The following is a 238,113-nucleotide window of genomic DNA, read 5'->3' as shown; positions in this document are numbered from 1 at the left end:
TCCTGCCTTGTTGACCTCTTCCTGTTGCTTTATTAGCTGCCTGCTCACAGCTTCTCTGTGCTTCCTTGCAGAACACGGTACCACCCATTTCCTTCCTTCCCAAATGGGGCCTGTATATGGGCCTCAGAAACAATGGACGGAGGCAGCACTTTGGTGCTCAGAAAGCTTGAAAGGAGCGCACCCAGGCAGGGCAAGTTCAGGCTTCGTTTCTTTGTGTGCATATACATAGCCCTTTTCCCAATTGTTTCCCGAAAGCTGGTTTGTTCAGCGCCCTATAGATAACCATAGCATAATGCTTGCTTTGTACTTACAGTAGTTACGACCTGATGAATGTAGGACTGCTTCGACTTGCTGAAGACTACCAGAAACAACGAGAGGGGAGCTTAGGGCCCATGGAGGGAGCTGGGGAGGGGAGGTCAGGGGGTGCTGTGGTTCTGGTCAGGCTTCTCTAGTCCAAACAGGGACCTTACAATGTACAAAGCTCTGGTGTGTAATTAAAAGGGTCTAGTCTGATTCTTAAAAAAAATAATTATATATGTATATATATTTATGCTGCTTTTAATCATGTTTGACCAATATACGTTCTCTCTAGAAAAGCATGTTTCTTCCCAAATTAGTGTTGGAGAACTTGTGCTGTTACAGACCCGTACAGGACTGCAGTTCCCTCATTGCAGGTACCGCAGCGTTTGCTTGGCTGGGGGGGTCTCCGCTCTCACACTGGCACCGCAGGTGGTCGGCCCTGCAGAGGGGTGGGCAGTGGTGCTCAGTTGGGGTGAAGCTTTCTGCTTGGGTCTTTTTCCCTCTCTTTGCTGGACCTGGCACGTGACAGGCTTATTTAATGCTTCTGAAGTCTTCTCATATCTCCTGCAGTTCCTTGTATCTCCTGCAGTTCCTTGGAGGCTGTTTCTAGTTCCTGGATGTATAAGCCTGCCCACCTGCTGGGGTTAAGGAGCCAATGGGATACATCCTCCTCTTCTTGTGGCATATAAGCGGGATGTAATGTGCCAATTGCAGTCAGTTGGAGCAGCTTGCAAATCCTAATAGCTACTGAATAGCTGAATGAGTGTCTTTGGGTATTTAGTATTGCACATTTCCATTTCCTTTAGGAGATTGGGCTAAGGCTTGCAAACATCAGCAAGTGTCCTGTAAAGCAATATTGCAGCCTATTTTAATTTCATTTCCCCAGGTATCTCTGGCAGGCATTCGAAGTTATGTCTGCAGTTCCCTTCACATTACCTTTGCATTAGGCACATGAAAATGTCCTCACTGGTGGGCAAGGCTCCGTTAAAGACTTATTTTTATATCTGGTTGGCACCTTGAGGACAAATATTTTCAAAATCTCTCTCCACGTGCAGAGTGTAGTTACTCTCTTTATTCAGTCAGTTGATATCACCTGTAATTATCACTAACTGGGATGGGTTGGCTTAGTGTTTGCTTAAATTGCTTGGATCTGATGCAGACACTGCTTTGGTGTCTTTACAACTGCTGGCCTGGGGTTAAGTGCCTGATTGCAGCAATTTTGCCTTTGTTTTCCAGGATTGGTTTTTGTCTTTGAGGGCAATGAGTTCTTCCTGATGCAGGTGTTGTGCACTCCATCTTTTTAAATCTTTTCAGACCTCTGAGCTGCTGGGGTGTCATGGTACGTTGTTTGGGTTTTGATTTTATTTTTTTCTCAGCTATTATATGAATCATTTGTCAGGTTTGGGGTCATTGGGGTTTCTGAATTTGCATGGTCTAACTGAAATCAGGAGTACGTGTTGTAGTACCTGCAGTGTCAGCCTTTTTTTTCTTCTTGGTTGTGAATTTGTCCTTGGTTGTAAAGTTGCCCTGATGAGTGTGTCCTTGTAATTTTAATAGCTTTGGTTGAAATTTCATTTTCTTTTGCCTGCTGTTGAAGAAATCAGCACAGCTGAATGCATTTGCTGCCAGCTGTTGTGTTGGTATTCTGTTCCTCTGCATCTGGTGGTAGTCCAAGTGTCACAAACATTTTTCCCACCCTGTTTTGAAGCAAGCTAATGCTATATGCACACTATACACTCAACACATAAATGGGCTTATCTTGGGCATGCTCTCATTTGCAATAGTCAGTGTCTTCTGGCCAACAAGCAGGATATTTTCCCTTGAAGATGCTTCTCAGCATGTAGGCAAATGGATATGAAATAAATTGTTGATTTTTTTTTTCCCCTGTATCCTGAGAAGTCCTGGCTTGTACAGTTATAATTCCTCATACAGTTCACAGGTGCCTGAATAACTTACTGTTGCTCATGGCAGCTGGTCCTATGCTTTCTTTAGTCCCTATTTGCAGTCTTTGCAACATGGAGAATGCATAACTGCATGTTGCTGGCATTCTCTGGGCTTCACATCATGGAAAGGAGAAATGTGCTCATTTGTAATCAATAGAACAATGATCATGCTGTGTTTTTTAGCAAGATTTATGTAAGAAAAGGTTATAGACAGTCCATTCAGTTCAGTGATCTACCTTTATTTCGCCCCCTCCCTGATGTTGCGGCTATATTACCCGGTGTTTCAAGACTGTTTCATTAAGATGCAGACCTGAGTTGTATTTCATTCTAGTGAGCATTCCCAAGGACTACGTGACTCGCTATCTACTTTTCCCAGAGCAGAAAGCTCCAGTTGAACTCACCCCGCAGCAATTGGCGCTCTGTAAGTGAGAGGGTCTTGCCCTCAGCCCCCGTGGGCATTTATGAAGGTTTTCTCTCGACGTGGGTCACCAGCAAACAGCATCGTGCTTGAAAGCATGAGCTTTTAAGGATTTCCGATGCCCTGAAAGTGCACGTAAATAAAAGGCGGAGGAAGAAGGCAAATTGCTGGCCTGCTGAAAGCAGTCGTGTCCCCCCTGCCTGCCGAGCGAGCTGCTTGACAGTGGTTCAGCTTCCCATGGCACGAGGGGCTGTGGGCTCTCTCATGGGCTGTCCCATTTCCAGCACGTCGCGAATCCCTGCCAGTTCTGTGTCCTTGCTGAGGACAAGGGCACGGAGCTCATTTAGCCCAGTGATCAGTGGTGATCTTTGTGATTATTCATCTAGGTTCACCACATAAATTGCTGTTGCTACTGTTTGGGGCTCGTAGGTTAATGTTTTATATGTTATTTTACTGCTTTCCTTCTCCCTTCAGCTGTAGTTCTTAGGATCTTTGTGAATTTAGCCCGTACCAATATTTAATATGAGCTGTTGCTGCATCGTGTCAGCACAAGCTGCCCTTCAGTCCCCTCCCCACTTCACTTTCACTTACCACATCTAACCTGGGTGCTTAATTTAGACTGAAAGCCCTCTGAGAAAGGCAATATGCATTTGTAAAATAATATCAGCGGATAACTTTTATTTATTTTCCTAACAAAGATGACTTTTTTCTTTCTGGAAGTGTGGTCTGCATTGCCAAGGTTTAAAACATAAATTATTAAATTAAAGATACACACTTAAACAGTTAAACCCAGAACAAAACAAAAACCACTGCTTGCTCAGTGAAGGTCACCTTCTTTCACCTGAAATATTATTTTGTAAATGAAATGTGCTGGGATTTTAGAAACATGGAATTGGCCAGATGTACGCAATCAATACCTTTCACAAATCTGCTAAAAATATGTACTTAATAGAATGCTGCATGCTGATGACATAGCAGTTATTCCTGTTACAATAAATTGCGCTTTTGAAGACGAATGTTCAGCTAAATTTTTTGACCTCTTACCCCACCTTATACTTAGGGAAGAAAAATAGTGACGGAATGACTGTGACTTGTGTTGTTACAGTGGTCTGGAGAGCGTGTACAGATATAATACTCATTTCAATCTTCACCTTTTACCTGTTACAAGCAATGACTTTAGCACTTCCAGCTTCTCATTACCAAATGGCATGTTTCATCTCAAGGAGATGGGTGTACAAGGAAAGTAATTAGCCCAAGGCACAGGGTGGACATCATGCAGACCTCACCTTCTCTCAGTAATCTGGGTACGTTCGTGTTCTGGCCAAACCACAAACGCGCAGACCACAGAGAGTACACACAAAAAAATTTCGAATGCACTTAGTTTTCGCAAGAAGGTGTGGCAGTAATTCTTTCACCAGTAGTGTTACAAGTGTCAATCAGGTAAGATCAGATGTCTTTTTTTGCTATAAATTAGTGATAAAAATAATCCCAAACTAATATACAGAACAAAGTACAATTCAGGGAACAGGGTATAAAAATGATGAGAAAATTGCTCCTTAAATTGTGTCATGGGAAGTAACACCACGAGAACAGTTCTGGAACTTTGTGCTTTAAAATCAGAATTCCTGTGTTCGTAAAGATCAAGTTTGTTTATAGGTTGACAGGGTGATTCTGTCTGCTGATCATTACTTTGAGCCCTTTTAAGGTCTTGCTGAGCTAATATTACTTACTACCTAAGAGGCAGTGATTATAAACCATCTGTGTCTACGGCATTTACAGATGGGCAGAGTGCAGGGGCAACAAAAACAAAAAACACTTAATTTAATTTCTACAACATTTGCAGCTGAAGGGCTTGGCACCTTGTTTCTGTCACCCAGCTCTTGCAGGGAGAGGTGGAGAAGTCAAAGCCCAGAGGGTAATGCTGTTTCCAGTGATCTAGGAGGGAAGGCTGAGGGCTGCGTCTTCGTGTCTGCTAGAGACATCGTGTGCTGATTCTGCGGTATTGCACGTCTTCTGGGGGTGCCTAAAAAGCACATTTTGTGATTTCTGTTTGTGGAAGTGTTGAAGTGTTGCATGTCTCTCATTCCTCGCCACCCAACCCCCCCCCCACAAAAAAAAAAAAAAAAAGATAAAAAGATCCTTCTTTTCCTTCTAATGATGCTGCTGGAAGATACTTTCATTTTTATAGCAATATTTTCCTAAGGAAAATTGAATTTCATCCTTCACCAGTGTAGGAACATGGCTAGAAGAAGAGTAGGCATTCTAGAAAAGTGTGTTATCCACACATGGATAACAAAAACCTCCTGTATTGCAATGAGATGTTGAAATTGTATTTTTTCCTTGTGTATGGATTTTAGTTAAAATAGAAATATAAAAAATGTGGTGATCTTAGGCCAGACCTGAGTTGTTGGCAATGGTTATCACATCCATGGAGAATGGAAGAGATAAGGGCACACTACTCTAAGCTATAACCCTACTTAAGCTGTTACAAATGCAGTCTAACTTTTCAACATCTTTATTATTCCATTTTGAGCAGCCTGCTTTCAAGCCCACAGAAGCTCTGGGAGCATGTGTATCCTGTCTGTGCTTGGAGAATGTTACTCTGAAGACGAAGCTTGTGACCTGAGATGAGTGAAATTGCTTTCTGCAATGGTTTACAGAAAACTTGGGTGGGGGTGGACGGGATGTCCGAATCTTATTGCATCAAGAACGAGCTCCTTTCACAGGAAAATATAGCCACTAGCTAATAAGTAATCTCTGAAACTTATGTCTCTTTTCTGGAATGAAATATCGGTGTCTGCAAACTTATTTCAGTTACATTGACTTTCTGTCATAAATTCATTAATGTATAACTACAGGCCATACACAGTTTGAAATTTTTGGTTATGTTAAGGATCTGTTGGATGCTGTTGTTGCACCACTATCAAGAGAGACAACCTCAAAACGGGTCAGCAACTGAAAAGAAGTGTAGGAAACAAAATACTTGACTTTTTATCCTTGTTTCCTGCATGGACTTCTCTGAGATTTGAAGGCCAATATCTCCTACAATTTCTATGTGCCATAGGAGCACTAGTTACACATCACGGGGATGCTCTCAGATTTCAAAGAGGTGTGAGCTGTACGTGAGTGCAATATGGTGTAGCAAACTTTGGTTATTCAGGAATGAAGGGCCTGTCTCAAATGCATTATGAGGGTTATAGAAACTTATGGATTTGCTTCAGTAATAACGGGTTGCCTTCTGTGAAGCGTGCTATTTAGAAGCGTGTTTCAAGCTGCTTTATTATCATATCAGAACTGGAAAGCCAAAATCTGGGCACTGGAACTTTTTGGAAAAAACACGCACCAAATGCTGTGAGCCTTGTTTAGAAAAACAAAATGATGAAAGCTGACAGCAGGTGGCTGTTTTCAATGTGATTCCGCAACAAGTGTGGCGCTGAATGTTTCTTGGCGGTCAGCAGGCCATCTTGGATGAGAGCTGGTATGCAGACTTTTGGCAAACAGGCCAATGTTCCCACTAGCTTTGCTCCCAAGCTGGTGTTCCACTTGAGTACTCAGTCACTGCCTTTAGAAGAAAAAAACTTAATTTGCAAATACTTTCCAATGGTGGAAGACGCACAGTAACATCAACCTGGTAAGTGTTGCCAATAGCAAGGCAAAAAATACATTGCTCTGGAAGGGACCAGCAGCTATGGCTAAACAGGAAACTTCAAAATCTGACCAAAAAAAAAAAAAAAAGTAGCTGTAAAGATCTCAAGTGTAAATGCTGCTCAGCCAAATGGCTTATGCAATACCTAGAGAATTCAGCTAATGAAGGATTTAAAGAAAAACTTGCCTCACCAGATAATTAGAACTGCTTGCATTTACACTCAGTCGAACATAGATCTGCCTCCAAGTTTCTTCTTGACATTTGGAGTGTTGTTTCATAGCTATGCTTGCCAATTCCTTCTGAATGATGTTTAGCCTTGCCTGTGAGCATGTTTCTGTCTCCTAAAAGTATGCAGTACTTGCAAAGCATAGTTTGTCTAAGTGTACACAGAGTCACAGAATGGCTGGGGTTGGCTCAGACCTCTGGAGGCCACCTGGTCCAACCCCAGCTCACACAGGACCACCCAGAGCAGGGTGCCCAGGACCACATCCAAGCGGCTTTTGAAGATCTCCGAGGAGGAGACTCCACCACCTCTCTGGGCAGCCTCTGCCAGTGCTCCATCACCCACACAGTACAGACGTGCTGCATGGTGTTCAGAGGGAACCTCTTCCATTCCAGTTTGTGCCCAGTGCCTCTCGTTCTGGTGCTGGGCACCACTGAAAAGGGCCTGGCTCTGTCCTCTTTACAGCCACCTTTCAAGTATTTGTACACATGGATGAGATTCCCCTTGAGCTTTCTTTTCTCCAGTATGAAGAGTTCCAGATCAGCTTCAGCCTTTCCTGATAGGAGCTGCTCCAGTCCCAACACCGTCTTTGTGGCCCATCTCTCCTGTACTTGTGAGCTTGGAACTGGACACAGCACTCCAGGTATGGCCTCACCAGTGCTGAGCAGAGGGGAAGCATATCTTCCCTTGACTTGCTGGCAGCACTCCTCCTTGTGTAGTCCAGGACACCATTAGCTTTTTTTGCTGGATCATGCTGAAACTGATGTTCACCAGGACCCTCAGGTCCTTTTCTGCCAAGCTGCTTTCCAGCTGGGTACAGCATATACTGGTGCACGGGGTTGTTCCTCCCTAGGGGAAGGACTTTGCACTTCTCCTTTTTGAACTTCATGAGGTTCCTGTCAGCCAGTTTTGCAACCTGTTGAGGTCCCTCTGGATGGCACCATGACTCTCTCTCTGTCATTTCAGCCACTTCTTCGAGTTTTGTGTCATCAGCAAACCTGCTGAGGGTGCCCTCTGCCCATCATCTGGAACATTAATGAAGATGTTAAGCAGGATTGGAGCCAGTATTGACCCCTTGGGTACACCATTAATTACTGGTCTTCAACTGGACTTTTAACCACTGATTTCCGCCCCCTGATCCTGGCTGCTCAGCCAGTTTTCAGTGCACTCACATCCAGCTCATGCTCCAACAGTTTCTCTGTGAGGATCTTAAGGGAGACAATGTCAAAGGCCTTACTGAAGTCCAGGTGGACAGCATCCACTGCTCTCCCGTCATCTAGAAGTTCATCAAGAAGTTTGTCATAGAAGTTTATCAAGTTGATCAAGCTTGACTTCCCCTTGGTGAAGCCATGCTGACTACTCCTGATGACTTTTGTGTCCTTCACATGCCTGGAAATGGTTTCCAGGATTAACTGCTCCATCACCTTTCTTCCCAAGGATGGAGGGTGAGGCTGACTGGCCTGTGGTCACCTGGATCATCCTTCTTCCTGTTATTGAAAATAGGATTGACACGTGCTTTCCTCCAATCTTCAGGCACTTCTCCCAAATGGCATGATTGGTCAAAGATCATCAAAAGTGGCCTTGGAATGACATCTGCCAGCTTCCTCGGCACTTATGTCTGCATCCCATCAGGGCACATGCACTTATAAATGTCCAGTGTGCACAAGTATTCCCTAACCTGATCCTTTTCCACCAAGAATGTCTCCTTGTTCCAGATCTTTCACTTGTTTTTTTGAGACCTGGGGCTCCTGCAGACTGTTCTTGCTGGTAAACACCGAGGCAAAGCAGCCATTCAGTACGTCAGCCTTCCCTATCCTGTGTCCCCAGGGCCACCGCTTTATTCAGCCGTTCACGGCCCACATTTTCACATATTTGCATGTGTAATTAAACTCCTAAAAATGTTCACAGGCAATATTTTCAGAGGTTTTACCTTTGAAATAATTTACTGTATTAACATAAGGGCCTTGCCACAAGCGCTGTGTACAAGCAAAACTCTCTCTTCTGTTCATGTATTAGCATAAGGGCCTTATTACAAGTGAACCCATCTCTTCTGTTTCACAATCTGTTACATTATAATCATGCTCTACATGCTGTTATTGCTGTTGGGGATAGATCCAGCTGGTACTTATTATCTCAACAGATTCAGTGTATAATAGGAAACTTCATGTACTTGTATCAGTTGTCTATAACCTACTTTAAGAGTAGAAAAACAGCCTATTTAGTGGGATAGCCAACCTCTAAAAGAAAAGAATAAAAAATGTTCTGAGAAAATGAGGTTTATCTGGGTTTTTCTCCTCATTGGTATTCCTAGGATTTATTCAAGAATATTGTTTTTATACAAATTCTTTGTGTTGTGAACTGGTAATTATTCAAATATCCAAGGAATAGATTTGTGGAATAACATCAGCCAAGTTCAAGTGCCTTCAGTGCATGTTGTATGTCTCCATGTGCACAGCTTGTGATGTATGTGTGGAAGCTGAATGTGTGCAGCTGCAAATCTATGGATAGGTTTAAAAAAAGCTGCACTCTGTTTCAAAGTGGCATGCATCAGCAGGTTCACTTGCAAGCCTGAGAAAATTTCTGCCTTCAAGCAATATTTCTCATATTGTCATCATGTTAATGCTGGATAACGTAATAATACATTTTCAACCCTCAAATATGGTGTTAAATAAAAAAGAAACAGCTCTATTTTAAGAAAGTGTTTGTTTTTTTTTTTGAAGGCAAGTTTCACACATCCAAAATAGTGCTTAAAGCAGTGTGTTCTTTCTGCACAGAGGTATTAGATGTTTTAAATGGAAAATATTATTGAGTTTTTCTTTCATTAGCAGTATCATCTTTCTCTGACTCTGTTTCTCTCTGCTTCTTCCCCCTCCTTCCCTCCCACCTGCAATGTGCAGCTTCACAGTGGTTCTTAGGCCAATCCAAGCACCAGCTGCCTTGGAAATGGGCAGACCCATATCTGGCAAGATGTTCCCACTCCGTGTTAGCACAGACACGTGATATGCCAGACACAGAAACTGATACGGCTGGAAGCAACTTCAGGGAAAAAAATATCTGGATCTCTTTCCTATAATGAGTGGTGCTGCAGAAGAAGAGAAGGCAACACATGGCTAGGAAGGGGAATGGAGCAGAGCAGTGACCCCATTTTGGCAACCGAGGAGCTGGTCTTCACTTGCCCTTTAATTCCTTATCGTCGCAACTTTTGTTAGCTTTGTGTGATGCTGGCTGACTCCTTGGTTGCATGGAAATGTGCTTAACTTCACTGGTCCTGCCATCCTGTGCAGTTTTCTTCCTTGTCCCCATGTCCCCAGGCAGTCAGTGCAGCTAGCAGTCAGGTTTACAGGAGAGCACAGGATTCCCATCCGTACTACAGTCTGCTTGCTCCCGAGTCCTGTAAAATGCTGCTTTACGTGATGCCACACTCATGCTGCAGCTAAGCCACTTACTGCAATAGTCTTTTTTATAGATGATGTGACACTGCAAGTGGATCTTCAAAGAAGAGGGAGAGGAAAATTTAGTGCTGGAGGCTTCAGAAGATTAAAATGTGATGTTGACTTTCTCCATTTAGACATTTAATGCAAATTTGGTGAGATATGCTAAGAGTCAACCTCTTTTCCTTATGTTTCACTTGTGCTTTTTCCTTGTATTTTAGTTGTCCCTGTATGCACATGTGGCAGAAGATATTTGTGCTCTGTGTATGTGCTCAGCAAAATTTGTGCTCCGCTCATCTGTGGTTCCAATGGTGGTGTTTGTTCTAGGAGTAAACTGGAGCAGCGTTGTTGATAGAAGGACAAGTGGCTCAGCTTCCTTTCAGCGGAGGGGAATTCCTGATGCCGCTTACGTAAGTATCTGAAGGGGGTTAGCAAATGGCTAATAAGTGACTCTCAGCTCATTAAAATATGTTTCAGCACCAATGCAGATAGAGGGGGATGAACACACACTTCCATTTTTTTCTTCTCTCACTTTAGTTTCATCTTCACTTCTTATACTATTTTTCCTCATATTCCTCATACACAGAGGCCAAAGTTAATTACACCCCCCCCCCAAACAAACAAAAACCCAAAGCCAAACCACAGTGATTCCTGAGTCTATCACACACAGTTTTTGTCTAAATAAGGTTTTGTTTAAATTATGTGATCTGTGTATTAAAATGATCGGTTTTATCTTTAAACACAGGAAATGCATTGTAAAATACTTCTGTTTCTCCCTTGATTTACAGATACTGAGGTGTGCTGATCAGAAAGTGTAAGGACTGCTTTCAACTCTGAACCACTTAAAGCATAGTTCAGCTCTTAGTTTTGGGTAGCTAGTTTCACGATGGTTAACTTCACTTAAGCTCTCAACTTCTAGGAGTTACTCCCTGGGTTTCAAGAAGGTAAAGAATGTAGGCAAACACATCTCATATCATGTCAAACCCCCAAGTTTTATTCCTCAAAATATTTTGAGGTAATGCAAAGAATTGAGGCACAATCTAAGGAAATGGGGATTTGCAAAGAACATGCAGGTTACCTTTAGTGAATGCTTCAAGTGGATGTGAGAATGTTGGTGTTCAAGCTTGTTCATTGCTCTCCATCTCCATCAGACCTTCTAATCTTCTTGACATTGCAGCCTCCTGAAATGACAATTTTCACCCAAATGGGCACATTAACCAAATATACCAGTACAAATGAGTACTACTTATCTTTACTGAACAGTTTGTAGAGAGGGTCTGCCTAGGGCCTGCAATGCCCGGTAGGGTACAACAGCCATACCACCTACTTTTTGCCCCTAGTTTAGAAGATGTGCATTCGGGCAGACTCAGCAGGTACTGCTCTGTAGGTACCTGGTGATGGGGTCTTTACAATGCCTGTCTGGAAGTGAGTGTTTATTAGGCTAGTTGCAAAGGCAACTTCATACCCCCTGAGGTCGTGGGGCCTGCGTGTTACAGATGGCACTAAAAACATTTCTGCAAAGAGGTTGGATATAAATGCAGCAGTTCTTAGTGCCTGTCTAACCCTGTGCAGAAAGTTGTGGCAGCAACAGCCAGCTATGTGCCTTTAAGTCGCAGGTGGAGGATCTGTGTTTTCCTCTGTTGGACCAAAGGAGACTGCCCTGGAGGATGGTGTTACAGTTAGCTGTGCTAGAGAGAGGCAGATGACTGGTTTTAGCACCTCACAGAAGTGCTGCTGTGAGAACAGACTACGCGTGACATAGTGGTTGCCTGAACGTGGAAGGGTGAAATAGAATTTAACACTTTTGGGCTGGGTTTGTGTACAGATGAAATTTATTCTTCTTCACTAGGGCCTGGAGTTTTCAAAAGGTGAAGAAACAATTGCTTATTTATGTTTCTACAGGCACATGTAGCACCATGCATACTTATGAGTTCCAAATTTGATCTTACCACGCTTTCCCTAACATTACAGATAACTCTCTTCAGCCCTAAGATGCTTGTCTTTTATCTTTAAATATCTATATTTTCAGGCAGAATGAGACTTTGTTTTACTGCAACACAAATGAGCCACAGCACACAAGCTAACTGTTAAGACAAGTTAATAGAGTGTTAACCATTCTTCTTAGAACATGGAGCTTAGTAATGCTGGTAGTGTAAACACAGAGCTAGAATTGAAGTCTGAATTTTTGGGGTAAATTTTATTTGGTAACGGTTCTGGCTCATTCTTTTCTGTTGTATTTGATAATTCCAAGGTTACGGGGATTACTTTTACTTTCAATATTTGAAACATAATGGTGTGTCATAGGGATGTGATGAAAATTTTGAGAGCTTGGTTTTTTTTTTTTTTTTCTTTTAGGCTTTATTTTTTACATATATGTGTATTTTCTCTCTAGTTGGTCTGCTGTTAACAGCTGCTTTGTCTTCAGCTTGTCGGTGGTTAACAGTCTCCCCAGAGTGGTGACTTGCAGTAACTGCAGACTAGCTACTTGCATAAACTCTTCCTCTGGTACACATGAGAAATTCAAATGTAAAGTATACAGCTATAGTGATCCAGCTATATTTTAAGGATGCATGGTCAGGAACACGCTGTTTTATCGATTACCACTTATGCAGTCTAAACTTTACCTTTTCTGTGAGACTTCAAGTGCATAATTAGTCATGGATAAGTCACGTATTAAAAAGCTTACACCTGTAAACTACTTTAGATAACATGGAACATATGGTATGACAGCTACTACCATCTCTAGCTACTTCTGCATTTAGGTCAAAACTAATCTCATACTTTTGGATTATCTGTGATCTATATTCTCTAACGAGGTGATAGTATTACAGGTCCACATCCCACACATGGGTGAGCTCTATGTATTATGCTGTTTTACTACAAAATAATGATAGAGCAGTACTCAGAATACTTTCCTGGTGAGATTAGGTTATTTGATACTAACATTATTGTTTAGTGAATAATTGCATGGAGCTGCTCCCCATTCAGACAGCTGGATCAAGCCACTGCTTTCTGTGATGTAAGCTAAGACAAGTAACTTTCAGATACCTACGTTTAGGATCTCTGTCTGGAAGCGATCTTGCTCCTGAAGCCCAGTTCTGCTGTTCTCACAAGGGCGTTTACTGGAGGTGCCATAGGGTATCATCCCATCTGGTCTCCTAATGAGATTCCAAAAGAGCACGGATCTGTTACTGGTACCTGGCTCTGTGGTGAGCATGTGTGGGCCATCCTTGGACACAAGGTAGGGGCAACTAACTGAGTCCTAAGCATATTCCATCCAAAATAAATATCTTGATTACTGCCTGTTCTGTGACATAATCATCTTTCTTCCTTTTTCTAGTCTTGCCTGAAATTCTTCCTAGCAGTTGAGAAAACTTTTCTGACTGAATTTGTTATATTTGATCTAATATTCTAAATCAAATTTTGATTTCAGCTACTGAATTCTAATTTTCTGTTCAAACATATCTTCAGCTATTGCTGAAATGTCACATATCAGTTACATACTTTAAGTTTAGTAAAAAATTTAAAAAAAAGGCTAAAGTTTCAAAGGTCATTTTATTCTTTAAAATAGAACATTCAAAATATCTGGGACATAGGTTTTTTTTTTTTTTGTGTGTGTGTGTATTATACTTTTAGTACCTTGGAAGTCTGAAAGAGAAATGTGAAGACTGATAAGAGTAAAATCTGAAAAGAAATAGGTGAGTGTGGGAGTATCAGAAGGAATGATTGAAGGAGAAATGAGAGTGGCAGGCCTTGATGGCATTCAGTCAGAAGCTTATCAGTGTCACAGCTCATGTTGAACACAATTTCTCAGGACAACCAGACTGTAGGGGTTTAAAAAAAAAAGTCTGATATGGACTATACTTAGGCTAATATGAGGGGTTGTCTGAAGCTATTGATCGCAAGGCTGGAGCCATACAAAACCCAGAGAGAGATATGAAAATTAGTGGTTAAACCAGCTCTGTCTATTATTGACTCTAAAAAGTAGGACAGAGAATGGAGAGACAAAAGGTCAAAATCCCTGCAGCTCCTAATGCACACACCCAAGACCTGCATGCTGTTACCAACCCAAAGCCCAGGAGACTTGAGGAAGACTGTGTACCTGGTGCCCCTTGTCCTTTGTGTCACTATAAGCTGTCAGGGTCAGACCACTAGGACACACATATCTTGGGGCTTGTACACGTGTGGATAGGAGAGAATGAAAATTTCCCTACAAAAAATAAAATGGGCATTGCTACCTTAGCTGAGCTTTGTTGCTGTGATATTGCAGCATTTCAAGTTCCTTGTTTCCACAGGCTTTACTGCTCAAATATGCCCAAGGTGACCTATAAGCCTCTGATAACTGAGCACGCTGATCTGAAGAGCTCAGGACTTGCTGCGTTGGAAGAAATGACTGACTGCAGGGATCTAGCATTTCTGTAGACAGAGACTGGGTTGACTGCATATGCAGGCATAATATAGTGACACGTTTTTCTGAGTTATCCAAGCATAACATTCCACTGGAAAATGCATTTGCAATATAGAATGGTATATGTACCCTTATGCTGTCATGAATCAGCATTGAATGTCGATAATTTAACTTACATTTTTCTTTTGAAAAAGGATCTCTGGCATGGAACTGTCAAATGATTATTATCTAGTATTTATTGTGTGACAGCATCCAAAAGATCTGATTCAGAATGGATTACTTTGCAGCTTGTGTTGTTATTAAAAACACGTATATAAAATGGCAATGCCTGCCTGAAAGGGGGTCTAATGCTAAGTTCTTGATTTAAACAAAAGTTCAGCAGAAGTATAAATGCATTTGAGTGGGGAAGAGTTCAGTGTTCAAGTGCTAAGCTGACATTAGTGTATTAGAGAGTACGGGGGTGAGCTTTTAAAATTGACCTGCTGACTGTTCCCCCATACCATGCTTCAGTTTTTGTTCCTGGAGCAGCCTCAGAGTGAAAGAACTGGATTCTCACTGGGAGAAATGCTCCAGGAGCCACCTGATGGTCACCAGCCACAGATGGGTGTTCAGTTCACAGGGGGAGATGAGAGCTAGTCCAAAGTAAATAAGCAGACGGACTCTAGCCATGCCTAGTGTGAATGGCAGGTCCTCAGGACCAAGAGGTTTTCCTTATAAATGTTCCCCTATCTGTCCACAGTACCTCCTGGTGGTCTACAATGCCACGCTGCCACATGCTGCCATGCTCCATAGGTGGTGTGCCACTCCATAAAATGTTTTCATGGCTGATAAGAGAACGGCTGCAGTGCTTGGAAAGACATGAAATTTCTTTCTGGTAAGTAGCCTGAAGCTTGAAGTTGGAGCTGAAGTTAGGGAGGTATAGTGCATGGGAGAGTGGAACCTTTTCAAATACTCTTTTCTAATTTAGTAGTACCTCCCATTTCCAAATGAATGCAGTGTCATGGGTTCAAAGCAGTGTATACACAAAGTTGGACAGATCCTTTCCCTCAGGAGCTTATGACTGCTAATATGAGCTTATAAATAACTGAAGGAGTGCCTTCAAGAAAAAAAATCTTCCTCCTGAGCTAGAGAAATGTACTTTCAAGAAAGAAGGGTCTGTAGTTAGTAGCCTCTGCTGTTTCCACAAGAAAATTAGACATTGACTTTTTTGAGAGAGACCTTATATATACATTTAACATCAAATTAGTGACATTCTAACTGTAAATATACTTTTACTGGACTCAAGCAAATTGATCTGTGCATGAATGTAATTGTGTCACAGAACATCAATATATTAATAGTATCTTCTGAGTTACTTGCAAGAATGTCATTATTGTAATAGGAAATTGTAGATATGACTGAATCATATGTCTATTATGGGTTTAGTTATACTAAAAATGAATGTCTGAGAGATGTTTTTATTAAAGTTTAATCTAGTATCAAAAATAGCAATAATATCACAAGAGACCTCACGGCCCTGCAGTGTAAATTTTCTGCTCACAAAACAATTTTTAAAAGGCATATGACTATTCTTTTCTGTTTCTTCTTGGCTAGTAGATGTTGTTCACATAAAACAACAACGTTAAGGATACATGCCCCTGCAGTATGATAAAGTTTTCTGCAGTGTTTCTATACCTCATATAACACTTATTTCCACAGATGCGTAAAATAAATGTCCAACATGCTGCAATTCTAGAAAAATAAGGATGAAAGTGTGTACAGTAGTGACTGCTGTCAAATTCTGTTAAAATGATGACAACGAGATCAAATGTGTCTGTATTTGCTGTGAAATTTGGCTGTCAGACCTCAAGGTATGTGACAGGGAGCAGCAATACTATGTTGGCATGTGGGTAGGCAAGTCAATGGTTAATTGCTGTACCTAAATGCTGCTGCTAGTCTCTGGTCCCAGGGCCTACCTGAAACACACCTGGAGTCATTATCAACCTTTCAGTGCTTGGAAAATCAGTAGAGAGTGGGCATATGCATTTTGGTTCTCCCACATAATGTGAAAATAGTCATGGTAGTGACTGTTCCCTGTATGTGCCACCAACGAGGCTGGTGGTGTGGAATAGGCTGTACTTTTACAGATGTGTAAAAAGATTTGTACAGATTTTTCTGTTTATTTCCTTCCTCTGCACAGAGAGATCATTTCTCTAAAATTACTAAAGGAAGGTGATCTCCACTAACCAGGCTCTCAATGATGCTGGAACATGAAGAAAAACTAGGAAAGCCCTAGGATGGGAAAATGAGGCAGCTAAAACTTCTGCTGTCACTGAGATGCTCTAGAATTTGGTGGACAAGGGGAGGAAGAGTTAGAAAGCACTTGATTCTAATTGTAGGCAGTTGTGGCTACAAAAAAAAAAAAGCTTAATTTTTACAACAGTTGATTTTAGGCCTTTCCAACAATAGATAACAATCAAACTTCATCAGAAGAAGCTGTGAATAACAGAGGCTACAAAGTCCTGTTTGTTACTTAAAATGAAGGAAATAAGAAAGGTTTAAGGTGTGAGTAACATTTACCTCCTCCAAGGTAGAGAAGTTATTCTTTTTCCAGGGCAGGCATGTGATTCCTAAGGGGGAACTCGAGCCTTAGAGAAAACAGATAGTTGAAAGGAATTAATGAAAGGTCACAAGCTTCAGAGCTAGATTATGTACCCAATAATGTGACAAATAAAAAACATATGTCTTTAGGCACAATGCATCCTGTGGTTGTTAACACAATAGCTGAGAAATTACACAAAGTGATTAAGAAAACATAAGAAGGTGTGTATTTATAACTGTATTTTCGTACCAAGCAATGCTGAAAGTACATGTTCCTTCTTGCATGTTTGGCGTGAGGCAGCCGTGCATCTGTACAGACTGCCCGCCCCTGCCAAGGACAGTGTATTTCCCTTCTCTGTGGTGACTGCCACAGAAAGGTTATTTTGAGACAACTCTTAATTGAAAGGTGGGAATTTTCTTATATTAAACTCCAGCTAATAATGACATTGCAAAAATTCTTAAGGCTTTGAGACTAAATGAAGTACTAAAATCAAACAAAATGTCGTGATATTCTATAGCATATTTGGTGCTGTGAGAAAAAATGTTACCAGCAAGATGGTAGATTTTTTTTTTTTTATGGCAGAAAAAAAAGACCACAAATAACTTACACACTTACTTGTGATACTGTTCTAATATCGTTGAGATAAACTCACTAGGGATTGTTACAGCTAAATAAGTGTTCATGCTTAGTAAATATATATATTGCCATGTATTACATAGTTTTTCAGCAGTAGCAATCTATGACAATGGGACAGAGCATGCAGAATTTGAACATAGTAAGTTTGTGGAAGAGGGGAGGTTTAGACATGACATTGCTAGAGCCAATTATTCCCAATGTAACAGCATATTGGGAAGTGGTATCAATTAAGCACATGCTAGAAAAGACAACAGAATCCCTGTGATTCACATTTAACATTATTAAACTGCAGAGTGATGTTAATGAAGCATAAGTTGTTAATTGCTAAGAATTTTGTTGCTACTTAGAAGGACGTCTATTTTGTTTGAAAGTCAAGTTGGCATTGGCAGGTGTATGAAGACCTGTAAAAGGAAAAAAAAAACACCCTGTAAATCTAACAAAGTTTGGCGTGATTTAGGGTGCAGAGAGTTCTCCACATTTCATGAAAATGATGGTGTGAATTTATCTGGATTGTGAATTGAAGCACTGTACAATTGTCAGGTCAGTTGTATAGAGGCAACCTCCTATGATCATGAAAGCTTGCATCTCTAGTTTAGCTATCTACCATGGACAAAGAAACAGTGTTTTTACTCACACTCCCAGAAAGGTGTAAGAATAAAGGTTATTAGTCTTCCGTTTTGCCTGAGAAAGGAGCAGTTACCGTAGCAGCTATGTCTGCAGCCAGACTGGATTTGGGAAGAGTTAAAGTAGATCTGAGTAAACTGGTATCTGAATACACAAAAACACACCTGTGTTTTAGTGGCTGTCTCTGTGCTACTTCGGTATCACTGCAAAGCTATTGGTCTGGGAGCATACTTGATAGATGTTGCTGTATCGCTTCTGATGCTGGGGCTGGTTCAGGGACGCAGGCACTGCTTTGTTTTGTGCAGTGTGGATGTGCCTTGTGTATAACTGCTGGGAAAGAAATGCCAGTGCTGTCAAAAGAAATAACCTTCAAAGCCTCATGACTTTGGTATCCCAAATAGCTACATATCTTGGAGAAATAAGCAACATTTATCGAACTTGAGATTGACTTGAGATAAGTAGGTCAAACTTGGGCATTTGCCTGAAAGAGCATCACCTTTGTCAGGTCAGTGCTGACAGGGATGGATTAAAGCCAGTTCAGTTACTGAGCCAGGGAATGCTGCAGCCAAGGTGTGGGGGAGCTGCCCCTGCTGTGACAGCCAAGACTGCTGTATGTTTGGGTTTATATGTGGTATGTTAATAGCACTTGGCTCTCTCAGATAATTTGAAAACTGCTGTGGAAGGACTGCTAAATGAAGCGTCACATTCACCAAGAATTAATTTAACCTCAAGCGATGATATGGCTATGATGTAGGTTTGTACCACTGAGGTTTGTCTATCAGCACTGCTACCTTTTAAACTGGTAGATGTGTTTAACCTCACAGTTATTTATCTTATATTGCTCTCTTTGGAACAGTTACACATTTCCATCTGCATATGAACATGCAATAATCTTAAACATATTAATACATTTTACTCTGGCTTTCTGGGCCATTTAATGAACTATGAAGTGGTACCGAAATGTAAGACAGTATTATAAAGAGAAAAGCCCAAAGTACAACCTGTAATGGATTTGTGTGTAGTATGAAATAGCTGTCTCTATGTTTGTAAGAGATGACTTTATCTTCAGTTTTGGGGTAAAAACACAGCTGTAATTTGAAGGTATTGTATTTTTAGCTCAGTGTCATACTTTCTAGAAATACATTAGAGAGGGCAATGAAGCAGCAGTGCAATTCCAAATAGAACCATTTTTTCCAATTCATTTCTGAGACATTGAAATAAATATTTGCAGTCTGGAATTTTCAGTTGTATAAGGTCTCCGTAAGAGTGCATATTATTGTAAGGTGGTATATAGAGCAAACAATATCTAGTGTCAATGTGCAGTACTGTGCACTAAATCAATGAGAGGTGCTTTTGCCTTCAGGTTTGCTCAGGTTCACAGATGAATTTGTTAACTTCAGTCTCAGAAGTTGGCTGTGAGATGTGCTAGCCTCCTCATGAATGTATTCACATTCCTTTGTTCTAGGACATGCAGGTGCCTTGCTAACAGAGGACGCTATTGATTAAAATAACTGCATTTTTTTTGTTTGTTTTCTTTCTTTTTAAGTACTGTAGAGTAACTTACTGGGTTGGTGTCCCCATGGAAAACATCCAAACAATTTCAGTGGGCTTTATGAAGAAATACAATTGATTCAATGAGTTACACTTCATTCCCTTATCTCGTGTTGTAATAAGAGGCCACCATTACTGATGACATCCATATTTTGGTGCTGAAAACTTGTAGCAGTTTTAGCATTTAAACCCAAGTTACCCTGGGCAGTATCATATTTGGTACTGTCTACCCCAAAGTCTCATTTCCTGTTAAAAATAAGTGTGAAATGTGGGGTGGAAAAAAACTCACAGGATACAAGATAAAAAAAAATAACCTGGATAGGAAACTTTAAAACTTTTTGCTCTGGAAGTCTACAAACAACATAAGTATTCCTACTCCCATGTCAAAGACATCTTTTAAGATCCTGAATCACTCTTGCCTCTTTTAACCTGCTGTGTTCCTGCTGCTTCTTTCATCCCATTTCCCAGACAAGTCTGTGGCTTTGCACCATCCCGGCTTTAAGTACTGCAGACAGACGGGGTGCAAACACCCCAGTGCCCTCCCTTCAGCGCAAGGTGGATGTCACCCTGAAGCCACCCCTGGCGCCACCTTGCTGCAGGGAGTTGACTGGAGGGCATCGCGCAGCGAGCAGCGCAGGGAGGAAATCAAGAAAGGAACTGGACGACTTTTGTGTCAGTGTGTTTGTTTTGTGTAAAGCATCTTCTCGAGCCTTAGCTGGTGGCCTGTGAGCTGCAGATTACATTTTGCCGTTGCTAGGTGGCAATGTGTCTTCAGGAAAGGAGGGCCGGGGAAGGGGGCTTTGCTGTGGCGCCTCAGAGGCCTCTGAGGTAGCAGGGCGAGGGGGAGAAGCTGCAGACTTCCCCTCTGTTTTATGGGGCAGGGGGGCATCTGGCTCATGTATATATGCTCACAACCTTTTATTATTGAATTGATGCGTGTTAGGCTGGGGGAGGGAACTAATCTGTGTTTTCCTTTAAACTATTTTAACACACAGGGCACAAGAGAGGGATATCAATGCCAGGTGCAGGCTGGGACTGGGGAGCAGTGGGTGCCTCTGGGCCAGGGTGCTGCAGGGCCACCCCGCTGCCGCCCCAGCCTGGGTGGTGGGCCTAGCTGTGCTGCTCCAGGGGGTGGCTGGGAGCTAACAGGGAAGGGGCTTGTTGACTACCTTAAAGGCTGATTAGTATTCTTGTTTTTTTATTATTACTATTATTGTTATTTTTCTCAGCTAGCAGCATGCTGCAAGATGTGAGCCAGAGATGTCTTGAAATCTGCCTGTTTGAGAGTCCATTCAGAGTACCTTTCCTTCTGGCTCTCCTCCTCTCTGTAAGAAGACCTCGTGTTACTTGACTAAACATAGATTAAATTACCCAGTGCTAATTTATTTGCTGGAGATAGCTTTTACTGGGAGCAAGACAGTCCCGTGTTCTGAAAGCTTTGATCTGTATAAACAAATGCCGTTTGTTATAGATGGTGTAATACGTTCCAGCTTTATTTGTTCTGAGCAAGATGTGCCAAGGATACATCCAATTTTTTTTTAATTATTTTTTTAATACTGGCAGTTGGGGGTGGAAGGGAGAATTCTTTTCATCCATCTGATCCTGGTTGCTATTTACTCAGAAATGACAATTATTTTAAAGAGAATTAATTATGAGCCGCTCAGAGAACTCTAGTTCAGTGCAGCTGGTTGTCAATGATCTACTCAAAAGCTGTAATTATTACAGGTTTGGAAAGAGAGCTGAAATGACCCAGATGGTTAGTCTGATTAAACTGATCAAAAAGTCACCAGAAGTAGTACTAATACTCTGTTTCTACTGGGTACAACAGTGCATATAGACCTGCTATAGCAGGGGACAGGTGCTAGTGGACCAGGCTGAGGTGGCTGAGAGCTCTATCATAAAGACATCAAGCTGGACAGGCTTCTAAAGCAGAGTCCCTAGTGTTAAAAAACAAACACTGAATGAACTAGAATCCCTCTGCCAGCCTCTGAGTGGTTATTGACCCATACAGAGTAAAGGGATAAAACAAACTACGAAAATAATCTGAGAAGGAAAATGAAGGCAAGAAGAGCCCCATTCAGAGTAGAAGCTCTGGAAAATAATCAGGACAAAGTTTAAGCAGTGTTCTGTTTTCTATCATATCTGCAAGCACTATAATCCAACAAAAAATAAGTCTGTCAATAGTCTTACATGTGACTAGTTTTGGAGCACTTGATGTACTCTGGCAGTAATAGCTGTACAAATGTGCTAGTGGAAGCTGCTTCCCTATGATAAAAAGAAACACGTGACAGAAATGTTTAAAAGAAGCGAGGAAAAAGCAAAAAATGCATTGATGTGAAAATGTATTCATGACTGCTAAATCTGGTAATAGTAGGCGAAACGAGATGCTGGCAGGACCCTTGAGATTGAAAAATATAAGGGAAGGATCATAGATGCTATATGCTTTCTTCAGCTAAATGAACTTCAGTTCAGCTTGAGGAAGCTTTTAAAGCTTGGCAGGTTGTTTCCAAAAAATAGGGCCCTTCATGGGAAATAGCTGTAGTAATATCAGAGCATGCACCAGTCAGGTGGCTGTGGGGTTCCAGTGAAGCACTGGTGTAGCATATGTAATCTATGAGTTCATATGGAATGACTCTAGTTTCTCTTCAGATCATATAAATCTTTCGCCTTTTACTAAAGATTTCGGTGGAGAGGAACAAGCCTTTTTTTTCCAGCATCGAGGCCACTTGAGGCAGCCCAGAGAGCCGCCTGGGCCCGGCAGCCCCTCCTGAGAGAGGCTGACGAGCCGTAGGCGGAGCCACCAGCGCCTCTTTCCCTGCCCTTCAAAGGCAGCCCCTAGGGAGCAGGCGGGCGACCAGGACGGGCAAACAGAGAATGGTGCGGCAGTTTGCGTGGGCACTGCGCGCTCAGAGAGGGCAGAGCATCCCTTCGTGCTCAGGAGAACAGCTCATCTATCGGCTGTCTACCTATAGCTAAACCGCTGTGGCCTGCACTAGGCAGAAAGCTCTTTCTAGAAAGTCTGTGGCGACCCAGACTGACTGCCCGCTCAAAAATGCGGCAGTTCAGGTCTCTGGATGCACGGAGTGCCTGAGCCTGTTGCTGCCACCCGAGGGCGGCAGAGACACTGTGTGTGAGGTGTGTGAGCAGGTGGATGACCTGGTCAGCCTGGTGGCAGAGCTCAAGGAGGTGGAGAGGTTGAGGTCCATGAGGGAGTGTGAGCAGAAGATAGACTGGTGGAGCAACTCCCTGCAAGTCCTGAAGGAAAGGCACCGGGGTGAGACACCCCAAACAGTGGTGGACCCTTTGTCATGTTGCTGTCGGGCAGAGGAAGGGGACCTAGGAGATGAGGAGGAATGGAAACAGGTCCCTGCTCGGTGTCGCAGGGAGCCCTCCTCCCTACCAGCGTCACCTTTCCAGGTGCCCTTACACAACAGGTTTGAGGCCTTGGAGCTTGAGAGACTGGTGGGTGAGGATGAGGTGGAAAGGCTACCCAGGAGAATGCCTAGGGCAAGGAAGTCAACTCCACGCCTCAAGACTGCCTCCACTAAGAAAGAAAGACGGGTGACCATTGTAGGCAACTCCCTTCTCAGGGGAACAGAGGGCCCTATGTGTCAGCCTGACCCTACCCGTAGGGAAGTCTGCTGCCTCCCTGGGGCCTGGGTCAGGGACATTGCCAGAAACCTTCCCAACCAGGTTTGCCCCTCTGATTACTTTCCTCTATTGATAGTCCAGGCTGGCAGCGATGAAATTGCTGAGAGAAGCCTGAAGGCTATCAAATGGGACTTTAGGGGACTGGGACGATTAGTAGATGGAGCGGGAGTACAGGTGGTGTTTTCCTCCATCCCTACAGTGGCAGGGAGGGGTACAGAGAGTACCCGGAAAGCCCACCTGATAAACACATGGCTCAGAGGCTGGTGCCAACACAGAATTTTTTATTTTTATTTTTTGACCATGGGGTGCTTTACACGGCACCCAGCCTGATAGCTGCAGACAGGTCCCACCTGTCTCGAAGGGGAAAACGAATCCAAGCCCAGGAGCTGGCAGGGCTCATTGAGAGGGCTTTAAATTAGGTAAGAAGGGGGACGAGGTTGAAATAAGGCTCCTTAGAGGTGAGCTGGGGGGAACAATGTCAGGGCCGGGGGAAAAGGCAGTGGCCCAACTGAAGTGCATCTACACTAGTACACGCATCATGGGCAACAAACAGGAGAAGATGGAAGCCATCGTGCAGTAGGCAAGCTATGACTTGGTTGCCATCACTGAAACCTGGTGGGACCACTCCCATGACTGGAGTGCTGCAATGATTGGCTATAGGCTCTTCAGAAGGGACAAGCAGCACAGAAGGGGTGTTGGTGTGGTTCCCTATATTAGTGTTTTGATGTTGTGGAACTCGAGGCTGGGAATGATAAGGTTGAGTCCCTATGGGTTACGATCAGCGGGAAGGCCAACAAGGCAGGCGTCCTGGTGGGGGTCTGATATAGACTGCCAAACCAGGATGAGGAGACGGATGAGGTGTTGTACAAGCAGCTGGCAGAAGTTGCACAATTGCCAGCACTGGTTCTCATGGGGAACTTCAACTTTCCAGACATATCCTGGAAATAAAATGCAGCTCAGAGGAAGCAGTCTAGGAGGTTTCTGGAGAGCGTGGAAGACAGCTTCCTGATGCAGTTGGTTAGTGAGCCTACTAGGGGAGGTGCCCTGCTTGACCTTGTTCACAAACAGAGAAGGACTGGTGGGAGATGTGGTGGTTGGGAGCTGTCTTGGGCAGAGTGACCATGAAATGGTGAAGTTCTTCATTCTTGGTGAAGTCAGGAGAGAGGGATCAGTAAAACTGCTATCTTGGACTTCCAGAGGGCAAACTTTGAGCTGGACACTTGTTGGCAGAGTCCCTTGGGAGGCAGTCCTGAAGGGCAGAGGAGTCCAGGAAGGCTGGGCACTCTTCAAGAAGGAAATCTTAAAGGCTCAGGAGTGGTCTGTTGCCCATGTGCCCAAAGACAAGCCAGTGTGGAAGAAGACCAGTTTGGCTGAACAGAGAGCTGTGGCTAGAGCTTAGGAAAAAAAAAAAAGAGGGTTTATGATCTTTGGAAAAGAAGGCGGGCCACTCAGGAGGACTATAAGGATGTTGTAAGGCTGTGCAGGGACAAAATTAGAAAGGCCAAAGATCGTCTGGAGCTCAATCTAGCTACCGCTGTTAAAGATAAGAAAAAATGTTTTTATAAATACATAAACACAGAAAGGAGGACTAAGAAGAATCTCCATCCTTTACTGGTTGCGGGGGGACAAGAGATGAGGAAAAGGCTGAGGTGCTCAATGCCTTTTTTGCCTCAGTCTTTAGTGGCAAGACCAGTTGTTCTCTGGATACCCAGTACCCTGAGCTGGTGGGAGGGGATGGGGAGTAGATTGTGGCCCTCACAATCCACAAGGAAATGGTTGGTGACCTGCTACAGCACTTAGATGTGCGCAAGTCGATGGGGTCGGATGGGATCCACCCGAGGGTACTGAGAGAACTGGCGGAAGAGCTAACCAAGGTGCTTTCCATCATTTATCAGCAGTCCTGGCTATCAGGGGAGGTCCCAGTCGACTGGCGGCTAGCAAATGTGATGCCCATCTACAAGAAGGGAAACTATAGGTCTGTTAGTTTGACCTTAGTGCCAGGGAAGCTCATGGAGCAGATTATCTTGAGTGTCATCACGCAGCACTTGCAGGGCAACCAGGCGATGAGGCCCAGTCAGCATGGGTTTATGAAAGGCAGGTCCTGCTTGATGAACCTGATCTCCTTCTATGACAAAGTAACACACTTAGTGGATGAGGGAAGGGCTGTGGATGTGGTCTACCTTGACTTCAGTAAGGCTTTTGACACCGTTTCCCACAACATTCTCCTCAAGAAACTGGCTGCTCGGGGCTTGGACTGGTGTACACTTTGTTGGGTTAAAAATTGCCTGGGTAGCTGGGCCCAAGAGTTGTGGTAAATGGAGTTAAATCCAGTTGGAGGCCGGTCACTAGTGGAGTCCCCCAGGGCTCAGTACTGGGTCCAGTTCTCTTTAATATCTCTATCAATGATCTGGATGAGGGCATTGAGTGCACCCTCAGTAAGTTTGCAGATGACACCAAGTTAGGTGCATGTGTTGATCTGCTCGAGGGTAGGAAGGCTCTGCAGGAGGATCTGGATAGGCTGGACCGATGGGCTGAGGTCAGCTGTATGAAGTTCAACAAGGCCAAGTGCCGGGTCCTGAACCTGGGGCGCAACAACCCCAAGCAGAGCTACAGGCTGGGAGATGAGTGGCTGGAAAGCTGCCTGGCAGAGAAGGACCTGGGAGTATTGGTTGATAGTCAGCTGAATATGAGCCAGCAGTGTGCTCAGGTGTCCAAGAAGGCCAACAGTGTCCTGGCTTGTATAAGAAACAGCATGGCCAGCAGGTCTAGGGAAGTGATTGTCCCCCTGTACTCGGCTCTGGTGAGGTCGCACCTCAAGTATGGTGTTCAGTTTTGAGCCCCTCGCTACAAGAAGGACATAAAGGTGCTCAAGTGAGTCCAGAGAAGGGCAACGAAGCTGGGGAGGGGTCTGGAGAACAAGTCTTACGAGGAGAGGCTGAGGGAGCTGGGATTGTGTTCAGCGTGGAGAAGAGGAGGCTCAGGGGAGACCTTATCGCTCTCTATAGGTACCTTAAAGGAGGCTGTAGCAAGGTGGGAATTGGTCTATTCTCCCACGTACCTGGTGATAGGACAAGAGGGTTAAAGGCTAAAGTTGTGCCAGGGGAGGTTTAGGTTGGATATTAGGAAGAACTTCTTTACTGAAAGGGTTGTTAGGCATTGGAATGGGCTGCCCAGGGAGGTGGTTGAGTCGCCATCCCTGGAGGTCTTTAAAAGAAGTTTAGATGTAGAGCTTAGTGATATGGTTTAGTGGAGGACTTGTTAGTGTTAGGTCAGAGGTTGGACTAGATGATCTTGGAGGTCTCTTCCAACCTAGACGATTCTGTGATTCTATGACTTGGTGGAAGAGGAAAGGCAAAACAGCAGAGTGCCTACTGGAATATTTTGTAGGTTCAGAATGTGCTCTCTTTGTTTGACTAAATTACATAATGGAGACAGTGAACTCTGGTTTGTTACCATTGACGTTTTGTTCAAATGGGAATTGAAAACAACTAAAAAAAAAACTCTCCATAATTAAAAAACACAAAAATAAAGCAACCAACCAACAAAGAAAAAAATCAAACCAAAACAGCAACAAACCCACATTTTCTCAGTCACATACAGTTGTGAATGCATATGGAGGCAATTAAGGCAAATCTAACCAAAACAGTATGCTTTGAGATCCTTGGAGCTATGCTCAATAACAATAAGACTGGAAGTACTGGCAATAGAAAACAAAAGCTGTAAACAGCAAGAGAGTCTTGAGAGGTGGCTGTGGGATTGGATGAGGTTGTCACGTATTCTAGAGTTACAGTTTCTACAGACTCCAGAAGGAAGCAAGACACGGTATCCAAATTAGCTGGCTTGACCAAGGGATAGGCAACATGCAGAGCAGTTTGTAAGATAAATTGTCACCTGATAACTATGATGCTCATGTGATGGAGAGGTCACAAGAAAATGACAGGATTCACAGAGATACCTTAAACATTGCTATTAAGTTTATGTGTGTGTGTGTGTATATACATATATATATATATATGTATAGATATACATATTTGTGTTGTTGAATTGCATATTAGCTGGCAATGAATTACTATATTTGCATGGAAAGTTAAGACATGATGAACTGTCCCCTTAAAAGTTTCTGGAATTAGCTGCTGACTGTTGTGTGACTACTTGCATTGAATAATGTTGATGTGTTAGAAGTCTGACACCAAATGCAGCTGATCTCTGCTTCCCTTGGATTTCTAAAATCTACTGTGTGCATAACACAGATGCGTATGCAACTAATAGATATATTATGCCAGTTAGCCCTCTTTAGGGAAGACGAAATTCCAACATAATAATGATTCTATATAAAGGCTTAATGTGATTTAGATGAGGCTGTCCAATAACTTGCAATATACTTACTATATTTTAAACAATGCAATTGGACAGTCTTCTTTCAAATAAACTAATCTCATTGTTCTGTATACTTATTGGTATAGACCTAGAGAAAATCAGTATCTGCACTGTGCTGTTAATTCCATTTATTTCTCTATATATTTTACATTATAGTTATTCAAGTTGGGTAATTACCTGAAGAGTCAAAGCTAACTGATCTTTGTTGACAGGCTGTAATGACTTAAACCAGCATCTTCTTTGCAGCGCTCCTGTTAAAATGAAAGCAGTTATAAGAGCATATTCATAAGTTTGCCTAGCCACTGTACAAATATTTTAGAAAATAAGCTTCCAGAAATATCAGTAAACAGATACTGAGCCAGCAAAGACACCAAATCAAACAGAAGAGATAGGGAAGGCCATTAAGAGAAAGGATTAAGTTATTCATCTCTGAATGGCGTTTCCATTACTGTGAAACTACTTGGAATGAAATGGGCAAATAACTTTGAAGAAAAAATAGTGACATTGTGGTGGTATCATTTGCGTAGGTTATTATGTGATGACTTTGATTTGGAGGAAGAGTGAAGAACTGGAAAGGGATTTTAATCAGAGTTGTTAGCAGCAAAAAAAGGAAGGGCAAAATGTGATTCATGCAGTGGAGCATACTCTGGGCAGTAGGCACTTGCACAGGTGGAAAGACTGTAATTTCATTTTAGTGGGTGATGCTCTCTTCCTCTTTCTAATTAGGCTGTAAATATAACAGTCAATGTTTGCACGGTGCCACATGCAGCCTTCTTAGACCTCCCTCTCTTCTGGCTAGTGAGAACAGCAGCACACTGTGCTGTTCTGAATTGAGCATGGCAGAAAGAGGAGTTTCTGGAAATTCAAAGTAGGGCAGTCAGAGGCAGGCAAGACCACCACAAGACTGCTGCATTTTGTCTCATGGATTGCATTATCACTGGTGACCGAAGCAAGGATTTGCACATGTTGGTTCAGAGATTGTAGTGAATGTTACTGGTAGTGGAAGAACCAGACACCAGTAAGTGAACTTGACTAGAGTTGTGTGGGGAGATAGCAAAGCACCAATTTTGCTATTCTTTTCTCTTCCCTGAGCCATCAGTAAAAGAAGGTAGCCTGGCTTCAATTTCCATAATGAGGTTTTCATAAAAATGAATCACAAAATGGTTTTGGAAAGACCTGGAAGCTTCCCAGTCTGATAAAGGTGTACCATGTTGTCTTCTGCTGTTGCGTTGAAAGAACTATACTCTGTAGGGACAGAGGGAGGGCTTACTTGTGAATTACTTCAGAAACCTCAGCATTCTTGGAATTGGGAAAGATGACCCGATTGCTATTTTCAGTGCTTTGGAAAAGTGGGAGAGCTTGTTTGTTTGTTTACTTATTTAGAGTGGTAGGGATTTAGTTAAAACAGAGGATGGAAATGTACTTGATTTCCCTAGTAGTTCATGTTTCCTGACTTTTTAATCTCTCCAGGGCCTTTATTCTATATAAGTGTACATACCTGTCAAACGTGTTGAGAGAGAAATACATCAATTTCTTACTGAGAAACGGGTATCCTGGATCCAAATTGTCACAGTAGTCTCAGGACACCATGGAAGCAGCTTAGAAACAGAGATGCAATTTCATCCCCTTCCACCTTCCCCCACAATATTAACAGTGTCTGAGGAAACTCAGAAAATTGCTCAGTGTGGTTTATTGCTCCTCTATAGTATTTCCAGATTGGTTTATTCCTCCTCTAGAGTATTTCAGAACACTCCAGTTCTGTGAAGTTCTGATACCTTCAGAGACATTGCTGTCTTGAGCCAAAGCTAATTAATTTTTCTTATTATTTTAAGAATGGATGGCGTACACTGAGTCTCACTGCTGTCAAGTAAAATGTTCTGCAGATCTGGCTGGCTCTGTAAGCAAGGTGGGAGAGGCAGGTCACCACACGTATGGCAAAGGTGGAGGAGAAGGGTGGGAAATGGTTTGCTGTATGACTTTGAGAGGACAGAGAGGGACTGAATTTCAGAAATATTTGAAAGAATATTTGTTATGCTCTACAAAAAAAAAAAAAGGAAAAAATTATCTTTATCATAGTCCAAATATGCACAATTGCAATCAGAGCCTCTTATTATCCTACTATTCAATTTATAGAGAATGTGTGGTAAGCTCTGGTTGCTTCCTTAGCACTTGGACCCAGAGTGCTCTGGTGGCTTGCCATTATGCTCACCATTATACTAGCAGTTGTTCAACTTTGATTCTAAACTTTCACTCTTTTTTTTTTTTGATCTAGATGTTATCTTTCCTGAACAGCCTGATGTACTAAGTTCAAAATAGTTTTGTAACACCTTGTGACTTTATACAACCCTACTAAACAGAAACAATACTGAAAGAAGCACACAGTAAAATTAGTAACACACATCATTACTTACAAATTTCTGTGAGCTTCCATTTGGCACTGATTTCACCCAATATGTGTCTCTAAAAATAAATATACACATACAGTTGTTCAGTTTGCCTCCCAACCAGCCAAGCAGGACTACAAAGTGGCTTTCCTTCCCACAATTGTGCTGTACTAGTTAGATAGTCCCTTGAAGTTTGTTTCAGCCTACAAGTCAGTGTAATTTCTTACATTTTCAGATTCTAGCTACTGTTTTTGTGCAGCAAACAGCCTGCTCTATGATACTATCTTTACTAAAGTTAATCTAAAACTTAAATCCAGACGTTGCAGCAGGCTTTTATACCTCAAACATCCAAGACTGTGTTTCAGTACTGTTTGCAGCATTTGCTCCGGGTGTTATTTATGTACTTCAACCAGGTAGCCACATGTCCGATTTTGCAGCCTAGAGAAAGAGAGAATTAATAATCCCAAACATAACAGACAGAAATGTCAAATTGATATTTATACTGTTGGGAGGGAACAGAATGCCTCTTTATTTACTTATTAGTAGGCCAACTTTATGAAACTTACACATAAGTATTCAAAACAGGTGTCCCAAGGTAGTGTGCGAAACTTGAAAGATGTCTTTCTAGTTTATACAGCCTCATTCACCTTCAGAAGGGACAGGTAATAGTTGTGTATGTTGTGTTGGTCGATGTAGTTTAAGAAATTTAGTTAAAGTAAGTTATTTCAAAGGCAGCGTCTATCTCACCATCTGCAGAAGCCCTAAATTTCAGCCATCACGGTGCTAAAAGGTGACTTGTCAAAAACAGAAGTATCTGTATTGCAGGCAAAACTGTGACTAGAAGATGAGAATGTCAAGCATGTGCTTGGTGTTGTGTTCTTTTTTTAAATATTGCTTTTTTCAGATCTTTATTGTTCTCCAGTGTTCAAAAATGTGCACATACTGTGCTTGATAAACTTGGATAGCAGCATTTAGTCTCCAAGCATCAGGTCACTGTGACTTTCATTTCTGTTACTGCTCAAAGAATGATTCACTTCAAATTTCCTATTAAAAATATTTCCCTTTAGCTCCATCTTGCTGCTCTGTCCAGTTTAACTATCTGCTACTAAAGACCCATTAATACTAAACTGAAAATCTCTCCTTTTCCTTGCTTGCCTTCTTTGGAAGTTCTATACCTATACAATGGACTGAGACATCTACATAATGTTTATTCCTGTTTTCAAGCAAATTCTAGGACTCCATTTTCAATTTTCAATATGTGTTACTTATGTATGTATGCTGCAAAGTCTTTTCGTTTCCTGTGTTCCTGCTGATCTGTTACCAGGTTGCTTTGATTTTTTTTCTGTTATGACACCATAACAGAATATTATGGTTGTGTAGTGTCATGCATAATGTCATGAAAACATGCAAAACCTGGAACTTAACTAAAGCAATATTCTCATATCTCTAAACCCAAACTGGATTTCTTTTCAGATGCCTGCTTCAATGGTTAAAACATTTTGAATGCTTCCATAAGAAAATATAAATGATTTTTTTAAAAGCAGACTTTTCAAGAGAATCACACCTTTTTGAATGAGACATTTTGCACTCTGGAACTATTTATGAATAAATTTGATTCTTAGTAGAAATTATTTAATAGGTTAGACTGGAAAGCACAGAATCTGGCAGCATTTTAAAAGTGTAATTTAAGTCAGCATAGTGTCTTCTATGTCAAGTTGTCTGTTTTCTTCCTCTATCTCTTCTCTGTTCCAAGTTAAAATCTCTAAACTCACTAAATCTCAGATGTAGAGAATAATTTTAATGTTGTAGTGGATCTCAAGACTGTGACAAGGGCTGAGCCTGAATGAATCTTGTATTTGCCTAACAGTTTCTTTACTTTCTCACAGGGTGTGCTCTGCTAATTAATCATTCTTTGAGTTGTGGTAAAAGCATAGGCATAAACATATATGTATGTGAAAGAAGACAATAATTTTACAGTTAAGGGTTTGTTTGAAAGCTATATTTTTTATGGTTTTTACATGCCAGAAAAAGCCCCTATTACCTACCATATATTCAAAAAAAGTTAATCTTTACAAGTTCTCTCAGAGCAGATTTACGTTGTATGGAATCCTCTTGCATACCTTGAAAAAATAATCCCTATATCTTTTTTCCAGTGTAGGTTTTACCTATTTGCAGCCATTCTGTGACAGCTGTTATGGTTCCCCAGAGATTCATTCTTGGATTTCTTTTTATTTTGCTCTGCTATCACTAACTATTTATACTGCCTGCCGTTGACTATTTTTTCCAAACCTCGAAAAAGGATGTGTCTTCATATGGTCAGAAAAACCTGGCAGAACGCTGTAAAGAGTATCCAAAGTGGCTCTCCCTCAAATATATGTGCATAGATATGTATGTATAATATATTTAAGTGCATGCCCAAATTTTAAAGTTAGGCAAACATGGCCTCATTGATAATACATTTATGATAAATCAAACAAACCTAACAAAAAGGTTTTTGGAAAGAAGCTGCTGGGAAACAAATAAACAAAAAACCCGTGACCTTATTTAACCTTAGCCTTGATGACTACGACAAAAATAAATCTTGCATGAGGCTATGCAGAGCACCAGCCCTCTGAAATGAGACAAATACTTCAGAAGCTGCAGTGGCAAAACACTGCAGGTGGCAGGCAAGAGTAACGCCAGGCAAAGCTGGATGTCAGATGAAAGCAGGCTTCTCAACATTGGAGGCTGTTCAGGCTTTTGCATGTGTCTTGTGTAGGAATGGCATCATTTTCTACAGAAATCTTGGGGAAGATCTCCCGTTAAATGGTTCAGAGAATAAACCAACAGTTGTGGGATTGAGAAAACTTTTTTTTTTTTTTTTAGCTATTGTAATAGTAGTAATAAAATAAAAAAAAATGTGTATGGGTCAAAAAGAACGCAAAACCAAATTTTTTCCCCTTGGCAAAAAAAAAAAAAAAAAAAGTAGATCCAAAACAATTTATTTAACTCTAAAGAGAATGACTTACTTTCTCCTAGAAAATTATTCTGACTGTTCTGATTGAATGTGACCGATCTTCAAAAGGGAAACTGGCATTTTTTGCAGCCTTAAAGCACAGACTTTTTATGGCATTAAATACTTCTTAGCTATAAATATATACCAGACTTGATGTGAATTCACAAGGGCAAAGAGCTGAAACTCCAGTCAGTTTTGTTGCACAAATGTGTAACTATCAAGTTTCGATCGTTGCTTTTCAAAGCAATAACAACATACCAGATGCCAGTCAAAAGAAACTGGAAGAAATTATAGGATCTGAAAAAGACTGTTGAAAAACTACTTTTTTGGTGTGCCTACTGTTGTCATGGCAAGTCCTCAGATACTTCAGTAAACTCCGCTTGGATGGCTGTGTGCACTCATGTGAAATGCCCATTAAAAGCAAGAGGGATTCTGTAGAGGCTCAGAAGTTTTCAAGTATAGAATTTACTGCAGCATTATTGACTAAACTGCTCCTCTAAGTAGGTATGGCAAAAAAATAGATTGGTCTCTGAAAGCACCAGAAGCAATAGGTCTCAGTTCATGCTTTCATCTTAAGTAGGGCATATAATCCAGAATGAGAAACAGCAGAAAAAATAGTCGTCATGAAAAGTCAAAATGCTATTTCGTGCTTCCTATTAGTTAGCTCTTTTGAGAACTTAAGTTGTACTCTTAATTTCTGATGCATCCTTTTTCTGCTTTAAACAAAAAGAGGTCCCAAATCTGTGTGACATTGTGACGTAAATGACTGATGCTCCTTTGAAATAAGTAAGGTGTTCAAAAGGATGGATTTTAATGCTGTAAAAATAATACTGAAGTGTTTGCTCTTCTGACAGGTGAGAGTATGTTTTCATTCAGCAGCAAAACCAGGGTGGGCAAATGGTTAACTTTAACGGGATGGGAAAGCTATGCATCTAAGGAGAGGTCTGGACAAAATGGCTGCCTGCAGCCTTTACTGTTAATTAGCTGCAATACTGGTTCAGCAGCCACAGCCGTGTTTCGTGTGACCTCACTGGTGTGGCATCTGGGCAATTATCTTTGGGATAATGAGCCCTTTCATCCATAGCAGAACAACAACATCTCGCTTGGCTTGCGAAAGATCAGAGCCAATCTGCTGCTCATCAGGGTGCCTGCCATCCCCTTTGTATCACACCTTATTTCAAACCTAACCTTTCACATCCTGCATTAATTGTTTTTAGATTAAATATTAATGAATCCATTTTAGCAGCGGGGGGGGGGGGGGGGGGGGGGGGCTAATAAACACCAAGTATCATCCAAGTGGTAATTTGGATCTTAAATATTCCTGTCTGAGTCTTTGAAAAGAAAGAGAAGCAACATTCCAGATCACTGGTTACAAATGATCATAATCTTTTTCATCTATGGAGAACTGTAATTAACAGCAGGTATCATATTTTTTCCTCAATTGTACAGTTCTATGAAACTAATTCTTCCTAACTATTCACTTAATGTACAAAAACTATAGAAACACCCACTTAAAGACTGTACCTTTTTTCTTGACCTTTTTAGTTTCCTCACCATGCTGTAGAGCAAGGCTTTTCAAACATTTGACCCTTCACAGAGGTTTTCCCCTTATTTTACTTCATTCTTAAAGGGTAATGTGAAGACTTGCTTTTGATTCCACTGAAATAATTGAATGTGTTGTGGCTAAATTTCTGTAAGACTACTCTTTCATGTTTATTGATGAGCTATGAAGCTTTTTCTCTTGCTTTGAAGAGTACTCATGAAGATAAGTTGCAATTTAACAAGGTGTGGCAATCAGTGCAGGAACATGACATGAATTGTTAATGCTTTGAATCTTTGTTTCAGCAACATATAAATAGGAAACACAGAAGCTGGATGTTGCCTGGTTGTTGCTGAGTTTTTGTGTTTTCACTGTTCCTCCCCTACTTGTACAGTACAGTTAGGCTTCTTCTGCAGACTTTGATTAAACTGAAAGACAGAGAATTATGGTTTAATTTTCCTCATGGTCTGAGGCAAGGGCACTTCTTCCAGCTAAGAGAAGTTATTGAGTTTCCTTGAAATGTCAGCTAGAAAGGTACCCATTGACTAATATAAAGCAGCAACATCAACGTTTGTTCTGTTGTCCTTTTTTTTTTTTTTTTTAATATAAGCTAACACTAATAAATCATAATGTTGTGAGACCTACAGGACATGTTTTTGATGGCTCCGAAAATCTTTCTCATTTCTATTCACATGGCTATCTCTAATTTGCTTTTATGCTCATTCAGCTGTAACTCTCTCTACTATTTTCTATGTCTTCAAACTATTAGTTTCATAACTCTTGTTTTTCGTACCTTTGGATCAAACTAATCAAATGCAAGTCATTAATTTACATTACATCTAACCTGCAGATGTTTCATTATCATGCTGAGAAGGTGAGAAACTAAAGATTAACGTTTGTAGGAGATTTGCTTAAGAAAGTCAGGAAGAGATATTTTAGGCTTTGTACATAAAAGATATATAAAATTTTAAGTTGTTCAGTCATCATCCTCTGCACAGCTTAAACATTACTTTGAATTTCAGTTGTTCGATCTGTGAGAGCAGTAAGTTGAAAAGTCAGTCTTAAATATTTTATGGAGTTTACACAAGTAATTCAAAGGCAGCAAAGGCTGTTTACCCTCAAAAGTTAGCTCTGTCAGAGTCATTCTGCAGCTCAGCTTTCTGACTCTGGTTTTTGTGGTGTCTTTGGAGTGGTAATGGGAATGTTTTGGGGAAGAAATGTGTTGCACTGGACTGCCCCTGCCTCACCAGCTAGCGCTGATGCTATCTGATGGCTATTTCTCTCAGAACCTGTCTCCTTATTTTGAATACCTAGTGGATGCATCTTCTGTAGCCATTTCCCTGTATTAGTTATCCTCTGTGAAGTTCCTCTATTGATCCAGTCCTCTGTTCTGTTTGCCCTCTCAACTGCTGCCACTGCTTTGATGAGAGGAAAAATAAAAAAGTCTGTCACCTACAAAGGTTCTTTCTTTTCAGTGGACAGGCAATTTAGTGTATAGGCTCTGTTGCCATTAAAATTCCCCTTATGAATCTCTGAGACATCACAAATGTGCAAAGTGCAAATATGATGGAACACAGTTCGCTCAACAAAGGTTAATGAAGGCAGCCTATTAGTATCCTGCTGAGTTTGTTGTCGGATGCACTGTAGTAGTGCCTAGAGGCTTTGCTCTCAGTGGAGCCTCAGTACAATGAGGCAGGGCATGCACCATATGCGGACAGACAAATAGAGAATAAGTTCATAGACAAGGCTGACAAAAGAAACACAACTGAGGTGACTGACTTGCTTAAAAATAATTTCAAGTGTGTGAGAACCATTCACATGTGGCGCTATCTCCTACTTTTCTAAGGTGGCAATGGAAATGGGTAAGTTGTTGAGGACATGGCTTGAGGAGGGAGACAGAGGAAATCTTACATTCCAGTCAAAATGTGGTCCAAAAGGATGTCTCGTACCTTTTCTGAAGATGGTGGGGTACTTTGCACTGTGACTGTCCCAGTCAAGCCAGTATTATTCCAACTTCACAGGGAGAGATGGATAAATGTGGATGAAATTTCTTCTAAAAGTGAATGGGAGTGACTGGGTAAGTCTTACACTCCAGGCTGAGTGGCAGAAGATACATATCTGAGTTATAAAATGAATCCCCCTCTCCTGCAACACACTTTCGCATCAAAAGTATGAGCTTTCCTTGCATTCTTTGTTATTCTAAACCGAAGTATAGAGTCAAATGCAACAGGAAAATCTTAAGCACAGTTGTTTACCAGTTTTATACTTTTTCTGAAGTTTCAGGGCATTATCCATCTCTAATCAAATCCTTCCTCTTGCAAATTCAGGCTGGTTTTTGTACATTCAGGAGTTGAGTCAAATCTCTTAAAGACATCGACTTACTAAGGGATCCCCAGATTTCCATTCAATTTTACTTGGAAAATGTTTTTTTGCTTCATTCCCAGTGTTCTTTGCATCTTTTATAACCAATAACCAGTATATAAATGTGTTTATTTATTTTTTATTTTCACACTGTATAGAAATATAGTTAGGAATTTCTTTTTTCTTCCTTTTATTTGCTAGTTCTTAGCCTGTAAAACTTTTTTTTTTTTAATCTGGATTATTTTACATGCATGGGTATCAATTGTAAGAGACATCTGTTAGCCTAGAGGTTCTTACTTGTCTCTCACTTTAAGCAGCCTTATGTTCCTATGGTACTGCAGAAGCAGTGATGTCTAGTGCTTACAGGGAGACTTACAGAATGGTGGTGCCAGAAATGTTTCTGACTCTGCCTGCTTGCTTGTTCTGTGGCTTCTGTGATGCACTGTCATATTTCACAGAAGTTTTTGAACTTGGTCTCTAAAATTTACTTTCTCTAGATGACTGTGGGTAATTTACCAGACTGATTTTCAGAGTTGCTGAATACACACAATTTTCTCATGCTTTAAATAATTCTAGGCAGGCACCGCCTCCAGAAAATCAGGTTGTTTCCTCTGATAACAAGCTACGTGTGTAGACTGCTAAGGTAATACATAAATTGGGCTTCTTTCACCATATCTATGTCACTTAAACTGTCTCCCTCCTCCCTCTGATCAATGTTTTTTTTTTTTTTTTTTTTCCATTTCTTCCATTCCAGAGTTCATGACTTTGCCTCAGGACACTTGGGATATTATTAATGGTATATCTTCCTTATATTGACGGCAGAGAAAAATGATGTTTTAGATGGTTCATACTGAAGCACTCCTCTCCCCTCTTCTGTGTTTATCAGAGGAAAGAACTCTTCTTCTGCTCTCAGGCCAAAGTCAGGAGTCTGGGGTTTGGTCAAGTCATCTGAAGGTCACTGAGCCCCAGGGTTGGCCTGGCTGCTTCATGTACCAGTCTGGTAAGGGAAGCTGGAGACCATAGCACAGAAGCAGGGGTTGCTCAAAATATTCCAGTCATTGCAGACATACACAGCTGAGGACAAAATCCTGCTTCTGACCTTAGGGGTTGTTTCTGATCTAGAAGAGAGAGGCTGTTTTGGGACTGAAGTTATTTCTGAGGGGTGAGCTAGAGAGTAAGCTGTTTGCTGGTAGCAGGATTACACCTGCATTGCCTGCTGGAGGCTTTCTGTCCTGGTTTTGAATGCCAGAGGCAGCTCTGTCCTTTCTCTTTTCAGAGCTGACAGGCAATTGGTGCTATTTTAAACAAGTCATTCTCTTTTTTGAGTGCTGACATGCACATGGTAAAATATTAGTATTTCATAACATTGTGAACTATTGCGAACTCAGGAGCTCCAGCCTCACAAATCAAACACCCAAATTGTGAAATGCACATAGTAGGTTTGTTAAATTTGCATTCTGTTAGTGGAACTTGAACATTTATGGTTTCCAGACTTCTCTGTGCTGTAACAAGGACTAGAAATGCACTGCTGAAAACCATGAAGGAGAGCCAGAGGTTCTTCAGTAGCTGATCCCTTTCAGCAGGAATGAGGAAGGTTCTCTCCATCTTGCACGTGGAGAGAACCTTTTGAAGCAAATCTTTTTCTATTGTGGTGCCGGCATTCTGGACAGAACACCTTCCCATGTTACAATAGTCTCCTGTCAAGATGTGTAAAATGGACAATCTGTGCCACATGCCTTAAATTTGGGGCATTACCAAATGCTGTGGCAGAATGACTGGTAGGAATAAATGTCTCCTCCCTCCTGAGACATTCCTTGAAGCAACAGCTGAGCTAAGAGGAGCAGGATTAGAAGTGTGTTTAATCTAGCAAAAAGTCCTGTAATTTGCAATATTTTTTTTTTTTTTTTTTGTGTCAGCATGAGAACAATGATTTTGTATGCTTGTGGCTATACAAGCTTTAACATGAGATTAGTGTTACTCTTGTTAGGTATTCTAGTTATGTCAGAATGTACTTAAAAAGCATCTTAAAACAATATAAACCATTCATGTTAATCTCTCTCTCCTGCGAATGACTTTAAACATAGAATTAAACATAGATATTTGGCAGGTAACAAATGCATTTATAAAGAAACTCCTCAATTCCGTGGTTTGTGAAGTATGTTAACATAAGTCAATGACATCTGGAAACCAACAGTTGCCAACCAAGATGGAGAAAATAAAAATTGGTGTGGCACAACTTTGAGATATTTGGCCGTGACTAGAAATCTAAGTTGTATCCTCAGCTTACTGACAAGTCACTTAATTTAAATTTCAAATAAGTGAACAGACTATATGTTGTAAAATTCAGTAAACCATTTTTTTTACTTAAGAAGTCACACGGAACTTCATGAACTTAGCACACTTGAGAGCTAAATGCACTTCAAAAGAGATCACCTATATGGAACTATAGGTGTAATGATGGTTAAAGGTTTTCAGGTAAGTTCATTTTTTTGGTATCCTTTCCAGTCCTGTCAAAGACTGGAGATCTAGTTTTTCACTGCTCACTTTCCCTTGCAGTGGAAATCTGCAATTTTTCAGCTTTTATGACATATCAACACAGAGAAGTTTAAGAGCTTGTCTTTTCATACCTTGTCTCCTGGGTAACTCCTGTCCAGCTGATGCACTTCAGACTATACATATATAGATGAATATTTTTGTCTGTGGAGTGCTGACACTTAGAGGGCATTATGGTAGTTAGATGTGATATCATTTATGGTATAGTCGAGCTCCAACAAAGGAATTCCAGGTTTTACATACAATTCTGCTTGTTTGCAGAGACCAGGTAGGCTCAGGCTTGTGGCTGTGTAATTCACTGACGGATTTTTCTTGTTTGACCTCATGTTCTCCAGTCAAGAATTTTGAAGTAATACTTTACAGAACAACTATAACAATCCACATGGTTCCTATAAATTTAACAGGATGCAATACAAAATAATGCATGTGGACAAGAACATGAGTTATGGTGCTTGTGGGGACCGTAACTTTGCATTTCCTGACTTTTGAGTGTTAAGGTGGGTTTTAAATTCTTCGCCATATTAGCATTAATATAGTTTAGTACAGGAAATAACTTACCTGGCCCTCCCCTATTTCTCTTCTAGACCCCACCACTGATTTCACTGGGTTTTATGGGGATATAAATGAAACTCTTGCTATATGTGTTAGATCAGCTGATTCTTGCTCTGCTTGACTTAACAAATCCAGGTCATACTTTAGATAAAATAACCCTCAGTATTTTGCTTAGTTTACACAGCAGGAATAAAGGAGAAGGTGAGAGAGCTGCTCAGTTGTGGCTGCTTGTTAAACAGCAGGGAATGCAGAAGCTTCTAAATAAAACAAATGCTTGCGGGCAGAGAACTTGAAAAAATTAGTTTAACTAGAGCACTACTACTTCTATTTAGCACAGAGGGAATTTTGCAGTACTGTAATAGCAATTTAAAGGTTAATACAGACCTGTAAATGAGGGGTTGTTTCAAACCTAACACAGTTTTCTCTTGGTGAATATGTTAGCAGCAATCTGAAGAGTAATTGTGTCAGCAGTGAGGAAGCAGTGTTGTTCTCAAAGGCTCTATCAGAAATAGGTTTCAAATTAAGACATCTGAAGAGAAAATGATGGGCCTAGGCTAGAATACTGCTTCTGGAAGAGTCTGCAGTTTTGATCTTAACACTGATGCACGTGTTTCCTTGTTTACTTCTTTGGGCTTAAATGAAAAATGTTAATGTTTGAAACCATGATGATGGGGAGAAAAAAATTCTTCATGAAGCCCTTAATAGTCTCTAAACCATTCATGCAGGGATATGAAAGGCAGACTTAAAGAATTAGCTGTTACTGCCTGACTCATTTACTTTCTGAAATACTGGCAGATGCAGCTGTAGAATTCCCCATTGAAATTTTCCTCTCAGCACTGCATCAAAAGAGTATGAAAATACTCAGCATTCTTGATAATTCCAAGGGCACTCAAATATCTTTTTTCTCTGTTTTGTACATCATCCTACTCATTTCAAGGTGGAAAGATTGCCTTTTGTTTTGTCCCGTAAATGCCTAATTTGGACATCTTAATCACAGGTGGTCACTGTGATTAGAAACATAAATTCTAGCGTACAATCATATACTGTGTTCTAGGTCAAAATATTTTTTGATGTGGATAGAGAATTGTAGTTACAGAAAGATAATGCAATGCATGGTACTCTGCTGTAGTATTTAGTAAGGTGAATAATAGGTTCAGTAATTCTGGTAACCATTTGTTCTGTTAAGTCCATTTCATTTTATTGCATCTTCCTAATTTTGCTGCTCCTAGCACTTGTGCTTACTGGACTGGTGCAGAATTGACAAAATACCTATTGCTCAGGTGGCTGATAATCACATTTGTTAGGATGCGTGATCATGCAGCGCAGATGTACAATTACACAGGAGATAATACCTTAATTCTAGGCACTTTAATTTTATTATGGGGCTACAGTTGCTACTCTACTAGTTCGCATTAACCTCCATTTTTCACTTTAATTCAGTCTATTAGCTTTGTGCAACTAAAACATCATATCTTACCTAGGTTCACAACACTTCCTGTATAGATTCAATGTTTTTGATAATTTGAATTCCCATCTTCATTTTAGTTAAACTTTAAAAATTCAGGAACCTCTGTAACTACTTCTGTTTTCTTTGCTGTATGAAGCTTCAGAATTTTGTATTATTTCCTGGAGTTTCACTGATGAATAACTGAATGCACAAGTGTCAGCTCGGCTTCTTAAGAAATGAGGCTTACATGCTGTGCTGCTGTCAGTTTTTCACTAATCCTTTTTGAACTCATTGCCACATTGACGGACAATAGAGATCTCAAAGGTATGAAATGTCTTCAAGCTTCTCTAAATTGGTGGCTGGATAGGTGAGTGAGATCCAAATCAGTGTCAATTCTGCGGTGGCAGCAATGTCAATCAGCTGAGAGATGCAGGAGCCAGCCAGCCAGGTGTGTGTGCTGGTCACTCAGTGCAGGCGATGCTCTGAACTGCCCTTGGCACCTGGAGCCTGTGGCAGAGGCAGGAGGCTGGGGGAGCGAAGGGGATGCAGTGAAGAAATGAGGAGACGCAGCAGCTGGAGAGCAACACCATGTGTGTTCATAGAGAACTGGGCATTTTCTGGTCGGCTGCCTGTTGCACAGCCTGTTACAGAGGTTATGTTACATTTTCAAAATAAGAAGTCTTCCTTTTTTTTATTATTTTTTTAATCAAAATGCAGCTATTTAGAAAGATGTGGAAAATAATAAAAATGTAGAGTTGTGCAAAAACTCTACATTTTGTTTTGCCTTTTCTCTCTATCCTTCCCATTTTAATAAGTTCTCAGAATGTAGCAATCCCTCAACATGAAGAAAATCAAAAATATTATTTGATTCTAAATTCACATAGCTAAGAAAAATAAATGAATACTACAAATCCTTTACTCATCTGGCTCTAATGCAATCACTGCTATTCTACATTCTACATAAATCCTCTTTCTCACTCCCAGGAGTTTGCTGACCAATTTCAGTCATCACATTAGTAGGTTGCAACTTTCTGTGGAAAGAGAAAGTGAGAGGGGATGAAAGAGACAAGTAACTGTGTGTGATGATTGAAATAATTGTCTCAGAGCATGACCTCTCTTTCCTGTTCTCCTTGGTCTGGTAGAACACAACTCTTTCCTTGTTGCTGGTGATAACATTACTCATTGGTGAAGCAAGCATTTTTTTCAATGAAAAGGAATCCACTTTAAAAATAGAAAACACTTTTTAATTGCATCCCAGTGAAGTATGTCACAGAGGGTTGTTTTTTTTTTTTTTAATGTACTGTGATTTAATCTCAATGTCTCTGTAGTGTCTGTAGTGTGGTGGAGATACCAAAACAGTCACAATAAAAGGGAAAGGAGCTAGGAATATACCCCTAATTGTTTTCTAAATCTGACAACCATACCTTACTTAGTAGTAACATTCTTGGTCAGCTAAATTACCCTAAGTGAATCATACTGCCAAGGTATAAATAAAAACATAAATCAAATGTATTTGCTTAGTAGTTATTCCCATCAGAATATGACCAGAATTTCTTACTGAGACCAAAATTTGTTTACAGCTGTCAATATTTTGACTTATAGTATTTTTGCTAGCAGAAACTGCTCATTCATGAAGGGAAATTGGTTAACGAAAATATTGATTACAGCTTTTAAATACAACATGATAAAATGTTGAACTGATATTAACAGAAGAATAATGAATAAATACTTTGCTAAATTGATTTAATAGTCTCGACTGATTTTTAACCATATGAATGAAGGAGTTTAAAATAACCTTGGATTTATATATTTTTTCTCTAAAATAATTAGAATGGTGGGGACCTGATTTTTATGGACTCTCACTGTGAGACTGACCCTTAAGCTTGTACAGGTGGATATCCAATCCTTAGTCACTGTGTGTGATGATTTTTCAAGCCAAGTCAATCAATATTTCAAAATTGATCTTACTGGTGTCTCTTTCTATGTGATGTATCAAGGATGGTCTGAAGTAAGCAGCACTGTCTGCCATTTTTGCACCAACCATGTCAAGCATGATGTTGATATATACTCTAATTAAATTCTTGTTGAGTGGCCTTAAACCATTTTAAATTTGTTCTTCACCTTACATTTTTTTTTTTTTTTTTTTTACTTCGCTTGTCTCTTGTGTCTTACTTAAGCTGATATGTGGTATCTAGAGATCTGAAGCTTGAGGAAAAAATATAGGGAGCATTGATCTTGCAGTTTACACTTCTTCAGAAGAAGTAGCACAGCAATAGCAGAGAAGAACACAGCTAGAAAGGAAGCGTTTAGAACATCAGGAAATAGTCTGAAGAAAAAGGGGAAGGTGGAGGAAAAAAAAAAGAGTAGAAAGAGTTGACCTCTTTGGGTGATATATGTAAGAACAGTGGAAGCTACTTTTGAAAAGAAAAAAAAACACACAACACAAAAAAAACAACAAAACAAACCACCAGTCCTAGAGAACAAAATAAAACTTCCCTGAAGTTTCTGATAAAATGTTGGCAAACATTGGAGTTTATAGATAATCTCAGAGCATTTAATTTGGGCATCAGATTTTAGTCCTATTGTAGGTACAAATGCTACCATAGATTTAAGGAAAGTAGATTTAGAAAAAAAATATCCATCCTGTGTTTGCAGGGGGATCATCCAGTGCTATCTAATTAAATAAAATTGGGAGTTCTGTACATCCAACAATTAAAAGAAAAAAAAAATGGAATTCTGACCAAAGCCATTTCCTGTCATCATATGTACAATTGCCTTGTCATGATGCAAGGAAAACAGAAATATTTTGACATGCACTTTGAATTTTATTTGGCAGAAATAGATGTAGATGAAGGTAAGGGTATCACTCCCTGGTATGTGCTCTAGAAAAGAATTTACTGAATATTTACAATCAGTGTATGAAGACTGAAAAATGATGTCAAAAAATGAATATAATGAACAATTCTCAAGAACATTGCCACTTGAGGAAATGTCACATGAAAGTTGCAGATTCTTCATGTAGAGGACAAAAAAAAAAAAAAAAACAAACAAAAAAACCCACAGAGAAACAGTTGATCAAGATGTGCTAAAATAGAGAGGAAAAGAAAGTCCCGGGGCTTGAGGAATCTGTTGGATTTGCTGACATAGGGGAGGAGAATCTGCTAAATTCCAAAGGGTGTGTTGAGTAAGAGACTGACCTCTCAATGAAGGCTGGTAATGGAGAAGAAAGGAGAACTGGGACAGCAAAGGAGAAAAGATATTGATCAAAGTATGTGGAATTGCACGTGAAGCTAAAACTAAAGTAATCTCTTAATCTATGCAAAAGACAACTAATATTTTTAATAAAGAACAGCGGACTATGAAAGCCAGAGGCTATTTTGAATGTTGGATTTTGCATTAATATTGGTGGGATTCAGGGAAATCAAGATAAGGAAAGGTTTATGTGATGACTGAATAGTGTCATTGTTTGTCATATTCAATGACAATAGAATGGAAAATATAGTATTGTGACAGTTTCTGTATTGTTCTTTTTCATTTATCTCTCTCTCAGCTGTGCATTTCTCTTCTGTTCTATCTCCATTCATATATTTCAAAGCAACTCCTTCTCATCCCATAGCATAACAAATAAAGATAGTTATTATTATTATTAGGTTTGGTGTTAATTAATGGAAGTTCAGAGAGAGGTGCATAATGTGTACTTGGATGTTTTTAGTCTCAGTACATAGATCTAAATAAGACCAAATAAAGGCATTACTCTTTCCCTGGTGCATGCTGTAGTGATTCGTTTCTAGCTTATGTTTGTAGTACATCATTAGTGTAGGAATGAGTTTCCCATTCTTAAAAAGAAATGATACAGCACTGAATCAGATTAATCCACACAGGTCTGATGAATTAATTAGATTAGGTGAATGTTCAGTAATGCTCTTCAAATGTTTACCCTCTTTCAGGAATATTTGCAGAAGTGGAAGAAAAATTGTTTTCTATTCAAGAGTATTGTGGGTCAAGGATCAGTGAAGAGGAGTACACTTGCAAGGTAAAGAAAGTGAATTTGAAGAACTTGATAATAGTATAATACAAAATGCCTGACTGTGAATGAGGTATGTTGTCGTTTAAACTTGATTTGTTAACTGTCCTTTTGGAGCAAGGTCTGACACTATAAAGAATACAAAACTAGAGGCATCAAAGATGAAACTAAGGGTGTACAGAGGAACTCATATAACAGGGACAGGAAAACATGGTTCTACATTAACCTCAAAGGCAATGTTGTTATTTGGTGTTAGAAAGAAGGTCATACCTCTTGAATGTCCCCAAAGTGTAGAAAAGTAACAAGGAGCTGAACTCAATGGTCTGAGCTCAGTGTCACTCATTACAGTACAGAAAGGAATGAACAGAGTCAGAACTATGGCTTGTATTTGACTCTGCTTCAAACTTTTCTTTGCATGATACCAGGTTTCATTTTATTGGTGTAGCTGCTTACTTGATGACTAAAGAAGCAGAGTACTTCTGAACAGGAATAATATGGCGCAAATCTAAGGTGACTTATGCAAACATTTATCATTAGTTGCTTCTCTACTACTAGTGGAATAACACCCATATAAAATTAGTACTGGGAAGACAGTCCAGGTAACTACTTGCTCTTTGGGACATATTAGAAGTTGTCTATTTCTTCCCATTACCCTGAGTATACATGAGCAGCTAACAGGTACGTTTTTATTTACTGGGAGCCAAAAGAATGCTGAGCTGCAAATACACTTATGCTCCAGAGACACTTAACAGGGCTATAAAAAGAGAACTTTTCAAACTTGCAATCAGAAAGATGCAATGGGCTCCTTGCAGTTAATAAGTTGTTTAAGAATTAGATGCTTCCTCAGTGTTTTGGTAATTTGAACTGACAGAAACATAGTCTACTGCTCAGTAATGGCAGGTGAAAACTAGGCCTTGTGGGAGTCGATAGGAATTCTGCCATCAGCATCAAGGGAGACAGGTTTTGCATATTCGTTTCTGGATGCGTGAGCATTATATTCACGAATAGCTAGAGTGAAACTCCCTGCATATATCCATAAATCTCGATTTCATATTTCTACATACAAAATAGGTATAAAATTGCATATACTATACTCTGGGGCCTATAGTCTTGAATATGAAAAAATTGGGTCCTAAATATGCCTGCTGAGAAATATACAGATTCCCTGAGAAAAGCCTTAGATGCAGAAATTTACTGCTGGCTATATACAGTATGTATGCGTATCAGTTGCAATGACCCAAAGAATGATATAGATTTTCTGAAGAGTAGTGTGGTATCAAGTTTAAAAGGTGCTTGAGGAATATAAACTGCTGATGAAAACTGTAGGGGAAAAAAAATAAACTGCCTGTGCATTAGAAAAATGGTGTTAAGAGTATTAAACCTGATGGACAAAAAAACTAGCTACATTAATGTAAACATTTTATAATGTACGTAATACAGCTCCATTTTTAGGAACAATGAGTAACTTGTTGAAAAAATCCAAATTTTCCTGTAAGGACATGAATTCTGAGAGATCATGGATCATTAAAGTTTTTGGTAAGCAGCAGAGCTGGATGACTTTTCACATTTCTAAATTACATTGTATTTTTCGGTGTTCCTTTTGTGTTCACTTTCCATGGACAATTGTGTGATTAAGTTTTATTGGCATGGCAGTTTGCAAAAAGTGAGTTTCAAAGTTATGTGCATGAAGACGAAAGGAAAATGGATTTTAAATTTGTGTGTGCAAATTAATCTCTCCAGCTGTGTTTGTGCACTCATCTACTCTGGGAAACAGGTTTAATGGTAACGTCTGTTTGTGTATGCTCACAGTAAATGAGGTGCACAATAACTTGTGAACTCTTTAAGATTGTCCAGAGAACTAAGGCATTGTTTCTGAGGGTTTTAACAGTAGTGTTTCTGTATTGAGTGATTGCAAAGATCTTGCCATTCCTTATAAAATCATCAGAAGTTTCCAGTAAGCAGATGAGCTGCAGAACTTTTTGTTGCAGCTTTAAGGTGGGTTTTATTTTCACTGACATTTAAAATACATTTATTATTATTTGTCACATTTTCTAAGCTGCCTTCTCCCAGCTCCCTACAACCCACCTCAGAGTCACTGGGTACTATTTAAAATAATACATTTTCTGTCTAAAAGGATAAAGAATAAAAACCACTTAAGGTTTTTCAGAATAGCCTATCTTTTATACAAGTTAGTTTCAAAGAGCAAAATTGTGCTGCAGTTCTACAAAGCCATTGAGACCTGTGCATAGTGATGCTGATTTACTGTATTCATACGCCTTCCATGTTAATCTGTTGAACGGAATTTAATTCAGGCATCTATTTGAATATCTTGATCTGATGGGGATGAGTTTTATTGAATCAAGACCAGACAGGGAGAAACTGTCCTTTTTGGGTAATCTTGTCTATTCCTTTCTGAACGGGAATTAATTTCCTCTTATTCATGCTCCTCTCTGGAGCTTTGTTCAGGCTGTTTTTAAAAAGCATCGGGTGATAGAGCTTCCAGTGCAAACCTACAAGAACTTTTACAAAAGGCCACTACTGCTACTGATGTATGAGGGAATGGAATGTGAATTAATGTACACCCTTAATCAGAAGTTTTAGAATACAGTCTAAGTTCTAATGGCTGGATCACTTTATTTCTCAGCAAAAGCCAGAACAATGGTTTGTTTACATATTGAACTTTTAAAGAATGGAAATTGGCTGAGCGCAGAAGGTGTTTCTTCCATTAATCAAGTTACAGTTCCCTCTGTGCCACTGAAATCCAAAGTTAAACTTATAAGTAATCTGATTTAAACATTAAAATATGCTCTCTCTGACTTGCCAGATGGTAATCAGTAGCCTGCAGTAATCCAAGCTATATTTCCCTTCTTTAATTGTCCCCCATTTTTTTAAAGGGCTTTTTTAGTTTTCTCTGATATTCAGTGAAAACCAGATAAAATACAGCAATTCCACTGGGTCAGTGTGCAGAGATTTCATTTTCAGTCTTTAATACCGAATTTATATTCTCTTTCTAGATTGCTCTATAACTTCTTCCTTTTTTATCTATGTAGAAATTAAATGCTGTGGCACAAATTCATGTTGCAGAGAAAAGTCTTTACAATTGAAGGCGGATTGCATCCTTTCTCTTTGCTAGAGGTTTCTTTTATTTCCCTAATGAAAAAGTTAGTTGTTGAATTATGAAGTTAAACTACTAGAGTGCTTAATTTCAAACTTTGTCCGTTGCAGTATATTAACGTAGCTTCTTTTTCTCCAGTTTTGGCATTTTCACATATGGAGTCATTATATTGTGCCTAGGTGCAGATACAGTCCTAGAGTCAAAATATTTCATGTGTCTTTGGCTTGCAGATTAGCTTTGCTTGTGTGTTTTTTATTTTTATTTTTTATTTTTTTTTTATTTCAAGTCTTTGTAAAACCTATGTTTTGAAATTGTGGAAGAAGCCTAAATGGTATTAATAGCATTTAACTATGTTCAGCCTGAACATTGTTGACAGCACAACTCTGCAGTGCCTACGTGAGCTTAGAAGGCAGTGGTTCACAGGAGAAAACCCTTTGTCCTTTGACAGTGTGAGCCTGCTGATCAAAGACTTAAATGCACCTAAAGTGTGACTGAGCATTACACGTACTCTGGCAGAGAAGAGAGTATGTGAACCCCACTAGCTTTTGTTCTTGATTTCATGCTGCATTTTGTCTTCTGTTGATACAAGTATTTCTAAATTCATATTTCAAGCCGATCATGGAAATGATAGAGGTGAAGAAAACAAACCTGTCAACCTGCCTGTTTCAACCTCAGATCACGTCACTGGTCCAGCTCACAGGGTTAACTTCTCAAATGATTTCTTTGACACATCTGATGGGAGACTGGTCTGGGAATGTGAATGCTCACCTTGGAGAAGAGGTTGTCTTAAACTTTCTTTGCTATTAAGGAAAACTTAAATTTTGAATTACATCTTAGTTGTGTTGAGGAAATTTTCACTTCTACAAGGGAAAAGCTTTAAGAAAGATGGGGTATTTTATTTTGCCTAATATTTAACCTTTTTCTGTTCTGTGTAATAGAAAACAAATGGAATGAAATGGATATATTGTCGTACGGTAGCTAGATAACATTCTGAATGTAGCTTACTTGATAAAACCTATCCTTAGGTGTCTTCAATTATCTTTATCATATTGGGAATTTTAGTGTTGTAATAATTAACATAATTATGCTTGTTGAGATACAGAAGCTATCCCCTGTTCAGGGGTTAAGTAGTGATTCTCTTTGTAGGTCAAAAGCAGAAACATTTTTTACTGTTAGAATGCTTGGGTTGCTTACGAAAATTATTTTTGTTTGTAGCAAAATGCAAAGGTAAGCTGCAAAAGTACACTAATACGATAAGTGTTGCACTTTGAAAACTAAATGAATAAGTAGTGTAACCAAGAAGAATCTAATCTGTTAATGTAGTTAAATAAGTCTGGAAAAAAAAATAGCTTTGTAGATAGGGTATAAAAAACAGCCTTGTGATGTGGTTCTTAAAAAATTTTCTTCAGAACAATGTTTGGTACAACTTGTGATATGAATATAAAAACAGGCACCAGGCTGGAACTAGTCTTATTCTAGTGTGCTGCACTGAGCTTACGGGAGGGGTGGGTGATTCGTTATTTTGTCTAATAAGGAATGTTAATGCGGTATCTTGCTTGGATTCCTTGTGAAGTTTGAGAGACCATTCAGTGGGATAAATCTAACAAACTAATAATTGTCTCTTTGGCTCTTTGTTGTAGTCCTATGTGCTGTAGGTCCCATTGGAGGAACTCGGGTTCAGGAGGGGAAGTGAAATCTCAGACCATTGTACTGTTTTAACCTGATATTTCGGTCAGACTGCTTGGAGTACCAAACCCCCTCACCATCTCTGTCCTACCTCCCCTCAAGAACTGGCATCTCAGACTGCCTCAGGAAGTTTTCTCCCAATTAAAAAAACAAACAAAAAAAACACAACAAAAAAACACAGCTCTAATATTTCATCCAGTTTTTCATATATTAATAAGACTGTCTTACATTGTGGGCAGAAAGATATACAGCAGGTATCTCCCAAGTTAAAGAGTCAGGAGAAACTATATGGCCTCCTCCTTGGCCAAAAGCTTGCTAGATATGGTGACATTATTGCATCACTTTGTAATTAAAAGTTGTAAAATTGTGTTTTCTTTAACAACTATACTTTGTCCATGTCTTCAGAAAGCCACAGCCCATGTGGTGATACATGTCCTCCATCTGATGGTAGAAAAGGTAGAAGTTGGAGTGGGATAGGGATTTCCTTTACATAGAATCTAAGTTTCTGCAAAATGGCTTGCAAGTTGCATGTAATATCAAAATTATACATTCAGGTCCATAGCTTGGGTCCTCATAATGTTTCTTGGGGATTGAGAAAAAAGATCTTTATATGACAGGATAGCAAAACATCAGTGTTAAGCACTTCCCTTCGGTCTGGTCAATAAAACGAATTTAACTTTAATAAACTCAGAGTGACATCACTGTACGCGTTACTGGCAGATGAAAAGTGTATAAGCAAACTGCTGTCTTTTTTTCCTTCATTCGGACCATTTTTGTTCTCCTTCAGGAGTTATTTCTGTGATATGAAAAGAAGCATTTCTGCTAAATAACATAGGCTATTTCACTTGACTCACGTTTGCTGGGTTGAAGGACATGACAACCACAAGAAAACTAATATGAAGCACATTGGTTAAAGCAAAGCAAAATGCCTTTTCTTATTGTGTGTTGTGTTTTTTTCCCTAGGTATATTTTTCTTCTGTCCTTGTTTACATATTCCAGGTTACCATAAACTCCAATTCGCTCTTTAGCTGTTCTTTTAAAAAAAGTCAATTCACCAAACTACTTATATATGTGGGTTAAATTTCACTGTGTTCTGTTGTAGTGGTATCAATATTTAGTAACATTATTTATATAGGATTTTATTCTTTACTGATCCTATTCAGATAGGATCAGGCATAATGAATTCCAGAGGTGTCTTAAAACTAAGAGGATTTCTTTATTACAAGACTTTCCAAGCATGTATTACCTGTCTCTACATACATAACATTGTTTTTTCCAACAGCCCTACCCAGCTTTTTTTTTGAAATTCAACCTTTTAGTAAATATTTTTTCTCTGAAAGTCGCTATTGTTTCAGAGAAAGTGGTTAACTCAGGACAATGAAATTATGTTCACTGAAATAAAAATATGAAATAAGATATTTGGGACTTCATGTGTACCAGTGGATGAATTACCCTTTTGATTCTTTTCTTCTTCTTTACTATCCTTGAAGATGAGTTATATTTACGATCCAAAAATATAGTTATCAGTGCTTTGCTGTGATTATCTAGGGTTTGAAGCATTATATTATAAACATTATCCTATCTAAGAGTAATAATTCTAATTTCAAAAGTATGTGATAGAACCCTTAATTTGCTGTGAAGGAAGGAAGTTAATATTCAGTCACTGAATACATGAAGTTTTCAGAATTTCTTTTTCTTGCATGGCCTTTTGTAATCTTATTTACAAAAGTAAGGTAATAATATATCATCTAATGAAGCAAGATCTTAAACATTAAACCACATAGATCGCTTTTGTTAAGGCATGTAATTCCGTGCAGATGCAAGAAAATAAATGGAAAAGAATAATGAATTATAAATCTTGGCTTCAGTTAAAACAAACAAACAAAAGTCTTTCAGTGTATATTCTAATTTGCTGTTGTTTTTTTTTTTTTGATTGGCTGATTCAGTCTTTCTCATTAGACAAGAAGATGAACATCTTTAAGCATTTAAGAGAAAACCTTTAATGCAAGGTGGCCACCCCCAGTGGTCTTCACAACCAGCAGCATACATTCCTTTCAAAATCAAGGAAGTTGAAATCAGCTAAGGTAAATTGCACTGTTTGCTTCAGGCTAAGAGAGGCCCAATATACTGCTGGGACCATACAAATGAAAGATTTTTTTTTTCCACATTTTAGTAAGTGTTTCCTAAATAGTAAGCTGATTCCAAACCATCTCCTGTTTGCAGTAAGCCATGTGGTAAGAATTATGGATATTTGCTTTCTTTTTATTGTTCAATGATTTTTTTTTTACCACAAAACTGCCCTTTTTTTTTTTTTTTTAACCTGGAGAAGGATAGGCAAAGCATAGGATCTACTTTCTGTCTTCAACTCCTTGAAGGAGGCTTAGAGTGGAGAGATGCAGACTCTTCTTAGAGGTCTGTAGTGAAAGGTTGAGAGCCAAAGAACAGAAGTTTCAGCACAGGAAGCTCTGATTAGATATAAAGAAATGGAGGTAGTCAAATGCTGAAACAGGTTGTCCAGAGCGATGGTGTTCTGTCCATCCTTGGAGATATTCAGCATTCACCAGGACAAGGTCCTGAGTGACCTTACCTGCCTTTGGAGTTGGCCCTTCTTTGAGTATGTGTTTGTATACATTGAATTACATGACCTCCAGATGTCTCTTCCAGTTTAAATAATTCTATTATTCTATGATCAAGCTGAAGTGGGAAATTTGTAGCAAAATGCCAGTGCCAGATAATTTTTAATTTAGATTGCAATAATGGCTATCCATACTGAGCTACCTGAATGCCAAATGGCCTACAGGGTTCCAATGGGATAGTTTGCAAAGCAATGTTCATCATGTTTTGAGTAAGCATTGCAGAAAGAATGGGTATTTACTTTGGAATCTTTCCAGTGGGAGCAAAAAAAAAGTAAAATTTGATTCCAGAAATCTGGAGACTAGTATAAAGCTTAATATCTATGTAACCATGTGCATGTAACCTAAGTGAATTTGGCCAAACAAAAATAGCATTTTCAGACTGATACATATTTACAAGGTCTGCAAGTAAATACATTCCAAAATGATGTGAAGTCTGTCTGAGTGCTCTTCTGATAAGCAATCCAATTTTGAAAACACCTGTTATCTCTTCTGTGGATGATCCATACAAGAAGAAAAATCTTGGATGCAAAAGTGTGTCTGAAAGCTCCTTTTCCTGGAGCTTGAACTGAGGATGCACCTCTGCTAGCTTAATGGGAAATGTAGAGGATTTAAAAAAAAAATCTTTAAATGTTTGTACGGTATATATTACTAGACAAAGCTGTAGCTTTTTCAGTCCACAACACCTGTTTCCCTCATACAATTTTCTCCTTCAACCACAGAATACTTCCTCTTCCTCACCCACCCAATCAGGCTCTTTCCAGCTAGCCAGATAAGCTCTTTGGTTCTCACTGGGGACTTGGTCTCTCTTTCTTGGTCATATCAACAGTTACTTTCACCAGAAGTGAGCCCTATTTATCCCTTTTGCTGTACCTTTTCATCTTACTCAGCATTATTGCTCTTTGATAGAGTTTTATATAACCAAAACACTTTAGCAAGCTTTTGTTCAGACGTTCAGCAGGTTTCCATCAAGAATTCGCAAAAGTTACTGGTAGATTCTATTCTGTATTAGTATTTGAGAATTTTACTTTATTTTTCATTGGAGCAACAAGCTTATCTATTAACATCTGAGGAAGTTAGTGTTATCCTACATTAGCTTACCAAACATAATAAACCATTGCAAGTTTGGTTCTTAAACAAATCAAAAAAGCAGAAAAAGTTTGTATGCATGAGTCTTGATCAGCGTGATTGAAATAGTGATGTTAAGCAAAAGCCAGATCCTTTAGCTGGTCAATGCTTATGTGCAGCCTGATGGCTAAAGAAGAAGAAATTACATGAGTTTTAGAACAAGAATAATTTAATGTTCAATTTAGCCAAAGAACAAGAGAGCAACTGGATTAGTCCTCCAGACACTATGGCAGGGAACCTATAAAACAACCTCAATTTTCCAACAATCTTATGATAAATGACCAATGTGTGGGAGTTGTTCTTAGTTGTAGCCTTAGTATATGGGGTACAGGTAAGAATTAAATCCTCCATCTCTCTCCTCTCTCTCTCTTTTTCTCTCTCTTTTTTTTTTTTTTTTTAAACAAAGATCAAAATAAATATTAATGGCAAAAATCCCATTGACTTCCAAAAGGCTGAGATTTTATATGCTTTGTCTTCTACAAAGACACCCTGGGAACAAATATGAACAAAACAATGTTTAAAAAATCAAGCAAAACTGGTATTGATGTGAATGAATGTGCTATTAGAACGAGGTAATCTAGTAGAATATATATATATATATAAATGTGTTCATTTGCTTGCTTACAAGTTACAAAATGCAGTCTAAGAAAAAATTGATATTTCATTTTTGCTTAATAAAACTGAATTAAAATAAGTGACTCTCAAGCTGAGTCCTGCATGGTACGTTGATTTTTTCCAATTGCAGAACAAATTAGTGGTCCAAATTTGTTTTGGAAAAAACAAACAAACAAAACCTGTTGTCTAAACAATGAAGCTGTCTTAATCTCTTGTTCAAGTCAACACTAAAATAGGAAGTCATTCTTTAAAACAGCTCATCGGAGAGCTGAACTGTAAATAACTATTTTTTTTTCCAGATCTCTGGAGGAAAATGCATCTAGTTTAGGCATTGATTCAGCCCTGAAAATTATTTGATTGTACTTATAAATGATGTTCTGACAAAAAAAAAAAAAGAAAAAAAAAGAAAAGGAATGGAGGAATTCATCTGACTGCGACTTATCAGTGTCAGTATAATGAAAACTAAATTAGAGGGTCAGAGGATTTAAACTATAGCCTGTCCTGAGGGAAATGAGGCTTTGACATGAAAAGGCTTTTGCTAATGTTAACATCATAAAGAACAGCCTACAAGAGCCACGCATTGTGGAGGGAGAAGCATGTAAACGAATATGCAAGCATTGCCAAGCTACCCATCATAGAATCAGAAAGATTCAAACAGAAGAACTGTGCTGGTGCTAACATCTTCTGACTGCCTTAGCCGGAAAAGAAAAAGTAGTTTTATCAGCATTTTGGATTTTGCTTTCTTTTATAGGAAAGGATCTTGCCTGATACTTTCAGTATTAAAAATATTTTTTTCTGGAAAAAATAGTGAACAGAGAATTGGTGACTTCTACTGAACCGTCGCAGAATGGGCTGTGTTAGTGAAAAGCCAGGAGGACTGATGGCCAGATTAGTTCAGCACATAAATGTTTAAGTCCGTTGATCAGTGCAGCTACACTTGGAAGCAGCAAATTCATTTGTCTGAAACCACAGAAGCAGTAAACACTGCTCTGAGACACTTAACAGAGCTTTCTGTACAGCTGATCTCTGATAACCTTCATCAAGGCCTCTAAGAGGCCGGTGATCCTGTGTTAGGCTCTGGTTGTGGTTTCACATACAGGTGACACCACCACAGCTGCTGAAGAGAGCTGCCCTTGCTGCTCTGTGGTCCTGTCTCTGTGCAGAGTCCCTGCTCAGCCAGCTGAAGGACTGCACCTCAGTCACACAGTCCTAACACCTTTCTCTCTTCTTCTGTACAGGAAATGGTGAAATGATGACTGGAGCTTCATGGTGCTTTTAGGAATTGATGTTGAAGCGAGTCGTTGCTGATATGTAGTTGTTGCAGTTTGAAGACCTTTCCTTTTGCTCTTCTGCTGAAATCTCAGGTCAGGTTTTTCAGGATCAGCAGACTTGCAAGGAACAGCTTCAAGCTTTGTCTATCTCAGATCCATTTCTTCTCCCTCCTCTTCTCCTTCCTCTCCTTCCATGTGTAAATCATTTTATGTATGTCTGGATAGTATTTAAACACGTTATTCAATTGATAATTTATTGAATAATATTTGTTTTGTATTTGCTTGATTTTCCAGCTGAAATAACATAGTGTGAATACAGTAAATAATAGGTTTGAATAGAGCTAGATGCTGGAGGGCTGGATTCTACCTCTCATGGAGCATTTATAGCCTCCCTCTCTGCAAAAAGGTCCTCACAAAAATGAAAGAATACGAATGGTGAATCAGGATGGCGGAATGGAGACTGAATAACTGCCTTCTTTTCTCAGCGCTGTTCCAGAAGTGCTGAATTACTGACCTTGGCATATGACTGGTCAGAATGCAGGAAGTCATATTACTGTGGAGGAAATAGATGGTCACTGTGTTTTTGTTGGAAAGATGTGCATCTCTCTTTATCCGCTCAGTTTTGTATTATGATCTACTGAAGGAGTTAATTTGTTTTCTGGGACAAATGAGTAAACATGTCAGCTGCGCTGGGAGAAGGACATACTTTGCTGAACCTGCCTGTCTGTCAGAGATAATTCTGTCATGCTGGTTAAACAGCTAGTATGAGTACTTGCATACCTGTTTCAACTAAAATTAGCCAGGCTTATGTATGCTTTTAAAATAGTTGATCCTTGATAGCTTGGCTCAGGTTTTGACCATGGCCTTAGAGATATGACTGTTGTAGGGACTAATTTGCTACAAAATGCCAAGTGCTGTTAGTATCTGATTGCACATACGCTAGAACTACAGCAGCAGGACATACCTTTTAACTCTGGCAGCAAAGGCTGATGCAGAAAGGAGACCAGCACACAATAAAAAAAAAAAAAAAAAAAAAAAAGGCTGGAGAGAATGTGAAACAAAAAATGACAGCCACCCTACTGTGAGGAAAAACCTACCCTCCAGAAAACAATAGAAGAGAAGGTTTGATACCCTGTGCAAGAGAGGCAGGCAGGGTTGCCAGTGCATTGTAGCATTCTTTGCCTTTTTAATTCAAGAAATTTAAACATTGTGTGCTACTTGGTTATCAAAGATCATTCAACATAGCTCCTAAGAAAGATAAATCTCCTGGCTTCCTTTGGGACTGGATGGAGGATGATTGCTGTGAAACAGGGATGCTGAAGCTGGTGAGACAGACTTTGGCATTTTGGAGTTCTGTGGCCTTGCTTTGTATTTATAATATGCATTGTATCTAGAGCACATTACCCTCTTACCCAATTTGTATTTAAACTGTCAAAATCTCAAACCTGGGATCACACTGGATGCATTTTGAACTTGCTGATCCTCCAGGGTCAAGGGCATACCAATATTAGAACAGAAGTATTTTCTGGCGTCTTTAAATATCAGCCTTTTAATGCTTCTTCCAGGTGTCAGGGTTCTTCGGTCACTTCAGGTTGTTTCTTCTGTCAATTTTATTTGCTTCACTACCACAGTGCTTTACCAGTGCACAGTGCCTATTTCTGAACCAAATCTATGCTATTTTACAATTTCTCACATGGCCAAGCATTGACACTCAAATGTTAAAAATCCTAAATAATCCTTTTGCCTAATGACCGTCTGCTTGAAAGCTTGTCCTTTTTCTCTCAAACGTATCAGTATGACTACAAAAAAGGGAGTCAAAAGAAAACTTTATGATGGTTAACAAAGAAAGGCTAAAAACCTTGCCTTTTTCACTCAGTTTCTCACCTTTGTCACTACTGACTGCAACAGCATTGAGCTTTTGTAACCAGTCAGTAGTCCCCTAAGATGAGAGTTAGCAAAAAAGCAAGGTAGAAGAGCTGGGAAACACCACATTTCTGCTTCAAATGTTACAAAAAATTTTGTAACAAGTTGTGAACTGTGTTTGTTGGCAATTTGTAAACGGTTGGCAGTAACTACCATGGTTTTGCTGCAGTTTTAATTTGTTTGAAGGAAGATGATCCAAAATGCAAATGCAACTTGGAACACAATACAGCTGTTTTACTTCCCTCTAACAAAGCTGCCTTCAGTGACCTGGTGCATACTTTTGAACTAATCAGCGTACCTGTATCCTGTGTGATTTTAGCTCACTACCTGTATCCTGTGTGATTTTAGCTCACTATCTGAAATTAAGGGGTGATTTTTCCCCATTTTTTTTCCAGAATCCCTGAGGAAAGTGTTCTCTTTGAGCAAAGCATTAGAATCTTTGTATTAAGAAGGATGCACCTAAGTTACTTATGTTTTTTCACTCCTCTTCTTATTTTTTCAATATAGATTATGTCAACCTAGTAAACTATAGTGAGTTTTTTGCTTCATTGTTTTTTGGTTTGATCAAAAGAGGAAAAAAAGGAGGTAGGGATTATAATGGAAGGCATTTGCAATCTAAATTGTTGTGATGCTTATTTATATAAGAGTTATAAAACATGATGTAACTAGTGGCCTTATACTCACAGGTGAAATATAGATATTCCAAGGCCATAAAGCAGCTGATAGAACTTTGGTTTCAATCTGCTTATTTTGGATCTGACTGCTGTACTTCAGGTGTTTTAGAGGTTGAGTGTTGCTCAGTTTTTAAAAAGAAAAATGAGGTTCTCTGATCTTATATGCTCTAACTAGTGGTATTAGTTTAATGAATTGTTACCCACGTTGTTACAATGAAGTGTTTACAACAGTTGGAAAGCTTAGTTATGTTATAGGGTTTTTACCAGATGGATTTTGTTAAAATATGAACCAAGGTTGGGGACTAAGAAGGCTTTGTTCATCAAAACACTATTCGTGATACTCCAGAGACCAGCCATAATTCAGGCAAGTGTACTGTTTGCTGTCCTGGGGATTTTTGGTCACTGGGTAGAACTATCATTGGCAAATGTCTGGGTTTCTCCAAAAAAGGCCTGCAGGACTGGAGTAAACAATAACACAAAACCCCAACGTGTTCTGTAGCTCCACAGAGATAAATGGAGAACTCACAATAATAAAAAGGTAGTCAGGCACGATTTGGAATAGAACAATGTTGATTGCTTGTAATGATGGCAAACTGTTCTTAAAGTGTACAGGCAGATCAGCAGGAATGGAAAGTTTTCCATACAAGATTTCTGCATGTTGTTCTGTCTCGTTCCTTTACCTGCCTTCAGCCACAGAGCTGTCTGTTTTGTGGAAGATGTTTACCAGCTGTCAGATAATCATACTGCTAGTTGAATGCAGGAGGGGAGAACAGTCAGAGCAGTTAAAGGAGCAGTTACTGAGGTATATCCTTAATACACTGTGAGCAGTTGATAGTGCTATTAGTCATTTTGTTTTTGTTTTCATGAAATATTGAGCTGAATCAGTCACGTGGCAAATAAACACTTAAGATCTTGAGACTTTTCTTCCCCTCAGTCTGTCTTTGTAGGCTCTACAACTTTATCCTTAGAGATGTTTTGGAAGCCTTATAAAGACAAGTCCTTCTAGTGACTTCATAAAAGGATTTAAATAGACCACAGGTTAAAAAGAACATAGGAAACATGCAAAACCTTTTGAAATTTTTTCATATGTGTTTAACAAGAGAAATGGTCACGGGCCTTAATAATTTAATTTAGTGAAGTGCTTCTTTTGTTCTAGTTTGGTTTCATTCATATTTGGATATAAGCAGAGACTGATTCTTTCATTTTAACTCTCTCACTCAAAAGGTAGAGAGGAGTAACTGTGGTATGCACTCAGTTAAAATATGTTGACGTAAAACCTCTAAGAGATTAGCCTTGTAGTTGGGATGATCTCATACTGAGAAAATTAGTGGTAAAATTTATTCCTGTATTTGCATGAGCTATGACATTCTCATATATATAATGTCTTTATTATTATGAAAGTACTAGATAATAGAAAAATTATACAGCAGATGAAAAACAGCATTCTGTCATTTTCCTGATCATGCTATGACTATTACATTGACCACACTGTCCAAACTTGATGAAGAGGACAGTGAACTAAGGACAATGAAAGAACAAAAGCAAAAAGATGCTTCTGGTTCTTTTGTTGTTAGCTCTACATCAGCTATAATAAAATATAGACTAGCAAAGCTACTAAGGTAGCTGCATTTGGCTAATGGGACAGAGAGCAGAGACCATTGAAAAGTGCTGGTGACTTACTTTTTTGTGTTTTTACCTGGTAATGAAGTGTGTTAGCAGCATGCAATTTTGTATTATTTATTGAAAGCATTCAATATGTGCCTGCATATTGAATATGTGCCTCACTGTTCATTCCTGTTGAACAGTACGTCAAGTCAAAGTTCTAGAAAAAAATGATTCATACTTTAGATGGGGAAAATAGATGAAAAAGACACATGCAGAGATTTTGTACACTTTGACCTTTCAGCTGCCCAGAGGGTTCAAATGCCAGTTACCACAGGAAATACATCAGTTCTGGTTTTCTTTGAGCTTTCTACTAGTACAGATCTTAGAATCAAAAGGGTTTGTCCGTCCGAGCTATTCCTAAAGAGTTTTGTTTTTGACACCAGTATCACATATTTGAGTTAAGTGGCTGCAGCATAAATTTTGTCATCAGCCTTCTTTACTTCTGTTGTGGAGCACTTGAAAAACCGACTCCTTGGCATTTTTGCCTTTCAGTATATGAAATTCATTACACTGCCATTTAATCAGTTCAGGATTGCTATCCCAATTTTTCTAATGCTAGTAGGCTGACATCATAAGTAGACTGACATCAGAGTACAGATACGTTCCACAATTTGGCTTACAAATGAAGTACTAGAAAGTCTGATGAATCAGAGTCCTTTAGCACAGAGTTAATTTGAGCTTATGTCCTATTGACTTCAGAAGGAGTACACCCTTTTCCTAACTGTTTGATCAGAGTGATAAAATCAGAACATCAAATGCTGGCCTTTTATGCATCTGTTTCTGATTAGAGCTTAGGAAGACAGATGACTGGTATGTGATTACCAAGTAACCTTCATGTCTATGATCTCCACTACTCCCACTTGTGCTTAGAACTGGAAATCTTTCAAGATCACATAAACTATTACAGACAGAATGTGAACGAGCTTTGGAAGAACCAAAGGGACAAAGTCAGGATCTGATCCACACGGGATATGGAATAAGAATCTTTTGCTAATAGGAACCTTGATAAGATGCTGAGGGAGAAATACACCCCTTAGTTTAGTTCTGTGTAATCATTCTAATAATCTTTCTTTGCAGTTACTGCTCATCGTCATTGAAACTACTTGACCAGAATGGTACACAATATTCCTAATTAGGCTTTTCAGTTCCTCTCACAAGAAATGTCTTTCCTGCTGTATTTGTGAATTTGTTAGCCCTTTCATAGCTTTAGCAATGACTATTTACTGTCATCTTCCAATAGACAAATATATCTACTTTTTTGTTGTTGCACTTTTTAACCTATGTAATCACCCATAATTAATGACCCAGGAAAAGACCCCAAATGAAAGAATCTGCTCTTTCCATCCTTATATCATTCTCTCTCTTTTTTTTTCTTTTTTTTTTTTTTTCAGTCAAATTAATATGGTAATGCTGTCTGTTAATTTCATTTGTATTTTTCCTTAAGATCTTTAAATAACTTACTAAACAGGACTCACTCATTATCAGACAGCTAGTAACATCTTCTCATATCATAGCTACCTAGCCAGTATTAGCTGTTGATCCCTCTAGCCTTAGCTGCTTTAGAAACCTTGTATTAACACCTGGATTCCCCACCTTTACCAAACCTTTTCTGTGGTGATACTGTATCAAGTGCCTTATTTAAATGTCTCTGATTAATAATGTTCTTCTGTCTAATAAATCAGATATCTTATGAAAGGGGAGATGAGAGAGATATGAGATGATCTACTGTTGATAAAGCCACATTATAATTTATACCACTTTCCATTTCTCCCTACCCTTAATTCATACTTCAAAAGTTATTCTAGGTATTTGCTTTGGATTAAGTCAGTTAATAAGTATAGTGGTTCCAAAATTGTTGTTTGTTTCCTTTCTGTTGAATATGGCTTCTGCATTTACTATTCTCCAGTGATAAGGTACTGCCTCCAAAAATTGTAGCAGTTAGACTTGTGATTTCATTTGCCAGTTTCATATATCTATATCCTAACATGAAGATAATCCAGCCCCTCTTATTTTTGCTTTATGAGGTATTAAAAATATTAACATTTATTTCTCTCTCAGGTGTCATAATTTCTGATTCTCTGCCTTCATTTTTACTCCTTACTCCACTAATGTCCCCATCATTAACTTTTTAGAAAATGGAGGCAAAACACACATTTAATATGTGGATCAGAGAGATTAGTATTAATTTCTAATCTATATTTGCAGCACTGCAACTTTTTTCTTCCCAATGCTTCTTTATTTTAAATGTTGTAAAGAGTTCTTACTGTTTGTTTTAATAGTAAATGTAAGGTCTAGTTGAAGAGAGATCTCAGCTATTTTCCTGATTTCTGCATCCTGTAATTTCTGAGGAATAGTGCTTTCTCTTTGTTCTTGGTAGAATTTGCATGTGTACAAAAGGAGCTGAGTCATTGAAGGAAGTCCATAAGCTTTTTCTATTAGCTTTCTTTCTTCCTTGCAATGCAGACTCTAAATAGTGTCTGCCCTTTGATTTAAAGTAATTCCTTACTTTCTGTGTCTTAAAAGCTTTGCATTCCTGAACTCATGCTGTATGGTTTCTTTAGTTCCTTTCTAAAAATCCCGAACATTAGTCATAGACAGACCTGTTGTTTGTTTTGCAGCTTGATAAAGACTGAATCAACTCATGATCACTCAGTCCAAGATTATTTTCTGTGAAAAGCTGTTCTGTAAGACTTTGCTTCTTGCTAAACCTGTGTCCAAAGCAGCATTAATTTTCATTGGTTCACTGGGCATTTATTAAAGAAATCTGTCTTACAGCAAGCTTGAGACTATCTAATCCTTAGGCTCTTAGTGATGGTGTTTGTATTCAATCAAAGTTTGGGACGTTAGTCTCCCCCATTCACACAATTTCTACTCTTTATTTCTCATAATCTCAGAAATTTCTTTTTGTATTCTATCCCAAGCTTAGTGATTCTATACCGGTACTCCAAAGCTATCTCTCATTGTTTTTTTTCAACATCTATTCTAAAGTGATTATGCTTTTTCTTTACAGAAATGAAATAGTTTTCAGCCTGTGGTCCGCATGCCCAGAGAAGTCCAATGGTTACTTCTTTAGGGTCAGTGGAATGTTAATTAAGGGAAGCGTGGTGTTAATAGGCCTAAATACTTATATTCTCTCTAAACAGCTTCGTGCTTCCCTATTAGTTGCCGTATACCATGTGAGCTGCTCAATCATCTTTAGTCTTATTTCCATTGTTCTTGAATAAGTGTAAGCTTCAGTTCTTTTAGTTAAAGTACAAATAACTTTTCTGCAGATTCATGCAGATTCATTTTATGCCTTGATGTTAGCCTAGCTAGAACTAGTTGAAAATGTTTTACTAAAAATGTAATTCAGTGGACAATGGATACTTTTTCTATTTAAAATCAAAATAGGAAATACTTTTTTTTTTTTAATGGATGTTTTCAGCGTTTTGTACAATTCTCCAAAATACAGGTTGGAACCAAAATTTATAATACTAAAACTTGAATATTTTCTTATTTTTATATCTTTTTCAGCAGCATAAAAGATGTACATTTTTAAGAATAGAAGTAGTTTTTATAAAACACTTTGTGTTGGACAACTTATTTCTGAAGTAGCTCCTGACCAAACCCTCCTTCAGCAGTTGTTCATTGCTTCATTATCTTAACACTAGCTAGTAAACTGACATTAAATGCTTCTGACATTAATATGAGAAAGTCCTTTTCTGAGGAAAGGAAACTAAACAGAAATACAAAAGGCATCCAAGTCTTCTCTGTAACAGTTATGCTTTTAAAGTGTAGGGAACAATAGCAGAACTAGATGAGGGCAGAAAATTGTTAATTAACAATAAATAAATAAATAAAAGAGAAGCAACAATCCCTCAAGCAGCCAGAACTAATTAGTGAAGACATTTCAAAGTCCTGTTATTGAAGAGGCTGGATTTAGAATAAACATCACCTCCTTTCCCCACAAGAAAGAAAATTTCACCTGTCGTGCTTTATTAGGATTATCAGGAGTATATTGCTGCTGAGGCATCAGGCAGGACTGCAATAACTCTCAGTACCCTGGTCAGCAATTACTGCCAGCATCCAAGTATGAAAAGCTGAGTAGAGAGAACTGCCTGTTTCACTGAATATTTTCTCTCCATATAATTTGCTACCCTAGGTACTATAAAGCACCTTCTTCTCAGAATTTCCCGTGGTGTTCCAAAGGCATCTTGTGGCACTCCTCAAGGGCAAACAAATCATGTCACCCCCAAATAAGCCAATGAATGGAACGGAGTGGAAAATACAGTTTTCTCCTGTGTAATGCAAACTACGTTAGATTTCTGGACATAAAAAAAAAATAAATAAAAATCAGCAGGATTCTCAGAAAATTTTTGAAGATCAATTGTTTCACGTTTTTTTTTACAATTTTTTTTACTTTTTTTTTTTTTTTTACAATTACCCCTATTTAGCAAGTGACTTCACTACTACTGCTATTTTAAAGCTAACAATAAATATGCTAGTATTTTAGATGGATCGACTACTTTTGATTGAGCACTTGCTTTCTGTTGTAGGATCAAGTGTTTAATTTTCAGATCTTAACTGATGATAACTTTCTATATCATTCTTTTTCTATGTGGAACCATAATTGACTTGAGTGCATTTTGCGCAAAGAAATGAAAGATAATGGCCATGAGCCCAAGTGAGTTATTCCATATTTTCTTTGTTACAGATTTTAATCCTGATGTAATGTGTAGCTTGTACATTAGTGTTAGGTGCCTGATCAGCAGAAATACTAATGCATGACAGTAATACGTTGGCTTTATGAGCTTTTTCTATTCTAGAGAGCCAAAGATGAAAAAGATATTTGTATTTAGTCTTCTGTAAAACTGAAAATAGCATTCCTCATTTAAAGGTGGGAGAATGATGTGCAAAAAAATTTACAAATTGGCAAACCTTATATTTTAATCTTACTTAAAAATAGAATGTTCTGGCCTGCACTTGTGAACAAGAGATTGTCTTTCCTTTTCTGTCCTGACTAGCAATTTTGATGTTATGTTTCTACAAAATCTTGTGTAAGTGTTCTAAAAAATATGTTTTCACAAGGAATTCATGAATTGATATCAAGATAAGAATCTATGAAAACAGGACCACGTTTAAAATTTTTCTTTAAGAATAAAAGTGAATATCTGCCTTCAAAGCAATAATTAGAACATTGGGGTGAAATGTTCAAAAGTGCTTTATGACTGTTCTCATTCAAAATAATTTTAGCTATTAGCTATTGTGTTAGTTTTAGCTATTAACTATGTTCATCAGTATAAGAGACTTATTCTGAAATTGCTTACATGTTTTAAGGAATCTCATCTATTGTGATTTGTCAGTTGAATTCCTCTGCTACAAAAAGGATCCTATGACTAAAAGCTGAGCTGATCCACAGTAGTCATTATTTATTAGAAAATACTTATAGATTTTGAAAGTTTCACACATTGACATTATGGTAGATGAAACAATTTAACATGGCTGGCTGGCTTGCAGAATACTATTTTTTGGGTTCATTTATATTGGTTGGTTTAATCAAGAGTAGCAGGAGACCTAATGTTAATAAGATCACTGTTTGCTGTAGGTACGTTTTTACTGTTTGTACAGCCAAGGTTATGTGCTGATGTGCTCATGGCTCATAGCTGGAACAACTGTATCCAGGATGAGGAATACAGTCCACTAACCTCTTTTCTAAAGAACCCATTTTTTAAGAACTGGCATTCAGAATAAAGTTCAGCTCAGGTCTCAAAAGTGACCAAAAATAGATCCGTCATTCCAGATCCTAATAAGTACTTGACAGAGTGACAGGAAGGGTATTGCTTGTATAGGAGATTTTATAGGCCTTTTGAGATGATCTCTTAAACGACACTGAAATATGTTAATGAGAGAGCTTATGTTTCTCTTGAATTTATTTTAGAGGGGAGGAGGGAACAGTGCCTTTCCAGCATTTTTGTTTCTATTCTAGTTTTCCTTTTAGCAACTGCTGTCTCTTCCTAGATATCCCATGATGATAGCTTTATGCCTGTGCGTGTTGAAAGAGATTAGATATCCCCAGCATGCTCACGTGCAAAATGTGTCCTTTGGAGTCAATTATAATTGGGGCTGGGGTAAATACTTCTTTTCATCTCCCCTTGCTCTCCAGAGAGTTTGACAATCCCAGATATTCACAGAATGCAAACTCCGAGGTTTCATGCGCTGTGGGAAAGAGCTGCAGTTTACTTTCAGTTACTCAAAGCTGTTAGATATGCTTGTAAGCTCATGCAGTCAGGAGAGCATGCAAATATCCTGCAACATATCTGACCAGCTGCAAATGAACACAGCTTGGATTTTGACTATTTCAGTTAAGCAGCAAGATCAGTATTTTATTATTAATATGAATCAAATCTGAGTATTGAATTCACACAAATAGTAGCCTTCTGGCAGTCTGTCTTGAGCACCCACTGCATCAGTATGACTGAACAAATTGTTCTGTGAGAATAATTCAGTGAGCTCTCTTTGCAATGTACAGGAACGTTCAAAGTTTTCCTGCACTTGACTGATTCAGGATAGCCTAACTTTCTGACTTCATATGATGTTGCTCCACAGTTAGTGTGATGCAGTTGATGGCAAATCTTAGACATAGATATCTCTGAAGTTATTGTAAGCCCGTATTGCAGCACTTGTGTATTCCAGAGGCTTCAGACCAACTCCAGAGAAAGGATTTGTGAACCCTTTGAGGAAGTAGTTTTTGTAAATCACTGCTGGATCCTACTGGAGTGTGTGACAGCCTCAAAATAACTTTTGCACTGCTGAGAACTGCTTGCTTTTTGGTTCAGCTGGAGCTTCTCCAGAATGTATACTACCTCTATGGCAACTGGGAACCACACTTGGAAAATATTCAGCAAACTGCAGGTTGTTGGTTTTTTCTGCCAAAAAAAGTCAAGATCTGTTGAAACCTTGACACCTGTACCTTGTCATGGAGAAAATCCTCTGAAGAAAAAACAATTGACCATTAATCCTGATAGTACATTACCGTCTAATGACTAGTTACATTTTGTACATCAGTTTTTACCACCCAGATACTGCTGTCATAGTTTCCCTGAGCAACTACTGGAAGGGAGTTAATTTCTCTTTGCAAATCAGTCCTGAAGCTTCATATCCTGTTTGGTTTTTCTTTTTTTTCATTTAGTAAAAAAAATCACAGTAGGATATTATAGGAATCCAAGGGAGATTTGTCTGAATAACAGAAATATTGAGAATCATATTGAAAATAAGATTGGACCTGAAACAACCAGGAAAAAGGCTGATAGCAATCACCTGATTGACTATGATGAAAAGCACCTTGCAGTGAGTAGCAGTTGTATTTCAATGTTTCTGTTACTGTTCACATATTCCTAGGGTGTCTGAGAGCAAAGTATTTGAATAACTTTTGGAGTTACCATTACAAAATATTGTCCATTTCTGTAAAAGCTTATTGGGAAATTTCTCTGTGACATGGTAGCTTCATCATACATAGGTTAGCTTGACTGATTTTTCTGCAGATATACAAATTAGACCAATTTCATGATCTATATTGATGATAAACGGAATATATATTATCTTCCTGCTTCTCTGAAGTGCTCTGAGTCATACAGAAAGTGTTACTCTGAAATACTTGCATGTCTGTGGAGTGAATGCCAGAAATAGGAGCAAAAACTTCCATGCCAAGTAACTGTATCTGCTTGTCAGATGTGTAAGGATGAGGTAATGTGACACTATTGCAATTACTGCTGGATTGGGAAAAAGTGTTGTAGGAAATGGGTCATGTGGGCCCTATAGATTTAAGGTCTGGATCTAGCAAGGCTCTTAACCATTGTCTTATTTGAAAGATAGTTTTTCCATTCTGCTTCACTCCTGCTTTCTTTTCGCTTGGCTCTGCAGTTCCATCCTTCCTTCATGCCAGCTTTGATGCCTGCCAGACACTTCTGGGAGTCAGATAAGCATGCAGAAAGCAAACCCCCTTTTGTGGAGCTAATTTTTTTTTGCTAGATTAATGCTTTGAAAACTTTTATGGGGAAGGCCTAACAAATGGCAGGTCTGGTACAAGGCTGATGCACGTGCATAGTAGTGGTGCAGAGGGAGAAAGCAGGGAAATTGGTTCCTACTGAAGACAGTGAGCTGCTGGGTATTAGCACCACCCAGTCCTGTTGTTTCTTTGAGGAGCAGGAGAGTGAGAAACGGCCTCCTTAAGTGCTTCCAGTAGCCCAAGAACAGCTAACTATCTCTAGTGGCTGGCAACAGCTCAGTTCCTCCAAAGTCAGGGACAAAGTATAAATACTTTAAAACAGAAATTTTGGTTAGTTCTCACTCCTCAGCTCTAGAGGCATTGAACAGTTGCCAACTCAGGGTGCCAACAAAGCAAAAGAGCTAAAAGCACCTAACACTCAATGAATCTGAGAAACACTTTTGCAGAGTAACTTTGACAGTGACTGTCTGCTACGTACCTATTCTGACACTACAGGTGAATCAGTTTCAGTTGGGCTGAGTCTTTAAAATTGTGTGTAATATGGTGCTGCGCAATTAGGTCTGTTAACTTTGATGTAGATGGTAAACCCCAGGGGGAAAAGTCAATGATAATACCTAGTATTAAGATGTATTGGTAAACAGATAATCCTGCAATTGAAATTCCTCTTTGTGATACCAGTACTGTCTGTGTGATAGAGTATAATAACCTCATGCTTTTGACCCAAACAGTCAATTTTAGGGAGGCTTATGAGTTCATCCCAAGAGGGGAATAAACTGATAATGGAATCGTATTTCTTCCATCTAACAGTGATCATTTCAAAGAAAGAAGAAAAACTCTGTTCCCCTGAACAAAGTGTGAACCAAACAGTGAGAAGTAATGTCCATTTTCGCAGTTCAGAGCATCTTTCTGGCTGGTAATTTATCCAAAACTTTTCCTAGCTGCTTGGTATTTGAATGTCATGGTTTTCTTGTTGCTTTTTTCTCTGTAGCTATCTGGTTAATCATCTATGTCTCATATCTTAAGAGGTCCCTGAGCACTCCTTTGTTTCTAAGCTGCTCATCCAGCAAGTTATTGTCAGATGACTTGCCTTCTGCAGACAGAAAGTGAAACTGGTAGGAGTTTTTCAGTTCAGTTGCTAAAAACCTGCCAGGAGGTGCAGTTGGTGTCAGTTCCTCTCCATTCATTTTTGGAGATGGTAAGGAGGTGAGCAAGGCCTTGGTCCCAGTTTCACTGGTGGCTTAGGCACATATGAATACTAGGTATCTGATAAGGAAAGAAGAGGTGGAAAGTCCTCAGCAGCCTGCATGAAGGCACTAAGTAAATCTGAATATTCTCCTGACAGCAGTGAGGTGTCTGTCATTTCAAGTTCACAGTGGAAAAATGTCAATTTCTCAGGTATTTTTAATGCTGTGAAAAACACAGATTTCATGAGGAGAATATATTTTTTATCAGACTATCATGCAGATTGCATATTTCTAGCCAGCGATAAAGTTGGATAGTGCTCAAGAATGGCTGCAGTTCAGTCACAGCCATCATTCCTGCCTTGTGCTCATCCTCCTTTTCATGGAGGCGCTTCTCCTCCATGTGCAATCTGCTTTGTATTTCTTGTCCTCTCTAGGACAGAAAGTCCTAGTTGGGCAACAACGTCTTCCATTTTTTTCATGTGCACTAAAAAGAGGCAAAGAGAGTGGCTAATTAAAAAGCATAATGCCATTTGTAGAATGGATGCAGTTCCTGTGTTATAAGAATGCTGAGCTCTCTTATACTTGTCCCTCTATAACAATTGCATCCTGGAAAAAACAACTTGATCTCTGAAAATTGCTGCAATTTCTTGCCTATTCCCAACATCATGTTGATGATTAAAATATTGAAGAGAACCTCTCTTGACTGTCTTGGGAGTTTATAAGCAGGAAAAAGAGGTTGGGGATGAATGGAGCAGTTGAGATACATCATAATGTCCTTCCTAGTAATTCTGCTCTTGATCAGTTTGCAGTATCTTCTGAATAGCCTCTGTGACAGTTTTAGGATAAATCCTGCATTGGTGGGAGTATATCTAATGAGAATGATGCATTAATACAGTCCTTTGTCTTTTTGGTTTGTAGGAGCTATGAGGATCACTCTCATTCAAGACAGATTCTTTAGAGAACTCAGCTACTAGCTCTTTGAAAATTTCTGCAGGACATGTGTAAGTGACATTTTTTTGTGTGTAGCTATAGAACCTGGCCAAATATGGATGAACCTGTCTTTCAAAAGATAGATGGTGACAAATGGTGACTCTCTAGTAAATCTGAAGATCCCTAGCAAATTTTAAGTGGTACTAGAATGTATTAGTGCAACAACCTAATTAATACTTTTTTAGCTGTGCTCTCCCCTCCCCTTTCAATCTCTCTAAAGTGTTTACAAAAGTTGTTTGTTTAACTGTATTTAAACAGGATTGCTGGATTTTAGCACCCCTACACACTCACACACACCCCTTAAATCCAGCAGTCTTTGCAGACATCCAGGGTGGAAACTTTCAGCCAAAATGATAATATCAGTGAAAGTTATGAAAATAAATGAAGACAGGGAATTTTACCAACCAAATGCCTCCTGTGCCACCTGTAAAGAGCTTAATGTTGCAGAAGCCAATACAAATTGGAACAGAAGCGTACAGATGGTAGAAAGAACGGCTTTCAGTCAGGCCGTTCTCCTGTCACAACTCTCAGCAAGCTCTGTTATCCTTATACTGCCAAATCATTTTCTTTTGATACACGCAAAACAAAAAACCCAGGAGCTAAAACCTACGTAATCTAGAGACTGAACATTTTTCTTTCCAAATGCATGCAACTTTCAAATAGTTTCAAGAGTACAGCATTTATTATAGGGTCTTTTTATAACAGATGGCAGAGAACTGGGGGAAGATTTTAATCCAGATACTCCTTCCTGTTGAAATAACTCAGTTTCTCTCCCTTACCTTTGGTCATCATTGAATAAACTTGATAAGATCCAACTCTTTAATGCTGGAGATCCCAAGCTCTACCTGTTTGCTCAAGCACCGCAAGAAGTGGCAGCAAAAGCTGTGGGGATTTTGGCAGCGTTAGTAGCTCTGTACCCCAGGCCAAGAGTAAGAGACTACCAGGATCCACTCCCTTTCCCCCTCACCTAGGTCTAAAAGCAAGTTTCTAAACATTTCTTCTCCCTCATTGCCACACTGTCCTAAACCTAAAGCCTCAATTTTGTGACCATAAATGTCCTTCATGCCAGAAATCCTGTCATCCTTACTCCCATTCCTTTTACCCTCTGTCTATGCAGTTTAGCTTAACTGTGTGAGTAAGCTCTGCTTACAGATGGTTCCCGATGTGCAGAGGCATCACCCCCTACAACTAGGGTGACTCACCCCAGAGGGACACTAGGTACTGCTGCCATCAAGCACTTGGAAGTGCTTTGTATTGGTGGTATGCACATGCATTTTGGGACTGTCTTCTGCAAGTAACACTCTCAGCTGTGATTATTTTACATTGATGTATTTAACTTAGCCTGTATGAAATTTCATAGGCATAGATGGGAAATACTTGTTGCATGGAGTCTGAATGGTAATGACAGAAACAAATACTAAATGTCTAGGGCTGTTTCATAGCTCTGTGTGTTTAAATTGTTTTCTCAATGCAACATTTCACTCAGAAAATCAGCAAGATTTTAAGTGGAGCAACAGTTGGTAAAAAATAAAAAAATCTGGAGACCTAGAAATATTTTGATTTTTTTTAAAATGATTAGAAACAAAGATGAGGGGTTGAGAGTTGTATATATTCTATTTTTCTACTGTCTGAAGTACATTGTAGATGTAGTTTAATTATAGTTCTATTGTCAATTTTGTTTCATCAAGTTTTTCCTCATAGATTAATCTACTGCTCATAATAACTAAGTGTAGACTATCTGCATTTTAAGCCAGTGAATGAGGAAAGGTTTTACATGAGGCTAGGAAAGGGACTATCTGAATTGCCTCTAGGTGGCAGTGAGTCATTATTTCTTGGCATCCACTAAACGCTCTTTCACTGTCCCTGCAAAGAGAGGCCTTCTTACAGTCTGAGTGTTGTTCAGTTTTAAAGCCATTTTGGATACATCTTGAAATCCTAAAAGCACTGTATTGCAGTAGTATATATATGGTTGCAAATCAGTTAGTCCTGGAAATATGGACAAATAATCCATGCAGCATGTGTGTTGTGAATCAGCAGGTCTCTGGTGTGTGCTTTCAGGTGGCCAGAGGATGTGCAGCCAACCCAGCTTGTTCCCAGTGCCTGTTGCACACACATACACACAGATGAAGGGGTCTGTAGCATACACATGGTAAGTTTAAGCACTCTGGATATACACCGTGGTGGACCGCAAATTGTGTGCTGTGCTTGGATAAAACTTGCTGGTAGACAATAAGACTGTGCCCAGAAAAATGTAAAGCTGGTGGGCTTCCTTTGGCCAGATCCCACTCTCCCCCCTGATACCAGGAAGTGAAGTGGGGTAGTTGTTTCTTAGCTGTGATCACTGCTAACACTGGTGGATCTGCATGGATCTTTCTTTCCCCAGAAAACAAAGATTTCAAACTGTTTTCTTTAAATTTTTACATATTTTGCATGTTGATGTGACTGCATGCTAGAACAAATTGCTTACAGGCTGTTTGTACAGCTGTTTGGGCTTGGTGCGATGGTGGTATGTGTGATATTCTGATCACGGCAATAACCGGTTCTGTCACTTGAGTGTGAGCAATGGACTGCACTAAATGCTCCTAATAAAAGGATTGCAGGCCCTCTGGTAGGTCCTTGCTGGCTGACAGTATTAATTGTAATGTTTAGAAGATGGAGATTGGCTTTGTAATTGTAATTCAGGCTCTGATTTCACAGTGTGCTTAAATCCATTACTTTTTTCATGTGGTTATGTTGACTGCATTTTAGCAGAGTACTCACTAACTTCCTTCCACCTCACCTGGAGAATGTTTTCACTTTCATGAGCATCTTTAATTCCAGCCCAGGCTTTTTATTCATAAATGAAGAAAAACATGTGCTTAAATGCTTTACAAATTGGGGTATATGCCATCAGCTCTGATACTGTGGGTTAAGAGCAGGAAGAACAATTTTATGAGCTGTGTGGGTTCCATGATATTCACTAAAAGCAAGTTTTTAAAAAAAAGTCCTTGTCATGAGCAAAGTGCATGTCCTTCAGAATACCATCAGTTTTCTATTCTAGATAAAAACATAAAGGACTTTTTCTTTAAAACATGCAGAACTTTTTAACTGTGTTGTTCTTCATGGCAAGGATTAACAAATACCACTAATACCTTTTCAGTAAAAGGATAGTATCAGAATCATGAAGGGTCTAAATAGCCTGAGAATTGAATGTGGCAACAAAAATGTTTTGTGGATTGTGTCAAACAATGTCAAATGTGGAATAAGTAAACAGTTTTAAACTGAGTGAGAAGTAAATGATTTATTTGGTAGAGGTTTTTGATAGAATACATTTTGGCATTAAATTTTAAAATGACTCTGAATACAACTCTTTTAGAAAACATTGTTGTGATGAAAGACTTAGCAGCTTGATGGATGTGAATGAATAAGTCTCATAAATTGCGATACCACAGCTGGGATTCTGCATTAATAGGAATGAGATTATCATAGTGTTAAATCATACAGCTATACATTTAAAAGTATGTACTGGGAATAAATGCATATTGTATAATATTTCTTTTGTCTTCTGCTCTCAGTCCAGCACTATCGCACTACATCACAAATATGAGCATCAGTAGATTCTGACAGTCTCACACAAGAAGCAGTTTTCAGAGGCAAGTTTAATAAATGATTACATAGTTGCTATTACTTAATGAAATACAATGATTCTTGCTCCTGATACTAATGGAAAAAATAGGAGCTGATGCAGAATTTTGTTAGCAAAGATGATGTAGGAAATAATATCAATGAAACATTTTTATGAAGCTTCAGTAAAACAGTGGCTTCTGCTATGAAAAAAGAATTTTTCCATCTTTAAGGTAGTTGCCATTTTCAGGACATATTCCAATTTCATGTTCACACTCTGATTTCATAAGGTTGTCTCTGGCTAGACAGAATTTTCCTATGAAAATTCTGAATTCTGAAAATGAACTGAGCAAACACTATTAAAGATGTATCCTAAATGCTGTCCTCTCTCAATGTAAAATTTGTAAACTAAGCTCTCTGAAATTACCAACAGAAACAGGTGTAGCTATCTCCTTTACCCTTTTCTCACATACACATCTGCATGAAAAATGAGAAAAGTAAGCAGATACTGATAGATCATCAATCTGATAGATGTACAAAGACAATAGTTTCAGAAAAGCTCAGGTCCAGGTTCTATTGTAAATCTACCATGATTTTCCAATGTTCCACCTTTTGCTATAAAGGGCATCATATTGAGCTAGATATGATTCTATAATCAATGTTATAAATTCCGCAAGAAGTTTCAATAAAGCCTGTTTGTTTTAATTAGTATTAGATTATTTTGCAGCATTCTGAGTAGGTTACATTCTGTCTCAAACTATGAGGTATAGTTCTTGTTTGCTTTGTGGGAAATTTTCAGAGAAGGAATGAGAATGGCTTTGTGAACCTTCCAGGGAGGCTCTCATCATGCTACTAGTAAATATTTCTGTGAGAAACAGTCCTGCAAGTCGGCCTACATGGAGCTCAGTTACGGGCCAAAGCCATAGTTTCCTTATGGAAATGCAGTTTATGAGTCTAATGTCACCTAAAACTGTTCATTAGCTTATGTTCATGGGTGTTCTTTTAACTCCAATGTATTCTGGAGTTTGCTGTGTCTGTTAAAACCTATTAAACCTGTTAAAAATGTTGTGTGCTCAAAAACTTGGACCTTCTTTATGTTGTCCCCTAGTTAGATAAATGATAAACAGTATTAACGTATTATTATATGCTTCTTTTAAGGATAGGTGAACTGATTTAAATTAAGGAAAAAATCACCTGTACATTTAGGCTGAGGCTTGTGAGAAGGATTTAAATAAGAACCCTGTCAGAAATCACTTTCCACTCAATGGGATTGTCAACAAAAGTTAACAAAGTTCTTCTTCATGCTGTTTTAGTTTAAGTGTGTGCTAATCTCCTTAGTTATTTTGATCTTTTCTCACATGCATTCGTACCATCAACAGGTAGGTAGTAGTGAAAAATTAAGATATTGGAGCGCCGATTTAAATGTTTTCAATTACACTTATTGTCTTCAAAATATGCTGTTTCAAGGGTATGGGTTAATCCTGATTACATTTGAGTACTTCTGAGGTTTTGAGTCTCTTTTTCTACTTTTAACCAAACAAAAAGAAAGTGGGAGAGAGAGAAATACTAAATCAAAACAACCCCTAAATCTGAATTCTTCTATTTGGACTGTAGAGCCCAGGACATATTGCAATAATATTTGAAAGTCTTTAGTTTTATCCCAATAAAGGACAAAAATATATTTTTACCCTTAAGTTGACATGTACTTGAGTTATTTACTTAAAACTAGCTTTAGATATTTTACTTGAGTTTGAGTCTGCATTTTGATATTATTCTCCCAATGTCTGGTGCTGTGTGCTTAATGCTTGTGTCAAGAAGTAATTCTCTTTGTCTCTTTTTTTTTTTTTCCTTCCTTTCCTTCCTTTTCTTCCTTTTTTTTTTTTTCCCCTTCCATTTAAACAGTTCTACTGGGGCTCTGTGTTCCTGCTCCCTTATTCCTTCATTGTTTGTTGCTCTTTACTGGTTAGAAAGGCTTCGATACATGAGCAAAATTGATTGCTGCTTGTTAGTTTTCTTTTTGATTTGGTAATTCTCAGACTGTCAAATGTTTATTCAAAAAAAAATATACAGAAGATAATGAATTAGGTAAATTAAAAAACCCTTTGGTTTCTGAGGATGAGCAATGTGGTTCTAACATCCCATTTTTCCAGACAAAATACATTCTTCATATTTTCTTTCCGGCTATAAGGATATAAGGAGCCCACATTCAGCTTTCACCGAAGAAGCGTCCATTTTTCCAAATTAATCAAAATGGAGCAGACCTTATGAGACCATTTGAAGTCATAAAATTTTGATGTCCATTTCTTCTAAATCAGGATATCTGGTCTTGCCTCAAGTCCTATGTAGTCTAAAACCAATGTTGTTATAAGAGCAGTCCTTCCATCTTTTTTTTTTCTATTTATTATAAACAGTGTACAGTAGTGGTGAAATAGCCTAATTATATATGTAATTCTCCATTTTATCCTCTATCATGTTAATATGAGGAGACAAAAGATATTTCATAGTACGTGATAAACAAATGATAATATTCCCTAGTTCATTCAACTTTATTGTGTCTGTATTATGTGAGCTTGCTGGTGGCCAGACACTACAGCACACCCAGACAATTAACAGATTTGCATCTGGTTACTGCCTTGCCGTATGTATCCCACTTTGTATTACAGCTGAGACACAAATGGGTCCCTTCTGGGTTTGTGAAAGAGAACAGCTTTACTACATAAACCAAACCTATCTTCCTATCTTCTTACTAACAGCTAACAAAGGAGGGGCTCCGCAAAGAGTGTCTCAAGTGGATGTTGCATTTTGATTTCACTGTTTGAATTTCTCAGTAATGTTCGTTCAAAAGTGTCTGTGCATGTTAACTTCCTAGCTACCACCCTGGGCATTCAGCTATGCTACAGCTTAGCTACAGGCAAAATGAAGCGTTACTGCAAAATGAATGCATATCTTGAATGTGTCCTCCTGTTATGATAAATAGTTTGGTTTGGCAATTGTGATATCCAAAAACAGTGCAACTGAAAGCATCTGGTTATTTGTAAAGAAATTCTAAAATGAATAAATTACCAGAAATAATATTATTATGGAAAGGAAAATACAACCCTTATATTCTCCTTCCACATTTGTATTCTGCTTAGAGTGTTGAAATTGCCATACTAAAATCAGGATGAGAGTATGGATAAGAGTCTGGGGTGAGACACAAGTCAGCTTAATTAGCAATATTTTCCTTCTACAGTTACAAAGAATCCAACTGACAGTGTGGATATGCAAAAGTGCAGAAAAGGCTCTGGAATCTGTCTGTTGTAAGTTGATATTAAAAAGATTAAATGTTTTATGCCATTGATTTTTTTTTTTCCTTTTTTTTTTTTTGTATCTAGATCTATGACAACTGGACATATACGATTTTGGCCTATAACCTCATGGTGGTGTGGTTTAGAAGTCTGTCAAGCTTGATTTAAACCATGTCATATCTCACATTTAATTGAAATATATTTAATGTTGTGTGTGTTCATGCCTTTCAGGTATGTCTACTATCATAGAGGCTGAGAAGCAGGGTAGATTAGTCCTTATTGAGCACAGTGCTGACAAGCTAGACTGATCACTTAAAAATTAGTTTAGGCATTTCTATATTGCAGGGAAGATGCCAAAGCTTACTGTAAAGGAATTAAAGCTTGTCTTTCCCCCTTCCTCCTCCTCCTCCTCTTCATCAGCAATGGCTGCTTCAGAACCTCTGACTCGGTCTTGTGACTTGTGACGTGGAAGTGTTGCACGTCCAGCTTTCATTGTACCCATACAGCTTCCTTTAAAAACTCCACCTGGAGTGGAGTTGTGCACTTGTCTAGTTTACTGTAGTCAACCAGTCCCCTGAGGACTGTTTCTCACCGCCCATATCAACCCATATCAGACTTCTCTGGTGGTGAACAATCACCACCTTTGCTGCCTTAGTTCAATGGTCCCTTAACCTTGCTGCTGTGATTCTTTGTGGAGTCATGTTCCAGAGCAACCTGATTTAAACAATAACAAGCCCCTCACCGCATTAAGTTGTGTCATTGCGTAGCGGCGGGTGTGTGACTTGGACCTAGAGAGAGCAGGTGCTTTCTTACAATTCCTTTGGTGTTGAAGAAATTACAATGTAGGACCATAACTTATGATGTTTCTGAGCATGAAAGGGCTGCCTGTGATTGCTGTAGAGAAAAATGTTAGGAATAAGTTAAATATTAAACCCACAATACAGAAATGTAATATTTTTTCAGGAGAAACTTTTGGGGCCTTTTAATTTGAATTATGCCAGAACACCCTGGCCTGGTGGACGTTTTTTATTAATATATTTCTGCCTTTTTTTTAAAGTAAAATCAGATTACCTAAATATTTTTCTGTTTGCTAGATCTGGCTAGAATGATGATAGCACAGACTGTATGCAAGAAACATTGTGCTGATGACATAATATATGTCTGAAATGATCTAGTGTTTTCACAAATCACAGAATGAAGGGATAGCTTATCTTCAGATTTTAGCACTTGCTACTGCAGTATGAATTATTCTGTATAATCTTTACTTCCATTCTGAAAATTGTCTGCAGTAGCATATATTCAATTTAGGGGAAAAGCACATAAAGTAAATTAGGTTAAAAGAGCTCCCAACTGTCTGCATTGTGTAATGCTGATTTAATAGAAAGCAGCCAAAAAAGAATACAGTAATGATAGGACATAAATATTAGCATTATGTATAAATAAATGTCAGGCATAAGTTTACTTCTAAATTTGCCTTAACAACTGCATTAGGATTGATGTCCCTAGTGGCTATAAATACAGTATATCTGGCAAAGGCCTGCCAAACAAGAAGTTTATCAGTAAGCAGATGATGGAAAATCATGTAACATTTAACACATCTTTTTTGAATAATCTTTTTTTTTTTTTCTTCTGCTTTGTGCAGTTGAGATTGATTGCAATGATGAACACCTTAGGTTGGCCTGGAGACAGAGGGATGGAAGCTGGAGAAAAGCTACATCTGTGGAGTTTCTGAAGAGCTTGGGGAGAGGTCAGGAAATAAACTCCGGGGAAAGGAAAGAGCAGATGGTGCATAAGGTAAGTCACAGGACCTGTGATTAACCTGACTAACAGATTCAGAAATTGAAGATATCTCTGTTCAAGCAAGGGGTTCATTTTTTATCCTAATAAGATACATGAAGAAGTTAGAGGTTACAGTTACTTGATACAACCCAGAGAAACCTCTTACACGTTAATTTTCTGTCTCTTTCCTTTATCATTGGAATTTCAGTGTGGTAATGTTTTTGAGATGTTTGTGATATAAAACCATGAAGAAGAACTCATTTAACAATTAAATAAGAGAGACTGGTAAGCTGTGGTACACTATGGTTTTCTGATTGAATGATGGTAATGAATCAGGGAGAGTTTTGACTGGTAAACAGAAGTATGTATTATATTATTTTTCACTGTCTCATGAGTTGAAGGTATTCATTAACTGTAGTTCACATTTTCTATTTAAATTAATGTTTGGTTAGACTTGACCAAATATATGTTCTGCTTAGAGCTATTGTATTAAGCAAAGAATAAATTTTGCTTTTAAATTGCAGTAAACTAAGATGAATAGAAAGATCAATAATTTAATTTTCAGAAATCTTAAAGATGTCTGTGAAATATATGTTCTGGCATCTCCTGCATTCTGATTTGTATTTTTGTGCAGTTTTAGAGAAGAGAGGATTGCATAGTGGTACCAATTGCCCCATGGAGATCTGTTTTTGGAAATGGTGGCTGCTTTTGTATTTGTAGAAACAAAACTCAGATCATTTTATCTATAGCGAATACAATGCTTTAGGTTTGCAGTCAAAGCCGTTAGCAAAAATTGTACTGGTTATTTTATTTAGTGATGTCTTCTGCTGCAGATTTCATCTTGAAAGCAGGAGGAGAAAGTTGTCCCTGTTCCCCTGGGGAGAGGAGCCAGGGTGATGGTCAGCACCATGGGTGCAGCCAGAACTGTTGAAAGCACTGATTTTGGCAATTGGCCACGAGGACCCTGAGATCAGCTCTGGGAACTGTGGCCTCTCCCCTGCCCTGCTGATTTTGCGCAGTATTTCTAGCTGTAGATGGCATTAATAAACCAAAAAAAGAAAAAGGTTATAAGGGAATATTTGTCCAAGTTCAAAACTGCCATGTTTTCATGGACATGCAGCTTGGTTTTCATAAAAAACAAATCAAAAAACAAACAAACAAAAAAATGTTGAAGGGTGGGTAGATGTGGAGCAGTAGACACAATGAGTGGTTGGTTGAAAGCTTGAGGAAAACCTATTAAAATGTCTGCTCATGACTGTTGTTCACATCTGTGAAATTTTTGGAAAGTATTCCAGGTTAGCTGAGTGTGAAATATGGTTCTAAACTCACCTGAGTTTTGTGGACCACAGTAAAAATGGTCAATGAAATGGTAATAGTAGTAAGAAAGTAAGTAACTAAATGGTTGTTAAAAGCATAACTCAACCCAAAAAGTAGTCCTTACAAAACATAATTCTTATACATAATTTTCAACCTTAATATTTCAGAATATTTTTTAATAGGCTAAAATAAATTAATTATTTAATTATCTTAAAAACCTATGGCTGTTATTAGACTAATGGAATAAAAATTGAGATTTTGTAGTTTGCTACACATTGTTCCATTTTCGCTACTGACTACCAAACATTAATCAAATGGAGTTTTGATAGCCGCTTGGACTTTAGGTACTTATTGAACCAGGCATGTATGAGTTCTAATCTGTTAATTTTCATATGGAAGACTTGGTACATTTGATATATATATTTTAATTTGTACTTGCTATGCTTTCTTATACAGAATGAAGAGATAGCATGACAAGTTTCTTTTTTTCATAATTTCTAACAGCAGATCTTGTAGGGAATATTGATAACAAGAAATTTGTATAAAATACTACAGTTCCCGCTCATGTAGATTTGCCTGGTAGATTTAAGACATCCCTTACATATGAAATGCAATTACCTGGAATGTAAGAGCTCACCTGCCTTTAGCTCCCATGGGATGTTTTTAAATTTCATTGAGTTAGTATATTTTTTATCTTTCTCAGGCTAAAAATCCAGGAAGCTCTTTCTAAATCCTCCAACAGCTGCTACATTGAATTAGTTGAAGTTGTGAACAATATTTGATTAGCACACCCTATTGTTAAAAAAAAAATAAAATTGTACACTTTTGGAGCAATTTTGTTAGGCACATTCAGCAGGAGCAAAGGCACCTAAATTTGTAAGATTACTGATATTTTGGTTGTGTTTTAGATCTTGGCAAGCCAATGCTAGTGTCTGCCACTTGGGCCAACAGATCAGGTAGTTTAAAGAATGCTTACACATAAGAAAAAGTCGCATTTATTTCTAAATATTCAGCTGTAATTGCTGCAAATATGAGGCTTTTTATTACTATTAACAAGTATTATATAAAAGGGCCTAATGTTTCCTAGTTCACCCTTTGGTAATGCAAACAGTTTTCCAATGGGCAGATCTGTCACACAGTGATAACCAAGTGAAAAATTCTCCTTGATTAGAAAATATGATTACAAAGTCAGAAAAAAAATGGCAGGCGCAGTTGTAACACCTGAAAGTATTTTCTTTTAAGCTGCTCTCGGAGTGGGGGACAAACACAACTTCAGATTCTTTATATTTCAAGTTGGCAGCATCCTGTTAAATTGCTTTGTGAGAGATGAGTGTGCTGGCTGATGAATGCATACTCTGTAGTGTGTGATACCATGCATATAAAACGGTTTATTGAACAAAATAAACAATTCTTTGCCGTCTCTGACAGACAATTCTACATTTCTCTGCAGTCTCATAAATGACAGCTATGACCAGTCAAAATAAAATCTACCTGTGCATTTGCAATGTCTTCTCTCTGTTTCATATAACTTAACCCTAAATACCTCTTCAGTAGTGTACACCCGTCACTTGTTTTTTCATTTGGAATATCTTAAAATTCTTACTTTTAATAATGTGATATTTTTCATTTTCAGAAAAAAAAAAGATTTCTTTCACATTGAACTTATTATAAGGCATAAAGCTTATTTTAAAATAGTATTTAACTGGAAAACTTAGGCTTTCATAGATGTTCAACTTATCTTTCTAATATCTCAAGTGAAGCAGTTGTTTCTTCCTGATTTGAATACATCTAATTTTTCATCCCATTATTTTCAGCTAGCATACAGGAGAAGCCAGGCAGCGTGTGCTATTTAGTTGTTGCTTTTCAAGAAACTAAATTTGTGCCATTTATTTTGAGCATCCATTTTTCTTATTTTCTACATGGAAAAGTGGCACATAGAGCAGCACAGAGACTCTAACTTTTTTTTTTTAATTTATTATCATTTAAGAATATATTTTATATCTACTACAGTACATAGTTTTATTCTGTCCTTGCCACTGATTTTGTGTCTTTGATTTACCTGTGCCAAAATGCATTGGAAGAAAGAGTAGAGATAGCACGGCCATTATAACTTCATCCAATATGTCAAGCAGAGTTCTAAAATTTAAAATGGTCTTGTTTTTCTGGTGCACAGTCCTTAGCATGATAAGAATTTTGATCTGTTAGAAACTCTCCCAGCATCCTTCATTAGGACTAAGCATACTGAAAATAAAATGAACAGAATCTGTACCTCACTGATAACTAAGCAGTTCTGTGCTCATTATTTTTGACATCTGAACAGAGTCAATATTTAGCTAAAGATAAGAAGTTGATAAAAACCAAGCTAGTCTTTTTAAAGTATCCAATATAAACAGTATATGGTCTGTTGACAGTTGTTTGGGAATTTTGTGTTAATAAAGAAAAATCAGAAGTTAAAAAATAGGTGCACAAGGCTAAGCCTGTTCAAGCTGTTGCATTGTTCCTGTTGGGGCTGACCACCTTTGGCACTGCTGAAAGGAGAAAACTCCTCAGAAGGCTGATTTTATGACTGGTAGATTTCAAAACACTTTGTAGAAGGGAAAAGTGAGCATTTTCCCAATCTACAGCAAAATTGTTCATATTCAGGCAAGTTTGCTGCTTTGGAAATGACCTCTTTCCAGAAGCCCCTGGAAAAGATCTCTGAGTTAAAGAAAAACCCAGAGTCTGTGCTGACAGAAGAACCTTGTGCAGAAATGCAGCCAAGGCAATGTGTTTTGCCCAGTTGTCTTTGAGGTAGCTGTGTAATGATGTCCTGGGTTAGTGTCAACAGCAAAATGCCAGCAGGAGACTGGGTCACTGCTCTATTTTCAATCTCTCTCTCTCTCTTTTTTTTTTTTTTTAATGGTGTAATGGTGTTAAGAAGAATAGGCTTCATACTGCAAATATTAAGTGAGAGAGACACATTATTTTCTGTTATGCTTTCAATGCAGTGTTTTTCCACAAGTGAGACATTAAAGTTTTATCATTTCTATTCGACAACCTCCTCAGCACCCTTGTGCTTTAAAATCCAAATCTAGTTCTGTAATAAAACTGTTAATTTATGACCGGTGTGAACTTCTATAGCATGGATCAATATTGATTTTCTGAACCTGTTTCTCACAGACCTGTTAAAATAAGAAATCTGATTTAAAAAAAAAAAAATCTTTAAATTGAGAAAGAATGTGCTCTAGTCTTATTGCTGTATTCTGAGAGCTTGAAGACTCCCGTGAAGACTTAAACAGACTTGAGCTTGCCTAAGGCAACACATAATAGTTTTTATGGTTTTCAGTCAAAGAATTCAACATGAGGAGTAAAACAGTTTAACTTATCCCAGTCAATAGTAGAACAATTAACTGTTTGAGCAGTTAACAATTCTTGGCTCTCAAGGGCAGATTATTTAGACCCATTTGGGTCACCTCGGTGCATAAGCCACATATGTAGTATCAGGCTGTCTCATTATGGCACTGCAGAATTTGACATACGGTCTGCAATTCCTTGTGTCTGGGGGAAGTGTCTGGTGCTATCTGGGATGTCCTTAGGGTATCCAAGACATCCGTGTGGAACTGGCAGATATGACAGAAGATCAAGGGGAGATCCATGCTCTTCTGGCATACTGATTGGAGGCTAAGCTAAAAGTCCTACCACCTCTGAAAGTTCACTAGGTGCCTATGTATGGTTGAGTGTATTGACACCACCAGACAGAGCTGGACAATAAACAGTGTTTGTATTGAATCCTTGAGAAGATATGGTGATTTGAAACTTTTGCTTTTACTCTTCTTCCCACACCTGTCCCCTCCTAAATTTTTTAGTCATTATTGATCTGAATGCTTTCTGGTCTGGTATTTTGGCTTGGCAGAGGTAAAGATACATATTTGGTTTGGTCTAAAACTTATCTTTTATCTTCTCATGTTTGTAAAAATTCCCCAAATTCTGAAAGATATGTTGGCTATTTATCTATTCATTAAAGATGAGCCTTGTCCATGATCATAACTGGGGAGAATGTTTTGTGTTGTATGATTTGATGGCAGTAAGTTAGACAATCTCTATGATGCAGCTGTTGGGTGTAGAAATGATCAAATGATTAGAAATACATGATGGATTTATTGAGGGGGAGAGTCACTAAGGGAAATTTTGACAGTAGCTGGTACAGTAAGGGATAAGGCCAAATAGGTTTCATGTCTTCCCTGGAATGCCCACGGGGCAAACCTAAGTATTCAAGGAAGAGCTGATGACTGTCTCCCTAATCTAATGGTTATTTCTGATCATAACCTACTATTTTAATAAATTTCCATAAGAGAACATACAGTTTAATCAGAAGCAAGCTGTGATGAAAATATTTGGAAAGGAAATACTTTCGCCTTTCTGTTTTGGAGAATTTCTCCTGACCATCATTAAAAGAAATTCCCCAGTGCTCATAACACAGAACTGGGGTTACATATCTGCAAGCAGAATTTGAAAACAGCTGGCTGGCCTGGGTAAGGACCTCACTTGAGAGTTCCACATGAGCTGCTGCTTATTAGAGAATTCCTGAATCTCGTGTAGCTTTATGGTGCCAAAATACAGCTGAAGAAATGTTGATTAATGCAAACTTTGTGGCTTAATCTGTATGAGAACCAGTACCTCAGAGACTCAGAAATGCACGCGAACTCTGCTGTTCCTGCGCCCACAAATCACAGGTATCTCGATTGAAATAGTCGTGTTTGTTTCCTCTGAATAACTAAGTAGTAAGTGAGAGAGTGTTGCAGAAATAAAAGCGGTTTATTTTTGGTGACAACGAAAGTGGGGAAGGAGGCCATAGGGACTGTTCTAATCACTCCACCATGGTTATAGTGAATGTATCCTTTCTCTCTCTCTCTCTCTCTCTCTCTCTCTCTCTCTCTCTCTCTCTCTCTCTCTCTCTCTCTCTCTCTCTCTCGCTATCTCTCTTTTTGTACACCTGAAAAAAAAAGTGCTCTATCTCTTGTCCTGTAGTTTCCTGAATTAAGGATGTCTCCTGTGGACATCTTGCAGACAGATTCAATTAAAAAAGATTTCCTAATGGGAATCATCTTGTTTTCACTTGATTTTGATTTTTTAAGTGAAGGATGTAGCACTAATCAATGCAAAATAAGGAAAATGCTAATGTGATATCTAATAATCTGCAGGTGGAGCAGATTTGTCTGAAATTTACTGCGTTGTCTGTTTTCTGCTGTTCAAGAGCTATATAAAACCAACATAATAACCCTGCAGTTAAGTTGTGTTTGCTTCTTTTTAACCTCATCAGGGAAACCTGTGGATTCTGGAATGTATAAAGGGCTTCCTTTGGCTTTGCTATCCTTGTACATTTCCCATGCACCCGCTGTTACCTGTTGCTTCCTACCATCTCTGGAGACTAGATCTGATAGAAAGAATAGCTTAAACAAAAAATATTTATGATTAATGATTCCTTTTGCTTCTGTTCTTCAAAACTGAAAGCTTTGGTCTCAGTCAGCAGAAGGAATATGATTATCTCCTTAGAAACTTGTTGAGTGTTGGCCATTTTTCAGCGTGGACATCACTTCCTGTTTGTCTCAGTGGGAAGAAACAGTACAGAAGCTATCCTACTCCAAGGTAATGAGGAATAGACAGAGACAATAAATAGAATAGAATTATAGAACCATAGAACTGCTTGGGTTGGAAGGGACTATAAAGTCCATCCAGTTCCAAACCCCTGCCATGAGCAGGGACACCTCCCACTAGACCAGGTTGCTCAAAGCCCCATCCAGCCTGGCCTTGAACACCTCCAGGGATGGGGCATCCACAGCTTCTCTGGGCAGCCTGTGCCAGTGCTTCACCACCTTCTGAGTAAAGAATTTCTTCCTAATATCTCATCTAAACCTCTTTTAGTTTAAACCGTTACCCCTTGTCCTAACACTACTCTCCCTGGCAAAAAGTCCCTCTCTTGCTTTCCTGTAGGTACGAGAAGGCTGCTATAAAGTCTCCCTGGAGCCTTCTCTTCTCTAGGCTGAACAACCCCAACTCCCTCAACCTGTCGTCATAGGAGAGGTGCTCCAGCCCTTTGAACATCTTCATGGCATTCCTCTGGACTTTTCTAATAATTCCATGTCCTTTCTGTGCTGGGGGCCCAGAGTTGAATGCAGGACTCCAGATGGGGTCTCACAAGAGCAGAGCAGAGGGGGAAATCAGCTCCCTCACCCTGCTGGCTGCACTACTTTTGGTGCAGTCCAGGACACAGTTGGCTTTCTGGGCTGCAAGCACACATTGCCAGCTCATGTTGAGCTTCTCATCCACCAGCACCCCCAGGTCCTTCTGCTCAGGGCTGCTCTCAGTCCATTCTCTGCCCAGCCTGTATCTGTGCTTGGCATTGCCCCAGCCCAGGTGCAGGACCTTGCACTAGGACTTGTTGAACCTCATGAGCTCCATAAAACATTAAATCCTACTGTTGAACAAGAAGCACACTCTTGGTGTGGTGGAGGTGTGTTGTGTGGCCACTGTTGGTGCTGAGGTGTTGTGTTGCAGGAGCACGTAGAGCCACAGGTGAGCTCCAGGTCTCTTTGTGCTGGATGTAGTACAGATATCTAAGAAAAAGGACAGTTCCTGAATGAAGTGTTCAGGTGTGCTGAGTGTTGAATTTGTGTCACTGGGACTAAAAATCTCTTAAGCTGTATGCTCGTTTGCCTGTATTATCTGATGCTGTGCAGAAGAGTCATCAAGTGACTTGCTGTCTGACTGACTGCCCCTTGAACATTGCTGAGGACTAGATGCTATTTGGATCTTGGATCTTTGTTTTCGTGTCTTTAGACTCTCTCAAAATCTCCCCATTAAGAGAGTACACACAGAGTATTACATACCATAATCTACTCAAAATGTGGCTTTAAACAGGACCATACATCTTTATCCTGTCCAGGGGAAATATTTTGGTATGATCATCATTCTTTTCATTTAAGGGAAAAAAAAAATCGGTAAAAATATCTTTGATGATGATGCTTAATGGCTTTATACTGTATAAGAGAGAGAAAACGAGGCCACCTCAGGAACCACAGCGTTAGCAGCAGAACTACAGCTTTGGTAGAGTTTGCACTTTGTATTTGCATGGTGCCTTTGGTGATAGTCTTTAAAAATTCATTTTCAGCTGTTTTTGTCAGCCGTATTTTGCTAGGGGCTGCAAACTAAGGGTTGGAGTAATGACTTCTATTCTGTATTTATTCTCTGATCAGCCCTGTAAAGTAAGAGCTTTGTCATTCAGTTGTAAAAAATCATGGTGTTGGTACAGTTTTGATTACCATTATTACAGCACTTTCATTTTTTTTTTTTCTTGGTATAACTATTTTTTTTTTAAATTCACCTCAAATTTTATCTTAATAGAACTTATTATAGCTTGCGTGTGACATATGCTTGTGTTGTTGAGACTTTTGATATGACTGAGATGAATTCCTGCTTGAATCAGTTAGTCATTCAATTTGTCTGGGAATACAGTGCAGACAGAATATCAGATCTACCAGAATTTGAGACACTGGCCAGATTTTGATCTCAATTAAAGATACGCGTTTGAAACAGATGTCAGTGGAACTTAGGTCAGATTTATATCCATGTAATTGAGACTAGTATCTAAGCCTCCTTGGCTAGTCTGTTCCCTGAGATTTTTTCTTCCCTTGTGCATTACACAGATTGGTCCTGTTTTGTCTTTTATATAACCGGTTATATGTCTCCTTTTGATCACATTCTGTATGCCATTTTTGCGTGTCTTAACTGGGTGTACCCAGTTCATTATCGCAATTTATCCTAAAACTTTTTGAATGACCGGCAATCATAGCAAGTAAAAGAAACATCAGGATATCTTCACCTAACTCATTCAGATATGAGCATCTAAGTTCATCAAATGACATTATGGATGGGTTGAATATTTATTGTCGTTACCATGTTCAAAAATATGCTGAACAGAAGTCACAAGTCTGTACAAGCAGGGTGAAATGAGTTGCTTAATGATGAGTGCCCTGGATTAGCATTTGTTTGCTATCTGAGGGATTGGCAAACTGTGAAGGTAAGGCTGCTTGGCAGACTAATCCTGACTGCAACTGTCTTCTGCTCTGCATGTTTGTTGTGGTTTAACCCGGCTGGCAGCTAAACACCACACAGCCGTTCGCTCACCCTCCCCCCTCCCTCTCTGGGATGGGGGAGAGAAATGGGAAAGTGAAGCCTGTGAGTTGAGATAAAGACAGTTTATTAAGACAAGAAATAATAATAACAATAGTAATATTAATAATAATGATAATAGTATTACTAATAATAATGTGTAAGAAACAAGTGATGCACAATGCAATTGCTCACCACCCGCTGACCGATGCCCAGCCTATCCCCGAGCAACTGGCCCCCCACCCCGGCCAGCCACCCCTATATATTGTTTAGCATGACGTCAGATGGTATGGAATACCCCTTTGGCCAGTTTGGGTCAGCTGTCCTGGGTCTGTCCCCTCCCAGCTCCTGCTGCACCCCTAGCCTGCTCGCTGGCAGGACAGAGCGAGAAGCCGAAAAGTCCTTGGCTTGGTGTAATCACTGCTCTGCAACAATTAAAACGTCAGCATGTTATCAGCGCTCTTCTCATCCTAATCCAAAACATAGCACCCTACCAGCTACTAGGAGGAAAATTAACTCTGTCCTAACTAAAACCAGGACAATGCTTTACTGAACGATTCAGTGAAGCTGGGAGGGATTATCAAAAGAGGTATAATTGACCACCTCTGTTGATGTTTTTGTAAAGGTCATCTTTGGCCTATGACAAGTCTTGAAAGATGCTGACCCCTCTTTTCCTTTTTTACCAAACATATTCTGTTGTACTGTGATCTTAAACACTTAACCTAAGTACCCAAGCTACCATGGGTTTCTGCTAAAATCACCAGAGGGTGATAGCACTTCTAGAATACAACTCAGTAAACTGAAGATGTGAACTGTCTTTTGGTCTGTCCTTTTTTTCTTAATTTTGAACAGGCAGAAAAGACTGACTTGGTTCCTGATTTGAAGTGGGTTGAATCCTCGACATTGTGTCTCAGCGTTTTGCAGTAAAAACAGACTAATCCCTTCCTTACACATAATGTGAAGCCAACACTTTAAAAGTTGTGGATTTCTGGAGGCATACATATATCTAGGATAGATAGGGCTATTTTCTTCGATTTTAAATCAAGTGCTGGAAATACATGCTTTCTAACTGTAAAGGATTTTGTGAAGATTAATGCTTGTAGAATATTTGAAGACATAAAGCACTGAATAAATGATACTTTCCATTATGTTATTTTTTGTAACTTTTGTTTGATGGAAAAAGAGAATTTCCTATACAGTGGACCAAGTGAAATAAATACAAGAGACTTCTCCAGTACGGTGATTGTGCTTTGTGATTAAGGAAGTGCCAAATGGTTCAGCGCTCCTAGGTGTACAGGAGTCACACTTCTGTTCATCTCATTTTGAAGTGAAATGCTCTGGAAATTGAATATATGAGCAATGTTAGATAGTCAGGAAGATACTGGTAGAATAAAGTAAGTTGCTTGAAATTAATTATTTGGGAAGTGCTTTGCAAAGCAGAACTGTAAAGAGGTAAAATTTTCAGCTGGCTCATTAAAATATGAGCATGTTATATTCATCAGTGAATTAGTGATTAATGTCCCATTTTATTTTCATGTAAAGTATAATATCTGAAACAATGATGTATGCTTATCTCCAAGATACATAGCTTCCAAGTGGTTCATTTGTGAAGGTGTAGTTTAGTTAATCATTTATTATACATTTTGTCTGATTTTATGCCTTGAACATTGATATTACTGTTTTGAGCTAGTTGTGTGTTTTCCAGCTAAACTTAGATCTGAATCCAACAAATTTGTCATCTGTATTTGATTCTTCTTCAGATGGATTTGAACAGAATAATTTTCATTTCTGAGATAATTTATGCCATTTTTCACTTTTCTGTATGTCTGAATCCAAGGCTGAAAATTTAATAAGTGCACAGGGAAAAGACCTCTAATAACATTAAAAACCTGTACTTTTAGATAGGTTCCTACTGTGTTGTTTTATAGAGAATAGAGTCACCTCCCTTCCTTACTGATTTCAGGCACTGAATATCAAAGCACAAAGCCAACCAACCAAAACTCTTATCTCCCTGTCCTTATTATGTAGGCACCAAATTCCATTTTAAAAAGTGCTTTGGCTTTAAAGTCATGGGCATTTATTCTACTCCAAATGCCTATGTAACTTCTAAAGTTCAATGTGTATTAAATGTATATATGTTATACATAGTACATGCATTTTTTTGTGGAAGGTTTCCGCTGGAAGAAGACTCAAATATGTTAGGATGGAGCTGTGGTGTACTCTCATAGGAATCTTACTGTTGACATTAAAGAAAACTGCCTCATGGTGGTGTACTGAGTAGCATGTTTGTGCCATATTATTCAAACTCTCAGTCATTGTGAGCTGGGTGATGAATGTGTTGGGCTCTGTCAAAAGCAGAGTGTTTCTAGATATTGAGCAAACCTCCAGTGGCAAGCAAGCAACCAAATGGGAGTTCTCAGCATTGTGACTTTGAATTTGATCACTTGTATTCTACCTTTTATACCAAAGAACTGAAGAAATTACACCCCCCCTTCCCCCCCCCCCCTTTTTTTTTTTTTTCTGGGGGGGGTAGGTACTGGAACAGGTTGAAAAGAGCAGTTCTGCAGTATTTGTGCTAGGAAGGGCATCACAATTCAGGGGACCAAACAGTTTGAGAGTACAAGTAGTCAGCACTGCTTAATGCATTATCCCATAAAATGCAGCAGCTGCAATGCTGTGCTGCAGGGGGTCATGCTGGTGTACTGTGCTTTGTTCAACTCTGTCTTCAGAACCCTACGGTCCATTTGCTATAAATAGTGCTCTTCATGGTACATTGTTCAGTGTGGAGCAGATATCTTCAGCAGAAATCATTCCACTCTGAGTCAAAGTCAAATTTCAATGTTAGTGACTACAGGGGAAACTGTGAGTTCAATCAATAATCTCCTTGTCCCCCTGTTTCCATATAGACGTTGATTCATTATGTACCCGGATACTCTCTGTTTCTTAATTAAGAAGCAATGAATTGATAAGTGGCATTGACTTTTCAGAATACTGCCAAGGCTAGATCCCCTTGGGTTTCTGTCCTTCCTGCAACTGAACACTTCAGCCTTCAAAAAATTTGTTTTGGCTTCTGAAGTAGGGATGTCATATCATTTTACAGTAGTGAGTGTTTCTTCCCACTTGCAGCAATGTGGAAATCACCACAGGGACCAAGATTGTTCAAGTGTTCAGCAAGAAAAGCTATATCCTGTTCATAAATCTCTAAGTCAAGTCTGAAATAAAAGTCATGCAGCTAACCAGAAAATGAATTTTATTTTAAATCGAAACAGGGATCAGCAGATATACCTTGGGATTTGGAAATGATTAAGTGTAAGATTCAGTTAAGAAGTTTCACCTCTCAAGAAAATATAAAGCAAACATTCTTATACCTGACCTATAGATCTTTACTGTGTTCAGCATAATAAAATGACTGATCCAATCATGTATTGATGCAGAAGATCTTGGAGCATTTTTGCTGAGAAGTGAGTCAATAATACATTTTGCGGTTTGGGCTTTTCTTTTCTGGTTAAATTGTGTTTTAGCTTCAGCTCCTCTCCCTCTGAATTGTAAGTCCTACTGGTAGCTGTCAAAATGTGCTAAAGGCTGTGCTTCATCTAATCTTTGCTAATATTAACGGGAATCTCAGTGTAAATTGAGATTCCAATCCTAAAGACTCAAGCTTGCTCACTCTATTGATTGTCCTGTAGAGACATATCCAGCAGAGAAATGGAGAATCTGAAGGAAAAGTATTGGGTAAAGTATGTAAATCCAATATCCTAAGTGGATAAAATTAGAAAACTAAATTAATGGTGTGTCTAATTGATTCAATGTGTGCTTGCAGTTTTCGGTGTTGAATCTTAGAATGATTTTCAAAGCCTGGTTAATTCTGCCTTTGAGGGACTCCTTCCTGCACCAGTTATTAACCAGACTTTTGCTTAATTCTTCTTGACTGTCCATGTTGGTTTTTAGGGTTTGGATCGTGCTTTCCCCTACTGCAGCTAAGATGATGTCTTCCTGATCTTGCTTTTCCAAATGTATAAGCCACACTGCTGGTACTGTTGTTGTATCTTGGCTTATGGTAAAGACAATTTTGTCACATTTGGCTCCTGTTTACTTAATTTGCTCAGCTAAGGAAAGGACTCATATCAAGATTTAGCATAGTTTGTGTGGTATGTGGAAAAGGTATTCAGTCTGTGCTGCTGATGCATCACCAACAAAAACCCCTCAGATAACCCCATGCTTCTGTGTATAAATTATGCATCAGCATAAATTCCAGTAGCCAATTTCAATGAATATGGAAAAATACATGATGGAGAGTGGCTTTTTCCATTTCAAGAGGGGCTATGCTCATACTTCTGTTGTGAAAACAGCCTTTGTGTCTTCCACACCATAACAGAATCTGGTCTATTGGAGCACTCCTTAGTCTGTTACCCAATATATGAAAGCATGACCCATTAGTCGCAATCTTGGGCTATTGTGGGCTAGCCCCTTCTCAGAAACAGAATGATAAGGCTTTGAGTTTGGGTTTCTAGGCATGTACACACAGACCATGTGTTTACAGTGCCTGGACTCTCACGGGGTAGCTTTTCCCAAGGGGAGAATCGAGAGGGCAAACCCTGCCAGACAGTTTTGGGAACGATATCAAGATCGAGCATTTTGACATTTGGGAATAGGAAATGAGTCCTTTCTGTGTTTAGGCTTCATATGCTTTTTTGAATTTTCCCCATGCTCTCTCCTGCCTTTACTTTTCCTCTTATGATAAATTCCTGTGAGTGAAAAAATATATTTTATCAGTTTCTGAATCACTCTGTGCCCCACCAAAGAGAAGCGGAGGAGAGTTTTTAGTTCCTATTTCTCCTAGATTCTTGGCAGGCAAAATTCTCCTTGCTTTTGGCATATTCCTGTGAACTGGAGCAAGGGATGCTATTTTTATTTGATATTATCTCCATTTAGCTTTGTCTGACTTGAGACAGGACCACTGGAGCAGTGACCTCTGACTCTGAAGGAAGCTTGCTCAAGTCAGAGCTCTCCCTGCATAGACTAGCAGATCTGTCAAAACTGACTTTAATCCATCACTGATCTTCCTAAAATTCACTTGTGTTATTTACCTTTCATTAGTCTATTAGCAGAAAATTGCTGCTAGAATCTGAGACTGAATGCTTTGCTTATATGTGTTGAAATTCATTTAAAGTAAAATACTTTTGTAAATGGGATTAAAAAAAAAAAAAGAAACAGGTACTTTTTTAGCTTAAGCTCAAAAGTAATAATACTAAAATATGCTGCTGCATCAAATCGGTAGCTAAGAGGCTTAAGCATCTGGAAATGGAGAGGTGCTAGTACTAAGCTTTTTTAATAGAATTGGGATCATAGAGCTGGGAAGACTGAAAAAATGTGCTTAGCTTAGCTTCAGGACGGATGAAGCATTTTTTATTAATTAATGCTTGGGAAGATCATGTTATAATAATGGCTTGAAAAGATCAAAGGGTATAAATCTTCCAGGTTTCAATTCACAAAGTTTTTAGTCATGATGAAATTTATCTGGAGAAGTAGTGCCATGAAATTATATTAAGGTTGGATAGGGAATTCTGAAAGTAATTCTGGGGATAATATTTAAGATCAGCTATTGTTTGGATTAAAATGAAATATGAATATTATGATAATCTTCGTTGCAATGCCCTTCATCAAATCATCTCATTATTACTTCTGCTGCAGGCTGTTTCTTCTTTCATCTATACCTAGACTTCTCAAGGAGAACTCTGCTGAAATCAGATTGAGCAACCTGGTCTGAAATCAGTTTTGACTCTGTGTTCTGAGTGGCAGGTTGGACTAGAGGACCTCCTGAAGTCCTGTCCAACCTGAATTATTCTGTGCTTCTGTATTATGTTGATGAGAGACCAGACCAAGGCCAATGTATTTGAAATTTCAGGTACATTGGGAAGGCAGACAGCTGCCACAACACAGAAGTGTAATTGTAGCTTTTAGCATTAACTGACTGGAATGTAAAACTCTGCTTTGCTAAAATCAAAAGAGGAGAAACAGACTGGGGTGAGCAAGGAAGGGAAAAATATCTTGATGAGATGCTTTAATCCACTGAATTTTGTGGTCCTGCAACTGTAGCAATAAATGTTCAGGGACTTTATTTTAGGAGGGATCAGAGATTAGGTACAGGCATATGTTTTGTAAGGGGTACACTGGACAGGAGAAAAGCAGCAGGACAGTCAGCAGTGAGGGGCTTCTGCATGTTGTGTCAATAATGCTGTATGCTGTAGAATATGTCAAGGTGGGAGAAATGTGTTTTCATGCCTATGAATTAGGCTGTTTTCTCTAGGAGGCAGGTGGCAGGTACACTACAGCTGTAATTTCACCTCTAATCCTTCTTTCTTTCTTTCTTTTTTTTTCTTTTTTTTTTTTTTTCCCCTTCTTTCCTCTTAGCTCGTACTGATGCCATTGTTTTTTAAAAGGTAATTCCAATATTTTCTTTGCTCACCCTGACTGACTCAATCCTCAGTTGGTAGTCATCAGCACCTGTGTTTTGTGCACTGAACTGAATGACCTTTTCTACCCACTCAGGACATTTTTTTTCCACCTCATCTGAGATGGATACTTTCTTCATCAACAGTGAGCATGTCAATTTAAAGCTAAGTGGGAAAACTGAACTCTGGCATGCTAGTTCCAGCAGGCAGCCTTAATTTATATGCCAGTAAGTTGCATGGATTTACAACATTCTTTTTATTCAGAACAAAAACGAATAGTTGCCATGGTTACCACGAAATCACAAGATACTATACAAAACTGGGAGATAAAAAGCATTATCATTAAAGGACACATTTGCCAATGACTAAGAACAGTCCTTTCCTTTCGACAATGTTTTTAACCAACAGAAGGGTGACATCATGCCAGTTGCTTTTATACGCAAGGACAGAGTACCGAACCCTTCACAGAGTGACTATAAAGATGGTGCATTTCCAAATTTGTCTCAGATGTATCACTGGAATGTTTCTAGAAACAGTCATATTGAAAGAAACTGGTGCCTTTACTCATTTTCATATAAGAACACGTTTTCTTTGCATGGGGGAAATATGGCTGTTTTCCATTGCTTATTTTTAAAGCATTAAAAAGACATGCTTTCATACTTGTGGTAGACAAATTTTGGCTTCTTAACCTCTCTTTGTACTCTACATAAATGTATTAACTGTGGTGAGAGTTGCACTGCTGCTGAAATTAGTGAATCCTGAATATATCAACACTTTGGCAATCTAGATAAAAAAGAAATGGGCGTGCTTTTGCTGACTTGTGTGGCAGGAATCAGGTATCCATACATTTCAGGCCCTCTGTGCCAGTATAACCTCTTGCCACAGAGCGTAAGTGACCTGGATTTAATTGGTTAAGACTCATTGGAGAGCTTTGCCACAGTATTTTCAAGACTGGGGAGAGCACTCAAAGAAAGGGAAGATGTTGACAAAGCTGCTGAGAGGATTAAGCACAGAGGAAATTTCATAGACTACCGAGGGAGGAAGTATGCAGCCCAAGTCTGTTGGAATGTACAGCTAGCTTTGAGAAAGGTCAGGCTAAATAAACACATTTTAATGTTGCTTAACTCTTTCCTTTCCTGGACCTTATTTTGTGCAGTGAGCTCTCTGTCAGGAAATAGCAGGACCAAGTTCACCTTTATGTCCTTATTTAAGGTAAACATGTAACTGGCGGGTGTTTTTTCCTGCTTTGAAATGTCTGTCCTTTTTGAGAGCAGTCAGGCTCTTCTCTGCTATTTATTTATATAGGTATCCTTGATAAGGTCATCAAAGGACAATATCTTTTTGAGTGACTTCATTATAAAATAAAGGTCATGATCCTGTGTTAGAACAAAAATACTGAAGCATGTTCATATATCAAGAAAAAAGATAAGGTGTAGAAATGTACCTTTCTGAGGCCAAAATTACATAGAATGGTGATTGGTTACCTTGAAAACTCTAATTAAATTTAATTAAAGAAAATGGATATTTATTTTATCTGGAATCACTAAAGGCAAAGTCCAACAATCAGTGAATAAGCTACATACTTAATATAGTTCTGTAAGATGGATGAAAACATATGAATATGTTGCTTCCTTAAAAGTCTAGATGTCATTTTGTTATAATGCTTATTACAAGTTCATATCATAAACCCTCTAAGAGTAAACCAGCAGCAATTGTTTTTATTTCTTATTAAAACATTGAACCTGCTTCATTTCTTAAAAAGGTGACCGGTCTATTTGTTACACATATTGTACTGTTAGATATACTCTTAGTTACAGTAGAGTAATATAAACCGAGCAAAAGCAGAGGAATATTGTGAAAACTTACTCAGGACTTTATATTCCATGGATGTTTTTTGTAGTGTAATTATTTATATTTATACTCCAAATTCTTTATTTTCTGTGACAATTATGGAAATAAGAATTTTCCTCATAGTGCTAAAAAACATGTGCACAAAAAAGCCTTGACTGTCACAGCATGAATTGAATTTATACAATATATGAAGCACTTTTGTTGCATGCCAAGCATGCATGAACTGCCAGTCTTGAACAAATTTCTATCCTGACTATGTATCATAGCCTTATTTATAAATACCATGTATATTCCTGGAGCAAATGGGAAGGATACAGGATGTACATGTCTTATTGCAAATGTGCCTGTGATGTATGAAGCTCTTTGCGCCAGTCCAATGGAAAAGGATCCAATAGAAAGGGCTTAGCACAGGATATCTGAAAATAAACTAGGTGGAGAAGAAGCTGCGGTATGAGATAGAGGGAACCTCCAGAAAGAAAAGGATGAAGCAGCATATTTATTGATGTTGTTAGACACCCTTTGAAACAACCTTGGTATCCAGAGGCAGGAGACTGGCAACTCTTAACATCCTAAATAAATAAAATGGTTGGGAGCAGTGTGGGGAAGTGCAGGCTGGCCAGTCTGACTCCTGTACCAGGTATATCAGCAGAAGATCTGCTGAGAGGCAGAGTCTGACAGCCTGCAGGGTGGTGTTCAGCAGAGCTCCAGTGACAGAGGTCTTGTCTTTGTAAGGCTTCTTGGAATCCTTTCAAGGTGCCAGCAGGCTTATCGATGGGATGATCCCAGTGCAATGAAGTTTTCAAAAGGCAAACTTAAAGAGTTTATAATTCATCTGAAGGGAGGAGAGAAAATATCTTGGCATGGATTAATAGTTGGCTGAAAGGTACACAGGTGAATGTCTTGGTTAGAGACAAACACTTTTGAAGGTCATAAATTTTACAGATGGTAATGTAATTCAAGGTAGTAAGCATAGGCAGTGTAGACTCACAGAAGTCTTACAAAGGTTTACAAAAGGTTTACAAAAGGTTTACAAAACCCAGGCAACAATAGAATGATAGGCAAAATGTGATACAGATAAATGTGAAGTGATCCAGTGGGGAAAATGGACTGGGCTTTACATACACAGTGATGGTCTCTGAACAAGACGTCTCCCAGTGTTTTCCATGATGACTATCTCAGGTTGTGGCAGATTTAAGTGGGACCCATACAGGTTTGTAAGGGATAATGCAAAGTAAATCACTCTGCGTGCATTGCAGGAAGAAGAAATCTTTTTCTCAAAGTCAGCCCACAGTCATTTCTGAATGACAGAGGAAGGTCTTGAATCACGCTGTAACCCATTCCATTAACTGAGTAGCATTGTAGTTTCCATTTTTAGATCACTTCACAGGGTGCAGCAAGGGAGCAATTTCATTGCCTTCCCAATACAATCTGGGCTTGACTGTGTATACGGGCTTTTTAATTACTCGTGTCCTCCCCACCTCCCCCCAGTATTTATGCAGGGAAATTTACTCAAGAAGATGCATTTTTGGGCACATATCCAACTTTTATGAGTAAAATAGCATTAGATGTGTGAGAGACAGCAGAACCATTTCAAATGACTATGTCAGTCAGGCAGGGAAAGAAAACAATGTGATGCGAAAAAATATACGGTTGAATATTCATGAGAATCAAACCTATTTAAACCAATGTTGTTCCAATCAGCCATTTATAAGTAATCCACAGATTGAAATTTGTGTACTAGAGATTGTGTAGAGATTTGTGTAGAGATTCCATAAACAACTGGAAACTGCAAACAATGAAGTTAAAGTCAGTCAAATGGACAATCCAACAGTAGTGAAAAGGGCAACATTTAACTTTTTTTTTTTTTTTTTCTTTTTTTTTTTTTCCTGAAATTGTCTGTGCTGTTTTAATATATCATGCAGCTAGAACACGACCTGCAACAAAGCCTTATTTAGTGAATATGGGATCCAGTTCTGGAATCCAAATTTTGGATGTCTATGGGAGTTGATGCTGTTGGCAGGTAGCTGTATCTCTGATTTATTACAGCACAGAAGAGTATGTCCTGGCAGTTGGGGCTCAGGACAGGTGTGATTCACTTGAAGACACAGTCCGGCACTGTAAATGCTTCTGAAGAATTCCTTGCTTGGCATTGCAGATATATCTGAATGCATTTTTTTGGCTTATCTAGCAAATTATTAAGGAATACTGACTGTTTCCTACAGCAATACCCATGACCTAGGGAGAAAAACAGTATACATAGAAAGAAGCTGTGATTGTCCAAGCTCACCTAGCAAAACCAAGACTAGAATAGAAACTAATTGCTTTAATTTGCAAAATAGTCTTCTGTCTAGCTCTTAGCCCATGTAAACTGCTTATATCTTTTGATCTGGCTCAGGGTCTTGCATTGTTCGTTATCATGCTTCACATTTCAACAATCTTGAAAAAATTCAGTCCTGATGACAGGGACTTGAAGCAAGAGTCTCTCTTCTACTGGAACTGGTTTAAATGGCATCATTGATGTGGTCTCTGCTGTTTGTATGTGGATATACATATATTTGTATATACATACATATATGCATGCATGTGTAAGGCAAACTTTAAGCATCCCTATGGATCAGTCCCTTCTAAGGTCTACAGGTGGACCTGAAGTGCTGCACACCTGACAGCTGGATCACAGCACTGTTTAGTCAGAACATATCTGCCTAGCTGTTTTGCATGAGAGATGAATTCCTACAGAAAACCAACTGTATGAAAGGCTAAAGAAATTGAAGGGATTTTTTTTTTTCCTCCTCACAATGCTGATGTCAGGTGAGTTCAGGTGTGAAATATGTTCAGTGGTGTCCACAGCACTGTATTTCTGAATTCCTTAAATTCTGTTTTAGGCACATAAACTACCCTGGATCATGCTGTTAGCCTTTCTGAGGCTTAGAACACTATCTACAAAGTAGTGATAAAACTATAATGGGGGTAATAATGGTAATATCAAAAAAAATGTGGCAATATAAAGAGGGATATAATGGCAGTAAATGCCAGGTACTTGCAGAAATTGGACGTTCTTCTTATTCTGAATTCTTTGACTGGAATCATAACTATGATTTCACATCAACTTAGGCTTGCTTGGAAGAGTTAAAATCTTTAACAGAGAGGAGTAAATAATATAGATGCGCTAGTCAGATGTTGCTTTAAGCTGTCCTCCTTACAAATATAACATTATCTACTCAGTCAGGAAGCAGAGACAATGCAGTATAACCCTTGTGTAGCTAAGAGTCTGAAGAAGTGGAAGTCAAATGCTTAGAATGGTAAACTGCCTAAGCTAAAGCCATACTGGAAAAAATGGCTGTTGAATTAAAAATACATGTAAACATATTAGTTTGTTTGGTACAATATTTTGAAAATGCAAGAGGGACACATTTGTCAGATTATGCATTATTTGAAGGTATATTATATCCACCTCTTCCCCCACATGTGTAATATTGTTGTAAAGTGACTAGATGTCTTGCTAGCTAATAATTGTAATGCTATTATAACCTCCTAACAGTGAAGTTTCTTAGATAAAGGGCACTGTGCATCCAAAAGGTGCAAAAGTAATCTTTTGTGTGTATTATTTTCAGTGAAAATAATATTTTTCCAGATCTATTTACAAGATAAGAGTATCGTGATCATGAGGACTAACTGTAGATGCCAAACTAATATAACAATAATAATTACAATCTTGCACCTTTTTCAGAGCTCAGAAGGAACAAATCCTGGCTATTTCCAGCACAGAGCATCTTGGAATCAACAGCTGAAGAAATGAAATAGCACACCTCTTCCCTGCGCCTGAAATTCATTACTTTTCCTTAATAAGGTATTTCTTCTTATAACTATTTCCCTCTTTCAGAATAATAATGAATTTCCTAAAGTCAAAAAAAAAAAAAGAAGAAAAAAAAAAGCTCTATATTGCTGTGTAGAAACGATACATTAAAGACCTTGTGACAGAGAGATACTATCTGTCTAAAGAACAGAAAGAACCTCAGGCTTATTGGATCTCAAGATTGCCTTAGGAAGAAGGAACAAATGGACTTGGTGCAGATGTTTCAAAATAGAGATAAAAAGCTGAGTTTATATCAGAAGAAAGTTAAAAGCTATACTGAGGTTCCAGAGAATGCACTTGCTGTTGATGGTTATATGTTGATATACTCAGGAAAATTGTAGAACACCAAAAGTGTTTAAAAAAATGCATCTTATTACAAGTACAATGCATCTTATTTTACACTAAAGTAAGATACTATTTTACAGTAAAATAACATAAAAAATAAACTTCAGTGAGAAACATCTCACATATCATGGATTTTTTAGTGTCTTTTTTCATCATCTATGTGAGTGAACTGTCTAATGTGTGTTCTTTATCTAGCTTTAAAACCGTATTTTCACCTGAATATTTTTATTTTCATTTTGTGTAACTCTAATTAAATTCCTTGATGGAAAAGAGAAGACTGAGGGGAGATCTCATTAATGTATACAAATATCTGAGGGGAGGGTGTAGAGAGGATGTAGCCGGTCTCTTTTCAGTTGTGCCCAGTGACAGGACGAGAGGCAGTGGGCACAAGCTGAAGCACAGGAAATTTTGGCTGAATATGAGGGGTGGGTACTTCTTTACTGTGAGGGTGACAGAGCACTGTAACAGGTTGCCCGGAGAGGTTGTGGAGTCTCCTTCTCTGGAGATATTCAGAACCCGCCTGGATGTCATGCTGCGCAATGTGCTCTAGGTGATCCTGCTCAGCAGGGGGTTGGACCAGATGATTTTCAGAGGTCCCTGCTAACCTTGGCCATTATGTGGTTCTGTGATGAGGGGTGTACAGTATCGGATGATGTTTCTTCTGTTGTCAGCCTCTTCATTGCTGACTGTTTTGTTTGTAGAGATGTTCTGCTTTTTAAGAGTCATCAGATGTTTCCTTTCTTTTGCACTGAGGAGAAACCTAAATTAGTGACATACAAGTAGCTTTTGCATTGGGAATTAGTGTCCTTAGGAATAATCCGTACTAATACAAATCAATCAGTTTCATGAAACCTGTACTAGAAAAAAAACAAGCACTGGTAATTCTTTTAAAAGTCTTTTTGAAAAAGACTTATAAAGTTAATATAACTTTTACCCCTTGGCTACTAAACAGCTTGAAACACAATAAGCTTAACTTCACAGTTAATTGCTTTTATGTTTAGGTGCACCAGCAAATCCATCAATATAAAGATAGTAGACTCTGCATTCTTCAAAGGTCTTCTCTTTTGTCTCAATTAAAATGCAATCAATATGGTCTCAATTTCACCAGCTTGCATGCAAGCTACCAGGCAATTGTGTGCATCTCTATTTGCCACTGTGCTCCACTAGAATAATTCAAGAATCCATCTTGTGACAACCTAGAGACGTTTTGTCACCTGTAGATTTTTATAAAATAGTAGAGGTTTTTCTTTACCAGTAAGTACCAGGTGTCAAGAGCTCTTGGGATTAAGGATAAGGTTGGATTATTTCCAGAAACACAAAAGAAAAAGGTGAACGAATGATTTTCATGGTGGTTAGAAAGGAAACATCAGCATTATGAAAATCTAGGAACACTAAATTGCAATTAATAAAATCAATGACTGTTACTTATCTTACTGACTGATAAGCATCTACTTTCCTGTTGGCTCCCTGCTAGTCCAACTGAGGGCTGTCTTGCTGCAGCAACAGGTTTTATTCCTTTGGAGAAAGATTTCATTATCCTTTCTCTTGTTTTTATGTCACCCTGCTGCATGTCCCAACAAAAAGAAATCCCATGAGAAGGACATGAGAATATGCGTCTTAGTAATATGCTTCATACACAGTTTAACTTTTAAAAGGATGATTTATAAAAAATAAAGTTATAATTTTGTCTATGATTCTTGGGATATTTCCAAGCTGAAAAACACTGGAGAGACAGTTTTTTGAATACTGACAGTACTTTTGGCTACTATACAGCAAACATCCGGTGGTCTGTGATTTAATCTGTGGCATTTATTGCCAGCTTGCCAGAAGCTGCATTGCAACTTTCAAAATATTCATTTTTCTTTCTGTAAAATGGATTTCACAGGAATGCATTTACTATTTTAAACTATTTTTAATAGCAGATATAGCTAGTCAATTATAATAATAGAAGAAAAGGTAAATATGTAGTAGCCTGTTTTATTCATTCATGGTAATATATTACAAGTTACAATATGTATTCTGGGTCTTTTGCAGGTATGTTTTCTGCTGACACTTTATTCCCTTAAATCAAAACATTCTAAATAAGGAGAGTCAATTTCCAATTCATTGTATTTATGAAAGTATTTTTAATCTAGTCATGAATAATGTGCTGAACATATTTTGTAAATGTTTCATGAATTTCTTTTCTGCAATGGTTGTGAAGTACATAATTAGATGTAATGTATACTAACAGGCAAGCTGCAACTTCTGAATGTTAAATAATTTCTCATTTTTTAGTTATACTTTTGACATTTAATTGACCTTTCCAAAAAGAAACAGTGCATACATAAATGTACTGAAGTCTACTTGTTGAAGTAATCATTTTTCTCAGCCTTGATTGAAATGATACGCTAGAAATGCACGATAGCAGATTTTTGTTTCCTTTTATATTTGTGCTAATTAGTAATAGGATATTTTTTAAAGTACTACATTTATTTATTACTTAAAATGGTGAGAGGAAGAAAACTTGTGAGAGAAGCCAGGTTCTGACTTTTAAGTTGCTCCCACTGCTGTGCTGTGCTTGGGTCTTTCATGGAGATCTGGGCAGGTGCATGGGCTGTGAATTCACATATATTCCAGAGAAATCAGGTCTTCCTAAAATCAATCTCTTGTATACTTTTTCAACTCTCCCTCAAAGATATAATTATCTGGGGTTTGGGCAGAAGGCATACTGATGCAGTCAGATGAGCTGACTACGTACTGATTTTGCACGTCAGTACAACTGAGACTGCAGTGTCTCCTGGTTTGTAGGGGCACACTATTGTCTAAGGCATTTTTGGAAGTTCTCTTGTCCAGATTAATCATCTGAATCTTATATATCTGTCCTTGGATGAATTACGTGTTTATATTCTTATTGTCATGCAAAGTTTTTGCCTTTGTAGGGACATCGAACAATGAGTATCTGAGTATTGTTCCTACTTCTCACATGCTGCATGGGAATAATTCGTGTCTATTTGGTGGATTTTACACTAAGTGTCACAATTACGTAGGAAAATGTTTTCTAGACATGGAATTCAATAATTGATTCTCAGTCTAGTTTGTAGTCCCAAGCCTTGCCTTTTCTTAATTTCTTGCTCTTATCTATCTTCAGGATTATCATGCCAGAGAGCTATATAGTTCTCTGTAAATTTCACCTATAAAACTAGTTCAGACAGTTCTTTACTTTTCTTTAGAAAAAGTAGTTTTTTAGACTGTTCTTTACAGACAGTTCTTTACTAGTGATTTTTCTGGTTTTGTCTCTGTTGCTGTTTCATTGTCTACATGGAACACAAGCCTTATTTGAAATACAAACTACTGAAGCTAGAAAACAATCATGTGAGAGGTACTATATTATATTGGTGAAAAATGAATAGAGAAACTGAAATCTTGAACTTTTCTGTTGAAGAAAAGAGAGCATGAGAACATGTGAACAAACTGTTGAACTGTTTTCAATATTAGTTCCATTCTTGAAATTGCCGAATTATGCCCTGTTGACACTGTCTTATTTCCAGGTGGGTAGCTGTAACTGGGAAAATGTTTCAGTAAAACATCTTTGGAACTCTTTGTGCCTAATACAAGCTTTTCTGTAGTGCATTTTAACTTTTCAGGTCATTCACATGTAGGCATTTAAAGTAAAAATATGTATAATTTTGTTTTCTTGCATATATTTTGTTAATCTTCCATCACTTAGAAATTCTTAAAAGTTCTTTGAGTGAAATAAAAGGTCTGTTGCATACTGTTATAACTGTGAAACAAGTGCACATTTTTTAGCTAGGCAGTTATATCTGGACTACAGATTTAAACTTGCCATTAGTACATATTGGATGACTCATTCTACAAGCTTCATCTCATTTATGTCCTTCAACATGTGTTTCATTTCTGCTCACAGGAAATTGATATTCCAGAGAAAATTGGCCACTGAAAGCAGAAGACTGTCTAGAACCAATGGCTACTTTAGCTGGGGAAAGCTAATCATTCAAGGTACTCTCTATTTTATACCAATTATAGAGAGGGCAACCTACGGCTGGGCTCTTAAGCAGCTCAAAATCTCTCTGTCTTGTGAATATGAGAGAGAGAGGAAGACTAGCTTCTGCAAGGTTAAAAACACATATTATGAAAAAAGTATTTTTTTTAAAGTGAAGTTTAGAGGGGTTTTCCAAATGATTTATTTTCAAATGAATTGGGCTGAGATATAAAAGGCGTTTTGTGTGAAGCCTAGTTGCCTTTTTCACTCCTGTACATTACACTCAAAATGCATTAATGAAGATACTGTCTTCTTGTTACTGATGTATACTTAAGAATTATGCTAACTTGCTTTAAAAAGATAAATCTACTTATTTGAGTGTAATTATTATTAATCTTTGTCTCTTTAGAGAGTGATGCAAGACCAAAAACATCACTTTCACTATAATGTTATATGACAAGGTACAGGGATGCTCCAGAATGTGAAGATCTGCTTTCTCAATAGATTCTATGAAAGTTCTGCCTTAATGTGAAGCTTGTTAACATAGGACATTGAGAATCTGTAAGATGTTCTAGAAGTAACTGTATATTCTAAGTATTGTGAGTAAGACTGCATGATATTGAAAAGTATCAAAATAACAAGTCTTTGCCTTGTCTCACACGTGATGGATGTTTTAAAGCTTTCATTCAGCAAATAACTGGGATTGTAATTCTAACAGGTATCCAAAGGAATAGTGAAGTATGATTTTCTGAACATTCTTATCAAATATTTGTTTAAAATGTAGCTGTGCCTATAAAGCCATATTTACATTATATCACAGAAGATGTTGGGTCACCGTCTCTGGAGGTTTTCAAAAGATGTGTAGGTGTGGTGCTTAAGGACGTGGTTTAGTGGTAGACTTGGCAGTGCTAGGTTAATGGTTGGACTTGGTGATCTTGGAGGTCTGTTCCAACCTAAATGATTCTGTGATTCTGGGAAGATGACCAGAATTATAGATGTATTCTTCTTGCCTGTCAAGTTTTCTTAAAAATTAAATCAAGATTAATCATTTTCAGTTCTTTCTAAAAATGATAAATAGCATTTTAGGGCATGAAATTGTACACCTGGTTACTTATAATTTTTATCTACACCTCAGATAATTAGAAAGCCATTGTACTTAGAAAAATACGGCCTCTCTGAGCTGGAAAGTGAGACATGGAGAACAAACTACCCCGAACAGTTTAGAGCAAATGATAACAGTGGAATGAACAGTGCTTACAAAACAACAACAAAACAAATCAGAAAAAGCAACAAAAGCACACTGGTATTATTATATATAGACTTTGTTGGTATACAGAACACTATATTTCCTGAACTCTTTTCCTCACTAAAATAATAATAATTAAAAAAAAGGCAAGCTTTTGAATATCTGGATGCTTTGCAATTTAGTTGCCTTTCACTTTCCCTGAAAAGGGGAGAGCTCCTCCCCAGTCCATTTGTAGGGCATTTGTAACAACTATCATATATTTCTCCAGTTTCCAATCAAGTGACTTCCAATGTGCAGGAAGGGAACAGTCTTCACTCCTTGACAGAAAAATTTTCTCCCTACCTGTTATTCTGGTGTTCACTGTACTGAAGCTGTGCTTTCACGCTCCTGTGGGTTAGATTTAAAAAAAATATTTTTTAAAGCCCCAAGTCCTATGTCTGTATTAGCCTTATCAGTGAACTATTTCAGGGACAATGTTCAGAGTACCTCCCTTAATCAAAAGCACAGGGAGAAACAGCTCGCCTAAAAATCCACCTTTGGGCTCAATGCAGATAGCAAGGAGCAGTCAGTCAAAGCACAAGAAACCAAGCTCAGTCATTGTTGCCCTGTCCTTCAGTAGTTTCCCTGTGGTCTTTACCTACTATTACTGAGCTTGGAGCTTCTAGCAATTACTGTGATTAACTTTTGGTCGTGTGGACCCTGGTTTACCACCCTCTTGCCCTTTGGCTGTCAGAGATTTCCAGCAAAAGCATCCGTAGTTAGCCATGGCAATGGTAAGATGCATGTCCATGGCTCCCAATGAACACAGCAGCTCAGCTGGAGAGCTAGCAAGCTCCTATTTGGGTTACTGGGATCCAGTCCCAGTTTAAGATTGCCTTTTCCAAGCCAAGCACTCTAATTTACTGTATGACAACACCTCCCCACACACTAGCTGAAGTAAACTTACTTGTCAGGTGTAAGCTATAACAACAGCATAAAGCTTGACTGTTCTTTTATCTTAGTATGAAAATCAAATTGCCAGAGTCTTTCCCCTAAAGAAAGGGTAACAGACAGCTAGGCAGCCAGACTGAAAATTTTCCCACAGCTTATACAACTTTACAAGTTTCCGTCATTTCTCTGAATGCCAGCTGACCAGTTTGTTGAATTTAAAGCACAATAAGGACAAACAATTGCCTAGATATTTCTCCTTATATGGGTTATTTTAGCTAAGTAATAGAAGGCAGATATGCAGGGGAATTGTGCAGGCAGTTCTGTGAAAAATTTATATGCTTGATGTTTGTGTCATTTAATTTTTTTTTCCTAGATACACATCTATTTCACTGTGTGTGCCTGGGATTTCAGACATTTAGTGAATTCAACAATTCTCTTCATTCATAGAAATATACCTCAGAATGGCACAGCAATTAATTTATACAAGGGGGTAGGTTGATTAGGCACAAACTTGCCAAATGACAAGGAAAATGTAGGTCCTTGGTTAAAAGCTGCACAGCAAAATGAAAGCATTCAGGTCTGCAACGTAATTACTGTCCTGAAATTTTAGAATACTGCTCTGGTTATAGATCACTGCTGGTAATATCTTTTCTCCTTTCTAGGTCCAAACCACTTCAGTTTTGTCACGTGAATTTCTGTATCATATCTGTTTGAAGTCTGACTCTGCACATGATAAAAATTTTGTAGCTTCTTTGTGACACGTCTTTGGGTGAGTCTACATCTTTATTTTTTTGCTTGGGTTGTGATGTTCCTATAAGAAAGAAGCTGAAATGTGACTCCTCAGCAAATTGTGCCCTCGCTTGTAAAGCAATCTGGTACAAAATTAATCTAAATTTTATTTTATTCACTAATTATATGTAGCAGCCTGGTGGCTGGTTGGAATGAAATTAATTCCCTAGACAAAAATCCCATCAGTCTGAGTGATGGCAATGTACTGGTGGTTGTCATTGTTTGTATCCCTTTACCCTTAATGAATGCTAGGAAGAACTTTAAAGTCGTGTTCGAATCAAGTAGTAGCCACAACATAAGTGAGTGATAACAACAAAAAAGGAGAAGAAAGGAGAAAAAAAATGCTTTCATCAACACTATTCAAGAATGTCAAGGTGTTTCTCATTCGAAATGACAGGTTGGCATTCTGTAGTTCATTGCTGACAAGCAGAATTGCAAGTGTTTTAAAACTATGGGCAGGTTTTGAAATTGTTGATTCTGTCTAAAACTCACTCTGGTTTGTCTGTAGCACTGAATAAATTCATTATTTACTGTAAAAACCATGCAGACTGACAGTTATCCTTATCCAAGAAAACTACATCACAGGAAGTGAGTGTTACCCTTACCATCTGGCTTTTTAAATAATGAAGAGAAAAGAAAGTTAGAGTTACAATAAATGCCCTGAAGGCAAAACCAGGGAGTTTTTTTTAATGGTTTAGGGGATGGCAGGTGAACTGTAGTGTGTAGCAAGAGAGCAGAATTGAAGGCTGCAGGTTAGCAACAGTGTTTTGTGACAGCGCCTGTCTGACAGATGCTTAGGGCAAGAGAAAAGAGGGTCATTGATCTAAAGGTCAGTCTAAATAGGAATGCCAGTGTTTTCCTATCACTTGCTTGTGTGAGATTTGGCATTTTAATTCTTCAGTAAATACCTTTCTTCTAATCCAGCAAAAGTTAATACTTGAACATTTCCTATTTTTTTACATATATTTAATAAATGTTTATAAATGTACCTTTGACAAAATATAGATTTAAGTATAAAGGCAAATCATCATTAATTTAAATACAGCTTTATAGAGGACGTCATAAAGATATGATTGATGTGCATGCATAGTATTTAGAGGGCAAACATATATTCTTTAATTTGCTTAAATTATTTAGAAGACAATGGAAATGGCCACATAGGTTCCTCTGAAATAGCATATGCATTAATTTATTGTTGTTACACTAATACTTACATAATAACATTGGATTTAATGTTCTTGGTACAATCATAGAATGGCTTGGGTTGGAAGAGATCTTAAAGATATCTAACTCCAACCCCACTGCCATAGGCAGGGATGCCACCCACTAGATCAGGTTGGCCAAGGCTCCATCCAACCTGGCCTTGAACACCTCCAGGGATGGGGCATCCACACCTTCTCTGGGATGATGACACAAAGATTTTTCTCTCTGCCTCCCACTGTGTTTTTAGATTAGAAGCAAGAGGATAATGAAATTACGTGAAAGGCAGCTGGTGGGACAGCTTCTCACAAAATTTACATGTTGTTATTTGTTAGTTCATAGAAGTGGGATGGATAAAATTTATGATCTTCAGGTTTAAAACCTTAGGGCTGATGAGAATGGTTAAATTAAGGAAAAAAAGGAAAAGGATAAAATGTTTTAAATTTTCCTTTTGGATATTTAGAAATTTACCTCAAAATAAGTGGCAACAAATTTAAAACTTCTGAAAAAAATACAATGAAAGATTTAAATGTATTCTTTCTGGCTCAAAATTGATGTATTTCTTTTGTTTTGTTTATTTTTTATGATCTTTTTTGGTTTGGCCAACAAATTTCACAGCAATAACTAGTACATATTCAAGTTTCTCAGCCTGTGGTTAGCTGGGAGCTTGCCACTCCATTCTTTCAGGTCTTGCAGTTAGCACTCACCTTTTCTCTAGTTGCATCTTACTGGGGTAACTCTTGAATTATATGGTAGCTGGAAAACTTCTTCCTAAGCACTGTCCATTTTGTCCTGTACTATCTCCCCATAATATTAGACATGTTTTCTGGGATGAGCAAAGGCAAATGACTTGTTTCTGTCCTTATTTACATCTTTTTGTTTCAGGAATACAACTTCCTGGAAAGAAGGAATTTTCAAGGAGAAATTTTCTGCTCTGGAACTGAAAATTTCCTATTTTAAGCAAAGGAGGTAGTTTTTCAGGGAAATTAATACTTTTTGTTAGCTGTGGTTCAGAAAGTCTTTTAAGTGGACATAGCATTACAGCTTGGTAGTAAAATTGGCTCATTGTTTTAGGAAAGTAGACAACATATGATCCATTAGGAAGAATACTGAAAGCTTGTAGAATCATCCCCATTCTCTATTTACTCCATTGATTTTTATGGTCTTTTAAATTACTTCTACTCTAACTGTGTTTGGATATCATTCTCCCAGTCCAGAGTATGAATGTCAAAGACACAGTCACATCACCCTCCATTTTTATCTCCCTTTCTTTCATTCACATTCATCATTGGATGGCAATACCACACACTTAATTTTTTGATCATACCTTTTACCTGAAACTTGATGGGAGAGGGAATTTTGGTAGGTCATACGAGCTTCTCTTCATATGTACTGCAACTGAACTGATAGAGTGCTTTTGTTCCTTCTACCTAGTAAATACATGCTGTGAAGTTCCCATGGCTCTGGAATGAATGAAGGTTATGTACATTAAAACCTAGTGCCCTCCATATTTTTGCACTGTCACTTAAATTCTTTTCCTAGTTCAATAGGTGGCTTATCTAGTTAAGTGCTTTCAAGCTCTCCATATTAAATTGCAATAAAAAATATTGCCTAATCAAAATGATATTTCTTGATCAGAACTTATTACCTTAAAAACTCAAAAAGTACTCTTATTTACCCCAAATCTGTAACTGGTAGCACAGCTTGAATAACAGTGGAAAGAAAGTAGATCATGCTGTAAACTCCTGTTGTTTCTCTAGTAAGAGTGCTCAGTGCCTCTTTAACATGAGTGCTTGTTGTCTGATGCTATTTCTAATTGTGTGTAGTGACTCAAAACTTCCTATCTCTGGGCTATAGAAGCAGTTAAAGCCCATTCTTGATGCTGAATCTGAGACCACACCCCTCTGACAGATTACTTTCAAATTGGCCAATAGGTTAAATCATTATTTTGAGAAGAGCTAAGAGCCAGACATACATGCAGAGGCAGAAGAGACAGACATGCCTGTGGAGAGTGTTGACTACGTAAGCCTTTCTACCCTAGGATATCAAGCTAAAACTGAATTCTATTCATAAATATATTATGAATGACTATTGTTGAACTCTCAGCATACAGTACTGTTTTTATCCCATGAGCAACAGCAGCAAGCCAGGTTCTGAAGTGTTCAGAAAAATGCTCCACTGAAAGAATGGATTGAATTTCACTGTTCAGTGGATCAGCAAAAACAAAAACAAACAAAAAACCCACAACTGAATGATCTTTTTAGGTGACTTGCTTCTTCCTGAGATGCATTTTTGTAGGAACTCCCCTTCAGTCTTACTGTACTGGATAAAAAAACAGTGAGATGTGCAGGTGATCCTGACTGCTGGGACAGGAATCTGTTAGCAGCCTCTTGTCATGTCTGAAGAAGCCTCTCTGTACCTTCTTGTCACCTAGCTGGGCAGCTGCTGTGCTGTGTTGTGGAGCATATAGTTCCTGGAGCCCTACTGCGGAGGCTTCAGTAGCAGCCTAAGCTTAGCTTCCCTGAAGTGTTGGCTTTGCTGCTCATACTCACCTCTTTTCTTGGTTTGGCAAAGAAGTAGTCCAGTGTAGACGTTCTACCAACATCATACCTAGGAGGTGACTTTAAATTCAGGTCAATGAAGGGATTGGTGGAACTTTATTTCATTTTTTTCATGTAACTTGTTCTAATACTTTTATTAGGACAAAGAAAAATCCAGTGTCAACTCCGTTTTTTCTTTGGTAGTATGACTGCAACACCTGTGGCTAGCTTGTATGATTGTTTAAGCACAGACAATAGCAGTAGTAAAGCTGTGGTGTGTCAGTGCTGACTTAATAGGCCATGTGAAGTGTATAACTTCCCTTAAATCTTCCTATAGCTTCCTGCAAGAGCAATTGGTTGGGTAGAGAAATCGAGGTAGCGTGACTGATATTTGCAGAACCTGGGCGACTCTGGTTGCTATAGCATTGTGCTGTCGCTGTTGCCCTGTTAATCAACCTATAAGCAGCTTCTGAGATCCAGACCCCACAACTAAAGTGCTTTTGCTTGCACAAAGGAGAACCAATGTAATCTAAGTTCTATATGTAGTGCAATGTAATCTAACCTCTATATAGCTCAGTCGTTGCCTCAGAATATGTGATCAGCTCAGTTTTCAGTATGGTGTTTCCCATGTATATTGATGACAGCAATGTTCTCTTTACCCTTATCTTCTTTGTCCTTCAGTGATCTCAGTGATCTTGAGAGGTTTTCCAGATGTTTCTCTCCTCCTCCAGACTCTCCCAATGACTTCAGCAGACATCTAGGTCTGAGTGTTATGTTGAAGGTGTGTCTTTTATTGATTTTCTCTGCAGAGATTTACAGCAAGACTTGACCTCCAATAAGTCCTTTTTTTGCAGATAGCACAATGTGGCAGATTGAGACAAACAGATGATTATATGGAGTGATTTTTCTGGGGAGAGAGGGAATAAAACATTCTTCACTTAGCCTGGAAAATGTTGCCCTCTTCTCAGGAAGGTCTGACATTTTATTTTATTTTATTTTATTTTATTTTATTTTATTTTATTTTATTTTATTTTATTTTATTTTATTTTATTTTATTTTATTTTATTTTATTTTATTTTATTTTATTTTATTTTATTTTATTTTATTTTATTTTTTTTTCCTTAAGTAAATAAGAAGTCTGAAATTTTGCTGGAAAGACATGAATTGTGGAAGGTGGGGAGCGTAAATCAGGCTCTGGAACTCAGGAAAAAATAATTTGTTTAAAAAAAAATTGTTAAAAGATAGTGCCTTTCTGCAAACAGTGCAGTTTGCTGTGTGGAGACAAATAGCAGAGCTGTACCTCTAGAAAAGAAAGTAAAGCTTGCTATGTAGAGGCAGTTGATTACCTCTTGCACTTCTGCACCTTTTCAACCACCATAAGGCATTTCTGATGACTAAATGAAACCTTTTTTTTCTTTTTTCCCTGCATATTGCTCTCAAACACAACATAAAGTAAAACTTTTCATTTAAATTCCCTTTAAGGTTGAGCTAAAAAAAAAGAATTACATTAAAGCACTTAAGTAGATCTTGTCTTTATTAGCCTCATACATGGTATGAATCTATATAGAAATACCCATATCTTTGTTTGCTTGTGCAGTCATGAACAATTTTATCAAAGCCACTGAAGTGTAAATCTTTATGCCACTGATGGGAAAACTTGTTCGGAGGAATCATTATTAATGATTTGTTTCACTCGTGAAGAAAAGGGCAATGGAAGTAAATAGGATTCAAAATAAAAAAGAGCTTTCTGGAATCATTTGAACATTATATTCACCACAAAGAAAAACCTGCTAAGGGGCTTATCTAAGAGGATGGCAATAAGTAATCTAGATTGTTGTTGCTATCTGTATTATTTTTATATTTTACTCAGTGAACCAGATGCTATAGAAAAGGTGAATAATGTCAACAAGTCATGGATCTCAGCCCAACCGTATAATTAAAAAATCTGGTGAATCAAAAAGAACCTATCTTGATTTGTTTCTTACTCCAATGTTAGAATAATGAGTGCCTTGCAGAAGGAACTACAGTGAAACTACAAGAGTATATATATTTCTTAGATTTGTGGAAGAATGACATTTCCTACAGCTATATAATACAGGAAAATTCAATATTATTCAAAAATGTTAGCCTACTGTGGAACTAGTACCATCAACGCCAAATGATAAAAACAAAAAGGAAATCAAAATGACCCCCTCCCTCAAAACCCAACAACCTCCACACAAATCTAAACCTCTCAGTTGTGATGCTGCAATAAATATTCTAAGCTTTAAGACAAATACGTAGAAGGTTGCTTTTATTTCATAAATATCATACTTTCTTTTTTTTTCCTATTTTCAAGATTTACTTCATACAAAAAAAAGAAAGAAAAGGAAAAGAAGAAAGGTGAGTCTGGTATGATGATATGATTTCAGAAGCATAGGTTTCAAGAATTTGTGATGAGATAAAGAAGTATAGAGAAATACTGATGCAGCTTTACCAATAGACCATGAGTGTAATGCAGATTCTAAAATGATGATGAAGGAACAGCAACAGTATAAAAGCAAAATTTTAGTGATAATCTGAAAAGAATTAACAGCCTACCAATTAGTGGAATATTTGAGTACCTATTTTTAAGAGCATGTTGTATTTGGTGGAGTAGTCTGGCTTTCTGCAAAAGATTCAATGGATAATGAAACGTCTTGAGGTCTTGAAAGTACAAACAACAAAAGGTAACATTAAGATGTAAGACAGTAAATGTGTTTACAATTCAAGAAAACAGGCCCCTTCCTAACAATAGATTTCGGACTTTATCCTATGAAAGATGAATACTGCCTTTGCATATTTGTTATTCTTTAAATCCAAGTTATGAAAATGAATGTGCAAGTACAGATAGCTATCCTTCTGCAGAACCCTTTTGAAAGTCAAGTTACATTGAGATATCTGTTGTCATAGTGTATTGTTACAACAATGACAGAACAGACGTGTTTCTTCTGAGACACTTGCAAATGTTAACATTTTTGTTACTTAAATTATCATATGAATAATTGTACATTGAATTCAGCTAGCTCTATAGAATGATCCAAAATTAATTGAATTTGGCTGATGGTTAAATTATGTACTTATAGTCTTTGCAAGGAATGCCTTCAGAATTAATTAGTGAAAAACAAAACAACAACAAAAGTCAAAGTCTGGTAATACTAATGGAATAGATTATGTGTTATTCACACTTGTAAAGCAGAAGAGAAATCACATTTCAGCTTCCATGAACATAGCTTTCTACAAGTTATTATTATTATTAATACTAATACATATTTTGCAATCAGAATGTTTTGGCAGCCTATAAGCAACTTATTCCAAGTCATTAACACATGCTTTTTTGCTACGGTAAGAAATATTGCAGAATTTTCTTCTGAAGTTGTGTACATTATGTGAACATATCAGAATGTGTTATTGTAAAGCCAGGACATGGAATCCTGCAAATAAAAGCATAAATATCACTTACTGCATTTCAGACGTATCTCATTAAAGAGTGCACGTGGCAGGATATATACTACTTTTTTGATGAAAAGATCTGTAGCTGTTTCTCACCTTTATTTTCTTTCTTTCTTTCTCTTTTCTTTTTTTTTTCTTTGCCTGTGAGTGAGATTTTGCTCCCATGAATTTTATAGCAGAAAGGTAATCAATTAAAAAAAAGACTGATCTAAAAATAGCTTTTAATCTGATTTTTATTCTAGGAGCTTAAATCTGATGTTGTTAAAAATGTAGGAACCTACATTTTTGTGTGTGTGTATTGCTTACGTATTTACAGGAGTGTTTAATAATACTTTTATTTTGGTGTTACTGCAGCAACACCAGAGAGTGTACTGATTTCCCTTCCCTTTCCCTTTCCCCTCCCCCCCCCCTTTTTTTTAAGACTGAAAACAAAGTAATTACACTGGTATTCTTTCTGCACTAATTTACCAACATTGCAAGCCTGAAATTGTTCAAATAACTATCTTAGGTTCTCTTTTGTAAATATGGGAGCAGTGATGTTGCTGGCCATATCGGATATATTCATTCTACTTGGTGATACAGTCTTATTATAGACTAATTTAAAGAAACTGTTAGTAGATTGAACTAGATATTTATGTATCTTTCTATACTTTACAAGTGCAGAAATATATCTTACCGTGCTATAAAATTATCTTTGTTTCCAATGCCTCCAGTAAATATTCCAGACATTTTGTGTTATTTCTGCAGTTTCATCTGCATTTTTTATTGGATTGTTTATGTGACAGGACATTATTACTTAACATAAATATTTTTGTCACATAGTTTCACTAATTGGGTAGACAATATTATTCTTAGCATTAAACAGTGGCAGCTTGGAAGCATTCTCAGTGGTGCTGCATACTTTTCTGACGTATTTGTGTATGTATTTCTCACAGATAAATTACATTAAGGATGCTTTGACTAAGAAAACTTATTCAAAGTAGTTTCTTGCTTTTCGTATATCTGTAGATATTGAGAGTCCTATTTCAGGAAAGAAAAAATGATAGTGGTAACAAGAATTAATAGTGAGAAAAATGAAGAATTTGTTAATAATTTGTACACTTTTTTTTTTTTTTTTTCTGAGATTAACCTACGGTAGTAAATGAGACTATTTTACCTTAAATAGTAGTTTTGAATTGGAGAGAATTCCAAATTTTTGAATTAATTTTAAACTAAATTGTCTTTAATACACGAAGGTATCCTATTAAAGAAGCAGGATTCTTTCCATTGCCATATTGAACACAAGTCTGAGACAAAAATGTTTCTAGTGTACTTATGAGGGTTTTGTATGGTCTCAGCATATCTATTTCCACTTTGAGATGATGCATTTCAGTTTTACACAGGGGCATAAGAATGGGCACTTGATAACACAACTAGAAGAAAGATCTTGGGTTTAAGGCAACAAGACTAAAGGCAATCCTAGGGATTGTGTTAAAGGCACTTAAGAAGTAAATGATTTCATTTTCAAAGAGAACACTGTAGAACACAGGAATAACTTTTTTTTTTTTTTTTTTGCGGGGGGGTTGGGGGACAGCTATTTTTAGTTTTATTAATATGTTCTGGAGTTGTGAAGAGCCTCTGTTACCATATTTAGGTTTCTTCCCTCTATTTTTATTTTTATTTTTTTACAGTGATTTGGAAGGAAGTTCTGCATTAGGTTGTCAGATATTCTCATAATTTACATGCATCACAGATAAATGGAAATGATAGTTTTTCCTTTTAATTACTTGGGATTCTCAGTTGCATAGAGTCAATCTTGCTTTGATTAACTTTATAGGCTGAAAATTTTCCAGCTCAATCTCAGGAACTAATTCCTTCAAGCATAACAAACATGTTAGACACAGGAAAAATGCTGTATTAGTAAAAAAAAAAAAAAAATAAAAATAATAAATCTCAGCATTTTTTCTTTTTCTGTATCATTGGTGGTCCCACCACCTTTTGTTCCAAAAATAGTAGTGTTCTGTTTATCCCTGTGAGCCCAAAACTTTGGCAAAAATTAAGGAATATGTCTATTCTAGCTCTCATTTACTATGACACACAGTAGCATGCTTTGCTTTGCCTCAATCAGATGCTGTTTTACAGTCTGAGACTTTTCTGTGCAAAGCTTCCATTGTTTTCTATGTGTGGGACAGACCTTGAATGCATTGTGTTTTAGGCATTGGACAAGCATTGCAATATCAGAATATAAAATAGACCCTCTGATTCAGTTACACATGGCCATCTTTTGCACTGTTGCAGTTTGGAGACTTCGTTTTGTTTGTGTATGTGCGAAAGGATGGGAGATCAAAGTAGTTCTGGGACTGTTACTGTTGAACAAACTTGCACGAGCAGCACAAGTCAGCAGACAAGGCAGTGGGGAGTTCGGTCTCTCTGGTGCAGGCTGCCAGGCCTCTGTCTGTGCTCTGGTGACGTGTGGGATATGTAAGTGTTCTCATTCCCTCTCTGAAATGCCAACCTAAATTACAGAAAACAGTCTTGCCAAAGTTGCACCTCCAATCACTTTTCAGTTTTTCTGTTTACTGTCACATTTCCACTACAAATGCCAAAGCAATGCTTAGCAGTCACTTTTTAATGTGATAAATCCCAGCTTTTGGAAGCAGGAAGAGAATGCTTCACTCAACTATTGATTGTGAATTTAGGTGCTTCCTGAAATAGTAGGGAAATACTGAAACCATAAGAAAAATAAAAGCCACTGTCATGGACTTGACCTGGATACTCTATTCAGTTCTAGTCATCTAGAGGATGCCTAGAGAAAGTCTGCTGGAGTGATCAGAAAAGTAGGGAGCTCACTTTACCATAAAATGCTAAAAGAGCCTGTTTTTTCTATCTAGCAAAACAAAGGCTGATAGATTATATAATTGCTGGCTAGAATTTATCAAAGGAATAAATGCCACAGAGAAACAATGCTGGCCAAAGAGCAAATGCACGAGACAAAGTGTCAAGGACAATAAAAACAAATATGGCCAACATTAGAATAATAGACATAATTATCTTGTATATTACTATACTTATATTAATATAATAGAAGAACGAGTTTTTGATGTAGCCTTTGTTCACAACTACTTTGATGAGAACATCTAACCAATTTGCTGAGGAGCATTTACAAAAGGAATGGGGCCATACAATTTAGATTGTCCCAGGTAACAAGGGGTTAGATCTGATGACAATGAAAGCTGTTTCCAGTATAGTACACCTAAAATAATGTCTTAAGGCACCTTGTATCATGTCCGGTTGCTATTATTTGTAGATGACTGCTCTGATTCTCTTTCAGCTCAGATGTACGGGATACCTTATATACGATAAAATTCTAGATGTTGTCAGTGAGGCTGCATTACATTACTTCAGGGCTAATCTTGCTCCAATAACTTGTAATTCATTCAAGCTCATATGCTCAGAGTGGTTATTGGAGTTAGGTGTCTAAATCACACTGATGTTGCACATAAATAAACATCAATAGTTAGATATATTGGTTTGAAGTCTGCATTCCTTAGCTGTGACTAATTTGTGATTTAATGGTGTGGTTTTGGCTTTTGAAAAATGGCTTTCCAGTCTTAATTCTATATTTCACTTATTTCAATGCATTGATTAGCATAGTGGATTAAGTACCATAATTAATTAACTCACAATCCCACTGATCTTATTATTTTTCCTGTAAACTAAGTTCATTTATGAACGTGTTACATTTCAACAAGGGCGAACAAAATTTCCTCTGAATTTTCATATTTCAGCTAATTGGCATGAAAGGGTCAGGATTCACAACGTTAGTTGTTTGTAATTTTCATTAGCTTTCATGATGCTGTTTTTTCCATTTCCTGACCAAAAAATTTTGTTTCATTTTAAAAAGATTTGAATTTTAGATGCTGCCTCTGGTGTAAAGCATACAAAACTTAGACATATGTATATACTAAAATTAGATTCTTCAGTTTTTCTTGTTTATTAACAAAAATAGTCTATTTGACTTGAATAAGACTATTTGTTTGAACAACTGCAATTTAGCATCAGTAACATGGATCAATTTAATTTTCCAGGGGAATGTGGTTTACCATGGAGTGTTGCTATGGTCATATAAAGAAATTATTTTGCAACTCCTTGTAAAAACTTCTCTCATATTCACATAGAGAAATAACAGTTTGAAGGAAGGTCTGACAACTAGATTAAGAAAGAGTGTGTTGGAATACCATAAAATCCTTTTCAAGGAGATCTCTCCTTAAGGTATCAATTAACTTTAATTTTAGTACCAATTTATCTAAGTGTTTTATTTTCTAATGTCAAAAGGGGTTAATGAAAAGTAATTTCACTGAAGTTAATCACTTTTCCATACAGTTTTTCAAATACTTTAATAGAAGAGGATTCAGGATGAGGCCATGCACTTTGTAGATAAAAGGGCAGAGATCCCAATTGTCATAATTTTAATTCTTGTAAGTTCATTTATGTTGAAGAGTTTCTTTTTGGGCGGTATTTAGGCTGAAGCCAATTATGAGAGCTTCCTGTGTGGACAAGTAGTCTACTATTGAAAAATTACATTTTTAAAGTAAAAATGACTTTTTCCTCTCTGCTTCCAAAAGAAAAGTACATGTTTAGGCACCCGTTGTTCTGGGACTGTCAGTGCCAGTGTCTTTGTGCTCACATACAAGATCAATTTCTGCTACTTTTTCTGTGGATACTGATCTGCAGCTGGTTTACTTGCTGTTGTGCCAGCGTTCCTTGGATATTAGTAGTCCAAAACAATGAGTGAAGAATATGATATTATTTTAGTATTACTTTACTGATTCTACTTCTAAATGGTACTGATCCCAATTTTGAACTGAGATTCTTTTTCCTTGGCAAACAGCACTGATATTAAAGGATCTATAAAAAGTCATCTCCTTTCCATTCTGTGTAGATAAAATGTAATTGTGTATGAACACCTTTTTCTAAAGCATTGAGAATTCTCAGTTGAAAGAACGTGATATAAACCAAAGTCTAGTAACATCATTGCAATTGAGACAGTGGTAAAAAGATCTGAAATTGGCAAAAAATGAAATGCTTATCAAGCTGCATATGTGTTCTATTATTTTTGGCAATGTCTGTGTATATTTGTGTCTGTGTATATAGATAATTTTATAGATCTTTCTGTGCATATGCATCAAATATCCTACAATCCATAATCCTCATTCTTAATTTTTTAACTTTTTTCTTATCCAAGACACTTTCATATTATTTTAACCTATTATTATTATTATTATTAACTGAGTCACCTGCTTCTTCATCCCACAAATCTTTCAAAGATCAGTATCTTTCCATTTAATTCTCATGAGTCCTTGAAGACCTAAACTTTGTCTAGAATGTCTAAGTACGTTGAAATAATTTAAAGGGAAAAAAAAAGAATTCAGAATAACTTTTAAATAGCATAACAGAAGTATCCAAATTGTTGTAAATGTATTCCTCAGATAGGGAATAATTCTCTTATTATTAGCACTAGATGATCTATGTCTACAAGTTTGATCTAGATCAACTAAAGCCCATTCACATATTTGTTAGTGTAGCCAGAAATCAGGTGTCCTGCTTTCAACTTGGGTAGAGTTAATTTTCTTCATAGTGGCTGGATTCAGGAGGAAAATAATGTTAACACACTTGTTTTAGTTGTTTTTGAGTAGCGCTTACACTGAGTCAAGGACTTTTCTGCTTCTTGTACTGCCCTGACAGCAAGTTCTGGGGATGCACAAGGAAATGGGAAAGGATGCAGCCAAGAAAACTGACCCAAAGTGTCCAGAGAGATATTCCATACCATATCACCATATGGAATAATTATGGTAATAATAATTATTTATCAATTAATTATTAAATAAATTCAAGTCTAGGCAACACTTGTTTGCTTTGGTAATGTATGATTTTGCAATTAATATACAAAATATGAAAGGTTTGTAAGGTATTGTCTTAAATAAAGTCTTTCTAGAAAGTATTTTGTAACCTGATACAAAAAAAGTTTACAAAAGCTATGTGAAATTTTTTGAACTGCATTTGTATTTAAAAGCTTTAAGAAACAAAATATTTTACTGAGTCTGTGAAATAGTATTTTTCTGCTTCTGGTTCATAGCAATTAATTATACAAACAGAACACTAAGTCCGAACCTCAAGATCCATTTTTAGTTTTTATTTATCATCATGAAAGATGATGAAAATGTTATTTGTAAACCTAAAAAAATAATATCTGATGAGTGAAATTCTTTTCAGATGAATAATTGGTTTGTCCAACTATATATGCTATAGCAAAAAATCAAAAGAAGATAAATCTGTCATTTTAGATTGTGCATATTGGACCAGAGTTTTCTAAGATTACACTGAGTTTTCTAAGACTACATTTTACTTCCTTCTCATCCAAAGGTTTTCTATGATCTACAAACAGAATTTATCATTTATCCATTATTTTTGAGAGTGAAAAATCATTATGCTTATTTTCAAATCCCTGGAATGTGATGGATTGAAAAGCTTGATTTGTACAGGACTGAGTTTTTCTTTCCTTCTTAAATGAGGTCATGAAATCAGAACTGACAGATAAAAATAAATTCTAACATTAAATACTTCATAGTGGATTTCAAAAAGTGGCTTAAGCTAATAAACTATACTTTAAAGATTGGTAGATGAACAAATACAAAGGGGCACACCTCTAAAGTGGAATGAAAATGATTAGAAATATCAAAAGGTCTTGGTAAGAAGGTGGCAATGTGAGATCATTAAAAGAGCATAGGATGTTCCTGGTTTGTTAACAGTGAGTGCTACAGACAATATAAATTTGGCAAAATATTTAGTCAGTTGCTTAGGAACAACAACAAATCTTCGTCTGTAGCTCCAGAAATGTTCTTTATTCTTAACAAATTATTAGAATATGGAATTAAGTGCCATATGATATTAGTAAAACTACAATCTTACTTTAGGAGAAGAGATTAAACACATGTCTTTATGTGGTAAGGTTAAGCACAGTTATATGGATAGAATGGAAATATCTCCCAGTGATTCAAGACAGTTAAGTCAAATATTTTTGAAGAAATATCCTCTGAATAAGTTGTTATGATCTTATCCATTGTAATAATTCCTATATCTTCTTTTGGTGTACTGAGTACTGGTCCCTGCTGGAGTCAGAACAGTGAGCTAGAAAGTCAATGTGGCAAATCCTGCCTTAATGTGCTCGTTATACAGCTATTTTCCACAAACACATTATCATTGTTACACAGCAGTCAGTCTTGACAATATTCTAGAAAATGGGTCAAAAAAACCCACAAACAACACAGAAACAAACAACCATCCCAAACCTTCTCTTTATGTGATTCTACAAACAATGTATGACTATTGATTAGCTATACAAGTTGCTACTTCAAAGAGGAATGTAAAAGAAATTGCTTCAGTATTTTTGGGTAATTTATTTATAGTGATCCTGGCAAGGTCTATTGGATACTAGAAAAAAATCAAGCTGATGCATTAGATTAAATTTCTGTAAATGTAATTAAGTCCTGTCCTGGGTTTGTTCATGTATCAGTAAACTAATTGCATTTAGTCAAACATTTGCTTTGAGACTGGACAAAATTAAATTAATTTCCCTAGCTGTAAACTATAGGAAAGCAACATAGAGTAAATTGCTGAAGCATCTGGACTATTGACTCAGAAGGCAAAGTTACAACAGAAGTGTTGATACATTCAGTAAAAAAAAGCCACTAGAACAGTAAGTATATCTTACTTTAAGAACAATTAATTTGTGGTAATAGTATTATAAATAATGATTAAAATAGATAAATAAAAGTATTAGTAGGGAAAGTTTATTTTCTTCTGCCTCTTGGAGATCAGTTTTAAGAACATGAAATTTCTCCTCAGATTCCGCAGTATGGTTGACACAGGTGACACAAAGCTAAGTCGAACCAGAATTTGACTGAACAGCTCACAAAGATGCCCCTGCTTAGAAAGAAAAGAGGTGGAAAAATTTATGAAAGGGAGCTGAGAGGAGCAGGACAAGCACCATTCCCTGCATAGGAGAAAGGGTTCAAATAATTGTCACCTGCACACGTATTGAACTGAAGAAGATCTCAGCTCTCAGCAGGGTTGTGCATAGAGAAAAATGAAAAGATTTGGAAAGAATATTAGTAAGAGTATAGATAAAACCCCTGCACCTCTCTCCTTATCTCACAGATCCTGGAGATGCTTTAGGCATTAGGCACCACTCATTTAGACCTGAGGCTTCTCTAACAGCTCTTCATCTTCTGTGTGTGCTCAAAGTTACAATTCACTGGGCCCCTGCCAGTAAGTGGAGTTTCTTGCCTTTACTCAGAGTGGAAATTTCAACAAATGTCTTGCACTTTCTATTTAATCTTTTGAGAAGGAGTCCAAGCACTTTAGAAGGAAATCTTTTTAATTATTGGGATAATGTCATACGAAGAGACTAAGAACATCAGTTTCCTCTGTGTCCTATAATTAAGGAGGCTTGAACTCAGATACTTTCCCTCTGCATGAATATCTTGAGGTTCTGGGACAACTGTTCTACTTCCAGCAACTTTGTGAATCTTATCCCTCTTTTCCTTTGTATACAGGCGAATTAGAAACTAAGCAAAAATTTCAGAGAAAGATTGAAAAAAACCTCCTGATTTGGTCTGAAGTGATTTTTTTTTTAAAACTGCTCCACCCCCCCCCCCCCCCAAAAAAAAAAAAAAAGATTTTTTCATACAGCCATGGTTTTGTTAAGTGCAAATATTATCTGGCTAAGTTTCTGAACTAGAATATTTATCCTCCCTGAGTCTGTGACCTGAATTCTTTCAAGTTCATTCATTTATTTCCTATTATTTTGAATAAAAGGAACAGAAGTATGAATGCTAGAGATGAATAGAGGATTTTGAAAATGTAAGTCCAACATTCTTACTCAATTTATCTTTAAACTACTTCATTGACTGTATACTCTGTCTGGCTCTTTCACACTTATTCTCTTTTATGTATTGGAGTTTACTGGTTAGAGCATCTACTACACTGAATGCAATCACTGCTCAGTTCTGTGCGCATTTAGCTGCACTGAATCATAGACAGACTAAAGTATAGAATGCTACTTCTCTAAGAAAATCTGTATGCATAATATTTAAAGGAAATCTAGTAAACAAAGGAAGTAAACCCACAGAACAATGTCTAGACCTGAACATCATATAAATCAGCAAAAAAGCTTGTAAAGATCCGGGTGATGTTCTGGAATCACAGTCTCTGGCAGATTAAGCAGCACTGGAAAGAAAAAGGCATGTTTATCACAGCACTAAGTTTTGCTGTCTCTTGATTTAGAACATACTTAGCTCACAAATACTCTAAATCATTCCTTGAAGTGGTAAAGCAAAGGCTGGAACAAATTTTAACTTACCAAATCCACCAGTATTAGTAGCTAAAAGTTCTAACATATTACAAAGCACAGTAAATCATACTTACAGAATTTATACAATCTTTAGTCTGCCAGTTTGATTTTATTGTATCATGTACTTCAGCAAGGTGTCAGTAATTTTCTTATATAGTGAATAAAATAAGCAAGCTAATTTGCATCTGTTCAGGTGTACTCCTACTCATTTAAGCTTTATACTTTGTGATGCATAAAATAAATAATTGACTCATTCCTGGATGAAAAAAAATAAAAGTAAAATTATCAGGAAAATTATTTCATTTGCTTTTATGTGGTTCAATTTCCATTGTTCAGTTTTATTTTCTACAGAAAATTTCACTGTTGTGCACTACAATATCAATTCATAAGAATAAAAAGCCTTCTGATCATCAGAACTAGACCATCCACTTCAGTCTGTAAGTAGATTTTATTTTGACCACACTGTCCTGTTTTTACTCCCTTCAGATCACAGATCTCTTGAAACTGAACTCTTGAGAAGCTGTGTTTCCTTGCAGTTTTTGGTTTAATTTTCTCACAGGCTTAAAACTGGTGGTTCGAGTGCTAAAAGACTTTATCTATATTAGCTAAAATTACTTTGTTATCAATGGTATGGAATAAAAGAGTTTGTCACAGTAAGAATAATGGTATGAGGAACAAAAAGCTCCTAGAAAGAAAGCATGGGTCATCTAACAATTTAAATAATTTATATTTTATATTTATGTATATTTAGTTAAGCAATTTTAGTGTACCAACTATTCTTGTTCTGAAAGAAGGAAAACTTGTGGTAAGACTTGAAAAGCCACAAGAAAGACAGAAACCAAACCAGAAAGTTCAAGAGACTGTTAGACAAAACAAAGCCGAACTTAGAAGATGGAAAACAGAATGTGTGAATGAGGCTATAGGGTGAAAGACGTAGCTGAGGCTGTGAGTACTGCAAATAAGTCAACTGTGGTTAACTTGCTCTGCAAAATCTATACAGCAAAATATAATGTGGAAAAAAAACAACTAGCTGAGAAAAAGGTCATCTTAGAATCTGTTTAGTAAAATCTGGGACCCATTATCTCTAAGCGAAAGCAGTGTTAAAGTAATTCTGAAGAGAGAAATATAAGACATGTCATGCAAAAACAATCCAGCCCTCCATGTACTCTATTATTCTGTTTTTAGAAGTGGCATAAAATGTTTCAAAGAAAACTGCAAGAAGACATGTGGTAAGCAATTATAAAATTTGCCTTAAGGAAAAAGTTTCTTCCTGCACCCCATCGGTTACAGGTTTGTTTATGCCCTTAGGCATGAGGATTAATATTCTCTCCAAATACTTTTGTTTTATAAAACTTTATTTTTTTCTTAACAGTATTCATTTTTATTATCATTATTTCTAATCCCACTGACCCTCTGGAAGCCAGGGGTGTGTGCTACAGTAAATTCCACCACATATTTAGTTACTTATGTGTCAGAAATATACTTTTACATCTTTAAAGGGCAGCTGAAATTACTAAGTGTTTGCTGTGTAAGATTTTCTGAGATCATCACTGACCAAAAGCTAAGATTAAGTGAATTTCATCAAGCTGTATGGTGAAGAAATGAGAGAGATGGGCTTTAGAGAGAACGGATAACAGCAGTTTCACCAGGCAGTTGCCATTTGTGTGGTCCTTGCAACTGCCACATACAGAACATAAATGTGACAAACATTAAGTATAACCAGTTGTGCATAATAATCTGTTTAGATTGCATAAAACATTGCTCTCTAATTTTCATTTAAGATGACTTCACTAAAAGCAGAACTCTGAACCCCACCCCAGTCAGAGTAGCTGCAGAAATTATAGGAAAAGAGAAGAGGCTTACAACTCCTATTTGGACAGACCAATTTCTTACATTCATGAAGCTTAGTCAATGTGTATATTGTAAATAAACAAATTGAAAATATATTCTTTTTTTTTTTTAGGGATATATGTTCTCAAGCTGCTGCCTTACAATAGAAGACTGGATACTGAAAACATGTGGGCATGTGCATAACTCAATAAATATAGTTCAGTAAGACAGCTTATGCACTTATGTTTCTTTATACGTTCAAAAGTTTGTAAACTGCAATGATACACGATGAAAATGCCCTCATAAAGAGCCAGTTATGAAGACTCTTTTCTTTACTTTTATCATCTTATGTCTTCAAAAGACAGTGCAAAACAGGGGCTGCAGAAGCTAAGCTAAACTGGCTAAGCATTAGAAACTAAAATCCTCTCACATTCTCAGTTTTTAAAGATTGCAGCATGCAAGTACTTTCCTTTCAATATCTGAGATCTTAAGAGTTACTTTTTATTATTGTTCCATTTCTGGTAGACAGGTATGAACAATATGATAAACATAACGTATAAAATTATATATGTAAAAATCAGGAAACTTATGATAAATACCAAACCTCACAAGAATTCTAAAAAAAAAAAAAATAAATCAAAAGACCTAGTAATTCTATGGCAATCCATGCCTATCTAATGCATTCTGAAATGCATACTGGCTAGAGGAATCTCTACCAGCCCAGATGTTTCACATCTGTGAAAAGCAGAGAAAGGATGGATCAGAAGTGGATGGATATTACAGAACGATAGGAAGAAACGGGAATGCAATGACAAATAAAGGGCTTATCTCTGGTGTTTAACCACAGAGCTATAGTGGAGGTAATGAAAAGCTCTCTTGCTTCTGGTGATGCTTAGGGAGCAATTAGAGAAAGATAACCTTCTTGAGTTCCTGATGCCAAAGAGCTCTGCTGCTGATGTCAGTCTTTTAAATGGCCTGTGTGGCCTCCAAGCTAGTGACCTACCCAAAAAACTGCTATTTTGCCTGCTGTCTGGTTTCTGCAGCAATGCGTGTCCCATGTCTATACAAAGAGAAAACCCTTCCTTTATTCTCAGTACCATGTTCATGATATAAATAACTATTAGGCAAGATGCTCAGAGGAAGAAAGGCTACTGATAAATTAGTATTTTAGGTAACTCCTCGCTCCCCAGCTCCCACCTCATGCTATATTTTAAAATAAGAGATATTTGCAATTTGTTTTGCAATTCTCTTTTTATTGCTATGCCTATGCCAAAATCAGGCCTTGAGATTCTGGCTGATAAGATCTTTTAGTTTAGGTTGCTCTGAAGTCATAGAGACTCATTTTGTTTGCAAACTGATCCTAATTCCATTTTTATTTATCTACCCTTGTAACAGGTAACACTGAAAGTTGTATAATGTGGATTCTTTTGTGCCTTTTAAATTTTTCCTTTTTTTTTTTTCTTTCTATTTTTCTATCTAATGACTTGTGCAGAATTTTTGTGCTCATTACATGAGAGCCACATTTTCGTTCAGGCTAGGGGAAGTTGCCATTTTGTGTGTGTATGTGTGTGTGTGTTAAAAATTTCAAAGAACTTTAATAAGCGGGTAATTTTTTATTCCTTTAATCATAGTATTCATATAACTCTAATTATGTTAACAGATTCAGTTATAATTGAGCTAAATAGAATTATCTAAGCCTTGAGAACTGATAGATTTAATGTTTTATCTCAAATTTTAATACAGCATCAGGTTTTATCAGGTTCAGTGAAGCAGGTTTGTTAAAAAAGCTGTAACTTTATAAACACAGAAATTGAACAGGACTCTGATTTTATCATAAGTCTGATTGGTAGGTGCATAATGATGAGCTATTGCTTATTAACTACACTGTGCATTTAAGTAAGTCTGTTCCTAATCAGGAGAGCCCTTTGGCACCTGTGTCTCTTTAATTATTCCTTTAAGACCCACTGGCTTATATCTATGTACTGCTTTTGAGCAGGGTTATTTTCCTTATACACAGGGTTTGAATAAAAACTGTTTTTGTACCGAATGCTCATTTTTAGGCCTAATAAACAAAAGCCTCCTAGAACCCAATTATTTTAGAAATGGGTGTTGTTCATTGTCCCAATCCATGTTCATGTTGTGTGATTTATGTTCTTGTTTACAAACTACACATTGTCATTTAGGTCAAAAATCCATAGTTAAAAACTACCCAAAAGCAGATTTACTGTACAGATAGAGTGTAGCAGCTAGGAAGGAGCTCAATGAAGGATTAAAATCTATTGACAATTATCCATATTTTGCAAGAATAACTTTTATTTGAAATTCCCCAAAAGCACAAAACTACACCTTTTCTATTTTAACATAACTTCAACTGGCATTTGTTTAGAATTGTCTGTTGTGGGTAGGGTGGTATGAAAATATTGAATCTTCTCTTTTATTCCATCTGTTTCTCCATGAAATATCTGCACTCTCGTCACAGATTAAGAATCTGATATGTGTTTTAGCTTTGCACGTTTTGGACATAATCCACCAGATCATCTACATTTAAAGCAGAAAATTGCAATAAGAGAGGTGGTTGGATAGAATGAGAAGATATTGTTTAAAAGAGCAATAGATAAGTGACATGGACAACTATTGGCAACAACAGTTCAACCTCTGTAAGAAGACTTCAAGACTCATTCTAAAGAAATCTTAATTAAAGATGTAGAGTTGAATGGAAAATGGCATAAAGACAATATGGATTTACAAAAGGTAATGCATATCACAATGACATGGTGTCTTTCCTTGGTAAAAGAATTGATTTTGTTGGCAAGAAAAATACAATACAGGTAATCTATCTTGAGTTCAGTGAAGCATTTGATTTAGTGTCTCAAGGACAATTATTACTTCAACTTGAGAAGATATAGCAACATAGTGGGATGGATAAAGGATTGGCTAAAAGGAGGGTGAAATAGGTAATGTTGAAGATGGAACAAACAGCTTGAAAGTTAGTTACCAGCAGAAATTCTGGAGGCCTAATCTTGAGAATAATTTTATCAAATGCTAATGCTAGTGGCCCTGGTATATGTGATTGGAGCATGTTGCTGGAAATTGTTATTAAAACTGCTTCTATGCTAGCGTAGATGCAGATTAAAATTTCCAGCAGGTAAAACACTGCAAGCTGGTAAAAAAAAATGCACGATTTTATGAGGGTTCTGTGTAAATACAAGTGTGACAAGTGCAGTAATATTGGCTAATGAGGATTTACATTATTTCAGCTGAGATTTTTTTTTTGCTAGACTTTTTCACTAATACCATTCAAAGAACTTGTTTCTAGGAAATATAGAAAGAAGTATAGAAGACTATATTTTAAGATTCCAAGTGCTTGAGCTATCAAAAAGGTGCAGTTATTACCATTTCATATTTCACTAATGAGGTCTTTTTTTTTTTTTTTTTTTCCAGAAAAAATAAGGGGCTAAAGCTCATACCATCTAGAAGAATCAAAAAAGTTGGAAAGATACAAGAAAAGTAGAATGGATTTCTCAATGCACCACAATATTTTTTTTTCCCCCAGGTAGATTTCCTTCATTTTGAAAACATGCACTTGCATTCTGAATACAAGTGAGTAAAATTTCAAGTTTGCTCTTAAATGTCAGAGAAAGTTAAGTAAATTGGGGGCATTTAAACCACACTTAAGCTTTCCATGTATTGCAGCTTCAGAGCTGAGGCTTGGGAACTGATTTCTTGCTCACTGGTTGTAACTCAGCCATGCAATGTAATAATGCAGTATCTTTATGACTTAAATTTAATTTCAGATATGCAGGCTAGTTCTGTGTTTTTGATAATCTTAGAATTTGTTAAAGGCATTTATTTAATATATTTCCAGCCAGGAATTCTCCCTGTAAGTGACCAAGGAGTTTTCATGTGTCAGTGGCACATAAGAATAGTCTGATCTAAAGCAAGGATGTAGAGAAGAAAGACTTGAATATGAAGAAAGACTTCTTGGTTATGAATGTAATTAAGCTGCATATTGAACTGAGACATAGGAAGGTTCCAAAAGTGCTCAAAATTTACCCAAACTATTTTCCAAAGTAAGCACTGTATATATTGTAGCCTTCCCCTCTTTTGTCTTTGGACAGTGCACTGAGGTGGTGAGGCAATGTAACTTCTTTTTTGCAAAATTTACCAGGGCATTTTGGTATCTAATGTACTTTATATGTAAGAGCACTTTCTAGTCCTTGACTCTCTAGTCTCTTTGGGCTCATTCCAGCCATCATTGCCTCTGCTGTGGACATGCAGTTCTTCCCCTTAGTCAGTAGCAGTGATGAAGTAGCAGCAATTGTGGTGGCTGTAGCAGTCCTGAAAGAAAAAGATAGTACTCTCACTCCATTCATGTTAAGCATTTGACTATTTATGAAAACTATTAACAAGCTTTTTCCTGTATTTTCCTGCATAGAGTTTTATTGCTGCTCCTATTCCCAACCTATACATCAGACATTGCTTTAGGTGATTACAAGAAATCTAGCTGTATCACAACAACCAGTGTTTTTGTTTCCAAAATGGCAGCCTGTTACACTTGTAAATTCTCAGTTATCTTAGAAATTAATTTACTTACAAGCTTGTTAAGAAGAGCTTTTTAGAGGTTAACTAAGTTTCCACATATTTTTCAACAAATCTAAGACTGTGAAATGCCAGAGAGTTTTAAATAGTGGTAAGTACTGTACGTTCTGGCAATAAACTGGACAGCTTTGACTTGGCAGTGCTATAGGTTCACGATTGGCCTTGATGATCTTGAAGGCCTTTTCCAACCTAAGTGATTCTATGATTCTAAAAGTATACATCTTCCTAGCAGCAGAAATCAGCCTTCCTTTACTGTTTTGGAGAACATGGGAGAGAGATATTGCACTTGCAGGAAAAACAGAATTCTCCTGTTTGGTTTTAAGGCCATGTCAATAGTAATGTAATCCATAATATTTGTAAAGTTCTGTTTATGATGCCACCATAAGCTGCCAATTTGCAGAATACCATTAGACAGTGATATTTACTATAAAAATGTTCTTAAAAAGCAAAGTCAGCTACAAAACAAAATAAATGATAAGGTTTTATTTAGATGACTTCAGTTTTGAGATGCAATTGTATCTATTTCACTGGAATTAGTTGCAGATGGGGACTCTGGTTTAGGATATTGTATAACAAAATACAGTGAAGCTGGAACTAATACTAGTTTGAGAATACTGGTCCAAATCTTAAAACAGCATCTACAGATCTGTTGCTTAGGTGCTGTTTCATTTTAAGCAGCGAAGTCATTTTTGGCCACTAGATGGGACTATACAGCTTCACGCAATAGTATTAACAGCAATTTTTGAGCGTTTGTTTTACGTGCAATTTATATATATATATATATTTATATTATATATATATAATTATATATATTTAATATATATATAATATATATACATATATTTCTGAGACTTTACTGACAGTTGTGTACCCCTTCTTTGCAAAGTGTGAAAACAGAAAACAGTAGAGACTCTTACAATCTCTTTAATGCTAGTGAGAATGTGAAAAAAGTAACAAACGTTACAGTCTGTCCCAATAAAAGAGCCAGAAAGCATATAAACCAGTTTTAGAGTTGTAGCAAATGAGATTTTCTTCTGCGGAGACTAACATTGCAATCATGCTGCTTGACAATACCCTACCACTACATTTTTCATCTTCATCATCTTTTTCCTTGGAGTGCAATTATCTTAGTTGCTAACAGCTGAGTCTGACTTTCTAAACTATACATTGTATATGTTTCTTTCTAATCTTAGTCTCAGCCAGGGTTCTGTGATATTTTATGCATATTAAGATGCTATAAGAAGTAAAAGAAATGAAAACCAGTTATCCCTTTTCCAGCTAATTCACTGCATTCTTTAGTTTTCTTGTGATTAGATTCAGAGTTATGTGGAGCTACTGATGTAGCAGTAAAATATTTTCCACTTTGATGAACTCAGCAGGTTTTATTTCATTGTGAGACAATGTTTTTCAGATGGAAAACTGATCTTGGTTGGTTAATGTGATTCTAATGCTTTTCTTTTTTTTTCATTTTCTTGTTCTTGATCTTAGTGTAATAATTGCAGTATGGTTCTTTTTGTCTGAAGTATAAGGATATTAAATTTAATCAGCATAGGAGAACACATTTAAATCCCAAGGCTATTTTAATCTGATATATGCAGGAAAGGTCTTGACCCTGTGATATGGTTGTTGCTGAATTTATTTTTGTTTCTTGGTGGAAATGTGAATTTCAAGCTCTTTGACCATCTGCTTAAAAACTAAATAAAAGGAAACAAAGCACAACTTGATTTTATTTATTTATTTTTTGCAATATTTGATAAGAACATGTGGAGCATACTTACAGCTTCAGGGCCAACTCTAATGAGATAGTGATTTTACTTACCCTTTTTATGGAATATACTACATAATTTGCTGGTATATCTACACAAACCTGGGTTTTACTATCAAAGCTGAGGCACCGAAAGCCATCTAGTTTTTGGTTTATTGTACCCCACTGAGAATTTATACTCTAAAACAAGAAGCCAGGGGATTAATAGATTATTATTCCACTTTAGCCAGGCACCGCAGAATAGAGACAATACCGTTAACACATTGAAATACCACAGGTCTTCCAGCTGCATATACATTGAAGTGGGATGAAAAACTAAATTCCAGTGGTGTCTCACAGGAACGAGGTTTTGGTTGATGAGTGCTAGCCCATTATGGTCTTTCAAATACTCTCAGCAAGACAGAGGTGGACTCCCAGGTACCAGTAAATGCCCCCTCTGTATAGGGTTCAGAGTTGTCTGAGAAATGCCTTACAGTTATTAACACAGACAGCCAGGACACAGAGCAGAATAATCAGTTTATCTCTTACCATTTCCAGAAAGATGTTACCAACCAACACAATCAACCTGGATTCTAGTTCTTATGGCTGGTCTATATGGTGTGTACATGCCTGTATTCAACAGGTATCTAGATAGATACATATAAACACATTTTGTTTATATAATGACAAATGAAGAATGGTTAGGATATATTCATATGTATTTAAAGCTAATAGTTTTAACATTGACTGATACTCAAGTTTCATTGTGGCTGAGGAAATCTTACTGATATGGTTCTTTTTCAATAACATACAAATACTTCTGGACCAGTGTTATATAAAACCCTAGTTTTATAAAAAACTAGTCTGTGTGAGTAAAGAAAAAGATGGTCTGTTCTGTATATATTACAGAAAGAGAGAACAGCTAAGTACATTTTTATGTGTAAATACATTTACATGTGTGTGTATGCTTCCGCAAGTTGTGTTAAAGGCTACATCTCCAGACACTGTCCTGGATGCTTTAAAAAGTTCTTAGTGTCAAAGGTAGTTTGAAAAACTGATAGAACTGTTCCAGCAGTAGCACACATTATTGGTCGGCTTGCTTTGAAAATGAAAATTAGATTCCGCTCTGCGTGTCCCACTTCACAATCAGCTTCAAGTGCTTGGTTTCCAGCTATATCCTACAAATTCAAATGCACCATAGAAGAGAAAGTGTATACAGCAGCTGCAATCTCTCAGCAAGTATTTTCCCAAGCAGAGATTCCTGGCATTGCAATACAGGCTTACCTATTTCTCATTTTCTTGTCACTAACTAACAGGGAGTGGAAGAAGGTTGTACATGTATGTACAAAGAGAAGAGCACAGGGCGCAGTTTCATGTCTGAATGGAGGAGATTGGATCAGATCTATATGATCTCCTAAGATCCAGGATGACAGACCAGTCTTAATATTCTTCACTCCTTTCATGAGCTTCACAAAGCAGGTATGTGAAAAAAAATCAAACTTTTTTTTTTTTCCTCTTAAGACACTTATCCTTTTTACAGAAATTTTGCTATTTTCTTCCAGCAATAACTTAGACTTTTACAATTCCCTCCACTGAGGGAATTACTGCTGCTCCTGTTGTTCAGCTAAAGTAGAAGCCAAGTGCTGCTGCTGATCTAAAGTGAGAGAGATCCTTTTCCTTCCTTATTCCTGATGCTTACAAGTGCCTGGTCATTTTAATTAGCCTGGCTACTAGGGAGTAAATTTAATCTTGGGGCAGACATGCTTTTGCATTAGAATTCCTGATTTTCAGAAAATACATGATTACTGTTACTTTTTAGAAATCACACACATTTATGGGTAAAACTAAAGCATTATTGGTTTGCATACAAGCTTGAGGTTGCACAAGATTTTGTGCAAACCTTGTTGACTTTTGTGGAGATCTGTTTTGGGTAAGACAAAAGCTGTGTTTTGGGAAAAATCCCAGAGTGTAATGTGGAAGTAACTTTCACAATATGAACTTGGCTGTTCCTGCTATTCAAGAGGTTTATGCACTGTCAAGAGGTTTAGCAAGGAAATTTGTGTAGCAGGACATGAGACGCACTGATGGCATCCAGACTTGTCTCCACTGAGGTGACTGAACAGGCTACTTAGCCCATCAGTGATATGGGGTACGAGTAAGTGCTGCCTTCAAACACCATTACTGAAGTCTGAAGGTGTCAACAGCTCCCCCGAGGGAGGGGACAGTTCATCGTATCTTAGCCAGAACAAGCTGATGAACAAAAGTGTTTAATATGTTAATAATTGAGATGAAATTAACTGGTTTAATGAGGTTGGCTCTCCTTTGTGTTGTTTTATACTTTCAAACTTGCTCTGACTCTAAGGGTTAAATAAGTGTCTAGAGATGTTGATGCTGGACTTGGAAAAAGGAAGGAAGAAATTCAAGATTTGCTTGTATTGTAAGTGGATTAACTGTGGCTTCCCTTCATTTTTATCACATCAGAACCTATAATCCTATAAACCCTATCTAACAGTATGGATTTTGCAGAGAATTACTTACCTGGCTTGAGTTACAGGCTAAGTGAATCAATGTGCCCTGTTCCCTGGGGTGTTGGTAATCATTATAAATTTGGTACTAGTCTACTCATACAGAGTCCAAAGCACTAACGTGTTTCCTCAGAATGTAAAAGGGTTCATCTTCCCATTAGCTTATGTGAAAGTTTGCAGTAAAAGGTTAAAAAAAAAAAAAAAAAAAAAAAAAAAAGGTTTCTAATCACCCACATCAGCCAGGAACACCTTTTGGAGTCCAGAGTCCTGAAGGGTTTTGTAACATGATCATTTTGTAATAGTATCAGTGCTAAAACTATAAGACACATTTTTATAAGTGTCAGGGCAGAGAATAAGAAAACCAAACTTGTTGAGGACATCTCCTAGTAGACAAGGAAGGTCTAAATTATGTGTAGCACAGATTGGAAAAAGTTAAGTTGGGCTGTGAATCATGTCCCTAAGAAAGATGTTTTTTTGGGGGTGGGGGGTTGTTTTTTTTTTTGTTTTTGATCTTTATGCAGAGATTAAAACAACAACAACAACAACAAAAACAAAACAAAACCCACTAATAGCTCTGGGAATAATGCATACAATTTACAGAAAGATGTGCCGTTTGTGTCTCTAGGAAAAAATGCAATATTTTTGTATTGAATATATACTTAAGAATTAGATACATGGGACATCCTCAGGGTTCCAGCAGGTGCCTTCAGAAAAAAACAGAGCATAAATATTCCCATATATACAGTCATTTAACGTGTACTTTAGGAGACACTATGCCCTTAAGCTACCACTGGTCATGCCAAGGCTTACAAACAAGGTTTCAAAATGTACACAGGTGATGTTTGAATATGGTGTAAGAATGGTAGAAAAGCATGGCGAGAGACTCAAAGAAGCTGCTGAAGAGCCGGGAATGCTAAATTAAATAAAACAAAGGAAATTGAAATGAAGAAATGAAATGAAGATCATGTACACGGGGGAAAAACCTGACACAGAAACATGAGCAGGCAGGTCACATTAAAGCTGAGATCCTCATAAGGTATTTTACCTGTAAGATACAGTCCTTTTCTCTTAAGATACTTAGACCTGGAGATGTGTGGCTTATGCATCACTGTCACTAAGGAAAGTTAAATAGAAAAAAAAAAGTCTTTGGTCTTGGTCTTGGAGTACAAAAATTTTGATTTCATTATTAATGGAAGGTCAGTGTTAGCTGAAACTGACTATAAGCCACTTACTGCCATCTCTGAAAGGAGCCTGGCAAAAAACCTCTAATGACTAAAAACATAATTTTCATCAGCAAATGGATGCTTTTCAGAAAATATGAGATGAGGAGCAATATGGAGGTTGGAGATGCATATTCCTACACTGCTTGACTAAAGTATGTGGATAGTACTCCAGAACTAGGTTATATACCCAACACTCTGATACAAAGTAAGCAAACAGACCTGTCCTGTAAAGGCAAAATTCCTAGAACCGACACCACCATCTTCCAAGTGGTAACACAGACTATTATCCCTAGGCAAGCAAGTATTATAAGAAAGAGCATTTTGTTTAAAGATACTTGAAAAGGCACAGGAAAATATAACAGGGAGATAACAAGGTGATGCAGAAGTGGAAAAATCTAAAAAATTTAAGAAATTAAAAAAATCTAAGAAAATTATATTTTTTATGCCAATGAAGATTGACATTAAGGGCTTCATAAAGATTTGTTTCATACATCAAGTATAGGGGATAGTTTAAGTAGTTTAAGAACAATATTTATCATAGACAGCTCAAGAAAGTATGGCTTCTGGAGTAATGTGGGCATAGAGTGGGCACTTTAAAAAAACATCAAAAAACCCTCTCCACCTCACAGTCATTGTGAGCTGCAGCTTTCTCTTCCATTATTAGAACTATTTATTTACAGATAAGTATATACTGTGCACATCAAATGCATCTTCATCAGACATTAAATATCATCTAATAGTTCACAATGGAATTCAGTTTTAGGGTATATGAGGTGAACCACTTCGTACGTAGCCTATTATAAGCTGTTCATACCTTGTCCTTTAATCTTTTCCTTGGCACTCGCAAACACTAGAACAGCAGAGATGTAGTGTGTATTATTACTTTCTGCCAATTTTATCAATTTAAATCTACAAAGTAGTTGTGATCCTAAACATGAATACAGGGTGGACAATAAACGAATAGAGAGCAGCCCTGCAGAAAAGGACTTGGGAGTAGTGGTGGATGAAAACACTGACATGGGCTGGCAATGTGTGCTTGCAGCTCAGAAAGCCAACCGTACCCAACCGTATCACAATTGTGTGTCTGGCAGGTTGAGGGAGTTGACTGTCCCCCTTTACTCTGCTCTCATGAGACCCCACCCGGAGTACTGCTTTCAGCTCTAGAGCCCTCAACACAAGAAAGACATAGGCCTTTTAGAGTGGGTCCAGAGGTGGGCCATGAAGATGATTAGGGGCCTGGAGCACCTCTCCTATGAAGACAGGCTGAGAAAGTTGGGGTTATTTAGCCTTGAGAAGAGAAGGCTCCAGGGAGACCTTATAGTGGACTTCACTTAAAGGGGGCCTACAGAAAAGCTGGAGAGAGACTCTTTTTTTCAGGGAGAGTAGTGATAGGACAAGGGGTAATGGTTTTAAGTGGAGAGAGCGTGGTTTTAGATTAGATACAAGGAAGACATTCTTTAGTCAGAGAGGGGTGAGGCACTGGAAAAGTTTGCCCAGAGAAGCTGTGGATGCCCCATCCCTCAAAGTGCTTAAGGCCAGGTTGGATGGGGCTTTGGGCAACCTCGTCTGGTGGAAGGTGTCCCTGCCCATAGCAGGAGTTTGAAACAAGGTGATCTTTAAGGTCCCTTCCAACCCAAACCATGCTATGATTCTGAGTAGAACACCTTCCCTGTTGAAAACTGGTATCAGTGCAGATAAAGCAGATATAACTTTGTATAATCTGCTGTCTGTAATAACATTTCTATGGTGATATGAAAGCTGCTACTATGTCATGAAAATGCTGCTGAACCAATCTCTCATGGTGGGGCTTATTAATCTAGAAATAAATGTACTATTAAACACTTTGTTTCCTGACAGGGTATCTTTGGAAGAACCAGGCCAACCAGGCACAGACAAGAAGTTTTTTTTTTTCTAAGTTAAATGGGGGTCTGAGTGATGTTGAGTATTTGCTATTCTATAAGCCTTTTGGGGTGGCCCGCATGGTCACTAATTCTGAAAGAAGGGCTAGCAGTCTTTTGGAGGAGTAGGAAGGTGTGGAGAGTTGACCATGTTTGGGACAAAGCTAGGGTTGGGGTAAGCCAAATGCTTAAAAAATACCAGTCCTTTATGGAGACTTGTCTTCAGTTTTTCATTCCCCCATAACCATAAGATTCATATTTTAACTCCTTGGGTCCTAAGAAAAAATGTGATGGGGCTCACTATAGAAGCAGGAAGTTTTCCAGCAGGTCATCAGCAAACCCTCTGTAAAGGTTATTTCGTTATAACCCGTCTTCAAATCCTTGCTTTTACCCGTGGCAATGTTAATTTTCAGGTTTGCTTCCTGCTTCTTCTGAAATGTCAGGCTCAGGCTGGTAAACTGTTGATGAGCTCTTGCAAATATCTCTGCAGAGGAACAGGGAAACATCTGCAAGGCAATGGATACTCTATTTTAGGATTGCCAGCCTGCAGGGAGTGTCTCCAAGGAAGCCTTGCAAAATGCTGTACTGTCAGGCAGTGTGAGTCTGCCTATGACTGTCATTCCCTGGTGACGGTAGATAGCTGGACCAACCTTCCCAGGGGAAGCCAATTCTCTCCTCTGGTGAGAATGTGCACCTGCAAATCAAACACCTCTCTCTAAGGAATCCCTCACAGCAAGACAATTTTGCACTGCATACCAAAACCTTACCGAAAAATGGATTTTGCAGACGTTGATTGACATGTATAAATCAAGCTGGGAGGTGGGAGTGACAGTGAAAACAAAGGGATGTAATGGGGGCAGTCTGCAGGCTCCTGCATTATACATTCTGGAGCTATAGAAGTCCTGGGATAATCCAAATCACCTTGCTACGTGTTTTTCTGTTCTCAGGGCCTGTGTCACACAGCCCTAACCTGCAGGAGCATTAGGCAGGGGGATAAACTAGGCCAAACTCTTCTTGTTGATGTCTCAGGTACACAGGCATGTGGCTAAGGAGAGCAGTAGCCACAACTACATGGCTGCAGAAAGAGATCACACACATGCATGGGTGTGGCTAGAAACATTGACTGGGTATTGTTATCTCAAATTCTGACTGAGTTGCAGGTTTTCAGCTGGATTTCAGTAACGGGAGTCTCAGTTTGTGTCTGAGAGTTCAGTTTCAGACCTAAACAAGGGGGAAATGTCGTCTGCAGGTTTCAAAGAGCACAAACATGTGGCTCCATCCCTCAGACAGCTTTTGGTTTTGGGTGAGAAGCAGGATCTTGCTGCAATCATTTCTTCAAAAAATGAGGAAAAAATGAGCAAAAATTACACTTACTGTCTAAAATTGCTGGAAAAGATTTTATTTTATTATTTTTTTTTTCCAAGAAGACAGCTGAAGTTTGTGTTGACTTGATTTATGTTAAATGCAGCTCATAACATACTATCTCACTTCAGCCGGTGACTGATCTATTTTGAAATAGATCAAAAAAATAAAATTGAAAATCAGTTATAAAAATAAAAGTCTATTCCAAGTTGAAAAGATTAATTTGGAAATGCTAGCACAAAAATTTCTGAGCTCTTAAATGTTTTTATTTCAATTTTTGTGGGGGAGGGGTTTGAAAATTTATTCAATTGGGGAACAATTTGAGAATTATTTCAATTCCTTCAAATCTGCATATTTTAATGAAAGGAAGAAACCAAATATTGTCACTTAGCTGTACATTTGATCCTAAGAGATGTGTATTTTGGAAATGTTTAATATCTTGCCTCAACTGTGAAAAATTTGTTAGAACTCCTGTGCAGTTAAGAACTAACAGGAGAGCCAGACAGTCCCATATCATGGGACGTTTCAAGAATATATCTGACAAAGAAATAATGATTATGCTGGAAAGAAAAAAGGATTATTTATTTGTTATACTTTGGTCATCTTGCTTGCTGAAGACAAGTTATATTTATTCTGTTCTGACCTAAAGCAATTTCTTTGGTAATCAGCACTGAAGAAAGACCATATTGCAACCATGAGCCAGGCTTCATGTGGTAGCACAGATGCCATTCCCAGCAGGCTTTCACTGAGTGAGAATTGTGTTCATCTTTTATATTCAAGAGCAATCTTCTCTAGCTTTGTTATTCACATATTTGCTCTTCTAGTGTCTTCTATAACAAAATGGTGACTATGATGCTTAAGAAATGTAATCACAAATTCTCTGCATCGGCAAAGTTACCTTTTGCAGGAGCTTATACATTTTCTATTCAATAATGGAACTGTAATAACTATCTTTTAAATAAGTCAATTCTCACTAAGAAAAAAAAACCAATCTTCTTTACAGTGTTTTATGTGTTCTTAATCAAAGTTCAGATCTTAGATTTGATTAAAAAAATACAGAAACCTGTGTTCAGTAATGAAGGTAAATGGCACATAAAAATCATATTTTTGAGTTCGCAGAGTTCAATTCTGAAGTCAAGATTTTTCTTTTTATGGCTTGATTATAACCTACTAAGACTCCTGGGATAGAATTCTAACATAAGTAGGTTTGTCCTTAATATATTCAAACCTCATCGATTTTGCTTAAATGATATTCAAGCATGAATGTTAACTACTAGAAGTATAGGCTTTGGATTGTTGTAATCGCAGTGGAATCACTGTGGAATAAGGAAGATGAGATTCTTTTATGGTTCTTACTTCACTGTTCAACAGGGACATTGTGCAAATCACTTGATTTAATACAGACCAATTCTAAGATAAGTAAAAACAAGAGAAAAAGTCTCCTAAAGAGCCTTTTCAGCATATAGTTTAGGGGAAGGTAGTTTTCTTGCTATGATACTGTTCTAACTCTTCAGAATTTTCATTAGAAATATTGTCTCCTCCCTGCCTCTTGCTGCAACATTACCCAGCATTTGAGGAAAGGTATGTGTTCATAGCAAGTGGTATAGCTTTATACTGTCATACAAGGAACTATATCAGGATCAACCCAGAGAACTGGGCCACCTGGAACTCGGTGGGCTGCTTTCCACGTAGGAAAACTATCTTCTGTTCTGATGAATACTTCTGTACTCACATTGCAAATATATTCACATATATTGGGAGAAATTTACAACATGCAACTAACTATGCTTTGTGCTGTGTATTGTTGTGTGATTTATGTAAGGCGGTGCCCTCTCTGAAGTATGCATAGGAAGAACTCAGCAGTGTAAGCTGGGAATGTCATGATCTCTGATGCATCCTCTGACATGATTTTTCTCTTTTGCTCTTTTTGTTCAATGATCCTTCCCCCCCCACCCCCCCCTCCACTGTTGATAAGTTGTTCATGTTGCAGTCAGTATTTTTATCAGGCTTTCCTTGACTTTTTCAACAGCTTGACCTTGTTGTTTAGATTTTAGTTCTAGACACTTTTACAACAGCTGAGTTCAGAGTGTTCATCTGCATTCCTGCAGCTCTCCAGAGACGTGGTCTAGCACGAGTCAGCCAACAGCTTCATTTCCCTTCTTTGTATGTTATGTAGGGTGCCAAATCTGAGGAGTTTTCTAGCTCAGAGACTTGCCTGTTATAAGGAAAAGAAGTATATTTGATCAAAAAGGATAATTTCTGAACTATTTATATTTTAGTTGAAGTTATATGATCCATGGATAGTTTAAAAATACAGAACACTTGCTTTCCCTGCAGCATTTTAACATCTCATTCGAAATATTTTGCCGCCATTAATTAATGACTAGAAGACAATACATTGATTGTGTTGATACTGTGGTATGAAGACGTCCCCTTTTTCATTGTACTCCAGCCTAAATAGCCTTTATCATTTGCTAACAGATGATGGAAGCCGGCAGGGCAGTTGGAGTTGGGATTTCTGACTAGGAGATAAATAATGATAAAATAAAATTCTACAGAGCACAACATGACATAATAATTTACATTGTCATATTGATGACATAATGATAGTGAATATGCAATGGAGAGTAATATAACAGTAGAAGCTGAGAATACAAAGAGACTATATAGAAAGGAGAATCCTGTGAGAAAGGGAGGCAAATTTGAAGAGAGAGTGAAGGAGAGGCCGTGTCTCACATGGCCAAGTGAAGAAGCTTATGTGAAAAAGGCAGAAGGAAGCTCCAGGAAGTAGGGAGGAGATTGACAAGTTCTATATAGAACTTGTTGGTCAAGAGTTTTAAATTTGGAATAACTAGAAAATAGTAAAACTATGACTTGCACACAGGCATATTTGAAAAGCCACTCTACCACCGTGTCACTCTGTATTTGGGTATATCTTCAAACTTTATAATTTTAAAATGCCATTGGCTAAGCTGTGTTCTACTGCAACTGTGCACCTCTAGCAAAAGCACTTGAAGTTGATGAAATTACACCAGCTACTAATCTGAGCAAAAGCCTTCTGGCTTAAGATCAACATGATAAAAGAAGCTGAAATAAAATAACTGGCAGTTCAGAATACAGGGAGGCACTGAAAGTGAAATCCTAGCTGCCAGTTTGAAATTACTAAAGAGGACTTATGAAACCTCTTCTCATGGTCATTAAATGAGAAAGAAGTACTTATAAGAGAATATCATTCTATTTTGGGTATACAAAAATCTTTGACCTTGCTGCATTATTCACTCTTTGAAATTGAGAAACTCAAAAGTGTTATATTATATATAGGCCACTCTTTAAATTTTTTATCAGTACTTTTCTCCCAATGTTATTTTAAAGTCAAAACAGCTAACAAAGCCATTTGTTACTAATGATCAGGATCATTTATATTGAGTATTTGTACTGTAACTGAATGCTGTTAGAGATGTCAATTGAATGGCTGTTTTTAATTGTGCTTTTTTTCAGATTTGCTATTAGTCCTTTTCCATAGGGGAAAAATAGTTAGTAAAAGTTAAGTTTTAGCTATGCACAGTGAGAGAATAAAATAGAAGGTATGGTGTGAAAGCAGAGTGCCATTGGTCATGTCAGAATTAGTTGTTATGAGTGAGTAGTTGCAATGTTACAACATGGTCAGAAGCAGTGTTTTTAAGGAACACTGGGCACAGGTCATCTCTTGGAGCAATGTAAACCACAATTACTTTTTAGATGCATGCACAGCTAGGATTCAGAATTAAGGACAAGATTCCCTTAATTCTTGCATCTAGTGTTAGAAAAAGAATGAATGTCATGATTGAAAGTACTTATGTTCAGGACTCGAAAAAGAAGTGTGTATTTTTCTAAATTTATTAAAAAAAAAAAAAGAAAAGAAAAAATAAGAAGAGTATTGTTCATTAATGATAAAAGAAAAATACTGCCACTGCGTCCAGTTTTATTGTTTGTTACCTGAACATTATTGAAAGCAAAACAAAATAAAAATTGCATATTGTATTTTCATTGTTTTACTGTTTGAGAAATGAGTTCAGAAATGGAATCAGCTCCCATATATATAATAAAGTAACTGTCATAGACTTTGAAAATATAAACAATATTTGGTATTTCATCCTTTATTTGAGTAAGGGCTGATATTAGCTTTGGATTACTAACTTTTCCGCATAAGCCAAAGCTGTTCTTTTGAGTTATAAATTTCTTTGCAGCCTTACATTGCTGTGAAATCTTGTTGACAATCTCAAATCCTCTCCTATCTTTCAGAATAGTCACACGAAAGTGAATAGAAACTGTGACCAGTGGAAGAAAGTAGCTAGTGACAGGGAAACAGTGAGCAAAACTTGTGTTAGAGTCCAAAAAATATCATGTTATCATTTAAGATGCAAGCTATTGTCTACTGCCAGTAAGTTCAGTAGAGTTTTATGAGCAATTCTTCAAATTTGGACTGTAAGCAGCCTTCTTCCCCCCTCAGAAATAGCAAATTTAATCCTCAATTGTCCAATTCAAGGGACACAATCTTTCTTCAAGTTGTTAACATCCTCATTATATAGGACTTCTCTTACACATGATGTCAAATGAAATATTAAGTGCATACTTCAAAAAGTAAACCAAGGAGGACTAAATATGCAATTTGTCTTATAGTAAGTGGCAAATTTGACTTATTTTGCTTCCTCATATATTTAAGAAAGTCAAGTAATTGGATAATTTCTTAAGGGGCTCAATCACAAAAGTATTAACTACAATACAGATACTTCTAATGACTGAATGATAAGCTAGAATAATTGTTCAAACTAGTAAATTTTACAGAAGGCTCTGTGAATATTACTTCAAAATTTCCAGAGCAGAATTCTGGTCTGGATAAGTCTGAAAAAGTGGCATAGATTCACTTAATATTCACTAATTTTATGGGGTCTAATACACAGAGAATCTGATCTTTAATGGAGCCTCTGTTTCTGTGCAAAACAGCAACTACTAATGGGCCACCAAAATTGCTTTAGATATTTTTACAGTAATTAAAAGCAGGTGGTCAATAACATTTTCCACAGTGTAACAAATTCAGCATATACTCAATATGTAATCAAATGCTGATTTATTTAGTTATGATTTTGAGATTGGATAAGGATGACAGAAAAAAAATGGTGGAGGAGATTTCTGATCTCAGTGCTACTCAGTTGAAGCCAATAGCTAGTCTGGATTTACAACAGGATGAAATACAACATTTAGGCCATGATTCCTAGCTCTCGTTTCTAAAAATTTATGAAGACAATTAATGTCTCAGTCCTGAAGCTTGAAAACCTGTTATAAATATTTTCCAGCATAATTTAAATTCATAATTAATAATTTACATAATTAATAATTTACATTTATAATCAGCTTCTTTTCCTCCCCCCCCCCCATTTACTAACAGCTTAGATTAAGATACTTCTACATTTCAATAGCTATAGCTGTGCTCCTCAGTTACAGTCAATACACCTCCTATTCAAGTTGATGTGTGTCAGCCCTGACTGAACAATTTTAGAGCTTTTGTTATCTTTGGTAGTCTCATGTACTATGATACGACAGGTTGTATGTGCTCCAAATTCATGCAGCTGTGAGGCTATGTCTGCAATGTGACTTCAGTGCAGCAATGCTCAGTTTTGAGGAACTTAATCTTTAGTATTTTGTCTGTGAGAGAATCTACATTCTCAGTTTGGTGTAAAACTGTTCAATTCAACAATATAAGTGCCTATATAAGTAAGGAGTTCAAATGCTCAGACTATCCCTAAAAATGCCTGAATAGTATAATGTATAGAAGAGATTTTTAATTTTTTAATTTTTATTATTATTTATTATTTTTAATTTTTATTATTTATTTATTTTAATGCCTGCTTTTACACACAGATAGACTTTTTTTTTTTCTTCTAGAAGCTAATGCCGCTTTTTCTTCATTTGCAGAAAATTCTGATTATATTGTAAAGGTGCAGCTCTGTACCTGCTTACAAAATTTGAGAGACAGTGCAAGAGAACAGGAAAGTCTCTATTTATGCCTGAGAGACGTTACTCCCACATCTATTATCTATTTAATATTGTTTAATGATTAGCAAAGGGTTTGTTAAGGTGAAGCACACATTGTTGGGGTTTCCTTCATATGGTATTCCACTTTTCATGAAATAGTTCAAGGTTCAGTGGTAAGGGAGGAAAAGACACTACACACAAGAGGGGACATAAATCTCCGAATACTAAACAGGCGCATGGATATGAGGAGAGACCTCAGTTCCATGTGATTTGGGATGATTACTGTAGGAGAGCTTGAAAGGCCCTGCAAGCAAGATACACAGAAGAATTCCTCATTTCTTTATCCTGGCAGAACTCAGTGAAAATTTACAGTCAGCTTTTCATTAGATATGTAGCTCCCTGTTCTGGACATACAGACCTGAAACACCTGAAGCACTTCATTAAGGAATTTTGAATTAGAAGGTAATGGTTTTTGTTACAGATTTCTTAAGGAGAATTTTGTGTCTGTTTTTTCATGGTCCTACTCCTGAATCTTCACTTTCTGGGACATAGCCTTTCAGAGGCCATCCAACAAGCCAGTTTCTGGAGATGAATTAGTAGCTGTAGCTTGTTTAGCAGTTAGTAAGCAAAGCTGAAAACTACACTTTCAAAGTAGGCAGTACATATGGAAGGAAACAGAGGATTACCATGGTCCTGTAACCCAGGAGAGTTGTGATTTTCTTCATTTCTTCCTCTAGGGAGATTTTGGACAAAGGGTAAGGAGGATTAAAATGCTTTGGTTTCCATTTTGAGTTCATATCAGCATCTTCAAGTAAAAATGAGTCAAAATAGTATTATAAGGAAGTATTGCTTTTTGTGTGTGTGTCCTCATCCTCTTGCCACTTTCAATATTTAGAACAGTTCTTGGCTGAATGTGGTGTCTCAGGTAAATACAACACAAAATGTCTACCATGAAATGCTCTGGATAACTTTACAGTCTTACTAAAACTTGAGTAGCTAATGGCCTTCAATCCATCAGAAGGCTGGAGTGGTGCTAATGGCAACCTCAGTGAGTAATTACATCCAGGGGGTTAAAATCTATTTCAGTGATGCCTTCTGGTTAATGGAATTGATCTTGACCATTCTCTTGTAGATAACCCTGCACAGAATTGTGTATAAGGTCGATGCATTTCTTCTAGGTGTATGCTTTGCTTAATTCTCCAACAGAACGTACACCTCAGCTGATATACTTGACTCAGTATGATACATGTAAAGATAAGCACTTCTAATACAATAAGATGCAGAAAGACAAACATAAATTATTTTCCTGTGTGTGTGCATAAACATCTGCCTTCTTTTCTCCCAGTAAAATCTTTGGATCAAAACCTGAGCACACATAAATCTGTCCACCTTCATGGAAGACATGTCTGATTTACAGCTTGTCCTTATTGGATAACTCCTCATTTTGCCTGTCACTTGGCTGATTTGTGTGTGGAAGACCTAAGGCATGTAAATACTACAGGCAAATGTAACTCCCAAGTTGTACTTAACAGCTGTGCTATGTGCTGTGTGCTGGATGCAAGTTCTTATTGAATATTCCATTAATTTCCCTGGGCATGTAATAAATGTGTACAAAAAATGGTGATTTTCTCTTGGATCTGGTTGTTGACAAAAGATACTGTTTTGTTAAAGAAAACTCTGAGACATCGTATAGGCTTTACCTTCTTCTATACTGACTTGTTTTTGCTTTCAAGCTGCATCTCTCTGATTCAAGCCACTTTTAATTGAGTACAGCTAAACAACTATTGCTAAACATGTCATACTTTAGAGGAAAAAATAATTCAGTAAAGTGGTGTCTTATGAAACTAGCAGAGCAGGGTAAGTTAAATGTCTTTACATTGTACACTAATAGAGCTAATACAAAGGAAAATACACATACTCATATTTTTTTCCTGTAATGGTACATTATACTATCGTTCATTTTCTTTTAAACTACTTGAGATAATCTGAAAGAAATTTTGTTTCAATTATGTTAGGCCTAGATTCATTTCAATGCCCAATCATATTCCTAAACTAGTTTCCTAGTATTAAAAAAAAAAAAAAAAGAAAACCTTTGTGACATATATGTCAGGTTTTAAGGACCATTTGCAGAAAATGAATTCTTATGTCAATTAATTTTTTTTTCTGTGAATATAATTGGAAAAGGAATAACAAGTGGCAGAAACTATGAATTATGATTCCAGTAAAAAATATTTCCCTAAATTTCTCAGGACAGTTTAACTTTGGAGCCTAGGGAGGTTTAAGGTCATCCTGCAGCCTTTCTCTAAGGAAGGGTACTTACAAGATCTCCTCCTCTACCTGGCTGATTATTTTCATGAAACTTGTAGAAAAACAATTATTTATTTAAGACTGTGTCACGTCTGTCAAATTCTTCTGAAATTGTTTGGTACATAGAGACGTGATTGAAGACACATTCAGACAGACTGTGGCACAGGGAAAGTTACTGAATCAGTTTTGTTTCCATGATAATTCATGATGAACGATCAGCACTGGAGCTCAGAGGTGAGGTAGCCTCCCCAGACCTGCAAGATGAATTTAGTGCATCAGATGTTCTTATTTATATTAGACACATTAGTTTATATTTTAAATGCACTATGTAGCTTATCAGCTGGCTTCAGTGATGACATTTTGTTTCCTTCCTTGAGACCTGTTACCATTCTTGTTAGTGCTCTTGCTTTTCCAAGAATGAGAATTGATGTTACTATCATTACATTGAATCTAGAGGTCATTCTTTTCAGACTGAGACTTGTTGAAATCAATTTCCAGTTTCTGCTTGATAACAGAAGCAAGAATATCAGGAGAAGGAAATAAACATAATCTGACCTGCATCATGTTAGAGTTCTCTGAGGTATCTCAGACATTATTCTGCAATCACTTTTAAAAGAGCTTGCAAACGGTGTGAGATTTGCAACAGACTCTTATCTCCAAAAACTCAGCCAATAGGCCACCCTCAATTTAGAAAATATTTTTTATTTTTTATTTTATTGTTGTTGTGCAAAATAGTAACCTTTCATTGACACTGTTTGATTACTTTTATTGTAGCCTATGAAAAACATCCTTAAAAATAAATATGCTAATGTACTACTATTATTATAAGAAAAGGAAAGATTCTGTATCACTGTGAGCTTTCACTTAACGAATATATGTGTTGTTAGATGCTTTAGTATAACCAAGACATAAACAGTTTTAGAGCCGCAGAGAGTTCAAGTGAAAGAATGGTAGAACAATTCATGCAGTTATAAGTTACAGTTCTGCATGGGAGTTTCTAGCTAGTGAGCTGGAAAAAAAAATGACAATTGATTAAATAAATAATGAGCCTGAGATCTGTCCATCCATTGCTATATTTTGCAATTAAAGTTTTCTAATAAATAGGCATATGTGTTGCCTCAGAACTCTTCCCAAAATTCCTTCAGATATCCTATTATTCAGAATAGTGTTTATTCAGACACAACAAAATTCAAATGAGTTTGTTTTGAATCTGTAGAATACAGTAGTTCTCTTACCCCTCTTATGATTTTTACTTCATTTATTTAGCAGCTTCTGCAGTCATGCTAAAAAAGAGCAACAATGGTTATCTAAAGTCGTTGTGATTACAGATAATTCAAATGTCATAATCAGAGAAACAGTTCTTAGTAGCCAATAGCATTGAAGTACTAAACTAAAACTGAGCCTTTTCATGATTCAGTTCCAACAGAAAGGAAAACAAAACAAATCATATTGTTTGAAAAAAAAATCCAAAAGTTTTTTTTTTTCTTTCAGAAATCCCTGCAGAGCTCTTTTAAAAAGAGTTGTGATAGTAATCTACACCTTATATACTAGAGATGCATCAAAGCAAGGGTTTCTGCCCACTGCTTTCCCATCCCTATTCTCTTGTCTTCTGGCCAATGGAATGTGAGGGGAGGGTAGAAACTTGAAGTCAGGCTTCAAACTGTATTCTTTACAGCACAGTTAATAGAATTTTTGCCATAATTAGTTGATAGTCTCTGCATTGACCTGACAGAACTTGGGCTTGAGCTGATTTAAGCTTCTTTTTTAAATTTTCTAGTGGCGGACTCATTCTTATCTGTTTAAATCCAAGCTCTGTGTATACCATATATCACAAAAGTCTGACGTATCTGTGGAGTAGATCATTAGGTCTAGCATACCAGGTAAAATGGCAGTCTAGCAACCAACAGCCCTTTGTGCCACCTGATATGGTGGCAGACTGTTGTATAGTTTTCAAACTTAATCTGAAAACCAATGAAAAGGAAGCATGTCATGATGAGAAAACATTTTAAAATAGATCTAAATGGATCTGAGAGTGAGGATAGAGACCCAGCACTGTGCTGCCCATGGTGAATAACTGAGGATACTGATAACTCACAGTGATCCTCTGCCTGGAAAAAAGTGGAGTCACTGACCTTTGGACTTAGGAGGACATTGGAAGGATGAGAGTGAAAGAAAAGGAATAAGCATTAGTAAATTTTCTTTCATGACAGTTTTAGGGACTTTTTTAATTAAAGGACTATCAATCTTACTGTAGTTGAACTAAAGATAACTGTTGTACTTTGATTGGATTATTGGGATGGTAACTAAGCTAATACTAAATTTTTGGTTCCACTTACAAAGTGTGTTATACTTTTGGCAAGAAGGCTTAAACCATGGAACTTTTTGTAAAGCCTTTGTGGGGACAGTACTATGCAGGATCAGGCAGAAAAGTTTTCCTCACTCTTCTATTTTCTTCCCTCCCAAGGTTTTGACCACTGGAAATGGCAATGGGTGGACTGGACCAAGCAGCAGCATGTAGGGTAAGAAATCCCAAAGCCAGAGAGAGACTTCAGTGTGGCAGCGGTGTGAGGTACAGTTCTTGCTGTCAGAGAGGCTTCCTGGTATGGACTGCAGAAGCAGTGGCTTAGAAGATATATAGGATGCTTGTGAAAATATGATTTTGGAGAAGTTTTTACTCTGTCTCCAGAAATTAGAGAGGCTTTTGGGCTGGAGAATGGAAGGGTGAGGAAGAGAGTTGTGTGAGCTTTCGATCTTGGTTTAGGAACACACAGAAGGAGAGGGCAGGACAACATAATTTATATCTAAAATGGGTTTTGGACTGTAGTTACTACAGCCTTGAAATTTGTCTATTCAAATGGTATGCTTTTTTTTAAAAAAAAAATATTTTTTTGTAAGGCAAACCATCAAGACTAATATCACATATGTATATTGAGCTTCTTGACTTCAGAAGGGCTTCAGTATGGCAGATCATAATTATAGCTAAAGATCAGTCAAAAATTGACTTCATCCATTTTGCTTTCTATTATTACTATTATTATTTTATTTTTTATTTTTTTTAAAGAATCAAGGATCTACATCCTCTCTCCTTTTCATGGGATAGTTGTTATTCTAGGACAAAGCTTGACATACAGCATTTGGAACATGTGAAGATTTTTGTTGACTTTTTTTTTTATTATTATTATTATTTTACTTTGAAAACAAATCTGGAAATAGGAATTGTGAGAATGAAGAGAAAAATTTCAGGAATTCTTGTCCAGATCATAACATTACATTGGTTGTACCAGAATAAATCAAAGGAGCACCTAGAACAGAGGCTTTCTCCAAAGTGGTCAGCAAAAGATGCATAAGTAAAATTATAGTATAGTAAAACCCTGATAGATTCACAATATATTCTCCCAGTGTCATGTAATTTGACTTATCAGAGTCTTCCTGACATTGAAGAGAGACACAGCATTTATGGCTCTCAGTTGGTATTTTACTTTTTTTCCAACCTATAAAAACTTTTAACATTGAGAATGTTGTGGGACAGGAATTTTTTCAGCATAGCTATGTGTTGTGCAAAAAAATATTTCTGTTACTGAAATACACTTGGGTTTTATTGTTATATTGACTGTTATCATTCCTCAATTATCTCTTGCTTATGGTCAAGATACCTATTCCAAGAGTAATTTCTAGTATTCTAGTTGCTCCAAGATCATTATTGCAGTTCTTTCTTGTATTTTTTTTTCCTAGATCTCTTCCATCACTTTTGGAATCAGTTCTCTCTTTCTCATCTCAATATTTAAAATATATGTAGAGAATGGTTTACATAGTTACATATTAGTATTCTTTGTTTTATTCAGTGTTTTCTTCCTTATGACTCCTAGCATTTGATTTGATTTTTTTTGACAGTAACATGTATTGAGCTGACACTTTTATACAATTATTTATTTTAATGCAAGATCTTGTTCCTTAGTAGTAATTACTCCAAGCCCACCATTTTATAGACAAAGCAAAGATTCCACCACCTCCCTCCCCCCAAGTATATGTTTATCATTTATTTTGAATTTGATCTGTTGATTTTATTATTGAGTCACTCAGAATTACAAAGTCTTTCTTCAGTTCTTCACAGGTATTCTTATTCTTACCTTGTGTCTTCTCAGAATCTCAGTATCTTCTGCTTCCATGTGCAGGCTTTTTTTTTTTTTTTTTTTTTTCCCCAAATGATACAGGAAAATGTTGAACAGCCTGCATCCCAGCACAGGTACCTGTGATTTCCCCTTGTGACTACACTGTGAAGAAAAAAGTGTTTTGTATTTGTTTTTGTTATGAATAGAACCAAGGTTTCCCTCTTTTTTTACAGGTGCATAGCTTCCCTAGTTCTGAAAGCCTTTTAGAAATACATGAAAACAGTGAAGTAGGATTACATTTATTCTTATGGTTTTTGTCTCTTTAAGACAATTGAAGTGACTTTTTGTGGCATAACTACTCTCTGCAAAAGGCAGGCTGACTTATGTCTATTAGATCTCATTTTCTTGTAAGCCTTTATTAAACCTTCATTAAACTTTCTACTAACTCATCCAGCACAGCCATCCAGTTTACTGTTTTGTAGTTTTCCATAAGAAAAAGAAAAGATTAATCACATTTACTGCTTTGCAATCTTTTGAGAACGAACAGGTTTTTAAATGCTTGTACTTCACTTATTTTATCTTTAAATTTGTGTGGGACTCTTGATTTTTTTCTTGTAACTCCTTTTACACATCACAATCTCTTGCCTTTAAATTTTCTATATCTCTCAAAAGAGAATTGTACATTTACAGGGTTTTGTTTTAGGAACCCATGATCCTTCAAACACGCCCAGTTCCATTTGTCAACCCTCCTCACACCACCACCTTTTCTCTTGCCTGTCTTTCATTATGTGTGATCAATCCTAACTAGTTAATCAGTACTCTCTAAGTGGAAGAGTAGCAACATGTCCAGCAGTCAGAATCACTCACTTTTTAAAAGCACATATAGTTCAATTACTTTCTGTAAAATGCTTGTTCAAAGTCGCAACGTTTCTCAGAATTGTGCAACTGTGTCTGCAAATCCAGTCACCACAAAATCTGAAGGCAGACAGGTATGAGCTGCAGATTGTATTCAGTTTTCTGCTAAGAATGAAGTTTAAAATTAGATTCTGTAGATGTACCTAAGGCGAAGTAGTCACAATATAACCCCTTAAACTACATTACTGTGAGCTGCTAGAAACCCATCTGTCTAGCTTGGCTATATATATTTGCATGAATCGTTCTAGCTAGGGAGAAAGATTTTTACTTAGGCTGTTCTAGAGAGCTGCTCTCCCTAGAAACATTTTCAGACTTCTTGCTTAAGGGAGCACACTCATGCACTAACATATGTAACTGTCACACAATTGATCTTCTGGATTAGTGGGGAAGGAGCCATTCATGGTATGATCTTTATAATAAGTTTTCACTTGAAGCCTCCTTTTGAAAAAGACCTAGATTGAGTCACTATCATTATTCATCATCTCGAGGTGTGGCATAGTTTGACATAGAAAGAACAGGTATGTGAAATTTTTCTAAGGGTTTAGAAAAGTTACTCCTTCTCATCTGCACACTCAGTTTAACCATAGACATAGTGCTGCTAGATTCCTTTATTTTGTTGAAATTCATATCCAGTAATGTTACCCTTTGCATGGTTGAGCTAGACTACAAAAATAGTTCATTTTGTTTTAGGAAGATTCTTTTAATGGAGTCAAACTACAAAAGGCATCCACTTCTCAGACATGTAAGAAGTTTTTTGCTTTGCCTCTTGAAACAATGAACAGTAACATAAGAAACTAAATGGCAACACAGCTTTGGAGGACACAGTGCAATATCCTTTCCTGAATTCTTCCTGTATCCTTTTCTATGAAGTAGTTGAAATCCCCTAAACTTATAAGGATCATTGGAAAACTGAAGATGTTTTGTTTTGAATATGATAAAGTAAAAAAGCATGCACCTAGTATTCCTGATTCCAACTGAAATAAGACAACTATTTTAAATCATGTCAGTATTATACATAAGTAGTTACAATAATGTACCTACACTGACAGACATCATATATGAGATGGGAGTAAGATCCTGTAAATCTGCTGGACTAGCAAAAATAAAATCTGGTTTTCTCATTGTATTCATTGGATACTATGGATACTATGGATACTATTGGATACTATTGGATACTATTGGATACTATTGGATACTATGTTAAGTATTAGAATTTTGCAAGAAGCTACATATTCCTGGCAACTAACTTGGTTTAGAGAAAAAAGTTGGGAGTTCTCATTCATCTCATGTTTTCAGTGTTTGTCTTGAAAAATTTTTGGCTAGGCTTTTCCTGTCAGTCTTGAGCTGAGTTGGTTAGGTACTTGAATGTCTATAATTGCAGAGGAATATTTGAACCTGAAATCATTATGTCAAATAATGACTATTATTTTTTCACTTCTAAAAGGTGTAAAAGGTTGTTTTTTTTTTTTTTTTTTTTTTTTAAGGACTATGCTGAAACTATAAAAGTGTCTTCCAGAATGAAGGCTCTAAAGGAGAATTTCAGCAATGTGATTGAAACTTAAGCCCCTGAAAAGAAGTGCTTGTAATGGAAATGCTGACACAACATTAACCATAAAAGCATGTGTAGTCACAATGAAGAGTTTGATAATGGGTCTGATAATGAGTTACTAACTTTTTAGAAGTGATGACATGACTAATTTATTTAACTTATGTAACTTATGTAGCATGTACATTTATCCAGCTGTTAAAATTCACTTATAATTGTTTCAGCTTTCTAAAATAAGGCATGTTTATATTCCAAGGTTATAATGAACTTGCTAATGGGGTATTGGCTACTGTTTCTTATCACCCATCTTCTGGTGGAAAGGTGTTTACTACTTTTCACTTAATTTGCAGTTTTATCCACGTTCACATAAAATTACTTTTATTAGGAGTTCATTTGATTTGCAGTTGAAGACAGCCCCAGCAACAGCAAGTGTTTAATGAAGTTATTTTCTGTATAGTATAAAATAGAAATTTCAAGGATCCCTCAGAATTAAGAACTGTTTTCTCAGCTTGAAATTTAGCAATCATATACACGTCTTCAAACTTGAAATTTGGGTGCTGTCATCTCAATTGACAAATCAATTTTCTATTAGACTTTCTTTAACACAGGTTTGCTGTGTCAACATCTCTCATTGAAATGAACTGCTTTTTGAGAAACTCTTGAGCAGAAATAGTGATTTCAATCATATAATTTTGCATTTGGATTTGTATGCTTTTAAAATAAAAACTATGGACAATGTAATGGCTTCAAAGAGAGGAAGTTTCCAAGCTTTTGGTTCTGTCAGTCTCAGCATAAGAAGTAGAAACTGCAAGAAATATCCATGTCCCCACCTTTTCAGTAGGTCGTTGGTTTAGCATCAGCTTTTATTAAAGCTCTTACCTCATTCTGTTTCCAAACAATCCCAATGAGTTTGAGAAACTACCCACCTTACAGGTTACATCACCGATAGCTAAAGTTGGGCAGCAACTTAGAAAGTGACACTTGGAAATGAACTGCAGCTCTCTCTTAGGTCAAAACCTCCATTCCTTAGGACTTCACTATTTTCCTGAATTCAGGTGCCAGAAATTTCTCACTTGAAGTATCAATGAGTGGCTGAGCAAAGAGACTTAATACCTTTATTATAGTAATTTAATCCTCACAAACATGTTGTTTTATGCTGGCAGAAAATTGTTCAAAACCCTTAATATCCCAGTTTGTATTCTGCTTAGATTATGCTTCAGCTTTCTGCTAAGCAACTTTCAATAGTACTCCAAATGAAAGGATGAGAGTAAAAATAAAGGATGGAACACAGAAGGTTTAATTCATTTGTACAGAAGATCCTTTCAGCGTGAAGAACTCTTTCAGATTTCTAGACAGAGTGTAGAACCAGTAACCAAACTGAAGAAAACTCTGTTATGCAAGTTTAAAGTTAGCTTTATCTATGATCTTTCACCAAAAAAAAAAAAAAAAAAAAAAAAGTTCCCAGTTCCTGACGCCTCAGTTCCCATGGCAATCTGGCAACTCAAAGTTAAGAGCAAAAAGCTTTATGAACACAATTTAAGCATAAGCATTCAACTATAAGATATTTTTTGCTTTGACTGAGTTTTTCTTTATTACATCTTATAAGTTCCTACTGAGTTTTCTATTGTTACAGGTGTGAGAACTTGACATATTGCATAAAAAGTGAACTTACTAAACAGATTTTTTTTTCTTTTTCTATGTAAATATCTTCTGTGACTGTGCTGTGGTCTTCCAACCTGCACGATCTCTGGTAAGTTTTTAGAGCAGTTTTTCTCTGCTTAAAGAAATTATTTCTAGTTGGACCATAGTAAGAGGAGTCATAATCTACTGTCAAAAAAAAAATCCCTAAAGTTCAGTTAGTTGTAATCAAGTAATTTCAGTCAATATCGAGAAACAGACTGAAAGGTGGCTACTGCATGCTCCTTGGCATATGCTGATTGCTGGAGACACATTGAAATGTTATTAAGATATGTGTTCCTTCCACTGCCACTTCCCGATTGCATGTTGTTATGAGCTCACATCACAAACTTATGTGTAACACATAAATGTCTGTGCCTGCAAATTTTATAATTACAAATAGCAAGACCAAACAAAATTAGGCATGTAGTGAATAGTTCTTCAAAGACATTAATTTCAATTTGAATTATGATTACTTGTAACAATCCATTGTGCCCACAAGTTTATGCTAACTGGAAAGACAAAATATGAAGTACTAAATGAACAAAATCTACATTTAGACAGACTTTATTTTTTTATTTTTTAAGAAATATAGTAGTGCTAAAATATGTCATTTCACTTGCACTGCATAGATCAAAACTATTGATATGTGTTTGATCATTTATTCCCAGTGAGGACAAGTCATCAGGATACCACTTTGAAATGCATAGCTTGCTGCTCTGTCCAGGGATCTTATTTCAGAACTCGAATGTGCCTCCTCCATATGATTTTCACACCTGATTACAATGTCATTTGATGTTCTTAAGGTCACTCAGTCGGCAGGGTCATGTCTTATTGACTCCAGAGCTTGTAAGATTTCCTAGACCCATGTACTTCTTGATTCTTTCAGATTCTTTGGACTCTTTCAATACGCTATTTTTTTCTGAGAGAAATGGTTGGAACAATGATAAACTGTGCATTACAATGTACAATGCTTGGTACAATGATACAGTGTATTATAAGGCACTGTAAACTTATTAGTCAGTTTAGAAAGATTCAACAGTCACAAGTTCAGGAGAAGCTGCTGAAGCAGACTATGGAGAAAATTGGAGCAGGTACAGAATTCTGATCTAATAAAAAAATAAATATCTTTATGTCTGAGTAAACTATGAACTGTATTATAGTATAGATCTATACTATACAATAGCAACAAATATGTAAATCTCAGTTTTTAAATTGATCTTCTGGAATTTTGAATCTGGATTTAATACTTGCATGCACACTCATCCAGTTTTTGTTTCTATATAAATGATTTTTTTTTTCCTAGCAAAAAGCATGAGTTTTCACATAAGGATGTCAAAAACTGTATTGTTAACTTAATTTCAGTCTTTTGAAAACAAATCTTAATATTTGATGTTAAGTGCCTGTTTGCCTACCTACAGTTTCAATTTTTGCCATACATAGACAAATGAAATGATTTTGTTTTGAAATTCCAGATACCTTGGTCCACACTGATTCATCCTGCGTAGACGGAGTGTGAAGAACTTGAAAAATTTCATGTGAGGAGTCCTCAGGTGTTAGTTGTAAGTAAGGTGTGTGGTATTATGTACTCATACCAGGGTAAAGGGGAACTGAAAATAGCACATTTTGGAAAGGAACACAAGGAGAAAGTTGCTTAGAAGAGAGACAGTCTTTTTTTTTTTTGTGTGTGTGTGTGTGCATGTGTGTCTTGTAGCTCTGGAATGAGAATGAAGGAGTGAAAAGGTCTGCACTGCACGAACTGTATGGGGATGTCCAATTCCTCTGTGCATGAATCCCCAAAGAATCACAATGCTTACGACAGTAAAATTTACTGTTGTTCTAACTAACAAGTTACTGCATATCCCTTGCTTTGTTGTATTTGTCACTTATGTCCAGTCACTACTCACTATGCAGATTTGTCTTAGCATGAGTGAGATCTAAAGAAACAAGGAAATAATTCAAGAATCTCCTCGTCTGCATTTGGTATTTGGAAGTTTTTTATCCAGTGCCTCCAAAGTTCACTTTGCTTGATTGATTTCTAAGACCAGATGGTGCAATGGAGCAGCAATAGCACCACAAAATTTATTAAACAAAACAAAACAAATTAAAAAAAAAAGATATTTAGGGACTGAATGTAGAGCCTTGATTTTATCGAAATAACTGAAAGTGCTCTGCAGATGTTGCATGGGCTAAATTGCATTGCTTTATTACTTCAGTGCTTATACAGTATGCAGATTTTACAGATTACAGATTTTAAAATTTGACTTATTTTCTGATAGAGAAAGAAAGTCATCGTCTGATCTACCTTCTAGCAAAGACAAAAATGCAAGGAACGGTCAAGTACGGTATGTATTTCCTCCCAACAAAATATATAGTTAGCTCATTGGAATGTTAAAAAAAATAATAATTATCATGGCTGTCAGATTTCATAGAAACTATATCCACACCTCTGATCTGTGCTATGGCATAGAAAATTGTTTTGAATTATTCTGCTGGAAAAATTAATAATGTATGTCATGACACAGCATGTTATACTGCGTAGAGAAATGATTTAAAGAACCATTCTGATCCTCTGCTAAAATAGTTATGCTTCATAATGATCCACTTTTGCCATAGGTTTCTCCTGTGTATTGTTACCTGGAAGAGTTAAATCTTATTTGCTGTGTTGCTTGTGTTTGTCTCTGTCTCTGCTAACCTTGTTTTCACAAGCTCTGGAAATTGATGCTGTCTCGGGATGATGCACTCCTTTCTGTGCATCTGCTAACTTGTATCTGCATCCGCAGTGATACATAAAAACAGCAGCCCTGTCCTGCAGTGCAGAGAGCAGGTATACTTGAGGGAAACTCTTTACCTTATATCATGTAAGGTTCAGACAAATCTGCTTTTTTAAAACATAGTTCACATTCCCTCTGGGACTGTGGAGCAAACAGGAATTGGAGTGTTTTATTTGCACAAAGCATCTCGAGTACCTAGAGAGGATGAGACAGGAATTTCTTCTGAGTTATTTTGATTTTTTTTTTTGTCTCTATATACACCTTTTCTCATAAACTTTATCTCCTGTCTAGCAGACCATTTTCTCATCACAGTACATTATTCTCAAGACATTGGGGGAAAAATTGTATGCTTTCAAGGGAGATATAATTTCCTTAAGGATGGGCAGATCTTTTAGCTTCCATTCTTGGCAAAAAAGCAAGAACGCTAACAAACAACCAAAAAAAAACAAAACAAACAAAAACCAAAACAGAAGAACAACCAACCAACCAAAAACAAACAAACAAAAACCATAGTAACAAAAACAGTATCAAAAAAAGTGTATCAAATTATTTGCATGTCTAGGTAGGAATATTGAACTGAAGGTTTCTGTGCTTCAGAGGAGAATGTCTAGACCAACTCCTAGCTCCTCCAACTTCTTAGACCCTTAGTCCTTCTGGGACTTTACACAGAATTGTCTCAATGAGGCATAGGAATGTTTGGTTTCCAGATAAAAATATGGCAGAAATTAGGGAAAATGCAACATGAAGAGGGATCTGAGAACACTGCATGTTTCACTTTTAGGTAGAACCTTCTACCTAGGTTTCTAAGCAGCGTTACCTGTTTAGCCACTTGTGTCCTGTATATCAGAGCTTTAAAGAATATGACTTGTATCAAAATCCATGAAGTTGATCTTGGGAGATCTCAGCCTGTTCCCATAGGTCTGACTGTCAAGTGAAGGCTTCCTAAATCCACTGTTTCAGAAATATATTTTATTATCGTTATTCTTTTAAACTGATGGTGCTTAAAAAGATTAAAAGATATGGAGCATTTAAAAAAAGTAATGATACATGTGCTGTCAGTTCTGTGAAGAAAGGTTGTAAATGCTGAAGATCAAGTTGTACTGGAATCAAGATCTTGCACTAATTTCAAAGGAACAAGCAGACTGTCCAAGATGTCTGGGTGTACATAGCCAAAGCACTTGTGTGAAAGCGTGATATCATAAAGTACTTGTGGAAAGTTTGCAAAACATTTTCAGTTATTTTCCATGAAACCAAACTTCTGCTTCAAATCTCTGAAGACCAAAATTTTTATAACACTTGTGGTGCCATTGCTGCTCCATTGCCCTCAGAATCTGTATGGTGTTCAGCTTCATGACTGACAAGTGCAAAAGAAAGATGCCAAAAGCATTCTTGCTGCTGAAAGAAGAAATTTGTGCTTCCATATTTGAACTGTCAGCTGTGAGCTGCTAGCAGGTTATGAAAGAACCATGCATAAGGCTATTGCACATACCCCATTGAGCTACACTACCTGAACAGATAATGCAAGCATTTAACTGCTCACACAGACTTCAGGCTACCAAGAAAAGCAACTCTAAGTCCTGCTAGACCAATAACTATATTCATCATAAATTACCATATATGGTGTTAATTTTCAAAGATATCTAAGCCACTAAAAATCGGAATATAACAATAGTGAACAAGTAGCAGTGAACTGCCACCCATGAGTTAAAAACAATGAAAGGGTGGATTAAGGAGGACATTAAGAAATAGGGAAAGCAGAAGCACACGTTACCAGAAACCACAAGCTGAAAAAAAAATCTCCACAAAAGCAGCTATATCCAGAATACAGTTACCCCTATTTTAGCTTCCAAGATGATTACTGCAATGTTTTCTCCCATGGCCAACAAGAATATATACAAATTTTACACAGTATATGTGATTCAGCAGCTCTGTTATTGTGCCTCTTACCCTAAGTTTGTTTTTGTTTGTTTGTTCTTGTATTCCTAGGCAAGTTCTAATAGATTACACTGATGCTAATCTGAAAGTACTCACTAGGTCCTTACTACAGCTGTTTCTATGCAGTCACTGGCTCAGTCAAAGAGTCAGCTGGTATCACTGTGATTGCTTTGGTAAAAAAATACACTTATTTTATGTGCACATAGGAAACCCTAATGCATAGGTTCCTGGGGTCCTTCAGACTGAGTTCCACCACTTCGTCATGGAAGTTTAGCTTTGTGCATGAAAGAGTGAATAATGAGCAATGTTTTGCTCATACTGTGAACAATACTGCAATACTGCAATACTGTGAACAGGTACAAATTCTACCTTCTTATTTTAATGTAGGAATCACTGAAGATTTAAGCTCTAAGCCAGTACAATCATGTTGCAAAATAACTGAAGCTCTTGGAAAAACTTGAGGGATCAGCCTTGTAACCTGGACCTACAGTAGCTGCACTGTGGATTTCCTAATTCCAGTAAAGAGGTGGAAGAGGGACTGCCAGTGCCCAGGAAACATGTCAGAGAGGTAAAACAAGCAAAAATCATCACCAAACAGTGTACCAATACTGCAAGATAAAATGATGCTTAGAATATACACATCCAATGTGCTGGGACACAACAAAACAGGTGGGCAAAAGAACCCTATTCAGAATTTTCTAAACATTTTATCTGTGACATAGGTTTTGATACAATTATGCTGATTTTTTTTTTCCAGGTTTCAATGCTAGATTCTGTGTTCAATGTTAGCCCTGCAGCAGAGAGAGTATGGCCCCATAATTTGTCTGTGTCCAGGTACACATAAATGTTATTTATACCACTGATTTTTTTTTTTTTTCTGTCAGTACACATGAGATTTGAGAATTTTGAGATATTGCTTACATGCTACAGAAATCTTTCAGCTTAGGCAGCAACTTAACATGTCTACTCTTTATTATTCTTAGTAAAAATCACATAAAGAAAACACAAACTGCCGTAGGAAAAAGTTCAGCTAACAGGCAACCTAAAGTAGCTACAATAATAGAGACAGAGACCTGGCTTTGAGACAAGATGCTCTTCAGTTAAGCATAATGACAAATAACTTCAGGCAAAAACATAATAGGAAAGTTAATAGCATCTTGCATTTGAAAGCCTAACTGTGTCTCTTTCTAGTGATTTTTCTCTTGAGCAGCATAAGATAACTGGAGAAGAAGCTAATGGAGAAAGAGAACAGTTGCCACAGCAGTTTACAGGCTTCTCCCTCAGGAAATGAGTCCTGGGAGTTGCTTCTCCTATGAACCTCTTCTGGTGGTTTGGTGCTGTCCATGAAGGTTAAATTCTGGAGGCTTTTGCTTCTGCCAACTCTAACGAACAAATTCTGTTTCCTGTCTCCCAGCTAGGGGGTGCCTCCTCCTTTGACTTCCAAATGGATAGGGATCAAGATTACCAAGCACCTACCGAAGAGGTGCTTGAGGAACAGTGATACATCCTGTAAGTGTCAGTGCAGCTTTCTGAGCACAAGAGACAGTGATGCACTGGTTGTTTACAACAGTTAACTCAGAAGGGGTATCACAGGACACTAAATCTCTCCTGAGGATGGTTTGAGCCTGCTTGAAACCATATGCTAACAGTGTCAATGCAACACAGGACAATTTCCAGCACTGCCAGAAGCAACTGTTCTTGGTTTCTCAAAAGCTTCAAACCAGAAACAAGGAACAGGAAAAGGAATCATTAAGACTATAAGAGTATATATCAGAGCAAGCTAAGATTGAACCAAGTGTTTGTACCAAGGGAAAAGATGAGTGATAATTTTTAAAAATTCTCCTGAGGGGCTCAGATGCATCCCTTTGCCAGCCTCACTGAATGCCTTGAGAAGTTTGTTGCCTGTTGGAGGCTCAAATATGGGATGCTGTGGAGACTGCTGAGGTTTGTTGAGGCCTCATGTTACATATTACCCCTTGCTGCTCATGCATCAGTGATAATGCTAGGGGTAACCTTGACTGTATCAGGAATGACTAAAGACACATGATGACTAAGGTGTAACTAAGGATGATGGTGGAAGGCTACCATAATCTGAAGCAAAGTGAAACAACAAAAAGTCCGGAGGCAGTATGATGGGGCAGTTTCTCTCACTCCCCAACTTCCAGTGCACACAGCATGGGTAACAGGAGGAATCAGATGTAATTGTACAGTAGTAGAGCTCTTATTGAGTGGGAATACAGAAATGTGATGGGCTAGTTTGCATGTCTGGAATGCTCCAATACATTGATACAGCCTCTTTGTGAAAGAGGCTGGGAAGGCTAGGAGGAGGGGTTGTACCCTATGTAGACTGCATTTGCCTTGAAAAGGGTTACAAGCCAGCTGTAAACCTTAGCTTAAGAGTAAGGATGAGAACACTGGAAAATATTGGTAATGTGGTAGGTGTCTGCTATCAACCATTTGATCAGGAAAAGGAAACAGCTGAAGTGCTCTATAGACAGCTGGAAGAAGCTTAATGATTGCAGGCCTTGGTATGCACGGGGGATTTTAACCAACCTGGTATCTGCTGGTAGGACGGTATTTCTAGGATCATGCAATCTGTGACATTTCTGGATTGTTTTGATGACAGTTTATTGGTGGAGGTGATCAGTGTGCTTGCTAAAGGAAATTTGCTTTGCTGGACCTGATACTCACAAATAAAGAACTACTCAGGGATATGAAGGTCAAAGATGGCCTTGGCTGCAGTGATGATATGCTGTTCCAGTCACGGCATTTGAACTCATGACAGTCCAAACAAGACAAGCAGCAGGATTCCAGCCCTGTTCTTCAGGAAAACAGATTATATCTAGTTCAGCATTCTGCATGGCAGATGCTATGGAGGAGAGTCCTGGAGAACAAAGGGATCTAGGACACCTGACTGATCTTCAAGGACTGCCTTGTCTAGAGGATAGAGCATTTCTACCTGTGGGAAGCCAAACAAGCGTTCATCCATGCAGGCCTTCTGTTCAGGTCAGGCACAAAAGGGATATAAAGGAAGCAGAAGCAGGAATGAGCTACCATCCTAGGACACCAAAGCAGTTAGGAAGCTGGAGATCTCATGTATGGCATCTGAGAAGAAGTTTGTTCCTGGGTTTGTTCAGCTTAGAGAAGATTTAAGTGAGATCTTATTGCTTTCTTAACCATGTTATAAAGAAAATGCAGCCAAACTCTTTGAGGAGCAGAATGATAGGAAGAGAGGTGATGGACACAAGTTAGATAACAGGAAATTCCAATTGGGATATAAAGAAAAGGATTTTTACCATTAATGTCAGCAAATTCTAGCAAGAAAGGCTTAGGCAGGTTCTGGGAACTCCATCCTTGAGATGGAGTCCTAAAACTTGACTGGATGTGGCCATGCGCAGTCTGATCCAATTGATTCTGCTTTGAGAGAGGAGTTGATTACCTGATCTCCAAATCTAAACCTAAATTTTTCTAAGATGCTAAGATGTTCCAAACTGATTATTGCTAGCCTAACACTTTAAATATTTTGAGTAACCATTATTGCTTTGTCTGGCATCAGAATTACTTATTAGGCCTTAAAATAAATAATGGCAAAATCTTCTCTTACTGTCCTTTTGTATCATGTCTAACCTGAGAGTCAAAGCTACTTTAATTTTCGATGCGGTGACAGGGATTTTTTTGCAGTGGCTAGGAGTGCATTAGTTGGGCTAGAATTTCTCAGTTGCTACGTAGTATTAGCATTGTCTTTATTTGAAAAGAGATGTCACCCTTTGAGTTTTACAACACCTGAAGTAGTTGTGCATCTGATATTAATTATCAAATAAAAAATTTATACTGCCAGGTGTTATAAAAGTTAGGATGAGTGAACTTAGTTGCTCATTTTATTTCCATTGATAGGGTGAGAAGTATTAAATAATACAGAGATGTGTGTTTGTAATTTTTTGAGTTTGTAATTTTATTGATGGTTCATACAGTAATGTTATTGATGGTTCATACAGTAAAGAAGAGTCTCATATAAAAAAGACATGTTTATAGAAATAGAAAGGTAGTAAGCAGTCCTTTCTCATTCCCACTTTTCTGTCCTGTACATGTAGAAATGAGAGACTGCCAGCATAATGTATTACTCACTGAAAAATCTTTCTAACAAATACATTTAATAATGAAGTGGTGGGAAGCCTTCTGTATTCACATTCATAAATGGGAAGTGTATCAACAAAGGCATGTTGTTACTAATTTTATAATAAGCTGTGCTAATTAGTAAACTAGTAGGCCAACTAGAAATCGAAAGGGAATTCTTTTGCACACACATGTTCAGAAAAGCAACATTACCTGTGGAAGTATTGGAAGTTTCTTTCATTTCAAATGCATATGCTGGGAAAATAAACCAGTCCCAAATAATTGTGTAGTATGGTTTTCCATGAAGGCAATAAATAAACTGAACTTTTACAAAGAATCTTTTCTTGGCAGAACGGTACGTGTTTCTACCTGACTTGTTTATATTAATTTTCTTTACTGGGAATGCCATCCATTATTTTGACATGTTTTATGGGTGAGTAAAAATCCTTGATTGCTATTGCATACCCAAAGAAGGAGTTTTGCCACTTTTCACAAAAAAAACTCTATCCTCAGAAATGTCAGGGGCCACTTAAATGTCATTGCTTGAAAAAAATACTTTGAGAATGCTCCAAAATGAGCTTTTTTTGGAGATGTCAACTCTTGAAAAAATAATAATAATAATAAAAATGTATCTGTCTAGTCACATTGGAATCACTTTCATACAGGTTTTCATGTATGCATACAAGAAATATATTAGATGAGTGCTCGAAGCCATACTGCCCCCACAAGGAAGCAGATCTGAACATTTCTCACAGAGCGAAATTCACAGGCTACTTCATAAGTAAGATTAATTGGATTTATTTCAGCTTGGAAGCTTTCTCATGCATAGAAACAGAGGATACAAAAATTGCTGGTGAGTTTGCTGGTTTTCTTTGCTGAAATTTCTAACATACTGGAGAAAATTATGAAATGCAAGTTGTTTCACAGCTTTGTTATCTCTGTTTTACACTCATCTCTAGTACTCTGAAGGCCAGATAGAGACCCTCTAGCACCTTTTATGTGTATATATATATATATATGGCATTTTGGAAAATTAACAGAAAAAAATGAGTTCTTTTTGTATTGTGGCATATATTTATCTCTAATTGGAAGATCCACAGTGATGGGTAGATGCTGCTTCTAGAAGAATACCCTTAAGTCTTGAGTCTCTTATTTTTATTAATGAGTAATGTTTAGTAAGATAATCTGATGGCTAATTGCACCCTCTGTTGAAAAAAAAAAATAAATAAATATATATATATATATATGCACTGAATTGTAAGCCAGTATTTATACAGATCCAGTTACTGGAAATGTTATATCTTACTGATAAATGTAAGAGAGAGTTTTAAGAATTCATTTTCTTTGTCTTTAATATCATGGTTTTATGTTTATCTTTAGTGATCTAAATAGAATGAACTTGACTTCTCTGTAACTCAAATTTTATAATTCTTCAATTGTTCTGGGGGTTTTCTCTGATTTTTCTCCAATTTATTGATGATCTTCCTGAAATGTGAATATCAGATCTGTATGTAGTACTCCAACAGTGATAACATCAATAGCATATGCAGAGGTAATGAATGCAACCTTTCCTCTAGTACCAGGGCCTACATGAGAAGAGAGGGAATAAATAATTCCATGACATAGGCTGTCCGTGACACAACCCTGCAACCTCACTGTATGGTGTGATGTCTTCATGCAGGATGGACAGTATTGAAGTGGAGAGTACTACCTAATAAACTCACCATATGAATTTTCAGAAAATCCTCTTGTATGCAGAAACTAGCTTTAATGGGCATGGAGAAATGTCCTGCCTATAACAAACTGCACTGAAACTTTCGAGATATCTTGCGCCTTCCTGAAGCTCTCAAGAAACAATCAGTTATTATAGGAAAGCTTCAGATCCTAAGAAAACCATGGGCATCCTAGCAGCACAGTGCAGAGATCCTCCAAGCTAGCTAGGGGTAAGTGTTTCAAGATCCCTGCTCTACAGGGATCTTTTGGAATTACATAAAGAGCACTTCCCATGTGTTATGGCACAAGAAAGCTAAGAAAGGCTTTTTTTTTTTTTATTTATTCTTACTTGCATGTAATCAGGTATGTTTATTTCTTGATATCTAACCTGAAAATGAGAGAAAAAGAATGTAGCACAAGTTGTTGTTTTTAAAACAAACAAACAAAACCTTTTCACTAAGAAAAATCTTGCATCTGTTTGATTTTTTTTTCTGTATTTTTCTTATAAGAAAGATAGCATACCTGTATCAACAGGATTAGAGACGGGATGGCTCCCTAGCTGAATTCAGTACATTTGTCAATATGTTTTGGCTAGATTCTCAGCTGGTAACAAACTGGAGCACATTCATTTTACATCAGGAACAAATACAGTGTCAGTGTGTGGTGTATTAATATTCTGTGCAGTTTCTAGCATATGTCTTATCTTGAAGACATATGGATTTGAACCAAAACTCCTGTATAAGCCAGTAAAATATTTCTTTTAAAAGTAAATGATATGGATCAAACTTCTTGTCAGAGGTCACTCAGATTTCTGATTAAAGATCAGCCAGATCCATATTATTTTGTCTCAACTATTTGTAATAATCCAGATTTATGTTTAGATAGAAAAGATGGTGGTATTTTACATTATATACTGTTTTCAAGTGTATGAGAATAAATTTAGTTTATAGTTGACATGTGGTACATTTCACTGTTTTGTGTTTGTGTATGCGAAGCTTCCCCACGACTAAAATATTCTGGTGTGGCAATTTTGTGCCTGCAGAAAATAACTCTGAAACATTCCTCTGAAGTAGAAAACATCTTATATTATTAGTTCATACATATATAGTTTTCAATTTTCTAGGCAGGATAAATGAGACTGTTAGTAATTTGAATTGTTCTGTTACAGACAATTTAACATTTTTAGCATTCAGTTCATATGCAGGCTTACTGTAAGCCTGGTCCAATAAACAGTGCAGATTGCTTCTTTATGGCTTGTTTGTTGCAGGTTTTATTGATCCTTATATTTGACCTCTAAGCATAACCAGGAACTATATTAAGAAGAAAATTAAGGAGGAGAAATGAAAAATTTTAAAATTGAACAGGCATCAAATCTCTTAGCCCATGAGGCTTGGGTCTACAAAAATAAATTTGTATGATGGTAAGATTTTGGCTGGGAGCAAAATTCATGAGAGTGGAATGGGGAGAAAAAATCTGGAATCCTTGAAGATAAGAAGGGAATGCTAACTTCTGTCTGCATCAACAGACGCACTGAATAAAATAATTATTAATGTCTTAAATTCATCAGGTGCAATCTATGTATAAAAGCTGTTGCCACAGAAGGCATGACCATGATTACATGCTGGCTTTCCCCTCTGCTTCCCCCCTGCCCTCTCCCCAACTTGTTCAGTGGACAAGTTAAACATTAATCTTCAATATTATTTTGTTTTTCAGTATGCAAACCCTATCTAAAGTACCGAATAATAGCTAAACCATGTTCTGAAGACACAATTTATTATTGATTTATATGATTTTATATGAGGTAAATGTATGATACTGGCCCCATTTTATCAATGTTATTTGAAGTACGTGTAGCATTAGTTATTTTGTCTGCTAATTCAGGGCACATGATATGATGTTTGCAGTTCTGAAAATTTCAGGAGCTTGCATGGTACTTAGTTGGACAGAACATTTTATAAATTCAAATCCCACTGACAGTTTTCACAAGTGAGTGCTCAGTGGTTTTGAAATTTATATCTTCAGGTCTCAGATGACGATGCCCAGAAAAATGGAGACTGATTAGTTGTGATTTCTAGAAGATTCACTTGAAGTATTTTGTCCAGATTCCTCTAGGAAATTAGTGTCAGAGGGGGATAAAATTTAATACTCCAGGAGAGTGTCAAAATTCTTAAGCCATATGATTGTTCTTTCTCTCCCTGCAGTATCTCACTTGATTTGTCATAATCCTTTTAGCTTCTGAAGGATATGAAAGCAGGATCATTTTATTCAAAGCAACAATTTGCTATTTTTTGAATAAGTTAACTAAAATGTATGTAATTATGCAATTAACTGTCAGAATACTAAAATACAGAGGAGAGACATGAATTAATTTCAATGTACAACCTTAGTTTCAGACTTAAGTTTTCTCTGATATTTGCTTTCCATCTATTTTTATCCAGTCACCTGGAAAATTTCTGGAGCTGCAGCTGGACTCTATGTTAACACTGCTCATGCCATCTTGTACTTAGAGGCTACTGTTCTGACAGAAATTTACAGTTCCCCTTCATAAGGCCAGTACTGTCTCCACGTGTAACAGGTGTTGTACCAGTAGGCTGTAATGCTGCCCTTTATCATGGTTCAGAAGAGATTTTCATTTTACATGTTTGCAAAGGCCTGTCTTCTCTTCCTACCCTGCAAGAGTGTGGAGTATTGACATGCATCTCTTTGTCCTTCATGTTTCTTGACTGCAGATTGCTTCTTTATGGACTTGTTATTGGACCCATACTGTTTTCTTTCTATGGACAAACTTTAATGATTGCACTGGAGTTTAAAATGGTTGGTTTTACTTTTTTTTTTTTTTTTTTTCCAATTTAGATTGGAGTTATCTCCATGTCTTCTCCATGTGTATACGCTCAAAAACCCCAGCAGTGCCTTTGAATAATTATAACAAACCTAGGGGTAAATGTAAATCTATATATTTCTATCTAGGAAAAGAGATTATTGTGAATTTGCAGTCATTTAAAAAAAAAAAAGATCTGGTTGTGATTCTACTAGTTGTATTGTATCAAAATAGCATTTGATATCAATTTTCTTCCTGTTTACTTTAGACACTTTGATTTCAGTTTCTACCTTTCCTAGTAACAAGGATACTAAGGATGAAAAGACATGAAGAACTACAGGAACTACAGACCTGTTTACATTATGTCCACTACTCACAGCATCTGAGTACTTTTCACACAGAACTTTAGCAACTTCATTACCACATATAGTAATGATAATTGTGTGTGTGTGTGTACATATATATATATATGTACATATATTAACAGAAGGGTGAAACGAAGCACTGACCTTGCCTCTAGTTGCTTAAAATCCAGGTATTTTGCAATTCAGTTCATTGCCTTACCTACTTTGTTTCACATGCAAAGTTTATGCTTGTTCCCATTCAATACTAGATAAGAACAATAACAAGTAAAATCTGTGGATGTGTGGATGTCTAGACATTATTGCTTCAGTGTGTCAAATAAAGATTCTCAGATGCTGATGAGTTCATGATAGAATAACAAATAGGTCATTAATTCTCTTAATAAATTACAGTCTGTCATATTTGTTTCTAAAAGTTAAGCCAGTATTGGTCTGTCTTTCTGCCTTCTTGACACAGTCAGCTCTTACATTGTTGAGCATTTGTATGTCACTTTTCATTTTGTTATTCATCTTTGACTTAATTTATACTTAAAAAAAATCGATTCACTGACTTATTGATTTGTACACCGATTAGTTCAAATGAAGTCATTATCCTATCAATCTATTTGCATTTTATATTTCCTTTGTTTTCATTTTATCAGTCTGGATGCTGCAGTGTTTTGCTTTCAAAATCAGTCTCTGTGATAGCTGTATTTGAAGAGATGGCTGATTTTGTACAACTGATTTAGTACTGAAGCCCTCCTAGGGATGAGTAACACAGTACCTCTGTACAGGTGCTCAGCTCCCCTGTTGCAATGCATTGCATTTGCCTTTCATATTTGCAATTTTATAAGGATGTTTTTTCTGTTCTTATTGCTAGTATTTTAGAAAGATAACAGAAAATAATTATAATCCACTCCTCAACAAAATGTAAAGGCCTTTTTTTTTTTTTTTTCTAAAAGAAAATATAATTTGATCTTTTAATCTTTCTTCATGTTTTTCCCTCAGAAATGACTTGGGGTGCCCAGTTTTGCTTGTCTGTCTTAGAAGACAATCTGATTTTTCTACATGAAACTGTAGGATAACCTGCAGTTTCTAAGAAAGACCCTGCAGAGCACCCCAAATCACTAGTTACTCTGCAAACATAGGCGAGATTGCTTACATACAGATTTAACTCAGGTTTCAGTGTCTAAGGTTATAAACCAAAGTGCATAATTATTCTGAAAGCAGTTAAAAAAACTATTTATCGAAAGTAGATTTTTTTTTTTAAATGAATGTATCTATTTGGGTTACTGTGACCTTTTTTCTTTCTTGTTGTTGTTTTTATTGTTGTTGTTTTGAAAGTTATCACATCTTCAAATGCCCGAGCACCATCTATGTGAGGAAAAAATGCAAATAGGAAAGTACAAAAAATGTCTCTGCATAAGTGCCAGATACTTTCTGAGCTTGCAGTACTTGTGTTTCATTTCAGATAAAAAAGGCATTTAAGAAAATCCTCCATCAGACTTGTGCCAGTGAGTGGAATCAGACATATGCTGTTATTGCGTATCTAAAAATTCTAGCAGCACAGATATAAGCAGGGCAGCTCAGTGTAATGGTTTGGATCCTATTTTGCCTGTCCTGTTGTTCCAGCAATATTTTTAAAATCAGGAAATTCTTAAGAAGTTGACATATTGTTCTTACCCCAATATCAATGAACCCTGGGAAAGTTTATAACTGAATATGTTACATGAAAGAGATAATAATTTTAATATTTTATTTTTCTGTGTTGTAGTAAAGCCATAAGCAACAAATAATTCTGTGTGCTGAGCTAAACATATCAGCAGTACTTTGATCACATTTTTGTGTCATTTGTTATAAGTCTTTCATCTTCAAACCTATGGTAAAGAATGACATTCACAGGTGGTTTATTACATGCACATGCAAGTGGGAGAGAACGTGATTTTGGCTTTCTGTTCTCTTAGGCCAGTTTTATAATTGTATAATACCAATAACTAAAATAGAGTTATTTTTTATTTACAGTGCTTTAAGTAAAAGGACTAACGGTGATGCTGTAATTTATTTAAAAACAATGCATTGTGTCAATGGGTAAATTTCTTTTAATCCAAAGATGTGTTTCGGTTTCCATGCCTGGAAAGCTGAAAGCTTTGAAAGGGAAATCAAAATGTTGCTCAAGTGTGGAAGGCAAGGATTTAGATTAAGAAATTTTTGTCCTTCTTAGAATGATTTTGGTCCTTTTCAAGGTGTTCCTTGTTCTTTGGTGAGACAGAAATTTAAGAGGTTTGTTTGTTTGTTTGTTTTCTTCTTTGTTCTATGTCATTCACCTTGAGCAACTACTTATATAATTAAACAGAACATATCTACTGAAGTCCTCTGGTTGATTACATTTTAGTAACCTCTTTAAGCATGACAAATAATATTCCATTCTCTTGCTCTGAAATATAGTAAGCTATAGATGCATTGGTAAGATAAAATCCCAACAGCTGTCTCTAACAGGGGAAGGTTTGCAGACCTATGGAATCATCAGGTTATCTGATCACTTTGTATTTCTTGAACCCAAACAATGTGGGTTTTTTTGGCAGCATGTAGTATAGTAAATGGAAGCAAGTTCATGTTAAAGAGATTTGTTAAAAAGTAGTTCAGTTGGAAGGGATCCACATAGATCATTAAGTCCTTCAGGGCTGACCAAAAGTTAAAGCCTATTATGTATAGTCCCATTCACTTTCAAACTCTCAGGGCTGTTCTGGGATTTTAATTATTGATTGGTGATAGTTGCTTTTTTTTTTTTTTTTTTTTTCCTTTTGACTGTGGTTAGTTCAGGCATAAACGTAGCATTTTCTATTGAAGTTTTTTTTGCCTGATTATTTAGAAATGTTTATTTTATTATCATTCATCTATGAACAATATGCACAGAATTGGCCAAAATATTGGCAGCAAATTGGTTAATATATTAAAAATAAATTACTTTGTGGAAATTAGATGATATTCCATGTCAGAAGATTTGTTATTACATTTTTGAATTAAATGGTATTCTAGTTAGAGAGCGGTAGAAGGTTTTCACTGGAATTCAACGGCAGAGTCACAAACAGTCAGCAAGAACTCTTAGTCTTATTTTTGTCATTACATTTATATATTTTTAAAATTTATTTTATTCTGTGCATTTATCCAGAATTTATCCCTGTGAGACTTCCTAGGAAAGTGTTTCCAAGCAGAAGAGAGTTTTGTGTGTGTTTATGTGTGTGTATTGGCATGACTGAGGAGGAAAGGATAGAGAAAAAGAGACAACAGTGAGAATAGATGAGAGCATCAGTATGGCTAGGGAGTGCTGAAGGATCAAATATCCATTTTTACACTGTAAATATCGTACTAGACATTGTAAATAGATGCTCTATCTGTAAGTTTCAAGGATGGCTCCTTGAAATCCACCGCCCTCTGCAACTCTGCCTTGTTTGTAAGCTCCTATCATTTGTTATGGGGAATGACAGTACTATAGGCTGAGAAAATCTGTGAAGCAAACACTGCTATTATATGCTCCTGTGAAATTTAGCTTAGGTTGCTCCTACCTGATCAACAGAGAATCCTTTGAAGAAGGAGAATAGTGCTAAAAGGAAGAATTTGCTGGAAAATAGAAAAATAATTGAGCGGAAAAAAAAAATTACTAAAAATGAAGAGGAAATCAAGACTGCATAGAAATTATCTAAGGACAATACATTCTGAGAAGAAAGGGACTTATGGAAGAACCTATAGTGCCTAGATAGTAGTGGAATATTCATCTTGCTGATGTTCTGAAGGGGGTAAATGTCAGCAAATGTTGCTAAAAACAACCACAAAACCAAACAAAAACTCACCAAACTTGATAAAGTATTAACAAAACATACTTGTGTTAAAAGATACTTGTTAAGATTACTTCTCAATTAATTGCTTTCCAGAATTTTGCATGTCTAAAGAATCATCTTAAAAAAGTGTACTTATGAGTTTATATATAAAAAATATATTTCTGTTGCTGCTTATTTGGATTAGAAGAGTCTAGACTTTTTAGAATGTCTCAGAATCACACCATATGTGAAAATACTTTTTGCCAGACATGCATTTTGGTTATCAATTTTTCATTAGTCCATTCAGGAAACTATGACTCTAGATTCAAGTTCTTTCATTAGCGTATAAATTCAATTTTTTTTCTGCACCAAGGTTAGTAATTATATCTTTCTCCTTTCATACTGGCTATGTATCTTCCTCTTCATAAATTGTTTGAGCCAACACTATCCAATGGACAGTAGAAGAAGGGCTTCACAAAATAAAATAAAATGAAATGCGTGTTATCCCTATGTTATGCAGATGTGTGTTGTAAATTCACCATAAATTAAAATTTTTTTTTTGAGGATAATGTCAAATTTTAGGTGACTGATATGAAGCAGATGTCACAGAAGATGTACAATGAGAACAGCTAGGGTTCTTTCCTAATTTACTTCAGAGGGCTTGGGGTGAAGTCTACAGTGGTATAATCACAAGCAGTATTTTGACTGAGATCCTATTTTCATACGAACTCTTTAAAGTCACATGATGTATCATATAAATTGGAGTTGGCAACTAAGTCTGCCACTTCGATTAAATAATCAAAATGTCATTATCTAAAAGTTGCATTTTGTGGAAAAAGCAGAATATAGGAAAAAGAATGGAAGAGATAAATCAAGTCTACTCTTTTTTTTTTTTTTTTCCCATTTAATGGCTAGAACTAGTGTCCAACAACTGGCAGTCACTACTGGAGAAAGGAAGTAAATCAAGGAAGATGGTAGAAGTAACTACATTTGCAGTTATTTATAACCTAAGAAAATGGAAAACCCAAGAACTTGGCCAGAAGCTTTGATGTATAAGGTAAGTTTTTAGTGCGATATGTCTCATATCTGAAATAAATGTTTAGCAGCTGAGATCCTAGAATAGAATACTATTGGGGGAAAAATATTTACAACTTTTCTGTATCTTTGCTCTTAGTAAACTCTAGTAATATCAAAAATTTTTGTTGCTTATGTGCATAGATTCATAATTCATTGATATATCACTGGATTTTCATATTAGTTATAATAAAACTGGGTAATAAAACAAAAATTTTGATGCCTGCTCTACTAGCTATCAAATATTTCACTTAGCTGGAATTTGACAGTTGTATGTTTTCTAATATTTATTAAGTATCAAACTTACATCCTTACAAACACTTTCATTATTTTTGCTTTTAAAAATAATTTCAGGAGCATTTTTTTATGTGCATGAGACTGTTAATTTTAGAGCACAGTAGTTCAATATTATTAAGTTTCTTAAAAGAATCTTTCGTGCTTCTATGTCACGCAGAGCTTGACAGTCATCCACTGTGAATTGCCCAGTGGAAAAGGAAGTTTTGCTTACAAAATTGTCTTGCAAAGCCCCTCAGTTTTCTGATTGTACTGTCTATCTACAGGTGACAATTCTTATTTATGTCCATCATAAAATAGAAAAAATATGATTTTGTAAATTCTGAAAGGCTTATAAACTGAATGTCTGACTCCACTCATTCACTATAAATTTTGAGTGATTCAAAAGACAGGTAATCTTTCTGTACTGGTTTTCAGTTTTCAGTGTGGTGTTAACTGATATCTAGTAATGCCCATCTAGTATGCACCAGATGCACATTTAAATTTTTTTTTTATGTTTGCAAGGAAGAAAATACTCATTCTGACTGCCATCCTCCTTGACCAGCTGAGTGCTGTAGAGAGAAATTGAGAACATAATTTACATAAGCAGAATTTTCTAATTGACTTTTACAGCTCTATGCGGCAAGGATAACAGTATGAGACTATTATATAATCATTAATAGTAACATCCTTTAGAAAGAATGGCTATGATATAAGCTGTCTGCAACTTCTCACATTGCCTAAGAGAAGCCAAAAACAATACCTTAAACTGAGTAGGTCATGTTTCTGTATCCTCAGCAGGCTAGGTAATCTGACAGGGAGGAAATAATCTGCCATTAAACTAAAGGTGCAACAGAGAAATCTTTGAAACCTTTGTAAATACGGTTGCCTACCAACACTTAATAATCTTGATGAGCTGTTGAGGTAGGGAGAGATAGAAGATCAACATGTTAGAAAAGTTTAATTAGGAAATACTGCCTTTGATTGCCTCTGTTTCGTCCTTCAAAATAAAACCGTGAAGAAAGGCATAAAGAGTTTTTGAAAGTAAATTTTAATTGGGTATCGTAACACGAGAGCAATGACTAGTTTAGACTTGCCAACTTCTATGGAAGATATATTTTGATGTGTTTAGGGGCGGTAGAGGATATTCATTATATTCTGTGTGCAAAAGCTGTATGATTCTTCCCCAGAACTTGTATTGTTGTCAAAATTGTACAATTTGTTTCAAAAAAGAATGCCTGTTAGAATCAACGGGTACTGTATAGTTAGGAGAAAATTCTAAAGATATCACCACTACAAGTGGAGAAGAAACAACAAATATTTAAAGTGCTTAAATACAAAACTTGATTGGATACTGAGTTCCCTTACTGTGTCAGCTTGAGACAGTCTTCTGCAAAGTAACTATTTAAATTGGGACAAATAAAGGGCAGTTAGAGCAGAGGATCATATTCTACATACGTTCTGTTGGTGTGAGGTACAGCTGAAGAGGAAGAAATATATGACATCTCAGATGCAGTGCCTCACCATTAGCACTGGAGGTGCCTCTTTTACAGATAGTACTGATGAAGAAAATTGCTTATACTTTCCAGATAAGTGGAGAAAGCCTTTATTGCACTGTTCTGTATGTAGCAGAGGTACCTCTGGTAATTTAGTTTAAAATATTACATTGTGATGATGTTCTGTCCTAGCTAATTTTCCTTGCTAAGAAGCAGGATGGAGTATTCTGAACTCAGTACCGTGCTACGGCTGGTGCATGCTGCTGAATAAGATCCATGAAATCTCCACAGGACACTGCAGAGTGCTGTAATCTTTATTCCTAGCCTGAACACCTTGAAGTCTACAGACTGCTTGACCCAGGGAAAGCATACCATTATTGCCATGAGGATACAAAATCACTCTAGTAAAATGCAGCAAGCAAGGAAAGGATGGGGAAAATTCAAGGTGGAAAGGCAAGGATCAAGATATATGTACCTATTACAGGTGTATTTTAAGAATATTCCTGAAGGATGCCAGTCTCACTTATCAGTTGTGTTGCAAGCAAATGCCTTCTCTCTTCCTGATCCACCCAGGACTGCTCAGATGATGGATCATGAATGCTAATGATGCATTGGCAGAAATGTGTGCACAGATGTATACAGTAAAAGCTAGACAATAATTTGCCTCACTACTTGCATCTGTAGAGAAGCTACCAGTTCACTTTCTGAAAAATCATACCTCTGTTCATAACAATAAGGAAAAAAAAAAGCGATTTGTTTAAAAATTTATCATGTGGATTTTGAAATTTTATCTTTTTTTTTTTTCCTTTTCGAGATTTTTTTTTTCTTCTTCTATTGAATCTACTCAATCCTGCTCTTCCTATGGCCAGGAGGGGTTAATTAGGAAAATGGAAATATCTAAAGTATATTTTGAAGTTATTCAGATTCCTGACTTTTTTTTTTTTCCCCTGAGAATTAACTAGGGAAGTTGCTTGCACAGCTTTGGATGCCATGTTAAGGTTGAGTGTTTCAGCACCAATCCAGTTCTAATCATTTGGGCACTGTGTATACATAGGTTAGGGTACTGTGTATAGATAGATTACAAACTATGTTTCATTCAGTTAGGATATGCTGTTTCTCTAGTGAAGATTTTCTTTGTCCAAGGTAGCTGAAAAAAGCAATGTCTCAGTAAGCCTGAACTTTACTCCTTTGCCTTTTAGTCCTGCTGCAGATATTGTGATACGTGTGTGCACATACGTGTATACAGGTGTGAAAATAGCACTGAAGCACCCCAATGGAAAAAACTTCATTGAATTCAAATGTCTCATTGGAAATAGGAGCAACAAAGAATTTGTACGTAAGTTAGAACTTGGTGCAATACGCGTGGTATGCCTAAATAAGATTTCTAGTGTACTATAATTTCTTTTCCTGTGACCTGACTTTTAAAACTGCATTTTCAAAGGTCACTGCAGTGTGTGTCTTCCTCTTATATGATAAGATGTGCGTTGTGTAAAGTTTGCACTTTGGGTTAGGCACAGATGTTCCTTTAAAAGTTTCTTTCTCTTGTGAACTGAAATAAATTAATGCTAATGAGCTCTTATTGTGTGTGAAACCTTTTATCATTTCTCTGATCAGTTGTTTGGAAATGTAAGGTTAAACATAATTTCTGCTTTGAATAACTTGAAACATGCAATTTATGGGTTGCGTCTATTTTTTTCATTTTAGGATAACATTTTAATGTTACCTGAAGTAAATATGGAAATGCTTATGCAAGGATAATTATTAACAAAATTTTTTTTTTTTTTTTTAGTTAAAACAAAAAAAAGTTGGTGTGGTCTTCTAGGGAAAAAAAGTTCTGAGCATGGCAGTCATAGAATATTTTCCATTAGTCTGCCAAATTCTACATTACTGTAAGAGAAGTTTTCTAGATAAACTGGAGGTAGAAGAAAATGAAGATACAGTAGTAGCACAGAAAATATCTCTAAATACATTTCTTTATTTATCAACCATTTGAGTTTGGAGAAAGAACTACCTAATCTATTATTTATATATACATTTACGTTTTTGTTTCATTAGAAATGTAACTGCACAACATTGGCATAATTACTTAACAGGAAGGCTAAACTGTACCACTAAAAAGATAACTCATCTTAAAAAAGTAGCCCAAGTCAGATTGCAGTGTTTTATTATTTTTTTTTAAAATTTCAAATGTCACAGTTCTTGAATTTGTCTCAACTCTGGAGAAAATAACCACAGAACATATCTTTTAAAGTGATTTCTTTGTATTGCCTTAGTTTACATGTTTATGATATTTCTGTTTTTACACAATACTTTCTATGTTAGATGCAAATTAGCTATTGTGCATAACCTATATCTGAATGAAGTGAGATGCATTAATCCAGTGCCATCAATGCTCAGGGCAAGAAGAACACCCATCACGGTGCTTTAAAAGCTCTTGAATGCAGTGGGGCTTTTTCTTGAGCAACAGAAGGCTCAGAAGGTGAAAAAGAACATGTAAGGAAAAGCCTAGGCGTTTATCTGCTCTGAAAACTTTCCTGTAATCAGTGATTCTATTTATGACTCAGCTTTGCTTGTTATAACTAGAAATGGAGGTCAGGGCAAAACAACTGGATCAGCTAAAGCAAATTTTAGTTCACAAGACTACAGGATAGATGGTCTTGAATGGTATTATGTTTTGGTCATCGATCTTAGCATTACCTAGGTGTGTCCAGGTTTTGTTGTCATATTTGTCACATAACTATGGCATACATTCTTATTTTTCTACTAATGTTGTCTTGCAAAATTGTTACCCAGGATAACATAATGAGAATGTCCTTTTTGTCCCTATTCTGAGTTCTGTTTTTGAGAGCTTTTGCAGTCATTTTGCAAAATTGGGAATAACAGCATTATGGGAGGGTTGGCCAGAGCTCCAAATTCATTAAAATAAGTTGTGGTGTTTTCCAGCACATAAATGTTAACTACCGGATCAGGGAAAACATATATGTGAAAAAATAGTTTGTTGGCTCTGTTCCTTGAATCCCATTTCTGCTTTCTGCTCTTCATGGTGTTTTGGATCTACATTACGCCCAGCTGAGACTATTAAGGTGAGTAAAATGACTTCTATATCTCAGTATATAAGACCTATTATTGGAGAAATTTAAAACCTTTCAAAAGCTTTGCATATAAATCTGCACAAAAAAAAAAAAAGTAAACACAAATAAATAGTGTCATTATGAATTCCAAAAGCAGAAGAGACCAGTGGTTTTGTCTATATTTAGGTACAAATATTACCTATCACTCTTTAGTAGAACATTGAGGAAGCTGCAAGAAACCACTTCTTTATTTGGATTATTACAAGTAATCTCTCTCCTCTGAAAATGCATTCTTTTTTTCATGATATTCTTTGTTAAGAATGAAAGTACCGAAGGAAGAGTTTCATTATTATTTTATTTATTTATTTATACTTTATATATATATTTATATAAATAAATATTATATATATATAGTTTCTCAGCTGGGGTTGGAATGTACATTAAAAAAAAAACAACTGAAAATGTCACAGAAGATTCCCTTTAAATTATGACATAAAGAAAATTTTTATTCTAATCTTAGAGCCCTCAGTTAAATGTAATGGATTCATTCCTGATTAATGGAAATGAAATCAGAATATCTGCAATAATGGTGAAAAAAATATATATATAAATGCAGCAAAGCCAATTTCATGTTTCTTAAGATAAAAGTCGAAATTACACCATATTTTAAATAAACATATAAATACATGAAATTGCAAAAATAGCAGCCAACCTCAGTTAGAAATTCTAGTTAGAGGAATTGAATGTTCACATAGCTCTAAGTACAATACAGATGTGCTCTGCCAAACCATTAAATGTCACATGTTAGATGAAGGGAAAGCAGCTATGCAAGGTGGGCAAACATGAACAGGCTATTAAACACTTTTTCTGAACACAAAACAAAACAAACCATCTAGATTTGCAGTGAATGTGTATAATGCAAAGTCTTCTATTTCATCATTTTCCATTGTACCAAAATAAATATGTAAAATCATAATATGTGATTAAAAGCATAATGTGTAAAAGCATAATATGTGGTAAAAGCATATATAATATGTGATTAAAAGCATACTAAGTGTAATATGTGATGAGGATATTTCAATATATATATTTTTTGATTATAGGAAAAAACTTAAATCAGTAATTTAACCTTGTAATTAATTAGTAATCTAACCTTGACCTTTCCACTCTACCTGCTATGGATATATGAGAGATCTGTTGCAAGGATTTTAGAAACTTCCCTGATGTCAAGAATATAGAGGTAGCCAGAAGCTACTCTTGTAATTGGCTGCCATCTATCCATCTTTGCTATTATGTATCCAGTATTCCTAGCCTCACAGTATACTATCCGATGGTTTTCAAATTTTTTTTTTAATAATTATGCACAGCAATTGAAAGACTTCTATAACAAATAAATAAATAGGTGAGACTTGTTTGATACATATAAGAGCTTGCACCCTCATGAAACAGAAACCCATACTCTAGTGGTATGAATCTAATGCAATTTCCAAAAAAATATTTCTAGTTTTGTCTCTAATACTCTCTTTGTGGGGTGATAAGTAGGAAAAGACTGAGTGACTCTAGATTTTTTTTTTTTAAAGAAAATGATTTTAGTGTATTAATTAAGCAAATATATTTTGCATCCACTTCAGACTAAGATGGAGGCCACCTCATAGGTCAATGTTGTAGCAAGAAAAATGTCACCCCATAAAATCTTAAGAACCTTCCACAAAGTGGAACTCTAAAGCTGATGTAAAAAAACTGGAGAGTTATCAAGTAAAGCTCATATGGCACAGTAAATGATTCTTAACAATGGCAAGACACAAACAGAACAGTTAAAGCAATTTATGATACAATTGCCTCTAAAAGAATGAGCAAAGACGAACAAAAAAATCTGAAATCAGAAACTTGGATCTGCTCTAATAAAAACATTAAACAATGACCTCCTCCACTGAGAAACCACATGAACTTTGGGAAAAAAGACTAGATTTTAAAATATTATATCATATTCCAAGTACCTATGATTTTATTCCTTAATAGTGTTGTAAGTCAGGCATGAAACAGGACAAATGACATTACCAGGAAAATACAACAGACCATTAAAAGGACAGTAATTCCACCTTGTAAAGGACATTTCAGCAGTCATGGGTACTGCTTGAACTCCAGCTGACTTTGCTGGAGGAGCTATTGTAAGCTTTTGTGTTTAGTGCTGTTTCTGTTACTAGAAGGAGATGGTAGTTGAAGCAACCCCAGTGCTTAGTGAGCCAGAAGAATGTTTTCTATTCCCTCATGCCCTATATTTTATGTATGATCTAATGAAGACTTTTTTGACTTGTTTGTGTCTTCCACCTTTAGCTTTATATGTGCATTTATGAATTACAGCTTCTGAAAGGATAGAATCATACTGCCATGCTATTGCCTTAACCCAGTTATTTTTGTTGATTGTACTAATCTTTCCCAGTCCGGTTCTGTCTATATTTTTTTTTCTTGGCAGATTTAACTTGTTTGAAAACTTGCTAAAAATATATCTTAAAAACTAAGTGGTCTTCCTTTTACTTTCTTATTTGAAAGCAACTGGACTAATTGTATCTTGCATTGAAACGATCAATTTACAGATGAAATATCCCATAAATAGTCCTAGGGAGTATGTAAATGAAGAAACAGATGTAGATGAAAAGATATCCACGGTGTGGATATGATCATTTAAATTCTTCAAAACTGTTTGGTTTAATATTGTTCCTTCTAACTGCTGATAGTATACACTTTCATTGTATACTAGAGAATGAGATTTTGTTTTTGAAAAATGGTTGTTGAATTTGATGTTGAATGTTTGTAGGAATATCTGCATATATGCAGAAAAAAATGTGCACAAACTATTGCACACATTAAAATTCTTATAGTATTCATTAGAATATTTGTTAGATAAACGTGAAGCAGGCATAGGCTATGATCTAGATGGTAGAGATCATACTGCAAATAATATGCAGACAAAGCAAAAAGTTTTGTTAACTTCTACTAATACTACTAATAACTCAATGGATTTGTATAGATAAATGTTTCACAAATGTTGGAGTGGGGATTTCACATTTATGAGAAAAAAAAAGAAATGCTGAATTCCGTAACTAATCATTCACAGTGCATGTTTTAGACCAACTTTTCTGTGGGAGTTGGTAGAAATCTGGGTCTTGAGAAACACATTCTGGTGAAATCATGACTTAGTTCAAGACTCAAAAAACTGTCATTAAATTCAGTGATGACAAATTTTATTTCAGATTTTTGGAACAAATGATAAAAGCTGTAAATTCCCCAGCTGATCAAGTTCCTTGTGAGAATTGGATCCTTTACCCAGTTGTTTTTATTGTTAATACTGATCTTTTCCCAAGATTAATTTCCTTTTGAGAGAATAAGGATCAGATCAACTTCTGTGTGAGAGAGGAAAAAGACAAAAAGTCCAGAAAACCTTTTGCTTAATTCTTATATTTAGTTAAGTATAAATATGGTAAATACAACAGTACTTCAGTATGGAGCAAAAATTTTGATCAAATCTGATCATAGGAGAAAATTGGGCAATATATATATATTTTGTTTTCAGTATATTAGCTGAGACAACAGAACGCAGTATCCACTGTAATGTTGACTTCTGCATTGTTCAAAGTCTTGCATGAAATTATTAACATATTTGTGAAGATGGCCCTATGCTTATAATAATGAGAGAATCTTTTAAATTAAAGTTTTACCGTATTTAATTGTGGTTGATATCAAAGCACCTACTCTGTGAGATACTTATTGCACTGAACCCTAGGATACCAAACACATAACTGCATTAGTAATTATCCAAAAAAAAAAAATATATATATATTTAGCCTAATGTGAATACCCAATTGCTAAATATATCAGTGAGCCAGAAAAGAAAAAGGAATGGGAAAGGAAATGGAAGAGATGATCAATTTCATGGGGATATGCTGCCCCCTGCCCTGACTCCTCCTCCCCCCCCCCCCCATGGAGCTTGTTAGCAAAGGTATCTTACCTTATGTTACAGTTTTCTCTAGTTCAATGAAAAGCAGAGCAAGGACATGATATCTTCTTACTTAAACTAGCAAGAATTCCTCAAGAGACAGTCATGGCTATCGCACTGTAGATCTGATCTCAGCTAGACAAATGGCCTAGAAATCAGCCTCTTACTCCCATAACTCTCTCCCCTGATCCAGTCTTTCTGGAATTAAGTTTATAGGCATATTAGAAAAAAATAAAATAAATCAGAGCTGATTATTTAGTGGTATAATTGCTGTAATATAAAGGAGAGTATGTCAGCTCTTTTATTTCCCTTAATGACTCACTGAAACACAATTTTAATGGCAAATATGCCAGAAGCAATCTGTCCTTTTTATAAAACTGGAATTGTGTCCTCCTAATGTAGAGTTTCAGTCCATTTGAAGCAACTCTCAGACCTTTTCTGAAAGGATTCCCTCTTTGAATTTACAGCCTTTTTTAGAGATGGACTGGTTGTTATACAGCTGGCACCTTTATTGCACAGTCCCATTTTAGTAATCTATAATAGCCATCTGTGCACTCTCAAAATTCTACCAGATAAAAACAAAAACAAGAATTTCTACAGACCAAAGGTGTATACTGTTTTGAGGTGGACCAGGTATAAGGATTTAATGGGAACATAAAATTACACTATTAGGAGAGTACTGGCTTTAGAGATGCTGCTTCCATGTACTAAAAGAAAGATGCAGATGTGCACGATAACCATATAAAATATTTTTCAACTGATCTAATTTTATTATGAATATGTTGTCAACCACAATTGCAAATTATTACCCTACAGTTTTCTAGGCATCTTTAAAAAAAGATTTTTAAATTTCATGTAGACTAAAACTCAGACAATTCAATAGGATGGTTAATTGTGCCTTCAAGTAAATGTTGTTTTTAGAAGAAAAAGGAAAGTTCAATTCTCTGTGTCTTTTATAAAGTTGTTTCTAAATGGGCAGCATGACATATAATTGATACGTATTTGCCCCAAACAATTTAGTTGCCTTTCATTTAGGTGTAAAGGATCAGAAAACAATTGAACTAGACAGCACTTGTTATGTTGGACTTTTTTTTCTTTTAAGCATCACTCAATACAATTAATTTCACTTCCCCCCCCCCCTTTTTTTTCCTTTTTAATCATGTTTTCACCATCCTGTCAAACTTTGTATATTTTGCCTATAGATGAAGTTTGCAGCTGTATGCACATCAAATTCTGTATTTAGTTTGCTGAGACATGCTGTTAAAATGGTATAAAACATAGAAATGCTGTCTGCCTGCCATGAACTAAAGATTTAGGATAGAGGATTGTGGTGTGTTATTGGTAGTGATTTTCTTTCAGATACTGAAAGACAGTGGGATTTCCAATGCAGATTTAACTTAAGTAATTACTGAACCCCAGTTTTACCTAAATTCTGAGTTTATCTTGAGATCGAAATGAGTTTTGTTGCTCAGATAATGGGTATATCTAAACATACATTCCCACTGAAAGTAGGCAAAGCCATTAAAATGGCTTTTAGAACATTTTTCTGGTTGGAACATTGTCACTGGTTGATGATAACAAGCTTTGTGCCACCAGCTTCCCTCAGGGCAAGACAATGAAAGAAAGGGTGAATTATCCTTGCCCCTTTTGGTGTGTTTCCTAATTCTCTCAGCACAGGGTCTCACAGCACAATAGCAAATTTCTGCAGGGTGAGAAAAGGATAATGGGAAATATAAAGTGTCTGATTTTTTTCTACTCTAATTCATAAAGGAAGAAGATTTTTTTTCCCTCCTGATATAATAGATGTGCTAGTTATCTGCTGATTCTTCTGGTTTGCACTGGTTCTTCTTGTCTGCATCTTCAGTACACCAGACCTTGAAGAGCCCTCCGTAAATTTGAGGCAAAATAAATAAATCAGTTTAATTATGTTTGGATGGTGGCTTAATTTTAAGTATGGGTGGAATTCCAGGAATGTAGTAGTTTGGAAAGTAACAGATGATGGCTATATCTGGATGAAGTTTGATGAATACTTTTTGCTAAACTTGACATGGTATTTTTTCTTTTCACTTTTTAAGTACCTAAAATTTTCTTTTCACATAAAGGTGACCTCATCTTTGTTGATGTTGCTTGTTGTACATCATATTGTCCAGGCAGATGACATTGGTCAGTCTTCCCTTGTTCACTGATGCAGTTACTCCAGCACTGAAGGCCACCAGATGGGTCGCACACAGCTTAATATACATCTCTACTTCTGTTTTGAGGAGAGGAAAAAAAAAAAAAAAATCAACTCTTAGAATTCTCTTATTTTGTAGCTTGACCATAAAAACGAAGAAAATACTACCAGCTAAAGATATTATCACAAGCAGAAACTATTGAGTCTGCTATCTGAGTGTAATGGATATAATTTTTAGGAGACTGTTTAAGATTACCTTTTTGTTTAGTTAGCAAATGTATGAGAATGTATGGGTTCCCCAGTACAAGAGGGACATAGAACTACTGGAGCGAGTTCAGAGGAGGGCTACTAAGATGATTAGAGGACTGGAGTACCTACCGTTTGAGGACAGGCTGAAAGAACTGGGCCTGTTTAGCCTGGAAAAGAGAAGACTGAGGGGAGACCTCATTAATGTATATAAATATTCGAGGGGAGGGTGTTGAGAGGATGGAGCCAGACTCTTTTCAGTTGTGCCCAGCGACAGGATGAGAGGCAACGGGCACAAATTGAAGCACAGGAGGTTCCGCCTGAATATGAGAGGGCACTTCTTTACTGTGAGGGTGACAGAGCACTGGGACAGGTTGTCCAGAGAAGTTGTGGAGTCTCCTCCTCTGTAGATATTCAAAACCTGCCTGGATGCCATCCTGTGCAACATGCTGTAGGTGATCCTGGTCAGGATGGGGGTTGGACTAGATGATATTCAGAGGTCCCTTCCCACCTTGGCCATTCTGTAAGAATGAGCCATGGATTAATGCTCACAGAAATGCGTTTGTATACACTATGCCACAGTAGAAGGATAAAGGAAGTTTTCTCTCATCAATGCTTAATTTCAGGCAATTCCAAAATATTGGAAGTCAGGCAGGCGGGGCAGAAGGCCGGCCTGGCTGACCAGGGATCTTCTACTGGAGCTTAGGTGAAAAAAGAAAGTGTACGGCTGCTGGAAGGAGGGTCAGGCGATGAGGAAGGAATACAGGGATGCTGTTCATGTTTGTAGGGAGAAAATTCGTGTGGCCAAAGCCCAACTAGAGTTGAAGCTGGCCATGTCTGTGGGAAACAATAAGAAAGGTTTTTATAGATATGTGAACAGAAAAAGGAGAACCAAAGAAAACACAGGTCCGCTACTTGATGGGGAAGGTCTCCTCACAGACAATGACATAGGCAAAGCAGAGACGTTTAATGCCTTCTTCGCCTCTGTCTTCAACACTGATGATGGGCTTCGGGACCCAGGGTGCCCTGAGCTGGAGGACCATGATGGTGGGAATGACAGACTCCCAACCGACCCTGAACGTGTGCGGTATTTGCTGCTCCACCTGGATCCATACAAGTCCATGGGTTCAGACGGGATTCATCCCAAGGTGCTTAAAGAGCTGGCTGACGTCATTGCGGGACCTCTCTCAATTATTTTTCAACAATCTTGGGAATCTGGAGAAGTCCCAGTAGATTGGAAGCTGGCAAATGTGCCAATTTTCAACAAGGGTGAGAAAGAAGACCCTAGCAATTACAGGCCCGTCAGTCTCACATCAGTGCCTGGTAAAATTATGGAGAGGATGATCCTTGAAATTATTTCAGTGCATCTGGGGGACAATGCAGTCATTGGTCCCAGCCAGCATGGGTTCATGAGGGGTAGGTCCTGCCTAACAAATTTGATTTCCTTTTATGATAAGATCACCCATCTAGTTGATCAAGGGAAACCAGCTGATGTGATCTTTTTGGACTTCAGCAAAGCTTTTGACATGGTTTCCCATAGGATCCTACTGGACAAAATGTCCAGCATACAACTTAACAAAAACCTCATACGATGGGTGAGCAATTGACTGAAGGGCAAGGCTCAAAGGGTTGTGGTAAATGGGGCCACATCTGGCTGGCGGATGGTCACTAGTGGGGTCCCTCAAGGCTCCATTTTAGGGCCAGTCCTCTTCAATGTTTTTATAAATGATTTGGATGTAGGACTAGAAGGTGTTCTGAGCAAATTTGCCGATGACACCAAACTTGGAGGAGTTGTGGACTCGGATGAGGGTGGAAAGGCCTTGCAGAGAGATCTGGACAGATGGGAGAGCTGGGCGATCACCAACCACATGAAGTTTAACAAAAGCAAGTGCCAGGTCCTACACCTGGGACGGGGCAACCCTGGCTAATAGGTACAGATTGGGCAACGAGACACTGGAGAGCAGCCCTACAGAGAGGGATCTGGGGGTTGTGGTTGACAGCAAGTTGAATATGAGCCAGCAGTGTGCCCCGGCAGCCAGGAGGGCCAACCGTATCCTGGGGTGCATCAAGCACGGCATTGCTAGTCGGTCGAGGGAAGGGATTGTCCCGCTCTACTCTGCGCTGGTGCGGCCTCACCTCGAGTACTGTGTGCAGTTCTGGGCACCACAGTACAAAAAGGATGTAAAACTGTTGGAGAGTGTCCAGAGGAGGGCAATGAAGATGGTGAAGGGCCTAGAGGGGAAGACATATGAGGAGCGGCTGAGGTCACTGGGCCTGTTCAGCCTGGAGAAGAGGAGGCTGAGGGGAGACCTCATCGCAGTCTACAACTTTGTCGCGAGGGGGAGTGGAGAGGCAGGGGACCTATTCTCTGTAATCACCAGTGATAGGACCCATGGGAACAGTGTTAAGCTGAGGCAGGGGAAATTTAGGCTGGACATCAGGAAGAGGTTCTTCACTGAGAGGGTGGTCGCACACTGGAACAGGCTCCCCAGAGAAGTAATCACTGCACCAAGCCTGTCTGAATTTAAGAAGAGATTGGACTGTGCACTCAGTCACATGGTCTAAACTTTTGGGCAGACCTGTGTGGTGCCACGAGTTGGCCTTGATGATCCTTATGGGTCCCTTCCAACTCGAGATATTCTATGATTCTAACTTCATGTAACTTGCCAATTTACATTAGAAAATAGATGTTGCTTTAATAACAGATTAAAAATCCCATAGAGCTATAAACTGTATTGGAAGGTCAGATTGGGGAAATCTTCAAAGGTATCTGACAAGTCTGATTGCTTATTGAAACTCTGAACCTCTATAGAGGTATGTCATTAATCCTGTCATGGTCTCAAATACTGTGCAGTTGTAAAAGCTTTTTTTTTTTTTCCCCTGATCATAGTGCCTCTGATAGAGAGATATTAACTTTCTATGCAATTATATGAAGTATTATGTTGTTTAATCATTATGAAATGTCATTTATTTTTAATTCCTATAAAATGTCATCAAGTTTGAGAATTACAACAGGGCTTGAATAATATTTAGAGACAAAATTGAATTTTCTATTTCACCATAAAATATTTGTTGTAACTGCTATTATACTATCTCAGTATCAAAGATGAAAAACTACCTTGTCTTTATTGCTATGCTTGATTACAATTCTGTATGAATTTGCAAAGTTTGTTTCTAGTGGTCAGTTGTCAGCAGAAGAATATAAAACAGAAATATAGTATACAAGAAACTTTTCAGAGAATTCTGTTTAAAAGGTCGACTGTTAAAAAGTGAAATCTAACTAGATGAAAATTCATTGACCATTTATTAGAGATACATATCTTCATTTGGATTTCTGTGTTGGAATATTTGTCTTACCTTCACTAGGAAGATAGAAAAATAAATCATGCTAATTTCAGAACATTTTTGTTTTATTGGTCTGAGATTTATCAGCATTATTTGTAGGATATATTTCCATTGATCTATTAAGTTATTCTACACATAATGTTTTACAGAGCAATAAAATCACACAATTTAGCAATAAGGTGACCTTCATCTGAAATGTGTGTATGAAAATATGCATTATAACCATTGCTGTTTAGCTGCATGAAATAATAATTTCAATTTATCCAACAAATATTTCTGGTCTGCTCAAGTAATTTGCTCAATAATGTTTCATCCAGCTTTAATTGGTAGCAAAAACAAAAATCTAAACCATTCAAGCATAGTCTTATATCTTTAATGATCTGATGATAAAATTTTGAAACAGCTGAAAGAAAATTTATTCTAACTGACATTATCTTTCTGAAGCTTCCTTCTAATAGAGTTCTTTTTACTTTTTTTTTTTTTTTTCCAGCATTTTCTTCTAATTTTTTTGCTGGTCATTTTCTGACTTGATGACATTTATGTGAGTTTTTACATCACTGCAGTACAACAAAATTTACAATCATCATTAACATTGTGAATTCCACTGTAATCCACTCCTCTTTTCATAATTCACTGCTTAGATTACTATTTTGTGAGGGAGAATAAAATACTAAGTTATAAAAAAGAATTATGTTGTGGGTCTAGAAAATGTAAATCATTAAGCCTGGCATTGTAGAGATTAGAAATGGAGATGTGATTAGAGTTTGAATGTTGTTATGCAAAAAAGGTGAGAAAAAGCAAGAAACATGTAGAGTAAGATAGAGTAAGACACATCCTCAAGTGATTCTTCTTGAGCAGTACTGCTCTAAGTGTCCAATATCAAAAAACACTGCAACTTTACATTTCCTGAGGTGAATTACATAGGTTGGTAAAGTTGTATATTGTGTGTTTTATGCTTTGTTATTTGGAAATGCAAAGATCAGAGTTGCTACTATCAGTTACATGGGCATTAAGTACAAATTACTTCATTGGCTTTGTAGAAATTCTAATAGGGATTACTTTGAAGCCTTTGTTTTCACCCTTTAGAAAATGCTGATTGATTGAGGCTACATATGGTAACTAGTAATTTATTTTTTACAGTGCTTGTTATTTCAAAGATCTTTACAAACAAGCCTTGCAGTGCAGGGAAATGCTAACCATTTTTTGAAGAGCATTACTTTCTTTTTTTTTTTTTTTCCTTCTTGATGGAGGCAGTGAAGACTCTGAATATGTTTACAGACTTGCTATTTATCAGGACTAAAATCTGAAATAATATGTTGTACAGAATGAAACTTCCTCAAATGTTAGAAAGGAGATTGTTAGAAATATCAAATACTAGAAAAATAATTTTTAGAGTTTAGAAAAAGATTTTTTTTTCCATTTTATTGAATGAATGAAAACAGCTTGTCTTGAATTAAGTTTAATTTTAAAATCTCTATGATTTTAGTAATGTATTTTCTCCTGGGAGTAGGTATTAATATTCATGTACCTCTGACCCTCATATTTTTCAGATTGCATACAATTTTGGTGTTTGGGCTTGTTTTCTAACAACATGGTAGAAGTTTTCTAGCTACTTTAGATTGTTTAAGAGAAGATGTATTCAATTCTTACAAAAAATTTCTATGATTTATGCTGTATGAAGATGCAATTAAGTATTGGATTAACTTGAATTTCCAGTGCAAAGAATCTTAGGATTTAAGGTGAAAATGTTAGCAACATTGGCAAAAAATACAAGAAATAATACCAAATGTCCCAAAACAATGGGAAAGTTAAATTCTGAAGAAACTGAAATCTCTTTCCATTCATTCTGAGAGCAAGTTGTCAAGGAGCTTCTAGCCAGAATATGGAATAACTTCAGTTAAGATCATACAGAAACTTGCCAACTAATTGTACTGTAAACATCTTCAGTGAAGTGAAAACTCAAGAAGTGAAACTCAGAAGTGAAACTCAAGTCCTGATGTTCTTCTTCTGGGGAAGAGTCTGATTCTGCAATGACTGAAAAACTGTGCTGCAGAAGCAGACAGTTAGCCTTGTTCCCATTTTTCAGTTTTCCTCTGTACTCATTTATCTTTCTCCCTTTGAAAGTAGAGATGAATTTGGAATACAGTCCACAGATGGCTTTCTAATAAAACCCACCTTTGAATAAGACAAAAAGAGTTGGCTTGTGCAGGCTACAAGGTATGACAGTAAGAAGCTGTTTGAGCAGTGCAGGCTAGAGATCTTTATCAAATTTAATATGAATATAGATCAATTTACAAATGCAGTAAGAACCTGCCAGTACTTGTACTTAAACTGAGGTGCAAATTATATCACTATCAATTCATTTTATACAGAAATGAGGTATATTTAATAGTGCATTGAAGTGCAGTGAGATTTAGTAGAAAATAAAGAATCATACTGCATTCAATACAGTACATAAGTGAGTGGCCCAGCCAATGGGACACAGGAAAAAGTTGAGCACCAACTAATAAAAATAGTTAATAAACTATAAAATGGAAAAAGAAGGAAAAAAATTACAAAATACTTGTGTACTAGCATCATTTTCTCTGTGGACCCAGACACTGAAGTAATTACAGAGAGAGAAAATTCTATTAAGCAAAGAATTGTCTTGTGCACTCTGATATTGCAGAAACCTGCATATTTTATAGTTTTGGCATGCCCATAATTTAATGCTTGTTAAGCCCTATGTGCTCATCTTCCACTTTTAATTCATTCCATTTGGGTTATTGCATAATGGCAACAAATAGATAACAAATAATGTGGAATTGCGCCCATTATGTTTTGTTCCCATTTTACATATTTAGGGCCTTCTAGTGTCTGACTCTTTGCCAGGAGTAAATTCAATGCTCTAGTTTTAATTAATTATTTTTTTTCCTGCTTTTTTTTTTTTGAAAGTAATTAAACAAGGATTATGCACATTCACTACAGGACTTACTCTACCTTTCAGAACTTCTGTTTTCATTTAGAGCTGACATATCTCACCACTTATAAGTAATTACAATCTGTAGTGGGTTGTTTAGGCTTTGATTCAACATGCTTCATCTTAGTTTTCTTGCTGTTCTGAAACAAATTTGAGGATGAAGTACTATTAATAACTTCTTTTATTGTTATCCATTCTACTTGTAGGTGACCTTTACTAACTCAAATATAAGTCTACCTGTAACAAACAAGATTTTAAAATTAGTATGAGTAAGGATAGCTGATATGCGTTTTCTGCTTGCAGCACCTATGTTATTGTATCCTAATTATACTTCTTCACAGACAGCCTGAATGTTTCATAACTGATCTGAGTCAACAGTGCTGACATAATCTTAGCTGTCCCAGAAGTAAACTATATTCTCACAGTTAATGGAAAATGTTGTATGAAGAGGTATGTCTTAAATCCAGCTCTTTTTTTTGGAGATTTGGCAGCTACCAAAAGGCCGTAGAAAGCAGTGACTCATGTCTATATTTTGGTTCATGAACCTGTTTAAAATGTAGATGACCATTTACTTTCCTTCAGAAACTGGGAGTGAAGCAGGGGTAGATGGGAGAAAGAAGCTGAAGGGGGTGATCATGGCTTTCTTCTAAAAACGATGGATTATTAGCCAAATTTTCTTTTATTTTGAAGACTAGAATTTAGAATGCAAATTGAAATAGTGAGAGACAGTGGATCAGTTCTATATCTTGAGTGAATCAATTCAAACTCAGGTTTCTAAGACCAGAGCAGAAAGAATGCTAAGTTCATTGGGGCTGAAAGAGAAAGAGCACAATTGCGAACATTGCCAATGATACTGGTAGTTAGACAGAGGGAGATCAGATAAATGCACATTGCAGCTGCATTAATTTAAAGGAATGAGAAATATGGGGAATGTGAACTTGGAAAACTGTGTACTTATAAATTGATTGGAAGAAGGCTATGAAGGTTAAGGGATTAGTGGAGTTAGCTTAAAACAAAAAGGGTTGACAGATACATTGTTGTTTAAGTGAACTAACAATACATTATTTTCATAGTATTTTGGCCCATGAAATCTAAGAACCATAGGAAAGTTGTCAAAGTTGTAACTGCAATTCCCACGTAGCTGTAAAGAAGTTGAAAATGAGAATTTGGACAATGCAGCTCAGGTACAGTGCCAAAGTCTTTTGAGAACTTTTATACCTTGGTCAAGATTAAGAAAAGGTGGTAACTTGGGAAATGATCAGAAATTTAAATACTTATAATCTCAAATACAAGTAGACCAAATCTGGTTTAGTCAGTGTATGACTCTGATACATCTTGTCCTGCTCTTTCTCTGTCAGCTGTATTGTAAGCCTGAACAGAAGATTTCATAACTGTTTTAAAAACCAAGCACAGATTTTCTTCCTTTGGAAACCAAGGTGAAAAAGGACACATTCAATTTTGATGTGTATTGGGTCTCTCCAACTTTGTTGGGCTGTGTTTCTAAATATTTTAGTTTAGACAATACAAAGTGATCTAGAGGGAAGTCAATATTTTCCTGAGACTTTGGCAGATAACCATTACTTAGCTTTAAGGATGGCCTGAATTTAATTTCAGCAAAGTTGTTAACAATCACAGGAATCATTTACTCTAAAATTCAAATCTGTGAAAATAGATATGTGTTTACATTATAGCACACATTTAAGAACTTGAGGGAAACAGTCCCTAAATTTTGGAAGGCTATCGTGTATCTTCAATTTGACATTAAAATATATATGTAAAAATGCAAGGAGTCCAGCAGGCTGCATCAGATTAAAAACACACTACTTTCAGAGAAAGTATTTTGACAATGTTGGGATTTCAGTGTGTTATATTTTTGCAAAGTTTCAGAACTCTACAAAAAAAAATCTGGTAGAATATTAGGAATATGAAGCAGCCAGGCTTGAGATTTTAAACTGACAACCAGAAGAGTTTGGAACAAAAGCGCTCTGTTCTCAAGAGCAATAGCACTTAATAGAGAACCCTTATTTGCTGTCAGCATTACACTAAAATACTTCCAAGGTGACTGTGATCCATGGAGGCAATGAATGAGCTTTAGGTTTTTGTAGTTAATCCTCCTGTGAGGATAACTTGATATCCTGCAAATCAGTGGAGATTTGCATAGATTCACAGACTAATAAGTACCCTAGGCTTTCAAAATAAAATACATTAAAAAATAGAACTCATAGAGATCCCTATTTCTCTTTACATATGCTTATATTTCTAATGATATTTTACTTCTTTCAGAAGTATCAAATTATTGATTTTTTTTTTTCTAAATCAAATAACTTCTTTCAGTCAGAGAAATCAACTTTGACAAGATATATATGCATAAGATATCTTGAAACATCCATCTTTTAAGGACGTATTTTGGTAAAATGATAGCAAACTTTTGTAATTCTGCTAGTAGAAGTCATAAAGGGAGAACAAATGAGATGCAATGTTTTTCATCTTTATTCTGATGCAATGTTATTTTCATAGTGATCTCCTAGTCATGTTTCTACCATAGTTTTATTTGACAAGCTATTTTTGGATTTATTAATTTTCAGATTCTAGCTCTACTGTGTTGTTACATTATTGTAAAACACCTGCAAAGACTTGCAGTTATGAAGCAGTATTTATTGTTTTCTGGGGCAAATGGGGAACAAGTAGGACCAGAGGTCACCATAATCCTTTCAGGTCAAGTGTTCAGCTTTTACAGTCCTTCAGCACTATCATCCTTCCTGCATTCTCTACAACTAACAACATCTCATAAAATGGCAGTGTTTTCGGTGTCAAGAAATGAGTAGAAACAAATCCAGAAGATAAAATTCTTTCCTGTTTAATCTGAACAGATGTTTTAAATATTGTTCAATTTATCCAGGAGTTACATTAGTTTATTTTCCAGTTGACCTTTACAACAGTCCCTTAGGATGTGTGGGCAGATCCTTGCTGACTAGAATCAAATACTATCAGTGTTCAACAAGAACCTGATGCGCAGAAGCTGTATTTTGCCATTCCTTTTTATTACAAGTCTGTTTGTGAGTGGCAGCATCCTGTTCCACATATAGTAACTGTTCTTAAACCTCACAATTTCCTAAGAAGCAACAAGAAAAAAGCCAGCTGCAATAATTCTTGAAAGATCAAACAGATAGAAATTTCAGGGAGGAATAAAGGGAAAAGACAATTGCCTTCCTGAACCTGTTCACCATTTTTTTCTTATTGGTGTAATTTTAATTTTTAAATTTTTTTTTTAATTGGTGTAATTCTAATTTTTGCTTGGAATTGATAGGAGTATATTACATAAATAGTGGTTTTGCAATACCATTTTTTTCTCAAGTTTTTCAAATGTTAATCTGTAATATTACTAGTAAAACAGTGCAATGATTTCAAAACTGTGACTTTAGTTTCTGATTGGTAGTGAATATGACAAAAAGTGGTATGATTACATTAATATTTTTGAAAAATGCCGTATTGAAGAAGGCCTTTGTTGGTCCAGATTAAAAAAAAAAAAAAGTTTTTATTCTGGTTCAGAGAAATTGTGCACTGTGGCTTGTCTGTGGTTTATGTCTGTGTTTTCATAAATTAATTTGTGCAATCAGTCCCTCTGACCTCAGGAGCAATTCTCTTGTTTTTGTGAGGCATCTGAGCACTGATGCTGGGACTGAAAAACTTACTACAGCTGATAGTAGATAATTTGCCCTCTAAGTAAACATAAACTGTGGATAACATCGAGTTATTGAGTTGAATGGGTAATTTCGTTTGTATGAGAGACACATACACACCACTACACAGTAGAAGGAGATGGAAACTTGGAAACTTTTTTTTTTTACTTTTTTTTTTACTTTTTTTTTTTTTTTTTACTTTTTTTCTGCTTGTAAGACGCAAATTGTTAAGGATTTCTAGCACCAAGTGTGAGAAGGAGACTGTAATGTTAGTTCCTCCTGTAATTCTGATCTGTTAACATCAAAACAAATAAACAAATTTAGAACACTTATGTATAGGTGGAAGGAAGGGATGACATATTAAGATTATAAATTGTTTATGTAGATATAGAAAAGGAGAAGAAAAGATTTACAAGACAAAGATGGAAAGGACCACTTGAGAAACTTAGCTCTGCCCCCTTCCCCATCCTCAGGTTAACCCATAATACATTTTTGTTTCTAACCATTTACTTCCCCCACGTTACATATGTTTTTCAAATGCACTGTGACAAACTTGACTGTAATTTTGGCAACAATACCGAAGCAGGATAGATCCCACATTCAAACAGCTGTTGACACAATTCAGTGTCCTGCAAGCATTACCTTTGAGGTAAAAGAGATGGATAGGTAAGGTTTTTAAACTAAAACCCTCCTTTTTACTCCAGGATCACTTATATTCTGCTGTTTTCTCTTAATTGTAAAGAGTGGAAGTGCTTCCAACCCATTTTAAATTGCATTTTGAAATTTTTCTCTGTGGAGGCCTGGAGAGCATCCTTGGTTTCTACTTTGTTATTGCAAGAAACATTTATACCAGCGCAACCATAGACCATTACTTGTCATAAGAGAAATAATTCTTCTCTCATCTTAATATTTACTCCTTCCAGACAGTATTTGCAGACTTTGTCAGCTTTCCTTTCAAGTTTCATTTCTGTAGACTAAACAATTCAAGTTCTTTTAATGTATTTTTCAATAAAAGAATAAGTTCTCCAGGCATCTAATCATTGCATTTGTCCCATTCCAATTTAAATTCACATTTCTTAAATAAAAGGGTACCAGAAATATATGTGATATTTTGAGTATTTTTACAGTTTGGAAACTGATTCTGAGCTGATCAGCTTTAGTTCAATCAGGGTCTCTGTCCTTGTATTTGTTAAATTAAATTATTACCTCTAATTCTTTTCCTGGCATTTTTTTGTCATAAAAAAGGAATCACAAAAGCATTTGTTTCACTATCACCCTCTGGAGTTTTGTTTGTTTGTTTTGTTTTTGTTTATTATTACTATTATTTTTTTACTTCCCATAATTCTATTAATTCCAAAAAAAAAAAAAAAGGCCAAAAATCAAAAAACATAATTTGTTCTTGACTTTGATAAAGATATTATCCTGATGCCATGGATGCCAGTGTATTACAGAGATAAAGATAAATGTACTAAGAGCACAAATGTGTTATTTATCTTGCCTAATATTAAATATTACAGGTAACTTTGGAAATTAAAAGCAAGAATTCATGTAACTATAAAATGTCATAAATATTGCATATAAACATAGCTGAGAATAATGTAATAAACTATATCTATTAATTAAATGATGTCCATATAATTAAATATGATATTAGTAAAACACGTAAAAAATCTGTAAAGCTGCTATGTCAACTGTTTTCTAGTGATCTGTTCCTTGTGGATTTAAGTATGTTGCCTGTGGCCATCCTGCATCATTAGAGGAATATACCCAGGGATTAAGAGAATGACTGTAAAATGTGCCTTGATTGAGCGAGACTGAACAATCAAGAATGGAACATGAAAAGGCAGGAATTTTACGACAGTAAGTTGAGTTTCTGTTATACTTATCATTTGTCTTGCCAATTTAACAGGCAATGGGAAAAGAAAAGTCAGTCCTCAAGGCAATATAATAGAAGCATAAGACAACCATCTATTCATACTCATTTCTGAAAGGACAAGCAAAACAAAACACAATGCAGTTACAACAACTGTTAGAGCAAATGACATAGTATACATGGAAAATAAGATGCCAATTTCTGGCTTAGGCTTTGACCGTGTTTCCTTTGGGATCAACAGTTTGACGATACAGAGACAAGTGGAAATGGGAGGGATATCTAAAATATGTTCAGCTATGAAGTATTTGCTAGTCATGACTGCAGATTTCTTATTGCTACTGACAGGATTGCTATTAAATATATTGGTAACACTTTCTCTTTATTCCCTTGTCAAATACTGAACTTGGCTGTTTGAGCATTTCGTTTGATCATTGTTGTTTGATTCCCTTGGCCCGGAGATTATCCGGTTATAGAAACTAATATGAAAAAATCCAATCTTTATTTTTCAGAAAAGTACACCTCTGAATAGGCAAAGAAAGAGAAATTTTCTGTAGAGGGTGACTAGAAGACTGTTTAGGTCATAGTTCTATTTTGAGTAACATAAATAGGATTCAACCAATTCACAGGCTTTGTGCTGACCTTCTGTGCTGAGCTGAATTTTACCCAGGCAGTGGATTTCTTCTGTAGAAAGAATCAAGAGCAACAGCATAGTTTAATATTAAAAAACAAATTCAGATGCGATACAAGCAGTGGAACTTCCCCACTAAAATTCCAGTGGCTGAAATATCGAAGTTTGAATTTAGTCTAAAGCATTTGAACTGCAGTCTTTCTAGTGTCGCATGCTTCATGAAATTTTATGGTGTGGTGTGTTTCATATTCAGTCAGTGGTATAAAAAAATCCAGGAGTGCTAATTAGCTGAAGGTAATGGCAGCAGAAAGTGTCACTAACAGCTAAAATATAGTCTGAAAATTTCAAAAAATATTGAATAAATCACCGTACATAGTCAAATCAAGTCAGTCACTATAATAAACCAATGACAGTGCAGTGCACTGATATATAGAAAATACCAAGCACAAAATATCACCAGTGATTAACTACCTATCATTGTACTACAGACCGTAATTCACCTTCCTGAGAAAGCAGTTATGACAGGACATAGTGTAATAAAGTCATTCAGCAGGTACCATTATAATGAGGAAAACTGACTCAAGTCTATGCAGCCAGTGCATCTTCTATCCCTTTTTTAGAAGCAACTGTTTCTTATTCTGACTGCGGCCCTTTAAATGAAGTTTCCCTTCATTTCTGGAGACTATGCCTGTTGAAACCCAAATTATGCACAAAGCTTGTAACAGCAGTAGAATTTGTTCCCTGCTTCTCTTGCAAATTTCAAGATAGTTTCGCTTCTGACATTGTACTTTTTTCTAGTTTGATAAATAACTCATCTTCAGCATTAATTATCAGAATCAAATGCTAACCACGCTCCATTCACCATTTGTTTCACCTATTTGTTATGTTATTTGCTTTTTTTGTGTACATCATAAGGAAGTAATTTTGGGAAATGGATTCGTTAATATTTGTAATCATAATGCTGTAACTTTAATTTCTCCAGAAGGGAATGAGTAACTGCTATATTACTTTTTAATTTACAAGCTGAAAATCTAGGGAGCACAATGAGGTAAAATGTTTTTTATCATTCAAAAATGAATGTATATGGATACAATAGTAATGATAAGGAAAAGATTAATCAATCAGGTGACACAAAATTAACTTTAAATTTAATCTGAGGATAGTAAAGTATATGCGACATCTAAAGATGCAGTCTTGCAACCTGTTACTACTGGGGCTGCATCAATTGTCTCAATAGCACAGCAAAACCAGGTGTCTTACACCTTCATTAATAGCAAGACAGAACAAAAGTGACTATCATGCAGTGATTTTTTTTTGTCTGTCTTTTTTTTTTTTTTTGTGCTGTCTGCAACACCTAGCACTTCCACTCATATACAACAGGGAGGTACACAGAAAGTCACATTCTCAGTAGGAGACCAAAAGGACTACATGAGATTCACCTCTCCGGTGCAGGAAGCTTCAGACCAAAAAGGGATGTCTGTGGTTTGGTTGGTCCTTTTCATGTTACCCTTACTTCACGTCTGGAGATTTACTATTACAAAAAATAGTCTGACAATGTTAAAGTTTGGAGCATTTGTATCAGCTCTGAACAACTTGAGCTGGCTGAACTCAGTGCACTGACTCATTTGAAAACTAAATGCAGATCAGACAGTACTCACCAGCTGTCTGTGGAAATATTTTCACATGGTCTAAATAAGATTTGTAGTATTTTTGAATCTCATACAGAGACAGCCAGTGGCATAGCTGTGAAGGGCAACTTCCAGCTGTGATGTTCCTTCTCACTGATCTGCTCAGCAGTTCCTGGAGGAATGAGGTGTAAACCAACAGTGCCGTCACGCAGCTGGGCATCACCAGGCACAATGGGCAGTGCTCACGTTTTATGTGACTTCCAGACACTGTCACAGCTTGGGGGCACCCAGTATTCACTGTTTCACAAGCTAGCACTGAAAATGTTGGGATATAGTTAAAACAAATGTCTGGTTCATGAGAGCAATGGAAGAGGCATTGACCCTCCCTCTAAGAGAATAGTTGAGGTTGTGAGAATTAGCGTGGTAAAGAATTGTGATGGCATTCTTCACTATGTGCTGGGCCTTGCTGAAATCAAAGCTTCTGACTCCTGACTGGATTTGTACTGGTTTATTTTTTGTTTGTTTGCTTGGACGTAGTAATTATCCTAAACAATGATTATTCTAAGTGGTTATTTTGGCAGCTTTGATTATGTGCCAGCTACTACAAAATTTCTGTGCAGTTTTGTGATTTGGTGTAGTGAGTGTCCCCACAGCCAATAATGACTTCTGCACTGAAATTAATTTGTTTTACTTTTGCAGGAATTACATTTCTTTAATTAATTCTAGAAATCTGCCTGTGATGGAATTTCTCTACGTAAGAGAAATGTTTCTTCTCACTTTAGTACACTCTTCCCATATTTTTCTCCCATTCAGACTTGTAAAATCATATGCTTTTGGTCCTGAAGTTCAATAGAAGAGAAGGTGTGGCCAGTGGGGGCTATTTTGCTCCCCTCAACAACTTAAAAATTGTCACTCTTCCATCTGGACAGTACTGATTTACTGATCAATGGGCCATTATCTTGCCTTTCTATAAAAAGCAATTGCTCTTGGCTCCTGCTGAATTACCAAAGGAGCTGTAAAACATACTGTTGCACAGACTACAAGTATCTATCACTAGAAACTCTGTGAGAGTTACTGAATTGTATTAGAGCAGCAGCTCTCAGCTCCTGATGAGTTCCTGAGGTAGATGACCTATTGCTCCAAACAAGGACAATTTGCTAGCTTGGGACTGTACAAATCAGTAGCCTCCACTGAACTGAACTGTGCTCCTCTGAAATAGCGTGTTCCTACTTTCAGTTTTTATTTCTGTTACGGGAGCACCACTACGCAGCCAGGTTAAAAGGATTCACACAAACCTTATGGCTTGTTTAGATTTCCACTGAAACTCAAAGTGGATCTTAAGTAGTGCATAGTTAATCAATTGACTTAAATCAACTGTCTGTATGTCTGGTGTTCGGGATGGAGCTATTGCAAGCATTCTAGAAACAGGAACGGAGAAATCCTATTCTATTTGCTGCTGAACGACTCCTTATAGCAGTGTGGAAATATGATGTTCTGGAGGTTTCATACCATTTCCAAGCCTTTCAATTAGACTTGTACTGTTCATATCACTTTGGCTCTTGAGTAGGTATTTATTCTATGTGCAAGTTTTTCATTCATCGTCTAAGTGTCCACAAAGTGCAGTTGTTCTATTTGCTAAACCCAAGAAATATTTGCAGGTATTTGAAAACATGATATTTATAATACAGTAAGAAACAATTTAAGGACAAAATTCAGCAGAATAATTTGTTCTTCTCTCCTTCCAGTTTGTTATGCAGGCAGCTTCCAATTGTGCTCATGCACCCTGCTAGGCTATTCAAGTGCAAGCTGCCTTGGGTGTATATTCTTGCTCTGGTATTTTGCATTCCTAAATTCTAGAAAGCGTGGAGAATATAAAGTGTTGCCTTCTACTTCTGTTGCAGCACTGATTGCACCCAGCCCACCATTTTAATATATATATATATTTGTTTACGAAAGGTAATAGTATTCTATTTTATTATTCATCTTGACAAAGCAATGTAGTGCTCTTGGCACATACCCGAATCCATCTTTTTCTCAAGGTTGGAGTTAAAAATAATCATGTGTCTTGCTGCCTCCCCACCCCTAAAGATTGTATTTCACTCTTGGAAACTGTATGTTTCCTTACATGTGCTCATCTTATAATTTCACATATAGCCTGTAAGGTCTTCAAGAAATTATATGTTGACAAATCAATTGAAGAGAAGTTTCATTAACTGAATAAGAACAGTGGTGTGCATAGGGTAAGTTATTCCTCATTATGGAAGGAAATGTATGATCTTTACAACACATAAGCTTCATACAGCAGATAGATAGATAGTGTGGAAGGTTATATTTCTATGAAGCTCATTTGAGCTGTTTGGAGTTAAGTTGTCATGCAAAACTTTATGTTAAGTATATCAATAAGCTAAAGCTCAGATCTTTGTTATACAAAACAATAAGTGATACATTCTAACAACTTTGTTGGTTTAAATAATAGATTTGTTATAAGGTATTCCATATTTAGCTTTTGAAATTGTTTTATATGGCTGAGTAGTGAAAATCTGTAGAACTCCACTGCTAGAACTATGCCTCAAATTACCTTATTCTCATAGTATTAAATAGAGACTCAGTTAAACAGAGGTTATCGGCAAGGCTGTTTTTCCTGAACTAGTCCTTGGTGACTATTTGAGTTGTGATTATTGACCTATAGTGAATCAAATACCTACAAATGACTCAGACACCCAGCAAAACTGTGGGAGAACAGTCTCATTCTCTGAGGGCATTTTCTCAATGTGTATATGTATTTGACATATCTGCCAGTATCATGTTTTGCATTAGCAATAACAAAAGGCACTGGGCACTGGTGCTTTAAAAGATCTGCCCTTCTCAACAGCTCTATTCTTCTATTTTCCTATGTTTTCTTTTACAATAGTCAGTATAAACCCTGAAGACTCCCTGCAAATATAATAAATGTGGACTATTTACATAGGAATTAGGCTGTTTAATTTTTCCTTTCTCCATCTGTACCCTTTGGAGAAGGCCAATGAAAAATGTGCACCACTTACATATACTTATTTAGAAGATTTTGAAAGCAGGTAGCCTTTCTTCTCTGTGGTAGTGTATCCTTATTTTCTGCCTTAAACCTTCTTCTTTGAGCTGACTTACCAAAGGGTCTATCAGCTTCAGTTGTCTTGGCTTCTTTCTCGCACTGCATTAGCCTCATGTTCAATAATTAGGCCTTTCAAACTTCATCCAGATTTGAAAGAGAATAACTTTAAAAGGAAAAGATCAAAAGGGAAACACTCAAACTGTCAGAGGTTTTAATGCAATTCTCGAAAGCTTCATACTTTTAAAAACCTCTCTAGCATTCAAGTTTTTTTTTTCCCCCCTCCAAAATGTTAATAAGGCCAACAGAACTGACAATAATTTAAAAAAGCCCAACCCTCATCTACTACATTTCTGTAGAATTACATTAATAGTTACAGAAATTTTTTTTTTTGAGAACTTACGGGAAGCGACCTCTCATTAATTTGAAACTTTGGCTACAAATCTGTCTTAAAACCTTTGATGCAGACTTTGATACAGACCTATCATAATCTCTACCTTTCACTGTCTGAAATTCACCTTGAAAGCTAGTGCATCACTCAACTCTGGCCTCAACTGTAATAAAGAATGTTAAGAAAAATCTGTAACGTGAATCCAGTCTAAGCTTGACTTCAAACAATCATCTCCATTTTTACTCTGTACCTATAGATTTCACTTTAACATATCTTAAAATGTTAAGTATACTCAAGTATACCTCAGAGAATCTTTTTTCCTAACTCTTCCCAAATCTTATACTAATTCTAGAAATTACTTGTCTATTAAAGACTGTTTTTTCCTCCAGTAGATCCACAGAAATTTGCTAGAGTTAGGTCTGACAAGGACCAGTCCTTATCCTGTCAGCTACAGAACTCTGTTTATTTGCTGGGTCTGAAAGCATGTTGGTCCATTTCACTCTGTAACTTGACTGTATTTACTGCAAACAGGAGTTGACAATATATAGCAAGCTTTCTAAATAAAACTTTAATTTCAGTTGCAATATGTTACATATATATATATATATATAAATATATATATAAAGGATTTGTAGCTGCAGATTTTTGGTTACCATATAATATTTAAACAGCAGCTCCTCTAGTTGTAGCTCCAAAATTAAGCCCATTTAGAGTGCATTTATTCTAAATAGAAAATGTCTTGTAGATGCAATTGTTCTGTTGCATAAAATCACATCCAAATTATTGTTATTCTGGGTGTAAAGTACTTTATAGAACTGCAGTTCTGTGATGAAGTGAAGATTAGTATACTACACATGTGAGGCTTGTACTATAATTGCAAATAAAAATTACTTTCCTTGCATTCAGCCTAACATTTTCTAACAGGGTCATTTGCATTTATGTAGTCAAACCTAAACTGTGAAGGTTTTGGCATTTTGGAAAATGTGAACCCGAAACTAAAACAATGAAATTGATTGAGGTGTGCTGTATTGAGATTTATATCTGGGCAGTCCAAAATCCAGAGTTCCAGAAAAATGATTTTTTTGTTTCTTTTTTAAATTTAAGTACCACAATACTAAATGGAAAAGACAAAAGTTGAAGAAAAACTTCAGTAGTCACATTTTCTCAGTAAAATGGCATAGTTCAGGATTACTTACTGGGGAAATAATCTTCTGAGTGTTAGATTAGTTAAAATTATTTAGCATGTTCTGCATAGCAGAAAAATCTCTTAAACTTGGATTGAGCTTGGATTGAGATGTTTCTCTTACAGCGTATGTATTCACTGATGAGCTAGTCCTAGGGAACAGAACTGATGGAATCCATTTTATATCAGTTCACCCATCATTAAGTTGCACAATTCACCTGTAAATCACAAGAAAATTCCATATAGGTGTTGCTTATTAATTACTCTAATTTTCTTTTTAAATAAGGATATGAGAGAACAGGCAAGGCACTGAAGATAACAACTTCAAAATAAACCCCTCGTCATGCACAGTGATGTACTGACTTCTAACATCTGAGTATCAACTTAAACATGGACAGATATTGAGGTTAGATTAGGAATAGTTCAACTGAAATAATATTAATCTGCTGTAGGTTGAAGAACACAAATCAACGTAATAAAAAGAAAGGGCTGGAAAGCAGCTGGAATAGAACAAATGTAGAATACAGGAGGAAAGGTACAGTTATAGTTAACCTGTTAAAACTGCTTAACATTGGACTAATTCTACTTCCAAAGAATCTATTGGGAATTTCACATCTAATTTCATGAGGAACAATGAGGTGAAGTGGGTCAAAAGATTTGCAGAGGCAGTCCTATACATCTTAAAATAATTTGAACTCTCAGATAGGCTGGTTAGATTTTACATACGGTTCTATATTAAAAATTTATTTAGACTTAAATTTAGATTTATTGTTTTAGAGGAATGAGTCTACTGTAGACAGAAACCTTATGACAGCCCCAAAAGACAGTACAGACATATAAGTCATGCCTTTGCTCCTGCACTGTACATACAGAGCATGTTTGTTCCTAGGATTGATCTGAAGACAAAGAAAAGAATGCTAGTGTCACTACAGAGAACTGGATTCAACTCCTAAAATGCATCTCAGATGGCTTCTCCACTGGCAAAATACATTTTGGGATGTACTTTTTCAGTCATGTAATCAAACAAGCTGGTTTCTGAACAAATAAATGTGATCAAAACGGCTTGTTTCCTCCTGGTAAAACCAGAAAGAAAATCACGATAGCAGTTTGCTATAGAGGTGATTTTGGATATTACATGACTGACAAAATCAAAAGAATGTCAGTATTCTGCAAAAATAGAGTTGTTAGCACTCTATTCAAATTCCTGTTTGGGTAATTACTTTCTCCTTACCTAACTTCACCTGAGTTCCAAATGTATGCAATCTTCAATTCCTATTATAAACTATTCTGTAAAATCACTATAGACCCTGCAGTTCACCCTAGAGTTAACTATAGTTCATGTGTGTCTGAAAAGATTCTGATATGGTATACATTCAATTTTCAAGTCCTTTGAGATCCTTGTGAAGTGATATGTGTATATGAATATTTAACATCATTTTCATACGTTAGATAAAATGGGGAAAATGATTTCTAGCTAGTGCAAGTCAAATTCAATAAAATTAGCCAAAACTTTGATAGGAGGGAACAGATCGATATATTACTTATTAGGACTTTTGTTCCCTTCTTTCACAGCTCTATCAGTTACTTGACCAGCACCTTTTGTGTAGATGGAGGGAGGAGATGGAAGGTAGAGAAAAAACTTGGCTAAAGACAGAAGTTCTGTTGTAGCTTAATCCTTAGCTGAATGAGATGCATCATTTTTGATGCCAAAGAGGCACACGGGCACATGTTCCTTCCATAAACAGACACATCCCTCTGTGGTATCCCTTGCCTCTCGTGGCAGTAATACTGCTATTACTGCTGTATTTTTCTCCTGATGCTATTCTGGTTGCTAATACAGTAAAAAGAGATTCCAGAAGCAAAAGCTGGAGTACTATATGTTCCATTAGCTTTAAATAGGGAAAGAAGGGTGAAAAAAATCACATGCATTCTGGGCTGCTGATGGAAAGTATTGCTTTGACTTTGTTAATTACACCAGTGGTTCTAAAAGATTGTTTCATTCCAAAATATCTCTGTAGACTAATTAGGAAACAGGATTCTTAGGCAATGCAAAATTACTTTCATTTTGTTTCTGTCCTAGTTGTCAGCTATCTTCTGTGACTTATTTTTCAGTCTTGAAAAAAGTTATTTTTCACTGGCTCTCAATTTTCCCCACAAATAAAAGTTATAGGCAAGAGAAATACACAGACTTGTCTGCAGAAATGAATTTTTGCTGTATTATTCCCTGATGCTTTTGCAGACAGAAGTTCTGTTGTAGAAAAAAAGTTGTTCTCTTTTTCTTTGGCTTCTATGATTTGACTATATTCTTGATATAACTGCATACTTTATTTTGAATTTCTGTAATCCTTACTGTTCTTGCCACTCCCACTCCACCCCTTCTGTTTTTTGAGTGCCTTCTCTCCAGAATTTTTCATCTAGGACAGTACATCTGACTCTTACGGATGATTTGATATCAACATGCCATTGAACACTGAAATTTGTTTTGTAACTACTGATGGTAAGTACTAATGATACTTAGCTCTGTAAGTAGGAAAACCTGTATCACTAGGGCATGGTACTGATTTGAGACATTTATTGTTTTGAAATTTTAATGCCAATGATCCAATACAGGATACTGAGAACTAGTTCTGTTATCCACTGCATAAAGATAGGCTGGAGATATTAATTACTGGAAATTTGATCCTGCTGAAATGCTGCAGCTTGTTTTTTTATCTTTGTGTGTGAAGCAAACATTCCTTCATCAGTATAGAATTTGTCAATATTTTATGGATTTTGTGTATTTTTTTCCTCTTTCTTAAAAGAGTGTCGTCAATGACAGGCCTTTCTCTGGTAGCCACTGAAATCAATGGCAATATTGCCACTGGCTCAAAAATCAAAATCTCCCTTTCTATGTACCTTAAAGAAAGAATAATTCCTTTGATGGCAAGCGTCTTAAATCAGACATATTAATTTCAACTCATATTTCCGCCCCAAACAAAGCAAAACAGAATAAAATTTGGTGGTAAAAGACATCTTTACTGTAAAAACAAAAATCAGAAATTCTTATGAATGAATGAATTCAAATGGCACATTTGATGTTCTACAAAATGTATGTCACCTTACAAATGTGCATTAAAGAGGTGCTGTCACGTATTTCAATCCTTCTGGAAAAGCATTTTTTCTTTTTACCTCATACTACCAAGAATATTAAATAAAAAAAAAAAAAAAGTGACACCTAGTGGTTTTAGTGCTCCAGTTTGTAAGCAAAGATGTCTCACTGCCAATGAATGCTAGTTTCAAAGCTAGATTATGAATTTGCACAAACATTATGCAAATTGTGTAACAATTATAATGATTCTCATTTTTTAAGAGCTCTTAATATATGATACCAACTTCTCTCTAGATTTGGTCCACAAATTTGGATTTTTTTTTCATATTTTTTCCTATATAATTAGAAAAATTTTAGAAATCTCTGCTACTATATGCTAATCCTGTTGTCTTTAAGTTTACATAAATTATGCCACTGGAATTACTGCTTTGGATCAGAGCATCTGTAAAGACATCAGCTATTGAACAAAGCTATTTCCATTACCTTCCCTGTGGAAGAAATTATTTTCCCTATTTACTCATACATTTGTTTGTTTCCATCTCTTTGGATCAGTGTGAGTGTATACTGTGATTTCTAAACTGGTGATTTCATAGGTGCCAAAACCCAGGGTGGTCTCATGGCTAAAGACCAATAAGATAGTACTGAGCCATTAAGCATAGTGCAATATTCTCTGTTCAGTATAGTTTGATTACCTATTTAGGTAATTTTCCTTTGGGTGTGATTAGCACAGTCAATAAACTGATTAACAATTCCAGATATATGCCTGTCCTTTATTTCATAGCCAAACTCAAACATATTTCCCTTGTGAAGTAAACTGTATGTTACTGACTTTTTTTTTTCATTTAACTGTTTTTCTCTGCCCAATGATCCACAATCTCTCTCTAACTTCTTTTATGATATATTCAGCTGAACAAGATGGAGAACGATTGACCCTCAAATCTGTGTAGTCCTTTAAGTATTGATAATATACCATGATCAAAAGTATATTGTGTCTGAAAAGTTGAATAAACTCAGTGTTAGAAAGAAGTGAATGTTTATAATAAAGGACAATCAAATTGCCATGGGACCAAATTGTAGTAATTGAATGATAATTATTTTAATATGCTGCTTTGTAGTGACACCTGTAGTGTAGAAATGTCCTAGGGAATTTGTGAAAAATGGCACATTTCACAGAGTATTGTTTGAACTATTGTATATAATTTCGTAGCTAATTGTACACTTTCTACGGCATACAGGATGGGAAAAAAAAAAGAAAAAACAATTCTCTAGAAAATTCATTTTTAGAATACCATCTGTAGGACTCCTGCGTTTCTGCAATATTTGTTGACTTCCTAATGAATTCAAGTGGTTTTTGTAAAGATACTGAACTTTTATATAGAAAATATGCACTCAAGAATAATGTGTATAACTTCCACTACTAATGTACATTAAGCATATAAAAAGACAAGATGTAATTACTTCATACTCTGTTGAAGTAGTGATTATTCAGGCAAAAAAATACTTTGAGTGGTTGAGAAAAAGGTGATTCTCTCACAGATCACATTAGGAGACAAGACTTGGAGTGATACATTTATAAAATCCTTTCTATAACAAACTCTTGCTGATTTAAATCTAATTCCTCAAGACTCCAAGTCTATACTGCATTTCAGTCAAAGATGGTGAGATCTAGCACTTTCTTCTCACAAGAACACTCAGAGGGGGAAAAATATCCTCTTACATGTAGAAAATGAGTGATCTGGGGCTTTTTTTTTTTTAAACTTTCATGAGCTTTTATGATCTTAGGATAATGTATGGGTGGTTTCTTTTATTACTTGGCAGTTATTGATAGAAGACTTGTAATGTGAACCCCTCTTATGCTGCTTGATAAGGTGGAGATGCTGCACATGAGAATAGGAACACTGACAAAAGAATTGCAGCACCTGTGTGACCACTGGCCAATCAACTTAGCTTTAAAGGTGCCTGAATTGGTTTGTGGGGCAAACAATGAAATATCAGACATTTCTATTTATATCCTTGTAAGCTATGCACAGCTTCATTATTATTATTTATTATTTATTATTATTATTACAAATTGCATCATGCAATGCCTTTTATCAGTTCTACCAATACTAATTTAGCTCTACCTCTATCAATAGCTCTACCTTAAAAGCAGTTTGACATTTGGGTTTCCCACTATTTCAGAGTGGTGACCTTATGTGGTGGCAGAAATACTCCTTTCTTGCTGCAGATGGTGAGAAACCCTTGGCCAGCTTCCTCAGAGGGAACTTGTTCTCTCTGAATGTGTTGTGGATTCTCCAGTGCTGGGCAATGCTGGTACATCAGCATAGTCCAATAGCAAAGAAAATCTTGTTATCTCTTGTGTTACCTGTAATGTAATAACAGACAAGTTTGTGTACTCCTAATCTGGTTCAAGTGCATAGTAAAAGAGTTTAGCTTAACAGAAACAAACAAAAAAGCAAAACAACAACAACAACAAAAACCCCACATAGCCACAACATACAAGAACAAATACGAAAAAAGAGCCAAGCACATATTGAGCACTCTGATGTAAAATCCTGCCAGTATGGGAGCATCCTGAGCCCTATCAATTCCTGTGTATCTGAATTGCTCAGTCATAATCTGCAAGGAAATGAATGTGGCTTTAGAATGGCAGAAGCAAATAAATGTAATTAATTCCCAAGTTATTTATTCTTGTGGTGGGTATACTTCCTTCACAGTTGCAGCAAAGTGTCAGCTGGCCAGATTCAGGTTATACTTTGTCTGGTGCATTGGCATACTCATGTGAGTGAAAAGTACAGTCTCAGGAAAGTCTGCCAATGGAGACTGCAATTTAGTGACAGAAATACCATTTAATAAATTAAACCGGAACACATGGAAAGGAAGGTTCAGGAAAGGAAGGTAATGATCTTTAGAAAGAGATCTTTAGTGATTTTCAACATAATTTGAAGAAAAAGTTGAGTAGTCTCGATTTATATAAACTGCATATTATTCCACTCCATGTAGCGTTTATGTTACAAAAACTCTCTGGTCTCATCACTGAAAGTGAAAATTTTGTCACTGATTAGGGTGAGATCAAGATTTTTTTCAGCAGTCCAACATGGACTCATTTACAGATACAGTGAGACAGCAGATGCTCTCGTCCTTTCACCACCCTACAACTCTCATCTGTCTGTGTGACCAAATTAATTCTGAAGAGCGCTTTGAAGCTCACGTGCTTATCCAGAGATTATACATTGCGATGTTCTGGACAAATTCGATGAATATAATGCAGAATTCTTACTGCGTATGTAGAAAAACGTTTAAAAAATATTAGTAAAGAAACATGTCTGAATATGATTTTCCAGATTTAATTTTCTAAAGACTAGTACAGATTATGTATAAAAATTTTCAAAATTAAACCCTTTAAAATATTTCTTGTAAAATTCAATGTATAATTAATTAATGCATTAACAGTAATATTTTGTAAATGTTATTAGAATTATTATTTTTTTTTAATTGGTGAACCAGCAGGGAAAAAGTGAGAAAACACCTCTTTCAAATCCCGTATCATGTCTGTGAGATTGTTTTGCTTCTATTAAACAAAACAAACAAACAAAAAAAAACTGAAAAGAGGCCTGTGTTTATAAAATCTTTATAAAAAGATAAAATCTTTATAAAATCTCTGTTTATAAAATCTTTATAAAATCTCTGTTTATAATCTGTGTTTATAAAATCAAAGCTTCATAATATTCCATTAAGAAAAATAAGGTCTCAGGCCACTTTACCAAACAGTCAGAAATGCAGCATGATATAAAGTCAAAGCTGTACTTTTTTGATGTAATGTAAGAAAGACTCTGATTGTATGCCAGCAGGGTTACAGAAGGAGAACGTTTCTCCCTAGTTTCAAATAGAATCTATAAAGAATAATGCTTCATGATAATGTCCTCTCAGACACCTGAACATCTCTTGGTACTTCCTCCTGTTATTTAAGAAATAAACTGTAGGTGGGGAAGAATAAGCTTTAACTGGGGTACGTGGTGACCATGTTACTGTACATAGTGCCTGATATGTTTTTGTGTGCCCAAATCCACTTGATTATGCAATTCTTTGCAGACAGACAAAGAATATTTTCTGAAAATTTTAGTTGCCCAAAGGAAATGATGCTAGTATATGTTTTGAAGTGAGTGAAGAAAAAATAAAAGTAGTTTTGTAAAATGCTAGGAAATTTGGTGCATTTGGGCTTATTTTATATTATGTTTTTAATGGCAAAACCAATTTTGAAGTACATAAGCAAAATACTCAGATCCAAAGAAACTTGTTGAGGAAAACAGGTGAAGAATTTCATGATTTAATGTTTTAATGATATGTTTTAATGTTTTAATGATAAAGGAAATACAGGGTTATAATGGACATATGAGAAATGCTCAAGTAATGTTCCAGCACGTGGAAAAATACGACTTCAAATTTACATTTTATTAAACTGAATCAGTATATAAAAGCATACAATTGTGAAGTGTACAAAAATACTGTTTTCAACAACATGGTTAGCCTTGTTTATCACAGACATACTGTATTATCAGCAAATGACTGTGGAATTCATAACACTATTTTTCTATTCTTCATATTTATTGGGATATAACTTTTGGAAGTGAGGCCATAAATGTTCTGTTTCCCTTTTCAAAGACATCTCTGTTTTTTATTCAATAGCTACACTGCCATTAAAACAGTGAAACATCCAATATCTGCAATGTATAGATGAGTATGTGCAATACGGTATGCACCATGAATTATAATTTACCTAATCATGCAGCAAGCTGATTTTTAGGATAATTTTTGTATCAAAGTAGAGATAAGGTAAAGATAAAGCATATGCTAAACTCAAATGCAAGAAAAAATACATAACTGAAAGGGCAAGAAGAAAATCAGAGAAAAAACATTACTTAAATAAAAACTGTCACATAAACAACAGCATTCACTTCACCTAGATCTTTAAGAAGCAGGTGACTTGGAAGATAGCATTGTTGCTATTGATATATTTCTAACAAAAATGTTGTGTAATGTCACTCTTATTTTCTGGATAATTCTTATCTCCTTTCTGTCTTAGGAAATGTCAAATTGGATTAGACTAGTGGTCTATCTAGTCCAGTAATTTCTTTCTGACATTAAAAAATGCTTACTGTATCCATAGCTAAAGGAAAAGAAAAAAAAAAAAGTGCATTAATTTCTGGCTTGGTTAATCTAGAATAATTTACAATTGTTTTTTTCCTTTTTGTGCCTCTAGGTCTTAAATGACTTCTGATGGATACAAAGCCTTTGCCTTTAGTCATGAAATTTTATACATACATATTCCAAAATAAAGGTTTTGTTACTTACAAAAATTCAGGATATTCATCAGATATGTATGCTCTTTCTGGATCTTGTTGAGCTTTTGGCCTCAGCAGCTTCTGGAAACAGTGACTTCTATTCTGTTCTGTGGAAGAAAAAGTGTTTGTGATTAATTTATCACCCTTTAATTATTTTCCCCCTCTCCACCTATTACAAGAAATGGAGATCAGAAGTTTCCAAGCACTTCCAGGCTATTGGTGCATACGATTTTATTGTGATTGGTATACATGATAAAAAGAGCACTCTCTTTCCATCAGCTCTGTAAGTAAAACAATTCTAACATTGGTGTGCATTTTTCCATCCCTTTGATCATGTCTTTGAATCTTCCTCTGAGACTTAAACTCCCTTTTCTGAACCTCTGCCAGTTTTCCCAGTGATGACTGCTGCACATATTTTGGAGGAGATGGCATTTCTTTACTGCAATACCACATTGAGCAATTAATGGTTTTTCATTCCCTCCCTTTTTCTTTCTTCATTGTCAGCTAATTTGGAAGGCACAGAGTAACTTGCTCTAGACCCTTTATTTTAGGACCAACTAGTAATTGAAAGGAGATATGATCACTCTTCTTGATTTTCTTGCTCCACATCTGTGTTGCATTCAATTACTGCTGTCTTTAAATGTTTCTGACCTAGCTAGAAAGGATATCCTCTCCTATGATATGTGATTTGGTTTCAGAGAAGTGCTGGGATGGGTGCAGGGGTAAGGTCTTTTCTTGCTTTCCTCTGAAAGAGTGAAGTTACACTAATGATAGGCAAGGACAGATACCAGTGGTGGATTGTCATCTCTATCATGTTGAGAAAACCTTTAGTTTAGCCTGTAGGTCATTTGCATGGCCATTCTTTTGCCCTGGATTAAATTTGTGGCCAGATTTAGGGAAAGGAAGTACTTTTCCCTTATTCTGGACTGTTTTACTAACACAGGTAGTATCCTTAATCACTGCAGGCTTCTTCCTCTGGCATGTTTTCCTTTTAGAGGCTTTTGATCTTTTATAGTAAAGATCCTATTCTGCAATCAGATGCAGAGGCATGTTTTGTGCAGTGAGGGGTATTTTACAGCTTGTGGATGGGACACTGAAGAATTCTGCATTAATGACTGTATGTCAGCTGCATATTTGGCTGTACACCAGATCTGTATCTCATTAATTTAGTGGAAGTGGCCTTAAATAACTAGTGCTTTGTGGCCTAAGTTACTTCCCAAGTGTGTGTGTGGAAGGGGAAGAAGGAAAAATAGAAGAGATGGAGAGAAGATATAGGGAAAAGGAAGAGGGGAAGGGAATCTAAGCATAACTCTGTATCCTTAAGTTTGGATGTTTGCCGTATTGCAGGATATATCATTAGACAACAAGGTTTACTTCCAAGTTTATGCATGGATTTTACTTCAAGTAGTCAGAACATGGCCTGAAATTTATCCTTCCCTGTAGCCCATGCTCTAGGCTGCAGAATATCTTTTACACTGTTTCGTCCACTGAATTTAGGAACATTATACGGGGTTGACTTCCAATTGTACTCCTTGATTTTTGTGTTTTTGAGAACCTATTTTTTCCTTGTACTACTTAAACTGAATTTAGGAGGCTAAATCAGAAGTATAGATTTTGTTAAGGGGAGCAAGAAAGTAAAGTGATATGTTTCAGTGCTGTGCTATTTAAATCCCTTTTAGATATAGATCTAAGATATATCTCAAATATAAAGGGTTTCCATAATAATGAATTATTCAGGAATAGTCAGAACTAGAAAGAAAGAGAGAGAGAAAGAGAGAAGGAGATTAAGAAAGAAAGAAAGAGAAAGAGAGAGAGAGGAAGGAAGGAAGAAAGAGAGAGAGAGAGAAAGAAAGAGCCCAGACTTCTCTGTCCCATTAAACAACAGAAATCAGAGAAAACAATTACAAATTAAGAGCAGAATTTGAGCTGCCGTAATTTGAAAGCTTAGTTACAGGTTCTTTCAAGTTACTCCTTCACTCCCCTTTAATGTTTTATGATGTAGGTGACCTTGGGAAATTCATCTTTTTTGGATGTAACAATAGCATTTCAAAGATGCTCTAAGAATTTTATTTGCCATCTGTTTATTTCTATACTTTTGGACTGAGAAGGCAAGATGCTGAACATGATGTACAATCACACAAGCCAGGTAATAAAACAGCTTTATTTTTTTACATTTCTGTTTTAGCTTTGTTTCTGTCTGAAGTACTAGCAGGTCATGAATTCTAAAATCTAATCTTCTGTAAGTGTTGGTAATGAGACAGTGCAGCAGAGAGGCATGGCCTCTTCCCATGAGGTTTTACTTTGTTTATGAATTAAGTCATATGAAGTGTGGAATCTGAAATAAGGCATGAAATTTTTAGGTGATTCCAGCTGGCATAGCTCCATTAAAATCAATGGAAAGATACACATTTTCACTACCAGCTTCAGATTCACTCCCAGTGGAAATAAAATAGTTAATAGAAATGTTTCAGTCATGAGCCTTTTAGATCAAAATATTGACATGGCAAGGACAGACGCTGGTTTTCAAAATCTGAGGCAATTTGCGATATTATATCTTGGATATGAGGCAATCTGTAGGTTTGCTCTCTATCATCCACTATTGCTTTGACCCTGATTTATATTTTAGTTTAGCAGAAAGTAGGTGAATAATGTGAAGTTCCTTGTGACTGTAGTAAATTGTGGGCTGCTGCATAGCATTATGATGAAACCTGGCTTCCCTTAAAGACTCAGGCACAGAACGGGAAAATCAAATCTTTTCCCCTCCATTCCTCATGAGATAAAAATTGAATTGTACTACCGAGTCCTTGTCAGCAATATGACTATTGACTGATGCTCTAACCACTAAGTTTAGCAAAACCATTTAAGATGATAATATGCATGTCACTTTATGTCATTTTAATTTAAGGTAGGTGTGGGATTCCATTTTCCAAACTGAATGTGGCAGCAGCAAGTCAAATTCATGCATGAGGATGCACGAATGGGCATGGAAAGAAGAGGATGCAGCTTTGGATTGTTCTAGAACATTTTGAAATTTTCCAAATTCTTACTATGAGCTCAGGAAATGCCCCAGCCAAACCAAATCTAGACTACAAAGCAGAGAAATAGTTGGTTTATCTGAATTTAAGAGAATCAGAAAGGTCATTTTTTGGCTTTCATTGCAAGTACACGTGCTTTTCCCTGAACTTGTCTGGTAGCACTGTCATGTTTACATCAGTATGTATATCAGTCTAGATCAATAGTACATCCCTGTATGTATTAGAAAAAAAACATGTATCGCTTCTCTACTATATCTTCATTTATTTCAGCTGTGATTTGGAGTATCACCTTTCTTTTTAAAATACTGCTATGTGGTGTTCTCTGGAACACTAGTTAAATTTGCTGATAGGATAAGATGCTGATAAATGATGACTATGCATCTGCAAGTCTTCCATAGGCTTCTGCTTCCTCAGGGAGTTGTAAAGAAAAATGCCTGGAAATGCTTACTCCTAGCTCTCAATGCTTATTTTTGAAACTTCTGAAAAGGCTGCTGTTGCATGGAGTAAAGAACTTCATGTCTATGTCATTATAGTCATTATTATTGTGCATAACATCATGGGGAATTGAAGCAGTATGAATTATTCAATTTCACTTTGTATTTCTTCAATTGTAAATTATCAGAATAGCATAAAATGTCAGAACAGGGAAGGAAAGCACATTCTTGTTCATGTTAAGCAATATTTACGCAACTATGTTTTTCTTTTCATGACGAAATATGTGAATGCAGCTCCATATATCTGAGAATAAATTATCTAATATCTTTTAAAATACAAAATTAATATACCTTTAGTAGCCTACTTAAGATACATATATATATATATATATTTTTTTTCTGAGAGTTATGTATTTTGGCTAGAGTTCAGTTTTCCCTACTGATTTTTCATAAAAACTTGTAATTGAATTGACATGATTTTATTATAATGGCCAACGCAGTGCTGGTTACAGCTGTACTGCAATGAAGTTTTAACAACACTGGTTGGCCAAAAGTGAAATAATATATATGGATTTTATCTTTTACTTGGAAATATTAATGAAAAAAAAAATACAAAATGCTGCTTTATCTTTCCCCTTCAATATCAGGATAAATATTAAGTAAAGTACAATTATCTTACCCATTTGCTGGAAAAGAAGAGTGGTAACCTAGCCCTTTGTGAATCCTGCTTAAACAATACACAAATGAGAGTTTTATTTCATGGACAGCCTTGTTTCTTCATTTACATTCCCCTTGGATCAGTACAGAAGCAAATTTCCCACTTTGGAGCATTATTGATAAAGGTATCGTTAAGCAAACAATCTCAACTGTTTTCCTTCCAAATGAAAAAGGAAACATTTCTGTGAGCTAAGATTTGCCTTCTGGGTGGGCACTTGAAATTCTCCTGGGACCAAGTTACAAATGATCCTCCACCTCCATGTAGTGGAAGTGCATGGGGTTTAAGCTGGTGCGAAATATGCTCCATTAACTTTAATATGTTTTAAACGGAAACGTTTTTTTTCTGCCTTTCAGTATACCTATACTTTTTTCCTATGGTGAGGCCTTTCTGTTGAAGAAATTACTGTCACTAGAAGGCTATCAGTATTATTTTTCCTTATTTCTTAAACATATTGCAATCATAAGTTCATAAAGTAAAACACACTGGAAATATACCTCATGAACCCTCAAGTCCAACCTCCTACTCCAGGAAATCTCAGCTATGAAGTCAGATCAAGCTACTCAGGACTTTTCTCTGTCCAGTCTTGAAAACCTTGTAAAAATGTACAAGAACAGAATAAGAATGATAAGAAGTTGTACAAACTTATAAGTTCTTGATATTAAAGAAATTGTAAATCTACAGTTATTGGATTAAGGATATTAGAGGGTACGTTTTTGCATATTTGCTTTAGTACATGTTTATGGACCTGTTATCTTTACATTTGTCTAATTCTTTTTTGAATTTGCTGCCTTCTGAGGCAACAGATTTCAGAAGTCCATTTCTTGCTAATAGATTCACTGAGTGCTGGCTGTTTCTGGTTTTGATTTGTTGAATAAATTGTTCCCCTTTCATTCACCTTTGTGATTTTGCAGAGCTTCAAGCATACCTCATCATCCTTCTTTCCAGGTGGAAGAATTCCAGCCTTCTTCATTTCTTCCTGTAAAGCATAACTCCGTGATGTTTTGCTGGAGGTGCAGGGGCCAGGACTGTCCACAGTACTCAACATAGCATGGAAGAGCCTGCTTAGCTCCCTTGATGCCTAAATTCTGCCAGAGATAAATGTGTAAAATATAGCTTTAAAATGATGGTACTGGAACTGAAATGAGCTGTAAGGTTTTGGTATAATGAAAAAAAACCACAACCAACCAACCAAAAAACAAACCACCTGCTGACCTTTAATGGTGGTTGTTGAAACTAACAGCAGAAGGGCATGGTTTGTTGGACACTTATGATGGCTGTATAAAATCACAGTGTGGTGTTACCTTACCAAGCAACTCATGAGATGCCTAGACTGGATGTAATTATGATAAGCACAGTCCATGGCAAATGCTTGGCTGAAGATCTTTTTAAGATCCTGGAGGACACCTGATGACAGACCTGACTGCTGATGGGAGGAAAGAGAAGAGCCAGCTAGAGCACTGAGCCTGAGGCACAGCTGTGCGCATGGAGCCTGGTCTGCATTGGTAAGAATGTTCTGTGGGCAGCAAAGACAGTTCTCCAGCATCATGAGCATGTGGACCCTCTCTCACATTCATAGGGCAGTACGTGGAGCATGACTTCGCTGACATTGCTGCATGGTGTGGCTGCTGGCCAGGAAAGTGGCTGTTTGCTGTAGGAATGGGCCAGCCAGTGTGTGTGAAGTGAAGGAGCCATTGTGCCTTGTGCACTGCTTTTGTGTAATTGCAGCATTAGAAGTAAGAGTACCAATGCTAGCTCTAGAATATTGTTTTATATAATCAGGGTAGCATAGTTCCTTTTGTTGGTTGTCACCCCATTCAATTGCCAGTCTCAGTGTAAGTTTATTTATTAGTTCCTTAGCTCTTGCTGCCCTACTCTAATGTGCAGAAATTCACCAAGCTTCTCTGCCATGGCCTGATGAACTCTTTTACACTGGTTTCATCACGTTACTTCATTCACTAGCTAATTTATTTCTGTATATTTTTACAAAAGTTTTTATTCGCTTGAGCGCACTTTGTAAGGGGCTTTTCAAGTTCTTATTTTCATCTTCTTAATCTCTCTCTTATGCCTGGTTTATGAAGTTTTGTGGTCTTTCCCGATTTCTGTGTTTGTATTCATTTTCTTATTAAACTGTCATATTAAACTTGATATGACTTTGAGAGACATTTTGTTTTTGTAAAAAGAAATATGTTAGTAACCATAACAGAAATGTGAAGAGGACTTCTGGTGTCAACAAGTCTGAAGTCTGCATCCGTCCTGAGCAAGCTTACCATTACACTTAGGTCTTCCAGTCAGACACTGGCAATTAAAGAGCAGAGTCCTTTCTTTCAAATTCTGCTAAGATTTTCTTCAAATTAGGTAAGACATGATTCAGTGTACATTAGTACCAATTTACCAAATGTTTAGTTATGCTATTTACTTATAAATGTTCCTTCTAGGAAAGCCTTTAGAGATTCAGTATCTCATTTTCATTTCAGTCCTGGCGGACAGGAAGCTACTCACATGCATAACAACTATCAGTTTCATAAAGCTAATGAATTCACACTGCTTGTAAATAACAATTGTGTATCAAATTTGAAAATATGCAGTAGGAGCTTAATAACTTGTAAAAGCACTGACGATCTTTGAAAGAGAAAAATAATACAGTTTTATCAGCAACACTTTCAAGTGTTTGTTTAATTCTACTCCTTTCAGATGAGAAAGGAAATAGTAAACTCCCTGCCTGAGACAGGTAGGTGTTATGATAAATTCATAGATTACAATAACATAGTAAGGAAACAGTCCATTGCTCTAGATCAATCTCTGTTGGTTAGCTTCCTCTCTGTTCCTGCATTTATATAATGTGTTCATCACTCACTACCCTAGTTGTTTGTTCTGTGTGCTGGATACTTTTAATGCAAAGTTTGAGGCAATAAATGTAAGCAATGTTATTTTTGTAAAAATTCTGAGAAGTGTGTCAAGTGCTTAGAATTTTAACTGAAATTCACCATGTCTGTATTAGATCTTAAAATGAATTCAGAAGCAGTTTCAACACATTTTGGCATTATCGAATTGGGGGCAAAGGTAACTTTTATGCCAACCTTCTGTTAGCTTGCTTTTGGCACCATCTTAATAAACTATGCTAGTCTTTAAGTGTATCCAAACTGCTGTTACACCAGCTAGAAGTTAGTAAGAATGAAGTGGTGCTCTGGAATGCCTCTGCCATCAGTTCTTCTCTTCTATTTCATTCACACAAAAGAGGATGTTTTAGTGACACCTGTGTCATCAGTACATCATTAAGGGATCCCCTGCTAATCCAGAGGTTTATAACACCTTTTCACATTATTACAGTGCAGGATATCAGGATAAAGATCATCATGTTTTTGAAAACAGTGATTAAGCACTTTAAAATGGTCAATGGATATATTTTTTTTTAGCCATTTTCTTCTCTTCTGTCAAATAATAAAATAATTCAATTACTGTATCATAATATTTTGTAATAAATATATCTACTACATTCTACCAATAAATATTTTATGAGAAAAACTTATATACTTAGCTCTATTGCCACATGGTTAGAAGCAGGGAAAAATTCTAATTCAGAATGTTTAATTTGACTCCTAATCAATACATAAACTACTTTGTGCCCCACAACTCCAGCAAAAGTAACTGTACTCAGTAACCTCCCTGCAGCAGGAAAAAAATTCTCATTTGGAAATACACTCTAATCATATAAAGACAAGGAAACCTTTAAAAAAAACACAAATGTAATAAGAAAAATGTAATATATATATATGTATATGGTAATGATAGATCACATATATGCACAATAGAAATTTCTCTTTATCCAAAAAGCTGTCAGTATTTCATGGAACACACCTGCCCTAAACTGATGATAGGGTTTGCTGGGCATCAGTCCTCTGATTGATCAAACTTTCCTCACAGTCTCAGCAAATGACTATCCAGAGTATATGGATCTTCTTAACAAGCTTTTGTTAGTGCCCAGAGTGCCTTCTGCTTTCTTTGGGCTTGCTAGCATAATTCCTTAAATTGGCAATTAAATAAAGTACTGATTAGAAAGACAACCATACAGTGAACCCAATTGTGCTGTGTATTCCTTTATTCATGATAAACTTATTAATCTGCACCTCACCGAACTCATGATCAAATTCAAAGTAGTAATACCTTTACTCAGATCCAAAGGAATATTAGGACACTAAACTGATCATTGATTGAACTATATTAGTCAAAGTTAAAAACAGAGTTGTTCACAGAGACTTTTAAATTAAAAGAAACATATTTTTTTTGACTTGTACTTCTGGGATTGCTGGAAAAAAAAAAACTTGCTGGGATTGCTTTAAAAAAGAAAAAAAGAGAGAATAGCATGTCTAGTTATTATTTCACTTATATTATTCCTGCCAATGTGCTTGAATAGATTTCTTTTGAAAGTATCCTTCATTCAGTTGCTTTAGTTTGTTGCTTTTGATGATATTTAGAGTGAAGAGGATGAGAAAGAAACAAAAATTGAAATCAAGAAAATGATTATAATGCCTGATACTGTTTTGAGACATAGCTTTGGGCTTGGCTAGATTTCAGTAATGGTTTTGCTATAGAAATAAATATTTGAAAGTCACCTGCTTGCATACACAAAGTCCCTAATAATGATTATCATAAATGTAGTTTATCTGATTGATTTACGTACTGGTGCTGAGTCAGTTCCCTGGAAAAAGAGACAGAATTGTCTCATTTTTGGCTACTTGTATGTTCATGTGGTGCTAGTGGTAATTCAGTGTAGGTTGGAACAATCCTGAATCTCTTGTATGTAATTCTCCAAACTCTTGACTAACTTTATGATCTGAGTAAGAGCAATGGTTCTCTCTCTTTCGAGCATATGAGCCAAAATATAAATGCAAAGTTAGGCTATGAAATTACATTCTTCTCTCTCAGTAGCCGGAAATGTGAAATATTCAAATTCATATAATCATTATGTGTAATTTTAAATACAATAAAGCAGATGGTTCAGAACAAAGCAGCTTCTTTTGTTTGCTGTTGTCTTGCTGAAAGAAGAATGGCTATTAATACTAGTGGAGGAAAATTTTAGCTGTGAAACTTGATTCCTTTATTTCTTTACTTCTCTCTGCAATTTGAAATATGTTTCAAAAGTTAAACAGTTATTTTTTATGTTTTCTTATATCCCAGCCAGCTGATGTGTACTTAGAGTCTATTACTAACAAGTTTTTATTTTTCCAGTGTTGAGATAACATTATTTTTAGAAAAGTGGCTGCCATTAAGAAATGATTCAAAAATAATAAAATAAGTTTAAAATTTCTGAAGAGTGGATGTACTCTGTTGTTAGGTGAAACTACCTGTGATCTTTAAATTAAGAGAAAACTATTTCACTTGCATTTCATCTTGAAGTCTGATTGTTCCGCATAAGTTAATATGAAAATTTAACATCTGGAGACATCTATTTATAGAAAGACCCAGGTTCAGGTAACTTTTGTTCTAAGAAAGAATGTAACCTTGCAGCCATAGCTGAGCAGCTACCCATTGAAGCAAGAAAGTTTTATTCTTGCAGAATGAGAGATACAGTTGAAGACCATATAATCCTATAATCTAATAGAAACTCTCTCTTGTGTACTGTTAAGTATTTAAAACAAACAAACAAACAAACAAACATAGTCTCATCTAAGGACTTCTGAAACGTTACTTTCATCAGATTCCTCCCCTGCCATTTGATGATGACTTGTAAACGTAGAGTCCTTTTTCCACATAATAAAGACCAGTGGATTGGTGTCCTTTACATGCTGGGAAAAGGCCTTGTAGAAGGTAAGTAGTATGGCGATTTTTTTTTTTCTTTTTAATATATATATATTTTTCTGTGAAGGAAATGAAAAAAATTGAAGCTAATTAGATGGTAATGACCACACTTAGGACTTAAAGTGCTTTGTGCTTTACAGAATATTACTATCACCATTTCATAATTAGGGAAAAGAGTGGAATGATTTACTGAAGGTTATTCTGAAAGTTAGTGATAGTCTCACAAAGAGAATCCAAGCTGTGCAGCCTCCATAGATCACACTGAGTAAGTGAAAAGCAATGTGAGCCTAGAATGTCTCATTATTTCTGTTTTTCATTGGGCCAAATGTGTGCTATTAGAAATACTATATACAAATCTGATGCACTTCCCAGTGGAGTTTAAAATCTTAAATGGGCAACATGAAGAGAAGAGGGTAAAGCAACAGAAAGCAATCAGTCTATTAGATTTTTTGTCAGTTCCCCAGACAGTTACTTAGAAAGATTAGGACATACACAGACATATGAATCTCCCTTTCCTAAGAGGGCTTCAAATAGGAGAGTGCTAATATAAACAACAAGTAGATAGTCTAATTTTACTTGCTTTCTGTTATCACTTTCTTGAGGAAAGAACTAGGTTTAACAGATATGTTGAAAGCATCATTTCTCAGGGGAGAGAGAAAGTTGAGTCAACATGAAGGAAGCAGTGAAAAAAAATAAAATGGATGAAAGCAAGTAAAAAGATATATTTATAAATCCAATATAAATAAGAAAGTGAAGACAGGAAGTTTCACTGGGAGGCAGTGTGATATTTTTTTTCATTCTTTTCAGATAGAAAAGGACAAGAGAATGCTACCCCATTTCTGGGAATGTCTGTGAGTTTATCTTTGACTTTGACAGCCAAATCAATACAATCCTTTTTATTACACTAAATTAATATACTCATTGAGAAACACAGACCATTGCTCTGTGAGATCAGTCCTCAGGAGTGCAGCAGACTGTGAATGTGTAGTAATGTTTGACCATGTTAGACATTCCATAGCTTGCACAAAACAGGAAACTCACCTACTCTGGAAACCAGTGCTGAATACAGTGAACAGGTAGTTTAGTCATTTCAAAGGGTTTTTGAACAAACTAACACCAGGAGGAAGAATCCCATGGATTCTCATGGGGGCCAAGATCTGTTCTTAAAAGTTTGTCTCCTTCATTCCTGAAGATGGCCGTCTAGACCGCCTAAGCAAGAGAGGAGAGGACACTTGTCTTTCCAGCAGGATGAGAAGATGAGACTAAGAAAACCTTGGACAGGGGACTTAATGCCTTGACTAAATTTGGGAGAATCATAGAATCATAGAATGGTTTGGGTTGGAAGAGACCTTAAAGGTCATCTTATTCCAACCCCCCTGCCATGGGCATTGGCAATTTCCATTGGAGAATCATCTAGTATGAGAAAAGGAAGGGGCATAAAACAGATTGTAAAGCAAAGGCTGGATCACTTGCTCTCATACCTGATATGTTTATCCTCTAGATCTGTGTTTGCAATTCCTGAAACCACTGAACATCTACATGGATGTCCTAATCCTGAGAGTACCTAAAAGAGTACTGACAAGGCTTACCACATGAGCAGCTGTCTTTGATGAGACCTATTTTTATAAAAACTCTAGAACCTACCCCCCCCCCCCACACACACACCCTTCTCCTCACCCCCAGCTCAAACAGCTTTGTGTGTAGTTCAGGGCTGCTTACTTTGCCTGCTTCAGAAGGTGTGACGTACAGGGCTACACAGAGGGTTTGGATGTAGTGGGTCCATGAATATCAGTAGGATAGTTCTATCCAAAACTCATGGGGGGTCAGCACTATTAATACTATGATGTATTAATACAGCATGGGGGGTCAGCACTATTAATACTATGATGTATTAATACAGCAGCTCTACTGTAGGAGAACAGTTGTGCTTCAGAGAGATGCATTAAGGCAGCAGTGAGCATTGTAAGGGAGGTTATTTAGTATGTGGTATTCTGATCCACAATTAAGGTTTCTTGTCTAGCTGCAGATTGCTACACAACAAGCTGTGAACAACACTGGTGTCTGCTCACATATGACTGTTTGTGCTGGTTTTTACTCATTGGCTGTAAAACTGGTACAAAGAGCAGAGAGGCCAAACAGATCAAAGGTAAAGAATAGCTGTTAAGGTACAAGATGTTGCCATAGATATATCACTGTCTGGGTGAGGATGCTAGACGTGTGTGTAGGCATATGTCATTTGGGGCTCTTCTATGTACGGTTTCTGGAAGCTTTGGAGTTCTGGATAATGTGAGTCTGAGGGCTTGGTGATGGTGTTGGATAAGGACCACATGTGTGCAGGAACATATGTGTGGGAGAGTATTGTAGCTGTGTCTGCTAGCCATTCTTATGGCTTGCAGCTAAGAATTTATGAGACCGTACAAAATCTAACGTAATACCTTCGTGATAGAGAGGGGATTGTCCTTACCAGACATGTGGGTGATAATGAAACACCAAAGTCTGCTTAAAATATATAAGGCTAGTGTTATGGCCCATGTCTGTGTCACAGAGATACAAAGAGATAACACATGCACTAGGATGTGGGATTCCTGGAAATATATCAACAAATGTGAGTCTCTTTCATAGCTTTTTACATACACTGGCAGACTAATATGGAATCAGGTGGTGATGCTACTGGGGCTGTGGCAACAGCAAAGAGAAACATCTATGGAACTTCTCAGTAATGACTGAAATGATGAGCTAAAGTAGAAGTTCAGTCTTTTGGGATTAAATGCATTAGAATTATTGAGTTATTACTAATCTAAGTCTTTGAAAGTTGAGAGATCACCTTCAATTTATGTTAAAAGTTTCATTATATATTATACACCAAAATACGATGGTATGTACTTGTAAAGTGTAAGGGCTTGAAAGAAAATAACACATAAAAGAGTCATTCTAAAATATTTCTGTAATTTAGGTAAAGAAAAAGTATTCTGGATAGAGGAGTGGGGGGGAAAAATGAGTACTAAAATGAGAGTTAACTGAAGTTATACAATGGACTGATTTTTATGGCTCAGTAATAAACCTTTGAAAGCAGAGGTTTATAGTGCAAGTGCTGACACTATCTTAAACACCATAAAAAGTCCTGTACTGGTACCAGATTTCTGGAATTTCTTTATGTATTTTTTAAATACCTAAGACTTTGGAAAAGAAATAGTATAGATTATAGTAAGTACTACAGTTGAAGAGCAGTAGTTTTTTCTTGTAGTATAATGTGTCAATACTAAAAATTATTAACTTACTAGCAACATATTGTAAATAACCATAATAAAAATCTTGACCTTCTGTAGTTCAGCTAAAATCTTCAAAGTGAATTATGCTTATTTAAAGATTTTTTTTTAAGTAGTTTTACTTATGCAGTTACTTGAAATAATTCTGCTATAGATTTTTTTCTCCTCTTTATGTTAACAGTCTTCAGTCACAAGAAATGATGTCTTGTTCAGAAATGAAATATCTGCAAATGTCACTTTTCTTACAGAGATGAGAGCTTTTCTCACACGGATGTGTGCTTTTGTTTAACCACAATCATCATATTCATGAACCTAACTTGTAATTTACTTACATTTGTAAATTTGAGTTTGATCTTACATACACAGAAACACAAATTTATTGCCATGAAACTGATCTGATCTTTTCCCATTTTTAAAAAATCTTAGTAAGTAAGGTTTTTTTGCTTTTCACTGTTCACCAAAAAAAAAATAATAAATCATCTACTGTCATTTATTTATTTGGTAAATTATTACTCTAATAAACAATCTATTATGGACAAGAAAATATTTGTTGAGTTTAATCTTGTACTCTTGCAAAGTTGAGCCTTCTTAAGAGTTAAGCCTGGGAACTGCAGCAGGAGTTCCAATCAGATGATTCACTTGTGATTCACCATAGCCTTAAGCCTTTCTAAAGGTAATGTGGGAATATGTGTAGAATCATATAACTACTATCATCAGCCCTTCCATTCCTTCCATGGTAACAATAGATTATACCCAGACAGGGATAAGCATATAACAATTTTTGAAACGCAAGGTATCTCCTTTTAGAGAAAGAACTAGAACCCAGTATCCACTGCAGTAAGTATACACTGAAAAAGCTGAGGTAAGAGCATTGTTATTCCTCAAAATTCCCCATTTGTATTCTTCTCCAAACCCTGACATCGTAAGGTGGGATAGAAAAGCTTATTTTAAGCTACTTTCTTGAGGCCACTTAAGTAGTGTGCAGACTACCTGATTTCCAGGGGACTGGAACTCCTGCTACAAATATTGGAGGCTGTGCAATTTCAAAGAATTTAGTAGTATCAATTCCGGACTGTAAGTACTGTCAGCCTTCACAAACAAGGCTGTTAAAAGTCAGATATTGTATGACGTCAGAGCCATGTTTGTGCTAGACTGAACATAAGCAACCATTTAAGAAGCATACCCTTTTTATGCTGGATATAACGGATGAAAATTCTTTGACCCAAATGTTCATGTGACACAGTATCTAAAAGATGGAAAAAGAATGTTTGATAAAAACTAAGACATATATTTTACTGCTAATAAGCATTGCTCTATTAAGCAATAGGCTAAAACAACTATAAACAGTTTTAAAGTAGTGGAAAAAATAAGATTTGTCATGAGAATTCTTTTTTGTTGTTGTTACATTTGGACTAGAGACCTATTTGTAAATGGCTTCCCTGGAATTACAGGAGGAAAAAACAGGGTGAACAAGGGAATTCTTGAGTATAGTCTCGACGTTTGAAGAATATATTTTATGGTCTTTAATTATCTCTAAATGCCTGCTAACATTAGAAGAGATGTTTGTAAACATTTGTTTTCCCACACTTCACTTGTGAAACAAATGTTTATTCCTTCCAAGAATTTCCACATACATGAAAAATTGTACTTCATTTTCATTTCTTGAATTTTTTTCCAACAGCTGATTCCACAAATCATATGAAAAGACATTTAACATGGTTGCAAAGACCTCCAAGATGCTTTTTTTTTTCTGATTTTGTTTAGATAAAATTGAATGCAAAAAAAAAAATTGTCTTTGCCCAGCTCTAAAGATAAAATGTTTAGTCTTGGTGTTAAATATCTAGTCTAGATTCATGTTTCTATTTCCAAATCAGGTATATGAACATGAATTTCAAATTGAAGTATTGAACATTCTGTTTTTTAAGGGACATGATATTTTGGACTTACGTGGTTACCTCAGAGAACAAAGAGATTTGGTGGTTAATTAGGTGAAGGGCAGACACAAATAATTTTGTTTTTAGCTCCTGGAATGTTACCTTATTTTGCAGGATATATTGAAGGTTTCTAGAGATATAGGTATGAAGAGAATCAAGCAACCCCCAAATCTACTACTGCATCTAAGGACTGAACCAAGATGAGTAGCACTCCCAAAAAACAGTAGCCATAAACTGAAGAACACACATCCAACTAGCTTGTAACAAAAAAACAATGCAATAAGGATTCACTCTGCTGTTCAGAATAGATTGTTATGTATCAGTCAAACCATATTTGGCCCCTGTTATCTTAATATCCTTTTTAAAAGAGGACTGGTCCATTGTTTCATAGCACTGTGTAGAGAAGATTGATGTATGGTTATAAAGTTGACTGAGGAAATAATATCCCTTGAATTTAATTTTTTTTTTTTTCAGAGGAAAGTCACCTCAGGTTGGACAATCTGTCTACATGCTTGGCTAAGAAGTAAACTAGGTTACAATGAGAAACAGGCCACGCTTTGTGTTATAGTTTTAATAAATACAAAACATAATTCACCATTTAGAACAGCTCATTATAATATGTGATGTCCTTTTTGAAGCATCTGGGTGATGAAGGATGAGGACTTTATTTTTTATATTTTCTATAAAACTGCAATGTATTTTATTCTTGCAGCTCAGATGATAATTCTGGGTCACAACTGAACTCTTCCTTCAGGCAGAACTCCCATGAGTACTTTATTTCTTGTAGTATTAAGCAAGCAGGAGCCAAGTGAAGCTTAAATCTGTAGGATGTCAAAATGGGAAAGTAGATTAACTTTCAAATGCAGATGTAAGAGAGAATAGAGTCACATATTTTAAAAATTCAAGAGTATCACATTTGTTATGCAAAGATATACATATGATTTATCTTAGAACAGTAGCTAGCCATATCAAAGGGTCTTTTCAAGTTAGACTCCTGCAAGGTGTTAAAAAGTACCTGGTATCACTGAAGTCTGGTTTAGGATTTTGAATGCTGACAGTACAGGAGTTGAGGACTAGTTTTCTTTGAGATTTTTACAAGGATAAGACCCATATTCTTCTGAGGAATAGATTTTCTTGTCAGTATTCATTCTCTTTTTATTCTATTGTACAAATGTTTTCTCTTTTCATGGAAGCTTTAATTTGATCACATTAGTGTTCTACTGTTCTATCACAACAAATGGAGTTAGTTAGTGGCTGTTTTACAGTTTGGTGTAATTCAGACAATTATATTCTGTACATCGTGGGTATTAGTAGAAAGCTGAGAGCAAAGTGGCTCAGGGCAATGGAAAGCATAACAAACTGGGGAATTTATACCACTTCTAGCTAGCAAAGAAAGATTTGCTCTCAGGTTTGTTTCATAGGAAAGAGAGTAAAATAGCACATTTGGCTTATGGTTAAATGGTTTCAGCAAGTTTAGAAAAATGAAGACACTTCATTATTTACCTTGTCACTGAAAACTGGAAAATCAACTGAGGGCTAATTTCATTCTGAAACACATATTCTGGATCATAGTGAAACCGTGCTGCTAATATTAGCCAAGCTGGCAAATTAACAGAAATTCCTTGTTTCATTATTGTTTCTTATTTTGTATTCTATTGATAGAATTTAAAGTGTTGGAAATGAGCCAGTGTTAAGGTCTAATTTCCATTTAGTGGTATAATGAAGTAATAAACACAATTTGCTTCAGATTAAAAGTTTTTCCCCTCCTAACTAAAAGCATTTTAATATCTTTTTGTAGCTTCAATGTTTATACAAAAATAGCTGATAGCTGCACAAAAAGTAGCTGGTAGCTGCACGGTTACACTAAAAAAAAATAAAAAAATTGGCACTTGCTACTTCCAGAAGCAACTAATCTTCAGTGCTCAGAGTTTTTATAGTATGTAGCTAGGCAAAGCAAAATGCTATATTAAGCTCAGTCATGAATGTTAGCCTGGATTTGTCCTGTGATCAAAACTTAAACCAATATAATGAGGGCATTTCCTGCAATCCCAGCACCCAGCTCTGTTGTTTCCCTTACTAATCCCACAGTACTACTTGCAGGGTTTGCTGCACAGTAATGCTTAACACCAGGTATTACATAGTACCCATCCAATAGTAGGAAGAAATCTATATTAAATGAAGAAAGTGCAGAACAAATAGGAGGAGGCTTTTCTGCTTAAGTCTTAAAAGTACTGGGCCCAAATCCTCCACCCAGTGATCTTGTGTGAGCAGTATTCATATGATGGAGTAAACAATGTCTTTGAACAAGACCTGATGGAAAAGAGGGAATTAACTGGAAGAAAGAAATAGATCTTGATAGGGTTTGAAGATCAATTAATAATTTACATAATACTTCTTCTGAAGTTATTTTAGATTCAAGATCTTTAATTCTAAATTTCAAACTTTTAAGCAAGGAAACCTTGAAAAAGTTTTAAATCTTTGCAAATTTAAAGTGTATAAACCTGGATCTTTTCAATTGCTAAATTGTTTTATCTAAACATTTTCAACAGCAAATTCTAAAGCAGTAAGTAAATCTGTAGGCCAAATTCAGTCCTTAGCTGGATGCAGGAACCATTTACAAATTTAGGGCCAGTGCAACAAGGTTCATATCTATTCCTTAAAGTGTTATGCTAAGAATTCACATGGTATATTACAACAATATTCTGAGGACTGTGGTTATATTTTTTTTTTGGTGGTGTTTTTTTATTTTTATTTTTATTTTTATTTTTTAATATTCTATGTATTTAATATTTATGTGTATATCACCATACCATTTCACTGGGGTCATAGCTGGTACAGAATTAAGATTTTTGGCTGACAAATGAGAGTTCTGTACTTCTGGAAAAGCTGGGTGCCCATTCCTGGCCATACTTAAGCCTCCTCAGTCCACTGAAGCCGTGGATTAACGGTTTATCTATGAGCTAAGGTACCTAAGCTACCTTAAAGTGTAATTTTCTTCTACTCTTTCTGAGTGGTAAGCTTTGAAAGACCTTGCCTTTGTCTATAAGCAGAATGGAAACTAATGTTAGGACTCTGAAAGTTTCCTGAAATGTATTTTTTTTCCCTCTTAATTCCAACTACAACACAAGAAGCTGAAGGTCTTCCAAACGCTGTTTGAAAATAAGCTGGAGGTGAGCCATTGTAGTAATCCAGAAGAATTCAACTGTTATGCAAGAAAGGTAGACTAAGCCAGAGGCAAGCATTGACAATTGTTAGGAAAGGTGGCCGAGTTAGTTGTATTTTCTGCATCAAGATCATTCTGCTAATGCTATCACCCAGCAGGCAAGAGAGAAAGCAGGCATAGATGGTGGACAGGAATGGGTTGATTTTTTCCATGTTTGCTTGTGAAATACAGGTCAGAAACAGTGCAAAGCGATAAAGTATGCCTAGGTAGAATTGTCCAACAACATTTACCCTGCTAAAAATCATATTGATGTTAATTCATATTTTACTAATGAATTTGAAGGAAAGTTGTACCTAATGTACTCAAGTTAGGCTTTATTTTATTTTGTTATTATATGCTGTTTCAGTCATATTTATACAGCTACTTAGGAGCTGTCTGAACAAATCACCGATGAGGAGAATAGGGATATATGGAGCAGAGGAGTTCCTGTTATCATCTATGACTGATGATGATGAGAATGATGGGCAGCTGTATACACTGGATTAATCAATCTGATTTGTAGACAGGTAGCACAAGGACACAGTATGGCTACATGCCACTTTACCAAATTTCTTTGAGTCATGCTCTTATTTTTTCTCTGTCATCCTTGAAGAAGTGCAAGCAAATAGTATATTAGCTACTTGTGCATCTCCAGTATATACATAGTATAAAATATTCAATCCCACCTTCTACTAGAAATTAATAGGGTTCTATTTATGTATTCGCATACATGTGCATGAAGAGGGAGAGCACAGGCTTATCATCAGGAATTTTTCTTTTAAAAAGAACAAACCTAGTAAGTAATTTATCATACTTGCTTGACAGTTATGCCTCTGCAGACTGTGAAGTGCTCCCAAACTCAGGTCTTGTCATGTCCTGCTCTGCTCCTCAAATCATATCCCCTTCTATTTCCTGAAAATTCTGTGGGTTTGCTCACTACACACTGCAAAAAGCTTTGTGAAAAATCAAGCAGAAAATAATAATATATATATTGTCTGTGGCTTTGGATTAACCTCCCTAGGAATGCTTGGCCAAGGGGTCTTGAGAAATTGACAAATAATGAATGATTATAAGCTTTTTATTCAAGATGTATCCATTTGGGCTTAGAAGCTGTAGATGATGTCCCTTATCATCAACTTGTTTTGCAACAACCAAGTACTGAAATGTGATAAAATTGTGAAATGTGTCCTGTGAATTTAAACACTTCAGGTTTCCACATAACTATCATAATTAAAGGGATTATCCCTTGCATGTGGAGTGGACTGTATGTTGCTTTGAGTATTAGTTGTATCTTTCTGAAATGATGGACAATAGAGCTAAGTGGAAAGCACAGATCTTTACTGTTAAGAAGGCTGTTTTAGATTGTTCTCTCTCTCTCTTTCTCTCTCTCTGTCTGTGTCTCTGTCTCTCTCTCTTTCTCTCATTTAATAAAATCACAATGTCTTCCTCCATGGAGTTCCCAAATATAGTAGCAACTGTGGATGTGGAATTTTTTAGCTTACTGGAAACACCTCTGGTGAATTACAATGGCCTGTGCCCTAAACTGCAGGGCCACTAGGCTGCCTGAGAGCATCCAGAACCAATTAGCCCAGGAAATGGGCATCTAAAACAAGTTGGCAGCAAAGGCTTGCTTTGGATATTTCTCACTAAGACACTGACCAGCTGACTTGTTTGGAAATAACTTCTAAAGGGAACTCAGTCATGAACTCCACAATCCAGCTAATTATTACTTGTCAGAAGAACTTTACCCTGGATGCTTAATGTCTATTTATACTGACCTTTACAGTAACACTTGGAGCTGAGATAACTACTTAATAGCACCCTGTCTCCTGAATGCTGTCTTTCAGAAACAGGCACAGCAGGCTTCTGATACACTTTTGCTTTTGTTCAGGACTGTCACCCTCTCTGTCCTGCTTTTATTCAGAACCTTTCATCTAGCCACAGTGCAGATACAGCTATGGCTCTTTTCATGTTGCCTGTGTCCTTTTGCAGACAGCCAATACCTTCTCCAAGCACTTCCCTGTACTTTAAATTTCAATGTCTTCCTTTAAACAGGTTTTTCTGGCTGAAGTGATTTTTCTTGCTCGTTACAATATTTTCACCTGGTATAGCATTTTATAGCTCTTATCTTATAAAACTAATTCACTAAACATGCATATAATTGGATCTGCTATTTCTATTTTGCTCTTAGCTTTTAGTACAAGCCATTCATAAGACGTAGACGTGGTTTGGTTTTCAGCGCTGATTGTCCAAACATTTATTCTTTACCTTTTCTTAGACAGTGGCATCACATTGCATAGCCAGGCTGTGGGCAAGCAGAACAGCAGAAAACCATATCATTCAGCACCTTATGCATAAAAAAGCTGCCACAAAACTGGGGCTGTTGAAGTTACCATGTTCTCAATATCTAGAACTACTTGGGCATTAAAACCTCTCACAAAGCAGCTTCCTCTGCTCTGAGACTCACCATTTGTGTCTACCCAGGCTACTATGGTTAACAAGCCAAACTGGGTGCCTGGGATCTTTCTGAAACTGCAGGGCACTCTGCAACATCTTTCTGCCACTTCTGCTTATGGTGGAGGTCTTGGGAAACACTGGGAGCCCTGTCTCCCCAAATATACCACAAAACAAGTTGTTGAGAGCCTGGAGTACTTGGTCTCTAGAACAGAGAAGCTGGTAGCTGGCAGCGAGTCAGTTCGTATTGCCTTAAAATTTGGAAACCAGCCAAAACTGGTTCCCACAGAAGATTTCAGCTTTGTTGAATCAGCATTACCAGAGGAAATCTGTTCTGTCAGAGGATTTTCTGTACGATCTTGTGAGCAGAACAGTGAAAACAGCACATGTTACAGGAGCAGATTTTGAAAAGGTCATTGACTAAATGCTCATTTTCCACCTTAGCATATTGAGAGGACTGAGAGAATATTTCAAAAGCAGAACGATGCCCAAGTGCTCAGTTAACTTTGGAAAGTTGCATTTATTTTTTTTCTCTGAATGTCCTGGCCTGATGTCTGCTACTGATGCTGCTTACCCGAGACTGCCCTTTGGAAAATTCCCCCACATGTGGTTTATACAAGTTATACTAAATTTTAAAGATTTAAAAGTTCCCTCTTACTTTTTGCCTGTAGCACTTTAAAGCATTTGAATTAGAATAGTTTAGGAAAATCATTTTATTTTATCCTTATTTATATGTATGCAATAGGCTAAAATCAACACCTTCAAATACTTTCTGATTTTTCCAGAGGCATGTCTGACATTTTGCATTAGAAAATGTAGAGTTTCTGCAGTGGAATCACAGCCACACAGGTAAACAAACTATATTTTTTTATCTAAATATATAGATATGTATAGATATTGATATTTTAAAAACACACCATGAATAAACAAGTAGAGTTCACTTTAAAGTGAAGTTAGAAATGTTAACATTTTAAAATTTCAAAATGGACAACAGTTGTTTCTTAAACAAATTAATACAACAGAAAACAGGAACATTGTTTTGTCTGAAAGGAAAAAAAAAAAGAAAGAAAGTGGTCTGTTTTATTTGTGCTCTAATTGGTCAACATGCCTCCTGGCACACACAGATATGCGGGGAAGGAGAATTAGAAATAAAAGCATCCAGCAACGTGGTTTTTGACAGCTGTATTTTATCCTAACATACCATGAGTAAATACAAATAAAATAAAAATCACTAGCACTAGCAGAAAACAAACAAAGAAACAAAAAGTGGAAAACAAGTGACAAGATATCACTCATACCTTCTCTTTGTCCCCTGTGTGTCCTTTGATAATAAGGCAGGTAGCACCCGTGTATTGTGCTGCTGGCTATCAGAATTCCTTGACTGTTTAATCTAATTCCAAGATGAAATCAGTAATAAAAGAACTCAAACACTAAAATGGCAAGCGATATGATTCTATTTTCCCTACTGCATGACACAGTTTACACTCATCTCTTCATCTTTCTGTATGCAGTTATTGATAACAAATTAATGGGATGTGACAGAAATGATTTTCTGCCATTCTGTATTGACTGCTATCTCAAAAGCAGTAAGTCATAGGTAAACTTTTTTTGTAACAGGACAAGATTAATATTGAATATTAACACTTATTAAGTTATACTAATTGCAAAAAATATATAATTTTCATTTTAATTAATTAATTCAAATGAAAAACTTCAAAGCCTGAATCTCAATTTAAATACTTAAGCAGTTACTTAAACTGTAGTTCCTGTGACAGGAATGTTCCAAATGCTAGAAAAATACATTGTCTGGTACAGATAGCTTTCTAATGGCAGGATACAAAACCAGTAGTAGTTGCTGGAAGTCTTTTTGCTGACTCTAAGCTTTTTGAATCAAGCCTTCAGTTACTTTGCTTTTGTTCCTTACCTTTATAAGAGTGCTGTATCATAACCTGCAAAGCACTTCCAGAGCTCTCCCAGTCAGGCAAGAGCAGGGTATCAGGCAGATGTTTGTAGCTGCTTGCTGTAGATGTGGATTTTTTTCAGTTGCTTTACAAGCAATGCAAATAATATTTGTGAATGTTTAGTTTGCTTTGTATTGTACTGTGTCTGGGCTCTCTACAAGTGCTCTTATGAGTCAAAATACCCCAAGTATGTGAAGATTTGCATTTTGAGCCGTAGCATGTCATGTTTCAGGAAAAGAGAGTGAGCAAAGTGGCATCAAAGCTGAACAGTCATAAGTGGTAAACGCATGAAATATGGGCTATTCTGAATGTAGGATAGAGGGAAGAGGAGCATAAACTTTGCAAATTCCTTGAAATAGATTTAGAAAATCGTTCGAGAGCAGTTCTTTATGAAATCTCTCAAATGAAGTAATGTTCTGTCTTATACACATAGTCACAAGCACATTTATCAAGGTCTGAATAAAGGATGCTTTTGTAGCCAGTATGGTAGCACCAATGTGAGTATAGTACAAAAATCTTGTGCCCTGCATTACTTTCAGTGTTATGTATGCTGCTATAACTTTTTTCTAAACTGATAAAAGGAAAAAAAAAGATGCAGTTTATAAAGAAACCACAGTATGATTCCATCCTCTTTATCAAAAGTAAATAGCAATCTATGTCTGATATAATGTGTGGCAGAAATTGTACAAGCAATGAGTCTAGAACAGGCTGTAGTCTCCTCTCCTCTCCTCTCCTCTCCTCTCCTCTCCTCGAGTCTCCTCTCCTCGAGTCTCCTCTCCTTGAGTCTCCTCTCCTCTCCTCGAGTCTCCTCTCCTCGAATCTCCTCTCCTCTCCTCTCCTCTCCTAGTCTAGAACAGGCTAGTCATAAACAAAGAGAAGTACCTATTGCTGGTTTGCTCTTTAGGGAATGGCAGGGTGCATAGATGTTTTTTGTCATAAATCTTTTCTGTTCATTTTTGTAATTTTTTTTCTGAGTTTTTCTGTAGAGCTGAATACCTACCCTATTCAGTAGTATATTCATGAGCTCATAGGCCTTAATGTCACTAATGTCTCTACCTGGTGTTTATAACAAATATTGTTTACAAAAAAAATATTTTCCTTATGATGGCTTGTAAATAGCAAACTTCTGCTCAGTAGACAAATACGTGGTATGCTGGCACTGTTTATCATCCTTGACTCTATAAAAGCTGAGGAATGTTTCTGTGGTTGCTGCATGTTTTTCAAAAAAATTGTTAGTCCTTAACAGCTATATTTTTCTTGTCTGAAACTAAAATTCATTGATATTTTAGGACATTGGTCTTGGCATGCAAAAACACCATTTTGAGAACAATTTAGATACTAATTTAGAGAACATAAATTTAAATGTTGGCCCTCTACAAGAATTCATGTAATAGCCCTCTTCAAATCAAGCTTTTTCATGTGTGTATATATATATACCTGTGCACGTGCTTTTCTGAAGTGCCCATATGGTGTGAGAAGCTTCACAGCCTGGAAAAGATAGAAGGTCCAAGGCGAGTACCCTACAAGGACCACCATCCTTTTTAGGTAGAGCTGTTCTGAGTACTCTGAAAGTGTTTTGATTATAAAGAAATGACTGGCAAATGCCTTTTGAGTACTATGCTGATGAAAAGGTGGGTGAATGCTACTGATTGCTTTTAAAGCTTCTGAAACAGTAGTATTTGATGGTATTATTGTACATGTAGTGTTGCAACATTCACAGGCTTCAGATTGACTAACATAGAGCTCAACGACTTTGTTCAGTATAAATAACCACCTGTTGAATTTTAGTATGCCTGTACAGATGTTTGTATAACCCTAACTTAATATTGGG

General features: G+C 36.7%; 1 protein-coding gene and 1 long non-coding RNA gene across 7 annotated transcripts in view; one reads left to right on the top strand and one right to left on the bottom strand.

Annotated features, from left to right (window-relative positions):
- The window catches only part of LOC310898175, a 15,309-nt gene extending 4,167 nt beyond the window's left edge, over nt 1–11,142 (bottom strand). Inside the window, exons 1-2 of the long non-coding RNA XR_014583030.1 lie at nt 11,040–11,142; nt 16–10,379 (exon numbers count right to left, since the gene is read on the bottom strand). This is a non-coding gene — a long non-coding RNA (uncharacterized lncRNA). The remainder of the gene's footprint in view (nt 1–15; nt 10,380–11,039) is intronic.
- A 23,295-nt stretch (nt 11,143–34,437) lies between these two features.
- LOC310898915 (uncharacterized protein) lies at nt 34,438–221,000 on the top strand. 6 transcript variants are annotated; one of them, XM_083834638.1, is made up of 7 exons: nt 37,318–37,712; nt 37,824–37,865; nt 37,956–38,069; nt 45,569–45,654; nt 77,349–77,415; nt 79,046–79,197; nt 89,500–90,096. In XM_083834638.1, exons 2-7 carry the CDS (start codon nt 37,829–37,831, stop codon nt 89,572–89,574), a joined length of 531 nt encoding a protein of 176 aa, XP_083690764.1. In that variant the 5' UTR covers nt 37,318–37,712; nt 37,824–37,828; the 3' UTR covers nt 89,575–90,096. The 6 variants fall into 6 exon arrangements, 1 of the variants encoding a protein (XP_083690764.1); XR_014583849.1 differs by lacking the exons at nt 37,318–37,712; nt 37,824–37,865; nt 37,956–38,069; ... (1 more) ...; nt 79,046–79,197; nt 89,500–90,096 and adding exons at nt 34,438–34,589; nt 52,393–52,530; nt 56,061–57,761; XR_014583850.1 differs by lacking the exons at nt 37,318–37,712; nt 37,824–37,865; nt 37,956–38,069; ... (1 more) ...; nt 79,046–79,197; nt 89,500–90,096 and adding exons at nt 34,438–34,589; nt 52,393–52,530; nt 55,122–56,028.
- The last annotated feature ends 17,113 nt before the right edge of the window (nt 221,001–238,113 follow it).

Source organism: Anser anser (assembly GCF_964211835.1).
Source record: "Anser anser genome assembly, chromosome: 4".
NCBI classification, from domain to species: domain Eukaryota; kingdom Metazoa; phylum Chordata; class Aves; order Anseriformes; family Anatidae; genus Anser; species Anser anser.
This window is presented reverse-complemented; position numbering and strand designations above follow the sequence as displayed.

What these genes read in the sequence shown, in the direction of transcription:
- LOC310898915 (XM_083834638.1), top strand. Translation starts at nt 37,829, where the DNA reads ATGACTTTGCCTCAGGACACTTGGGATATTATTAATG. An exon ending in CACTTGGGATATTATTAATG is followed by an intron (nt 37,866 to 37,955) that starts GTATATCTTCCT and finishes TGTGTTTATCAG; the next exon opens with AGGAAAGAACTCTTCTTCTG. An exon ending in GGCTCTGGAATCTGTCTGTT is followed by an intron (nt 77,416 to 79,045) that starts GTAAGTTGATAT and finishes TGCTTTGTGCAG; the next exon opens with TTGAGATTGATTGCAATGAT.